This window comes from Ochlerotatus camptorhynchus, unplaced genomic scaffold (assembly GCF_037179485.1).
Source record: "Ochlerotatus camptorhynchus isolate MF236.1 unplaced genomic scaffold, CSIRO-AGI_Acam_v1.1 ptg000234l, whole genome shotgun sequence".
NCBI lineage: Eukaryota > Metazoa > Arthropoda > Insecta > Diptera > Culicidae > Ochlerotatus > Ochlerotatus camptorhynchus.
The window spans coordinates 1-204,331 of NW_027040724.1; the positions used below are offsets into that span (position 1 = coordinate 1).

The window sequence follows — 204,331 nt, forward strand, 5'->3', positions numbered from 1 at the left end:
ACAAAGCAAAAAAAAAACCTTTAAAATGGAAAAAAAAACGGTGCCTGGAAAGTTAATCAACACTATAAGGAGATTAATCAACTTGCAAAAAAGCACCGGCTGGCTCGCCGGCTGGTGAACTCGATGACCTTGATTTTGCCGTTTAGTGATGCGATGAAACTTGTTGGTTAGAGATGTACAGCTCATCTGCCGGACTCGGCCGGAAATGACTTCTTCCTTTCTCGAACGATTGAGCGGCAATTACAATTCCGCGATGCTCACTACACTGTTGTATACTACAACACCACTCAGTATGAAAGAGGATTGAAAAAAACCTCAATAGGGGAAAAAAACTAGTACCGATTACGGAGTGCAAGCAATACTTGACCGAAACAGTCGAGCGTTCGATGTGGAATGAAGTAAGCTTGTTGAACGACGTACATTGTAGAACATTGTAGAACGACGCACACACTTGCCTCGAATCTCTCCAGCAGAAAAAGCATACGAAGTCGAGTATGCGAGAAAATGAGCGCTTCATGTTTGCTTTTAGGCTATCCGTATTCAGAAACATGGAGAGAGCAGTGGAGAAAGCACAGGGCTGATAATCGCTACGTTTTGTGGTACGAGTCCAGTCGACAATATGTTTCCCATTTTTTGCGACATAACTAATTTACCTCACTAATACACTCTACATTTTTCGGTCTCCAATTTTCTTGAATTGGACCACAGCTAGGTATATCGCATCCTCGGTTCATGCGGGTAGTCTCCACTAACATCCTCTGATGATGAATCCCACATAATTATAAGAGAATCTTACATCATCCGGTTGGGTGTAGCAACAAAATTAAGCAATGGCACCAATAATGATCATGCATCAGAACCCTACCCTTAATTACTTCGAACTAGATTGCCTTTCTCTGTTTATTGCTATCGAAGATTAGGAATCACATAAATGAAGACTAATTAACTCATTTCTTCCTTGTTTCAAGATCATCCTCGGTGGGCAAAGCCGAGTCTTGCCACTATAAACAAGGCATAAAAAGGAACAAGGACTAAGATGTGTTCCTTTGATTACTGAAAAATCAGTTTTTTTTTTCTTTTGGTTAGTTTTTTCCGTCGATCTTGTTTTCCGTGCTGAGCACGAATGTTACCAACGTGCCAGGAAGGCAGCTCCCACACCTGGACCCTACCTATCGACCCATCAAACTCATGAACCGGGGACCAACGGCTTTACTTCCCATCCGAAGGAAGGCGTGATCAGAGATGTTATGCCTCAGAACATCCCGGTGGCGCCGACTGGTATTGAACCCAGGCCTGCTGGGGTGAGAGGTAATCACGCTTACCACTACACCACCGGCGCCGTTACTGAAAAATCATGTTCCCCTAGTTTGAAGTAGCCTGGACTAAGAATCGGTGTTAGATCTTACATCCCGTAACGTAACTCAAAATGGTGATCTCCCCACGTTACGGGGCGCCTAATATGCTCAAAATAGCACGTATTTATTTATCATGGTCTTTGAGTATCATTTTGAATCATCACACAAAGTAGACGTAATATATTATAATAAATAAATGTCCGGATTAACATACAGTCCGGTATTGGGTACATTGAGGTAACCAAGCAATAATGCACATGCAACAAGTTTAATTTGAAAGCATATAGTTTGGCCCTTATATGTTGTAGAGATCATCAGTATATGTTAGTATCCTGTAAAATGTACACACTTAGATTTTTTGCCGAGGGCACCACTCGGCTTTTTATTTTGCTGGATTTCAGTGAAAAACTTGCAGAGATTCAGTAAAATTTATGTTTGTTAGCTCGGATCACGGCAAAATTCGTGTTTTTTAGCTGATTCTCGGCAATTTTTTCACTGAGATCCAGCAAAATAAAATGCCGAACTGTTCGATGGTGCCAATCTCGGCAAAAAATCTAAGTGTGTAGTGCATTTTAATTAAAAAAAAATAATTTTTATGTTAGCGCATTTAAGAAAAGAAGGAAAAAAAATAATGGATTAAAATAGTTCAAGTTTTGGCCGTGAAGATGGCGCAGCGATACAAGCTTTTTTATTTCGCAAGATAGAGGTTTGCTGTCTTTAGCAAAGTTGTAAAACGTAAAATTTTATGAAAATTTTCCAAAAACATAAAAGCCATGCATCTTTAAACATGAGAGGTACAAAGTTGAGGTTGCAAAGAATAGTTTTAAGATGTTGCCTCGATCGATAATGGTGAATTCAATATTTTCCATATCAATGCTATTATTTTAAGAGTATTGAACAATATGTATCACATGAAATTTAAAAAAAAAAACTTGATATTCTGAATGAATTTTCTAAAAAAATGCGTAAGTGAACGCAAAATGTCATCAGATATTAAAAATGTACAACAAATAGACTTTAACTTCTCCAAATATTTTACAGGTGTATTGAGATATAATTGCGATACTTGGATTTGAATCAAACAATATATTTTATTTAAAGAAATGCAGCTCATATTATGTTATTATGTACAACTCAAGGTCGGTCAAGTTTGAATAGTACGGCAGTGGGCTCGCAGGAAAATGCAGTATGGCCAACAAATATCACTTTTTGTGTGTGTTTAGTGCGTCCCTCTTGTGTTGGCAATGTGTTGAGAACTATGAAATTATTCGAAGATTGAACTTATGTCGTGAATTTATTCTTATGAAGAGTAGACTAGAGTCCATTACTCGCTAGAAGCGTACATTCAAGCGCAACTTAGGGACAGCAATATTGTCGTTATAGCTTAAAACTGGAACAACCCACTAGCGAAAACCTTTACTCTCGTTATATACCTTATACATAGTGCCGGAAATGGTGCACTATAATGCACGTGGTATTATAGAACGAGAGTAAAATATAATTTCGCTAGTGGGTTTTCCAGTGTTCAACTGCAACGACAATATCTGCTGATGCGGAAACGGTAGGCCCACAAAACACAACCTTACCTGTACCTACCGATTTCCATCAATCACGTGACCCAAACTCATATGCCATAAACGAAGCATGTGGTGGACACAAACAAGTGTTCACACAAAGTTGTAATCAATGCTGATGAATTGGTTAGCTTTGCAATAGTTCCAAACAAAATCTCTCATAGACATTGATTCTGATATCTTTATATTGCCAAAAGAGAGAGCTGTACAGATATAACCTGGCAATATAAACTGTTGAATTATTAATTTTATTTTCCAATTTCGTACTTTGGCATCGTTGATAGTTTCGCCGGACGGAAGTGCAATTCCGTTGACTATGTGAAATGAGTTTGATTCCGGAGAAATGCATTTCCACTTCCCCATATGGCACATTTAGATCAACTTTGCTGGAGCTCTAGGAGCTTGACTGATCATGTTACACTTTGTTCGTACATATTTAATTTAAATCCTTGAGTTTTCATGGCAAAAAGTTAAAAAAATGTGTTTTCTGAATATTTTCTGCTGTAAAAAACATTACCCATCTGCCTGCAAGGAGGCAAATTGCATTGGTAAAGGTACCCTTATAGATGACATTCCATCTACATGTACTCCTTGCTTTTTTTCTAGATATTCTTCTTCTAAAAAAAATCTTTGGCAGACCGGGAGCCAAATGGGTTTATTAATTTTAATATCATCATACTTCATACTGGAAAAACCATAAAAAAAATCATAATTCAAATAAATTCCACAATGTTCTTCAATGGAAAAATCTACATAATGTACATAAAACTCGCGTTACTGGAGATAAGCATAAGCATTGGAATTTATCAGGATTAACAACTAAGCTGAAATAATGACACACGTGCATTTCATCAGGAACGAAAAGCCGAAGAAGGCAAAGGAACCAATTTTGTATCTCCAAATAGCTGCTTAAATGCTAAACTGATCTGTTTTAATGCTTTTCAAATTCTTAAGAAATTTCCCACTTCAATTTCAATTCAAATTCAATTCCTCTCATTTTTTTTAACCCAGCAAGCTTTGGTGGTATCCCGGATTTATCTAAACATAACGCTCGAAAAAACATCATCTGCAACAAAGTAATGTGATAAATTCCTGCTGGACCTGACACAGATAAGAAAACGAAGGACATTCGCAGCGCCCAGCAACAGGAGCAGCATCACGTACGACGTACATGACTAAATCCGATCTGCACTCATAAATACGTTCACTGCTCCCAGAATTTATGCCATCCAGCGTCAGGAAAAACCCAGCTGCCACCCAAACCTATTACCCTTCGAAGTGAGTGGGAAAAACTAGGATACGAACAATATAAATAAACGTGACGATGATGCCGCCACGATAAGCAACAAACTACACAGTCCCCACAGGACATGACCATTCTAAAACTCCGACGATGCATGGCGTCCATCGTCGTCGGCGTCGTCGTCCTCGTCAGGAGGAATGAAACACTCCAGCAAAGGGATCACTGTCCACCAGCTGGCTGTTTTTCCACGAAAAATTTGCCGTTGCATTGTTTCTAGTCTATTAAATAGAGAAAATATTTTTCCACCCAATATCGAAATAAACTAGGAGAAAAAAAAGTTCGTTATCCTGGTGGAGAGCGCATTCTATATGGAGGCTGACATTTGCATACTATTTACAACGTAGAACCTTCTATTTGCTTTGAGTGTATCAGCAATGTATGTTGTTTTGAATTTGTTGTCATTACGATGGACAGGATATGGCTGATGAAAATGCATTGTTCTAAGCGATATAATGAAGGGTCATATGTTTCCATTTACTCCACTACCGTAGGGCAGCCGAAGAAGAAAGCAAGAGAAAACGAATGGAAGCAACTAGATTTATGATCGAATGAGAAAAGTTGAAACCTGCAGAGTTGAATTCATTGAAGACAGTCAACATACGCGGTTTCAAATTGTTTCAATCCTATTTCGAACTTGTTTTTAAAATGAAACATTTAAACACCAAAGTACTAAATTTTGGAATATAAACCCCAATCCGGTCCTGTCCTGAGACCACCGTGTAAACTTATTAAGCATCGAGAAAACAACCTCCAAAGAAGATTCAAATTGTTCATATATATGCCTCAGAGTAATGCTCAGCGACGCGCTGTCAGTTTAACAAATTTATGCTCGTTTAAGTGCTATTAAATTTTTTGTTTATTTTCATTTTTTTTTCCCGGTTGAGACGCTTCAGGACAATGAACGCCCACCGCTCATCTTGAGCAATTTATTATGCAAGATTAATGAAGAAAACTTTTGATAGCGAGAGCTGTAAGTTCTTGTCACTGATGTTTTCTTTAAAAGTAAAAAGAGCACTTTTCGTGACATCTGAAAATTTTCCATAATAAAAGAGGGCTTAGCTCTAGCACATTGTCATCATAACCGGTTAAAATTCTAGTCGTCTAGCAAAAGGAAGAAATAATTACAATCTAAATCTAAAAACCACTAAAAACTCAAAAGAGAAGATTTGAAACTAGATTTATATGTGACAAAGCATTTCAATATTAACCAATTATTTCTATGGAGTTTGAAAGCCAGCTCAAAAAACTGAAATAATTCTTTTCGGTAAATTCGAATACCTTAAAAGCACATTTTGATCCTCAAGATAATATCATTAGGTTCTATGGCTCTAATTCGTATCAACTTGGGAATGACCAACCCAACCCCTGTCATAATCGGAACATAGAACGAGGCGAAAAATTTAGTATAACATTGTGTACTATTATAAATCTACTACTCAGCGATCTCGTAGAACGGCATTTAGATTTTTTTTCAGTTCTAAGTAATAGTGTACAAGTTTTGGCAATGATATCATCACAAGATTGAGTACAGATAATAATTGAGTAGTGCGCTTAAAATTAAGTTCGTTAAATTTTGATTTGCACTCACATCTGCATCTCATTGGCTTCCACGGGAGATTCGTTTTTGTTGGTGGAAAGGGTGAATTAAATCTCGGATCACTTTGGAAATTGATGCGATCATTTATAGCATGGTAGATATCCACCTCGATAGGAATAAACGATTTCCACTAGTCCACCGAATTCCTTAAATCACAAACAAACCACTGCGACTGACGATCGTTCAAGCTGAGCGACACAAAGCAATCCAAATAAAATGACGTTCCCGAAAGCAATCAACCATGTTATCGAATCCGGTTCTCGCTTACACCATATTTTTATCCAACTATCACTTTTTTCCCTCGGGAGTTTTTTTTTAATAAACTTTTCAAAGTCTTCAAGGCCTCCCTTAGCTCAGTCGGTAAAGGCGCAGCTACAAAGCAAGACCATGCTGGAGGTGGCTGAGTTCAATTCCCGGTTAGGTCTAGCAATTTTTCGGGTTGGAAAATTTCTCGACTTCCCTGGGCATAGAAGTGTATGATTGGACTTGCCACACCATTATACCAATGCAAAAATGGTACAGGCATCGAAATCTCTCAATTAATAACAGTGGAAGTGCATCTAGGACACTAAGTTGAGAGCATGCAATAAGCTAATATGCGATATGCAATAAGCTTGAAATGCGAAGAAGAAGAAGAAATCTTCAAGATTTCACGAATATTTCAATGTTTGTAATGGATGAGTAATGTTTGTTTATATTATTTCCTCTTCCTCACTTTCGAACCACTACATTATGGTACGGTCCAGAAGCCGTATTTAATTGATGATTATGATGGTCCCGCCACTGTTTATATCTGAAAATGGCGCGAGTTGATTTTTATGTGATTAGACAAAAGTAATGGTCGCGGTGATATAATGTCCCCTAATGTTCCAACAAATAAAGCGCAGACCAGCGCAATTTTCGACAAAGTTGTAGAACAACTCATTAGAAAAATTGCTCAAGGAAGCAAAGTATCCTCCCGCTCATCCGACACTCGTTAATTCGACGACTCGATAATCCGGACCCCGTTAATCCGGATTTTCAGATTTGTGCTATAAGCATGCTTTTAGTATGGATTTGACAGTTGGATTAGCGAGTCAAGCCCCGATAGTCCGGCCTGGTTTTGTCGGGTGAGCGGGGGGATACTGTATACTTCTTTTAATAAGTAATATTGCGTTTTTCAAAAGTAATTATTTTAACTTTTTTTTTCATAAACAAGCATGGGGATATTCATTCTCTCACGCGAGCACCACGGAAATAAAACAGCCATATAATATAAAGAGAGAGAGAAGGATTAGTCATTTCCATTTAATTCTACTACCTTATTTGCTTATCCTTGACACATACGCGTATTTCGTCTACAATGTGCAGACTTCTTCAGTGTCTTGTCCTAATACTCGACTGCCACATTCATCAGGAAATGCCCACATTCATCAGGAAAACAGCCATCCTCGCCAACGAACAGATTGCCGAACGAGTGTAAATTCTTCCAACCAGTCACTAGAGCAGCTAGACTCGAAACTGACAGCAGTAGAAGGAAAGAAGGATAAACTGAAAGGCAGCCGAACAATTTTCTCTACCGAGGAATAACCAGATTGAATGCGTATACACCGAATGCTAACGATTTAAATATCGCATTTATTTATGGCATAACAGGATTGCTAAGTCGTAAAAATGTGATCAGATTGAAACTGAAAGGCTATGAAATCGGTTGAATACATTCACTGAAGCGTTTTGATGGGAAAATACAGTGAAATTAGCGTTGCCAAAAACTGTTAATTAGTGCCGAAGCCGACATTTACCATATCTTAACAAAAATCAATGGCACTCCAAACTGCGCTTCCTGCTGATCAATTATGGCCATCTGAAATTTATGAACTAAAATGTACTATTTTCAATATTTCCATAAATATTCTTCCAAACGACTTCCTTCCGCACCATGGGTAAAATGCTGCTCCAGTGTACGTCCAGATACTCAAGCACACAACGACGGTCTTTGATAAACATGTGAAATGAATTTACCGATAAGATGATTAGCTCCAAAAGATAATTCCCGCATCACAAATTGCCTATTTCGGCATCTAATTAATGCCCAAGGGTTGTGCCAATCACATTGTCATCCTACGCACCAACTGACCAAGGCATATCATGAAGTGGATCTAAACCATTCCTATACCTTGTGGCTGATTTCACCGGCGTGCACAGGGTGGGCCAAGGTGGGGCAATTGCCCCTCCTTTTATATATAAGATGTGTATTTCCACATTTCCAAATTATGATATAAAATAACTTGATTTCTTGATAACTTGATTTGAAGGTAAATAAATTCATTTCATACTAAATGAACAGAAAATTTCTGGTGGAAAACTTGCACTGGTCTGGTAAATGAAGACACAAGCTTTATTTAAATTAAACTATATTGAAAACTACTGGAGGAAAATCTGCACCATTCTGGTGAACGGATGGGCAAGCTTTTCGGAAAATGTTTGGTCTCAAATTTGCATCCTTTTGCTTAGTAGAGGAACAAACTTTAATAATAATTTCTGGTGTAAAATTTGCACTATTCTGATTATTGGAGGGAAAATTTATGCAGAAAAATCGGAAAATAGGGGCAAGCTTTATTTGGTGGAAAAACTGCAACATTCTGATGATAGAAGAAGCAAGCTATATTGAAAATGTCTGGTGGAAAATGGAAAAAGGATTGGAGAACAATTTTTATTGAACATTAACGGTGGAAAATTTGCATCGTTCTGGTCAATTGAAATTTTCTGGGGCAAGTTGTATTGAAAATTTCTGGTGCAAGATTTGCAACAATCTGCGGCATGGAGGCGATAGCTGAATTGAAAATTTCTGATGTAAACATTGCACAGTTCTGGTGAATGGAGGGGCAAGCTTTATTGAACATTTCTGGTAGAAAAAACTACAACGTTTTGGTGAATGGACGGACAACTTAAACTTGACTTCCGAGAAGAATTCTGAAGACAAGTTAAAAAAGAAATGATTTCTGGGGATGATTCCATGAAAATTCTGCAAATAATTTCTAGTGAATCCTGCAGATAATTCCAAGATAATTTCGAAAAGAATACCGAGAGAACCAATTTTTAAATGAAATTCCAAAGTGATGTTGAGGAAAATTTCAAGGAAATTCCGAGGATAATTTCAAACTCATTTTGGGAAGAATTTCTGGAGAATATAGAGGAAACTCTTCTGAAAATTTAGGAAAATTTCAGTTCCTAGGTGTTCTGAGAAAAAAGAAGTTCTAAAATATTTCGAGAAGAACCTCAATGATATTGAATTCCTAGCACAGTTCCAAAATATTTCTGGAGATAATTCAAAGAAAATTCTGCGGACAATTTCTAGTACATCATGCAGCTAGTTCTAAGATAATTTCGAAAAGAATACCGAGACAATCAAAATTTTGAGTGAATTTTCAAAGGGATTTTAAGCAAAATTTCAAGCGAATTCCGAGGAAAATTTCTAGCGCATTCAGTTTCAAAGTGTTTTGAGAAAAAATCATAAAGAGTTCTATATATAATTCCAGTGGACTTCTGAGAAGAATTTCAAAAGAGCTCTTAGGAGAGTTCTAAAAAAATCCGAGAAGATCCTCAAGGATATTGAATTCTGAGGACAGTTGCAAAGAATTTCTGGGCAGTATTCCAAGAAAATTCTGCGAATTATTTCTAGTGAATCCTGTTATAGTTCCAAGATAATTCCGAAAAGAATACCGGGAAAATTAAATTTTGAGTGAAATTCCAAAGGGATTTTGAGGAAAATTTCAAGGGAGAACCGATGATTTCTAGCTCATTCCGGGAATAATTTCTGGATAATACTGGGGAAATTATTCTGAAACTCTAAGGAAATTTCAGTTCTAAGGTGTTGTGAGTAAAAGTCAAGGAGGGTTCTAAAAATAACTCCAGTGGACTTCTGAGAAGAATTTCAAAAGAGCTCATGGAGTTTAAAAAAAAAACTTTTGGATTCTCTAATTGAAAAGTGGGTATTAGTTTGCCATTGAACCTTGGTCGATTGTTGTCTTACTAAAATTGACAATTTCCATTGGCTGTCTGAAAGCAGTTAGCATTGAAGAAGATGAACCACCACCGGAGCAAAAAATAAGTAAAATGAGCTAAATTGAACAGTAGGGAAAAAGTGGGAGGAGGACAGCACCATCTACGACGTACTTAGGAGTACTCCCCATCCCCAGATTAAATGCACCAAAGAAAAAAAAAATGCTCCTCCTTAACAAGATTCCTGTGCACGCTAGTGGCTGATTATCGTGCTTGGCGACTTGCTCTTGAGCTCAGCATCTACTATCAGACACAATTAGCGTGGGCTGCCGCCAACCATTAAACCAAAACTGAACTCGTCCTTTTCTTCATCTTGTATCGACTTTATCCTGATTACTTCCAACTCTTCAAACAACTAACAGCGCCGTTAGGCAACAGGTAATCATTTTCCAAACTTTTCCCTTTACCAGTAATCCATCATTTGGGCTACGGGCAATAATTTGTTATTCTAATTAACCTCTCAATCAAACTTGGCACACACGGGTAAAACTTTTAGGTGCCCTGTTTACCAGGGAATTTATGCTCCTGTCACGTGTAAATCCTGTCCTATCACAAACAGCTTCCGCCAATAAGGCTTATGCATACGGTGAATGCGGTTTCCTATGCCTCGCTTTCCATGTTATGATGCACGTGTACGATATCAATTTGTAAACAAAACACTCTACAAAAATAACCGGCATTTCTGTTTGCAACATATCACCTTTCGTCGGTTCTTCTGCCAACCATAAATCAACGTCGCTGCTGAAAGGCTAAAGATTCCCGCTCACTCACTGAGCCCTCAAGAAGATGGGGTGGTTGAAAACACGCAGTTTTTGTGTTGCTACGTGACCTCTTCTTCGCGTTCACCCTCCAAAGTGAATGGTGGCAAACGCTCAACGGGTGGGAAAAAACAATCACTTAAATGAAAATATACTCCTCTCAACCCTTATGGCATGGAGGAACCACAAGCCAGACGTTAGTTGAGCCGGGTAAAATAGGGAGCCACCGCCAGTTTAGTGACTCAATTTTCAGACGGCCACCCACTGAGGCGATCCAAACAATTTCCGTTTTCGAGTGGCCCTGTCTTCTTATGGTCGCTGGTGTTGTTTCCACAGGAAACCATTTGTGTAGGTATGTGTGTATAAAGCAAAGGAAAAATCAGTTTATCGGGACGAAAGGACCAGCAACCACCGTTGTTGTTGGTTGTTGAAAAGTGATAAATCATCCACACCAAAAGAAAGGGTTTGCCTGGAATTTATGGAAGGGATAAGCCAAAAACAAGTCACTTATTTGAAAACGAAGGGTGGTGATTTATTTCAATCGAACTGCAACATAGGCATTTTGTTTTCAGAATCGCTAAGCGTTATCAAATTTCAAAGTTTATGCTGGGGCGGCTGAATCGATGGTAACTTAATAATCATAATGTGCTCTTTTAGAGCATAAGCAAACGTGACTTGCAAAGGGCACTGATAACTAGATTATAAACATCCTCCTATAGTAAGCCTGTTTCACAAACACACCGGAAAACCTGCACGTACTGCAAATAGGTTGAGCGACCCAACAGCGTGATTAATGTCAAACACATTTTGCTCTGGGATCTATTCCCTTTATCATCCACCCTAACTTTACATCCCAAAACGGTCCTGTATCAGTCCGTCGCTTCTGCTGGTAGTGAGTGGCCAGTTGAGCTATAAACCTTGATTTCTACAAACAAGCTTGGGTCAAAGTGATGCGCTTCCATCCGGTGTGTTTGTTTGGTAGGCAGGCTAGTACCTACCATTACCACCAACCGTCGCGTCGGTTAGTCTGATTTGATGAATAGCAAGTTCGGATGGAATCGGATGTTTGCGCGTCAATCAGACGATTAGTTTCAATCAGGGAAATTGGCCGCTGTCATCGCCCGCAGCCATGTCTGCCATTGCCAAATTGTAGCATGATAGGCTGTGAAAGTTTGCCTTCAGAGTAGGTTCCGGTTTGGAATTGGCAGATAATTGCTTCGTAGAATCGAGATAGTATTGAGCAGTTTGCAATAATATTACCTTCCTTCAGGTAAACGAAAAATCAGATATAGATCGTTCAAAAGGAAAATCAATTCCCGCAGATAATCCCATGTGATTATAAACGCTAGCGACTTTACGTACTTCGAAAAAGTTTTGAAAACCTCATTCACCTCATCTTCTAAGAAAACTTTGTTATAACGTTGTTAAAACTGTTAACCGAACATAGACGTACCTCCAAGTATCGACATTATCCAATCAATTGACTTGAACACGAAAACTTTTTCATACAACATTGTGCCAACAACCCAACCCTCTCGGAAAGTATGGCTTCGGCATGCTGATTTTGACAAGCTATTTTTACCGAAAGCAATTGATCCTGTCAAAGGAGCATCGTTTCGTATTTCCCCTGCTCTGTCAGCAAGGCAAAGTACATCAATCTATGAAAGGTTGAAATGGATACACTCAACCCGTGTCGGTCGTGCATTACACCGCGTCTGCCAGCTGAGCGTTGTGCAAAATTCTCGAAAGATTGTTCTATCCACAAATGACGCACATTAACTCCACGCTGATAGGCGATTAAATGCGTCGATATCGGTTCTTGATTTCCACCGAAAAAAAAAAACAGTCTCGGTGATTTAACGCAGACCCACTCCGGTTTTCTTGATTTTGATGGAGTAATGCAAATGAATCGAAAAAAAATAACTATCGATTTCCAGTGATTGGTATTTTCGTAGATTTTAGCTCCTCTATAATCTTTCCACTCCACCTTCACTTGGACATTGATACCCACCTATCACTTTTAGAAAGGCGAAACACGTCGGGATCTAATTTCTTTTTCCACCGAACTCACTTTGCACGACTCGGTTATTGAGCTTTCGTTGATGAGATCGTTATACGAAAATAAGTGAGTGAATATGAGAGAAAAAGGACACGGGGGAGGTCTGTTTTCTTTCAGACTGGATTGCTGTTTATTTTAACAAACATGCCAACAAGCAACCATGCGTCTCCACCATCCGACCAACTGACTGTCAGCCAATCCGGGTAATGTGAGCACAGTCAGCTATCCAGACAGTGGTCGATTTCCTAGCGCCCCAGGAGAGCTTTTAATGCAATCATTTTATTCGATTATTTTTTTTTATTAATTACTTTATTTGTACAGGCTCAATCGAATAAACTTTACAGAGCCGAGTTATCATTTTTGTTATACATTATTGATTTCTTATATTTAAAGTTAAAGGAGCTGGACCGGATACTCGCGGTTGTCTCGAGGTTAGTGGGGATTTACAATTTTTTTTGGATGGGAAAAGGGAGAGGGAGGTTTGAAATGTGGTTTACGATACAAATATTTAATTAATCCTAAAACATGAACTAATTTCTATTCATCTTGAAAACAAACATAAAAAAACCCACACGTACAAAATACAAACTAAACACAAGGTTAATAAAACTTACAATCTAATGTTAATATTCTTAAAGTAAACATATATGAGTTTCATAAACTCCAGATCGCGTCTAGCCAAAATATCCCGAACTGGAACATTAGGTTGTCTACCTCGAGCCCGAAGGGAATCGTACAGTTCAGATCTGACTCCGCGATGCTCAGCACAAGACCAAATAATGTGATCTGCGTCCTGGTAACATTGTCCACATTCACAGAGACTGCTGTCCTTCAGCCCAACACGGAACAAGTGAGCGTTTAACGAATAGTGATTGGACATGAGGCGAGACATCATACGAATGAAGTCTCGACCCACATCCAACCCCTTGAACCAAGAACTCTTCGACACCTTAGGGATGATCGAATATAGCCATCGTCCCAAACTCCCTTCACTCCACTTATTCTGCCAGCTGACGAGTGACTGTTGACGATAAATGAAGAAAAATTCATCGTAGGCGATTTGTCGATCGTAAATATCGCCTTCCATAGCGCCCACCTTAGCAAGTGAGTCAGCCATCTCATTGCCCGGAATCGAGCAATGAGATGGGACCCATGCAAAGGTGAAGACAAAAGATCTTAAAGATAAAGCACTTAAAAGCTCTCGTATTTTCATGAGAAAATACGAGGAGTGCTTTACCGGCCTCATAGAGCGAATAGCCTCGACAGAACTGAGACTATCCGTAAAAATAAAATAATGATCTGGTGCAAGTGAGGCGATCGTTTCTAGCGTATAGTGTATTGCCGCCAGCTCAGCAACATATACGGAACAAGGAGCTTGAAGCATTCGAGAGGCGCTATGAAATTCGTTAAAAATACCAAAACCAGCGGACGACTCTATTAGTGATCCATCTGTGAAGAACGATCTTGCGGAATCAACTTGGCCAAACTTTGCAGCGTAAATTGACGGAACAATCATGGAACGATGATATTCTGGGATCCCACGAATCTCCCGCGTCATAGATAAATCAAAACTAACTGAATTGCCGAAGTCGGAGAAGCATACACGATGAGGATTATGCTGTGAGGGGCTGACATCCTGTGTTATGTACACGTAGTACAATGACATAAAACGAGTTTGAGGGTTCAGCTCAAGAAGCTTTTCAAAGTTTTCGATTACCAGTGGGTTCATAACTTCGCAACGGGTGAGGAGCCTGAGGGACAATTCCGAGAACCGATCCGATAGTGGCAACATGCCCGCCAACACTTCTAGACTCATCGTATGAGTCGAGTGCATGCATCCTAACGCGATACGAAGACAACGATACTGGATACGTTCCAGTTTGATGATGTGAGTTTTAGCCGCCGACTGGAAACAAAAACTACCGTATTCTAAAACCGATAAAATCGTTGTCCGGTACAACGTTAGAAGATCTTGCGGATGGGCTCCCCACCACGTTCCGGTAATTGTTCGGAGAAAATTGATCCTTTGTTGGCATTTTCGTCTCAGATACTCAATGTGGGATCTCCAGGTGCATTTTGAATCGAACCAGACCCCAAGATATTTGAAGGACATAGAATGAGTGATCGGTTTACCCAAAAGTTGAAGCTTTGGTTGTGCTGGGCTATGCTTCCTAGAAAAAACGACCAACTCAGTTTTCTCCGTGGAGAATTCGATACCTAGCTGAATAGCCCAAGTAGACAAATTGTCTAAGGTATCCTGTAAGGGTCCTTGCAGGTCGACCCCTTTGGGCCCTGTCATAGACACTACGCCGTCATCTGCAAGTTGTCTCAACGTGCAGTTGTCACTTAGACAATTGTCAATTTCTCTGACGTAGAAATTATACAAAAGGGGGCTTAAACATGAGCCCTGGGGGAGACCCATGTAACTAAATCGAGAAGCTGTAGAGTTTCCATGAGAAAAGCTCATATGTTTCTCTGACAGCAAATTGTACAAAAAGTTATTTATTAATGGAGAAAGGCCACAAGCGTGGAGTTTGTCTGAAAGGACTTCAACGGATACTGAATCAAAAGCCCCCTTGATATCCAAGAATACAGAAGCCATTTGCTCTTTTTTAGCAAAAGCCAACTGAATTTCTGTGGAAAGCAACGCGAGACAGTCGTTCGTTCCCTTGCCCCTACGGAATCCAAATTGAGTATCTGAGAGTAGGTGGTTCGTCTCAACCCATTTGTCCAAGCGAAAAAGGATCATTTTCTCCAACAATTTTCGAATGCACGATAACATCGCGATGGGACGATACGAGTTATGATCTGAAGCGGGTTTTCCAGGCTTTTCAATGGCTATAACTCTCACTTGCCTCCAATCATCCGGAACAATATTGAGCTCCAGGAACTGACAAAACAAGTTCAACATGCGCCTCTTAGCGACGTCTGGGAGGTTCTTCAACAAGTTGAACCTGAATTGCCACACGAAAGGAGCGCGAGTGAGAGTTCCAGCATTGAAAAAGGCTGGCTGATCTCGTCTACAGAATTCGTCGTTTCGCGAGGAATCATCTGTGCCGGCACGGAATCAGGACATACTTTTCGCGCGAACTTGAGAATCCAACGATCTGAGTACTCCTCGCTCTCGTTGTTCGAAGACCGGTTACGCATCCTTCGCGCCGCATTCCAAAGCGTATTCATCGACGTTTCGCGCGATAATCCGTCCACGAATTGCCGCCAGTATCCGCGTTTCTTGGCTTTGATGAGGCTCTTGAGTTCGCGTTCAAGAGCCGAGTACGCTTCGAAATACACGGGTGTTCCACGTTTCCGGAAAAGCTTAAACGCGTCGGACTTTTTACGATAAACCTCAGTGCATTGCCAAGGGGAAGGAGGTTTCCTACGCAAAGACGTTCCAGGAACCGGCCGAGTTTGAGCTCGAAGCGCGCTGTCCAAGATCAGATTGGAGAGGAAGTTATATTCCTCCAACGGTGGAAGCCCTTCTACCGACGACACGGCTTCCTCTATCACGGTCTTGAACGTTGTCCAATCGATATTACGGGTGAGGTCGTACGCGACGTTAACGGATTCCGACGGATTGAACCCACTGGCAATCGAAATTTTGATCGGCAAGTGATCACTACCGTGGGGATCCTGGATCACATTCCACGTGCAATCCAACGATAATGAGTTAGAGCAAAGTGTGAGGTCTAATTTACTTCCATTCGAAGATGGTCCAGCCAAACGTGTTACTTCTCCATTGTTAAGAATTGTCATATTGAAGTTATCACAGAGGTCATATATAAAAGTAGAACGGTTGTCATCATACAGTTCCCCCCAGCCTGTACCGTGGGAATTAAAATCTCCCATAATCAACCGTGGAGCAGGAAGTACTGAACATATATCTGAAAGTTGTTTTCGATTAACAACGGCTCTAGGAGGAATATAAACAGAAGCAATACAAAGGCTCTTACCTTTAATAATAGCCTGACATGCGACAACTTCAATACCTGTAAATTGTGGAAGATTCACTCTATAGAAAGAATGGCACTTTTTGATCCCCAAAAGTACCCCTCCTCCACGCGAATCCTCACGATCCAGTCGAATAATGTTAAAATCATAAAAAGGAAGATCGATATCTGAAGAGAGCCAAGTTTCACAAACAGCAAATGCATCACAATCATTATTGTGAATTAAAAACTTAAAAGAATCTAATTTAGGAATGAGACTTCGACAATTCCACTGTAGAACAGTGATCAAATCCCCGACCTCGTTTGGAAAATTATCCATCGAAGGAAATGATTGCTGCAATGAGGGGCCACTTCAATGTCAATTGCTTCAAGAGGGTCTTCACAGTAGGAAGCATTGCCAGAACAATGCTTTTGAGAGGATCAGAAATATTCAGGTACTTGAGAATATCGTCCACAATTTTATCAAATGAGAACAACCCAGATGAAGAAGGGGCTTCTGTTCTTAAAAATGGGACATCAGGGGTTTTGGATGTCCCCGGGAGAGGTGGAAAATCCTGGGTATAGTTAGTTCTTCTGAATCCAGGAGGAGTAGAAACTTCCTTTTTTCCACCACTCCTTGATTTGGGCAAGCTGATTTGGGGTTCTTCATTCTCAACTTTCCGCGAACGGATGCGTTTTCGTTTCCGTGCTGAAAAACAGAAAGAAGTTCCCTCCTCAGCCAAGTCAGAGTCAGTCTCGTCATCTGACAAAAGAGAAAAGGGATTTTTGTCGTTGGTCGATGGCGTGGCCGTCTTAAGCATTTCTGCAAAAGACTGCCGGGAACGTTCCTTAAGTGAGCGTTGTAATTTCTCCCCGCGTTGTTTGTACACCGGGCATGACGAGATACCATGAGGAGTTCCCTTACAGTACACGCATTTTGGTGCGGTAGCTGCACAGGTGTCATCCCCATGCTTCTCTCCGCATTTGGAACAGCGTGCCTTGCTGCCACAGTGGGAGGCCGTATGTCCCAACTGCTTACAGTTTTGGCAGTTCATGACCCGGGGAACGAACAAACGCACAGGTAGTCGAAGTTTTCCCAGCTCGATGTAGTGAGGAAGGGCTGAACCAGAAAAGGTCACACGGAACGAGTCTGTGGGGGTAAAACTCTTTTTACCCTCGCTGACAGATACTGAACCCAGTTTTTGGACATCCAGTATCTTCACCGGAGGAAGCAAACGGTTCTTGAAACGGCCAACCGCCTGCTTCTCCAAGATCTCGGGGGTCAGACTCGCTTCGGTGACCACACCTTCGATCTCCACATCACGAGCTGGGATGTAAACTCTATACTCGAGCGTGAAGAGCTGGGAGGCAGCAATCTCGTTAGCCTGCTTCAGGTTAGAGACGGAGACACGAAGTTTATTGTGCCTAACCTTCGTGATTTCAGTCACGGCCGAGTATCGCTTCGTCAGATCATTCGTAATTTGCATTACATTCAAAGGTTTGTTTCTGGGCTGAAAGTAGACAACCCATGGGCCAGTCGAGTCATCTGGATAGGCTTGCGATCGGGGGTTTATCTGAGCCTGTCCTTTGCCAGACTGAGACGATGAACCAGGGAGAGATGACGTACGTTTTCGACCCTTCTTGCCATCGCGTGGCAAAGTGGTGTCATCTTCCGACAAAACGTCCATTTCGTCTTGCGACAAAATGTCCATTTTGCCGTACTAGTGGGAGCGAAAAACGCTCTACCACTGAAACGATAATCACTCGGACACAATACACAAAAAAAAAACTACAAACACAGAACACAAACTTAAAATTTAACTGTGGGCGAAAGAGAGAAACAAGAACAAAAACTTATCTGATAATCCTATACTACTACCACCGAGCGTTTAAACGGCAGCAGCGGAGCGACGCGCAGCGTGGATGATCTTCGATCAGCGTGTGCGGGCGGTCTTCGTTGGTGTGTGCTTATGTGAGGGTCGGCACTCAGCTGAACACACGATGATAGATGAGCGGTGTAAATGCGGAGGCAGATGCTGACACTCGATGACGATGATCCGTGTGCAGGTATGCGTTACCACGCACCGATGGTGCGCAAAATGGTTGGCGAATTGGCAATCGTAAAAACAATTTTCCTTCCGATGATGCCGAAAACACACTTTCTTCTCAGAAAAAAAACTCACTTTTAGTTAATTATTTAGCTGGGAACTCTAAGCGAGAAAAAACTGACAATTTAAATCAAGCGAATAGCGAGAAAACTTCCAAAATAGCGGAGCGCGAACTAAGTCGACCGTACTTCTTGCTAGGACGCAGTGGAATGTGATTTATTCGATTATGACGTTCTTAATTTTTATTTCTATTTCACTACGGTTATTGCTGGATAGTGTTGAGGCAGAAGTATCCCGAAAAGTAGGAATGGAAAAGCAACCGGAATGTTGTATCCTCCCACTGTGTTTACCAAACTGGGTCATCAAATAAACAATCCAAATGGGCTCCTAATTGAAATGGGGTGCGTATTTATCGTATCTTTTCCTGTTCTTTTGGAAGGATGGAAAGATTATCGTTCACTGACGAGGCCACCATGGAGAAGCGGATACGGAGCAGGAGCTGGGAAAGCTTTTTGCAATCTCTTTTTGAAGTATGATCTTGTTGTTGTTTTTGTTGCTGAATTTTCCGAAGGTCACAAGAAAGAATGAAGATACAATATATACTCGTGTATGCATAAATAATAAGATAAATATTTGTCGACGTTGACTAACCAAATTTAATCCGAACAGCTCCCGTGACGAAACTTCCCAACGGCAAACATACTTTTGAACATAAAAACCAATAAATGTTCCATAAAATATTGGAAAACGTTCCATAAAAAACATCCAAATGATCCATAAAACTTCGGAGAAAATCCTTAAAAAAGTGTGAATGATCCATAAAAAATATCAATATGAACCATATTTAATGTAAAATTTAGCAACACAATTGTAAAAATGTACCGCTAAATTTCTAAGGAATGAGCATTGAAATTGTACGAATTACCCATAAACATATTGCAATTGATCCATAATACATTCAGCAGTGAACCTTAAACTAAAGAAAGTGATCCAAAGAAAATCATGTTTGCGCACTTAAAAATATAGCCATGTTCGTATCAATGAAAGCAACTTCCTCCGAGCAGTCTCGTTTTGGACAGCCTGAAGCTGAAATGGGTTTTATTAAACTAATATAAAATCAAAACCAATCTTAATGCTTATAATAAAACCTATTTCAGCTTCAAGCTGTCCAAAACGAGACTGCTCTGAGGAAGTTGCTTTCATTAATCCGAACATTCTTTAAGAACAACATCGGATATAACCTCAAAATGTCAGAGGGATTAACACCACCGTTGAGTGAAGAACAGAACAGCGATATAAACTGTACGCTTTGTGAAGGCCATGACCACGTAGATGATATGGTCCAGTGTGATGTCTGCGATTTCTGGACCCATTATAGTTGTGCTGGTAAGACAACAGCTGTAAAGGAGGTTCCGTAGACGTGCTATAAGTGCACAAATATGCTGAAGGTGGCAAAAGGAACCAAGAAGTCTGTCCCAAAGAAACCACCTAGTAGAAATAATAGAGCGAGGAGTGATGCCGCAACCGAATCTGGAAAAGGAAGTACAATGAGGTCAGCCTGGAAGAATCCCTAGACCAGTTGCTGCAGGAGAAAAGCGCAAATAAGAAAGCGCTGGAGGAAGAGAAATTCCTCCATGAAAAGCGATAGGAGGCTGTGAGTTCACAGTTCCGTTGAACCAAACCTGACGTCTGTCATTTCTGACAGCGACCGTTACCGTAGCTCTCTGAATCTCCCACAGGGTTGTAACTAGTTTTGGCGGTACAGGGTTATCCCGATATTCTGAACAGCCATGATCCATAAATTAGACGTATATTATTCACGTTTTGAACACTGTATTATTAATTTTGATCCATAAACCATGAAAAATTGCTCCATTACTGCTTAACTACTTAGATTTACTGTCCTGCCGTGTTTTTAGGTAGATGTGCGGAGCGATGGTCAAGCGTCTAGAATTAGCTTCCAAAAGAAGCTTCTATAATAATCTTCTTAAGAAAAAATGAAAAATAAATGTTAATTTTATGGATCTACCTAGGTGTTCCAGTTGTTGGTAGACGTGCTTATTTTGGTGTGTTCCAATTATAGTCTATATCGAGGGGAGCGACACATCCAAATCTCAATTCTAGATGCTCAACATATCTACCACTAGCGAATCAATCTTCGAAAAATATTCTTTCATTTCTCACATCTACTTGCATCGCACCTCATCTTTTTACAGGAAATCTTCAGAATCGTCATCAATCTTCTTTCTATCTACTCAGCGTGCGTGCAGCTAGCCGAAACAAAACACAATTTTTCCTGCATCGTAGTGAGAGTCGCTCCCCTCGGTCTATATGTATACATATGTTTTTTAATATGATCAATAAACCTTGGAAAATTGCTACATTACTGCGTAGCTACTCAGGTTTACTGTTCTGCCCGTGTTTTTTTTGTCAGAAGAGCAGAACGATGGGCGAGCGACTAGAATAAGCTTCTAAGTTTCTAAATGAAGCTTCCATAGGAAGCTTCTTAAGAATATTATTATAGAACCTTCTTTTGGAAGCTAATTCTAGACGCCTTCCGTCGCTTTGCACATCTACCTTAAATACACGGGCAGGACAGTAAATATAAGTAGATAAGCAGTGGAGCAATTTTTCAAGGTTTATGGATCAAAATTAAAAAAAAAATAGTGTCCTAAACATGAATAATATACGTCTAATTTATGGATCATGCCTATATTTTTAAGTGTGCAAACTTGATTTTTTTTATGGATCACTTTCTTTAGTTTAAGGTTCATTGCTGAATGTTTTATGGATCAATTGCAATATGTTTAAGGGTAATTTGTACAATTCCAATGCTCATTATTTAGAAATTTAGTGGTACATTTTTACAATTGTGTTGCTAAATTTCACATAAAATATTGATAATATTGATATTTTTTATGGATCATCCACACTTTTTTAGGGATTTTATCCGATGTTTTATGGATCATTTGGATGTTTTTAATGGAACATTTTTCAATATTTTATGGATCGTTTTATCAATTCTAAAGGTGCAAACTTAGGGCTGCCCTTCCCAACCAACAAAAGTTTAAACTTCACATTGCTTCCGCACCATCAAACTCGTCTTCTGCTTCTTATTTGACTATTACATCTCAACTGGAACTTAAAATTCAGTCCTCAACTTTGAGTACTTCCAAAGTAACTGATTAAGAGCTTTCTACATGTGTATATTGTGTGGCAAGTACAGTGATACTTTGAATAGGCAATTCGATAAATTTTCCATCTCAGATCGAACCCATGCCAAGCCTTTACTAACTAGGCATTCGGGAGGCCTCACTTGGGGCGTATTGTGAAATTATCCCACAAATTCCCAATCCCAGTGCTACCTGTAGCAATCAAAGAGTTGAACCACGGCGTACATGTGTTCGAGGAACGGTGCCACTTAAAATTACCAACGTAATAGTTCAAATCAATGCAATTGCACCACCTACATGGTTTCCTCTCGCGAGATCTGATACAGACTACCGCTGCTCAAAGCGCACGATAAAGTTCTAGCGTCTTCCTTTCACTGACTTCACTGTCGACGAACCACGAGTCATGGTGAATCTGCAGCAACGGCAGCAGTTCCAGTGGCAGGGAAAGTGGCAAAGTAGATACGTACATTTCAGAACGCCACCATCAGTAGAGCAGACAATAAAGATGGCAATAGGAAAGCACTTATTGCGCTTTTACTCCGATGGTTTTATTGCCCAGTTCTGTTATTTATTTCGTTATAAAAGCCGGTGGCCACATGAGCGATGAGATTCAGGGATGAAGCCTGGTTTGGCTCCGATTTTCAACTAGCTTAGCGGTTCAAATTGTCATAATTATTCCAGGGGGTGTAAAATAGGCCTGTGAAGAATTGGAATCGGAGTCGGATGGATTTTTACGGTCTGAGAAGTTGAAGTCGGAATCGGAGTCATACCGATTCCAACTCCGACTCCTTTATCAGAAGATATACTTCTTAATCTGGGATACCAGATTTGAAGACATGTCTTAATTTTGAAGACATTTGTGATTACAGGACGACCATCATGATCACCGAAAAAAAAACTTATTTGCATTAATTTTCGGGTATTTTCTGAAAAATCAAAATGTAAATTCATCTCCAACGGTAGTAAGGCTTTGCGATAGTAATTACTTTGAAAAAAAAAAACAAAACAAAATCAAACACTAACGGGGGGTGACCACGGCGTAGTGGTTAACATCCATATATCTCACGCCAAAGTCACGAGTTCAACTCTCACCCCCGGACAATTCACGAATGACCCAAGAGCGTTAAAGTGACTATAATAATAATAAAAAATCATAAACTAGCGGTTTACCAAATTTGAAGACAGATAGGGTCAAAATCACCTTTAAAATACCACCAAGATGACCACCGAACCAGTTGAAATATTGCAAATCAATTACTCATATTACGACTGGGTGAACGAGAACGACGTGTAGAGATCACAAATCGACGTCTAGCGTCATTTTGTATTCCAAGATGGCTACTTCCGGCATCCGAAAATGTGTCAGATACCCTACACTATTGATATATTCAAATGGAGACAATAAGTATAGGTCGCAAATAAATTTCCGACGTAAATTTGGAAACCAGTTTCCGAAAATGTGTCAGATTTGAATATTTTCAGAACGGAAACGGTATGTAAAATAAGGTGGGCAAAAGCTCCAATCGAGGTTTTTGAAACCCGTGAAAAAGAAAACTCAATGTTCAGGCACTTTTTTGGAAAGTCTTTTATAAATAGACTTTCCCAAAAAAAAATCATTTTTTTCATATTTCCGAAGAATTGCAGGCAAATGTTTGTTTCAGAATGATAAATCATATAATTTTTACCAACTTTAAGGGATTGCAACAAGAAAAATGGAATAGTGAAGGAGTAATTTTATTTCAGGACATTATTGTGCATTTCTTGAAGATATATATTAAGTTTATTAAGGAGACTCTCAGCCCTGGGCTGGTTCGTCTCCGCTTGAATATAATTGTATTAGTATCAGACTTTTGATTTGTCATCAGAAAGCTGATGTTCATTGTTCGCAAAGTTCTGTCAATATCTGGGCAAAAACGTTTGGTTTCTTTATGTCCGTCAAACCATTAGGGGGAATTTAAAGATTTGTAGTGGCAAAACTTCTCAAAAACTGCCATTATATTTTGAACTTTTTCCCCATTGCTGAATCGAAATTTTGACCAAAAAGTTCGTTTTGAATATCCGTTCGAAAAAAATCCTTCTAGTTACGAATAAACTGAAAATTCATCAAAGCTTTGTAACAATAAGTTAGAAACCATGAATTAGGAATCATGTGTATGTAATGAGTGTGATTCCAAACGCTTGCAGTTTTGAGATGTTTTAATTTTTCAACTAAAGCCGAACTTTTGCCACACTTTACTCTACATCCGGTGTTTCAATACCAAAAATTAGGTTGGGTGCTGACATTCCTGAATCCGCTGGACATATGTTTTCGGCAGAAATTTGAATAATTCAAAATTGTCCACCAAAATAGTGGAGAGCCAAAATATTCATATGTAGCAATGCACCAAAAACAAAATACCAGATGGATTATTTTAATCCCACACAGCTAATAAAAAGTAGTGTAAATTTCCGTTATTACGATGCACATAAATTGAGCGTCAGAAATCATACAAATTTACATTATAAATTGTGTAAATTTATGAGACATGTAATGCAATATTCCATATATTGTATGCAAGTTTCCACCTTTGTTTGCAACATTTCTTGCAAGCTGCTAGTTTACGTGAAAAGGAAGTTTACATGCATGGATGTTTACATCACCAGTAAAATTCAGATTTTGTTAGTGTGCAACTGATTGAGGAATATCAGCCCCCAAAATAGGTTAGACTTAGGGTCAATTTTCTTTATTGATGTGACTTTAAGCCAGCACACAAACTAACGTTTGGTAATGTACATGAAAGTTAATTAAGGTATGTATCCACAATAATCCGGACACATCAAAACTTAAGTAAAACACAAATTTCGGATTATATTTCAATTGTAGTTGTTCATTTCAGATTCATAGGATTTGATTTAAAAATTCACGGAGTCAAAACATAGTTATTCGGTATTTGCATATAATTTTCGAACTTAGTGCTTAACTCCATCCATTAGGGTTTGTACAGACTCCTCAGATATTTATTTATTTAATTTGTTTTTCTTCATCGGACTTAATGTGTCTAAATGAAGCCTGATGGGGAAAATCCTAGAAAAAGCGTAAAACACCCATATCTTTTCGAAATACATGAATCACAGTAATACAATACAATTACAACGAACATTAATCAAGTCTATAGCATAAAAAAGTTATCCTCCTATGGCATATAGTTGTCCGTTAATCAGGTAGAAGTCCTCATCCTTCTCAGGAGTCTGCGTTGAATACGGTGACGAAAGGTTTCCGCTGCACAGTTAAAGTCGAAAAACTCGTAAAACTCGTTGAAACGCCCAGACATGAACCGTATTTGGTCATGCAAGCTGTAGTTCAGAGCACGAGGTCCAAGATGCAGGAAACTGCTCAACCAAAGAACTCGTTCGGGTGCGTAGATTTCGAATTCAGCCATGATTCCTGGAGAGTCGATATCACCAATAAGTACTTTCGCTGCGAACACGGCCTGACTAATCGTCCGCCTATGTTCTAGTGTTTCAAGACCCAGGAGTTGACAACGATCTTCGTACGGCGGAAGGTTCACAGGGTCATTCCAAGGAAGGTGACGAAAGGCATACCGAACAAATTTCCTTTGAACAGATTCAATCCTCGCTATCCAAACTGCTTGATACGGGCACCATACTACCGAGCTGAATTCCAAGATCGATCGCACTAGAGAGCAGTATAGAGCTTTTAGAAAGGCAGGATCGCGAAACTCTGAACAGCATCGCTTCCGGATACTTGAGGGGATCCCGTCAGGGCCAGCAGCATTAGAAAATTTCAGCTTCTTGATGGCGGATTCGACGAGGTCTACTGTAACCGAGGTAATCGAAAAATTGAAATCGCCTCAGCAACTTGGGACAACGAAGCCGTAGTGTCATTGAAAATGCTTTTGAAATGTTCTGCCAGAAGATTACATTTCTCAAGGGAATTGCTGGCGATTCTATCACCCAGGTGAATTTCGACTGGTAGCCCCTCCTCGTTTCGTTTGGTATTCACGAATGACCAGAACTGCTTTGGATTAAGTCGTAAATTAGCCTGCACACGCCTTGTGTAGCTCTGGTAAAGAATGCGGTTATATGTGCGATATTCGTTGCTCGCTGTTGAAAATAATCGTTTGGTGAATAGGTTACGAGTACGACAGTATTTACGGAGGGCCTTTGATCTCAGACGCTTCAAATTTCGTAGTCGAGCATTGGACCATGGACGACCTCAGCGAAGTAGTTGACGGCTTTATCAATAAATGAACACGTGTCAAGGAACTGCCAATCTTCCTGGGCAAGCGAGTGACTCAGCGCGACGAAATCTGCTCTACGAAAGTCGAGCTCATGTACATCAACAGGGGGTTATCGTAGCGAACATGAACAGATATGTTGATGGAAACTTCCAACGCAGGATGATTGGTGTCGATACCAATCAAAGGCTCTGGGGCTGCTAGAATAGAACATTCCAGTCCTGCAGCTTCTTTCGGCAGAACGAGATCAAGCAGCCGAGAGTTGCTATTCAGTATCGAGTTGATTTGCGTTAAGCCATGCAGGTTGAAACCATCAAGGAGAGCACAGCAGGATGCGGGCATGTTCGAGTGAAGAACATCAATGCTAGGAAGATCGTTTGCAGGAACGTTCCATGAGAGCTCAGACTGATTGTAGTAACTGCGTGGTAACTGCTTGCCAAATAAGGTATTTTTTGTCAAATTGCGTCTTCTTCGTCCAGAAATACTCAACTGTAGCATTTTTCATAGCAGAATAGAAAGCCAGTCCTGGAAGCTGCTTGAAATCCTCCAAAACATAAGTTTGATCATCCATAACAACGCATGAAAACTTCGTGAAATATTCGCAGTACAAACGTCGAATCCGTGATTTTGCTGTCAAATTCTGTTTGTCGTTACGATTTGGAACTGTTTTACTTTATTCGACTTCAGTCTCAAACGTTGTTTTGATTTTTGGACAAAACCAGGTGACATTCCTATTTTATGAGCCACCGTTCCTCTTCACCTTTCGATCCATGACAGGATCAGCACGTCCAATGTTTTTATCCCTTCTGGGTTTTCTCTCGACCGTCAAACGCTCCGAAAATGATTTGAGCACACCATGAACAGACCTTAATCCAACACTTTAGATACGGCGTATATAGAAGTCGAAAATCGACGTTCAACGTCAATTTGAAATCCAAGATAGTGACCAGTGCCTGTAGTTGTATATTGTGTGGCAAGCACACAGATACTCTATGTCCAGGTAAGTCGAGAAAATTTTCGACCCGAAAGATTTCCTCGATCGGATCGGGAATTTAACCCACCACCTCCGGCAATCTAAGGCTCACATGAAACCACAAAGTAAACTGTCATAGCGAGTTGGTGACTAATGTCTCCTAACTGGGACATCTGGACAAACTTGATTTACATTTTCCTGGGGAAAACTAAAAAAAAATCTTTCATGAGCAGTAGAAAGTTGAACGTAACTCATACAGGAAGGCGAACACTAATTGAGGGGCAGTCGGAAAACACAGAATGAATCGCTCAGGAAGATAGAAGAAACTTGAAAGGAGAACAAGGAAAAAATTTCCGGAAGAACGGCCCACAGCGACTAACGAAGAGCTACTGATTCCGATCAATAGCTATGCGGTTTCTTCCTCCATCTATGGATGGTCATGGTGCAGCTCGCTGCTTGCAGGTAGCATTTCGTTGTGTACTGGAGAACACCACCACTCACCACGCGGTGATTGAATAAACACCGTTTGGTGAGACCGGATGGAATTCTTTACTTTTTACTTTGAAATCTGTGTTAGGGAAATCGCTTTTCGCAGGTAATCGTCGATAATTTTAATTATCAAAGCAACAGTTGCACATTCGTGCAATTTTCAACAGTGAAATTTAAAAAAAAAATGATAAAGTCTTAAATTTTACAGATGTCTCAAAATATATCTGATCGATTGGTGATCAAATTATTGAAATTGGTTCAGGGGCAGCTGAGTTATTAACGTTCAAAATCTTTCATTTTTGTTACATGTTCTATTTTCGGTTTTCACAAAGTGTACCCCCATATAGAAATCACAGACGTAGTCCTACGTCAAAAAAGAATGCAGCAACTCAAGGCGAGAGTTGCCGTCAACAATACTGATGACGGTACAGCACGCCACAACCACCCTACTGCATTTTCGCTGAGATGACTAAGTTGGTCATGACGAGAGGAGCAACACAATAGTTGGGTAAAGAAGAATTGCATTAGAACACACCACAGACAAACAGACGTAACACTTTGAAGAAAAAAAAAATCTTGAAAACATAGTATCTCAAAACATCACGCGGAAAACAAGCTTGCTCTCTAACTCGCAAACAATATTGCATACAAGTTCTATAGAATGTATAGAAACGTCAAAGTGATCCGATGTCAGCGCTGCGGCGAGTAGTTCGCGGAACTGATAATATTCAAATCAACCGTTAAATGCGTGAACGAAGATACACAATGAAGAGTTACGTCTGTTTGTCTGTGAACACACCATCAAATGCAAATGCTTTCGGCAACGTGGGGCTTTAGGTAGTGTATGGACAGTATATGAGCAAGTCAAGCACGCATACATACTTCAAATCTACGGGTTTGGTTTTTTTTTTATTACCTTTATTAAAGAGATTTTTAGCTTTTGGCTAGTTCATCTCCACGTACGGGCTAGGCAACGAAGTGTGCGTTTGACTTGTACTGTTGCATTAATGATCCTTCGCTCATTTTCAACTTCTGTTCAATTTTCATACTGCCGTACTTTAGCGGAACTATCAACCTACCCTCTTCAGACCATTCTCTAGCTAATAAATTATCACACTAAAGCTTCATGTTAAAATAGCATCTCCAACCAACTCTAAAAATCGTAAACTCTACGTATGAAGCAACATAAAAAAAACACTTTGAGTGTAGTTTTATAGCTTCAAAACAACGTACAGAGAGGGAGTCGGATTTTACTAAATCTCCGGAATCAACTGTACGATTGGAATATGATTATAAGAGTGTTCTATAGAGTATTTCCAGATCATATAGAAAATAAAAATTAAGTCCAGTCCCGACCTTTTCCGAGTTGCATGAAAATTTGCATAATTATTTAAAGTGGTCAATTATTCATATTTGAGCTAAATTTCGGTCATTTTGAAGCTGTCAAAAAAAATATAAAAATAGTGTATTCGAAATTTTCCAACAAATCTCAACTCAAAAACTTCACAACCAATCGAAATAATGCCTAACAAAGATGTGGGAAAAACCATTGCTTTTCAGGAAAAAATATACATGGTAAAATATATAAAATAAAATATGATACATAATCTATAAGGTAAAGACCTCATCAATATTTTATATATATTTTTTTATTAAAAAAAGAACTTAAGCAAAATGCTAATTTCTGTGAATTTTTCAAGATGGACACTAATACATTCATAAAAATCATAGAAAAACACATTTTGTCAGATGTTTACATGTTTTGTTCCTTTATTTTTTTTTTCTTTTTTGAGTGAAGAAAGTCTAAAAAATAGTATTTAAAATAAAATTTAACAAAAAATCGCAGGAACAAAACGTTTTAAATTTTTTTCCAAAAGTTGTTGCTATATGATTATTTGTCATTTCTATGTGTCAAATTTGAATATCTCACAGAAGTTAGCTTTTTTATAGGCTTTTAAACAAAAAATATTAAAGAGAGCTACTTAAGCTTGGTGCACTGTTTTGGGGTTTTAACCGTGTATGTTTTTTTATCTGAAAATAAAATATTTTTTTTACTTTGTCTCAGACGTCATTTCGATTGGAAGTGACATTTTCTAGTTTTGATATGTTAAAAAATATTAAATACGTTATTTTGAAAAATTTTTCATGATTCAAAATTGCCAACTTTAAAGTCAAATGTGAATGATTGGTTATAATAAACAACTAAACTAAACAGTTTCATGCAAATCGGAGAAGTACGCGTCAGATAGATTCGTCATTGGACGTGGAACTGCTCTATGGGAAACAAACAATAAGAAACTCAAATCAGTTCAACCATCTCCGACAAAAGTGAGAGAGTATCACAGTATAAGGAAACTTTATCTTGACTCATCGAAAACACTCATGTTACCGCCAACAAAACATACAATACTGAAACTGGGACGCCACAATTAATGTAGTTCAGCAAAATGGGAGTTTAAAATTTCATTATTATTTTGGGAGCTGAAATATGTGCTTTTTGCAGATTAGCTTAAATGCAAAATTTTACGTTTTTTATATCTCCCGAATCAAATGTATGATCAGAAAAAAAAAGACTTAAGGAGTCAGCCATCACCAAAAAAATCACAGTTAGATTGTGAAATTCTACATCTTTATTCATAGCTCTGCAACCAAATGTTAGTTCAGGATAAGATTCAGTAGTGGTTATTTCAAACAGAAACAAACAAAATGGAACCGGTTGCATTTGATTCAGTTCAGCCATCTCCGAGAAAATGTTGTGCGTAACACATGAAAATCCGTGTTTGATGGACAAACATTTTCCTGTCTCGTCAAACTGAGTCGATTGGAATATGACACTTGACCCTCAATCAAAAATGTGTTTTTAAAATATCGGTGCACATAGAGGAAGACTAAACATTCAACGTTGCAATTGGCGTAACAAAATCCCTCGGTAGCTTACCGCAGCAGCTTCACCCCTGAATATCCAAATTTTTCGCAGCGGGTGCTAAACTTGTCTCTGTTGTACCATCCATGGTTTTGCATCACATCCCTTACCTTTCTGTACCTACGACACAGCGTAACAAAGACCTTCAGCATGAACACTACATAAGGGTAGTGAGTATACTCACTCTCCAGCAGGACAGCTCACAAATTCAAATTTAATTGCGAAAACGAGTCTAGACGGAATTTATATTTGCTCGAACTTTTCGCTTCCTAGTAGGTACCGTGGTTTTCTTTTTGCCATTTACGTACCCCTAGGTGTACCGAAAAGCTACAATATCCCCAAAAACCCGTTTTTTTTTTTTTGTCTGAGGCCCGGAGAGTCATATATCGTATGACAATTGACACAGCGTGATGAACTGAAAATAATGTCTATGTCTGTGTATCATTATAAAATTTAATATCGCTCAGACTTAAGGTATTGGTTTTGGAAATAATTTTAATCGAAATAATTAAACCACTTCACTCCAAACTACCCAAAAAAAAAAAGCACAAGTAACCAATAGGTGGATTCGCTCAGGTTTTTACTACCCAGCGGAAGCCGAAGTTTTTACTGCCAAATCAAACTCTGTACAAAGTAGATTTTCGTCTTCGTCGTCCGTCTAGGAAAACATGTGACGAAATTGTAAGCCAGCTAGATTGGGTGCTGCGAATTTTACGAAAATTTATTTACACTTAAATTAAACTAACTTTATTCCTGTCGGCTGTGTGGTTCGTTTGATCTGGCAAAAAAAATCGTTGATGCGAACCCACGCCCACATTTTCGAGGCAATGACGTCCTTGAACAAAGAAAACTAATCCTGATGGGAAGCGATAGACCTCCACCCCCGCCTCATCTATCAGCAGCGCAACTCGATGAGTGAATGAGAATGCTAACCACCAGAAACTTCAACATCATCGCTCCATTCGCACACCATTTTCATTCGATTATGTGGCGAAAATAAAAGATCTAGATGGTGGCATTCCGAGGAAAGAGAGGAACATTGGCAAGAGGTCTCGGATGTGGGATTCGCGCGTTTTCCCCGTTACAATTTCACCCTTGACTAATTTTCTGACAACGAACACAATGGAGCATTCCGTTTAGATTCGATATGAGAATAGAGACCATACCCTCTTGGCACGAGGGTGGAAAAGATGCCATAATTTAATAAGACGACAGTAATGATTTGTTCAGAGTAATTGACATCTATGGAAAAAAAAAATCGATTTCGGAATCCGAAGATGCACAAGTCTATAACCTTATTTAAGTGGAGGAGCGTTTGTGATAGATGTGTGACTTTTCTCTTCAAGGAAAAATTTAAATGTAAATTTAAATGTGTCAAAAAAATTTCTGTTTTGGAACCATATGCTTCAGTTTTCATCCGAAGACCAGGAGTAAACCTCCCAGTGAGACCAACTTTAATTAAAATTATGGCTCCTCAATTTAGAAATGGAATCAGTAAGATATCTTGACATAGGCAGTCTACCCACAACTATTTCTATCACAAACAAAAAATCAGATTGACTGCACCACCCACCATGACATTATTCAATGCCTTCGGAGGATTCCTGTACATGCATATTGCAGGACGATGTCGTGTTTTGATCATTTGTAATCCGGATTATCCATACAAATTTAGATTGTTAAACCGGATAATTTGAAGATATATGTTCACTAAAGAAGTCTACTCTAAAAAGGGATCAGAGGGATCAGTACTTGAAACTTCAGTTAAAATCATTAAATTCGATATTATTAGCTTTCCCTAACACCTTAAAAATTAACTCAACCTTGAAAATGTTCCTTCGACAATTCAAACTTAAGATTTACAATTTTGCTCTCCTGCAGCTCTTGGAAACTTTTCCACTTAGGGCAATCGACTCTTCGTCATGATGATGATGATGCTTTGTTTGCATGCTCACAATATCGTTAGAAATACAATGGTTGTTAGTATTTTTTCTAAGCGAACAAAGGTAAACAAGCGTGCGATATCGAATGAGTTGGTAATTCTTAATTCAATATTGTTCTAAACAGACATCTTCTTCTACGTCGTCAAAGAGTGTTCGATGACAATCATCGTATGTTGACACGATACGACGCGCGTGGCAGACACTCGTTCATAAATTGCGTTGAAACGGTTCAAGTTTCAAGTTGAATAAACTAGACGAATCATTTTTTCTGCAAAGCAAACTGTATCCATACGACATAAACTGTTCCCTAACTAGATCATGATGGAAAAATACGCGCAATATGAAATACACACCACACATACGATATGACACACGTACGATAAAAAAAGAACCGGGTCGTCGTAGAGCATCCTTATTTGCATACACAATTTGAGTCGAGCCATCACAAGCCAGGGAAAATCAATCGCATAACCGTTTCAAGTTCATATGTACAAGGGCAAACCTTCCCTTTCCACTTGACAGAGAAGCTAGTAGCCACATCAAAAAGTGATACAAAGAATGGTAAACTATGATGGCTTTATGAATCGCGCTAGGGGTCCCGTTCGGAACTGAATCGCAGCACAAAACACCGCGTGCCTCCTCTGGCTGTGACGAGGAACTTAAACGAAGAATAAGGCCCTCACTCGGTTTCCACACCAATCGAATCCATTTCAATACAGCAGAACGACCAGAGAAAAAAGTGAACCATCTGTTGTGTTTGCTGACTGCTGTCGTTGGCATTTACCATCTCGATTGTGCTATCCTTTTTCTCCTTTATTTAGTATAAATATCGTTGGTGAAAAGTTAATGCTTTGTGAGGAATTGAAAGCAGTCGGGTGAGGAATAAAAAGCCACAGTATTCATCCTCTTGTGGATAGCTTCCCGAACAAAGATGGTTGGATGCATAACTAAGAAGTAGAGCAGCACATAACAGCATACATTAATCATATCCCCCTGGAATGAAATATTTCTTGACATAAGCGTACACGGAAAGACGTGTTGTATTATTGAGAGCTTTCCTTAGCATACTCGGTAAAAAAGTAAGACCATGCTCCTCTAGTTTGTTTATTTGTAAGGCTTAATCACGTAAGCTTTACGAAGCCGATAATTCATTGTAACAAAATTCACGTAATTCTATGTCTAGTAGGAGTTGAGCCGAATATTCGCGGCTTACCCGAGGTTAGAGGGATACATACTTGAACGATAGGAAAAGGGGAGGAGCTTGGGGGTAAGGTTTCGTTGTCTCATCAGAGTGTTGTCGCCAGTATGAATGGTAGTGCGGTTCTAGTTTCGTCTGGAGTTCGACCGGCTATGGTGGGTGACCAGTGGGCGACGATGAGACTCATCGAGACGGGGGGACAAGACAAACAAAATCTAAAAAATTATCCGTACATTGCCAAACTGCGTGATCGATGTCATCGTAACCGTTTCCACACCGACAGATGTTGCTGTCCACGAGGTTTATTCTATTGAGATGTGCATCTAGCGAGTAGTGGTTGGACATAAGTCTACAGTCACGACTTAAGTCCAAGCCTTTAAACCACGCTCTCAAAGAAACATTAAGAATAATTGAATGTAACCACCGTCCAAGATTTCCAGTGCCTCAATCGGTTTGTACAATTTATATTGAAACAAGATTGAATTCAGAAGTAGTTTTATGAGATTTAAATTTGTAGCAAACGATTTAGTATGTACGTTCCAATATGATCTTTAGTTATCTGTGTCATCACATTCACGACCATATTGCTACTGATTGTTAATGTGTAGCCAGATGGGCTAGTTTAACGGGATTCCCCTAACCTCTGGTCTAGCCACGGAGATCGTCTGGGGTGGGCTACACTCGCCTCTTTTGTTGGCTAGCTCGAGCTAGAAACCCTAGAGCTTCAAGGTCGGCTGCTGGCTTGTCGACATTGATCAGAAGCACAAAACACCTTTTTATCACTTTACTCTTTATTATCTCAATCACTTGTTATGTATGTAGTGTGGGTGTGTAGATTGCGGGCCAGCGATGACGGGATTCTGCAGCGGGTGGGGTTTTTCAGCGGCGGATGAACGGACTGTTCACGGTGGCACGTGGCACGACGGATGTTGCACTGGGGCTCGATCGGGTGATCGACGGTGGTCTCCCAGTGGTCGTCGGTGTATTACCGATGGACGCTTGCTACACGGGTGTTGGCGTGTTAACGGACGCCCTCGTGATTTAGCCCGTAATAAATGGGTCCTGAAGGGAATATGAGAGGTGGTCCGCTGGGAATTCCGCTACCGGGTTATTGATTGGGTCCTACTAGCTCTTCACTATTTTTTTCCAAAACTTATAGCAAACTTGGCAGATCGAACTATCTCGCGGAATGGCTGAAGTGAAAGAGAACCTTCTCTTCAGTTTGACCCAGTAGCTTCCCCTTGACCTAAGCCCATTTCCACCTCCCTCCTACTTTTCCACCACCCCTTGTCCATATCCTTCTCCTGTTTTCAACGCCCATCTTCATCCTTACTCCTTCCCGTTATGTGTTCTGTGTTATGTGTTGTTGGTGTGACTGGGTTACAATATTTAATTGGACCGTTGGTTTGGGAGTGGTCTTTCATTTGCCTTACATATTTAATTATATTTACATTCAAAACAAGACAATATTACATACAAGAAACAGACATACAGATTGAATTCACAATGAACACACATATACCCTATTCTTCGCTCTCGCTATCTCCTGGTTTTTCTCGCTCGAAGAGAATCAATAGGGTACAGGAACCAAAACGGTAACATGATGGACATAACGTTTTGATTACAGACAAACAGACATAACTCTTCATTGTGTATCTTCGTTCACGCATTTAACGGTTGATTTGAATATTATCAGTTCCGCGAACTACTCACCGCAGCGCTGGCATCGGATCACTTTGACGTTTGTATACATTCTATAGAACTTGTATGCAATATTGTTTGCGAGTTAGAGAGCAAGCTTGTTTTCCGCGAGAAGTTCGAGAGATGTCGTTACTTAGGTCCTATGTTTTGAGATACTATGTTTTCAAGAAAAAAAATTCAAAGTGTTACGTCTGTTTGTCTGTGGTTTTGATCATTCGTCTTGGCAATCCACTTTTTACAGCATAGTAGGCCCAACCAGTGTTCGGAAAAACTCAAAAACTCAAGACTCATGCTTGAGTTTATGCGCCTATGATTTTTACCTTGCAGAATTCAACGTTGCAAAAATCACCGATGAATTTAAAAATTAATTTCTTTATGGTTTGGGGTTATTCATTATTATTACTATTGTATGTGCATCAGGGGTTGGAAAACTAACACAATATGCATAAGCATGTTATCAATTGACGTTTGAGAGATTTTATGAGTTTAATGTGGTGTTTACACTTAGGCTAGTTTACTACCGCAATGAGCTCGGTGCTAGCAAAAACGCTCACCAGCATAATGTAAACAGTGCAACAGCGTCTACCAGCATGAAATTTCAGGAGTGTGAGTGTGCATGGGAATCTCAAGCGCACGCGACTTTATTCTCGTAGGGAGGCTCAATAAATGAGATTTGAGAATGATTTTCCAAACACTGGGACCAACTGACGGTTAACTGCCAGTGGACAGCTGCTACAAGCAATATGTTCTTTTGTGCTATTGTAGATTAGATAGCAGTACCAATATTAATTTGATATTGGTATGTGAAAGTGTCCTGAGAACATCAATTTCCAGACATTCTGAAAAGGGTTACTGGATCTGAAATAGAGCTAACGCCGTTAAATTCTCATACTGCTGCTCCTTTAAATTACCAGAAACATGGCATTTGCAAGTAGTGGAAGTTAGACCGAAGTCACAAATTGATGGATTATTAGGTGATGTTTTTTTGGAAAATCATGGATCTTTTGTTCAATCTAATAGTTGGTAAAGCTTGTAGATATTGCATTTAGAGGAAATGGATGTAATGTCAGCCTAAATGCTAATTTGGGCCCATTCATAAATTCAGCTATCGACTAAATTTTCAATAGCGACAAAAAATATCCATTAGTACCGTTCCAATGACGCGTTCATCTAGATAGAATTGATAAATGTGGAAGATAGAGTTGGTAAGGAGGATAATGATTTAAAAAATAGACTTGAAACGAAACGCTTAAATTGAGGAAAACCAATGTATCGTGCAAGTAAACAAAATCTCATTATCATTGCTTTGTGAGGAGAAATCCCAAAACAGATAGCAGCGCTGTGTAAAAGACGAGGTAAAAAAGGAGATATTCCTTGGGTATAAATATGTTCTACCTAAGCTTGCAGAAGGTGTCCTAGTCCTAGGTGTAAACTAGTCAAAAACGCGAATATTAAATTATAATAGCAAATGAAACAAAGATGAAGAACCAGGTAGGCGAATCAATTATTTTTTTTCTTTTTCTTTTTTTTTTTTTTATTATAGTCACTTTAACGCTCTTTAAATCAATGTACTATCATAATCAACAGAAATAAACATAATTTTACTACTACTACTCGCAGAAGGTATTCTAATCTAATCTAATCTAACACCAACACAGCCAAATCTTGAAAGCATCCTGGAAAATGATGGATAAACTTACTTACTTACTTACTTACTTACTTACTTACTTACTTACTTACTTACTTACTTACTTACTTACTTACTTACTTACTTACTTACTTACTTACTTACTTACTTACTTACTTACTTACTTACTTACTTACTTACTTACTTACTTACTTACTTACTTACTTACTTACTTACTTACTTACTTACTTACTTACTTAAGGGTCCTGTGCACCACCAGCGGTGCAAAGGGCCAACGTGAAAGACTTCCATCCTGGGCGGCTGCTCGTTTTTGCCTTGACCTATCGACTATCGATTCCTATCGACTTGCTTAATTTCCTTATTGAGGCTCCGCCGCCATGAGCTCCTGGGTCTGCCTCTACTGCAATCCAGCGCTTGCTTGCAGATTTCGTTTCCGCCCCGTCGAAGTGTGTGGCCGACCCACCTCCACTTTCGCTCTCGAATTTCTGTTGCTATCGGCTTCTGATGACATCTCGGCATTCGAGATCCAGTTGTGAGGCCACCAGGCACGAATTATATACCGCAGGCATCGGTTGATGAAGACCTGCAGCTTTTGAGTGTTCTCCGCTGATGCACGCCACGTCTCGCTGACGTATAACAACACAGATTTCACATTCGAGTTGAAAATTCGGATTTTGGTGCGTTGACTTATCTGGTTGGATCTCCATACGTTTCGTAAACTCACAAAGGCAGCCCTAGCCTTCTTGATTCGTGCACCTATGTCGCTCTTGGTCCCGCCGTTCGACGCTGTTTGGCTGCCAAGATATTTGAAACTTTCGACCTTCTCCACTGCTTGCCCCGCTACCGTAAAGTTGGAAGGGTTGCCCGTGTTGATATCCAACGATTTGGTCTTGTTGACGTTGATGGTGAGACCTGCCGCAGAGGAGCGTTCGGCTAGGTCATTGAGCTTACTCTGCACATCAGAGCGCCGATGGATATACCTCCATCATTTTTCTTGCCTATTTGACATATGTTTTACATCGAAGATGCGTCACACATATCAAAACGGCCAGGCTTACTGTGCAGCATTTAAGGGGCAAGATAATTCAGAAAACATCGGGCTTCAGAATTCAATAAATCGATTAAACGTGGACATCTCGTACCGTACGTTCCGATTTTGGTAATTATATGATTGGTTGGTTGTTGGAAGCATCAAAGCTAGAAAGGTTAAGTGATGCTTCATTTTCTTCTGGGACATGAGCACTAACTCTTGTCCTAGTCTTTTATGGCTTATGTCTATAGCGCCATTACTCGCTTTCTGAAAAGAGCAGAGGGAAAGGAAAAGGAGGACAAAGGAAAAAAGAGTATGTAAACTCTGTGAACATAAACAATATTTTTGATTTGAATTATACAATATAGAAATGCCTAACGGCGGTGGTCACTACCCGAGCCTTTTCACTATCATAAAGTCATAAAAAAGTTTATGGTCGTTGTGCGGAATGTCTTCCGTCGATAAATAAATGTTCGGATGTATGTAGTCGATTTTTGATGTGCATTGGTAAGCCTTTTCGTGGCCAATAGTCAGGTTCAACGCTGCGACTCAACAAATGATGAAACTAATGAAGGGATGCATGATGGAATGCCTCATGGAGGTTCTATTTGTCCTCGGAAACAGCTTATCAGCGGGAAATAACAGGGACGTAGAACTAGATACAATGAGATGCAGCTCTCGCAGGGCTTCTTCTGTCTTAGTGAACTCACTGAGGAACTAGAAATTGTCTCCTGGGCCTGGGTTTGGCCAGATCAGCAACTGATTATAGATAAAAAAAACTCCACGGAAAAAAACAAACGTCAGGTTCGATAACACGCACAGCCTACTCTTTTCCTACTACTCGCAGAAGGTATTCTTGTGACGAACGTTGAAGGCGACGGACGAGCAGCAGCAGTAGCAGCAGTAGCAGCAGCAGTAGTAGCAGCAGTAGTAGCAGCAGTAGTAGCAGCAGTGGAGGCTTAGCAGCCGAGATTCGTCTAGCCGTGACCGAGGTTGGAAACCTTGGTCCGGTCACGACAATATATAGCAGGTTTTTAGCGATGGGCCCAATCTTAGATCCATAGGCCAACATTAAAGCCATTTCCCCTACATTGCTTTGAAAATAAAATGTGAGTTGCTTTGCATCACTTCACACGCCTATTGTATTTGCAACGGTTTAGATAGAAAGAATAAATTCAAAAGGATTCATTTCCATACGTTCATCGTCAACGTCCACTTCAATCGGATGGAGAGTGAATGCCAGCTATCTGGCTTTAGAGGATTACCACTAAGAGGAAAAGATTTCCGAATCACTAGTATTGTATTTGCATTCTATTTCGAGATTGGTTGCGGTTTCATGATAAACTATGCGGCTTGGGGCGATTCATTCCGAACCGAAAATAAATCCACATTTAAGATAACGTGATAACAAATGGGGTTATTTGTTTTAAAAGAATTTTCTTCTTCTTTGGCTTTATTACGGCGTTACTGGGACTTTACACTGGCCCTCATGTTAGTGTTCTAGATGCACTTTCACAGTTCATTGAGATATACCTATACCTTTTTTGTACTAGCATTGTGTGACAAGTACAATCCTACTTTATGCCCATGGAAGTCATGAAATCTTTCCACTCGAAAAATGCCTAGACCTGACCGGGGATCGAACCCGAAATAATTCCATGGAAATCAAGTGCGACCAGCATGGGTTTAAATTAAAAGGATATACTAACTGTAATGTGCGATCAGAAAGTGCAAAACAGAAAGCTTTCCTTTTTGTGGAGAATGACAATCAATTTTTTTCGCAACCCAGCGACATCTCTTCGGTATTTTTTTTGTACCTACCACTGTTCCTTATCAGGTTCTCCGCATGATGCTTGAACCAAGTGTATGGGTTTATGTGATGAAAAAGAAAATAAAAGGAAATTCACGCCCATTCTTATTAAAGTGTTATTGGCCTCCTGGCGAATTCTCCTTTGCACTCCACATCGAAAGCTCCACTCAATTGCTATTGAATGCTATCTCTTTTTGATCGCCTATGAAACATTCCCGCCATCATCCTATGAATGGTGGAAAGGGTCTCACTCCAGAAATAACAACCCACACCGAAAGCTATCTCCGAAAAGGCAATGCCATTCAATTCGAAAACGGAAATGTAGCAAATTGAAGGAAAACATATTTATGGCGCAAACAAACCACAGACTATTGAGCTAACAGCAATGGATCTAAACAATCAACCACTTACAAAACGGTTCACGGAAACCGTCTGACTCAATCGGCTGGATCTCCAATGTTGAAATAGATGTCGTGTAATTTAATTATCTTCGCTTCGACAACTGGCAGACCCACATCTGGCAAAACCAAGCCTTCGGATTGTAACAATTATCGAAAGGAGCCCACTCCCGGGTTAATCCTATCAGTTGCATAAACGATAATCCAAAGCAGCACTGTCACAGTCATCGTGGTCCTCGTCGGAAATGTTTTCCAATAGGGACAGAACGAATGATGTGTTTCTACAATGAAACTAAAGTTTACATGTTCGCACGAGCTGATACAGACAATCCTTTCTTCGAATACTCAGATGTTGCACGAGGAAATTGTTTGTGTTTATTCCTTGAGTTATTGGATTTCTATTTCACCGTAGTTCAAATTACCATGGTACAGTGATGTATTTCGACAACCCTCATGAGCAAAAAAGGTAACATAAATCATGGATGATTAAACTGTTTGCCTGTTATATAGATTATTCAGATCATATATAGATCAACGGGATTAGATTTGATCAAGATTCACTGTTGAGATCGGTAAATATAAATACAGTTCAACTCAAAGATACACGCGATCCTGTATCTAATTGGATGCACCGAATAAACCAGATAGGAAGTCATTCTAGAAATCCATTTTAATGTAAAGTTTGAACTGTTTCACATATTCACGTTTCACATTTACCTCCTTAAGCAGTCTGATTATCTTTCAAACTCTTTGCTACATGCTAACCTTTTTTCAATGAACCTGGAGATGACCAAGCAGGATAAGTTCCTCTTGCTTCTACTACCACCAGCCACTAGTATCAATACATCAAGAATTAATCAAGCTCACCGGAACATAATGCAGCAACGGCATCCGACCGTCTAGACGGCACCCCGAACAACAAAAGCTTATCCCGGACATCTTCCAGCAATAAATTATCTCGTTTTTTTCCTCCTCTAGAGGTAGATCGAATCTATAACGAGCCCCACAACAATCGTGGGTGTGCGCTATGCAGCATGGATGGAAAAATCACATCACATTTCCTGCTTCCTTGCTTGCTGACCAAATAGAAAATCGTTTCATTTTCCCCCTGCTCTTAGAAAAAGGATAGTCCTGACTTAGTCGTTGGGTAGCAAGTACCATTTATCCATCCATTGTTGCTGGACACTATTGATGGCAAGCTATTATGGGATAAGAATGTGAACGGTGATGATCGTATAATGACAGCTACCGACAGCTCGTAATGATCCAATCCGGACGGGCAGAAACCGTAGCATGATTACAGTTCCAGATCTACCCTACCTTTCTTCGTCATACATAAGAGTTGCTACTGTAGCTTTATTGCCCGGAAACGATGTCGTTTCGAGAGTGAAATTTCACAGTGGAATGTGCATTTATCCAGTTGCTTTCCGCTCAATCCAGTGCATCACTTCCGACCGACGTGTCTTCGGATGATTCGAACACCGATTTGAGAGGAACTGTATGATTTCCCTGCAGACCAATTACCGCTCGGAAGAATGTCGATTTAGTCGAACAACGAGCAGTAACAATCATCGCGTCAGTCAGCCATCTTTCCTCAAAAGCGCATCATTTAAACTATACTATCTGAGTGTTATAAACTCACTGGAGAAGACTCGTTTCTAAAGAGTATGAAAAATTTCAGCTTATAGTTATTGCTTGATGATACCGATTCGTTTTTCTGTTTTACTGACATGCCATTTGTATTCCTGAGCGAGTGCAGCGTAAAACAAAATCGCTGCAATAAAATCCCCCGTGCCGTTCTAGCGAAAGCACTAGCCACTAGGAAGCACGATTCGTCGGGGTAGTTGCTTGAAGATTGCTCATTTCCCATTGCAGATAGTCAGTGCCATAAACTGAAAAATCAGTTTAGTTTAGAGGTTTTCTCAACGAGAGGGAAGAGTTGCTACATTCCAAGACAGTCGGAGTCACTATCGGTGGAAATACTACCCTGTCTGCTAGCTCTTCCTTCCTTTCGATCTAATCTGATTCGCTGGATTCATTCGCTAGCTACAGCATGGAAAAGGCAAACCAAGGAAGCAGGTTGTCTTTTCGCATTTCACACTCGATAAGCATACAGTTGCTCTGTTCATTTCCCACTTTGCTTGCAGTACATGCTGCTGTGCTCCGGTGGGTGCATTACTGCACACCGTGGTGGTGCAATTTATTTTTATTTCTTTAATTTCATACCTCCGAGACATTCTCCTGTAATACAGAAATAGGACGACTTTGGCTGTGGCACAAAGCGTATTACCTTATTTAGCGTCGACGGAATTAAGGTTTGCTGTTGTGTCTGATTCCCGGAGCGATCTAATTCCACAAGGATAAATTGAATTGTATATCTGACTAGTTTGTTTGGACAAACATACTTTTGAACATAAACACCAAAAAATGATATAAAAAATATTTTATGAAAAATTTAGCAACAAAATTAAAAAAATCTACCGCTTCTATAGAAAATGAGCATTTAAATTGTTCGAATTACCCAAAAACATATAACAAATGATCCATAAAACATTCAACAATGAACCTTAAACTAATGAAAGTGCTCCATAGAAAATCAAGTTTGCGCACTTAAAAATATAGGCATGGATCCATACATTAGACATATATTATTCATGTTTTGGACACAAATTTATAAATTTATTCCATAAACCTTGTAAATTTTCCTCCATTACCGCGTAGTTAGTTACATTTACCGAATTCACTTCCTTAATAATGCTCACCCATCGCTCCGCTCTTCTGATAAAAAAAAACACAGGCAAAATAGTAGATCTGAGTAGCTTCGCAATAATGGAGCAATTTTCCAAGATTTACGGATTAAATTTAAAAAAAAAAATGTGTCCAAAACATGAACAATATATTTCTCAATTATGGATCGCGCCTATAATTTTAAGTGCGCAAACTTGATTTTCTATGAATCAACTTCGTTAGCATATGGTTCATTTTTGAATGTTTTACAATATGTTTATGGGTAAGTCGTGCAATTTCAATTTTAATTCTTAAGAAATTTAGCGGGACATTTTTATTGTCTTGCTAAATTTTACATAAAATATGGATCATATTGATATTTTTTATGGATTATCCATACTTTTTTTATGGATCATTTGGATGTTTTTTAAAGAACGGTTTTCAATAATGTGTAGATCGTTTTATCAATTCTAAAGGTGCATACTTACTTAAATTCCTATATCAAACCGGAAATCAAACCCAGCTGCCTCCAGCATGATCTTTATTCTAAGAACTAAGTCAATTTTCAAGAACAGATTTTTAAAACATCCCAGACTTCCTATCATAGACTTAGGAAATTTACAAAGCATGCCATTAAATTTAAGGATCCCTAAAACAGAAACTCTTCAGATCGATCCAGGTCTTCTCTAATGACATTAAATTCACTCTAGAACAATTGTATTCCCTATTTTCTGGTGTAAATCACACCCAAAAATTAATGTTCAAGCCCATAAGCCCATTTAAGAACAAACAATTTAATGGAAAAATTACCCCTGCTAGAACATTTTGAACCTAGTGCTAAATTAAAAAAGAGCATCTAAGATTTTGTTTGGTAGATGTTTCAGCGATACTGATTTTTTTTTAATATTAATGTTGTTCTACCGGAGACACAGCCCAACTAACATTTTTAGCTGCAGATCAGCTTATACGGGTAAAAATTCCTTATACAGCTAAATTTTGCCTGCATAAGCTAGTCTGCAGCTAAAACTGTTTGTTGGGGTGGCTCGAGTGAAAACAGGGGCGGTTAGGGTGGGGCTTATTTTTCAAAATCTTTTGGGGACACGTTTTCTCATGTGGAAAATCATTAATAGGGCCAAATGAACAACATATCCAAAAATGAGCGTTTTTCGTTACGATTTAGAGGTGGCGCCAGAGGCCTAAGTCCAATATATCGAACGAAGCTGATTTTCGAACAAGTCTAGAGCGTCTTTAAGTAAACACGTTATTTCGTCCGTTTGACGATATCTTTAACCATTTTTGAGATATACGGCATAGCAGGTTTGGACTTACACCCACGAATATGATCTAGCGCAAACAGTATTCTTGGCAGTGCTAGATGCAGTGAGCGTATGAGTGCGATATAGATCGAGCGAGAACGCGAGTGAGAGAGAGAGAGATAGCAAGAGAAGAGAGTGAGAGAAAGAGTGAGAGAAGAGAGTGAGAGCGAGAGGGAATGATTAATTAAATGTTTTCAATATATTTGTTTGAAAATGTATTAATCCATAAAATCCAATTCTCGAATATGACCTCACTATGACGAATACTTATCATAAATAGTACTTTTCTTCAAGTCAGTTAGGTTTTTCTTGTGGAAGTTAACGTTTACAATAAGATTCTGGAAACTTTCTTCGTTTTGAGTTACATTACGATTATAATCATGAATTTGCCCGATAACCCTTTCAGCGTCGTCGTTTACGACTTTCAAAGTATCGACAATGTTCAAACCATGAATATAGGCTTCATTCAGGACGATACAGGGACAGTTAGGAAACTGCTGTTCATACCTAGTGCATCAAACAATTTTGCTGTGTTTGCTGTTGCTAAACGTGAAAAAGTTGCATTCAACAAGTCTTTGAATGGTAGATCCCGCTTCTCTGTGGTTTCTTACCTCCTGGTTTCAATCGAATCGACAGTGCGAGATTCTGTCGCTCTATGTCGGGAAGACTTTCATCGAATACAGCAAGCCCAACTAGTTCCTCTAAATTTTAACGAAAACGCTCATTTTTGAATATGTTCCTCATTTTCCACATGAGAAAACGTGTCCCCGAAAGATTTTGAAAAATTAGCCCCACCCTACTGAAAGGGCTATCCGTCAAATTCATGATTATAATCGTAATGTAACTCAAAACGAAAATTTTCAGAATCTTATTGTAAACGTGAACTTCCACAAGAAAAACCTAACTGACTTGAAGAAAAGCAGTGATGGAAAAGTTCGCGAAAACTCACTATGATTCGCGAACTTTTCCCTTGGTGAACTTCGTGAAATATCGCGAACTTTTCCAACACTGAAGAAAAGTACTATTGTTGATAAGTATTCGTCATTCACTGACTTGAAGAAAAGCAGTGATGGAAAAGTTCGCGAAAACTCACTATGATTCGCGAACTTTTCCCTTGGTGAACTTCGTGAAATATCGCGAACTTTTCCAACACTGAAGAAAAGTACTATTGTTGATAAGTATTCGTCATAGTGAGGTCATATTCGAGAATTGGATTTTATGGATTAATAAAATTTAACACAAATATAATGAACACATTTCTAGATATACATTTCAAAATGTCCTATCTGCATTGATCGATTTTCTTCCGTTTATAACTCAGCTGTAAAAGCTTTCCCTATTGTATTTGACGTTTTGTATGCTAGATAAGAATCTCCTTTTTCAAACTATGTTGTAAAATTAGCGCGAAATCTGTTTGCATAGTAGTGGTTATCAAAAGAGATCGTCGATGAAGAGAATCGATCAAAGCAGATAGGACCATTTGAAATGTTCATGAAGATTCAATCATTCTCTCTCTCTTCTCTCGCTCTCTCTTTCACACTCTCGCGTTCTCGTTCGATCGTACTCATACGCTCACTGTGTCTAGCACTGCCAAGAATACTGTTTGCGCTAGATCATATTCGTGGGTGTAAGTCCAAAACAGCTATGCCGTATATCTCAAAAATGGTTAAAGATATCGCCAAACGGACAACATTTTTGTCCTTCAGGATAACGAAATAACGTGTTTACTTAAAGACACACTAGACTTGTTCGTAAATTAGCTTCGTTCGATATATTGGACTTAGACCTCTGGCGCCACCTCTAAATCTTAACGAAAAACGCTCATTTTTGGATATGTTGTTCGTTTGGCCTTAGTAATCATTTTCCACATGAGAAAACGTGTCCCCAAAAGATTTTGAAAAATAAGCCCCACCCTAGCGGGATATGCTATCAAATCTGCCTACTGAACATCCATCAATGAGATGTAAATATGTAAGACTCAGTGGATTTGTCATCTCTTTCGTTCTCCCGTGGTTTAAGGAGTGTGACGTCAAACTCCGTCATCCTTTTCATCTGCGGAAGAACAAAAGAGACGACAAGTTTACTGGGCCTCACATGTTTACGCTCATTGATTTTTCATTCGTGAATTTGGTTCCAAGCATCAACAAACCATCGTTGCTTTTGGCTTTGTTGTCGTTTGGAACCAGTTTTGCGAAGTAGGCGACGATTGTTCGTATTTGACAGTCATACTGTTTAAAAATTCAAATATTCTTTCAACTGTAGGTTGTTCAGGAAGTATTCAACAGTTTTTCTGCTGATTGAATCTGATGGAATCTTGAATGAGGAATCTAGATTTATGGAACTGTTTATAAATTCTCTATTTACATTGGTGATTTAGCTATATTTGTAAGAATTCGCACACCAGCAGATGAATTCCGGGAATAAACTTCAATGGAGAGATGGAAATTTCTACATTTTTTTAAATTTAGCTGCAGGATAGTTTGAATGGCATAGCACATAAAAAATCCGTGCTTCTTGTGGGTGTGTTTTTTAAAATAAATAACTAAAAATCACTGAAAAAGTTCTTACCTGTATAAAGTCCGTGTAATTAATAAATTGTCACTGAATCAATGTATCACAGATATCTAGATTATAAGTTATAAAATATTGAAAACATATGACTTAGCTAGAGTGAAAGGTCTGAAAAGGGTAGGTTGATAGTTCCGTTAGATTGGCAGTATGAAAATTGAATAGAAGTTGAAAATGAGCGAAGGGCCATTAATGCGACGGTACTAGTCAAACGCACACTTCTTTACCTAGCTCGTACATGTATGAGAAGATTTGAAGTATTTACCAACTCATTATAAATAATGTTTGTCAAACTTGTATCGAATGGTGTCTTGACTAGCCACATTGAGGAGAGCACATGAGCCCCCTCTCGCCTCCGATGAAGATTTTTTATTGCAATTTTCTGGTTTTGCATAAACAAACTATATGTTTTCTATTACTACATTTAAATTGTGATGCCAATGAAACTCATCATCTTTTCTTTAAAAACTTTTACTCAAAGCGCTGGTGAAAAAAGCATATCTCAGACAAGCAATTCCATTAATTTTCTATCTCTCTTATTTATCTTTGTGATTGCATCAGAAAATATGTATTTTGTTCAACGAAGAACAATGACAACCAGATTTGCTGGAGCGAACGTAAGGCAGAGAGTAAATAAGCCGTTATTATATTATCTTCTACAGGTTACTAACTCCAACAAGGCGAGATGATGTTATAATGCAAGTTTGTCTTGATTCCTCGAGGGCATTTATCAAGCCAAGAAAATAATTCAAAACTATTCCGCAGCCCATTCGAATAGCACTTTAAGAAAACTTCCTTTGCACCTTGTACCGACAACCTGACTGAACTATATGAAATGAAGAACTACATCGAAACTATGTGGGCATTCCAGCAAAGAACGATACCGATTCCTTCTTCTCGGACATCACAGTACCGGCGACCTAAAGCCATTCACGGAAGCTTACAACTTTTAGGAAAACTTTCACTTCCCGACAATTCTGCATGCTCATGGCAAACAAGCACGTCCGCAAAGCTTCCCCAAGAGAAGTTCAAACTATTTCAATGTTGCCGCCGGACATGTGATGAAGATACCATTCAGTGACGAGACGGAATTGATTGAGTCACGTTCGGTTTGTGATATGATCGTCGTGGCCGTTTATATGCTCAGCATCAAACCTATGCACGTGCATTAAGTACAATCAGCCAAACCACGACAGGGTAAGTAATTTCTTCATCCTAGACAACCGGGGAACAGGGAGTAAGAAAATAGCACAGCGGGGTAACTTCCCCGAAGAAACGTGATTTCGGTAAACAAAGACGTCTGAATTGCACTTTTTCTCCTCTGTCGTCTGGGAAGGAGAGCGTCTTGTCGGTTTCTTCTATATGCACATTGAAAGGAAATCAGCTGACGAAAGGGTAAAAGCGATTGTAATTTGGCTTCTTGAAGTCGGAATCATCAGCAAACAGCTATTTTCAATTTTGCGCCAGTTGGGAAACGGAAAGAACGATCATAATTCGTTGTCTGATGACTATACCCGTCAGCAGAATCTCAATGGTTTGAACAGACCTATTCAGATCTAGTTAGAGTAAAGTAACACTCACTGCACTGAGCTACTTTTGTTACATAGTTGCACAAAAATGAAAAACAATAAAATCAGGAATTAAAGCATTTATTTAAATGGTGATGCTACTTTCAGAGAAATTCCAATCATAGTAATGATAATGTTACACTTATAAATGGCTAGAGTGTCTTTCTCGGAAATGTAGCAGTCAACAATTTACAAACAAAGCGTAACGCCATTTAACGTCGTGGTAGTCCATGTACGAAGGAGGGGGTTGGGAATGCCAACGGTCCATACAAAGTTTTTTTTTATTTGCTTGTACGATTATCCTCTCAGGGCAGGTCTACAATATCTTAAAAGCGGTTCACGTGGTCTGTAGACAGCCCCTTACTAAAGTATGGCGAAGGCGTTGGAAGTGTCCCAATCATAAAACTGATCCAAGTTCCATGGAGAAAAAATTGGGCACACCGTGAGTCAATAAACCAATCATAGATTCAGAGTGGCGTCGAATGTTTTTGTTATGATTACTTCAATCATCGTAAAATACCGGTAAAAGAATTTATAAAGCTTCTAATTAATTAGTTGATTGTTGCTCAGTACTCATTGCCTTAAAAAGCATTGAAAACAAACTAAGGCTATGATTTTTTTTTATCGAAATTCCAAAATTAGTTCATTGATCTCATTTAGTCCTTTGCCTCATTTCACAGAGGTTTGAAAGTCCATTCTCATGCTCCTAATTAAAAGCACCAATGCAACCTGAATTTAGAGTGATGACGTCTTCAGCAAAGTTGATGGACATGACCTGCTTCTGCATTTGAAGATATGAGTTATGTGATTAATCCCCATATAAGAGAGATGCTAAATGTATGTTTCCACCATTTCGAGAAAGACGGTTGATGTCTCAGGTAAAGTTTAGCAAAAGTTATTTCAAACAACTTTGTGTAAGACATCAAAATCATATTGCAGTTTATTTGAGTAAGAGAGCTTTTTTTGGAAACGAACCCCAAATAACAGGTCTTTTTTTTCAGGGCCGTGTGGCCATGTTTTGTGAATTTGAGTAAAGGGAAAACAAATTAGAGTAAGATTCAACGTCCGTGTAGAAGTTATAGGACTTAGTCCGATCAGTGAAAAAAAAAGAAAAAAGGCGCTACTCTGGACATCGTTTGCTTCCTTTTCACTGTTCGTTCCTGTCTCTGGGAACGTCACGTTAATTTCCAGCACCTCTTTCTCAAGCAACTCACTCTCTTCCATAATTTCCTCATCGTTAATGTCCAACGATACACTTCCAGGAACCACACCCAGGCATGGAAAATCATTTGCATTCATTTCATACATTCATTTACATTCATTTGCCTACAACTTTTTTCATGAACAGCATTCCGCAAAATGATGTATCGGGCTTTTGTAGGTTTTGTTATTAACTAAAAGTTTTGCTCGTAACTCAAATCTTTATCTCTTATGCATCACGAACTAGAGCGGGCAGAACGTGTTACTGTTTTTCAGTGAATGTAAAATATATTCACTGAAAAACAGTAGTGGCTTCTGTTCGCTCTGCTTCGTCATACATAAGAGAGACGGATTTAACTTGTTAACAAAAGTTGTAGTTAATAAAAAAAACCCACAAAAGCTATATACATTATTTTGCGGAATGCTGTTGAAGAAAAAAAAATAGAGGCCAATGAATGTAAATGAATGCAAATGATTGTCCATGCCTGACCACACCCACGTACGTACTGCTCCCACGCTATTAATTATCCTGTTGTTTCCTTTTTACGTCCTGATGAAATCTGCTCGTAAATACTTAAAAAATTACCTCTTGCATCAATTTTTTGAAAAACTTACGTTGAATGTACCCTGAGGTCAATTTGACCCCGAATATTTTTTCTTCTTTATTTTAGAGATTTTTAACCTAAGGCTGGTTCCTCTCTTTGACCCCAAATTAAAATTGCCATATCTCAGCGATGTTTCAATGGGTTTTGGAAATTTCAATTGCTTGGAAAGTAAATTTGACTTTATGTTAAAACTTTTTAATTGAAGTCTCAGGGTACAGACAAAGTAAGTTCTTCAATAAAACTTATGTAAGAGATAACAGGCGAAGGGTTCATGAAAACCGCTTTCTCCTCCGAAATTCGTTAAGCTACTTCCATCTCAACAGTATTCGCATCCAATGACAATGAAATTTTCAATCTAAACATAGGTGAGCCTTTCACTTCCGTTGGCGAAGCCGAAACTTGAGAGTTCTTTACTTCTACCAATGTCATTATAATATTAAAAAAAAAACATCCACCTAGCTGAGCTGCAGATTCCAATAAACAAATCACAATGAATCAACAACTTCTACTGGCCAGTACAAACAATTATACAAAGTTTCATACAAATCGGAGAAGGACGATCCAAATTTCATTTTTTTTTTCGCTATTTTGCCTGGAGCTGCTCCTGTGAGTATCTTAGACATGCCATTAAATCTTACTGGGAGTCCTTAACCTTATATACGCTCTCAACATATCCTAGAGATACATTCAAACTTGCCACGGAGTTTTCTGGATTTGGTAAAGAGGACCTCTAAACTCTCTAAGGGAAACTTCTCGACTTGCCTTGTAAGTCCATTGATGTTTCTCAGATGCTTTTAGATTTGCCCTGGAGGCCCTCTGGGCCTGCTCTGAAGATTCAATAGACACGTCCTAGATGTTTTCTGGACTTATTATACATATCATTTGAACATGCTATGAACATGTGTAGAGCTACTCTGGATGGCTCTGTTGCTCTGGATATGAACATGTGTAGAACTTGTCTGGATTTGCATACCCATTAATGCACAGCGATCTATTTATAGATTTGCATTTTTTTTATCATGTCTTAACAGAAATTGGGAACGTTAATTATGTGAGAGAAGGATTAGTAAATTCCATTTAATTCCACTACCTTATTTGCTCATCCTTGACAGATACGCGTATTTTGTCTACAATGTGCAGACTTCTTCAGTGTCTTGTACTAATACTCGAGTGAAGTATTAGTACAAAACACTGATGAAGTCTGCACATTGTAGACAAAATACGCGTATCTGTCAAGGATAAGCAAATAAGGTAGTGGAATTAAATGGAAATTACTAATCCTTCTCTCTCTCATTATACAGGTATTCCACTAAGACGCCTACATTCATCAGGTAAATTATGTGTTCAATGTCACTAACAAGATCCTTGGAATATCCTTAACATCTTGTTTTCAAATAATGTGAGAATAACCCGTGGGTCACTCCTGGCAAAATCGCACATTGTTCGGAGGTCAAAAACGACTTGCACGTTAATGGGTTAAGACTATTAAGAGTATTGTCGAATTTTTATTTTTTGTATATTCTTGTATGATGATGATTGTGATGATGATGCCATCGAGAAAACTGAATTTAAATTTGCAATTTCTTGAAATGCCAAATGAACAAAACAACGTTGCTGGAACTTCATGAAATAAAAATACGTTCAGTGATTTTTTTTAGATATATTTACGGCCATTCAAACTCACTCAAATTTGAATTCTGTTTCCTAAAAATTTTTTCCTGAATACCAGTAAATGTCACTAATATTCGAGAATAAATCTGCTCGAATTTGAGCAAAATTTAGGAAGATTTTACTCAGCCTGAGAAAACCACGATTTTTAGGAATTTGAGTAAACTGAACTGAAATGTGATAAGCTAGCAATCCACTAGCACAGTAATTTGAAGGCAAAAAAAATGTTCCAGTCAAGATTTTTTAGCTAAAATAAAAAAGAAAGAAAATCCTTGATCTAATCTAATCTAATCTCACACTAACGCAGCCAATACTTTGAAAGCATCCTAGAAAATGACGGCTTCACGAATCCGTCATTTTTCTTGTCAACGGCCAGGCCAACTGCGCAGCATGTGCCGCAGAGAGGATTTCAAGGAGTCAAGTGATGTCAGAAATGTAAAAAAGAAAGAAAATCCTTGAAGCCTTAAAGAGAACTACCGTTTGAAGTTTTTTCTGCCACTTAGAGAATCTATTAAAATGAACATTCCAAGCATCGCACCAAGATTTATATGTAATTACTCGATGACCCAATTTCTAGCAATACATTCACTATCTCTACTATCAAGCAGTATCCGTATCGTCCATGTCCCTACCATGTAACAAAATAAAAGAAACATTCCATTTGCTACTTTCCACTTTGAGCTTGAAGGAGAATTTCTTTTCCCCGAGAATAGCTGCTCCTAAAGCATTCACAATTTTAACGAAAGAAAAAAACGTCGTTCACAATGACAAAGTCGCTCGGTGGTTGGTTTCCTATTTCCAATTAAAAACTTCACAAAGTTCATTACAATTCCAGCCACAGTGGTCAAAGGGAAATAGACCGTAAAGCATCACTTTCATTATTTTGCACTTAAATTCCACAGATTCGTACTCGTCGTGACATTATGGGTACAAACGTTTGGACTACATTTTCCCCATCTGTGGAAAATTTATCACGTTCAGAACGTTCCATACACATACACACACACATTAATCATAGTCATGGTTTTGCGTATGGAAAATGATTGGTGACGAACTTTGCCCTATAGGCTACGTGCCGGCATCAATCCAAGTTGAATAAGTCCCGCCTCCATGCGAGTGAATGTGCAGCTACATATAGAATATATCAAATTTGAAACAAGAGCGTAAGATTTACAAACAAAAAAGTTTGTTACTAAATTACTTCAACAGGTGAAACTATGACAAACGAATACCAATCAAATTAGAAACTTTCCAGCTGACTCGTTGCCAATTTGCCTTTTACGTCATGGTACCTAACATTTTGAGACTTCCAGCATAAATTTCTTTTAGCATACAGTTATCACCCACGCTACGGTTGCGTCGAGTGCCAAAAACTTTTTTTTCTTTGTTGTCTGAATTCCGTCTACCAACAGGATGCAGGCTGAATTTCCCAAATGGCGAGAGAAGAAAGGTCCACAAAAACACGCTGCAAACTTTAACGTAGTTGTGACATAACGCCCATGTCAATCCATGAAGCCGTATATCAATGGTTGGCTCAGTGGTTTTGAGGAGTGAACTTATAGTCAGATAGGCAGATAGCTTCGAATGAATGGAACCTTCACATGATAAAAAAAAATACTAGACTTCGATGGCAGATTCAGAAGAGTTGTGAAGCACTTTTGATGCAGATTCTTGACTTATCCTCGGAGTCCTATAAACATGGGTTCGAAGTCATGTAGAGTTTACCACTATAAATTGAAAAAATATTAAAAATTTAACATTGATACAACCTAACTACGTCAATGGCAACGAAAAGGGGGTAACAAGTACAGCATTAAGCCAAAATTTGTATCTACCAACTTCCTTGCAAGACACTATAAAATACATCTGCTGCCAAGGTGGGATGTCTGCATTCCGGGTTTATCTTTTTGGCTGCGAATGTATGTGGAAAAAACACACACGTTGTTAATTCTATATCACGGTTGATTGTCACCACCACGTGTTGCGTAGATCCCTCTGTCATTGCTCTTTGATGTTGTTAATAAACAGCTCACGCTCCGCTGGAGTAAGAAAACATCCTGCATACGGTGGTGAAACCGAACCCAAAGTCATATAAAGAAGACACCAACGAGGAAAACTTGCACTTGAACGACTTTATCTCATCCTTGAGCTTGTCCTTGACAGCATCTTTCCTACGTACCTATTTTCTTCGATTGTTGAATTGAAGACATGGTGCAGCTCACCCACTCGGATTGACTTCATCAAGGAAGCGGAGCAAACGGAAAAAGTGTTATGCTGGTTTTCTTTTTCGCTGAATTTTACATTTTATGTTTCTACTGTGTAGAGATCCCAAACCCCCCATTCAGCTCGATTGGCTCGTATTTGTTACATCACAGCAACTCGTCCCTGTTATCGACTGCTTTCTATTACTTTGAGAAAGCGAGAGTCCATTGGCTGATGTCCATTCCAGCTGCTTGAATGTAATCCAATCAAGTCAGTGCATCATTTTTTCCAGAGGTGGTACTGGTCTGTATCGGATAAATAATGCCGCATCATCATCGCTGCTCATCACTTTCAATCTAGCTCAATTTGATTTAATGGATCTGCGTTACAGCTACTGGAAAGAGGCTCTGCAAACGTTATCAAGCCACACCACCGACCGTCATCGTGAGAAACGACCCAAGCGCGCTTGTTGTTTACACGTTGAACCGTCCGCCGGTCGACGGTTGCTGCGTTGTTGTGATGAGGACGACGACGACGACAACGTGACGCAGGGAATAATGATTATGTGCCTCCATACTTAAGTTCGCTGAGGTTTGCCATCGTTTGTTTTGGCTGGTAAACTCTGTGGGATTTGAAAACATTAATTAACAAAACCCGCTAATCGGAGGTGTTTCCGATAAATTCGCCCGAGGTTGCTTAATGTAGCTTTAATCAAGGAACACTCAATGGAGGATGGATTTCAGTAGGGCAGAACCGTTGCTACTTGGATTTGGTTCGAGATGTTTCTGATGCTATAAAGTAGTGCAAACCGGTTGACGATTAAAGGTATAATTTGGAGTGATTACGTTATTTACAACGATATGAGAACGGAAGCTACAGATTGCATGGATATTTTTATCGACTAATTTGATTAAAAAAACATTTTATGTTTCTACAAATTGCCGTCGCATTTCTCTTGGTGGGGTTTTGTATACTCGTATACAACGAAAGACGAAATTGATAAGCTAACAAGATTTGACTGTTGTTTGTATACGAATTAAAATCTAAAACCCAATCATATCAACAAATATTGCATTGTTATTCTAGAAATTCCCTTGAAGTTACTACAATCCAAGTTCGGGGAAGCACATTCATAACAAATAAAATTGCTTTAGTTTACAAACTGACCTTATCGCCGGTGCCTTTAAATCTAGATTGAGCTGGAATTAGGGCGTAAAAACTTTTGTAAACAACGCTCGCCCACGCAAATCAACATCACCATCGGGTAGGGGAATTCTTCCCCTACTCGATGGCTATGTTGATTTGCGTGAGCATACCTTGAATTTCCAGAAATCATCGAGAGAAATCATTGTTTACGAAAGCTATTACGCCCCAATTCCATCTCTATCAAGAAATATTTAATCACGGCTACATATTTAAAGAATACTGCTAACTTGAGTAAACAGCTCGTATCAGTAGTGCCATCATGACTAACAGTCTTTTCACGTTTTTTATTCCTTTCGTGGTGTTTTTCGGAGGTAGGAATTAGGATTATCGACATTGAATTAATTCTATCAATTTTTTTTTTCCATCATTCATATTCAGGATCAGCTGCTCTTCCGCAAGATATGCACGCTAAATTCGATTTTGAATCTCAAAACCCGCTGTTACAAACATGTTTGAAAAACTCAGGATCATCGACTGCCTATAAACGAATCACGATGGCCCTCGATGAGGCTGGTGCTTGCTTTAGTGAAAATATGGCTTCGATAAATCACTCAACTGATGCAATTGCTCTTCAACAAAGTGGTGGATGTCCTCTGCGGGATCAGGATCGCGCCTGTCTGAATCCAATTATTAATCCTGTTCTTTCCTGTTTGACGGGATCACGTAAACAAAATCGTATATTTTTGGAGAAGCTTGTTGACGAAATCATTAAAATTCAATGTACCATCAGCCAGATCAAAGATTCCAGTGAAACGGGTAAACAAACACATTAGCATTGGGAATTTCAGTAATACTAGCTATTATTTCTATTTCAGAAGACATGCCATCAAGTTATAGAAAAATGTGCGTTCAAAACAAAGTATCATCGATCATAGACTGTGATGCGCCCTTCTTCGGGAAAGGAATTATTCTATCTGATTACGATGCTCGTGAGTGCGCGTGAGTACTAATTAATTACAACTGTTTTTTTTTTCTGTTGAAATCATCACTGAATTACTCACCTCGTAGACAACTGTCCAGGAGTAAAACATGCATTAGGGATATCTTGTTTACATGTCACGCCGGTAACAGCCTTCTTGCTATGGTCGATATGCTTTATAATGTTGCTTACGATGTAAACAACTGTAATGAGGTGGATAAAATAATTCATTTGAACCAACACAAATGAAACCACGTATTTTTTTCATTCCAGGATATTGGCTCCAAAAGCATCGAAAATGAGATTTGATTGCACAACCTCTGAGAGTCGGAAAATTCAACACCTTCTAGCAAAAACATGAAATGAATAAAAATTATGCCAATTAAGTAGATTGAAATTTTTTCACCACGCACAGAATCCGAACTCGCAAATGCAGCTGGCACGAGGTGGTTAGCTTTCGCCATTTAGGTAGACGGTATTCGAAAAGCTCCAAGCACACGCCAGAAACTTACCATTGCAATTGCTTCCGCATCAACCATTACATCACTTAATATAATTAACCTACAAACCACATTTCCTGGTAGCTGCTCCAGATTCTTAATTTAAAAAAAAAATAGCTTCCCATGTTGTCCTGGGGTGGATGACCATCACATGGAAGCTGTGTGGCAGTTCGCTACAACCATCTGCTGATCTCTGAAGGTTGCACGGGTGATGATGATGATGATGATGATGATGATGATGATGACAGATATACACCCTATTTACTGGCTTGGAAGGCGCATCCTTTCATCTATAACAAACAAACAACCACGCGGGTGTACTATGGGGAATCTCCATACAAGGAGGTGGCCAAAAATCTTTTCTTGCTTATTCATTATTGGACAAGATTTGTACTAGCAGGTGTTTACATTTATCATTAAACTTTGAACATGATCATGAGCATGAGTATGATTGACCGCCCGCGGTTGGTACTCCGTGATTCCACAGAGAACCAACAGATGGGACTAGGTATCAACCCCATTATGTCAATCATTAAACATCATTTTGAGATCCTAATGTCTTCTAGGTTTTAAGGAGTTAAGATCTGGATGTTCTAAAGACTCAATAATGTGGATTGATACGCATGTTACCGACATATTCAACACGGGAGTGGGACATTTCAACGAATGACGTTTTGCTGAAGGACGTTTCACCGAAGGTCATTTCACCAAATGAGTAATTTCGCCAAAGAGCAAGCCATTTTCTACGGTTTTGAATTTTTCTCAAAGCTCAGTAAATTTTTAAAACAGTCTTGAAAAAAAAATGGAGGAGGTGCGATTTTTTTTTCAACCTGGCAAGCTATTCAAATGTAATGCTTATTTCTTTTTTATATAAGCAGTTCTTTTGGGTTGTACTCATCAGAAATTTTCAAATAATATATATTTTTAATTTATAGCAATACTTCCTTCTTTTGAACATGAGCAGTTCTTTCGAGTTGTACTGATTTCAGAAATTGATAAATAATCAAAAAAAATATTTATATGAATGCTCCCTTCTTTTAAACTGACCAGTTCTTTCGATATGTACTGATTTCAGAAAATTTTAAACAATCAATGTATTACATTTTTATAACTGTATCAATTGTGCAATCAATGTATTACATTTTAGAAAAGCGAAATGACACATTCGGCGAAATGTCCTTCGGTGAAATGTTCTTCGGCAAAATGTTGTTCGGTGAAAGTCCTTCGGTGAAACGTCCTTCGGTTAAATGACGAAGCCCCATTCTACACATCATCCTAGCGTTGTTCAGCTGCATGTTTAGATGCGCATCGGTGATAGATCATTAACCGAATGCCCTTAGGCCGAATGCCATTAGGCCGAATGCCATTAGGCCGAATGCCATTAGGCCGAATGAGTCACTAGGCCGAATTTTTTTTATAGTTGTTCACTTTTTGTCGTACGACATCTGCCTTGTTCCAACTTGAGGACATACTTGATGGAGTCCAATTATGGCCAACATGACAGACAGACTTGCTCTATCATTTCAAATTTTCAAGAGAACAAATCTCGGAATCTATATAAACTTCACACTTTGCAAATGTGCACAGCAAGCATACATTGGGATCCATTTTCATATGTTTATTGTTGGAACTGATATGTATGCCCTTAATTTTTTAGAGTGATGAACAGATTCATCAAATGTGGTCTTAACAGACTACCTTTAGAAATAATCTGCAACAAATAAAGAAAATTAAATTATGGTGATGCATTGTTTATCTTTTAAAAACCGGTTATATTTCAAATAAGAAATAAATCAGCTTCGAATAATCTTATGCTAGAAATGCCATCTGATTAAACATTTTATAACCGAAAGAACTGCTCATGTTTTGAAGAAGAAAAAATCCGCTATGAAAAATGTAAGGCTAAAAATTCCTCATTTGATAATGTCTCCATTGCGAGATCTCTCTAATAATTTCAAAATATAGTTTTTTTTAACCATTTTCCACACCTATGACCTTCACATTTTTCTAATGTTTACAATTTTGGATTCCAAATTAGTTATATTTAAATTAGGAAAAAGTGTCATTGCCTTAGAATAAAATTGATAAAATTGCTCAAAGACGAAAAATATTTCCAGAGATTTAATATTTAAAGATGCGATTTTTAATATTTTTCAAAAATCCTGGGTCTTTGAAATTTATTTAAGTTTGAGATTGTAAAAGGCGTTTCATGATTTTATGTACGTTTTCCTTTCACACACAGACATAGTGGAATATTATTGAAGTGTTATAAATGTATCCAATTACTACTATAAGTTTCATCTTTTGCTTTTCAAAATTCGGTTTAATAACCCATTCGACCTAATGGCCTTACATCTTCTTATCATAGAATGGAATCAAAAATAGATGTATAGTCAATATAATCTTGAACAAAGTACTGAAAATGTTTTAGAGAATCTCCTGAAAACATGCACATCACGGATTAGTATCAAGAAGATTTTAAATACTGTCCAAACTATTCTGGAGTTAAGATCTTGAAGTTCTACAGACAGAATGAAAGTCTTGAACAATGTACTGAACATATGTATGAGTCCGTGAAGCTCAGGAGAGCCTATTGACAACATGCAGGCTCAATGTTTTGAAAATCTTTATGAGTCCACGGAGCTCAAGGGAGCCTCTTGACAATGTGCACATCATGGATTGTATCAATAATATTGTTAATACTCTCCCAATTATTTTGGAGCTAAGATCTTTAAGTTATTGAGACTCACTAAACAATGTACACTGAAGTCTTTTTTTACACGCTTTTTTTTTAACGCGGTTTTTTTACACGGTTTTTTTACACGGTTTTCCCCGATTTACACGGTACGTTTTTAACGATTTCTCGACAACGATACAACCTATCGACTTGCTTCCAATCACATTATCCGTTTCAAGCTATAAGTAATCGAATGACATACTTAAAAAAAAATCACAATTTTTGGTGTAAATACAGAAATTTTTAAAATATGTCTATATGGACCATACCATGCTTTAATTACAAATGGCATCAAAATCCGATTTTTTAAAAACATTTAAGCATGCGAAAAATCAAAATCTCGTAGGTTTTTTTCAAACGGTTTTTTTTACACGTTACGTATCCCCCGTGTAAAAAAAAAACCTGAGTGTACTGAAAATATGTATGACTCCGTGATTCTCAATAGAATCTCTAGACAACATGTACAACATTCAATGGTATCATTAAGATATGTAATGCTTTCCAAACCATTCTGGAGTTGAGATATTCAAGTTTTACAGGCTCAATAAAGCCTAGAACAATGATCTGAAAATATGTATGAGTCCGCGAAGCTCAAGAGAGCTTCTTGACTACATGCACGTCATGAATTGGTAGCGATAAGATTTTTAATACTCTCCAAACTATGTTGGAGCTAGGATCTTGAAGTTCTACAGACTCAATGAACTCTTGAATAATATCTTGAAAGTATTCATGATTCGGAACATTTCAAGTATAAATACTCTCAGCATTGAATAGAAGGGGACGATATTTTCGAGAAGAAAAAAATTATGGAGAAATCAATCATTACCAAATTTGATTACAAACCTTTCTAGGCATCCAAAGGATAATCGTAAGGGTTGTCCTGAATGTAAATTTTGATAAATTGGGCCTGGGTTCAATCCCAGTCGGCGCCGTCGGGATTTTTTGAGGCATAAAATCTCTTATAACGCCTTCCTTCGGAAGCGAAGTAAAACCGTTGGTCCTCGGTCCATGAGTTAATGGGTCCAGCTGTGGCAGCTGCCTCCATGGCGTTGGTAACATTGGTACTCAGTACGGAAAACAGGATCGACGGAGAACAAACAAAGGGAACAAAATTAGGCTACAAAAAAGGTTGTTTTTTATTTGTCAATATTTTATATTTTATTATAATCGAGTATAGCCACTCTATGCGATATTTTTAAGCTTATAAAATAATTTTTAGGAACATTTTCAAACGTAGGAAAAGAGCAATTTCGGTTAGGGGAAAGTGAGGTTGAATTTATCATTAATTTTTACAAAAATCGGAAACTGTCTGACTCTTATACCTGTAGCTCGGTAAATATATAATTTAGAGAACTGATGTTGTGGGGTTTTCTCCGTTGAGTAGTCTACTACCGACGGACGAACACGGATCACGAATCGGAGAAAATCATTTTTCAATTATTGGACACTTGAATTCCCATAGTGGAGTATGGTAGATGGGTACATGTAATATCAAAAGGGAAACTGGAGTAATCTGAGCGTGGCCTATGACTTACTGACTCAAAGAGGAAATTGAGAGCACAGCGACAGAAAGTGGGTGAGTGTTTAAATTGTGTGGGTGTGATTGTCTGGTTGAGGCGTTTATTACTGAAACCGCTCTTTTCTGCAGTAACTATGTTATGGTTATCCTCTGAGGCTACGTAAAGTGGTAGATGAGAATCAAATGACCGCTGGGGTACTTGAAACATCTTCAATAGTGTCCTTTTTTTTGTACCAATAATCTACTAAATTTATCACCTAACACGACAGGATTGCCCTGGAAAATTCCATGTTCACTTTGGGACTAAAAACTCTAGAAAACAAAGAGCTTTGGAGTACTAGAAACAAGCAGTTATGGAAAATACTTACACAAACAGAAGGCCATTAATAAAATGGTGATGAAGAAGGAAGTAACTATTGAACCGTAGACATTTAGGATTTCTCTGGCAAATTTTCCAGAATTCAAGGGATAGTGGAGTGGATGGAGCAAATGTGGAAGCAACTATTGAAAAATGAAAAACTTACGTAAACCTCTCTAAGAAGATTGAAGCCTACACAGCAAAAAAATAATTTTAAAGCAACATAATTTTAATTCATGCACTGTATTAATGATAAATTTGTCCTTTTTAACAAGTAAAATATTTTTTTTGCTGTGTATGCTATAAAATTCTATCAGGGCATTTACATTTGAGTGGAAGATGGCGTGACTGTACTTGCCCCAAAACGGTTGTATATGGAAAGATGAAAGTTGCCTGTCTTCTAAATATGTTGTTTTTTACAATCTTTCTACGAATTAAGGTATGTGTTCACAATATCGCACATTTACAATGTTTCGAATCCATGTGTTAAATTGACTAGAATAATAATGTTAAAAAAGGTTTTTGTGAATGCTATGTGATGAATTGTGTAAAATTCATTTATTCTAAGTGACAATGTTGTTCAAAAACCGTAACTCGATTCTCATCTTTCGATATGCTTATACCAACGAGTAATCAAATAGACATTACCATATTCCATCTACATTTTAATAACAATAACTATGCAGATGTGTACATCAAACCGTAATATGTCTTCACAACATCACATAAGTTTTCATTCGTTTGACACCATCGTCTACCACAGCACAGCACTAAGTTGAGTCTTTATGGATGTGATGTCACTAGCAGACCGTTCCTAGCTTCTATAAAACTACACTTTTTATCGTAAATTTATATGGGTTTAGTCTGCAGCTGAAAACCTCACCCCAGACAAGTTCCCTTCCAAAATGCGCCATATTTCGCCAAAGTTTATAGTAGGTTTTTCAGTTGCATCCAAGCAGTACCGTTCCGCTACCTAATGTACCATACGTGCTGCATTTCCACGAACGATGCAAAGCCATTGGGCATCCATCAGACCCGTTGTTCATCTGACATGGAGGAAATCACATGCATTGAATTATTCGTAAGAACGAGCTTTGCCAGCATGGGTACTAGTTGGTACAGGACTTGCATTACGCCCAAGGCGCCTTGGAATTGCTCTACCCAGACAGATGAGGGTAATTTCTGTCAGTAATAAACATACGCTCCATATTCCCTCGGAAAAGACCATTCACATCCAAGATCGAATCGGTGTGAATAGTGTCGTCGTCGTCGTCGTTCGTCGTCTGAGTCGTCGCGTGGAATTCAGAGTGATTTATTTGGGCGTCTAGTAGTCAGCCACCGTTGTTGTCGGCACGGCACGGCGTGGCGCGTGGATGTTCACACCCAGCAAAGAAGTGCGAACAGAAGTAATATCTTTTCTATTTTCTTACATACGTCTGACAGGATATGCCCAACCCCAGCTTGCATTTGGCGCACATCCTGCCGTGACAGCGACCAGCTGGCGATAATGGAAATTTATACTTTACATGTAATTTATCGAGCGTCTCCCCCGGTGAAGTGAAATATACGTGGGAGGTCGCAAACCCGATGGCAACGGATGTGCGCTCCTCCGAATCGCAACATTCCGTTTGTTTTTCGCGTTTGTCAATGGCCACGCCACGCCAGGGTGAAAGGACCAGATCCCAGCTGAACGATAAGCCGTAATATTCCCTATAAACTAGTAGAATGGGTTTCATATGGTGACTGATACCATACCCAAGCGTTGGAAAGCAATTAAATACATCAAAGTTGGTTATACAACCGAATAGAGTCGTAAGTAAGAATCGTTGATCGTTACTATCGCAAGCTGTTATCTCCGACGCTCACAAGAAGATTTATATGAAAACAAAACGGAAGGTGCAAATTTACGATGTTGGTGCTGGCAGCCGGATACCTGCACATGATGATACATAGACATCTTTGCGGGGGGAAACAGGAGACATACCTCTTCAAAGGTAAATTGGTAAATGGGAAACTTGTGACACAACTTATAAATAAAACAATTTCAGGGAAACCCCCACAGATGAGGGCTAATACCATCATCTCGATGAGATAGATTTTCGATTTCGATATCGGAAACAGTGCTTCGGGGGAAAACGTGAGTGGGCCACATCGTGGAAGTCGTACGGAACGATTTCTATGGATAGGATGTACGAAAAAGTCTGTTCAGTCGACTTACACAATGTGGCACTTGGTTTGGTTGCATCACTTGTTGGCGAAGCTAGGACTTCTGTTTGGGGAGGGTTTGTAAAAATGTCGTGATGATGAAATCTATTTTTTACTGAAATTTTAAGATTCAATAGCTGTGTTAAGTGTTTTCTACCATTGACATTTATGGAAGCAATTCCCGCTAATGTTCCAAAAAATCGAGTTTCTCAATTCCGGGGAAACTAGTTCGACTTCTGGACAAACAATTAAAAATGGCATGCTTAATATACATTTTGAATGAAAATAGATTACACGGACAAAGAAAACATTCCCTAACAATTTTATCTACACTCTATTGTGCTCTAACGGGAATTTTACGCCTCTATTTTTGATCGTATGATCTCAAATTCAACCAAATTTAAAGTAACTTGCTTAAAAAAATAAAAAAAATAAGAGAATTGCTGTATCCATCTTGAATGAGGGCGACATAAAAAATAAAATACCGTTATAACAGAACTGAGCGTATTATGATCTCTCCATAGATAAAGAGAAATTACAGTAGATGCATCTCATGAAAACTTTTTTGACTGGTTTCAAAGAACTTGCAAGGAAAGTTCGAAGAAAAATCCGAAATAAGCTGACAGAATCTGTCGGGAGTTCAACATCCAGGAAAAGTAATAGTGCTTTTGGAACAGGTGGGATGAATCATTCGGGGAAAATTTAGAGATACATCCATAGGAAATCCGAAAAGTCTTTTGGGGCAAGTCAGTAGGACTTCTGGGAAAAATCATATGGAGCTTTCAAAGTAAATTGCATGAATCTCCCAGCCAAAAGAAACATATGGGAGAGTCAAATAAAAACTCAATGATGATGTTGGAAGTAGCAGGAAGGAGGACACCCAAAGGAGTTCTGGGGAAGTGGATAGAAACCTCCAGAAGATGTTGGTAGAATCTTCCGGTGGAAGTCATAAGAAACATTCTGATAAAATTTCCGGGAAAATTTTGAATAGCCTTCTTGAAAAAATTGACTACCGGACAAGCCTGAAGAATTTATCAAATTAAATCAGAATAAACTTGCGGAGGTATTTTCAAGAAGCCTGAAAAAACGAGGATTTGAATGAAAAGACTTTCTCCTGCCTGTTTGAACTGCTACAGACATTTTTCATCAAACAATGTAACGGAATCCCTTTATGAAGAGCTTTCAATGTTTGTCATATAAAATAACTGAGTGAAAATTGAACCATAGCAATAACCCAACAAATAATTTGAGCTTATTGAAAGCTGAATAAGTTATTTTTTACCATAGTTTTGTCTGAATAGGCAAGTCAGCTATCAAATTTTTTTTTTAACTCTTTATTTGTTCCAAATTCAAAATAAATTACATTTCATTTTAACCTAGGTGCACCAGTTACTGCAGTAACGTACCAGCCTTAATTGTTATGATATATATCTAAGTGTTTTTACATTGTGCATGTCTTGGTTGCATGTCTTGAGGATTGCAACGATTTTTGCCTGAAATTATTAATTATTTTGTTGGACATTTGTTCTAAAGTCTCAACATTCGAAATTCTATGTACCTCGGTAGTACTGAACCAGGGAGGCAACTTCAAAATCATTTTCAGAACTTTGTTCTGAGTCCTTTGAAGTGATTTTTTCCTGGTAGTGCAACAACAAGACCATATTGGCACAGCGTAAAGCATGGCCGGTCTAAAAACTTGTTTAAATATTAGAAGTTTATTCGTCAGGCAAAGTTTGGATTTCCTGTTTATAAGAGGATACAAACATTTAATATATTTGTTACATTTAGCTTGAATGCCCTCAATGTGATCTTTAAAAGTTAATTTTTGGTCAAGTATTAATCCAAGATATTTCACTTGGTTTGACCAGGAAATTGGAACTCCGTTCATAGTGACTATGTGACTACTACTAGGTTTCAAAAACGAAGCTCTAGGCTTATGTGGAAATATTATAAGTTGAGTTTTGGAAGCGTTGGGAGAAATCTTCCATTTTTGTAAATAAGAAGAGAAAATATCTAAACTTTTCTGCAGTCTGCTGCAAATAACACGAAGACTTCTTCCTTTAGCGGAAACGCCTGTGTCATCAGCGAACAAAGATTTGTGGCAACCCTGAGGCAAATCAGGGAGGTCCGAAGTGAAAATGTTATACAATATAGGCCCAAGAATGCTACCCTGAGGAACTCCTGCTCCAACAGGTAGTCGATTGGATTTGGAATTTTGGTAATTTACCTGCAGAGTTCTGTCAGTTAAATAATTTTGAACTAATTTCATAATATAAAGTGGAAAATTAAACTTTTTCAATTTAGCAATCAAACCTTCATGCCAAACACTGTCGAATGCTTTTTCTATGTCTAGAAGACCAACTCCAGTTGAGTGGCAATCAGATTTGTTTGAACGAATTAAATTGGTAACTCTTAAGAGTTGATGAGTAGTTGAATGCCCATGGCAAAATCCAAACTGCTCAACTGCAAAAATTGAGTTCGTATTGATGTGAAGCATCATCCTATTTAAAATTATCTTTTCAAAAAGTTTACTTATTGAAGAAAGCAAACTTATTGGACGGTAGCTAGAAGCTTCAGTTGGATTTTTATCCGGCTTCAAAATTGGAACAACTTTTGCATTTTTCCATTTATCAGGAAAGTATGCCAAATGGAAACATCTGTTAAATAATTTTACCAGGAAAGACAAGGTACTCTCTGGGAGTTTTTTGATGAGGATATAGAAAATTCCATCATCACCTGGAGCTTTCATATTTTGAAACTTTTTAGTTATAAACCTTACTTCGTCCAAATCAGTCCCCAGGAATCATCAAAAATATTTTCCCGAGAGAAAATATTCAGAAAATCCCGAGCAAATCCCATAGGCTTTTGAGGTTTTTTCAAAAATTTTGTGAGTTTCCAAAAGGGTTTGGAACTCGGGTCTAATTTAGAAATATTATTTTCAAAAGTTTTGTTCCTCAGGGCAGAGAATCGCTTTTTAATTTGTTTTTGCCAATCCCACTGCCAATCAAGAGCTGAAGATCGTCGTCTATTATAATTGAATCGAATTTAACCTCGCATGTTGGTACTGAGGCAGCTCTTGCTGCAACTATAGAAGTAGTCAGAGATTCAAGAGCATAATTAATTTCATCTTTGGTTTGCAAAAGAATGTTTGGATCGAAGTTATATTCCATAAATGTTCGATACTGCTCCCAATCAGCTCTATGGTAATTGAAAGTAGAGCTGTTGGGATTACAAATTATTTCTTGGGATATTTCAAAAGTTACTGGAAGGTGATCAGAACCGAAGTCAGCATGGTTAACCAATTGGCTACAAAGTTGACATGAATCAGTTAAGACCAAATCAATAGTTGAGGGATTTCTTGCAGAAGAAAAGCATGTTGGGCTGTTTGGATATTGAATAGTGTAATAACCTGCAGAACAATCATCAAACAGAATATTACCATTGGAATTGCTTTGAGCATTATTCCATGAGCGGTGTTTTGCATTAAGATCACCAATAATGAAGAATTTAGACCTATGACTGGTAAGTTTCTGGAGGTCACCCTTGAGAAAATTCTTTTTCTGGCGTACGCATTGGAATGGCAAATAGGCAGCTATAAACGTAAGTTGTCCAAATTTTGTTTCAACAGAAACTCCCAAAGTTTCAAAAACTTTGGTTTCAAATGAAGAAAGAATTTTATGTTTGATTCGTCTATGAATAATGATGGCAACGCCACCACAGGGTCCATCAAGACGATCATTTTTATAAATCAAGTAATTTGCGTCCTTCTTAACCTTATGGTCAGGTTTAAGGAACGTTTCAGTTATAACGGCAATATGCACGTTATGAACTCTCAAAAAGTTAAATAGCTCGTCTTCATTATCTTTAAGAGATCGAGCATTCCAATTTACAATATTTAATGCTTTAAAATCCATTACTGAATTTTAAAGTCATGACAATATTATTTGCAAATTTTACTCCAGTTTTAATAGCATCAAACATGGAGTTAGATTTAAGCATATCAGAAATCATGTCAATTAATGATTTCTGTAAAAATTCCATTTTAGGGGCAGTAATGCTTCCTAAGTCAAAATTATCAAAATTTCCGTTAGAATTACTTTGGTTAGTATTTTGATTTCTACCCGCTGCAATAGCAGCATAGGTAGCTCCATTAACTCGCTGAACATTGTTAGCAGCAAGGGGAGTAGGTACAGATGAAAAATTTGAAGCAGGGGTGATATTTGTACCTACGGGTACGAATGTAGAATTTGTTCCTCGCTGACCGTTGTTAACAGCAGAAGAATTTGTACCTGATCGGAAACGTTGAGCGTTTTCTACCTGTCGCTTAGAACGAGATTGTAGGATCGCTTTGCGAGTCTTACATTCCCAAAAATTGGATTTGTGGTTTTCACCACAATTTGAACATTTAAATTTCTTAGGATCTTCCTTCACAGGACAGTCGTCCTTTGCGTGAGAGGAATCACCACAATTCATGCATTTAGCTGGCATGTAGCAATTTTTAGTTCCGTGGCCCCAACCCTGGCACTTACGGCACTGAGTGAGGTTTTGGAAATTTCCTCCAGTCTTCCTGAAGTGTTCCCACTTCACTCGGACATGGAGCATAAGGCTAGCTTTTTCTAAGGCCTTAAGGTTGTTTAGTTCACTAGACTTGAAGTGAACTAAATAAAAATCATTAGAAATCCCGTTGCGCGAATCGCCAGGACGGGATTTCATTTTCATTTTGATTACTTGGAGTGGCACAACTCCAAGTAATTTTGCCAGTTCATCTTTGATCTGATCCAGGGATTCACCACTGGGCAGTCCTTTCATGACAACCTTGAACACACGTTCAGTTTTGGTGTCGTAAGTAAAAAATTTGTGCTTCTTCTCAGTAAGATACTTGAGAAGACATTTAAATTCATCCAAGGTTTCAGCCAATACACGGCATTCACCCCGACGTCCAATTTGTAGTGAAAACTTAACTTTCACGAAATTCAAAAGTTCCATGCGAAGAGCATGGAAATCGGAAGTGGTTATCACAATAGGGGGAATCTTTTCCTTCTTGGCATTAAGCCGGGAAAGTTTACTAGAATTTTTCTTGGATGATGGATCATTCTCATCATCCGTGAGCAAATCAAATTGATTACTCAAATTAATTTCATCAGAAGGGGGGTCAAGAGTTTGCCCCTTTCTTTTGCGTTTAGGCGCCATGGCGGCAGTAAATTTTTTATCCAAATCGACTTCCAAGCAGATTACTATAAGAATCTGAAGGATCGAAGAGGAATTTTCCAAATCGATATCCAAGAAGGATTACCTCGGGTAGGGTCCAAACAAGGATCGAAGAGGAATAAGAGTTGAACAGGGTAGAAATTTTTTTACAGGTTGAGCACTGAAAAGTGCTGTTTAAATTTGTTGTAGCTTTAGGTAGTAGTAACACTTCCTTCAGCAAACAGTAAATAGATCCGCACGGCAATAGAGCACGATGCGGACTGGAGTCAGCTATCAATGTTTGTTGGTAAGCGTTGACTTAAATATTGCACAGTCAACTCTTCTTTATAACGGCGCCAGTGGAGTAGTGGTAAGCGTGATTACCTCTCACCCCAGCAGGCCTGGGTTCAATCCCAGTCGGCGCCGCGGGGATGTTCTGAGGCATAACATCTCTGATCACGCCTTCCTTCGGATGGGAAGTAAAGCCGTTGGTCCCCGGTTCATGAGTTGATTGGTCGCTAGGTAGGGTCCAGGTGTGGGAGCTGCCTTCTTGGCACGTCGGTAGCATTGGTGCTCAGCACGGAAAACTAGATCGACGGAAAAAACAAACCAAAGGAAAAAAAAAACTCTTCTTTACATGATGTTGAAGTAAATTTTGGAAATTTATATTGCAAAAGTGGTTAAAGTATCCAGGATTTCCATCGAGTTAGGGGTAATATATAGTTAGGGAGAGATCGAGCAAGACAGAGTTGACTGTATGAAAAGTGCAAAAGTTGACTCACTTTCTTCATAAAAACACAATTTAATATGTGCCTAACGGTTCTGGGAGGAGTTTGTAATGTAGCCGGTACATCCAAAACTTCCTTCTGTTGCTGGATGGATATCATGTTGACAACATATAGTCAGCTTTGAACAAACTTATTTGGGCTTCATTTTCAGTTGATCGCATATTTGACATAAAACAGTCAGTTTGATTTCTCATAAAACCTTTTTTTTTTTAGAAATTTGTCTAATTATGATACTAGTATACTAATATCTAATGTACTTGGTAAGCATACGGTTTTACTTGATAAGCAAACGGTTTTTCCAACTATATTTAAGGCTTAAATCATGATTCAAGGATGACTTTCAAGCAAAGTTAAACATGGTGCGAAATAAGAGAGATGTGACCTCCGATGATCATAACTCCGTCATTTCTGAACAGATTTTTTTTCTATCCACCTAAAAACGCAAACTTCTTAAGTGAGCTTACGAGCTTTAATGGATTTAAAAAAAAATCTTTTTATTCTTCAAACATTTTCAATTGAAATGGGATAGCTTTTTACGTTAAAGGTTTGAGAGTGAATGGCACTTTCACAGGCCAAAACAGCATAATTGAGTATTATTGGCATTATACTACTAAATTAAAGTAAATAAATTAAAGCTTTTAATCATCAAAAGAGTTGACAAAGTAATACTAACTCAACCCTCCACAACGTGATAAAAATGGATAGAAATTCGTTATCAAAAGCATTTTCAATTATTTTCCAACATTCAAACAGAGTAAATGATAGCTAGAGCATTGCTTATGGTAAGTTTAAGGATTTAACAAACTGTTCATGTTATTTGTGTATAAATAATCAGCTTTTTTCTCGACTTTGTGCAAAACGCATCAGTGTTTTTTTTACGCATTTACACAAAAACTTAATGGTATTTTACAATTTTCTCCATCGAAAGCTGAGATCCCAAACTTCGTTTTATGATAAACATGAAGTTTGTGTGAGCTCGATGGCTTTGATCAATTTGTGGAGAGTATATTCTTTAGTTTTCTTTAAATTGCACTCATATTGAATTCAGTAAAAACGCGTCTAGAGCAAATCAATGTATAAAAAGCTAATGTAAAAACAGATTTTTTAGAGGTCACCCTAAAGTTGGTTTTCTTTATTCAGGCGATTTTAAATATGGTTTATCTCCAAACAGGAGTTACCCTAGATTATCTTTCTATAACCAGTATTTAACGAGAGCCATTTGAGATAGATAGTTTGTATCTTCATAAAAGCTGCTTTAAATGAGTTGTTCAACAACTTTGTAGAAAATTGCGCAGGTATATCTTAAATAACTATAAAGTCGATGTATATAACTCAAAAACTACAGCGACCCCTTATTTTCACTTGCATCAGCAAATTGGCCAAAACTTATAAAAAATTATCGAAAGAAACAATTATTAAGCGTAAACATTATTGTCTTCCTAAATACGGCTTTGGGACCACTGTGGCACAGCACTGGACCCGTTAGTTAGCATGTGTAAGATGATCAATAAATGTTAGGGGCGATCCATTAAAAACAACACGCTCCATGGGGGTAGAGGGATTTATTAAATATTATTAAAGTTGTGATAAGCAATTCATAAGGTTTAAGAAAAAAAATGACAAAGAAAAGTAAAAACGATTCTTGAATTTCGCGTGACGTACTTAATGAAAGCTACCTCACAACACCTTTGACATTTATTCTTCCCGACTATGTCATTGTTGAGATTTGCAGCTGTTGAGCCAGTCAATTTTGGGAAGTGTGAAAAGTTAATATTTATGGTTTTTATTTTATCCATTTCTGGACCAATTCAATGCAAAGCTGGCGCAGTTTGAATTCATAGCGTATGGACTCGCATCATTAGGCGTCCATCATGGATTGAATTGGTGAGTTCGTTTCAATTAAAAAATATTCTAGTACATGTCTATAATGTTGTTTCGCCAAATTAAACCACCACGATGATTCTTGTGTACCTTTATCCGATAGAATTGATGGATTACATGGATAGCATGTTCAAAGCATGAACAAATCCAATATCATGTCAAGACCTTCTGCTTCTTCTTCTTATTTGCATTTTCGAGCTTATTGATTAGCGCATATTAGCTTATTGCGTGCTCTCAACTTAGTGTTCTAGATGCACTTCCACAGTTATTAATTGAGAGCTTTCGATGCCAATACCAATGCATGAATTTGTATATTGTGTGGCAAGCACAATGATATTCTGTGCCCAAGAAAGTTGAGAAAATTTCCAACTTGGTAATGCCGTGCCTTTACTGACTAGGCTATGATGCCCCCTAAGACTTCCTGCCCATTCCCTAATTTACCTGCATAAGGACGCGGCTGGAACTGGTATTACCTATTGTAAAGTTTTAGATCACCAGTTTTAAGCATTCAGGATATAAGTTTAGTCCCAAGCATTGGGGCGGTGTTCGTTCTCTGTGTAATAATTACAAGTGATTTGGGAACAACATGATCATGCACATGACCATTATCTGTCATTGTTATGTATTTAGTTTGTTGAGATTATCATTGATGGATGTAACTTATACAGCGCCTTCTATTTCTTGACAACACATGTTTTTTGGTTACTACATTTTCTCATCGAAAACTAATTTCAATTTATGACATTACTATTTGAGTTCTTTTGGGATCAGAGAAGGCTGGTATTGTATTAAAATGTATCCAGAAAGAATTACAGTCAACTCTCCTCATCTCAATGTTCTATATCTCGATATGTGACCACTTTTTCCTTAATGTCGATGGTTATCACGGTCCCTTCAAATGGTATCGTAGGCTTTTTTTGTTCTATACCTCGATCTCTCCACGTCTCCATGGTCCCTTCGATATAAAGATATGGAGAGTTGATTGATACAAAATTGGAGAAAAAATAACTGATGAGGTTGTGTTGCCAAAAACGGGAAAGATTACTCCAAAACAAATACAGGTTAGTTTTCAGACACGGTTCCATCAATATTATTGCTGAGGATTTCACGAAAAGTAGTGTGCTGAAAAGCAGAGGAAAAATCAATCCTATTACAATCACAACATGTAAGCAAATACATGGCTAAACAAACCTGCTTGCAATCGTTCGCCTTAGATATCGCATTAAAGACGACTTGAATAATATCAAAGACCTTTGGAGCATCGCATTCGTCTATCTTTCTTTTGAGACATTCTTTGGCGTCATATAATTCTCTGAAACGAATAGATATTATCCAATCATTAATCTATACTGATGCAAATAACACTAAACTGTATTTCTTACCGACATTGTTGTTCATCATATCTCGAAATAAGCGTCTCCGTTGTTGAATTCGAAAGCTTACATTCTTGAGCACCGTGCTCTTTAAGCTGGATCATACAATCTTTAAATCCAGGTTTTCGAGCGTCTGCAAAACGAAGCAAATTGCAATTATCTTGACCACTCAAGTTCATATTACCTTTGGATTGTACCAAAAAATAATTGTCCATCGTTCTGACACGCTAGATCCAACAAATCATAAGCTATGCTTTTTATTATTGCCTTAAACTTATCGACATCATCAGTAATGCATTTGGCAATTCCTTCTAACGTATCATCAAAACAGCTGATCTGTTCGTTAAACTTAGGACAATATCTGGAAAACAAACATAGGATCACATGTCAACGTTGATAATATCGCGTCACTTCTAAATTAAGCTTACTTATCGAAAAAAGGCTTTCTTGATTCGTAGGTAAGTTGCATGGCATCTATCTGCAACTGCTGCTCATCCAGATGACTTAGTAAGCAGGTCCTTGCCATTTGAAACGTACCCAACATTTGCTGAAATCCTTCCTCCGATCCGGTCACGGCTATGCATTGCTCCTGGTATTCCAACATTAGCGCCACAAGTTCTGCCGGCATGGCTTGTGTAGCTGATAATTAAATTTAAGAGATTGATGAAATTTAAGAACGTTTCAATCCCGAACTTCCACATTTACCTCCGATGATGAAAGCTGTGACGACGAGGACTACTAGAAACTTGCCACTCATCATGAAGTATATACTCGAGGAACTGAGATGACTGCAAGGCTCGATAGCTCACGATGAAATGAAGCGATAAGAAACCTCATATGTTTTTATATAAAAGATTCCTATCATCACGACAGAATTTATTTTTCTACGCTGGCTAATGCAAGTGATTCGAATCATGCATAATCACTATCATTATATAAATCAAGGAAGTATGTTCTGAATAACATTAGTTTCTGCCTGATGAAAAGTTATTTAGACTTGGTGAAATATAATATGATATATTATATTAATTATAATATAATTATATATTACTTAATTATAGGGCACATCAATTTCTTAAATTCTATTGATTTAAAAATTAATGTTTGAGCTCCAATGCAAATTTCAGAGTGGGAAACGGTTAAACAGCCCAGATTTATATTATTTCAGTCTTTCTTGATGCCATCGTGATCGCTTTAATATGAATCAAAATCATTTTATTGGTGAACGGCTACATTGCATTACAGTAAGATGATCTTCATTCATTTATTTAACGTCGGTCTCGGTTCCGCAATCTAGTGCCAATCACCGACGGACATCGATTGCCATCCATTGACGGCAATCGAATGTGCAGGAAGGCAGCTTCCACACCTGCGTAGGATATCGCACCCATTCAAATGGGCTGGGACCAACGGCTTTACTTCCCATCCAAAGGAAGACGTGAGCAGAGATTTTTATGCCTTAAAAAATCCCACCGACCTCAGCTGGGATTGAACCCAGACCCATTGGGATGAGAAAGCAGTCACGCTTTACAGTAAGATGATGTTGAGTATAGATTTTTAAACGTATGACATTTAATTATACCACTCACTTGATTAGTCTTGTGTGAAATCAATGCGTTACGCAGAACAGTTACGCAAATTTGCGTAAACTACACTTATTACGCATATGATTCTCATCTGCTACCAGAAAACCTTTCAGTACTGCACGTTCCAACTACCACTGACTCATTAAGCAGTAGCAATCAAAAATTTCCTTCCACTGGAGCTGAGTTTTTCAATAACGTGAGGCAAAAACCATAATTATACACCATCATCAGCAGGTTCACCTCGAACGAAGCTAGTCTGGAAATATCATCAACACTAGGTACTTGGGAAAATCGATTTCTGCTCAGATGCTGTTCTAATGATGCGGATAACATTCCTCATCCCGCATTGCACAAAAACGACTTCATTACATTTTAATTTCCTCGATTCCGTAACACATTGAAATCGTCTAATTGGAAGAAATGCTGAAAGAGTTCAGAGAGGCCTTGATAATAGGAACAAGCATGAAATAGACACTATGGTCCAATACAGGAATAAATATTGACACAATTATTTATTCAATTCACGTTAATGAAGTTGTTTGAAATTATTTTTTTTTTTGTTGCGAGACTTAATTAGTCTCCATTCAAAATTAAATTTTGGAACTTTTTTTTTTTTTTGGTTGCCTAATTTATTAAGTTGTGGAAAATGTAATTTAAGGCAACTTTGCTTAAGACGCCATTTTTCTAACTCTTCTTTTGACCGTGTTAGAGCAATTAGATAATTTTAAATTAGGGTACCTCATAAAATTAGCTATTTATTTTTTTTATCTTCTATTTGTTTCACATATACAAAATGAGTTTTACTTCTTTTTATGTATGTAGCACATATTTTTTTGAAGTATGGACATTAAGCGTTTAATTATGTAAAAATACAATACATCTTGTAAAGTATTTAAATTATTGAAGGCGTTGACAAGTCAATACCCCTCAAATGTCACATCCAACGGATAAAATCAGAAAATTTCATACAGAGAAATTTAAGATCTTAATGGTAATACTGAGGACTTATAGGTCATCTTAAGGCCGACTAGCCTTGGAATCGCCACGAAATGTGATTTCTAGTCTTCCGGGATAACTCTCCTTCATAAAGATAACCAACCAACCACCCATAACTCTAAGCTTCGGACATAAGATGGAAGAAATCTAAAAAAAATCCCATGAAATTACGTATTTTTGAAGTTTTCATCAAATTTTATATCGAAATAATGAATCTTTTCATAATACGGACTCAAGCAAAATCAAATTAAATCAATACTGTACATTTACAATTCAAATTTTTCCACAATTCATAGCATAAAATAAAGAAATTCAAACTACAAAAAATTTACAAATCTTGGAATTGAAGCATTTTTTAAATCTTAATTCCGACTTCAAGTTTCTGTACAACTGAACAGAATTTTTCCCATAATATAATAGAATTAGGATCCTTCCAAACAAAAGTTTTAATTTTTAACCTGGAATTAAAGTCTTAAGACCATAGTCTTTAAAAATGTATAATTCATCTAAAGACGTAAAAAATTGCACAGTCTAGTGTGTCCTAGTTATTTGGAAAACAAACAATAAACAACAACTGTAATAAGGAATTTCGATAAACACAGGAAATACTCATTTTTATAATTCATATTTATATGATGAATAAATAAAGCTTGGTAAGAAAAATAAATAAATGCAATGCATTGTGATCATAAAAAGAATGGATATATGTCAGATTTTAGTGTATTTAGATAATTCAGCCAATCACTGATTGTTTCAGAGACTTGGGTAAAATTTACACTAGTGGATTTCCACCACCTGTAAAGCTTGAATCCTGATCGTTTTTAGAGAATGAAAACTCACATTTCTGGTTTCATCCAATGGTGATCGTGTTCTTTTGGGCCAACGTTACAATGTTTGTGGACGCCATGGCGTCCGTTGTAGTTAGTTTTACATGTCACGCAACATTTTTCATTTTGCGTAACATTTTTTCATCGCGCAACATTGTTCACCAAATTAGAGATTTCCACATCAACCACCTCAAAGTATGTGATCTGTCCCAACGAACAATTTTAGCTGCAGCTGTGCTGATTGTAATTACAAGGGAATTCCGATCAAGGCGATTCCTTCTACAATTTGTCAGCATATAAAAAAAACGGAAGCTGGTAAGCAACGATGCTTAGAGGCAGTACAATCGTGTTGGATTCGAGTATAAATTGTCAAACTGTTTTGTTCAGTGTCAGTTTAAAGGGTGATACGGTCAAAATTTGGTCAAGGGAAAACGCGTGTAAATCGGTGAAATCGTTTATTTAAAAAATCAAATTAAATTTCTTTTTCAAGTTCAATTAGTATAAAATTCAGGAAAAATATTCAGTTAGGCTTCCGCTTTTCCAAATCCGAATTGCCGGGCCTTACGCTTGACCCCTGCCATCAGATTTTGTACAGCCACCTTGTCCACCTTCTTCGCCGCAGAAAGCCAGTTTGCCTTGAACTGCTGCTCGCCCTTAGCAGTTTTTTTGGTCTTCTTTAGGTTCCGCTTGACAATAGCCCAGTATTTCTCAATTGGGCGGAGCTCTGGCGTGTTGGGAGGGTTCTTGTCCTTGGGAACCACCTGCACGTTGTTGGCGGCGTACCACTCCATGGCCTTTTTACCGTAATGGCAAGATGCCAAATCCGGCCAAAACAGTACGGAACAACCGTGTTTCTTCAGGAAAGGCAGCAGACGTTTATTCAAACACTCTTTCACGTAAATTTCTTGGTTGACAGTCCCGGAAGCTATGAAAATGCTGCTTTTCAAGCCACAGGTACAGATGGCTTGCCAAACCAGATATTTCTTTGCGAACTTTGACAGTTTCATGTGCTTGAAAACATCTGCTACCTTTCCCCTTCCTTTTGCCGTATAAAACTCCTGTCCCGGAAGCTGCTTGTAGTCGGCTTTGACGTAGGTTTCGTCGTCCATTACCACGCAGTCAAACTTCGTCAGCATCGTCGTGTACAGCCTCCGGGATCGCGCTTTGGCCGTCGTATTTTGTTTATCATCGCGATTTGGAGTCACTACCTTCTTGTAAGTCGATAGTCCGGCTCGTTTTTTGGCTCGATGCACGGTTGTAGACGATACACCCAGCTTATTTGCGGCATCTCGGAGAGAGAGGTTAGGGTTTCGCTTGAAACTACCGGCAACTCTCTTTGTCGTCTCAGCGGCTTCCGGTTTTCGATTTCCCCCCGATCCATACTTCCTGGCTGTCGACAAACGTTCCCCAAACACTTTAATTACATTTGTAACGGTTGATTTGGCAACTTTTAGCGATTTTGCCAACTTTGCGTGCGAGTAGCTCGGATTTTCGCGATGCGCGAGCAAAATTTTGATACGCTGCTCTTCTTGCTTGGACGGCATTTTGACAACTGAAGAGTGAATTCCAAAATCAAAATAGGAGCAACATTCTACACACACACACCTTCAAAATGAGGGGTGTTCAGGTTTTTTAAATGCAAAATTGAAAGAAATACGTCAAGTTGATATTGACCAAATTTTGACCGTATCACCCTTTAACCGACGATCGCAGTACTCCTTTTCCTTGTCAAGAATGATTAAACTTTAAAGATGTTGTATTGTTTTTCTATTATCTTAAACTTGCTCACTACATAACTACTCCCAACGAGGTACTAGGCAAACTTTCAATTGCTTTCGCTGCACTGTGATAGCTGCATTTGACGGTTCAATTCAATAAATACAAGTTATCTTCAAGGTTGCAGCTTGTTGGCAAAGTCTTCCAGCGACAGGAAGATGGATCCCTGCTAAATATTCATTTTTGTGCAGCGAGTGTCCATTATGTATGTATGTACCTTCCCTATAATTTTACAAAATGAATAATGCTTGAGAACAAACTCACTGCCAACCGATTCAATACCTACTCATGAACGAGTTGGCAAAGATTTTACTTTTCCAAGAAATAGTTATTAAAATTTCTGCTTGTCTACCATCCCGCTCCCCTATTACTGCTAGCAGCGACAAAGTTTTATTTTTATTATCAGTTTCGTCTGACCTTTGTGCCTCCCCCAGGAACGCCGAACACGATACTGCCTGCTGCCATTGACTGGGCTGGAGGAGTAGTGAAATGAAATTTTCCTTATTTCTCCAACCCTACCGCTTTGCCTGTATCAAGCAACATCGAATACACGGCCAATGAGAGTAATCCAAGGCAGTAAATTCGTGAATTTAAGGAAAACCGTTCAATATTTTACTCAATCTAGGAATATGCTAATAGGCTGAGCAAAGTATCGCTCGATTTTCCTCATATTCAAGTAGTTTTTCCCGGAAAAATTAGGAAAATTATACCCGCCAACTGAGCAACTCAATTTTTGCACTTTTGAATTGAATTCGACTCAATTTTGGGTTAATCACATTGGCCGTGTACAATGTCACAAAGAGGTCTCACTTTCCTCGCCTGGTTCATTTTGAACTTTAGCTGCTGCTGCTTCTGCTACATACAGACCGACGGGATACGGGCAAGGAGGTCTTATCTCTGCTTGAAGTTTTTCATTCGGACGGTTATGAATGGTCACCATTAGATACGAATGAGTGATTTTAGTGGGAGAGAGTTTGCAGAATCAATAAGTGCAACTTTTTGAATGCAGCTCTTTTTCTCGTTATCTTTTTTTTTGGCGGGACTTTTACACAAAGTTCGGGACAATGGTCCGTTTCATGTCATTTTGTTCTAGTGCTGCTCTATAGATCCTTGCTTTGATATTTATGAAGACTGAAATTACTTGGAGTGCAACAAAATTACTGGGAGCATTTCACAGAAAACGCAGACTCTGGTCTTCTCGGAATGTTTCGCTAGAAGTGGAGTTAGGATTTTGCTCTGGAATTGAAAGTTTTAGATTACGACACAGCATCCAGACGCAAACTCACTCAAGCAAACAATCAAAGTTTCATCCGTTTTGAAGAAACGAAAATTAACCTTATGTTCTCTGAATCTTATTTCATGTGAGTTTGATCAAATTTAAACAAACCCGGAAAGTATTTTTGGGTGTGTGGGTGTTAGCTTGAACAAGCTTTGAAACACCGGCAAAGAAAATGTTAATTTATTGGGTACAGAGGGAGTAAATAGAGTTTAGGTTGATGAACTCTTCACAGCTCGATAGGGAAGGGACAATTGATTTTCGTGTTGGAAAAATATCAAAAAATCAAATCTCACCAATGCTCAAAATCACGCTTGATTTTCGTAGACAAAAATCAACAAGCAAGCAACTGCGGTTGATTTTGCAAGCTATGATATCGCAGCTTGGAATATCAAGCTAACAAAACTCACCAGCTCAACAACCGAAGTTTCCATAACGGCTGGCAGCAGTCCCCTTATGGGGTATTTACATCTGTGCGGATTTACTCGTGCTAGTGTACTCGCCAACTAGCACGAATTTCAGTTGCTCCTGAAATTCCATGCTGGTAGACGCTGATGCCCTGTTTACATTATGCTGGTGAGCGTTGTTGCTATCAGCGAGCTCATTAGCGCTAGTGAACTAGCCTAAGTGTAAACACCACATTATAATGGGTCTGTAGTGTCTGCCATCCGTGAAGAGTAAAAAGGTATAGCAAACTATACTTTCTCTTTCTAAGAAAACGATGTGAAACGGAATCATTTTAGTGTCGAGTCAACTCTCAGCTTGATTTTTGCACGTTGTGAATAGTCTCGCAATATCAAAGGAGCTTGTGAAATCAATATCAAGCATGATATTTTGTTCCAATATCACTCGTGATATCGAGAGCGTATGAGAGCAATTAATATTATTTGATTGATGATTTTTCCAACACTGATTGAATTATAAAATTATTGGCTAATAGAACATCAATTCCATAGGAAACCACCATCACAGTAAACATGAAATTCATGTTTACTATTGCTTTATTTTATGATATTACCATTCCAGGGAAAAAAAAATCTACGCAACCGACATCCGCAGCATGCTATTAAATCTGATAATCTTATAACCAAATGCTGTTTCTTTTTTCTCTGAATTGGCAATATCGAGTTAGTGGACATCGAGTTGTGGAGAGATGACTGTATTTCAATAATTTTATAAACAACAATTTAATATTGACATCTACAACAGACACTCCAACAACAACGATAAAGCCTGAGACAATGAACAGAACGTGCTGACGGAATCTTATCCTATACGAGACGTTAAGTAAAAGATAACTAATAACAACCCACTTATCATATTGCCGAGACGCCCCTTCACCCAACAAACAAACAAAACATCCACATCGCCCAGCTTAGTACGTCACATTCTGTTACGAAAGCATATTTCTCAGGCCCTTTTGTCTGCTCTCACCTTCTATTCAATCCCAGCCAAGCACCATCCTACTCTGTTTACATTTTTCCCTTGAAACACACACAGCAAAAAAATAATTTTGATATCACGTCAAAGTGGATGCACTACAATCATGTCGAAAATATGGTGTAATATTACTTGCTAAAAAGGACAAAATTATCATTAATACAATGCATGAACTGACATTACGCTGCTTTTACTGCATTTGTTTATTTATGTGGTCATAAATATTACATGAAATTTTCGACATGATTGTAGTGCATCCACTTTGATGTGATATCAAAATTATTTTTTTGCTGTGCACTTTTCCGTCAGCAACCGGAATTTCCACCTGCTCACGCACGTTCGAGGCGTAACCAATTTTGAGCTATAAATTTTGCTGCCACCGACCCTACCGTAAAACCTTTCACAGAAGCGGAAATAATTTATAATGATCCTGCCCGTTATCGAAAATAAAAGGTGTTGGGTATTTGAAAAGCGATACCATCCGCCTCCATCATCACCTTCAGAAACGCTGAGGGGTGAAAGTTTCAAACAACCAAACAGAAAGCATCTACCTAAGTTCAAAGTAGAAGCCTCTTTGGATCGGGAGAACTGAGCAGCATGACACCGGTACTTAAGCAGCCTTCTTTTTTGCTGCACACGGTCGATCAGAACTGCTCAATTTCGGTGGATTTATTCAAAAGTGAGTTGAATTTTCGTGGAAAACCAGGAAAAACTTCTCGAATATGATGAAATGTGATGAAAATTTATCTTAGTCTAGAGGAATACTAATAGACTGAGTTAAACCTCTATCGATTTTCCTCATATTCAAGAAGTTTTTTCCTGGAAAAGCCCGGAAAATTCAACTCACTTTTGAGTAAATCCACTCAATTTTGAATCAGTTTGATCGACCATACACAGTTAAACGGTGTTTAATATGGCCCACGAGTAGATCAGTGCTAGGAGAAAAAATTTAGATTATGCTCTACTCTGCCCACAAAAGTATAACTGTCCCATATGAATAGGAAATCAAGAAAATATGGGACAATTATGCTTTTATGGGCAGTACAATGGCATGAACAAATGAATATTGATAATTGTAAGGCATTTACCAGGAACATCTGACGAATATTTCTCGAAAATTAAAAATAAAATAAGTATAACGAATTCAAACAGAATTGTAGAAATAATTCCAATGTTTGGTTTGATAATATAGAGTAATCCCTCCATAACGGTGGAGCTGACTTTGAGTAGGTGACTAGTTTATCGTTGACACTAATCACATACAAAATCAGCGTAATTGGTTGAAGAACAGCCGAGAAACAGCGGCGGGTGGACGGTACCACCCACGGCATATATGGATGGGTTCCTGTATTGTCAAACAATAAAATTGGCATTGAATTGGCAAATGAATATTGGAAATGTTAAGGAATTTACCATGAAAACGAATATTGTTATCAGCGCGCCTTCCCTCCACTGGTAACGTTGCCCCACGCACACCGACAGACACGAGCGACCGTACCTCGACTCGATCCCCGTTAGTACGTTGCAAAGACAAGTTGACAGCAGACAGCGAATAGATAGATAGGGGAAACGCTCCTATAGTTGCGGTACGTTAGAAGCGTTAGGTTCCTATAGTTGTGTATGGAGTCTCCATACACAACTATAGGAACCTAACGCTTCTAACGTACCGCAACTATAGGAGCGTTTACCCTATATGAAACAAAAGAAAGGACTTGGGGCGATAGAAAGGCAATAGTGAAGGGAAATTGAAGGTGTACAACTAATTAGATAAAGAGATTGTTAATTTATGAGTACCTACTTAAATCTACCCCTTAAATAATAAGTTATATCGTATTCTGAATTCCGCCTACATTTTCACACTACAACGGTAAGATTTATATTAGAAATAATCATGCAATCTATCTAAATTGTATTCCTAAAACTAGTTTAACCTAATCGTTCTGGTTTATAACTACGGCACGGCAAAAGATTAATCTTACACCCTTATATATAGTTGGTAATGTTAATTGCTAGCCAGATGGGCTAGTTAAAAGGGATTCCCCTAGCCTCTGGTCTAGCCACGGAGATCGTCTGGGGTGGGCTACACTCGCCTCTTTTGTTGGCTAGCTCGAGCTTGAAACCCTGGAGCTTCAAGGTCGGCTACTGGCTTGTCGACACTGATCAAAAGTACAAAACACCTCTTTATCACTTTTCACTCGTTTATTACTTACGATTTCGGTGTCTGTAGTGTGTATGTGTGTATAGGGCTGGCCAGCGATGACGGGATTCTGCAGCGGGTGGGGTTTTTCGGCGGCGGATGAACGGACTGCTCACGGTGGATGCCAGTACTCGACGGTTATCACCGTGTGGCACGACGGATGTTGTACTGGGACTCGATCGGGTGATCGACGGCGGTCTCCCAGTGGTCGTCGGTATATAACCGATGGACGCTTGCTACATGGGTGTTGGCGTATTAACGGACGCCCTCGTGGTTTTAGCCCGTAATTAATAGGTCCTGAGGGGAATATGAGAGGTGGTCTTAGGGCTGGGAATTCCGCTACCGGGTTATTGATTGGGTCCTACCTGACTCCGTATTCGGTGGTATTAACCGGTATTTGTTGGTGACTCTTCACTATTTTTTCCAAAACTTATAGCAAACTTGGCAGACTGAACTATCTCGCGCAATGGCTGAAGTGAAAGAGAATCTTCTCTTCAGTTTAACCCAGTAGCTTCCCCCTTGACCTAAGCCCATTTCCACCTCCTTCCCACTTTTCCACCACCCCTTGTCCATATCCTTCTCCTGTTTCCAACGCCCACCTTCATCCTTACTCCTTCCCGTTATGTATTATGTGTTATGTGTTGTTGGTGTGACTGGGTTACAATTTTTAATTGGACCGTTGGTTTGGGAGTGGTCTTTCATTTGCCTTACAATATTGCATACAAGAAACTGACATACAGATTGAATTCACAATGAACACATATATACCCTATTCCTCGCTCTCGCTATCTCCTGATTTGTCTCGCTCGAAGTGAACCAATAGGGTACAGGAACCAAAACGGTAACAGTAAGTCGCATTTCATATTTTAAACCCAAACAAGAACAAGCATTGAATTTACTAAATCAAATATAAAACTCCGACAAGCATTCCAAGTTAAACCTACCGTAAGGTTCGCAATTACTGCCAAGCCTACCGGTAATCAGTAAACGTGAGTAATTATTAGTAACACACAAAATGTATGTATTGGCTCATGCGTTTGTATTATTTAGATAGGAATTTTATAATCCTCTCGTGAGTGCCTCATCTACGAACACACCTGGATTATAAACACGGAAATTGAGTCTTTTTTTTCTTCGGAGTGCCAACAAATATTTATCGAAAATTAAAAATTAAATATGTATTTTATAACAAATTTAAAAAGAATTGTAGAGTAAATGTCGATTATTTCTTTGATAATATTTTTAGAGTGCTAGGAAATGCTAAAAATTTTTGGAAAAAATTACAAGGATGCGATTCACAGAAACCCACTCTAAAATGAGCTTTATGAAAATTATATGTTGATATTTATAGGATATTAGCGAACGTATTCGGATAAAGGGAAGTCAGAAGAAAATTTTGAACATAAATTTATTGAATAATTTAAAGAGACGTTAAAAAAAACTACGGAAATGAATTTTAGCGAATTCTCGCAAGAATGTTTAGAACAGTGGTGCTCATGCCCATTTTTTCAATAGCTGTATCTTTGTTCGATGGACATATTTTATGTTGCAAGCTGTGGTTGTTGCATCATAGAGATCCAAGCACCAGAGTGTTCAGCAGAGAAATTCGAGAATTTTGTGGAGAAAAATTCAGTGGAATTTCAGAAGTTATCAAGAGAATTTTGTAAAGAACTCTGAAGAAATCCTGGGATACTTCTTATGAAATTTATGAAGAAAATAAATGTTTCAACTGACATCAACTTAGCGGAAAGCTTGCTGCAAAAAAAAATCTTGCACGCGTTGATTTTTCTAAAAGTATTGTAAAAGTATTGGAAAAAGATATCAAATATCTAAGAAAATCAGGTTTTTCTAAGAATTTTTTCTTGAAAAATATACATGCAAACATTATATTTTCTATATAATCATGAAATAAAGTTAGACTCTTTAACAAAACCGAAAGGTTGAAAAAGTGGTTTAAACTTAAATTTTGTTTAGAATTGGATATTTCCAGATAATTCGAAATGTCTTTTTTTATGGTGATAAGCTTTCCGATAAGAAGCATGCCACAAGTTTAATGAGCAGACTTAATAAAAGGATTTAAATTTTCAATTTTTCAGTAGTTAAATTTTCAACGACATTTCGTGAAATTTATTATACAAACTCGTACAGGTTCCGGGAAAATAAAGTCTATGGAAACAATAAAATTTACGATTAAGGACTGTTCACTTTATAAAACGGACAATTCATATATTTTTATTTGTCTACTGGATATTTTCTTCAGTAAATATGAAGCTCTATTTCTAAGTAGCATAGCTCAATTAAGGTACAAAAAATTTAAAGTAGCATGATTTTTTTTATAATATTTTATATTATGTTTGCTCTGAAATGCTATTAACCACATTGATCAAACTCATTTCGATACAGATCAAACAGTTTAAATTTGTGTCTAGCCAAATAATGTAAATCAATTTTTTTTAAATGAGCTTTCTCGCAATATTTCTGTAATTTTTGGATTGGAAACGGTTTTCTGAACTAAAAATATGTTTTCTTAGTAAAATAAATCAATAAAATGTATATGTGTAAAATTTATCAAAAATTGTACTATTAGTTGATGTTCTACGACCATCAGTTGTTGATCATATCACCTATCTGTACATATAACACAAAATCTGTAAATATTTAGCATTAAGTCGAAGTTGAATTCAAAGCCAAAACAAACTTAAGTAGATAAGCCTAACACAAATTTAAATAACATAAAACAGTTTTAAATCACTAGTCACCACAATAATAGACTAAACTGTACGATCGACCCAAAAACTATAGTACGCTCAAACCCCATTCAATGTTAAGTAAGTTATACAATCCCATCAGTACAAAATATAAAGCCAAAGCAAGCGGTAGCAAACCCAAGTCGATCCCATTATTCCGGATGTTAGTTAGTTCGTTTAGGTCAAATTCTTAGTTCTAAATTTGTTTAAATACCATTGCTTAAAAGTAAACTTACCACTAGATACATGCACTTAAAAGTATTTATATTAAAATCCGGCTCGAAGGGCCACATGTTCGATACGAGAAATGAAGAAACTCGCGGACACTCGCGGGAAACTCGCGACTCCGCCGACACGGCAATCTTGTGGGCACCAAGAGAAGGCAAACGGACCGAGTCTTTCTTCCACCGAATAAAAGTCTTCAACACTTCGTATTTAGAACGATATTCTAAAGGGTGATACGGTCAAAATTTGGTCAAGGGAAAACGCGTGTAAATCGGTGAAATCGTTTATTTAAAAAATCAAATTAAATTTCTTTTTCAAGTTCAATTAGTATAAAATTCAGGAAAAATATTCAGTTAGGCTTCCGCTTTTCCAAATCCGAATTGCCAGGCCTTACGCTTGACCCCTGCCATCAGATTTTGTACAGCCACCTTGTCCACCTTCTTCGCCGCAGAAAGCCAGTTTGCCTTGAACTGCTGCTCGCCCTTAGCAGTTTTTTTGGTCTTCTTTAGGTTCCGCTTGACAATAGCCCAGTATTTCTCAATTGGGCGGAGCTCTGGCGTGTTGGGAGGGTTCTTGTCCTTGGGAACCACCTGCACGTTGTTGGCGGCGTACCACTCCATGGCCTTTTTACCGTAATGGCAAGATGCCAAAGCCGGCCAAAACAGTACGGAACAACCGTGTTTCTTCAGGAAAGGCAGCAGACGTTTATTCAAACACTCTTTCACGTAAATTTCTTGGTTGACAGTCCCGGAAGCTATGAAAATGCTGTTTTTCAAGCCACAGGTACAGATGGCTTGCCAAACCAGATATTTCTTTGCGAACTTTGACAGTTTCATGTGCTTGAAAACATCTGCTACCTTTCCCCTTCCTTTTGCCGTATAAAACTCCTGTCCCGAAAGCTGCTTGTAGTCGGCTTTGACGTAGGTTTCGTCGTCCATTACCACGCAGTCAAACTTCGTCAGCATCGTCGTGTACAGCCTCCGAGATCGCGCTTTGGCCGTCGTATTTTGTTTATCATCGCGATTTGGAGTCACTACCTTCTTGTAAGTCGATAGTCCGGCTCGTTTTTTGGCTCAATGCACGGTTGTAGACGATACACCCAGCTTATTTGCGGCATCTCGGAGAGAGAGGTTAGGGTTTCGCTTGAAACTACCGGCAACTCTCTTTGTCGTCTCAGCGGCTTCCGGTTTTCGATTTCCCCCCGATCCAGACTTCCTGGCTGTCGACAAACGTTCCCCAAACACTTTAATTACATTTGTAACGGTTGATTTGGCAACTTTTAGCGATTTTGCCAACTTTGCGTGCGAGTAGCTCGGATTTTCGCGATGCGCGAGCAAAATTTTGATACGCTGCTCTTCTTGCTTGGACGGCATTTTGACAACTGAAGAGTGAATTTCAAAATCAAAATAGGAGCAACATTCTACACACACACACCTTCAAAATGAGGGGTGTTCAGGTTTTTTAAATGCAAAATTGAAAGAAATACGTCAAGTTGATATTGACCAAATTTTGACCGTATCACCCTTTATGACCTATATTATACGACCGATAGCAACGTGTGTACGTCCAGATCGGTGACCGGGTGGAGATCAACTTGTAAATTTAGACATTGATGAAGGGACTCTGTCATCAAATTGAATTGCGAACAGCTATCCAAGAGAACCCTAGCAACGACCCGAGCTCCACAGTTGTCCTCGAAGTTGACCAGCGCCGTACCCAGTAGAACTGTTTCGTTGGGAAGCTTCGCCGAGTGTGCCACCAGCGCCGCACGTGGGTTTGATTGTGGCTGAGACGAAGTGGACAGGGGTGCGACTGGTACTAATGCTGACTGATGGACGGACACAAGAGTTGAGGTAGAGTTTGATCCACTAGGGCCAGGTGTAGGATGGTTCAAAGCGGAATCAGGTGGACAGGTGGAGGCAGGCGAAGATTGTTGACCGCTGTTGGTGTTGGACGACAATGCTGAACAATTCGACTCCAACGGTTGCAGATGGATGAGCGTATGATAACGTTTCTTGCATTTTCTGCAGCCATCCGAAGAGCAGTCTTTGCAACCATGCGAAGTGGTTTTCATGCAATTCAAGCACAGGTGATGCTGTTTCACAAAATCGAATCGTTGTCTTGGAGATAGTTTGCGAAACTTGAAGCACTGGTACAGAAAATGATCGCTTCCAGTGCGCAAACACTTGCGACCGCCTGTTGTTTCCCCAGACTACGATTGAGCAACATGCAACGTTAAATGCTTCGGTAAAGACTTTACCTTGACTTCACGGGAACGACCAAGACTGGGTTGTTCTGCGGCTCTTCCTTCGCAATCACATTGCGAACAATACGGTTTTCTTCTTCTTCTTTTCACCCTTTAGTGGCAAGTCCACTGTTGACGGACTACACTGCCAAAATACGGTTTTCCCATTCACGGAATGTGTTTTGGTCTAAGCGGAGGCTGAGCTGATAGACGAGAATCGTACTCCAGGTGTCCGTTGTTTCCCCAAGCTTTTTGAGGATGGCGATGTTTCGATCGAAGCGGTCGACAAGGTTCAACAGTCCCTCTGCCGATTCTTGCTTCATCGGAGGAGTGTCGAAGAGCTCCGCGAGATGGCATTTTACCAGTATCCGCTTGTTGTCGTACCGGTTGACTAAACGCTTCCAGGCTTCAGCGTAATTTTCGTCACTGATGGGAATTTCCGCAATTAGACCCGCTGCAGCCTGCTTCACCTCGTAGTATACTCTTTAGGTACTGGAATTTCTCCGAAGAACTCAATTCGCCAGACGAATGAACAGCAGCGTTGTACAAATCGTGAAATGAACGCCATCCGAGAGGATTTCCTGAAAATTCTGGAAGCTTCAATTCGGGGTACTTGATATGGTTGGTGAGGGGAGTATTTCTCCGAGAGTCCGAGACGTCGACGGAACATTAAGCGGCTTCCGTTCCAACAAACGAGCCAACTGCGCCTTCAGCTCGTAGTACTGAGCTTCAAACCTGAACAGCTGCGTCTCGTAGTCGACTGCTGGTTCCGAGGACGGCAGTAGCTGGAGCTGAATGATCACCTCAACGTACTGATTGTAGAAGCACTCCAATTTTTCCAACCTGACCTGTACCTGACCCACATGCAAATTAGCATCGTACGATTCGAGAAAAGTTTCGATCGCAGCCACCGAAGAAATGAGGTAGTTTCCTCGGACATCGTACTCCAACCTCTTGGCCTCCATTGCTTCTTCCGACATGGCCATACCTCAAGTGACCACCAATCGACACCGACACGCCACAAAATATCAACGGAATACAAAAGGAACGAACCCACCTGGTTTTTGAGAGCGATGAAAATACTATCGAAATGCCGACGGCACTACTCGGGGCTTCCTTGCGACGATGTGCAGAATTTTCACCGGTTTACACCAACTGATGAATCTGCTATCACTGGCTCGATCAGCAGCTATTATCTTCAGCTCGTTAGCCCTTTTCACCGCAGTTAGGTCTTCGCCAATAGTTGGCCACGTGATCAATCACCAGGATCAAATATTCTTCGCCACGCGGTGGTAATTAATCACGGCACTTATTGCACATAGCAAGAAAAATCGCGATTCTTCGAGAGCGTGGTTTAAAGGCTTGGGCTTAAGTCGTGACTTCATTCGCGTGATGAGTAGACTTATGTCCAACCACTACTCGCTAGATGCTCATCTCAATAGAATAAACCTCGTGGACAGCAACATCTGTCGGTGTGCAAACGGTTACGATGACATCGAACACGCAGTTTGGCAATGTACGGATAATGACGCCGCCAGAGAGCGACTTTTGAATACCCTCAAGGCCCAAGGAAGACAACCCTATGTTCCTATCAGAGACGTGTTGGCAACCCGTGATCTCTGCTATATGCAGTCCGTTTATGTTTTTCTTCAAATGTCTAGTATAAGAATTTAATTCCTTTTGTCTTTTGTCTCTCTTTATTAGTTTTTGTTTGTCTTGTCCCCCCGTCTCGATGAGTCTCATCGTCGCCCACTGGTCACCCACCATAGCCGGTCGAACTCCGGACGAAGCTAGAACAGCACTATCGTTCATACTGGCGACAACGCTCTGATGAGACAACGAAACCCTACCCCAAGCTCCTCCCCTGATCCTATCCTTCGAAAATGTACCCTTCTAACCTCGAGTAAGCCGCGAGTAATCGGCCCAACTCCTACTAGACATAGAATTAAGTGAATCTTGTTACACACAGTGAACAATGAATTATCGGCTCCGTAAAGCTAACGCGATTGAGCCTTCCAAATAAACGAACTAGATAAAAAAAAAGAAAAATCGCTCTCCAGATAATTCGGAGAATTTTCAAATGCCACAATCGAAACTTTCAATTTTCCGCGATTGTTCACAATCAGTACACAATCGCCCAAGGCGAACAAATTCACTGGTGCGTTCTTGGCGCTTTCACAACCGTTTTACAGCGTTCAATTTTCCGTTTGGCTTCTTTGTTTGCTCACTATTACCGGTGAACTATTGTTGCATTTACTGGTCACAGGCCAGCCGCAAAATGGCTTTTCTCAGCGTCACTTTGGCACTAGCACTTTGGTCCAGTATCCGGCTCGAAGGACCATGTTCCGGCTCGAAAGACCAGAAAGACTCGGTACGTTTGCCTTCTCTTGGTGCCCACAAGATTGCCGTGTCGGCGGAGTCGCGAGTTTCCCGCGAGTGTCCGCGAGTTTCTTCATTTCTCGTATCGAACACCGGGCAAATACAGCGAACCCCCTCAGTGCAGTAAACTCGAGTGTTCTTTCGAAGTCCGAACCTAATCTCGGTGTTAGCCAAAGGTGACAATAAGTCGATCACGGGATCGATTGAAACCGTGAGTTTCATCCGTGATATTCACAGTGGGTGATTTGTGATTGTGACGAAGAAAACCCACGAGGGCTATAGAAGAAAAAACATTGCGATACCAGTAAAGCAGTGAAGTGCAGTGAGTGTAGTGTAGTGTAGTGTAGTGTAGTGTAGTGTAGTGTAGTGTAGTGTAGTGTAGTGTAGTGTAGTGTAGTGTAGTGTAGTGTAGTGTAGTGTAGTGTAGTGTAGTGTAGTGTAGTGTAGTGTAGTGTAGTGTAGTGTAGTGTAGTGTAGTGTAGTGTAGTGTAGTGTAGTGTAGTGTAGTGTAGTGTAGTGTAGTGTAGTGTAGTGTAGTGTAGTGTAGTGTAGTGTAGCATTTTTCTGAGGAGAAGAATGCCTACTGCCAAATAATTCCGCTGAGCTTCAGAGCTTGTGAGCGAAGGGGGATAAAATGAGAGTGAGGTTTGCTGCCATTCATGTTCATGTTTTCTATCACTCTGGGTGAACTCTGAGATTCTTGCGTCGAACAAAAAAGTCATCCAGAGCGCCCCTCACGTCAAATCATCCTCTCGCTAAAGTTCACTATCCCTCTCTCTCGAGGATGTTTACTTTTTCCATATTCCTGCCGCCACTCACCCAAGGAGAGGGCTGGCTAAACTCGCAGGACATGAGTGTTCTAAAACCTCCAGTGAGTTTGAGGAGTTTCAGCTAGCCTGAGGGTATCCGAATTTGATCTTCACGATCGATCACATACTTTTATGCAACTGAAAAAGCGCAAGTTTCGAAGCAATATAAAACAAATAATTGGTCACATAACATGTTTCGAGAAACATCGTAATATTCAATCTAGCAAAAAGTATTCTCTAATAGTTAGTTAGTTATATTTATTAAAGAGGCTTTCAGCCGAACGCTGGTTCGTCTCCAAACTATCCTCTAATACAAAATTAAGACATAACCGAGCATGAGATTCGATTTCTAACTGCTCTAGTAGGCCAACTCTGCTTGCTCTTAAACTATTTTAACTATCCACCAAATGCTCACACATGGCAGAAAACCAAGCGAGAGAAGAAACTTATAAAAGTAGATTATGGAGTTATGTTTTGGAAAACCTACAAATAACCAATAAATATTAGTGGCAAAAATATAATTAAAAAAAAACGGTTAAATATGACAACCTACACTTTTCAGTTGAATTAATGTACAGAAAAAATGAAGAAAATGTCAATCATTGTAAAGGCAATTTGAATCGAGTTACATTGAATGATTATTCAAAATTTGTGGTTTGAATTTAAACATTGCATAATTTTTTACGTACAGTTTTTTTTTTACATTTACACTATGGTATAAATTTCACATCAACTGACGAATAGATTTATTTTTTTGCTCTCCGAATTACATGAAACTTGGCATAATTCAATGGGGGCACTGATCCAAGTTTGTGCCGGAATTCGGTCACTCCTCCTAACTTTTCCTCACTCCTAATTTTTCAGAATAACGTATTCAATATTGTTCAATAAATCACAGCTCAAAAACGACACATCCAATCGAAATAATGTCTGAGACAAAATTGTAGGAAACTGGATGGCCTTTAAAGAAAAAATAAACACTAAATAAAAAAAAATACCAAAATCAAAAAACCTCAACTAGGGTTTTCGATCTTATTTCCGTCCTACTAAGCACAACCTGCGCTTTACCTCTCTTTTCTGAACTAGTTTGAACAACAAATGGAATATTTATATCAAAGATGACTTTTAAATTTATTCACCTTTCCATATGTATCGTTGGATATGATAAAGAGTCACACATTATTGAGATATTGTTAAAAATCTAATACTGCTTCTTGATTCTAAATTCGTTCTACGAGTTTCAATTCCGTCCAAACGCATTGAAACACCATTTCTTCGTCCTACGGATAAACGTTGAAAAAGAGGATTCGCTAGAATCGCTTCTTTTGTTTTGAGAACAATGAGCGTAAATATTCATACAATGCGCTCTAATAGGATTTATGTTGTAGCTAATGAACTAACGCATTGGAACAAACCTATTATTGATTTGTGCACGGTGAAACCATTTATATTTTTGATCTTTTCTGATCGATAGAACGGAAATGGGCGATTACGACGAAGTAGCGCTCTACCCTATTTGAATATTTTTGGTGGCTTAGTCGGTAAAGACGCAGCTATAAAGCAAGACCATGCTGGAGGTGACTGGGTTCGATTTCTGGTCCACTGTTGGAATTTGTTCAAAATTTTTACTACAAGTTTATGTTCTACGATTTTGGCCAACTTTGAAGTGTCCATTGTGCCCATTTAAGAAAAGTTAGCCGTTTTGATAAGCTTCACATAAACATAAGTTCAAAAACCTTTAAAACGTTCTTTTTCTGTTGTTGAAGTTTCTAATCTATTTTAAACTTTTTGACGATAATTTTTGATTTTTTCAAATGTGTATATTTTCTGAAAAGGCAATCCAGTTTCCTACATTTTTTCGCAAACGTCAACGTGGATACGGTTTATTGAAAAATATCTAATACGCCATTTCGAAAAATTAGGCGTGAGTTAAATTGACCGAATTACAGCACAAACTTGGATCATTGCTCCTAGCTAACAACTGTAAATAGAGCTGGAATTAGGGCGTAATAGCTTTTGCAAACAATTACTTCTCTCGATGATTTCTAGAAAGTCAAGGCTCGCCCACGCAAATCACCAATGGCAAGGGGGAAGACCTCCCAACCTGCCCAATAATTATGTCGGTTTGCGATTGCCTTGAATTCCTAGAAACCATGGAAAGAAGCCATTGTTTGCAAAAGTTGTTACGCCCTATTTCCAGCTCTCTCTAGAATTATGCATCCATGAAATTCTGAGAGCTAATATACGAGATAATATCTACAAATTGTTTATTTCTTCGCTATTTAACCTGGACCTACTGAAGTGTGAAGCAGATTGAGATAATGTTTTGTGCTATATAGGGTAGATGTACCCATCAAAGTCATGATGTGACTATTATAGTGTGTTCCTATTACGGCATATGGAGCTCTCATAATTCCATAATAGAAAATATGAATGGTATAACGGTACATCTACCCTAGTTATTAATTTATGGCACGCATGGGTCCTTTCCAACGCTTCCAACATGCCTTTCTATTTCTAGTGGACTGTCCGGAAAATAGTCGAACAAATTTCGAAAATTTATAACTTCATAATCGTAAAAACCCACGCAGCATACCTCTCATATGACATCCAACCACCTTCGATGCAACAGGGCTACTATCCTACTAGAGCTGTATCGGTTGATAGCAACGAACAAAGCCATTCGTTTACCGAAATGTCAAGACACCCGATAGTGCAGTACTAGAATATGTCCACGGGGTAGCATTCGCACATGCGCAGCCACCCACCCAACAACGCCAGCCACCCACCCACCAAAGGCATTTCAATCTCGCATGCCAACGATCGGTTGCTCAAAATGAAAACAAAACAACCGAAAACGCCGCGTCGCTCGCCACCAACCGGCGGATAAGGTAAACAATAGACTAATCGACCAACCCCTTCTTTGATTAAGACTTCATCGCCACACCAGCGACGGTATCCGGCCAGAGAACACCATTTAGGTAGACGGCGTAGAGTAGACAAAGCAAGCTCGTTCCATCGCATTGAGAATAAGGATTATTCTTGTTTTCATAGTGGCTTCCGTTGTTGTTCTTAGTGGTGACGGAAAACCTTGTTCCGAAACATGTGCCTCGATTCCAAAGCTCAAAAGATGCCATCAGTGTTGCTCCTGTTTGGGACATAGGTATTGTATTTTACCGCATATGGATTTGGTGTGACATTGTTTCGATTCAAAACCAGCGCGTTTCCAACGGGTTTAGACATAGTCTGGCGGATAGAATCTCGGGAACCAATTGAACCGTCAAAAAGCGGAAATAGCGGAACCAATCGAACCGACAACAGAAAAGAGCACATCAGCTATTGCGAACAAAACTTAGGAAACCCTTTTCTCGTGACTCAAGGCTCGTCTACGCAAACTAACACCATCTTTGGGTTGGGGAAAGTTTCCCTTATCCGATGATGCTGGTAATTTGTGTTCGATTAGCGAAGAAAGAATAATCAACGTTTTGTTTCATTCCTAGTTGAACACTCAGTCGGTTAACAACGTCCCGGTCTCAGTCGCGCGGCATCTAGTTTTTTTCGGTGTTTTTTCCGCCCGAGCGGTTTTTTCACCCCCCCATTGGGTGCCCCAAGTGACCAGTGTGCAACAGAGGAAGTGGAATTCCATGGGCCGAGCCCCTTGGAGTTGCCATCCAGCTTTAATCCACCCCGGTAATCCATCCGGTCGTCAAGCCATTTTTTCATCATCGTGCCGACCCACCAACACCAATCATCACCACCAGCAGCAGCAAACGGACCATCTAGCTGCAACGGCTGATAGGTTGTTTACAACCGGCATAAGTATTAGACAATACATTTTGCAAGTCCATTGCCTCCCTATTGTAGTTTAGTTTTGCCTCGTGGCGCGTGACTCTGTCTCTCACCCCTGGTAGGGGAGTATGGGTCATAGTGAGACAACTTTTTGCAAGTAGATATAAGTTTTTTTTTTTTTTTTTTTTTTTTCGATTTTTTTTTTCTTTTTGATTTGTTCGTACGTCGGGCAAAAAATTTAATTACTAGTAATTAAAATTAATTAATTAGTGAAGGTTTTATTTTTTTTTCCTTCTTAAGTGGTTGCGCACCGCTTTTGCGCAACACTTATGGCATCTTCCGATGCCTACGTTACGCGAACCAGATACTATGAACCGTCTTCGAAAGGACCATGGGTTGTCTTTTTTCGGCCCAAAAATAAACCTTTGAAAACTCTCGACATAACGAGAGATTTGCTGCGTAAGTATCCGGGAATCTTGGTACACAAAGAAAGATTCAACAAACTGCGTGTAGAAGCACCGACTTATGATGTGGCAAATAAAATTGCTGATCACGAGTTGTTTAGTGTTGAGTACAACATCTACATCCCTTCTCGAGATGTGGAGATAGAAGGCGTGGTCTCCGACGCGAGTCTGACTGTCGAGGACTTGAAACATGCCTCGGGAACTTTTAAAAACTCGACATTCGCTACCGCGCTAGTGAAGATACTGGATGTAAGGCAACTGCATTCAGCATCTTTGCTAGACGGTAAAAAAGTTTATAAACATTCAGACTCGTTCCGGGTGACTTTCGCAGGTTCAGTTCTCCCAAACTTTGTTAAAATTGATGGTGCTTTTTTTCCGGTGCGACTGTTTGTACAGAGGGTATATAATTGTACCAACTGCAAAAGGCTGGGACACTCGGCCAGCCATTGCGGCAACAAAACTCGTTGTGGCAAATGTGGTGAAAACCACAAAGAGGATTCTTGCCACAAAGAATCAGTAAAATGCGCTTACTGTGGCGAGAATCCTCACCCCTTGCAGCAGTGCCCGATGTACAAACAGCACTCCGATAAAGTGCAGCGTTCAATCTCTGGACGCTCCAAGCAGACATATGCTCAAATGTTGAAGGCTGCATCAGCCGTCCAAGATGCAAACCAATTTTCGGTTTTGTCAGTTGAAGAATCGGACTCTGACTCATCCGATGAAGGTGATTCTACGGTGGTACACGCACCTTCAAAAATAGACGGTTCCTCAAAAAGAAAATGCCCCTCCCCGAAAGTGCGCCGTAAGAAAACTAAAGTCACCTCCAGACGATTGCCAAATTCCCAGGGTAATGGGGATGAAAAAACAAAACCGAAGGCTCCTGCTGATCCAATCCCTGGATGCAGCAAGAATTTTCCGCCATTGCCCAACAAAGATAAAAAAAATAAAAAAGCTGCTCCTCAAACTTCTCAAAAGAAATCCAAGTCCGAACGAGGTTTGCTAGCTTTTTCGGACATTGTGGAATTCATATTAAACATGTTCAACATACAAGACCCTCTAAGAAGCTTAGTTTCTGCCTTGCTTCCAACGTTAGAATCATATCTTAAGCAATTGACTGTTTCATGGCCCCTCCTTGCATCAATCATATCTTTCGATGGATAATTCGTCGAACGAGGTTGAAGATATGATCACTGTGCTACAGTGGAACTGCCGTAGTCTAGTGCCTAAACTAGACTCGTTCAAATTTTTACTTCACAATTCTGATTGTGATATATTTGCTCTCTGTGAAACATGGCTTTCTTCCGATAAAGAACTCAACTTCCACGATTTTAACATTATACGCCTGGATAGAGACGATTCTTATGGAGGAGTACTTTTAGGGATCAAAAAGTGCTACCCTTTCTACAAAATTTCCCTTCCTGCTCTATCCGGCGTCGAAATCGTTGCTTGCCAAATAAATGTGAAGAACAAAGATCTTTGCATAGCTTCAGTATACGTTCCACCAAGAACCTCCATTAGCCGTAGTCAACTCTGGAATCTAGTTTCGATTCTTCCATCCCCAGTATTAATTCTGGGTGATATGAACTCCCATGGTACTGGGTGGGGCGATCTATATGACGACAATAGAGCGGCTATTTTTTACGATTTATGTGACGATTTCAATTTGACTATTTTGAACACTGGTGAAGCGACACGTATAGCAAAACCTCCGGCTCGAGAAAGCCGACTCGACCTATCTTTGTGTTCAAGATCGCTATCATTGGATTGTCAGTGGAAGGTTCTCAATGATCCCCATGGTAGCGATCATTTGCCAATCATCATTTCAATAAAGTGTGGCCCTCACTCTGCAGAACCATCTCGGGTTCCGTTTGATCTTACAAGGAACATCGACTGGCAGAAATATGCAACGGCGGTGACAATCGGTGTCGAATCAATAGATGCGCTTCCACCATTGGAAGAATATCGATTCCTAGCCGATTTGATTTACAAAAGCTCACTGGAAGCACAAAAAAGAAAAGTTCCAAGTGCACCCTTTAAAAGGAGACCAGCCACACCTGGTTGGGACGAAGAATGCACAAAATTGTATGTAGAAAAATCTGATGCTTTCAAAGCTTTTCGTAGACACAAAACCTCCACATACTTCGAGGAATATTCAAAGCTTGAGACAAAGCTGAAACAATTAATCAAAGCAAAAAAACGCGGTTATTGGCGCAATTTCGTCGAGGGACTCTCACGAGAAACCTCAATGAACACCTTGTGGAGGGTGGCTCGCAACATGCGTAACCGCTCATCTTTCAATGAGAGTGAAGAATACTCCAACCGATGGATATTCGATTTCGCTAAAAAGGTCTGTCCGGACTCAGTTCCAGCACAAAATATTCTTCGAGAAGCGTCTCCTAGCGGCGGCTCTCTGGATAGACCATTCTCAATGCTGGATTTCTCTATGGCTCTTCTTTCATCGAACAACTCCTCACCGGGAAGCGATATGATTAAATTCAATCTTCTGAAAAATCTCCCAGATATCGCTAAAAGACGCTTGCTAGATTTATTCAATTCCTTGCTAGAAAACAACATTGTACCGCCTGAATGGAGACAGGTCAAAGTAATAGCCATTAAAAAACCTGGCAAATCAGCGTCTGACCATAACTCATACCGTCCGATTGCTATGCTTTCGTGCATTAGGAAATTGTTGGAGAAAATGATCCTTCGGAGACTCGATCACTGGGTCGAATCAAATAACTTGCTATCAAATACACAGTTTGGGTTCCGCAAGAGCAAAGGAACAAACGATTGTCTAGCGCTGCTTTCCACAGATATTCAACTGGCCTTTGCACACAAGGAGCAATTGGCTTCAGTATTCTTGGACATTAAGGGGGCTTTTGATTCAGTTTCCATTGAAATTCTGTCAGACAATCTGCACAGATGTGGACTTTCTGGAGTTTTAAATAATTTCTTGTACAATTTGTTGTCAGAAAAGCAAATGAACTTTTCCCTTGGACAACTGACAACTTCCAGAATTAGCTACATGGGCCTGCCCCAAGGCTCATGTCTCAGCCCTCTTCTTTATAACTTTTATGTCAAAGATATCGACAACTGTTTGGCAGAACAATGCACGCTAAGACAACTTGCAGATGACGGTGTGGTTTCCGTAAGAGGTCCACATGCCGTGGACTTGCAAGGACCATTGCAAAATTCCTTAGATAACTTGTCTTCTTGGGCTATGAATCTAGGGATCGAATTCTCGCCGCAGAAAACTGAACTGGTAGTGTTTACTCGAAAGCGGTACCCAGCCCAAATGCATCTTAATCTTTTGGGCAGAAACATTACTCAATCATTGTCTTTCAAGTACCTTGGGGTCTGGTTTGATTCAAAGTGCACTTGGAATGCCCATATTACGTATTTGAAGCAAAAATGTCAGCAGAGGATCAACTTTCTCCGTTCAATTTGCGGCACATGGTGGGGTGCTCATCCGGGAGACCTCATAACGCTTTATAAAACAACTATTCTCTCTGTTCTAGAGTACGGCTCTTTCTGCTTTCTCTCGGCAAGAAAAAGTCACCTAATAAAATTGGAACGAATTCAATATCGTTGTCTGCGTATTGCTCTAGGCTGTATGCACTCAACGCATAACATGAGTCTCGAGGTTCTGGCAGGAGTAACACCCCTCCAGAACCGTTTCTGGGAGCTCTCTCTCAGAATACTAATCAAATGCGGAGTGACGAACACACTTATAATTGCTAATTTTGAAGAAATTCTTGGGTTGAACACACAATCTCGATTTATGAGAATCTACCACCACTACATATCATCAGATATGTGTCTTCCTTGTTATACTCCAGACCGTGTTCACTTCACCAATCGCAGTTCCTCAATTGAATATGATCTGACCATGAAACAAGTAACTCATGGGATTCCCGATCAACTTCGACCTATTATTATCCCACGTATTTTTACTGAAAAGTACCAACAAGTCAATTGCATGAAAAGATATTTTACAGACGGGTCCCGTCTCAATGGATCCACTGGCTTCGGTGTCTTCAATGAAAACTCTAGCGCCTTCCGCAAACTTCAGGAACCTTGTTCCGTTTTTGTTGCTGAGCTGGCAGCAATCAACTTCGCATTGGGGATGATTTCCAATATGCCCACAGACCATTACTTCATCTTCTCGGATAGTCTCAGTTCGATTGAGGCTATTCGGTCGATGAAACAAGGTAGGCACTCATCTTATTTCCTTTCAAAGGTAAGGGAGCAGATGTGTGTGCTGGTCGAAAGATCATATATGATTACCTTTGTATGGGTCCCCTCACATTGCTCAATCCCAGGCAATGAGAAGGCGGACTCTCTCGCAAAGGTGGGCGCGCAGGAAGGCGAATTGTATGACAGGCAAATTTCACACGATGAATTTTACCATTTAGTGCGTCAGAGTACCTTTTCGAGTTGGCAAACCGATTGGGACACTGGAAATCTTGGACGGTGGTTACATTCAATTATTCCTAATGTTTCTTCGAGAGCGTGGTTTAAAGGCTTGGGCTTAAGTCGTGACTTCATTCGCGTGATGAGTAGACTTATGTCCAACCACTACTCGCTAGATGCTCATCTCAATAGAATAAACCTCGTGGACAGCAACATCTGTCGGTGTGGAAACGGTTACGATGACATCGAACACGCAGTTTGGCAATGTACGGATAATGACGCCGCCAGAGAGCGACTTTTGAATACCCTCGAGGCCCAAGGAAGACAACCCTATGTTCCTATCAGAGACGTGTAGGCAACCCGTGATCTCTGCTATATGCAGTCCGTTTATGTTTTTCTTCAAATGTCTAGTATAAGAATTTAATTCCTTTTGTCTTTTGTCTCTCTTTATTAGTTTTTGTTTGTCTTGTCCCCCCGTCTCGATGAGTCTCATCGTCGCCCACTGGTCACCCACCATAGCCGGTCGAACTCCGGACGAAGCTAGAACAGCACTACCGTTCATACTGGCGACAACGCTCTGATGAGACAACGAAACCCTACCCCAAGCTCCTCCCCTGATCCTATCCTTCGAAAATGTACCCTTCTAACCTCGAGTAAGCCGCGAGTAATCGGCCCAACTCCTACTAGACATAGAATTAAGTGAATTTTGTTACACACAGTGAACAATGAATTATCGGCTCCGTAAAGCTAACGCGATTGAGCCTTCCAAATAAACGAACTAGATAAAAAAAATAAAAAAAAATAAAACGTTTTGTTTATAAAAGTTGATAGTACCTTTTCAATTGTTGGTCTAAAATATATTTAATTGGTTCCGCTTTTTGATAGATCGAAATTCTATCCGCCAGACTATGAATATAGCGACTATAGTTTAGACCGACAGTTCTGAGCAACGAGATAAATGAAATGTCGTGTTCCTTGTACTGGGAGGAATGGTTCCGTCTGTCCTTGCTTTTTGGCGACCTAAAGAAAGAAAAAAAAACGATTGGCATACACTACCCATCATTAGTACGGAATCACTTGAAAAAATTATTGCAACACTTATATTGAATATTGCAAAGATAATGTGAATACGGTGGGTGAAGCTTAGATTTTCATGGTGATGCAATATTCAATATGCGTGTTGTTCACCTGGAGTTAGCTGACTTTAGACAGAAGCGTAAGCTTTCGAGGTATAATGTTGTCCACATGGAAAGAGATTGGAAAATGTGCACGGCCCATACATGTTTTTATTAATGTCCACGCCGGCGAAGGGATCTAAATCCTTTGAGAAACTGTCCATATGGAATGTGTGTACAGCCCCTATGGAACTTTCGATGCCGATAAATAACCGTGCGTCTCCATGGAATAATCTTATTTGAGCATTTCTATGCCACGGAACCCTCTCCGATTCATGAAACTTTGTATAATTGGTTCTTTATGGGTATTGAGGTAAATCTTCTTCTTCTTTTGCTTTATTATTGAGAATTTTTTATCCGTTAGCAGGTTCGTCTCTTCATTGAGGTATTTGCATATTCGTAATTAAAAATAGATCCAAGCTTAAATTGTTTCCATCAGTGTTGGGACAGTCAATTAGTTCAATATGAGTCACAAAAAATTCAAAGCAATTATATATTTTACTTTAATTCTCGATTTGTAAATCAAGATAAAAGTCTGAGATCGAAAAAAAATTCTACCAAACGATTTAGCCTTCTCAGAAGATGTATAATTAGCTTCACAAGATAAAGAACCCAGTTGTTTGCAACACTGTTATTGAACAAAATTATCCTCATGTTGAAGAATGAATGAGCACTCGGTTGGAATTCATCGTATCTGACTGGCAAGGTGCTGCATATTAAGCACGGATCTTGTGTTTTATCGCCATTTGCTAGCACGTCCGGCGTCCCACAAGGAAGCAATTTGGGGCCGTTACTATTTGTCATATTTTTCAATGACGTTGCATCTTCACTTGGCTATTGATGAATTGACGTGAAACTGCACCAGTACATGCGACACCTAGGTTTGACATCCAAAACCACAAAAGTGATGATCTACTTAAAAAATATTCCATACGATTTGACAGGTAGCAAAACGTCATTATCATTTTCACATCATTTCCATCTGTAGGTCAACCGTAACGTAAATTCCTCAATAGATGCAAGCTCATATATGCTGATGATCTAAAGATATATGTGGTACGCTGCAACGAGGATTGTCTTCACCTACAAATGTTGCTCAACATGTTTGTTCTCTGGTGTCGCTCGAATAAACTTGTCATCAGCATCGCAAAATGCCACGTGATGACCTTTCATCGTTCCAAAGACCCGATAATTTATGAATACCACATCGCTATATTGTTCCATCGTGAGACCGATTCTAGAAAACACTTTACTCGTATGGGCTCCAAACGACGTTACATCGAACCTAAGAATCGAGCGAGTTCAAAAAAGGTTCATACGGCTTGCTGTCAGCAATCTACCATGGCGTGATCCGTCTAACCTTCCAGCGTATCTCGCTAGATACCGTCTGATTGGTCTTGAAATGCTTGATCGAAGACGAAAATTACAACAAGCTACGTTTGTCATTGAATTACTTAACGGTGACATCGATTGCTCGTATCTTGTATCGCTCCTTTACTTCCGTGCTTCAGGTAGGATATTACGTCAGCGGTCTCTGATGCAGCCGGGAATTCATCGTACTCTGTATGGTTATAACCAGCCTATATCTGCAATGGCTCGTTTGTTTGCATCGGTTGAATCCACGTTCAATTTTGGTATGTCAACGCCTCAATTTGTGATTAGAGTAAGAAGATTGAACATAATTGTCAGATGATTTACTAAACAATAAATAAATAAATTATCTATACCTATAACCTCTATTGTATAAAATTTAAATCACAGGAGAGCGGATTGTAAAATGATAATGTCTAATAGGCCATATTAGACCATATAAATGTAGAATTGTCTGAGATTCATTTTTTTAATCAAATTCATCATTTAGTATAGCTTTATACACGATATTTTCGAGATTTCAAAACATTCAAATATCTCATTACTCAGAATTTGGTATTCGGTACCCTAGTCATATTTTCATTTATGGGCAGTTTAGACACCGACAAACCGACATGAATGACCATAGCAAAAACAATAAAATTTCTGACCAAAGCACACTACTAACATCTGGCTCCGTATTCGCGGGAAATATTTAGCTAAACCATGAAACACGCATGCACAAGTTATGAATTGGTTCGTGTCTGATCTATTCTGGACAAATTATTTTTATCTAGATAAAAAATCTTATGGTTTTAACAGTTCGGATCAATGCACATTTAAATCGGCCGTTTAAGATTTTTGGGCATAAGTCAGAATTAAGTGGCATTTCTGTTTGTCGGTGGTTTAGATGCTTCCAAAAACGGTATGGCAAATCCAGTGAGTGGAACAGGTAGGACAAAAATACCCGGGAGGGACAGCCAAAGCCACGATTTATATAGAATATAGATTAAAAATTATCGAACAGACCGACCGGGAAATTACTCATTCGGAAAATTGTTTCGATGTGAATTTTCCATTGGCACTGGCTGGTGACTCACCAGTGGTGAGTAAACATTGGTACACTTTCAGGAGTAGCCAAATACCTAGATCCTCGATTTGCAGCTTCTTGCTGTTTATGTACATTACTATATTAATCCCCTTAACCTTTTTTCAACCTTGTAAAGGGTGATACGGTCAAAATTTGGTCAATATCAACTTGACGTATTTCTTTCAATTTTGCATTTAAAAAACCTGAACACCCCTCATTTTGAAGGTGTGTGTGTGTAGAATGTTGCTCCTATTTTGATTTTGGAATTCACTCTTCAGCTGTCAAAATGCCGTCCAAGCAAGAAGAGCAGCGTATCAAAATTTTGCTCGCGCATCGCGAAAATCCGAGCTACTCGCACGCAAAGTTGGCAAAATTGCTAAAAGTTGCCAAATCAACCGTTACAAATGTAATTAAAGTGTTTGGGGAACGTTTGTCGACAGCCAGGAAGTCTGGATCGGGGGGAAATCGAAAACCGGAAGCCGCTGAGACGACAAAGAGAGTTGCCGGTAGTTTCAAGCGAAACCCTAGCCTGTCTCTCCGAGATGCCGCAAATAAGCTGGGTGTATCGTCTACAACCGTGCATCGAGCCAAAAAACGAGCCGGACTATCGACTTACAAGAAGGTAGTGACTCCAAATCGCGATGATAAACAAAATACGACGGCCAAAGCGCGATCTCGGAGGCTGTACACGACGATGCTGACGAAGTTTGACTGCGTGGTAATGGACGACGAAACCTACGTCAAAGCCGACTACAAGCAGCTTCCGGGACAGGAGTTTTATACGGCAAAAGGAAGGGGAAAGGTAGCAGATGTTTTCAAGCACATGAAACTGTCAAAGTTCGCAAAGAAATATCTGGTTTGGCAAGCCATCTGTACCTGTGGCTTGAAAAGCAGCATTTTCATAGCTTCCGGGACTGTCAACCAAGAAATTTACGTGAAAGAGTGTTTGAATAAACGTCTGCTGCCTTTCCTGAATAAACACGGTTGTTCCGTACTGTTTTGGCCGGATTTGGCATCTTGCCATTACGGTAAAAAGGCCATGGAGTGGTACGCCGCCAACAACGTGCAGGTGGTTCCCAAGGACAAGAACCCTCCCAACACGCCAGAGCTCCGCCCAATTGAGAAATACTGGGCTATTGTCAAGCGGAACCTAAAGAAGACCAAAAAAACTGCTAAGGGCGAGCAGCAGTTCAACCCTAATAAAAATTGTATGGTTAATTTGCTTAACGACGTGTTCTGGGTATCTTCCAAACCATTTGTGGAATAGTTCAATGATTTGGGTTATCGTTCGTTTATGGTTATTTTTATTAGGGAAGGCAAACTGGCTTTCTGCGGCGAAGAAGGTGGACAAGGTGGCTGTACAAAATCTGATGGCGGGGGTCAAGCGTAAGGCCCGGCAATTCGGATTTGGAAAAGCGGAAGCCAGGGGGTAAGTCACTCTGCCACCTTGTGACTGTGCTGATTGTGTTTCTTGTGTGTTTTTGGGTGTTTCAGGGTGTTTCTGTGTCGAATGAGCTGTCAAAACGTCAAGCGGAAACATACAATGTTTACTGGCAACCATGACTTCCACATCGCTGAAAATGACAGATCCCCCTGCGAACCTGCGATCGTCGTTGTTTATTGGCGTTGACGGTGACTGTATACCAGCTATAGCTCTGTACTCCTATGGTAAAATCCTGTAAAATCCAATAAGCAAACGACAGTCTGTGCGTGATACATGGCGGAATTGATGCACATCTTCGCACCGGACCAGATCGTGGCCAAGTCCCGTTTCTGGTACTCCTGCGGCAGCTGCGTAAGTTCAAGAAGGCCACCCGTGAGATTTCCTCGGTCAAGCGTATCCTGGAGAAAACTCCGCTGTGCGTGAAGAACTTCGGCATCTGGCTGCGCTACGATTCCCGTTCCGGTACCCACAACATGAACCGCGAGTATCGTGATCTGACCGTTGGCGGTGCTGTCACGCAGTGCTATAGCGATATGGCTTCGCGCCACCGTGCCCGTGCCCACTCCATTCAGGTGAGTTGCTTTTTGGTAGTATTGACCCGGAAAGAATCACCGATGCGAATGTTTTCCCAACAGATCATCAAGGTCGAATCGGTTGAGGCCTCCAAGACCCGTCGTGCTCACATCAAGCAGTTCCACGACTCGAAGATCCGCTTCCCACTGGTGCAAAGATACCACCACAAGTGCTATAGGAAGCTGTTCTCTTTCCGCCGACCGGATACTTACTATCAGTAAACCAGGAGCCGCCGTTCATGTACTGTTAATTCTACTCTTTTTAGGGAGTAAAAATGATGAAGATCCGTAAGAAACCATGCGAACATTCTTCGTGATTCATTGAGAAAGAAAATCCGTGAGTGGGATAAAAAGTGGATCCTACTGGTTGGAGGAAGTTGGTTCAATGCTTCCCTTGAGAACAACTATTTTGTGAAGATGGATGAGTTTGAATTGGCGATTTCATGCCGCATTAAATTTGTAATGCGGTGTGAACATTTCAAAAAGGCCGAATTGCTTTTGTAAACAATGGCTTTAGACGTCGATTACTCACGAATGAAAGCTCACAGCTGGTAAACTTCGCCCCGTACTAAGTGTATAAGACTGGTAGTTCTCTACGGGCACGAGTCTGGGTCTGGGTCTGTCTTCAGAGATATCGTCATATTTGTCCTCAGGGCTGTACTCTAGGATGTCTTCGTCCAGAGGATTATCCTCAGGATTACTGTCCAAAAATTCGATAGAAACTAACAAGTTGCGAGAATAGAAAACTTTCCATTTTTAACTAATTATTCTCTCTTCTGTACACAGGTATTCCACTTTAGACGCCCACATGCATCAGGAACAATTTATTTCCAAATATATTTATTTTATTATTACCTTGGGCAAGAGCATCGTTGTCTGCAGCCATGTCCTTAGCAGGGTCCTTATCGATGAGCTCATAGCTATAGCTGGGTCTATCTTCAGAGATACCGTCTGAGTTGTCCTCAGGACAGTACTCAATGATGTCCTCAGGGATGTCCTCGAGAGGGTCCTCAGGATTATTCTCCAAAAATTCGACAGAAACTAAACAGTTGTGAAAATAGAATAATAATTTAATATATAAATATGATTTCCAACGATATGCTTAAACAGTACAAGACAAAAGTATATGACCTGTTTTTTTTTCTTCCCAGCAGGGTTGCTTCCACTCACTTGCTATAAATTTTTTCTTTGAATTATGAATTTATTAGATGTTGTAATGATAATTAGTACTTGTAAGTTACACGAAGTGGTTGCGCTGATTGTGACGCTCTGAAAGTGAAATTGACAGGTTTTATGGGTGAAACACATTTTTCAACTTCTTCTTGTATGTTACAGGCATTTGTATTCTATACCTCAGAAAAATATGTTTGTAGCAAAGTGAGACGAAGCAACCCTTTTTCTTCTTCTTCTTCTTCTTCTTCTTCTTCGCATTTCAAGCTTATTGCATATCGCATATTAGCTTATTGCGTGCTCTCAACTTAGAGTTCTAGATGCACTTTCACAGTTATTAATTGAGAGCTTTCGATGCCTCTACCATTTTTGCATTGGTATAATTGTGTGGCAAGTCCAATCATAAAGGGTGTCCATGATGAAATTGCCACACACAAAATTGATTCGCAAAATTCGAGTTTTCATCCGATTGCCATCAAATTTTCAGGGATTGAGAAATAACTATTAAACTTCATTTTACCATTTTACTCGTATTTTATTTACAGTCCATACGCAAATGCCCGCACCTTGGCCTTAACCCCGGCCATAAGATTCTGCACAACCTGTGAATCAACCGTTTTTTGCATGTAAACCCATACTTTCTTCAGTTCCTCGACTGTCTTCACTACCTTAGGTCGTTTAAGAAGGTGCTGCTTCATAATCGCCCAGTACTTCTCGATGGGGCGGAGCTCCGGAGTGTTGGGAGGGTTGAACATTTTCGGCACGAAATTGACCTTATTGTCCGCATACCACTTCAGCACGTCCTTGGAGTAGTGGCATGAGGCCAAATCCGGTCAGAAGATTGTTGGGACGTTGTGGGCCTTCAGGAGAGGAAGCAGCCGCTTCTGGAGGCACTCTTTTATGTACACCTGTCCGTTCATCGTGTCCTGGGTCACGAAAGGTGCACTCCGCTTCCCGCACGTGCAGATGGCTTGCCAAACCAGGAATTTCTTCGCAAATTTGGACATCTTCTGAGTGCGGACATGCTCCGGAACGCTGAACTTATCCTTGGCCGTGAAAAACAGGTTGCCGGGGATCTGTTTGAAGTCGGCCTTCACATATGTTTCGTCGTCCATGATGCAGCATTCAACTTTCGTCAGCATGTTGAGGTAGAACTTCCTGGCACGGGTTTTGGCGGACTTGTTCTGCTTCTCGTCGCGATTAGGGGCCTTTTGTACCTTGAACGTTCGAAGCCCAGCCTTAGTTTTGGCCTTCTGGACAAAACTTCGGCTTAGGTGCAGCTTCTTAGCCACATCCCTAACGGAGGCGTTCGGATTTCGGTTGAAGGCCCCAACTACGCGGTTGTGATTTTTGGTATTGTACGGAATACTTTTTCCTTCCCTTCTGGGCTTCCGATCGGTGGTCAACCGTTCCTCGAACCGCTTAATCACTCGCGACACCGTGGAATTCGCGATTCCCAACGTTTTAGCGATGGAACGATGCGAGAGATCCTTGTTCTCGTGATGAATGCGCAAGATTTTATCACGCACGAGCTGTTCTTTCGACTCCATTTCCGCGAGTTTTGATCACAGGACTTTAAAACTTGCAGGATGTAAATAATGCACTATGAACTAAATCCACCCAAATTTTCATTAAATTCTACCCAACGGTTAAAAAGTTAGAGCAATTTCATAGTGTGGCAATTTCATCGTGGACACCCTTTACTTCTATGCCCAGGGAAGTCGAGAAATTTTCCAACCCGAAAAATTCCTAGACCGGACCGGGAATTGAACCCAGCCACCTCCAGCATGGTCTTGCTTTGTAGCTGCGCCTTTACCGACTGAGCTAAGGGAGGCCCCTGCTTCCTAGAAAAGTGGAGTTACAATTCTTACTTTACTGAAATTTTGACTGTTGGTTGACCAACTATTGAGCAATTATCCACTTTGTCAAGCAGTTTTGGTGTGACTTTCTACCAGCGATTTCACAAAACTGGACTAAAAAATTACTATTTTTTTATGAAACGCATATATTTTGACTACTTTTCTCGTAGTTCTAGAAGAACCATATGTCAGCTGATATACTTACATTGCATAATGACATCTTCATCTTCGTCAGGTTCGGTAGCATTTGTCGACTGAAGCTTGAGGTTGGCAACCAACGGAGACAGTATTGTTGATGAACATTGAGTCTCGGTGAAATGAGTCGTATCACCATTTTGCTGATGGTCGCTCTCGATCTCGATCGTGTTCTCTATATCGCCCATTTCAATTAGAGGAAGCTTCCTCGGAGGAGGTGAAGCTTCTAGGCAAGCGACATCTGACGAAAGGCGTTTGATGACTTCTGATGCCAGTGAATCATCGACAAGCATTATCTCTTTCCTGGTCAATCTACCAAGCGACTGATTGCATAGGTTAGACATGCTCAATATAGAGTATGAATGCTTCCATACATTCCTTCCAGTTTTTGCCAGAAGTAATCCTGCAATAAAATTCGGTGTTAACTAAACAATTAAAAATGCAGGTAAAAATGCTAAATAAAAACTTACCTCGTCCATGATGAACTGTAATAATATCACGAAAATAAATTTATAAATTTTAAAAACAACCCAGGAAATAACCGCAGAATAGAGATTAAAATACACGGTAAGTATGGTAATAAGCTATATAAAAACCTACAGCAAAAACATCGCTGATATCCTGGGTCACATAAATAAACCAAGCGTTCTAAATAATTTGGCAGGTTAGTTTGGTTTGTTTACTCATTTGAGAGGTTCAGATCCATAAAAAGCAGATCATGCTGTCAAAAATGAATGATAAAATCAGATCATGGATTGGTCTATTATAAACAACATATGATGTAAACATTCTTGGAAGTGGTGCCAGGATTGATGAAAAACTATCTGTTATATGGAGACTGCCTGGGTGACAAGGTGTTTGGAGTGTGTCGGAGTGTGTTTTTGTGGGTGTTAACACAAGGTGGCAGAGTGGCTTACCCCCTGGCGGAAGCCTAACTGAATATTTTTCCTGAATTTTATACTAATTGAACTTGAAAAAGAAATTTAATTTGATTTTTTAAATAAACGATTTCACCGATTTACACGCGTTTTCCCTTGACCAAATTTTGACCGTATCACCCTTTAGCTTGGGCAATGTTGTCAATCCGTCAATATTCTATGAGGAGATGCGACGTGAACATTGACCCGGTAGCCGTAGCACGGCGATAGAGGAAATGCTTTGTTAAACCCGAGTGTCAGCGGTGCCGGTGGTGTAGTGGTAAGCGTGATTACCTCTCACCCCAGCAGGCCTGGGTTCAATCCCAGTCGGCGCCGCCGGGATGTTCTGAGGCATAACATCTCTGATCACGTCTTCCTTCGGAAGGGAAGTAAAGCCGTTGGTCCCCGGTTCATGAGTTGATGGGTCGATAGGTAGGGTCCAGGTGTGGGAGCTGCCTTCCTGGCGTCGGTAGCATTGGTGCTCAGCACGAAAAACAAGATCGACGGAAAACAAACCAAAGAAAAAAAAAAAAACCCGAGTGTCAGTCCACCATGGAACGGCTGACTAAGAAATGCTTATGGGGTGTTTACATCTAAGCGGATTTGCTAGTGCTAGTGTACTAGCCAACTAGCACGAATTTTAGTAACTCTTAAAATCTCATGCTGGTAGACGCTGAAGCCCTGTTTACATTATGCTGGCTATTTTTTCGTTTTATAAACCTCCGAGTTCATCATTTTCTCAGTGATGAAAACCTTTGTCTTCTGGCCGCTGCTGCAAATTCCCTGCCAGACCATATCTTTGCGTGCGAATTTATCCGCAAAAGCCAACTTTAATTTTCCAGGAACACCTACTCGAGCCTGCGCCTTGTAAAATGTCGGTCCTGTAAGCTGTCCAAAGTCGGCTTTTACGTAGGTTTCATCATCCATAAGCAGGGTTGCTTCCACTCACTTGCTATGAAAAATATTATTTGTAATTATGCAATCATTAGATGCAATAATGCCATGTTGTACTTGTAAGTAACAAGAAGAGGTAGTAAAGTATGTGTTTGACTCATAAAACCTGTCAATTTCGCTTTGAGAGCGTCACCATAATATATAAGTATGCACCATCCGGACTTGGTCAACAGGTTGTCATACAGCTTTCGAGCACGGGTTCTAGCTACGGTATTCTGCTTGAGTGATCGATTTGGTTGCATACTGGCGCGGTATGCCTGTAAGCCTTCTCGATAGCGAATTCACTGCACTGTACTAAGGGCGGGATCATACTTTTTGTTCAAATTGCGATCGGACATAGCTGGGTTGATTCTAATGGACCTCACGACCTTTGCATGGAGCTAACGGTTGTCAGTTGCACTTCGGCGTTTATTTTGAGGCCTCCGATTCATCATCAAGGCTACCCATACGGTGTTTCTAGGAAAATTCAACACTTTAGCCAGCTTGGACGCGCACCACGATGGATTTTCCAGGTGTACGATTTTTTTTGTACGCTCCTATTCAGGCATGGAAAATCATTTGCATTCATTTCGTGCATTCATTTACATTCATTTGTCCCTAACTTTTTTCAACAACAGAATTCTGCAAAATACTGCATGAAGTTTTTGTAGGTTTTGTTATTAACTACAACTTTTGTTAACAACTCAAATCCGTAACTCTTATGCATGACGAACCAGAGCGAACAAAAGCCACTACTGTTTTTCAGTGAATGTATTTTACATTCACTGAAAAACAGTAACAAGTTCTGCCTATGGAAATACCATGTGCCATAATTGGAACACACCATAATAGGAACGTATAGCCATAACTGGTACATCTACCCTAAATTTCATATGGAAAGAAAATTCTCTGAGTCAATTATTCTCAGTCGCTGAGTTGGTATGATTGGCCGTGTAGACATCAAAATCTTCCGAAAACGTCTACTATGAGCGCTGTAATAAGCAAAAGAGTTTGTACCAAGTGGACCATGGTTTATCAAAAAGCGGATCTAATTCAATGTATTGTAGACCAAAAATTGACAAGTTACTATCAACTTTTATAAACAAAACTGTGATAGTTCGTTCCTCGACAACTCGAGGAAATTAACAGCATATTCGAATAGGGAAAACTTTCCCCCACCCAATATGATGGTGTTGGTTTGCGTAGGTTAGCCTTGAGTCACGAGAAAGGGGTTTCCGAAGTTTTGTTCGCAAAAGCTGATGTGTTTTTTTTTTCGTTTGTTGGTCGTGATCTAAGAGAAGAGGTGACAATACGGGGGCAAAAATGAACCACTTTTCTGTCAAATGTGAACCAGTTCCTGATTGGCCGATTTCATGTGCGTAAGATAGAGATAGAGATAGATAAAGATAGAGATAGAGATAGAAATAAAAGAGGAAGAAGCTAATTGTCACCTCTTCCTCTTGAGTCGTGATTTGCTCGATTGGTTCAGCTATTTGACAACTCAATTGGTTCCCTAGATTCTATCCGCCAGACTATAAACATAGCGACTATAACTGGACTTTGGACAACATAGTGCAATCGTACACACTTAGAAAAGAAAAATCATGACACTGACATATACGAGCGTCAATTTTGACATAAAATTGAGTCATAACAGACGCGCAATTCAACTCAATCAAACGTACTTTTCGTCGAGTAACGAACTTTTCAGTCTCGGAGCACTTAATTTTACATGAAATATTTGTTTACGTCTGATGATTTATGTCAAAGATCGATTCCGTCACGTGTAAAGTTTGTTATTTCTACGTGTTTAGCACATCATATATCAGCTCAAAAACTCAGGTTTTATTGTCGGAGATTCAGGATCAACATTGCAAAAAAAACATCTAGAACATCTAAAGTAAACGTTGAACATTTTACTCATTAACAATACACGCAAACCTAAAATTTATTACATTCAATGTTAGATGCATTGCCTATAATCCCGATGGGGGACTCTATTTAAGATGCAGGAATTTTTTTGCTTTCCTGTTGTGAGATGCACTCGCGCTTTATAGATCGAAACACGATTGATTATGATTTTGAAGATTTCCTGCAAAAAGGTGGAGAGCGATGCGAGTAGATAGGTTTAGATGCAAAAAATGAAAAAAGGTTTTTCGTAGACTGATCCGCTAATGTGAGATTTTTCGGCCATTTAAAATTGAGATTTAGATGTGTCGCACCCCTCGTATAATCCTCTGCAGCGAATAACGCAGAGAATGATATAAGTTCGCCATGCAGACGATGCAGTCATTTTTATATATATTTTTTTTAATTTCGTGCTCTGTCTACGCTTTCAACCATACCGCCAAGCTTTTTGTTTATAACATTGTAGAACGACGCACATACTTGCTTCAATTCTCTCCAATTCCCGTTCAGCAAATATAGTATGCGAAATCAAACCGACATGAAAATTAAGCTCAACCACATAACATATGTGGAACTCGGCAATAAAAAATCTACCCCATTTCAGTGATTTCAAGTGGTATAGTAGGACATCGATCTGTCAAACTGATTATACCAGCTGTAAAGTGAGAAAGGAGATCAAGGGGGTAGTCAATTCTATTAAAATATTTCTAATGTGGTTTATAATTCTATGTCTTCTTAGCGCTCTTGAACTCATGTCATTGTATTGCCATAATAATTTACGTTCAAGGCATTTTTTGAAGATGTTTTAAGCAATGACCTGCCACATAAAAACTTAATGTTAAGCTGCCATGCGTTAACTGTTTACAATTCAAATATGAAAGCGATGCGTATTGCTTTTCTGTAATTATTACCAACAATTTAAGAAACTCCAAGCGAATACTTGTTGATTTTTTTTAATTTGCGTGGGTATTTGTTTTTCAATTTTCTTTCTCTATGATAAATTTAGATAATAAATGTATGCACCATTGTTTCCATTAACATTTTTTATTTGAACCAATTGCACTTTGAAAAAAAAAACTTTGATTTCATTTCAGGAAAAAAACGACCGGAGTTTGGAAGTTGGATTTGGAGTTTGATCCATACAGTTTAAAGCAGAAAAATTTTGCAACCAGTGTCCTGGTTTATATACAAGTATTGAAAATCTTAAGAAGCTGTCAAAGTTCTACCGCAGTATAAAAAAAAAACTGAATATTGAAAAAAAAAAACATAGTGTGCGTTGAGAAATTTAAATACATTTGCTGGCGATTCTTTGAATCCTTGTTCATTTGAAAGCTGTAGTGGAACTTCTTCTTCTTGAAATTAATACGTAAAACAGACATAAATCTCTTGATATTGTGGAAAATATGCAGTGTTCTGAGCTAACCTTGCATCTTTTCATTCACTAGAATTTTACAAGATGACAAATGAAATCGAGCGCTTATCGATACCTGTAATACCCAAGCTTTCAACCCTCTCTATGTTTCTCAATAGCGTTAAATTGAATGTTTCTGCTCAAATCCCAACACAAAGATCTACTGACTGGTTATCTACAGTATGACTGGTTAACAATGCGCTTGATTGACTTCTGACCGACTTGAAAACACGCGTTAATAAATACATTGATAGGCCCTCTGTGCCACAGAACTAGTCTAAAAAAGAATGTGATTTAAATTACTTTGGCAATTAGCCTTTTCGGTCACTCTGTATGTAACTCTTTACTCCTATGGTAAAATCCCATAAGCAAACGTCAATCTGTGCGAGAAACAGGTTAGACATTACCTTACCCTTTCACTCCAGTGAAAAATCTCATAAGATCCTGTTAATCTTTGCATGAAGAGACGGTGGCTCGCTGGTACCATGCACTGTGGTCCAAAACGGCAAAAAGTGGAACTTTATTCCTAGAGCCTAGCCTTTACATTTTAGCCATATAGTGTCTTCGGATTATTGGTGTATTATTTTTGAGCTATAATTTTATTGCAGCGAATGTTCAATATATTAAGTTTTCTATAAAAACAAGAAAATATGTAACAGCGTAAAGTTGTCATACTCAAATAAGAGGGGAGGGTGAAGTTGAATCTGCATAGCTTTTTGGTACTGGGCTTCAAGAAGGCTAGATGATGTTGTGTTCCCATTGCCACATTCTCCCATATAAACAAAAAATAAAGCAAATAAAGTTAAAATAAGCTATAACTTTGCAATAAATTATTGTAGAGACTAACGGTCTACTACAAATACATTTGTTTTTACTGTTTTAAGATTATTTAGAACATTATATACTTCAAATATAAAAAAGTAAAAAATTATGTATAAAAAACCTAAAAACGAAACTGAAAAATATATGAAAAACCATAAAAAATAAGGTTATTGTACTCAAATTTGGGAAGGGAGCGCAAATGAAACCTTCTCAACTTTATAGTACTTGAGCTAAGCTTCAAGAAAAAAAGTTGGTTTTGTGTCCTCACTTGCCCCATTCTCTCCTAGAAGCTTATGAAGTAATGGAAAAATAAAGATAAAAGTTGTTATAACTTTACAAGGAGTAATTGTAATGATTCATCATCTTTTGCAAAAACGTGTGTTTTGATTGTTTGAATAATTGTCTAGAACATTGTATACTTGAAAAATGAAATTTAAAGAAGTTAAGTATGAAAAACTAAATTTAAGGGAACTTCCATAGAAAAAGCTCCATAACTCTGAAAATACAGGATTTAGAATTTTAACGTATTGAGTGAAGTTGCTTATTTTTACATTGTCTACAACTTTGCTGAAGACATCGTTCCCCTATATCCTCAAAGAAAAAAGTTTGTGTTTTTATTTTCTGCATAGTAAGACATGACTAATTTTTGACAGTTTTATATTATGTAAAATATTTATACAAACATTTTTTCCGAAGACACTATATGGCTAAAATGTAAAGGCTAGGCTTTAGGAATAAAGTTCCACTTTTTGCTGTTTTGGACCACAGTGCCATGGTGGAGCGAAAAGATAAGATAAAATCTACTAGAAAGCAGATCGGTCACAACTGAACCTACTCAAAAATGGGTAAACTATGTTGGGAGTGACAAGCTGACACATGAGCAACATTGGCATGGATCCGACCGACGTTGTTCAATTGTTAACCTGTCACTCCCAACAAGTTTACCCGTTTTTTTTATAGATTCAGTTTTGACCAATCAGGGTGGATTTTACTCAAATTTGTGTAGTTTTCAAATAGCGATTTTCTTTCATAAGGGCCAATGTCACAAACGTAAACACTTACTTTTCCACGAATTTCTTGCTCAAGTAAGCCACCACCATGTTTGTGTATAGAGAAAGTCCCCATAGCTGATAGAATTGCTGATTTACATGGATTGACTTTGAATTACAAGATATTTACGAAAGAAGCCATTGCTTACGTTTCCGACACTGGCCCATATAAAGAGTCAGTGTCGAATCACGAAAATTTAATTTTGACGGATCGATATCCAACTATACCAGTTATACCACTGTGGAAACACAAAAAAGGGGTCAACTTTTAGTCAGCAGTTTTGCATGAAGTTCCACATATGTTATTTGGCTCAACTCTTGATCGAGAATCCATAACGGCAGATTCAAATGTGCAGCGATCCCATATGTCAAAACCATAGAAATTTATTATCTCGATAAAAATAATTTGCCCGGAATAGTTTAGACACCAACCAACTCATACATTTTGTATACGTGTTCGTGGCTAGGATACACATTTTTCGCGAACACGGCGGTAGATGTCAGTTTTGTGTTTTGATCAGAAATTTGATGGTACTTTGTATGGTCATTCATGTCGATTTGTCGGTGGTACTATGAGCGCATCTTATTCGCTTTTAGCCTATGCATGTTCCGAAGCATGGAGAGTGCAGTGGAGAAAGCACAGGTCTGATAAACGTTCGTGGTTAGAGTCCAGCCGGCCCATTTTTTTATTCGTTAAATTAATTTCTCTACTTATACACTTCACATTTTTCGGTCTCCATCCTCCGTTCATGCGGGCTACAATTATAAACCACATTAGAAATATTTTAATAGAATTGACTACCTCCTTGATACTCTCACTTTACAGCTGGTATAATCAGTTTGACAGATCGATCGATACTATACCACTTGAAATCACTGAAATAGGGTAGATTTTTTATTGCCGAGTTCCACATATGTTATGTGACTAGGGTTCTGATGCATGGTCATTATCGGTGTCATTTTTCAATTTTGTTGCTTAGGAATTCAGTTTTGACTGAAAAAGGAGTGTGGGTGGGGTGAGGGTGTTTCAACACTCCGAAGGGTATAAATAGTGGAACCTTTCAATTAGAGTCGGATCCTTGCGATAAATGCAAGAATGACAACTGCAAAATAAATCGAATACTTCATCATTTCTCAAAAGTGATGGAGTAATACGACATGCACTAAACTAAGGACACGGGCTATACTACAATAGATCAAGGTCGCAGTGGTGTTAGGTCCCTAACAGAGGAATAAAAACAGCCTGAGATGATGAATCCTACATATAGGAGGCAAATCTTTCATCCCTCGGTTGGGTGTATAGATTCAAACATCCTGCGCACCTCCAGTGGAAGGACCAACAAACATTACAGTACCAGACCAAAATATTATGTATACCCGAGCAGGAACAAATATCTTGATACCTTAAATTGGAATGGATGAGCCTGACATAAGAGGTAAAATACCAAAAAATAATACCAAAAAAAATGTTCCCACAATACCATGACCAAATTTTGATAATCCAATACCAAAAAAATATCTCCCAGGTATTCTTTTGGTATCCAAATATAAATTTTTGGTATTTACAAAGTATTTTCCATGTCATTTTTTGGTATTATTCTTTGGTATTTTACCTCTTATGTCATGCTGGTCAATACCAAATTTTAGTAGCAGATCAAAATTAAGTATTCATTAGTTATTTTCTCCTGCTCGGGTATAACCAAGTTGATGACACATATGGTAGCAAATCGAAGGAGACGCATCATACACTATCTCACACATGTATAGGAGAGAAGTTCAAGACCTCTCCAGTCCAGAACAAAGCTTTTATTATTTTTTTCACGATACATATAAGTTTTCTTATAACAATGGTTACTACAGATTTTCCAAACATATAGTCAAATTAATAATTTTCTACAATACTTTAAATGGTGGAAATGGTATTCTGAAATTTCCTTGATCATTGTAGATTGAACCATTATTTAATCATTGTAGATTTAACCAATATGTACATTAACCGACTTACAAAACAGAAATTGTGTTATTTGCAGAAAACTGTTTGGTACGATTTTAAACCAACTCATCAGTAACTCAATGTGTAAGACATTCAAATAGATACTCTCAGCTCACTCTCAAAAGACTGCTAGATCTGTTCAACCATGAAACGACCTACTTTGTAACAATCAACTTGAACGAATTAGTATTCCATTCGTAGCTTCTACGTTAAAAAAAAACAGACAAAGCACTGCCCAGGACTTGTTTTTCCTATTTCGCTAAAAGCCATTTCCTTTGTGGAACGTCACTCATACGTAGAGCAGCTGCAAATTACCTTCACCTTTATTTCGCTCTCTGGCACCTACTTTCTTCGGCGTAAACAAACGTGACCTGCCCCCACTCATCAATAGCCGAGCGATCTGGCGAACGATATGCTTTCGTTCTCATCGCCGCCCCCTCTTCATCCACAGCTAATCCACTCCCATCGCATTTATAATGCACACGGCATGGATAAAGCTTATTCCATTGTTTCAACCCCCACAGTACTTTGCAGCAGCAACACAAAGTCGCCTGTCCTGCTGTTTTTCTGACTAAAGACGGCCCAAATTAAGCTACCCCTCTGTGTGCTGGACCATTCTTTGTTAAAAAAAACAATCACTGTAGCTGCTAATGAATGGGTCACTCTTTCCCTTTACTTTCGCCCAGGTTCGAATTATTGCGACGTAGGACCGAAGATAGTGTCCAACTGCTCCCCAGGACGTCATGTTCTGTTTCCCATACATATAGACTGTACCTATTAATATAAGCACATCATTCAACTAGCCAACACGATTGGTCCTGTCCTGTCGATGCTGATACGATTACCCATGGGTCAACTGTTAACTTCACCGGAATGTCAGATCACCAGGCAACGTGCCAATTAAACACGTGCTTATGCTTATCAGACCGGTCTATAATCCATTTCTCTATAACGGTGGTGGGAAACGGAGCGAGAAAAAACGTGAGTGCACTGTAGGAGATCAACTTCATCCCACGAGAGTTGGGGGTCCAGCAGCACGAATCATGCTGCTGGATGAGAATGCGATGGGGAGAAAAAAGGATGTTTGTGCGATGACTCTTAGTTGGTGGTATCGAGTAGGGTGAAAAAGTGGCGGATGAGAGGATGAAAAAGTGAATTTAGAGAAGAACGTGATTAAAACTTAATTTTCTTTAGTGACACGTCGGTGTTGTTGTTAGTGTTGGGATGTCACATTCAATTTAAAATAAACCAGGATTTATCCACCTATATTCATACATGGTGACAGATGGTGACCCTTCTTACGTATTTAAAACACAGACAAACGGATGTAACTCTTTAAATAAAATTTCCTTAATTATATCGTCACGGAACTCACTTCACTCCACTAAAATATCAAGAACATGTTTTTAAAATTTTTAATTCAATGGATTTTAAAATGAAGGTCCAAGTTTTACCACTTCAGCTTTTCTAATTTAGGTAAAAATTTACCGAACACGAAAACAAAATCTTAGTGTGTAATTGAATGTGTTGCATGATGGGTTTGACACTAATCCAACGATCCACATCATCGAAACGCCTAAAGTAGAACTGGAGTGAAAATGGGTCCATCCAATATTATATTTATTACAGAAACTACATTTACCGTGGGTAGCCAGGCAATGAGAAGGCGGAATCTCTCGCAAAGGTGGGCGCGCAGGAAGGCGAATTGTATGACAGGCAAATTTCACACGATGAATTTTACCATTTAGTGCGTCAGAGTACCTTTTCGAGTTGGCAAACCGATTGGGACACTGGAAATCTTGGACGGTGGTTACATTCAATTATTCCTAATGTTTCTTCGAGAGCGTGGTTTAAAGGCTTGGGCTTAAGTCGTGACTTCATTCGCGTGATGAGTAGACTTATGTCCAACCACTACTCGCTAGATGCTCATCTCAATAGAATAAACCTCGTGGACAGCAACATCTGTCGGTGTGGAAACGGTTACGATGACATCGAACACGCAGTTTGGCAATGTACGGATAATGACGCCGCCAGAGAGCGACTTTTGAATACCCTCGAGGCCCAAGGAAGACAACCCTATGTTCCTATCAGAGACGTGTTGGCAACCCGTGATCTCTGCTATATGCAGTCCGTTTATGTTTTTCTTCAAATGTCTAGTATAAGAATTTAATTCCTTTTGTCTTTTGTCTCTCTTTATTAGTTTTTGTTTGTCTTGTCCCCCCGTCTCGATGAGTGTCATCGTCGCCCACTGGTCACCCACCATAGCCGGTCGAACTCCGGACGAAGCTAGAACAGCACTACCGTTCATACTGGCGACAACGCTCTGATGAAACAACGAAACCCTACCCCAAGCTCCTCCCCTGATCCTATCCTTCGAAAATGTACCCTTCTAACCTCGAGTAAGCCACGAGCAATCGGCCCAACTCCTACTAGACATAGAATTAAGTGAATTTTGTTACACACAGTGAACAATGAATTATCGGCTCCGTAAAACTTACGCGATTGAGCCTTCCAAATAAACGAACTAGATAAAAAAAATTTACCGTGGGTGGATATTTACGCGCACCTAAGGCTCAAGTATGTTTATCTAGATAAACTCTGGAACAGGGGCTTAGTGTGATTCGGTGACACCTGGGGCGGATGGTTTCGGTGTCACCATTTGTGTTCACTACAAACAGCCTATTTATCATTTATACGATGGTATTTAAATACTCGTTTCCAAATATCAATATTATTATTATTATTTAACTTTATTAGGGAAGCTTTCAGCCTTGGGCTGGTTCGCCTCCAAAATATCAATATTTTTAAGCCATGTAAAAGAAAGTTACCCCTCCTAAGTTAGTAAATGTTAAAGATTATAAACCGACGGCTCAAAGGCTGTGGTACGCGTACTCGCAAAATTGAAATTGTTATATCATTGTTTTCACAAATTTTCAATTCAGCTAAAGATACCACAATTACAAAATTCTCAAACGAAATTGCTTAAATGTTCTTTAAATTATATATTACGATAAATTATTTACATTTTTGATCCCAATAGAATTGAAGTGTTTTGAATTGTAACCCACTATTCAAAGAGTTTTCGTACAGTTTTGCAGGTTTATGAAACTTACAAATAAATGTTTCAAATCCTGTAGCAACGGTATCCATTTAATTTTGGTCTAATTAAACAAATTCTTCATATCATATTTTATATATTTACTTTGTGTGTCGAATTGTGCAATTGATCTATTTTTTATGAGTAAATTATGACGCAGCGGCAAATGTCCCTTACCCTTCATTAATTAACAAAATTTTCGTTGTTCAAGACTAATGGTATTTTTACAGTTTAAGATTTCGAAAGCCTTCAAGGCCTCAGATTTTTTAATTAATTTTGATTAACAAAATCATGCAAATTTTTCAAATATATTTATTCTAAAGGCTATTGGCATGTACTATTGGACTGAATTCCGATAAGTAAAAGCTAAGCAATTGTGTAAGAAATTTAGAACTTGAAATAATAACACATCTACTGGATTTTGAGACATCATCGAATTTTTTAAATTCGAAGATAGAAAAAAGCTTAAGATTTTCCATCTTTTTTCACAAATTGCAATATTTAGAAAACCTCCCAAGATATGAAAATAAGATGCAAATTTCAATTTTAAAGTATTTTTATTCATCGATTGCTGAGACAAATATTTAGGATGTCAGACTTTGTAAAATGTCAACATTCTACACGAAACGAAAATTAATTTTTTATTCATGTGTTTTTCACTTTTACATCTCCATTCACTTTTTGAATGGAGATGTCTGCTTATTAGTTGACTTATACAATTTATGAATAATCAGGAATAGAAATTTGCCAAAAGATATAAGGGAATTTCTATCAGTGTAGATGAACCCCTTCATGGGTGATACTCGGGCGAACACACCCCTCCCCCCCTACCACGCTACGACCCTGTTTCGACCGCCGATTCCAGCCTACGTTGTTTATGAACAGCCCCTTTGAACGCAGCACGAGGCTTGCAAAAATTTGAAGCTGAAGGACATAACTTGAAGACTTGAAACATGATTTACAGAAAGTTTTGTCTTCTTTTAAATAGACATTTTCTTTTTTTTTTTAATATATCGTTTAATATATCAACACACTCTGAAGATATCAGTTTGGAAATATGTTACGTCAAAACTCTCTTTGTAGAAACGGGATGAAATCTCTGGCTTCTTCTTAAAAACTAAAAACCTAGAACTGATTTACTTTTCAAACCTGTTGAATTTCTATAAATTGTCTTAACAACTTGGGCATCAACTAAAATACGATTTTTTTTTACCTCGCATTTCGTTGAAATGTTAATTATCTTTTATTTGGTCAGTTTATCAATTTATAAGGATGTTATTTCACTACAGAAAAAAAATTGAACGAAAAGGCCAAATCCCTCGCATTGTTCAATTATAATTGTAATTTAATTAGTCCACGTTCCCTGCTGGTAGAACCTTTCATCGGGTCTTGGAAAATGACAATGTCAATGTCGTTGTTCTAATAAATCGTTTTTTATATATATTTTAATAGTCTATCATATCTTCTGAATGATTAATTAGCATACATCTATATTGAATCACTCCACCCCCGCCTGCCGCCGAAGAATTCACACTATCTGAGCTTCAGTATCAGAAACAGAATAAAAAACACAACCATCACAAACAGAAACATGTAGCACATATAGTTCCGATGACCTCCCTTCCCTAGCCTCACGACCCGCGTAATTGTATTGGACATAAAGCCACCCGTTCGGTCCATATCTTCGTCAATTCCCCGCAGCAGCTTGTCCTGGTATCGCACCTCGTTCCCAATGTCTATCGTCAGCGATTTGAGAGCCCCGATTTTACCCTTCAACTCATCGGCCATCCGTTCGTTTTCGTCCTCGAGGGCATCGTGGCTGTTGGTGCCGTTGCTCAAGCCGCTGGGGCCCGGATTCTGGGCTAGCGGCTCGTAGGCATAGCCCTGAGAACGTCTCATTGTTCCTCCGCCAAACTGCGCCACTTTGATCAGCTAATTTCGACCGGGAACAACCGCGGAGTAGCTGTAAATGGATACGTGTCATTTTCACCGTCAACAGTTAATATTCTTTAAGTTGTTCGAAAGCTTACAGTTTCTGTTTTACTTATTGATAGTATTACTTGCTTACGTGCTAGTGGCTGAAGAATTCTCCAAATTCCAGCGCAAATACAGGATTTATTTTACAATAATCTAGATTAAATTTTTCACGAACTTTCCAATGTTTACATCCATCCATCGAACTATCACTTCTGTAGGAAACGTCACCAACAGTCATCAAACTATCATTGTTCATTTTTAGTCATCATGCGAGGGATAGGACAGTCCCTTCGCTAAATGAAGGCACACGGCCGATGAAAGTTACTCAGAAACCGAGTATAATTCTATTGCTGTTTCCGTTTACGCAACTGATTCAAAATAGACATCAAGTGCACGGATGGATTGAGTTCACTCACTCGACGAAAAGTGACACAACAGCGAGGCCGTGTTTACTAAAAATGAACACATGAATAATGCTCGCGTAACTTTTGAAAAGGGCCTATCAACTTTTGTAAACAACTTCAGGTCCTTTTCACGAGAACCGAAGTACGCCCACGCAAACCAAGAGCACTATAGAGATTGCTAAAGTATGATTGTGTCACACAGCAAAAAAAGTTGTTGAATATTACATCGAAACTGATGCAACCAGGTCAATCCATCGGTTGTGTAATATCACATTGTACGATGTACATCGATTTTGCGAACAAAATTACATCCATTGATGTAATATTGTATCTACTTTTTGCTATTACATCATTATTTCATACATCAGCTTGAATTACGTTGATCGATATTACATTTTTTTTTGCTGTGCAGTGATTTGTTTTCATCGGGAAAATTTTCCGCTATGAAGTTTTTTTTTTTCCCGATGAAAACATTTTGCGTATACGTATACGTATACGTACGTATACGTGACGTGTGAGTACGATAAACGTCAGCAATCTCTATTGGGAAGGGGAGAATTTCCCCTACACGGTAACCGCAAAATACCCAATAATAACTACAAAGTAAGCATTTTCGAGGGAAATTGGGACTACCCAATAAATGAGTAAAATTTTACATGCACACATACACACTAGGGAAGTAAAGCCGTTGGTCCCCGGTTCATGAGTTGATGGGTCGATAGGTAGGGTCCAGGTGTGGAAGCTGCCTCCCTGGCGTCGGTAGCATTGGTGCTCAGCACGGAAAAAAACCGACGGAAAACAAATCAAGGGAAAAAAATACATTTCATTGCACCGCTATGGGTATTTTTTTTTTTCTTTACGGGAACCAAATGAATTCACATTTTGGGAGAATTATTAGAACCTGGAGCCTCATTGGGGACGTTGAAACGAAGCGATGAAAACATTCATCAATTGAGTGGGGTGATATTTGGATTCACCCTAATAAGAAACTCTACACAGCAAAAAAAGTTGTTGAATATTACATCGAAACTGCTGCAACCAGGTCAATCCATCGGTTGTGTAATATTACATTGTACAATGTACATCGATTTTGCGAACAAAATTACATCCATTGATGTAATATTGTATCTGCGTTTTGCTATTACATCATTATTTCATGCGTCAGCTTGAATTACGTTGATCGATATTACATTTTTTTTTGCTGTGTAGATAGAGCTGGAATAAGGGCCAATGTCGCATTGGGCTTGAACTGAGAAAAATGAATCTGAAATTTTGAACAAGAATAATTAAACATTGAATAAATTATAAACCCATATCAAAAACTGAACTATTTCTAATTATTAGATTATTGGTTAGCATTATTGTGAGATAAATAAAAATATTATCATTGTTGTCTACATGTTGCATGCGCCTTTTTTGATTTATAGTATCTTGTATCGCCCGGCTGCGAGCACAGAAGCCATTTCGCCCCTATGTTTCGCCTGTTAGCATTTAACATTATATGTTTCGCCTCAAATTTTACGTTCTTTTCCTGATGGTTTGTTTACTATCGACCTTTTGCAGTTTGTTGGATTTGAAAGTAACGAGCCAGACGGGCTACGTTGAAAACCCCTAACCCCTGGTCAAGCCACGGAGGTCGCCTGGGGTGGGCTTCATCCGCCTCTTTTATGGGTTAGCTCACCTTTTAATTCTCAGGGTCGGCCACCGACCTCTGGAGGACTCAGAATCAACCGATCACTTACCTTACACATCAACAACTAACCACCGAACGGACTACAAACCCTCATCTGCCGAACAGGCTGGCTCTTTCGAAAAAAGGAATATTAATCAATAGAGAGAGAATTTAATCTCAAATGTTTATTTGAGCCGTTCTGTATAACCGTTGCAGCGCTGGGTCCCATTGGTGGTGGGAGTCGGAAGGATGGATGGGTGATGAAACGTACCTTTTGCAGGGTTAGCCGAATAGTGCCGGCGGGCTTCAACGGGTGATACAAGTGGCGACGGCGGCGGTACTTTCAGCAGCGGCGGCCGCAGGGTTGCTACGGCGGAGATGTGTGCCGTCCGTATTTTTGCCACGTGGGTTCCACGTACAGTGGAGTCGGTCGAATCCGCTCTGGGACCGTTAACGATAGGTCCCCAGCGGAGGTGGTCGGGTTACGGTTAATCTGCCTACACGCTAGGAAACGGCGTGCCGTGCAGCAGAACGGGTGCGTGAGTATGGGTGGATCTTCTGCTATGACACCGTAAAGCGTGGTGTTTAGCAGACCTCACAATTGCGGACACTTAATGACGAACTGTACGCACTTTATTTGCGTTACTTGTTAAGTAACCGATCCAATAACTCATGATTTAACTCCTCGAAGCGTCACTTGCACCAAATCGACCGAACTACAATCAACAATCAATACGAAACTAACGATTTTAAATTGGCTCACCACTTTAGTAGCCTATTGGTCCCAAGCAAACGATTAACGTACCCTATTCTAGTTGAAATTCTATTACTACACTATGTTTGTTTTGATTCGCTATGAAAGTTTGACAGATAACATCAGGGGTGTGTGGATTCATGCAGAACATGCAGGGGTGAGTGAAATAGCTTGGGACTGCTTGGGACCGTTGTTCTGGTACTGAGTGAGCCAAAAATAATAATGATTTTCTTCGGGACCCAGTGGTCTTAGAGTTACCTCTATGCTACAATCACTTTTTATGAGGAATTTTTATATAGACTTAATTGTTTCCTGGTCCCGACAAGAGTGATCGAGGCCTTCCCGATCCACTCCTATCCAAGCCATCCTTTTCTCTTTCATCCCATCCTCTTCTTTTCACTCCCGGATCCACTGCTGATGTGATGACTCCAATTCCCTTTTTGATCCGCATTTATCCAACAACGGTTTTATCACAAACGAAGTGACAGACGGAGCGGCTCTAAAACTTTGGTGACTAACCTGCTATTGCAATTTTTCAGTGTACCACATGGCAACACCACTACTACTGGATTGAACCACATGGCAACACTACTACTGGATTGAACTAGCATTTTCACCAAATGTACTAGAATGTTTTGGTTCTATCTCTTTCACTCTACTCAAAACTGAAATGCATAAAAAATGACAAAATGATACGCACTCTTTGCACACTGTCAAAGAATCATTGTACACAAAATCAACTTTATTCAAATCAAATTAAAAAAAACTAGCCCATCTGGTGGATGATGGCATAAGCTTCCAAGAAAATTCTATTACAGTGAACCACATTATTTAAATGGATTTCTTCGCCAGTTAGTCGTATGTCACTTCGTTTGTGGTTTTATACCACTTCATCTCTGGCGGTGGCTCCATAGTAGAATTAATTTTGAATTCATTTTAACAATACTAGGTATCTTATTTATGTTTTTATATTTATGTTTTACTCGCAGTTTTCTATTATTTACAGGAACCAGCCCAAAAGGAAAAGTTTTAATTAATATCAAAATTCAAGAATACTTAATAAACAAAATGTAACTATAAATTCGGACAGATGACGGTTTATTGTTCCGGATTCTCTAAATCGGTATCATTAATATTATTATTATTATTATCTCTATTTAGGAGATTTTTAGCCGCAGGCTGGTTCATCTCCGGCTAAATCGGTATCAGATTCCAGATAAATTCAAGATGTTTTCGCTTATTTTTCATGTATTTCGATCAGGTTAACAATTTTTCCTTTTGATTACCAACCGGTAATTGCAAGGAACAGGGAAAGGATTGATATTATATAATTCGCCTTGTGTTAAGAAAATATGTCTGTTTCGCCCCATCTACACAGCAAAAAAAAATGTAATATCGATCAACGTAATTCAAGCTGACGTATGAAATAATGATGTAATAGCAAAAAGCAGATACAATATTACATCAATGGATGTAATTTTGTTCGCAAAATCGATGTACATCGTACAATGTGATATTACACAACCGATGGATTGGCCTGGTTGCAGCAGTTTCGATGTAATATACAACAACTTTTTTTGCTGTGTATGTATATAGGAAAAAGCGGTCGTAAGAGATAACTCAATTTGTAATAAAAAAATTGGCTTCGTCCTTGTTTTTTAAGGATGTACATTATTTTTCTAAAAAAAATTATATCGTTTTGTAGCATTTTAATAGTAGTATAACGTGATGCATTAACCGCATTAACCTCACACTCAAAGATAAATCAAATAAAAAAGCTTTAAAAGAATGCATATTCCCGCTTCACCTTATTGAGTCCGACCCTAATAAAAAATAACCTTAAACGAACGATAACCCAAATCATTGAACTATTCCACAAATGGTTTGGATGATACCCAGAACACGTCGTTAAGCAAATTAACCATACAATTTTTATTAGGGGAGCCATGATTACTTCGGCAGTAGTCATGCATGATTAAAATCGAAATAATCTTTCCAGTATTAAATTTTAGTCTTTTTCAATACTGATATATAATCAAAAAAGACTAAAATTCAATCAAAAATTATTAAAATAGAATCAAAAATGATTGAAATTTATTCAAAAAAAGATAATCTACAATCTAATCAACCATGATTAAACTAGTATTAATATCAGATGCTTATATATTTTTTTTTTGCGATACCAATTTTTTTTTATTACAAAATTAAACAATTTTTACTACTAATTCTTAACCTAGAAAACAAAGGCAAATTTTCCAAAAACCTTCCTGTAAAAGACTCTTTGATTCCATCTTCGGCTTCTAAGCATGTTTTTGAAAACGAAGATTGAAGGGTTCCTATAATGCTTCATATTGTACATAATTCCTTCAGTAGCTAGCCATAGAGCCGCTTTCAGCTCTTTACATTTTTCTCCTATATGTATAGTAAAAATTTCAGTAGCACTTTTGAGTCTAACGTTCATCTGATTCCTGATTATTTCCTCAACCCAATTCCAAATTTCACGAGATAAATTACAATCTTTGATTCTATATAGATTTGTATCTAGTGCATTACAAACATCGCAATTCTTTTCCGTCTGTCCTCTCACATTATATTTGGACAACTTTTCTTTATTTGGATAGATGTCATTCAAAACTTCAAAAAGCATTGACTTGGCTTCTGAACTGTACACATTTTTACTAAAGTTTTCCCACACAGTGACCCAATCAAAATCAGGGAATTTTGCCTGAATTTTTGGAATGTGAGGTTGTTTAGCTAACAAGGAACTATATATTAGAACAACAGTATTCAAGTAAACCATATTTTTATATTGCTTTGCAATATTTATCCAATTCGTAGTGTTACGAGAAAGTTTATGTGTATATTGGCAGTTCAGCAGAAAATGATCGGGATCCTTCAACATGTTATTGGAGTCGAATAAAATTTGCTTGATAAATAATGCTTTCATTTTTCCTCCAAATTAACTAAGGCTAGACCACCTTTTTCATAGGCCAGATCTCGGGCCAGATAAAGTTGATTGCAATCTACTTTAAAAATTTGAGAACCCCAAAGATATCTCAATACATTTTTTTTTTAATTCCTCTAAATGTCGTTTCTCAGGTGGTAACATCTGTCCAATATACCATAGTTTGCTTAATATAAAAGTATTAATGATCCAAGTTTTTTGAATAAAATTTAAATTTCTAACTTCGATAGATCCCAGACTGCATTTGCAAGTGTTTATCAATCGTTCATAATTTTTTCCAATCATTTCTGTCCAATTATTAGTTATTATCATTCCTAAAAATTTTAACTGTTTAGCTTCTATTATTCGTTGTGGTCCTAATGAAAAATTGTTTATCCGCAAAAATGCTGATTTATTTACATTTAGTTTGATTCCAAATGTTTTACCTTATTCATCAGCTATGTGTAATACCTTATCAAATTCAACATCAGATCGAATAATTATTGTTACATCGTCTGCGTATGCTACAATTTTAATGAACTTATCATCAATTAAAATACCTGTTATCGAGTGATAAACTTCTCGTATGAATGGTTCTAAGTACAAAACAAAAAGAATCATTGATAGGGGACAACCTTGTCGCACAGATTTTTCTATTTTAAAGCTATTTGTCAAGTGACCATTGAAAAGTACACTAGAGGAAGCATTTATGTTTAAATTTCTAATACAGCTAACAATCTGATGTGGAAAGTTATAAGCTTCTAAAACTTTCCATAATTTCGCATGATCCAAATTATCAAACGCCTTCTCCATATCTAAACTTAATATTGCTGTTTTAAATCGTTTTGACCCATTTGCTTTTGCTATAACTGTTCTCAACTGATCAAGTGTATCTATACAAGACTTGTTGTTCACACATGCAGTTTGCGCTTCTTCTACAACTTTTCCTAAAAACTGCTGAATGCGGTTGGCAAGAATTTTGGTAAAAACCTTGTAATCACAGTTCAGAAGGCTAATAGGTCTAAAGCCCGAGATGTTTTTAGAACAACCCGATTTTGGTATTAATGTTATGTATCCTTCGCAAAAAGAAGAAGAAGGAATAACATCGCCATGCAATAAATCATTAAACAGTTTAATCATATCATGTTTTAACAGATCAAAGTGCTTGGTATAAAATTCATAATTAATGCCATCTGGCCCTGGTGTCTTTTTCTTGGTGCAACTGAAGACTACGTCCTTGAGCTCTTGTTCGTCAATATCACGTGCAATATTTAATGAATCCTGGTTGCTCAATTTTTTATTGATATATTCAAGTGAACCGTTGTATGCCTGAAGCCGCTGCTTTTTGAAGTTGTTGCAAAAATGATTAAAAATGTACTTTTTCAATTCATTTGTACCTCTAATGATATCGCTACCATCGAGCAATTCCCCAATTGTTAGACTTTTTGAATTTTTATGGCGAGCTATTACTTGATAAATATTAAATTTTTCATCATTCATTATACTGTTAACTGATAACTTCCCTTCTAGATTTTTTAATTTTTCAGTTTCAATTTTGTAAATCATTGCTTTTGTAAAGTTCATTTCCGTGCTAACGTCTTCATCATTGTTTTGCAAACTTGATAGTTCTATTAGTGTTTTATATAAATCAGATTTCCTTTCAGTTATTTGACGATTGAATTCTATACTTTTGCTTTTATAAAATTGTTTCACTTTAGATTTAAAATGATTTGTCCACCAACTGTGGAAGCTATTTTGATAAGATATTCTGTGCTGTAAAACTTCGTATTCAAAACAGAACTCGTTCTCAATGAGATCGTTATTTATGAAGTCTGTATTAATCTTCCAATACCCTTTTCCGAAATGATGTCCTAGATCTGTCTTATTAATACTTATTTTCATTGCAATAGCCTTATGGTCAGAGAATGGTACACTAGATGTTTCAAATGATACAACTGATTTTACAAATTTCGAAGAAACGTAAAATCTGTCAATTCTAGAAGCAGATTCACCTCTAAAAAATGTGTACTGCACAGATTGCCCTTTAATGGCTTTTTCAATATCTTTCAGATCTAAACTTGATACTAATTTTTTTAGGCTACCGCAATAGTTTTTTGTTGATCCTTTTGTGTCGGTTGCATCTAGAATACAGTTGAAGTCACCTCCAACTACATGGTGCATCACATCGGATTTGTTAAAATGAATCGCAATGTTTTCGGATAATAAAAGATCTCGCTCTTTTTTATACTGGAAACCTGCATGCCCGTACACATTTATGTAATTTATACCGTTAACTTTTACTGATATTATTCTTCCACTAGGGTCACCTATTATATCATCATAATCCAATCCTTTCCGTATTAACACGGCAGTTCCTTGAGATTTTCCCACATTGACATGTGAGTAAATAAATGAAAAATTTCGAAAAGCTACCTCCTGACAGAAAACTATATCCGCATTGCTGTTTATTATAAAGTCTTTTAGCAGCGAAAGCTTGACCCTTGTCTGGATAGCATTAAGATTGATGCTAGCTATTACTCTACTGTATAGCATGACAGTTACGATTTAGCTCTTCGATTACCTTTGACTGACGACGATCTGCTTTTCTTACTTGCCTGACTTAGCGATTCCTTGGCCACTTTTCCGAACAGTTTCTCGTTAACGGGATGGTCCTTCGAGTCTCCGTTTCCTCTTTTATGCCTTCTCATCTCTTATTTTAGAAAGAGAGGATTAATTTTTAATCATTCGATATGATTAAACTGAGTTTAATGTCAAATTGATTTTTTTTTCTTTATTAAAGAGACTTTCAGCCTTGGGCTGGTTCGTCTCTACAATGTCAAATTGATTAAATTTCAAGCAAAATGGGAATAGTTCAATTTATCAGTGCAGTTCGTTTACACTTGCGAAATTAGCCCTTATTCCAGCTCTATCTAGATCTATATGTTTTACAAAAAGATGTTTCAGTGTGGTTAGCATTCCTTCTCCTCGGAAAACAAACAAAAGCGAGAAAAAAAAACATGTTGAAAAAAAGAAAACACGCTTTCAAAACATAACAAAAGAGAAAGCAGTGCTGCATCCATTGCTGCCTGGATTGGTGCATAATTTTGCATTTTTACCGAATAAAATAGCCGAATAGTTGTAAGATAAAGTTCCATAACATTTCATGTTTGACTAATCTGGTTTTATAGGCACGTGTGCTCATCGCTACCGGTGCGTCTATTCTTGTCACAAGCATTTGCACTTGCACTTTTACATAAACTTACTGCATAGTGGGAACGTGTGATTGTATCAGTGGGCATTAAATATTGATTTCTCTTTCAGAATCATGAACGAAAGTACAATTTACAAGATACTTCCGGTGCTGCTATGTGCCCTGTCAATTCCGTTGTCCATGTTCATGTGGATTGGAAATATAGCTTACTCCAAACTTGCTAGCGATAATCAAGGTAACGTGGAGGAATTGCTATTTTGAAACCGTTATGCAGCATTCTTCTTCAACAGATAACGTGATTCCCCCGACAAGATGGCTGTTCTCCATCCTGATGCCGATTCTGCTTATGCTGTACGGACTGAAGCGAAAAGGGGTGAACAAATCCGGTGCTGCGTTGGGACTTCTATGTGCCATCATACTGTCCATCTCCTCGCACGCTTTCCTTGCCTGTTTGGCAACATTTTTCTTCAGCTCCAGCAGGGCAACAAAATTCCGGTCACATATGAAGCGGAAAATCGAAGAGGATTTCAAAGGAGGTGAAGGTCGACGGAACTGGGCTCAGGTTATCTGTAACGCCGGGATGGCTACACAATTGGCTTTATTGTATTTGTTGGATTGTGGCTACGGGGAGCGTCCGATCGATTTTGGCCAGCTTTACCGTTCGAGTTGGTTGGGAGTTGGAATTATGAGCGCGTTTGCTTGCTCGAATGGAGATACGTGGGCAAGTGAACTGGGCACGGTTTTGTCGAAGGGAGATCCGTTTTTGATCACCAGTAGGAAACGTGTTCCACGGGGAACCAATGGTGGTGTGTCGTTTATCGGGTTGGTGGTGAGCTTTTTGGGTGGGCTAGCGATAGGGTTGTCCTACTATTTGACAATTCGGTACACAGTTGATTCAAAGATCCTTTCGCACAGCCCCAACCAATGGCCGATCATTGTGTTCGGGGGAGTGGCTGGCTTGGTTGGTTCGATTGTGGATTCCGTTATTGGTGCCACGCTGCAGTATTCGGGAATCGATGCCAGTGGGAAGGTTGTGGAGCGACCCGGCAAGGATGTCCGGTACATTTCTGGAGTGAGAATCTTGGACAATCACAGTGTTAATCTCATTAGTAGCATTATCACCGCACTGCTGATGCCAACCGTGGCAATGCAATTTTGGAACATGTTTTGACGGAGGAAAGGTCCTCAACTATTAACTTCGTGGCATCATTACTTTATACCTACGATAGCGTAGCTTCTTGTTTGACGGGCAATGTGGAAGAAAATCTCTAGTAACGTTTTATGTGTATGAATGACGATAGCTTTAGGTTGAACAGCCACTAAAACCAACTGATAGGTCTGTAATATATGGTAATTTTTTGCAAACTATTTAGTTTTATCGATGTATTTTTCTAGATGACATCCCCACTGACTTGAGAAAGGAATTTCTTTCCGTTACACACACACATACGCAAAAACAACAAGCTTTCATTTACTAATTATCATTGAATCTTTCTGGAAATAACTGCTACTTAGTAACACACAACATCGTCTTCGTAAGTGTAAGAATGAGAAGTGTCCTTCTCATGCCACTCATTTCTAAAACTTGGATCGCTAAGAACTAGGTATGTGGGTATGCTAATCATCTGTATTTGAACTTAAATTGTTTGCCTTAATTTTTGTATTTTTAAAATGTCATCTCTTACTGGCTACGCTTTCGCTAACGATTCAATGAGTTAAGTTATACATTTGCGATCAAGAAGTTTAGCGAGAGAAACTTAAAATAAGAAAAAAAAAATAAACGCTCATTACGGTAAAGATGATAACAAACTGAAATTCTTCATCCTCAATTTATATAGACAGCATGAACTTAACTGCTAAAATTTCAAACCATTTATGACACAATTATAATATAAATCTAAGTATCTACATACCGTAAAATGTGTTCAAAAATATTTTCCTATGCACAATTGACGGCCTCAAAAGGGTGAATCAATCCGCGCCACTTCCGACTCCCACCAGCAGGGTTTACTTTTTTCGATTTTCTGCATTTTCTCATCCTAATAAAACTTGTTATTGCACTTAAAACTATTGAAAAACACTTTAAGAGCTAACATCTAGTGGCTTCGAGTCGGAAATCGTTCCACATTAGAGGTAAGAAGCGATTCCTTTATCATGGTTTGAAATATTGCTAAGAGAATACTCTTACTTTGTTGCTTTTTCTTTCCAGACTGTTGACCTAATCGTACTTCTAAATTATATGCTTTTACCACCATTTAGCAAATTTTAACTCTAAAAATATGTCTACCGAGCTCCCGAAAGGCGCCCTCCGTTCCATATACAATCGCATACTATCCTAAAATGTACACACACTATGCACTACACACTACCGATGTTAGGTAAAAGTAATCTGCGCACAATTTATCTTATCAATAGAGTTTGGAAAAATCTACAATAAAAGAAGCAACGAAAGCATCTCTACATTATATGTACACACACAAACACACACACACACATACGGGAGCTGACGCCTAGGTGCTTAGCTCTTTTCCCGTTTCTTGAAGTTCCGCTTGGAAGCGCACCGCTGGATGATGTCGGAAACGTGCGTCTTGTGGTCGAAGATCTTCATGATTTGCGTCCGTGCCTCGTTGATACCGTCGATGATTATCTTGCTGCGTTGCATGTTGCCCTGCAGATTGGAAGTATTCATTAGTTTTTGGGTTTTGGTTAGAAGGAGAATTAGTATTAGGTAGCTGTGTTAATTTACCTTCAGCAGTTCATTGATGCGCTCGATTTCGGCGGATGGTTTCGGCGTCGCTTCCATCGTTTTCAACATCTGATCCAGCTTGTCGTACGCTTGAGATTCTAGCTCGCACTGCAAGTAGATAATGCAAAACCAAATTCCTAATGATTTATCAACGGAATAATCGACAACGAAGTAAGCAAAAGGTCTTCAAATCGTGCATCGTGGGATTTTTAACAAGCATAGTTCATTAACCAAATATTTTAAAGTGGAATAAAGATTGCAACCTATAATAGATTCCCGATGAAAAATGTTTTCTAGGCTTAAGTTTTTTTTTTTAAATGTTCGATCAGCTTTCAGAGACACTGTGTGAGGAGTTGAACTAGGGGAAATTGGGGGAAAATTCGCCAATGGTGTAATGTTGACCCCAGCTTAAAAATCAACTTATTGAACATATTTTAAACAAAATCTGTTTTCGAAGAAATGTTTACTCAGTGTACTCGTAAAATGAGTAAAAATTTCATCGATTTCGAGGAAAATCGAGCGAAACTATATCCTTGAATATGAGGAAAATTGATGACATTTTTACTCTGTTTACACGGCGAATGAGAACGACCCAAATTTGAGTTTAGTTCACTCAAAATCGTCAAAAGTGCAGGAGTAATTTGCCTCATGGTCTCCTATGGAAAACCTCAAAATGCTACGGGAAAATGAGGAAAATTGACGAAAATTTTACTCAGTCTAGGAGTAGTACCAATAGACTGCGTGAATCCAATCTTTACTTTTCTCATATTCGGGATGTTTTTCCCGCAAAAACATGAGGAAAATTTACTCATCGCTGATTTCCTGCACTTTATGTAATTTGAGTTAACTAAACCCAAATTTGTGTCATTCTCATTCGCCGTGTACGACTACATATAGACCGAGTAAAAGTTTCATCGATTTTCCTGATTTTACAATTTTGAGTCGAAGTCGACTTACATACTCTTATATAAAATGGTTTCATCTATCAACAAGATGGATTGTACAAGAAACCGAAAATGGTAGCCGCACTTACCAAATCTTCAATCTGCGCACTGAGATGATAGATCTTCCACCCGTTGACCTTCTGCAGCACGTGCGACTGATTCGCAATGTCCACCATGGTGGGACGCCGTTCCTCACGCTGCTTCACGTCGGTATATCGCTGGAAGTGATTATTCGCCGCTTTCCAGCTCTGTTTGTACGACTGAAATGGGGGGATCAATGGAACCGGTTAGGAAATCAAAATCGAATAGAATACAAAGAGATCAAATACCAACCTCCAATAAACTGACGTTCCTAGGTTTTCGCGAATTGGCAATTGACGTAGCATCCTTCGCCGTTGCAACCGTCCCATCTTTCGGGGCACTCGTTGATCCCTGACTCAGTTGGTTATCATGTTTCACAGCATTTGCGGCAGCCAAATTATTTACAACAACATTGTTGTTCGGCACTATACTCACAGTTCCACTGACCTGTGTGGAATGCGATTGTTGTTGTTGTTGTTGTTGTGGTTGCTGCTGCTGCTGTTGTTGTAGTTGTTGCTGCTGCTGCTGCTGGGAAATAAATCCCGCTTCTACTATTGCTGCAGCGGCCGTCACTGTAGCAGCCGCCGTGGCCAAATTCGTTGGCCCCGAAATGTCCATCCGGTAGCTGTTATCCAACTCATTGTTTGCATAAAACTGTAAACTATTTGCAACGGATTTCAGCCCCTCGGAAACGTTCTGTTTGCGGGGTTTCTTCCGCGGTGATTGCTCGTAATTCCCGTTGCTGCTTCCGGCAACGGAATTCTGATGCGGCAGCGATCCATGATGGAACGGATGACCCAACGCTTGTTGAGAATCCTGATTTGGCGGCTGCGGTCCTTGGAGGAAGATTTCCTCGTTACCCAGCTTGAATGGCAAATCACTATTTGCATTGCGATTGACAAATGCCATTGCTTTGATTTCCTCTTGCTCTTGCTGGTCGGCTCCTGGACTGGAAGTGGCACTGACCGTTGTGGATCCATCGGTGGAAACTGGTCTTGACGGTGGAGATAATTCGCGTTCCCGCTCCCGTTCCCGTTGTTCCATTTCGCGAGCTCGTTCTTTACCCATGGCGATAAGCGTATGCGTGAGATCCTTACTCATCTTGATGGGAGGAGATCCTCCTCGTTTGCGTAATATACTGGACTGAGGGGATTCAATTTTACCTCCAGGATTAACCGGAATCAGCATGTGGGATGGTTGTTGTTGCTGTTGTTGCTGACCGGAGGTAGTCGACGATCCAGTCATGATGATTTGCTGTGCCTGACCGCCATCGACGAGCAGCTGAGGGTGGAATCGGACCGGCACGGTTTGGATTTGCGTTGTCGACTGTTGAGATTGAGATAGAGACTGCGATTGCGATTGAAACTGGCCACCGGAAGCTGTGGATGAAGATACAATTCCGTGAATTGGACCAGCAGAAAGGTTTCGTCCCGACGCCTGTTGTACAATGGCGAACGATCCCGCTGTAGATGAGTATGGCAACGACGGTACGGTCGTCGTTATGACGTTGGATGAACTCAACTGTCCACTTGAAACTCCGGAGATAATAGTTCCAGAACCACTTCCGGTAGGTGTGCTCAATGCGCTGGAAGATATCGAAAAAACCGGTCCACTGATGGCACTGGCCGTAGTAATCGTCGTAGATGTCAAAGAGGAAGCACTTTGAACTAATGCAATAGCTCCGGAGCCGGAAGTGGCAATCGGTTGACTTGACGAAGCTGGTGAAGGCGTCACACGTTCGTAATAAAGAGTGGATGCTGGGAAAATTGTTGCACTAGAGCCTGAACTTCCTCCGGAGACGACATTTAACGTACTGGACTTTCCAGTACTGGCAACGGTTGTGACGATAGCACTCTGCTGTTGCGGTCTGGTTTGGATATACAGAGAGGTTCCCGTGCCGGAAACCGAGTACGGAGCTGAACTGCTCACGGCTTCAATCGTGCTCAAACTGCTCAGCTGCTGTGGCGTAACTTTTGCAATCGGCAGAATCGATGGCATGGTAGAGGCCGAAATTCCTGGTCCTCCGCTTCCAGCTCCACTGGTAGTGGTTCGCACAATTCCGGTTATAGTACTTCCGCCGGAAACGATACTAATCGGATTTTGTCCAACGGACAGTCCGGCTACGGATACCGGAATGGTCGTAGCGTTTCTTCCCCCAGTGATGGCCAACGGGATAGGGATAACTGTCGTGGAGCCAGAACCTCCGGAATTCGACACCGAAATGGTTTGTGGAGTTCCAATCACCTGTCCCTGGCTCACGGTTACAATCTGCGGTGCCTGTCCGGATAGACCAGAACCCATCGATCCTGGATTAACATTTACGATCTGTGTAATTTGTCCTTGCGTTTGAGATTGACTACTTCCGCTCCCGGATTGATTGGATAATAGATTGCCAGTGATGATGGTGGATCCGCCACTAACTTGTCCAGAACTTACGACTATCTGTTGACCGGAAGCGGTTTGGAGGGTTGTGGTACCACCGCCCCCACTTCCGCCACCCGAATCTTGACTGATTGATTTCGAGCCGGAACTGTTCTGCACCTGAGAAGCGGCCACAGGCGTAAGTTTGCCTACTTGTGCAATTGTTAAACTGGGCTGGATGCTACTGTGAGGAATACGATTGTTGCTGACAATCAGCGGTTGAATATTCACCAGGTTGGTCGGCAATCGGCCTCCGCTAATGATTTGCCCACTCTGAGGATTCTGTACTTGGATGATGCGAGCTGGGATCGTGTTGGAGATGTTTGCCGTGGAGACGGCTGAATTGCGATTTTGAGTTCCGAGAGTTCCCGGAGCGATGGTCGTGAGCACGGTGGTTGGCGCAAGCACTGGAACGCTAGGAGTACGGATACTAATGCTCCCTGCCGTGACGCGAACTCCAAGGTTCGTTGTCGGGAGTCGTTGAATAGGGCGAACTCCGGTTGGGCGTTGGGGAGAAAGTGTAGTGGCTAGAGTTAACCGCTGTGGGTTGGTCCCACTGCTGTAGGATTGCTGGGAGCTGTTGTTCGTGTAGACCAGTGTCGACGTAAGTTGCCTTTGTGGGGGAAGGACTGCAGCTGCTAGCGTGGCCACAAATGCTTGCGATGGGTTGCTTCCGCTGAGGGATACATTCTGCTGATTGGTTTGGGTCGTTGCCGGGTGAGCTACCACGTTGGCCGTAATTGTGGCGTTGTTGACATTGGTGGATGACTGATTGGCGGAGATCGTTTGAGCCACTACTCGAGCACGAGGAGGTTGAGTGATGCTGTTAGCCCGAATAAGCTGAGTCGGAACTTGCACCTGTACATTCGACATCCAGGTTTGCCCTTGCGAAATGATGGTGGCCGACGGTGAGGAGGTGCGCGATGGAACCGATTGACGTACGTAGGTGTTGATATTTGCTACGCTGATCGGTGGAGTAGGAATACGAATCGGTGCCGTGATGGTGGCTCGGGGACCTTGAATGCTCGCTACCGTGGTGGGTACCCGCGCGGGGACATGATACGTCGTCGGTGTCTGAGGACGCGAAACCGTGATCGATGTTTGAGTTCGTGGCGGTAAGGCCGTTATTTGCGTACGATTGGATGAAGGATCTGAAATCATAAGAACATAATTTCAATAAAACTTGCTCCAGACAGGAAAGCTTCGCAATTCTGTACCCATCGTGTGCACCGTTATATTGGAAGGCAATTATCTGCTGCAAGCAGCACAATCAACAAAAACACTTATGCTATTAACATTTAATCATTTTTCTTACTACGACCTGCTCACTTTACAATTCACAATGTGTACACGCACTTTTTTTCCATAATGACGGTGCAGGCAGACAGACAGGATCGAAGGCGAATCATTATGTAAAAACGAAAGCAAATCCCCACTCCCACCATCCGAATCGAGCCGAGAGCCAGCTGATGGTGATGATGGCCTGCCAGGTTGGTGGTGGAAGAGGAGGTACTCACCTGGCTTCAGATTGATCGAGTGTCGGTAGAACGTCTGCGAGGCGGCGTTGCTCGGAATCACTACGCGCATCTGATTGCCGGCCGAATTGCCGATTCTGTTGAGGTGTGAGAAATGGAAAAGAAAACAAGCAATTAAATTTTATCAGGTCGCACACACGAGAATGCCAACACGGTGGCGAGCAAAAAAAAAATAAACTCGTGATAAGCAGAACAAGTGACAATATTTTTGTTGTTGTTGTTGTTTTACTTTTATGGGAAGATGGCACTTATACGATTTTTGGTCATGTATTTTTGCTTATCACTACACGCTATGGACCGACTGCACTGTTCTCCGGCCAGTCGCCGTCGTGTATTGCTTCTTTTTCTTACGCTGTTGTTATTTTGGGACCACCACCAATAAAAGTGGCGAATCAACTTCGAGCACATACCACTGTATACTGTGCAGTGTATCATTTTACTGCTTCTTATGAATGGTTCGAGCGGGTGTGGGTGTCTAATAGCGATCTTATTTCACCAATCCCATCAAAGATTGAATTATTGACTGTTGTTTTCAGAGCAGTGCTGGTAAATCAGAGGGTTTTGTTGCTTATGGATGTTTTGTTCACGAATGCAATTAAAAGCTGAACGAAATTAATTACCCCATATGACATCCGCTCGAAGTAGGTATGTTACAACTAGTGTGTAACAGGGTGGTAAGTGAATTTCCATTATAAAATTCCTGTTTTTTTCCTGGTTTTCCTGGTCAATGATTTAAAAATTTCCTGGTTTTAAAAACCATGGTAGCCGTTCGTTAATTGGGGCACGACTGCACCCCAATTATCGAATGGCATTCGCTAATTGGGGGGTGTCGACAAGTGTCAAAGTTGACCGGGGGCGCTTGACTCGTTTGTTTTGGTTTTCAGTCTTTCGTCTGCTTAACTGATGCTGTGAGCAGCTACTTAGTTTTTGTCTTGCGTGAGTGTAAAATGAGTTATTTCCGGCGCTGGTAAATATTTGTGCATTCATACGTTGTTTGTAATGTTGTAGCAATTATCCTCCTGAAATTTGTTCAGTTTTCACAATGGAGGGAGTATCAGCTTCCAGTTCCGGAGTGGATAATAAGCAAGTCGTGAAACGGAAGCACACTACGCTTACCTTGGCTCAGAAGGTGAGAATAATCGAGGAATTTGAAGCAGGAAACGGTTCCCACGAAATATTAGGCAAAAGGTTTGGTGTCGGAGCATCCTCGGTCGGTCGATTTTTGAAAAATAAGGAGTCAATTCGGATGAAACTAGAAAAATTCAGAGAACATGGCGTGGAAAATCGAAAAACGATGAAGGAGCAGAATTTTCCCTTACTGGAGGAAGCGCTTTCCCTATGGGTTTTGCAACAACGTGAGGCTAATATTATTGTCACATTGGATGTGATCAAGGCCAAAGCAGAACAACTGTTCCAATGCTTTCAAGATCTTGGTGTTTATCTGGATCTTACTTTTTTGATTTCGGATGGCTGGGTGCGCCGTTTTAAACAGCGTTTCGGATTACGTGTTTTGGTGGTGGCAGGAGAGAAAGCTTCCGCGGATAAAGAAGCGTACCTTAAATTCAAGGAAGTGCTCATGAAGAAAGTATTGGAAATGAATGTGACAAAAGCCCAAATTTTTAATGCAGATGAATCAGCACTTTTCACCAAGCTGATGGCATCACGCACTATCGCATTATGGGACGAGACAGTCGCTTCAGGACGAAAGCTCAACAAAACCCGATTCACATTCATGCCGTGCTCGAACATGGATGGTTCTCTCAAAATGAAACTGATGTTCATTGGGGTAGCCGAGAACCCCCGTGGATTTCCTCGCGGCTTTCAGCAATCATTACCGGTATCCTACTACAATTCCAAAAAAGCTTGGATGACACGTCAGTTGTTCCGTACCTGGTTTTATGACGAGTTCATTCCCGCTGTCCGGAAGTTCTCTGCTGAGCACGATTTGGAACCGTCAGCGCTTTTGGTTCTGTATAACTGTACTGCTCACTACGATGGATGCGATGATTTGAAGAGTGATGATGGATTAATTCAAGTGATGTACCTTCCACCAAATGTGACAGCAGAATGCCAGCCGATGGATCAGTCGGTGATCAACGCAATCAAAACTAGGTACAAACGGAAGCTGATGCTTAAGCTTGTTTTGGAAAACGAAGATTTGCCCTTGGAACAACGGCTGAAAAATGTGTCCTTACGGCTGAGTATTGATTGGATTGCTGAAGCTTGGGACGAAATCAGTCAGGTTACCATTGAAAATTCCTGGAAAAAGTTGTTCGATGAGTTTCCAGGTTGTGAATGGAGCATGTCTGAACAGGCGGAGGATCTTTTTGCTGATTTCAAGTCCCTTGTAGCATCAATTGATGGCATAGCCGGAACAAACACAACCGACGAGCAAATCCAGCTTTGGCTTGAGGATCGAGTAGTAGATTCCAATGGTACAACAGTTTCAATAACCAGCGAAGTGTTCAGAGACGAAGAAATAGTCAGCGCAGTTTTGAATAAAGCAGACGATTTAACTTTCACGGAGGAAGAATGGTTGGATACCACCCCGGAGGCTTTGAACGGAAGTGCCCTTGCTACTGAAAACGAAGAACCCGAAGACATCGATTTTCCAACCGCGATGAAGTCGCTTGATAACGTGATCCAATTCGTACAGAACAATCCCGCTCAGACTTTGAAACTGAAAACCCTGCGAACTGAATTGCTGGAAGCAGAGTGGAAGAGACGCAATCTGTAACTGTTTTGTTTTAATTTGCTTGTTTTATGAATTAAATTGATTTTTTACAAAAAATATTTTGTTTTTCGTTATTTTTTATCAATTATTGAAAGACCCCCCAAAAAATATGACATCAAAACGTCAGCATGATTTTGACATCTGATTTTGACGGATGCCTGCTTTTTAATTGGGTCGCGCCCCAATTAGCGAACCCCCAATTAAAAAGCGCCCCAACTAGAAAACCCCCAATTAGCAAACTTCCACTGTATTTAAAAAACAATTTTTAATAAAAAAAAATAAAGTGAATCCTTGTACCATCAATCTTTGCGCAATGCGGAATTTCACAAACCAAAGTAGGTATTAAGGTTCTTATGAATTGCTGTAAAGAAGCTAGTAGGGAGCTGCGCTACTTCGTCGTATCATGGCGCCTATTTCCGTTCTATGTGGTAAAACTATAATAGCAAAGCGTTTTCACTCATGTTTTTGCAAAAACATCTTTGCTTACAAGATTAATTACGATTGACACTGAAACATTTGCGATAACCCGTAAAATGAGCGATTTTAGGGATGTATGACGAAGAAAAGCTGAGATACGACGGACCAGCGCGGAGCCCTATCTAATGTCTGAAATTTAGAGATCTATAAGCCCCTTAATCTTGAGATTTCTGTTGTTGAAACTGCGATTTTTTTAACTTTAATATGGTGATTTTTAGCCAACGTTTATCTCAAGGTGAAATTGCGAAGTGTGATATGAATGAGGACTCTTTAAACAAACCCTTGCTTTTAACAATTATACGGATTTCATGTTTGCTTAAATTTTCCGCAAATTGTCAACGATTAGGGATCTTATTTAGCAAAATTTTGATTACAACATGATTTCAAAATCATATGATTAAAAGGTTTCATAAACAACGCTGGTTTAATAACTCTTATTATTAAAAAAGACCGACTGCTGAAGAGAAACTCCCTAAAGTTCGTAGAACTTCCCGCTTTCCTGAAGGGTTCATTGAAGCCTGTATTGCCTGAATTTCATGGAACTTCCCCGAAGTTGAAAGCACTTTTTTTTAAGATCATTGGATTTCCCTGAAGTTCGGAGTTTTTTGAAATTCATAGGAGTTTCTTAAATATCGTAGAAGTACTACGAAATTTGTAGAAATTCTCAGAAGTTCGTAAGACAAAGTTCGAAAAACTTTCTCGAAGATCTGAGGACTTCCCTGAAGTTTGAAGGACTCAACTGAATATATGAGGGCCCTAAATTTAGAAGAGCTTCCCTGGAGTTCATAAGGCTTTAAATATCGAAGGGTTTTTCAAAAGTTTGTGGGTCTTTCCTTAATTTCTTGGAAATTCCCTGAAGTTTGGAGAGCTCCCATGAATTTCGTAGGACTACCTGTAGTTCAATCGACTTCTCGGAAGTTCTAGGAACTTTTTTGACCTTGGAGAACTATGTTAAGTTCAGAGGACTGTCCAAGAGTATTGAAGACTTCTCTGAAGCTCGGAAAAATCCATAAGTGTCATAGGATTATCCTTAAGTTTTAAGCAATGCCTAAATGTCGTAGAAGTTACATTAAATCTGTAGAAAATTCTGTAAAATTCGTAGTCATCCCCCAAAGATTAAAGGACTTTCCTGAAGTTCGTAAGACTTCTCTGACATTTGTAGAACTTCTCTGAGGGTTCGGAGAGATTTCCTGACCGTCGTAGGTCATCACAGTAGTTCACAGGATTTTCCTGAAATTTGTAAGACTTTCCCGAATGTTCGAATGCCTTATCTGAAGTTTTTAGAAATAGAACTTTTTTATGGAACATGTTGAACAGGTACTTCAAAGTAGTTACGCGTTGGCACTGCTTAAGTCTGCTATCAATTAAGCACAAATCATACATGCAATTGATTCTAGAAAAAAATTAAATTAAAAATAAATAGAAAATATATTTACTAAATTCTCAGGGTAAATTTTGTTCATCAATGTTTAGTTGTGTGAAAGATTTAGCTTGAACAAAATGGTTAGTTTTGACCTGATTATAAAAAGAAACTTTGACATACATAAAATTTAAAACCAATTTAAATTATACAAACAAGATTATTTTCCTGGTGGACTTATGAAATTCCTGATTTTTTCCCGGTTTTTCCTGGTGAAAATAAATTCCCGACTTTTCCAGGTTTTCCTGGTTCACTTGCCACCCTGGTATATGTATATGTTCAATAGGGGGAAATGGCTCTGATATTGGCCGATGGATTTAAGTTTGGGCCCATGGCTAAAAATCTGCTATTTATTAATTTTATCTAGATGAACGCGTCATTGTCCCGTACTAATGGATATTTTTGGTCGCTATTGAAAATTTAGTCGATTACTGAATTTATGTATGGGCTCAAATTAGGGGCATACAGGCCGACATTACATCCATTTCCCCTATATGAAATCAGAAATACGTGGATTAGGGATTAGATTTCCAATTTTTCTAATGGATTTTATTTATTTTCTGGTTTGTTTACATTTTGAACATAGGCCGTTTTCAAATGTTACGTGAGAAATCATTGGATTGACATTTCATGTCTTGGATTAAGATTTTATGAGAAAATTTTTAACGAGGCTTGCCAGTTTTTTTTTTTTCTATTGCTGAACTTTTTAAGATTTCAAACATTGGAAAATGGAAATTTCTAAATACCTACGGCGTAATTTTCAAGATCTCTGGTAATATTCAAAGTAATATTGGATTTGGATACCATTTAAGGATTTCAAGTATTTTCTAGAAAAGTTTGATGAGAATGTCAAATGGGGTTGGAAGAGGATTGTAGAGAATAATTCTAACGAGATTTCAAAGGCATTTGACTAGAATTTCCAAGTAATTTTGAGAAGTGTTTCAAGCAAATGAGAAGACATTTTTAGCATTCTAAGGGAATGTTGAGGAGAAGTCTAAGTGAATTAAACCTACGACAAACTTATTGATTATATGACATGACTATAATCTTGACACCAAGCTTAAAATGATCACCTGCGGCTGAAAATATTTCAAATCTAGACCAACAATTGAAATAGGTGGAACAACCAAAGGTAAACAATGGCTTTAAACGGCAATTCCTCAAGAATCAAAGCACGTCCAAGTAATCAACACCATCATCTGATAGAGCAAACTTCATTTATCGAATGGCATTGTTTGTTTGCGTGGGAGTGTATATTCATACATATTCTGAACGACGTCCATACTGTATCATCTCTTCAGCTACCTATTCAGTCGTTGAAATTCGATGAACTCAGCAAACAATATCCATATCTACGTGGAATACCAGCACATAACTACCAGGACGCTGTACCAACAATATTAATCGGCTTGGACAATACGCGCTTGAAGCTTGCGCTAAAGGTTAGAGAAGGTAAAAAAGGAGAACCGGTTGCTACCAAAACAAGATTGGGATGGGCAGTATATGGACAAGTACCTGCAGGATCAACAACGGACTATAATCATCATCTGCACATTTGCACGCGGTCATCGGACAGTGAACTTCATGAGATGGTGAAACAATTCTTTTCTGTTGAAAATTTGGGAGTGTCCACCTTGTCACCAGTAGAAGGCACTGAAGAGAAGCGAGCTAAAGAAATTTTGAAGAAAACTACTGTACGACTACCATCCGGGCAGTTCCAGACAGGACTATTATGGAAATACGACAATATCGAACTACCGAATAGCAGACCAATGGCAGAACGTCGATTGCAGTGCCTCGAACGGCGTCTGAAAAAACAACCAGATATGTATGAGAAAGTGAGAAAGCTGATTGTGGAATACGAAACAAAAGGATATGCCCACAAGCTAACTGTTGAAGAAATAAAGTCGCTTGATCCAAATCGTATTTGGTACTTGCCATTAGGAGTTGTCATCAATCCAAGAAAAACCAAATAAAGTGCGACTGATATGGGACGCCGCCGCGAAGGTTGGAGGACACAGCTTCAATTCAGCCATGTTATCTGGACCAGATCTCCTTACTTCACTCCTATCGGTTCTCTGCAGATACAGACAACGAGAAATTGCTATCAGTGGGGATATAAAGGAGATGTTTCATCAGATCCTAATAAGAGTGGGAGATAAGTACATGCAGCTGTTTCTGTGGCGTGATGATCCTTCCCAATTACCGGAGGTTTATGTAATGGATGTCACTACATTTGGTTCAACTTGTTCTCCATGCGTAGCACAATACGTCAAAAATCTCAACGCTCAAGACTTCGCAGAACAGTATCCCACTGCTGCTACAGCTATCGTTGAGAATCACTATGTAGACGATTACCTGGATAGTCTTGATACAGTTGAGGAAGCGGTGAAACTTATCCACGCCAAAGGAGGTTTTGAGATGCGAAACTGGTTGTCGAGCTCTAAAGAAGTGCTGGAACAGGTCGGGGATTCGAGCCTAGAATCTGTCAAGAATTTCAATACACAACCTACTTTAAGTTTTTGAGAGAGTGCTAGGAATGATCTGGGTGCCGGAATCAGACGTCTTCACTTTTTCTGGAATTTTCAATCAAGATATTCAATCAATCGTAACAGGTGACATAATTCCAACGAAGAGACAGATGTTGCGATTAGTAATGAGCGTGTTCGATCCATTGGGGCTCATATCAGTGTTCGTTATCCATGGAAAAATATTGCTGCAAGAAGTGTGGAGAGCTGGCATCGATTCCTCGTCTTGAGCTACAGGCGGCTGTACTGATTGGCAAAATCTGTTGAAGAAAACCACACTTTGCGAATTACGAAACGAACATTTTGGTCGGATTCGAGAACTGTAATATCCTGGTTACGATCGGATCAACGAAAATACCGGCAGTTTGTAGCTTTTCGAGTTGATGAAATCCTAGATGCGTCACGAATGGATGAATGGCGGTGGGTTCCCACACACCTAAACGTTGCAGATGAAGCTACCAAGTGGGGAAAAGGCCCCACCCTTAGCGAGGATAGTCGTTGGTTTAATGCCCCAGGATTCCTGTATGAAGACGAGGCTACATGGCCAGAGCAATCGGAAATCTTAACACAACCTCAAGAAGATGAAGAAGAACTCCGTACCGCTCGCGTGAATGTGCACAACTTAACTCCACAATTATTCAACTTTCAACAAGAGATTTTCAAAATGGGAGCGACTTGTGCGCACAGTTGCTTATGTCCACAGATATATAGACAATCTTCGTCGTAAGGTTCGCAATCAATCGGTTGCAAAACCACAATGGTTAAACCAAAATGAACTTCAAAAAGCGGAAGAAACTGTCTGCCGATTAATACAAAGAGAGTCGTATGGAGAAGAAATATCAACTATGGAGCAAAACCTGAAGGTGCCCCGTGAAGAGTATCAACGTATATCGAAAAGAAGTCAACTCTACAAGTTATCCCCGATGATGGAGGATCGAAGTGTAATTCGCATGGATAGTAGGATTCCAAATGCTGTGCACGTTCCAGATAGTATGAGGTATCCTATCATTCTGCCCAAGGAACATCATGGAACACAACTGTTGGTGGAAAGGTATCATCATCAATACAAGCATGGTAGTAACGAGACTGCGGTCAACGAAATGCCAAATTGAGAGCTCTGTTCCGGAAAATCAAGAAAAATTGCATGTGGTGTAAGGTTTATCAAGCAACACCACATATTCCCATGATGGCCCCACTTCCTGAAGCAAGAGTGACACCGTTTAATCGAGCATTCAGTTACGTTGGCATCGACTATTTTGGACCTCTACTTGTTAAACAAGGTCGCAGTGAAGTCAAGAGGTGGGTGGCGCTGTTTGTTTGTCTGACGGTTAGAGCAGTTCATCTGGAGGTTGTCACAAGCTTGTCAACAGAATGCTGCAAAATGGCGATAAGGCGATTCATCGCACGGAGAGGTGCTCCGCTGGAAATCTACAGTGATCAGGGAACAAACTTCATCGGTGCTAACCAGGAACTGGACAGAGAAATCCGTCAGTTAAATCAAAACCTGGCACCAACGTTCACAAATACTGCAACACAATGGCGATTAAATCCTCCGGCTGCAGCGCACATGGGGGGGTCATGGGAACGCATGGTTCGATCGGTAAAGAGTGCGTTGGCGTCACTTTCAACAGCACGAAAGCCCAATGATGAAACGTTTGTCATATTTTTAATGAGGCTGAGGCAATGGTGAATTCGAGGCCGCTTACTTACATTCCTTTGGGGTCAGCTGAACAGGAAGCACTCACGCCGAACTGCTTCCTCATGCTAAGCACCAGCGGGGTAAATCAACCAGCTAGATTACCAGTGGGTGAAATAGCAACACTTCGGTCAAGCTGGAATATTTGTCAACACTTGCTGGATCAATTTTGGACTCGGTGGATTAAGGAGTATCTTCCCACAATTACGAAACGAACTAAATGGTTTGAAGACACAGGCTAATTCAAGGTTGGTGATCTGGTAATCATTGTGGACGAGCGAACACGAAACAGTTGGACGAGAGGAAAGGTGGTAAAGGTGGGACGTAGGGACGAGATCAACGAGTTCGTAGTGCAGAAGTGAAAACGACTACTGGAATCTTGCACCGCCCTGTTGTAAAGCTGGCTGTTCTAGCTGAAGCAGGCTCCGAGCAACACAGGTCGGGGAATGTTGTTGTAGAACAGGTAGGCGCTGCATAGATACCGATTGATGAATTAATAGAAGTAGGCATTGGAATATTAGGAGTAAGGAATCATTTACAAGTTTAACGTCCAAGAGACAAGAAGTGATTTGTTGCTCTAGATAGAAGAGAAAAACTATAAATCTTGAAGCAATAAAAACTGTATTCGCTTTCAAGAGTTTGTCTTCTTCGTCGCAACAGTTTACGTTTGGCTGTTCCGTCTATTTCAATTGTTGCTCTAGAAACGATTGCAAAGAGAATTCAGAGGTGAGCTCCAATATAGATAATAATTTCAAAGGTATCTTATTTTGAATATAGTGTGCAGAATTTCAAGCTAGTTTTAAGGTAATTTCTAAGATATTTCATTAAGTTTTAGAAATCATTTCCGAGATGCATTCACAGGGAATTTTGAGCATATTTTCAAAGATATTCAATTCCAAGAAAATTCCAAAAGATTCTCTTAAGGGAATTTTGAGAATAATTTCAAAGGAATTCTCAGAAAAATTTCCTTGCAATTCTGACGTAAATTCCAAGGAAATTCTGGAAGAATGCTTTCAAAATTCAAAAGGACAATCCAAGAAATGTGTGATGAATATTCTAAATGAATTTCAAAGATAATTATGAAGATAAATTGAAGCAAATGTTCACGAGAGTGATTATGAAGACGAAGATAATCGTAGCGTTATTTTCAAGAGTTTGCTGGAGGGAATACCTGAAGCGTTCTGCACAGAATTTCGAGACTGTTATGGAGATAATTTCTAGGTAATATCGGACTGAATCATAAGATTATTGAGGAGGACCCTGAAAGTTACTCTGAAGACATTGACGGCTTCGGCATGACAGACTATTTTCGGCAACCCAAACTGAAACGCTAATTTCACTGGATTTTCTTACGAAAACACTTCGCTGAATGCATTCAAACGATTATTTAGGCTTTCAGCTTCAATTTGATTATATTTTTACCACTGGGAAAAAGCAATCTAGCAGAGTTTTCTACAAAATGCTGCTGATTTCGAGTTGCCGATGAAAGCATAGCTGTTTAACACGCAGCTCAGCTCACTGGAGAAGATTGGAGCTTTGTAAAAGCGTTTCAAAACTGTTTTGACAATTCTTTCGACTGAAATTGTTGGATCAGCTGGTAGCAAAAGATTGTAAACAAACCAATACTGCATATGTATGCGTTCCTGTTGGGGCCTCCCTTAGCTCAGTCGGTAAAGACGCAGCTACAAAGCAAGACCACGCTGGAGGTGGCTGGGTTCAATTCCCGGTCCGGTCTAGGAATTTTTCGGGTTGGAAAATTTCTCGACTTCCCTGGGCGTAGAAGTATGATTGGACTTTGCCACACAGTTATACCAATGCAAAAATGGTACAGGCATCGAAAGCTCTCAATTAATAACTATGGAAGTGCATCTATAGAACACTAAGTTGAGAGCACGCAATAAGCTAATATGCGATATGCAATATCGCATATTATATCCTTAGAGAAAAAAGGCTATAGAAAGATGGTCGCTGCTTGATTGCCGAGAATACGTAAATTCCCCTAGTAAAGTTAATCCAGAAATTAGAAGTTTTCCAATTTTGTATTTTTAGATGAGCCAGCACAAGAGTGGAACTTCGGACCAGACAGTGGCTCCACTTGTCATTAGCGAACACTAGCGCACCTAGCGGTAGAAAGCATCTTTTGCCACTGTAAAACATCGTCGCTAAAACATTACCGCTACCTGTTGAATACACTGTGGTGGGTAGTAAGCTGAACAGATGGCGGTAGTATGTAAACGTCAAACGCAAGGGAATTGACTGTGCGCGCCACAGGTGGCGGTACTACCAACTACGATACTTTTAAATTGACCGTTAAATGCATGTTCGATGAACACCTTGCGAGGGTTATGTCTGTTTGTATGTGGTGTGAGTGCACATAGAAAGCCCCCGTGGAACGCTACCACAACACATCGCTTGTTGAGCAGAAAAACGAACCACTTTTTGATTCATCCCCTTCTGTTCTGTGCTCATAGCCTAGTCAGTAAAGGCACGATCCGGTCGAGGAAATTCTTCAGGTTTGAAATGTTCTCGACTTAACTGGGCACAGAATATTATTGTGCTTGCCACACAATATACAAATTCAGGCATTGGTTGGCATAGAAAGCTCTCAATTAATAACTGTGGAAGTGCAACTAGAACACTAAGTTGAGAGTCGGAGAAACGCTCGCGTAAAACACATAGAAAAATAATTTAGTATTATTAGACCATGCTTTGCTCTTTTAAAGCCATTTTTGGACTGATACAGTGTCTTCCTATTTTTGACAACATTTCATGTTTGTTTGGTTTGGTATCGGTAAAATTCATTGAACGCTTTAGTTTATGTGTGACTTTACTAGATCATTAATTAGAGCTATTTAGTGTTTCACGCAAAGCACTAGCACAAATTTGAGGAAATAAATCGCTGATGAGGCCACTGTAGTGCATTTAATTTGTTGCTACGTTAGCGAATTTTTGTTGTTGTTATTTTGGCGTTTTTAAATTAATTCGACGATTAAAGCCAATTTTCTTTTTTTATCGAGAATTAGGCAATTTTGAGTGGTGTTTTTTTTTTATATTTTTGGGCTTTTAAAGTTATTTTATCCTTACAAAATCTGTCTTCGTCTGGTCGATAATTTATAATTAAAAAAAAAAACTGGTCGCATTCAACAAAAACGCTGAGAATCCCTGCAATAGAGCATTTTACGAGCCGTTTTCGATCAGTTGATTTTCCAATTCATGAATGAAATTTGACAGAGGCCTAGGGTTCCTTATGATTCTGAGAAGCAACTTAATTTTCTCCAGTGTTTTTTTTTTTTTGTTCGTAAAAAGGATTTTTCGCTTAACTTTTCAACTATACCAATGTACATTAATCGATTTTCTTCATCTCTTTTCATTGCCATTGCTGTAAAGGTATATCTAAGAACTAACGATCCATGATCTAATCCCTAATAAAAAATAACCATAAACGAACGATAACCCAAATCATTGAACTATTCCACAAATGGTTTGGATGATACCCAGAACACGTCGTTAAGCAAATTAACCATACAATTTTTATTAGGGATGTGACTCATACGTCAATAAACGTTTTTGTAGCCGAGTTATTAAACAGAGAGAAAACCGATGAAGAGAATCGATCAATACATTGGTCTATTTCAAAAGTAAGTCCGTGTCAAAATGCACTATTCAAATATCAATGTTTAATTTACACGCATTTCTCCTTCATAATATAATAAATATTGTAATAAATCCAAAAGAAACGCACTTTGAACACAAGAATTTTCAAAACTTACATCAAGTTTGCCAGCACTGCTCATTAGAAAAAGGCAACAACTACATCGCATTCGCATTCACAACCACACACTCAAACACGTTCGCACCGTAACCAAAACCTTCACCAAAGAAATAAATCGCATTCGAGCAACCAGCTTCAATGAAACGAAAGAAAAAAAACGAACTAAATATTACCTGTAAGTCGTTGGCATATTTGTTTTCTCGGTGGGTCGAACCAGAACTTTGGAAGCCGATGCTAAATCGATCGGATATGCCGTTGTGGTGCCCGTCGTTCCTGGACCACCAGATCCGGGCATCGATCCACCAGTGCTCCCTGTGGCTCCCATGCCACCTCCGCCAGATCCCACCGCCGATGATGATCCCGTTCCTTGCATTTTTGTTCCCCCTCCCGGACTTGATTTGTCACCGTCCGGAGTACTCATGCCAAAGGGGCCCACCCGGATCACCAACTCGCCTTTTCTTCTCTTATTGAATATTTAAAATGTTTTCCGAGTTTTCAGCCACGACGCTAGTGATTTTCGAAATGATGTCCAACCCCGTCTCACCCTCTCTGTTTTTCAACACACAACACTCGTTACGAATTTTCGATTACAATTTTCGGGGGCTCTCTGTTGGGATTGTGGATTCACACACAAGAGGCGCTGCTGTTTTTCAACTTTGGTTTACTTTCCGGATCCGAAGTCTCCTGTGACAGCTAGCAATTCTCCTTAGCAACAAAGCGAAGCGGGCCATGGCCAGCAGTGTGCTGTACGAGGAGAGGAATGTCTTTTTTTCCTTTTGCGTGCTGTCGCAAACTTAACCCAACAAAAAAATGCACTCCCGAAAAATCACTTTTCCTCTTTCAAAAAAGAACAAACTCGAATCAATTGGATCCGGCGATGAAAATAGGAAAACTCTTGTTGACCAGCTGGCTTCAAGGGTATTGCGGAGGCCTATACGGTGCGAAAAAAACGCGACTATTCACTTTTGCTCTGGCAGGCAGGTCCCACCAAGAAAGTCCCGTTTTACGGCCAAATTCCACAGGAATACCAGCAAATTTTAACAAATGTTTGTAGTTCGAAAACAGCGCTGCACTTTTTCACAATTTTTAGGAGGAAACAGCACCATTTGCGGCTGAATTTTCCACGAAATAACGCACACTCCGCGAAATTGCACTCCGACTTGTACGCGCTTTTCACTCTGCTAGTGATACGAAGTATTTTTCAATAAGCTTTTTTCCTTCACTCTGCTGTGTGGCTGGCTGCTCGCTCGAAAACCTCGTTTTCTTTTTCCTCATATTTTCCGTTTTTTTGTGCAAGCAAGAAATAATACAGAGGCAAACTCGGGTGGTGCGCGCCATTACGCGTCAGACGTAAAAGGGACATTTTTTAACCCACTGCAAAATATGCACGGAAGAAGATTTATGTAATAACAAAATGGGCCCACTCTAGGGCTCACTCATAAATCAGGGAAAACATGTCAGAAGTGTATAACTCGAAACGTAAACAATGACTTTGATCGTCGATTTCTCTTGAATTGGGTTGTTTAGGGGTAGTGTGGTAAATACATATTCGGTATCTGCATTAAATATGGAACCAAAATCCAAAATTTCATCAATTTTGATTCACTGGAACTATTTTAAATAAGTAGTACGATTACGATTACATTAAAAATTTAAATTTGATTTAAAAATCGAGATGAATGTCTACGGGATCGATAAAAATATCGTTGTGCCCAGAAAATGAATCTCTATTCGATGATGTATAAAAATCTGTATCTTTTTTCGAATTTAAACAACCCAATTACAACCCTAATAAATAAATACCATAAACGAATGATAACCCCAATTATTCTACTATTCCACAAATGGTTTGGATGATATCCGGAACATTACGTTAAGCAAAATAACCATAACAATTTTATTAGGGAACACACCCACGGAATCTGACTACACCAGCTCATAGAACTCTGTCAGATGATTTAGTTAGTTTGAGTGGGTGTTGTCATTTGTAAGAAACCGACGATCCAAGTCATTGTTTAGAGTTAGACCCTTCTGACATGTTTCCCTGGAATAAAGAACCACCTCCACGAGGTAATTGAAAGTGGGAGCCGAAAAAGCATGGAACCATAACTTGACCTTACCATATATGGTTTATTTTCCATACTTAACCTTAACCGTATAAATTATGAACTTCACTTAAACAGAACATGATAAAGTTTCAACCTTATGTTTTTTTTTATCTGTATGTTAAAAATAAAGGGGTTGTTGTAACCATTACCAAAAAAAGAAGTGACAGACGGAGTGGCTCGAAAACTTTGGTGACGAACCTGCTTTTGCAATTTTCCAGTGTACCACATGCACACAAAAAATAATCGTTAATAAAATTTAAAAAACCATTGGTAGAATTAAAAGTTTGCGTTGGTTCTTTTTGGTAGAAAGTCTTTAGAATTTAAAATAAAATTTCGCCTACTATCAATTCAAAAGTTAACCGCTCCCTATTTTTAAAAGTTCAAACTTTCAAAACGATTTGTTCTTCTGTCAAAACAAAAGCATGGCAGTGTTGGAATAAAAAGTGGATTATTTTAAATTCAAAACAAATTTTTATCATGAAAGTGTGGTCTAATTGAAACGATCTTTTTCACTTTGAATTGAACAATTAAAATATTTTCATTTTAAATACCAGTATTGTCAGTATGACATGTAGAGTTTTTTTTATTATTGAATTTTATATATATTATTTTTATTATGATATCAAATCATGGCTCGTGATGAACTGATGAACTCAGACAGTATGTATCAACGGTTTTGGATCGTTAGATATCATGCATTTGGCACACTGTAAGCATTGCTTTTATCTCTGCCAGTAGTCTCCAGGCCAGCTCCCAGGTTTCCTTGAAGATTGATAATCCTTGTAACCTGTGAACATGTTGAAGGGTCTATAATTCAAAATCATTGAGAAAATAGATTACACCTACAGTAAATATGATGCACATTGTACAGTCCGAGGAACAGTTAAATCTGGGAAACGAATCCGGCAAAGGCCTCGGGCTTCGCATTTATTTTGGCAGTAATTGATTGCTAAAGTTCAATCGGTGCGGCACTCGATCGTGGTATCTTGGGATAATATGAATGGTTCCAGGCCAAGTTTGGCCAGCAGATGGTGCGAACCAAGAAACGTTCATTTTGGGTCGTTTTGAGGTAATACTGTAAACAGCGAAAGTAGTAAGCATTTATAAAGGTTGTTTAAAAATATAAAAAAAAACACTTACTGGATCGTCGAGTAGGGCCTATTTGATTTGATCCAACATTTCAAAACCATTCACGGAAATCTAAAACCGGAAGCCAATTTTAGGGACGGGCAGAATCTATGTTTGAAAAGTGGATTGATATGACACTACTGCTGCTGCTTCTGTTTTGTTTTGCATGTTTTATCTTAAAATTTAGCGGCAAAATTTCAGTGCTGCCAAAAGTGTTGGTGTTTAGAGGTATTTTTGACAGTAAACCAATTTTCATTTTAAAAAAATGCACTTTTAAAATAACGAGTCATCAATGAACGAAAAACTTTCAAACCAAAAAAATAGCTTTCGTTTTGAAAATATTCGTTGTTGAAACTATGAAGTTTGAGGAATTTTCAATTTGAAAGTGAATTATTTTTATTACAACAATTTTTGTTCTTTGTGTGTGGCAACACTACACTTATAAATTAAACTATTCCCATTTTGCTTGAGATATAATCAAATTGGCATTAAACTCTGTTTAAACAAATCGAATGATTAACAAGTGATACTCTATTTCTAAAAAATAATCATCTGATATTAAACCCTTTTTAATTATGGTTGATTAGATTGAAAATTATCTTTTTTGAATAAATTTTACCCATTATTTATCCTTTTTTAATAATTTTTGATTGAATTTTATATCTTTTTTAATTAGGTATTATTAATATTCAAAAAGAATAAAATTTAATACTAGAAAGATTATTTCGAATTTAATCATGCATGACTACCATAGAGGTAACTCTAAGACCGGAAGGTCCCGAAGAAACGTGCTCAACTTTTTGGCTCAGCTCTGGTACCATCTTCGGTCCCAACCCAACAAACAATTCAAAGTCACAAATAAGCATACATATTGAATAATTGCTGTATAACAGAGTACAATGCTGAATCAAACAGGATGTCGAATTATGTGCTGAAAAAAGCTCATTGAGATCGATAAATGCGCCTTTATTCCACTGTTTGCTCTAATATGATTAATATACTTATCAAAAGCTTTATAAACGTTGACTGTCTTCTTGATTCAGAATTAGAAGTGATCTAATAACAAACTGAATAAGTGTAATTTGCACATACATTGACGCTTTAATACAATTGTTTCAATTGATTTGATAACATGTTTTATTAGACGTATTATAAATGTTTTCTAGCTCCATTATTTAGATTTCATTGCATTGCTTTACAATATTGCTGTATAAAGGTGAATACAGTCAGCAAAATAGCTCTTATAGGTCCGACACATATATATCATTTGCTTATCACATTTCCAAAATTTATGTGTGGAACACATAAAAAATTAGCATTGTTTTTTTTTTTTAGTGTACGGAGCTCGGTGATTGATTGTGCGCATTAGTGTTTAACTTGAGTGTTTTTTTATGTGTGGCCCTCGGTGTGGCCTTCACTTTTCATTTTAAATTAATCCATCATTGAATTGATGTTGAAAAAAATAATAGATAAATCCAAAATCATCATCGTTTTTCGGTATTGACATCTAACAGCAGTTTTTGCAGCAATCACCAATATTACGGGTCAAGGCTGTTTGTATCGTAATCTTTCAACGACCAACATAATGGGAAATATTTTATTTTCATCGGGTACCACAGTAAAAAAGATCCATTGCCCGAACCGTCAACAACGTCAACATTGCTCTATCTCTGTCACGTAGCCCGCAAGATGCGCGAATAGAAAGAGCAAGAAGATCATACTACGCTTTCTGAAAACATTTTCACAACACTTTTCGCTGTTTGCTCCAGCGTCGATCATGCAGCGTCCTACAGTTACCGACATCAATCTGAACGCGAAACTCGCAGCTAAAGCCAATTTTCCTTAGTTCGAACGCCATTTGCGTATACGTGTTCCGCGCGATTAAAATCATTGAAAAAATAATTATTGTTGATCGGATACAATCCAAATGCAAGTGCAGTGTTGTTAAAAAAAAGTGAAAGTGTTGTTACGTGCGCTCAAACCGCGGTTCGATTCCAGCGTCCAGCGTCGGTAGAAATTCCATTTTCTGATTGTAGTGGGGCTCGAAGAAGAGCAGAATCCGAAAAGTCGCGACGCTGGCTTCTTTTTCCCGATTGCGTTGCATTAGTTTTGTTCTATTCTTCCCTTTCCCGCAGCCGCACGTTCCGCCCATTTCGTCGACGTTTATCGCGCACCTTATGACTTTTCTTGTTCGTTTTACGGGAATCGTTCGCTCTTTCGTTGACTGACCAACCGTGTTCAGTTCGTCGCGTTTTTCTCCGTTTCGTTCGTTCGTTCGCTGTCAGCCAGTGTCTGCATTTTTTCTTATTGGATCGCCGAGAAAGCAGCAGGCATTTGGGAAGGCAGTCGCGAAAAATGTGCTTTTAGTTGAAAATGATGAAAAATTGGAAATTTCCGTTCTTTTCAGAAGAAATTTGGATGAAAATAGGGAAAAGTTACGTGAAATGATGGACTTTTTGTGAAGTTGCTGGAAAATGGTACAAGTGAAGTGAAGGGGAGTGTGAAAACGACAAGTTTCTAGAGCACTCCATTCCGCATTGGTGGAGCACGAACCTTCCTCCAGATAAGGGAAAAGAAAAAAAAAATCGGCACCATGGATACGTCAGCAGCAGGCGAAGGATCGAGTTTTACGTTTCGGGTCAAACAGGAGCCTGGTCAATGCGAATCGGCGGCACCGTCGGTGGCCACCGAAGATGAAACTGGACGGATGATCCGGAAAGTGACGGTGCTGGATCCGTTGAAGCTGAAACTCCTCAGTCGTCAGAACCACAACATGCTGCTGTCTGGTTTGAATGCAGGTAATTTCCCTTCACCAATCAATCGGGGGATTCGGTTTTGCTGGAAAAGCAATTCGCTATCTCTCATTGATTGCGTCGATTCTGCGGAATGACTTGACTTCGTTGCTGTTTTAGTTTTTTATTATTGCATACGGGGAGTGGTTAGTTAATAATCGTGATGTTGGCAGGTGGGGGTGAAATTGAAAGAAGTCGAGTTTGCTGATGCAATAAAAGTCGTTGGAGGTGTTGGTTGGTAATGGACTTTGGTTCGATGAGTGGTACCATGCGCAACGGGTGGGAATTTTCGTTGTATTTTTAGTTTCAACTTTTCTTGTGTTCCACTTTTGCGTGTTAGTTTAAGGATGGTTGAGATTGGTACAATGGACTGCGTGGCGTTATTTTTGCCGTAGGGTCCGGGTAGGGTGGGGGTTCGAATCCCATCGTGGCTATAATTAGAATTTATTAGTTTGAGAATATTTGCGATTCTTGAATGAATGGATAGTGTTCTATTCGCTAAGTTTACCGGAGAAGAGAGTGGGATCCCATCCATATAGGTCTTATTGTTTTTCACACTATTCATAATTAAATTATAGAGGGAGTAATCCTGTTGTTTAAAATGTGTGTGCAGGCAGAAGAATATCAGCTATTCCACGCAAGATTAATCAGATTTTTATTTCACAATCTATCGTAACGGACCATGCATAAATGATGTAGCATTTTAGGGGGAGGGGGTCTACAAACATTGTGATCGATTATGTATTAGGAATATAGAAATACGCTACTGGGGGGTCTCTTTGATACGCTACGTAATTTAAGTATGTCCCCTAAAGAAATATTGTTTCTTATGGAAATTTTGACATTATTCATATCAAGCTTTTTTTTAACAATTTATTATAATTTGATATAAATATTTCTAAAAAAATCAAAGCCATTTTTTCAACCAAGTTTCGCACTATTGATTTTACAACTGTAGTGGCTCAGCTAATAGCGTCGACGGCTATGAATTCGACAAAACATGTGTTTAAATCTAAATAGAAATATGATTTTTCCGTTTGTTTTAATGTGAGATTCAGAGTAAATACGGACATTTCCAAGAAAAGGGGGGGGGGGGCGTAATTATTGACATGTATCTATTCAATAATTGTTCGCTTTTACTCTGCATTTCGTGAAAAAAAAATAAAAAAAAAATGTCACGCAGTAGATTTGAACCCAGGTATTGACGAATTCATGGCCGCCGACACTAGTAATTGAGCCACAGAAGTTGTTAAAACGATATTTCGAAGAATATGGTTCAAATGAATTCGATTTTATTTTCGTGAAACATTTAAGTTTAATTGTACGTAGGTGGTAATCGGTATTAGATCTGATTAAAAAATAACTTAATAAATAGTAGCAATCTCAATCTACACGGAAATCGCAAAATACACAAAAATGAGTACAAAGGACTCAACTTAGACTATAAAGTGTGCATATTCGAGGGAAAACGGGACTACTCCTAAAATGTGTATATTTCTCTAATCTTTCATTAGTATCCGTTATTGATAAATAAATAACGTTAACTCATTTTTGTACTAGCAATTACTCATAAATTCGTATAATTTTGGTCATTTAATGGATAGTTCAACTTTCCTTAAAAATGCGAAAAAAGGAAGTTTTTAGCGGTAACCGTGCAGGGTAACGTGGGCGGCAGCTTGCTTAAGCCTTGACCTGGGAGAAAGTCAGGTTGCTGTCGATTTGTTGAGGCTCCATCGCCATACCCTGAATTTGTTTCTTCTATTTTCCAAAATTCTGTTTATATTGGCTTCTAATAACACCGACGGCGACGATAGAGTTCAGGATTCTAGATACAGTTGGGAGAACACTAGTTTTTTTCCTTTCCAACGCAACACGTCGTATGACAGGTCGAAATTAGAATTGACAATTTGGATTTTAGTTTGTTTACTAATCTGTTTGAAAATGGCGATGGTATTTGAAACTGCTTTTGACCCCAGGATCCTTGCTCAATCCTGGTGGCTGCTGGTCCCTTTTGTTCTCAGGTATCTTTTTACGTATCGTAGATGGTATCTTTTTACGTATCAGTAAAAGAAACTTCTACTGTTGCTCGCAGTCCTTCCCGTTCTTCGTCCCTCTCTTGATTCCAATCGAAGCGCCGAAGTTCCGACCTCTTCCAGATGGTAATACTTGATCCAGCTCCCTGTTCGGTTTGTTGCACTCCTCACATACACAACGATGATGTCCCAACAAGTTGGTACTGCTGTCGACGTTCGGCATCACGCTCACTAGAATCTCCAACTCGGGAGTCCAATGGGGCAATCAGGTGGACGTTGTCGGTTCCTACCAACACCACCTTTGGTGCAGCTACTTCGTAACTAGGAATCTGTTCGTCCTTGAGATGTTCGCACTGCAACTTCAGCTTCCGAGAATTCACCTGTTGTGCAGGAAAATCTTGCTTGTGCACCATACGAGCTTTCAACAAATCAAGCGATACTCACAGGTTGTCTGTCGGCTGCACGCCATTGGTTTAGCATATCTGCAACGGTTCCCCCGGTCCATCAGTTCGTTATCCACGATAGTTACCGGCGATCTTTCGCTGATCAGGGCAAGTGTACCTACTCTCTTCTTGCCATTGTGTGGCGTCCCTGAAACCATCCTCAGGGTGGCCAGTGATCCGGGAAAGTCGGTAAATATCCGGGAATTTTAAAAGTAATCGGTAATTTGATGGGAGAACCAGGACTTATGAAAGATAATGATTTTCGTCAAACATGAGGTAGCTCTTATACACCTTTACCAATTACATCCATCAAGCGTTGATAGACTGATGGTCAACACACGGGCCTCGTAATCCCGACGTCCAGGGTTCAGTTCCAGTCTGGTCCGTTTTTATTATTCTTTTGTCAACATAGCTGGTGGTATGAACGGCCTCGTGGAAGATTATCATCTGGCCGTCATGGATCACTGCTACGACATTTTAGTTTTGACCGAAACATAGCTCAATTATCGAACTATTTCAAACTATGTCTTTGGTGCTGGCTACGAAACATTTCGCTGCGATCGAAACACGAATAATAGTAGGAAAACTACTGGGGGAGGCGTCCTTATCGCAGTTAATTCCAAGCTGAAAGCAGAAGTTATCGAGGACGAGTCCTGGAACAGGGTTGAACAAATGTGGGTGGCTATTCAACTTGGTGATCGTCAATTGCTTCTCTGTGCAGTGTACATTCCTCCAGATCGAACTCGTGACTTGGAGCTTATTGACGCACATTGTCGATCCGTCTTGGCCGCTTCAGACAAAGCAGGCCCTTCCGACGAAGTTATTGTTCTTAGCGATTTTAACCTACCGGACATTGCATGGACTCCAACCCATAGTGGTTTCTTTTGTCCTGATCACGAGCGTTCATCTTTCCACGTAGGAACCATCCAGCTCCTGGACAGTTACAGTATCGCAATTCTGTCACAAATCAATGGCCTGTTGAATGAAAACAACCGCACCCTGGATCTCTGCTTTGTGAGTGCTCGTGATACAGCTCCTTTCCTCTCCACGACACCCGATCCTTTAGTCAAGGAAGTGCAGCATCACCCTGTTTTAGTTATCGTGATCGAAAATAATATTGTCCATGATTTCACCAGCACTCCAAACGCTGTGTCATATGACTTCCGTAGAGCTGACCATCGCAGTATCGTCCATGTGCTGTCTAACCTAGATTGGGAGCATATTCTAGATCCTGTAGACGTCAACATTGCTGCACAAACCTTTTCTCACGTCTTGGCATATGTCATTGACAGACACGTTTCCAAAAAGATCATCCATATCGACTCTCGCGTCCCGTGGATGACGAAAGATCTTCGCTCGTTGAAAAGAACTAAGAAGGCTGCTCTCAGAAGATTTACTAAACTCCGCACACTGCCACTGAAATGCTACTATGTCAGACTCAACCACGAGTATAAGCGGTTAAGTCGTCTCTGTTTTCAACGCTATCGAAGGAGGATTCAACGGCGGCTAAAATCACACCCGAAATTCTTCTGGAACTTCGTAAATGAGCAACGCAGGGAAGTCGGCTTACCCTCTTCCATGATTTTTAATGGTGAAACTGCTGGAAATCAACAAGACATTTGCAACCTGTTCTCAGCCAAATTTGCTAGTGTGTTTGAAGCCGAGCAACTCTCCGCTAATATCATTACTTCCGCGGCCAGTAATGTTCCTTTGATCAACCAAACGCTCAGCATGGTCGAAGCCACTACAGATACGATTTCTAGAGCAGCATCTAAACTTAAGACTTCAACTAAGGCTGGACCCGATGGTGTTCCGTCGATTATTCTTAAAAAGAACATCACTTGTCTTTTAGATCCACTGCGCCGCATATTCCAGCTCTCTCTTTCCAGCGGCATCTTTCCGTCTTGTTGGAAGACTGCGGATATGTTTCCTGTTCATAAAAAGGGAAACAAACGCGACGTAAACAACTACCGGGGAATCACGTCGCTGAGTGCTGTATCAAAACTTTTTGAATTGGTTGTCATAGAGTCCCTAAATGCGCATTGCAGGCAATATCTAAGTACAGATCAACACGGATTCATAACTGGGCGTTCCACAACTACGAACCTGCTGTGCCTAACGTCTTACATCACAGACAGTTTGATTGCTCGGACCCAAACGGACGTTATCTACACAGATCTTACGGTAGCCTTCGATAAGCTGAACCACGAAATTGCGATCGCTAAGCTTGATAGGCTAGGGATCGGTGGAAATCTTTTGAGATGGTTTCGTTCATACCTCACGGAGCGCCAATTGACAGTAACTTTGGGTACTTGTCGCTCAGCAAGCTTCTGCGCAAAGTCCGGTATACCTCAGGGCAGCCATCTGGGACCATTGGTATTTCTCCTCTACTTCGACGACGTTCACCATGTTATCACAGAGCCACTATTATCGTTTGCAAACGATCTGAAAGTTTTTCTGCGCATCCGCTCACTCGCCAACTGCCATTATCTTCAAAATCAGATTGACATCTTTGCTGACTGGTGTAGTCTAAACCGACTGGTGGTCAACCCAGCTAAGTGTACAGTTATTACTTTCTCACGCAAGAAACAACCGATTATTTTCAACTACAAACTACTAGGCACGACTATCGAACGGGTGCACTGCGTGAAAGACTTAGGCTTTTTTCTAGACTCAAAGCTGACATACTCACACCATATATCGTATGTCGTCGACAAAGCGTCCAGAACGCTTGGCTTTGTCTTCAAGATTACTAAGAACTTCACGGACATTTACTGCTTGAAATCGCTATATTGCTCTCTCGTACGATCTACGTTGGAATACTGCTCTGCTGTCTGGAGCCCGAACTACAATAATGGGGCCGAGCGAATTGAATCTGTTCAACGACGTTTTCTTCGCTTCGCGCTCCGTAAGCTGCCTTGGAGATACCCACTTCGTCTTCCAAGCTACGAGAATCGCTGCCAATTGATCAATATCGAGCCCTTACGTATCCGAAGAGATGTTTTCAGAGCCTTAACCGTCGCCGATACTCTGCAAGGAAGAATCGACTGCGAAGCAATTCTGCAACAAGTGAACATTAATGTTCAACCTCGATCACTACGCAACAGTCTTATGCTGAGACTTCCACTTCTTCGAACTAATTATAACATAGGGAGCGCTATTTACGGCTTGCAGCTAGTGTTCAACCGAGTAGCGTCGATGTTCGATTTCCACTTGACACGGAATATGCTTCGCCGAAGATTCTCTGCCTTTTTTGCTGACCGAAGGCGCTTGATACCCAACAGCTAAGTGTAAAATTTAAGACTTATAATTTTTTAGTAACTTGACAATGCTTTCCAAGTTATTTTCGTTTGTAACTGTAGTAACTGTAGTATATGTATGTCGTCTGTATAATCTGTACTTTTTTTACAACACATTATTGGGACTATTTCTAGTCTGTTGATGCAACCATAACAAATAATAAAGAAAATATTCTTCATAATAATAAAAATCATACCGATCAGAATTCTCTTGGAATTCCCATTAATATTCACCTGTTATTTTCCTCACTATTCGCATAAAATCTCCTCCGAATCACCTAGGAATTCATTTCAGAACTTTTTTTTCTTCTGCACAGAAATTGCTTGGAAATCGTCTTAAAATTTGTTGGCAGTTTATCTCAAAAATTATCTTGGAATTTTAATCAGAACTCCCTTAGAATTTTTCATAGAGGAGACGAACCAGCCCTAGGTCGAAAGTCTCAATAATAAAGCAAAAAAAAATTTCTCCTTTCCAAAGAAATGGAATTAACACTTTTCTTTTCTCCCCAACAATCTGCTATGTCCCGCTTATTTTAAGTAAAATCCTGGAAACTAGGAAAAAATCAAATTCCTTCATTTTGAATATTTATTTCAAAACTTCCTTTCTTCTGCACAGAAATTCCTTGCAATTCATCTTTGGATTTCTTGCGAGTTTATCGCAAAATATATATATATATTAGAATTCTGGTTAGAACACCTTTAGACTTTTTTTTTAGGATTTCGCTTAAATCCTCCGTAGCATTTCTTTGGAATTACCACTTTATTTCTAATTAACCCCAACATTCTTCTAAGTCCATATTTTAGGATCAAATCTAAAATTTATTAAATTTTCCAAAATCCCACATTTTGACAGGGTGGCCAGCAAACCCGGAAAACCGGGAATACCGGGAAATGTCCGGGAATTTGAAAAGTAACCGGGAAAAACCTGAGAATTCGGGAAGAGAACCGGGAAAAATAAATTAACCACACCATAGGAACAAATGGTATTTCAGAATAAACCATTAAAACAGAGTGATCCGTTGCCAAATGAATGTCTTGCTCTATTTGGAGCATAATTTTCTACAGTTTGCCGTCTTATTGTTTTTAGAATTTAATCATTCAGCAATATTGCAAATTGATTTTTGTCGTTTCAATTTCAGATGTAAAGTGCATGGTCCTTAAAAGAAAATATTGATGCTGGGCTTTGGAAACAAACATTTTTAAAAACCCAAGGTGAATTATTCTTTTCCGGGGTTTTAATTATTCGTTGTTCAAAATTCTTATGATATGAATTCCAAAATTTACTTGGAATTCTGCTCTGAATTATCATGGAATTCTTCTGAAATAAACCAGAAAACACTTCGTGTTTTAATTACCGTTGAATTCTTTTTGGAATTTCCTTGGACCCCCTTCTAAGAAATTAGAATTCCCTTGAACCTATTCGGATATTCGGAGACTTTGATTCCTTTGAAAATATTTTCAAAATTTTTTTTAACTCTATCCAAAACAGCAGAAATTTAATTTTTAAAGAATTTCTTTCTTATTATCAGCAATTTGTTTGTAATCAATTTTGATGGAATTCTGTGATGAATCTTTCGCACTAGGGCTGAAATTATTGCCAGTACACTCTTATAGAACTCTGTTTCTTGTTGAATTCTATTTATAATTCTCTTGGAATTCTTCTTAAATTTCATCTGTAATTTTCCTCATGATCCCCATACAAATCTCCTCAGTTTTTTTTTTACAACTCCTTTTGAAATCTTCTAAAATTAGATAAGAATTTAATTTAGAACTTGCATTCTTTTCCACAGAAATCCTTCCAAATTCATCTAACTATTTCTAAGGAATTCATTTCAGAATAATTCTGGAATTCAGCTCAGAACTTCTCCATCGAAAATTTTGAGAATATCCTCCTCAATATTTGTTTGAAAGCAACACTTTAAATACTTTTAAATTTTACTAAAAAATCCAGGGTTTGTCCGCAAGATTCTATAGATTGTTCTGTAATTTGTTATAACCCTTAAAATGCCTCCACGACTCATAAGTATGAATTTTTTTTTCACATCTCTGGAGAACTTTGAGATTAGGGCGTAATTGCTTTTGTAATCAAAAACACGTCAATCGCCGATTTCTCGCAAATTAAAGCTCAATCTCAAAAATTTATGGCACAAACAGGTACAGAAATGATTCCTATATCATTTAGTATGGTTTGTTCACGAGATTGAGCTTCAATTCACGAAAAATCAGCGATAGTCGTGTTTGTTTACAAAAAGAAATTACGCCCAAATCTCAAAGTTCTCCGGATCTGTGATCTTGATTTTTTTTTAAATCTCACATTTTAATTATTTTTTTTTCCAAATATTCTTGTTTCAGACTCTACTCAAATTTCAAAGCCCCAGTATCTTGAGAATCTTCTTAAATTACATTTGTTTAATCTCTCAGTAAATTGCTTTCAGTAAATAACCTTCCAGTAATATTCTTCAAGTATTGGTCTATTGAACGTTGATATTAAATTTAATGAACCATGTTTAGTTTCACGTTGAACGAGTTCCAACATCAGTAGGTTTTACATATTTTTTTTCGTGTTCAACTTTGTCATCCGCGTGAGTACTGAAAGGTTAATATTTATGTTAGTATAGATAATGAAGTGAAGACACATTTTCTTTATCCGATATCTCAAATAATTTCCTCTAATTCTCATTTATATCAAGTTCATTTTTTTTCGGAAACATTTTTTTTTTAATTAAATCTCTTATTTTTCACAGAATTCAATCAATCAATTCTAGGACTTTGAAACCATATCGAGCATGAATAGTGATAGAAATTGATTTTTCAAAATATCCCTAAAGATCAATGATTTGTTTATTAAGTGACTTATAGAGTTGTATTTATACTTTCAGCTTTAACAAATATTTTCTGTAATTTTGCTTTTATTTTCCCCACTAATAACATCCGAAAATTAACAGTTGGCCACGTTTTTTAAAATGTGTACAATTTAGTTTTTTGTTGAATGTTTACAACCGGGAAATTTTAAAGATTTGAACCGGGAAAAAACCGGGAAACCATGAATAGTGATAGAAATTGATTTTTCAAAATATCCCTAAAGATCAATGATTTGTTTATTAAGTGACTTATAGAGTTGTATTTATACTTTCAGCTTTAACAAATATTTTCTGTAATTTTGCTTTTATTTTCCCCACTAATAACATCCGAAAATTAACAGTTGGCCACGTTTTTTAAAATGTGTACAATTTAGTTTTTTGTTGAATGTTTACAACCGGGAAATTTTAAAGATTTGAACCGGGAAAAAACCGGGAATTTCAAAATGAAAATTCGCTGGCCACCCTGTTCTGAGTATTTGTCTCAGCTAAAAATTGATGAAAAAATATCCTCGAAGTTTTTTTTTGTGATTCACATAAATTTCTCATAGAACTGAGTAAAAGTGACTCATTGACATTATCTGGTCCCTCACCTTAAAAAAAAAACATCCAAAGTTTGCTCGTTTAACTAATAAATGTGATCATTGAACATTTTCGTTGTTTTACTGAATATTATCAACCGTGGAATTATTGAGATTTGTAAAGGGAAAACCAGGAATTTGAAAATGAAAAATCACTGGCCACACTGCATGCTGAACCACACTGCAAGTTCCCGCTGACGATGGTTGTACTCGCGAGGATCTTTCATTCGGTCCACTATGTAGCAGAGCATACTCTTGACCATGGTGGGTATATATTAGAGTGATGCAAATTTTGAAATTTTCGCTCCACAATACTTAAACGATTCCAAATCGGATTCTGACTAACCTCTCAAAATTTGAACCCATTTGGTAAGAAACTGAGATGGCACAAACCATTTGAAGTTTGTATGGGAATTACTATGGTAAAACCAAGATTTTTGTTCATGTCTATCTAATAATTCACCATATCGGTCTGCTTCAAAAGCTTTCAACTTTACTTGTAGGAAATTTTCCCAGCTACAACTTTGTTCAAGACCACTTTTTGATTAAATGCAAGGATCAAAAGTTATTAATGGTTCAATGCACTAATGTCTTATAATCATGCTTTATCAACTGCTCAGCAGGCAACATTGGTGTTTCTGGGGCGTTGAATAGGACACAAAAATTATGGCTACTATGTCACACTGCAAAATACAGTGTTGCCTACAGAGCAGCTGCTTGATCATGTCAAAAGTTTACCAATCTCTTAAATAATTAATGACTATTTCCTGTCTCGTTTTACATAGAAACGATCTTGAGCAAAGTTTTAGCTGAGAAAATTTTCTATAAGAATAGCTATCGAGCTGTTTTGCAGTTTATTATGGAAAAAGCCTAGAAGGCAATGAACAAAAAGTTGAGATTTCCCATAGTAATTTACATGTAAACTTCAAATGGTTTGTGCGAAGTCTGTTTCTAACCAAATGAGTTGTAACTTTTGGAGGCTAATCACGACCTGATTTGAAACCATTTAAGCACTGTGGAGCGAAAAAGTCAAATTTTGCATCAGTCTAGTATATATGTAGTCACCTTGTGACAACCTTGCACTTTACAGCTACTCTGGATGCGACATGTTTATTGTATAAACAGAGAGTCTTCCACCACTCCTCCAAGCTCTGCTTATGTAGCTCCTGGCAATGCCTTCCGTAATGACCAGGCTTCTGGCAGGCAGAACAGTTCAGTTCTGGTTACTGTAGCTAATTTGACGAGTGAGCTCTGCTGCGGCTGATTTGACGAGCTCTCTTCTCTCTCTTGAGTCTTTCTGGCTTTGTTTGGCTGTCTTAGGTTTCTACGTCTGTACCAAAAGCCTTTTGGCGTTTCCGTCCAGCTCCGCATTTTCGAATGTCGCTTCCAACGCGTCTTGTGGTTCAGATTTTCAGAGTTGGAAAATCCACAGGACAGGTTATGCGTAGGCGATATCATCGCCATGTATGATCGATTTATTAGAGCGTCATCATCCTTTTCGATGGACGGACGAGGCAATCCTGGATTCGAAACAAGCTTGGAACTTGGGCTGCTTGAAACGGTCATACAGGTCCTGGATATCTTCGGCCGTGGAGTTCAAGGAACTGCACCAGAATACGGAAGGTCCTTACTCAGATTTAAGATGAAATCATTTTTAACTAGAACTCCAAGTCAGTTGTGAGAGTTCAGAGCAAATGTTTTAAGTATTCCATGACGATTGTGAAGAGGATTCCAGAATCCGTGAAAAAACCAAGGGTATCGGGAATTTTCTAGATTATTTTGCGCAAAATTTTAAGGCTATTCTGGGGTGAATTGCATGGAAATTCTAAGGAGAATTCAAGCGAGATAAAAAAAGCAGAAAGAAGCTTCAGTGAAATTTTAGAAAAAAAAAAATCAAAGAGAATTTAAGGATGAATTTCATGATTTTTTTTAGTATGTTCGAGGGATTCCCAGAGAAAATTTCAAATAAATTTTAAATGAAACTGACAAGAACTTTGTTAAGTGAACTGATTTTAAATCAAATTATTGAGAACAATCTCATAAAATCCTATGAGTTTTGAATAAAGTTTCAAGGTACCGTATGCGTGATAATGTTTGCACCATCGTACAAATAAGGTTCCCGTTTCACCTGTGCATACAATGCCTTGGTTTTCTTTGCATGCACGTAACCTATAGCTCATACCGTAGTAGGCTGTGTATAAAAGAAAAAGATTTACTTAGTTTGACAGATGCACCATGACGAAGTGGCAGCGTATTCGTGATTTGTCTCACGCGCAAATGTCGCAAAAAGACATTTCAATCGCCGTGGGAGTGTCCCGATGGACCGAGGGTTTTGGACCGAGAAAAGAAAGGACAACTATCCGCGAAGGTGGCCACAGGTCGTCCGAGATGAGCTCGGTTTTCCGAGGGTTATCGCTGCTATCAAAAGGAAGATTCGGGTGAATTCAGTGCGTTCAATAAGGAAAATGGCAAAGGAACACAGGATCAGTGACTCTACGGTACGGAAGATCGTAAAGGAAGATTGTGCGAGAAGTCGAAGTTGCTTCCGTTACCAACCGCATCCGGGAGATACGAGTCGAACGATGCAAGAAAATCTTGAACATCCTTAAGCGAAAAAATCCGGTAATCCTGTTCACCGACGAGAGCATGTTTACTGTCGATCCCGTATCAAATTCCAGAACCGACCGGTATATTAGTTCTCTTCCGGTAAAAGACGTGGTCGACGAGCACAAAAACGTGTATCTGACCAAGCTAGCGTTATGATGTTTGGATTGGTGGCTTCCGATGGCAAAACAATTGACCCGGTGTTCATTCTAGAAGGCGACAAGGTCAACACGGAGGTCATGAAGGCCAAAGCCTGTTCTAAATGCCACCCGAGTACAGCAAGCCTCAGACACCCGTACCTGGAGAGAAATGGATCCAGACTATATTATTAGAACCTTCCGTGCATTCCGGAAGCGTGTGGAGGCCGTAATTGCAGCAAATACTCGATCGATGATTAACATAGCTTAAGACTCTGAGAAACATCCCCCTTTTGAATGAATAAAAAATTCGAAAACGAAATTTTTGAGAATTTTTTTAATTTTGACATTGCTCAATGGTGCAAACATTATCACGCATACAGTAGTTAAACCAGTGGCGTCGCGCATCCTCACTTTTTACTTACCTGTTCAACAACTTTGAAAACGTTATTTAGGGTCATGTTTACATTCAAATCAGTTTCACTGATTTGTATCCATTGGAACCAATATTGAGCAGTATAACAGGTAGATTGAGGTTAAGACGCCACTGAGTTGAGTAAATTTTGATTATTTTGATCGCCAAATTCATGATCCAGGAAAAAATGCTACTAAAGTCTTAGTAATTGCCCATTTAACCTAGTGATCTTTACGACTGAATCGCTTTTAGTTTTATGCTCAATTCAAATGTATATAGAGTAGGTGTTCCAGTAACTGTGGTTGTGGTATGAGAGTTATGCCGGAATAAAATTAGAAATTCAGATAAATTTATTTTTCATCAGCAACTCTCAGCCCAACAATGACGGAGAAAAAATCTAGATAGAGCTGGAATTAGGGCGTAACAATCTTTGTAAACAATGACTTCTCTCGTTGATTTCTCGGGATTCAAGGCACGCCTACACAAACCAATATATCCATCGGGTAGGAGAAGTCTTCCTCTATTCGATGGTGATGTTGATTTGCCAGGGAAAGCCATGGCTTCCGAGAAATCATCGAGAGAAGTCATTGTTTACAAAAGCTGTTACGCTCTAATTCCAGCTCTATCTAGAAATCTCGATGAACATTTCAAATGGTCCTATCTGCTTTGTTCGATTCTCTTAATCGACTTTCTCTTTTCATAACCACTGCTATGCAAACAGATTTCGCGTTAATTCTACCACATAGTTTGATAAAGGAGGTTCTTATCTAGCGTCCAAAACATCAAATACAACAGGGAAAGGTTTTGCAGCTGAGTTATTGACGAAAGAAAAAGTCGATGAAGAGAATCGATCAAAGCAGATAGGACCATTTGAAATGTTCATCGAGAAATAGTTCCGCTCAAAATATTGACTTCTTTGAAATCGATGCGTTCCACTATAGGTTGAGGACGAGTTTTCCAAAAATGTATACATTTTAATCACAATGTAATATTTTTCCAGCAAAATAGAGGCTATATATTGCCGAATAGAAATTTATAGAAGTTCTTTTTATTCTTCGGTCCGACCATCCGACCACCCAATTACCAAACAACAACTCTCCTTTGCGTGGTGAATATCTATACTAATTCGATTGCTTTTTTCCATACATATTTTTATTATATTTATCCGCTTCCATAACTCGATATCATCCCTTACTCAAGCATATCTTCAATATCGAGTTAGTTACTGTAATTGCTGTATTATTTTGCTTTTAACAATATATATGCCTATTCTAACAGGAACAGCTACAGTTCACATCTGCAACAGAAATTATGACTCTAATCAGCAAGTTTTTTTTTTTAAATTTAATTATTTAAATGTTTCTTCGAAAAGGACTTAATTGTTTTTGAAATATATATAATTTTCTAAGGGCACCCAAACCCACATTCTGTGTGTAGTAGATAAGGGGTTGTTCATAAACAACGTAGACAGTTTATCCACGGCACACACAAATAAAGAAAATGTATGAACAATTGTCTACGCAGGGGGAGGGTGGGGTGTCGAAAATCCCAAAACAAAAACTGTATCCGTAGTTAATGAACAGCCCCTAAATCATCTCAAGAACTATTACTGATGCAGCTGTGCACTTGGGCTTGAGAGCGTAACAGAATCCAAAGCATCGCTGTTCTCCGGATTGCTAAGAACGGGGCATCAGACTTCGTTCTTCCATTGCGCTACGCTTACCACATTATCCAGCATCCAGACCAATCCGCCAATCCGTGGTTAGAAGTATTTTATTGTATTCTTCTTCTTTTCGATTCTAGCCAAAGCAAAAGCGAAGCCTCCTGCTCCTACACCACCGCCAACAGTACCAATAACAGCTGCTTCGACAACCACAGTGACCGCAACAGAGGGGGAACCGACGAATACTACTGCACTTTGCATGACCGCAGATCCGGAACCGTCCGTTGGAGCTGCAGAACCCGCTACGGAACCAACAGTCGATCCGCCGCCAGTTGCCGTTGCCACCAAACCACTACCTCCAGCAGTTGCCAAAGCACCAGGGGCAGGAGGGGGTTCCAATCTTTTCCGAAGAAAGAAAGTAGTACCAGTCGTGATCGCCAAAAAAATTGCTCAAAAAGAAAAGGCCAAACCAGCTTCGCAGTCTGAAGCAACCAAAGAAGCAGCTGCTGCAAAAACGTCACCCCTTGCCGATGCTCCTCCGCCACCTGCACAGATTGAAGAAACCATCAACAATGAAACTGAACCTGCTGCAGCTGAGAGCGTGGCGGTAAAAAGTGAATCAGCAGGGGAGGTGATACGACCGACAGCCTTCCGGAGGATTAAACCCAAGGTGGCAATCTGCCTCAACCCGAGCAGACCGAAAAAGTCGATTCTGAAAAAGAACAGTTCGTCGGAACTGCTTTCTGGAAGCAACGAACCGAGTAAATCTCTAAAGGATTTGATTCCAGAGGAAACTATTGTCCTGGAGGATGATGATGATGAAAATGAGAAGGTTTCGATCGAGCAGCAGAAAGCGAAGGAAGATGAAGAGCAAAAACGAAAACAGCATGAGGAAGAACAACGGATACGTGTGGAAGAAGAACGAAGGAATAAGCATGAGGAGGAACGAAAGGCTGCCGAGGAGAAGCGAAGAATAGAGGAAGAGGAAGAGCAAAGTAAAAAAGCCGAAGAACGACGACGGATAGAGGAGGAAGAAAAGAAGAAAATAGAAGAACGACAAAGTATAGAGGAGGAAAAAAAGAAGAAAGCTGAAGAACGGCGACGGATAGAGGAGGAAGAAAAGAAGAAAGCCGAAGAACAGCGAAGAATAGAGGAGGAAGAAAAGAAAAAAGCAGAACATCAGCGAGTGATAGAGGAGGAAGAGAAGAAAAAAGCCGAGGAAAAGGCCAAAATTGAGGCTGGAGCTAAAAGTTCAGTTGAAGCGAGTAGGAAAAGTAGAAAAATTCCGGCGGAAGTTTGGAAGCGACAAATGGAAAAGATGCGCACTAATCCTAACCGTTTGCATAGTGCTGTTATAAATTTGGAACCGTCGCATTCCCTAGAGATCTCAAAGGACTCTGTTATTGTTGAAAAGTCCGATGTGATCGTTGCCCAGGAGTCTGTTAGTGTTGAAGCTCCTGTCGTTGCTCAACGAAAGCTGGAACAGGTCGTCAAGTCTGCTGAGCAGAGGACACCTAATCCGACGAAAGAAATTCGACGAATATGTCCGCTTCCTCCGAGCGTAGCAAGAAAGCTGATGAATTGTGTCGTTGTGAATTCTGCGAAGAAGAAGCCACAGGAACCCGTTCAGCCGGATCCAGTAAAGAAATCGGAGCCATTACCTTCGGTAGCAGCAGAACCTAGCCCTGCTGCAGACACGGTAGTTTCGCAAACCAAAGCGATACGGCGGATATCGAGGCTTCCGCCAAATTTAGCCAGTGTTATTGTCAGTGCGGTGAAGCAATTACCTACACAGGAAAACGATGTCGATAAAGAAGAGCTAAAGCTGCCTGCCGCTGTACCTGAAAAAGTGCCGATCGAGGTCGAAAGAACCAAAGAGACCGACTCGGCGGAACGTTCTGTGATATCTGTTGAACAGCCTGCATCAGCACCACAATCAACGAAGGAAATCAAACGGATAGCACGGCTTCCACCGGATATTGCTAAAAAGCTGTTAAGTTCGGTCAACATAAAGAAGGCGATAGCTGTGTCACCCCGGACGACAAAACCTGAAACAACCAAAGAAGTTACAGAGACAATTCCTCCAGTACCCCTAGTGCATCCGTTGGAACCGCTGGCTGATCGTGTGCAAACAGCTTTTCATCAAGGGCCGCATGATCCACCTCCAGTTCAGGCTAAACAGGAAGCAAATCCCCAGAAGGAAATTCGACGGATATCCCAACTGCCACGCAACGTGGCGATGAAGTTGGTGGATTCCTTGAAACAGAAAGGAATATCCGTTCCCAAGTTGGTTCTAAGGAAGGAAACTCCCGCTGTTCCTGAGTCAAAAAGTACTACCGTAGTGGAATGTTCGGCCCCCAGTGAACCAACGACTCCTTCCTCCACTGCGTCGGTGTCGGAAATCAAGATCGAACCACAGGAACCAACGACCAAGACCAGGCGAAAGGTGGAAATTTTGTCTCAGGTTATCTTGCCCACTGCATCCTACAACCTGGAAGAATTGTTGGCCGGTAAATCAACAGAGGGATATAATACAGGACCTTCGGGTGGCATGCCTCTTCCGCTGCCTATGCCACGGGCGCGAAAGCCTACGACTTCTGTTCCGGTTGCACCTGTTCCGGCTCCGATTCACGATCTTCCGATGATTGAAGATCCTATAATGAAAGATGATGTTGCTTCCGAAGTTACGGTAACAACCGAGAAAGATGATACCGTGGATTCTTTGCACGAAACTTCCGACGAGTATATCATTCCAGAGCGTGAAGTACATTCAGAGAACATACCAGTGCAATATGGCCCACCTCCAAAGAACATCCCTCAACAGCAGGAAGCAAGGAACCATTCTGTTCAGCAAACTGTTTTCTCCAGTTCTCAAGTTCCAACTTCTCAGCAATATGCGGTTTCCTATGCCGCGAGTCCATCTCAACCCATCTATCCGCAAACGATGCAAGCTCCGGTAGTCATTCAACAACCGACAAGCATACCCAGCGTGCAACCATCTATTACGTATTACGCCAAAATCCCCAACACTCAACCTTTATCGCAACCAACACCATACCGTCCACATATTACGGTGGTATCCCGACCTGCTATGAATCCGCCCCGCATGATGACTCAGCGGATGATTCTGAATCCTGCTAGTATCCAGCAACACCCCATACAAGAACAACGACCTAGGTTTGCAGCTACCCAGTTCGTTTTGGTTCGCCATCCTGCACCAGTCAGAGGAAGAACCGTGCCTCAAATCCAACCCCAGCTACAGGATCAGCAGCAACAGTCTCGGCAGCATCTCATGGTTCCAAAGGCTACATACTATAATCGCTATCCGGCAGCCGGACAAAATCAGCATCAGGTCATATACCCAACGCCACGATTCTTGATATCCCAGCAATCTCAAATTCATTCACAACCTCAGCCACTGCAGCGACCCCAATTCAATTATGTTATCCCAACGATTTCGAGCCAGAATAAGGCATTCCGACCAGTTGAACCAGTGCAAAGTTCATCTCAAGCTCAGCCGACGCAAAAACCGTGTGTTATTCCAAAGATAGTAATCGACAGCAGTTATGTGGAGCAGCAAGATCGATCGCCACCATCCGCTACAAGTACTCCTCCGTCCGAGCAGCCAAAACCTCTCCAAAACTATTCACCATGTTCGGAGGAAATCAGAAACAAGCTTCGGGACAAGTTACGAGCCAGGATGCTGCAACAGAAATCACAACCAGAAAGCCCATCATTGGAAACTCCACCGTCAATAACTCATCCTCCACCGCCGTCAGCTTCGATGGCTTCTCAACTAACTGTACCTAAACTAGTTTCTGTTTCGGAGCACCTGATTCCAACAATTCCTCATCGCAGTACCAAAGTTTACCACCCGCAGGACTTTCAACAACCCCGGATGCAAATGGCTCGCAGTTCCCAGCCACCTCCCAAACCGACCGACAATCGCGTCATCAAGCAGTATATTTGTCAGGGAAGAAAGATCTACCTTACCAAGATCAGTGTAACGAAACCACCGCCGGCCGGTCAGTCTAAACAACAGGTGCAGCAACACCATCAACAGCGGTATCAATCGGAAACGGGCTTCCATGGTTTCCCGCAGGCGGTTATCAAAAACGATCAGCGCATATTCCAACAGTTCAGCGAAACGGTGCAGCAATTGGAACGAAAGATAAGCCCGGAACCGCCGCAGGAATGTACTGAAAATCAAAATGTTCCAAACGTTAGAGGTAGGATCAAAAACAGGAAACCGAGCGTTGTGACGGCGGTGACAGCAGGATTGGAAGGTGAAACGTTCATTATAACGGAACTGATCGATCCTCCAGAAGTGGCACAGGAAGTGCAGATTGTGGAAGTGAAAAAGGAAGCACCGGTGAAGCTTCCTCCGAGGATAACCACCCGAAGGAAAACCTTTGTTGTCGACGATTCAGATGTAGAACTACGAGTAGAACAGTTGCCCTGCGTTGAAACGACTAGTCAGGAAGAGAGTCAGGAGGAGGAGAAGGCATCCGAGCTGAAGGTGAAGGTTGAAGATGAAGAAAGGGAAAAGTCTGCAGAGGGACGAAGCGCATTCGAGCGACACGTGAAGGAGGAGGATTTTTCCGATTCGGATACGAGTCAAGCGGATGAAGATCTGGCCAGGGATATTTTGGCCCTGGTGGAGAAGGAACGGAAAACATTACGATTCGATTCACCGGCGAAGAAAGTGAAGAAGCGAATAAAACGAAGAAAACGACGGAAGAAGAAAAAGAACGGTAATAAGGAACTGATGGATCTCCTGATGAAGCATGTCAATCAAGAGTCGTTGATTGCTGATATTGTGGCGACGCAGCAGAAACAATTACCGGTTGTTGAAATTTCTGATACGGATGATGATAATGATGGTGTGGTGCAGCGGTTGCCGCATGTTGTGCATGTTAAAAAGGATCCAGATGCTGTTGAATCAACAGACTTGATGAGATCAACCGAATCTGAAGTGGAAATTGATTCTAACGAATCCGACATCGATATTTTCGCAGAGATTCTGAAACCGTTTGTCGTGGAAAACGAACAGGGAAAAGAGAAAGCGGAATCTGCAAGCGCTGTGACTGCGGAACTTCCGGAAAAGAAGCATAGCAAAGCGGAGGAAGAAAAAATGGAGACTACGATAGCTGTGACTGCGGAACCTCTGGAGGAAGATAGCAGAAAGGAGGAAGAGAAAGTGGAGACTGCGAGCGCCGTGGCTGAGAAATCGCAGGAAGAAGAAAGCAGGCCGGAAAAAGAGAATACGACATCTGCGAGTGCTGTGGCTGAGGAACCTCAGGAAGAGGATAACAAACAGGAGGAAGAGATACCGGAAATTGCGAGCGCTGTGACTGAGGAACAACAGATGGAAGATACTCCTGTGGAGCAGTCAATACATGTGCCAAACGTTACCAACGAATCCGAAATTCCGGAGATTTCAGCTGAAATAGCAACCGATCCTAACCCAGTGATTGAACTCAATCAACCTACTACAATATGTGATCAAACCTGTGATACAAGTAGTGCCTTACCGGTAGAAGAGCCAAAGCCGAAGAAAGCACCTGCTCCAAGAGCTCCTAAACGTAAGCTCAAACCTACGCTAGTTTCCCGATCGAAGATTAGAAAGGTGGAACAACCTCCACCGATGGAGATTGAACTCCAATGTGCTACTGCTGATGATAATGAGGACTCCAGTGATCCATTTTCGGATCGTGATGAACCACTTCCTGCTGCAGTTGAAGAATTAGAACCGCAGCAAGTTGATGCAAACGAAACACTAGATGCGATAAAGCCAAGAAGTGTGCGAGAACTGGTGGATGAATGGGATTCGGACGAAGCATCGAGAGATGTGGCGATTTTACGACCGTTCGGAAAGCATGTTTCGTTCGACAACAACGGCAATGTGCCTTGTCGTATATCGAAAAATAATGCGTTGAAGCGGGGAGCAATGCTGAATGATCCAGTAGCAGAAGTCGCCGCGACTGAAAACCCTACAGAGGAATCTGTGCAAGTGACAGAAGAGGTACCAGTACCAGTACCTACGGAGGTTAAATCCGTGCGAGTCTCTGTGCGTAAAATGGATTTAATGGAACGTCAAAAGACTCCCGAGCCAGTAGCCGTTCAAATGGAAGAACCTGTCGCAGAAGACAAAAATCAATCTCGTGTTGATTCGACGGAACAATCCGTGTTAAGCCTACTGAAGGATTGGGATGAATCACCAGTCAAACAAAGGAGCGTAAAACCGCAGGTAGTTGCACGTGTATTGTTGGATAGAATCGACTCTGATGAGTTGACCAACTTGAAAAAGAATGATCAATCAGTGGCAGTGCAAACTGAAACGCTGGATAACCCTCAAGATGTTTCAGTTGAACCCCAGTGTTCAATAGTTCTCGAAAACATTGCGCTAACCGATCAGAATCGCTGGGATGAACCAAGTGCCAGCGAGCCGGAGAGGATAATCGCTCGTATCATCTACGATAAGGATCTGCATGAAAAAGTGCCCGGTGTTCGAAAAGACAGTTCCACTGAACTTGATAGTACGTCGTATGCTGCCATCACTCAGGATAGTCCTTCCAGACAAACCCGTAGTCATAGAAAATTGGACGGAGTTCCAAATGTTACCAAGTCACCTACCACTCGGTCGAACATTTCAAAGCAGACATCGATTAAAGCTTGGTTTAGTTCTACGACCAAGGATTCCCCATCGCAAGAGCCAGTAATCGAACAGCAGAAGCCAGCTCCGAAAATGAAAAGATCAGCACGTGAGCGAGCAGCGGAAAAAGTCGCTGAAACTCAGAAACCTGCGGGCAGGACCCTGAGAAGTCGCACGAAATCCGTTTTTGCTGAAAAAGCACCTCTGGCGGAGAAACCAGCACCGGAAGCAGAATCAACCGAAACGAAAGTGGAAGAAGCACCCAGCGAAAGTCATACGGAGGTGATGAAGGAAGCAGGGGGAACAGCTTGTGCGGTACGGAAAGGAGAAGAACAAGAATCGAAAGAATGCTCCACTACTAAACCCGTCCCGATCGTTAGCAATCGTATTCCGATTCAAATATCCTCGGAAGACGAAGACGATGCCCCGCTAGCTAAGCGCCATAAAGTGCTCCGCAAAAGGCGTTCTATGATGCGTCAGCGAGACCGCGTTCGGAATCTCAGTGCCAATAGGCGCTTGTTCCGAGGCGGTGGCGCTCATCGTGGTACTTTAATCGCAGATGGCAATTATCTTGGCGAGACGACCTTCATCAAAACCGAACCACCGGATGTTGCGGACACTCCTGAATACTATACTGCGCCTAACGAGTCGTTCGCTGTCATCACCCCGGAAGCTAATACCGAACGGCTACTCTCTGTTGTCACCGTTCAAAACAACCAAATCGTCCATGCGGAAAATTACGACACCGAAACTCCTCCGCGGAAGCAGTACTTTTCTAAGGATCTTGTCCAGTTATCCGATCCGACAGCAACATCCACTCCCATACAAGCGCCAACTCCACCTGCATCTGCACCAGCCGATGAACACGTTTTTGCCACTCCGGAACCAGTTCGAGTTGCCAAACGAAAACGCCGCACAAAGCAGGAATTGGATGCCGATCGGCAAGCGAAGCAACACAAAAAGGATGAAGATGCGGCCGAGCAGTCGAGACAGCAGGAGAAAAAACTACGACCAAAACGTGACAACAAATCCTATGTTCCGATTGATCCGGAAACAGTCGATCCAACCATACAGGAGTTTCAATGCGCCGCCTGTTCAGAAAGGATTCCCCGCGATATGTGGGATCATCACTATGCGAAGCACATTGGCCTTACCTATCGGGTCGATATCGATCCGGTGGTCGATTTGTACGATGAAACTACTGCCACGGCAATTGTAACCCGCTTCATGAAGGTGCACCGACAAGTGACGATCTACTGCGATAAGTGCAACGTGGCTAAGAAATCAGCTCTCGGATTAGTGTCTCATCGGTTGATTTGTGGCATGACGAAACAAGAGATCGAAGCTAGTAAGGTAACTTGCGAGCATTGCAATCGGAAGTTAATGGCCGTCAGTATGAATTGCCACCTATCATCGCACTGTCCGGTGCTTAAGAAGAAGAAGCTGGAACAGGCCTTGGATCTGGCAAAGCTGAAATCAGAAGAGGCAGCCAGTAGTCAGGTGGATCCAGTGACGTTGACACAGCGGGGAACGATCAAGCGAAAGGCAACTGCTAAGTATGCTGGATTTTGTTGCTAATTTCCTGTTCTCAATTTACTAATCTATTTTTCTTTAAAGGGCCGAGAAACGCATCCAAAACATATCGTTTAGCGAGTTGATCCTGACGGTGTCCAAGGAAAAGGTAACCGATGGCTGCTTGGCATTGTGGAAAACTCAGTTCCGCAAGGCAAAGACGGCCTTATGTGTGTTCCAGACTTGCGATTTTACCGGCAACGACGAAATGGAAATGCGGCACCATCACGAATTCTGTCCTTCTCCGTGCGAGCTGTTTGAGTGCAAAAACTGCAAATATCAGACGGAAATGATCGAACAAATGGCGAAGCACATAAAATTGAAACACTCGGCTGTGCTGGCCAGCATCACGGCGGCCGACAGCAGCGGAACGGATGCGAAGATGACTTCCGAATCATCAGAAGACGAGGGCACCTCGGGAGCGGACGAAAACGAAGAACCGTTAAGTACAGCGTTCGATGATGATGAGAAGCCTAAGAAGGCAAAGCGTAAATCGATAAAGTCCTTGCTGAAATCGTGCAACAGGTTAGGGAACAGCACCCGAGATCAGTTCAATGAGGAGAGCGATGTGTACCGAGAGAGTAAGTTCATCCCTTCTTCGGAATTTGTTTTGTTGTAATTTTTACCTTAATCTGATTTTGCAGTGGTTCTGGACGAGGTGATCCAACTGCGATCACAGAAGAGTGACTTTCACCTGACGGCACGGGAATGGACGGCAGAATTCCGCGCGATGCAATACAGCCGGACGACTCTGTTCGTCGAGTTGCGGCCCGATTTGGATGTCCGCTTTCTAACGTTCAATATGGTCCAGGAGTACATTCCGAAGCGAGCCAAATCGTTGCGATTCATGATACGAAGTACGAACCTGTATAACGCACCGATCCTTGCGCAAGAGTATACCGAAAAGTGGCAGCATTTGGAAGTGTTTAGCGGGCAGGTGAACGACAAGGAGTCGATATTCTACTGCGGAGGTCCGATCGTTGCCCTGGATTGGTTGCCAGTGCCAGACCGACGGGATGAGCACCAGATCTTGGCCGTGGCTTGCAAGAATGACTTTGATGAGTTCTACTTGGCGGATCGTATCTACCCGACCAAGTGTTTGATCCAGATCTGGGATGTGGGCTTCCTCAGCAATAGCAAGTAAGCACACATCATGAACCTCATAATTCATCATTATTTAACTTATATATCTTTTCAGTGTGTACAACAAAAAAGTGGAAAACTCGGCCCCCACACTGCTGTACTCGATTGCGTGCGACTTTGGTCCCATTTGGTCGCTAAAGTTTTGCCCCAGTGGGTGTTACAATTCCAAGGACGAAGGCGACGAGTACGACCGACTGGGATTACTCGCTGCTGCCGGATCCGATGGAAACGTGCACATCTTTTCGCTGGCCCGAAACTACGAAAACTTGATCTCGAATAGCTACCGGGTTGTCAACCTAACTCCGGTTCTCAAGTTGACCTTGTCTCTGGAAGGTGATAGCAGTTGTTCTCAGTATGAGTGTCACAGTGCTGTGAAACTTTCCTGGTCCAAGAGTAAGAATCACGCGGTGCTAGCGGCGGGTTATTCCAACGGAGCCGTTGCCGTGTGGAATCTCAATTCTACGTCGCCACTGCTAATGGGAACTAGGGATGGCGTCCGTGCCTTGCTACCAGTGCACAAGGCCTTCATTCCCGACTCATGCATAACGGCTGTGGATCTGCACTACTCAGATGATACACGCTACCTGTTGGTGTGTAACGCTGACAGAAAGGTTGTAGTATTTGACCTCAGCACGGGTTACCTTCCGGTGGAAGTTTGCAGCGTAAACGCTCGCAGCAAAGTTACAACGGCTTGTTGGAACACCCACTTTCCGCTGATAACGATGGCCTTTGACGACGTGTATGCGATCGACCGGTGCGCTCTGACGTTTCATCAGACTCGCGAAATTGGGTTACGTTTGCATCCGTTGTATACGTTCACGGCGGAAGCGACCGATATGAGCAGCAGCGATCATCTCTCAACTCATGTGATCGGGACGGACGGCGGGGATGTCCTGTGCCATCAACCGATGGCGTACGTTCATCATATGGGACAGAAAAATACCCAGCTGATGAAATACGTAAGCTTTGAAGTCTGGGGCAGTTCGTGCGAATAGATTGGCTTTAATGTGAGATGTGTTTTTCCTTCTTTTTAGATACTGACGTCGACAATATCGGTGAAGGTGAACGACGAATTGACCGATAATTCGTATGCCATGTTTCAGAAGAACTATGGAGTGCTGTTTTCGGACAGTGATAAGGTAATGTACCTGTTGTTTTGATGTTTAAATTTACTGTAGTTTATTAGGTATTACAAACCAGAATCGATGGAACTGTTTATAAATCAAATCTACCATCCTTATCGCTTCATTGATACAACGACACAAGAAACATAGATTGGGTATATCTTAATCCAAATTCGCGTGTGCTTTTTCTGCGTGTCTAATTCGTAATTCATACGTTCATTTGTTCCCAGTGTAGGAATTTCATGCAATGGTCTACTTTATCAAGCGGTTTCAGCATGATTTTCTACCAGTGATTCAAAGGGATCCAACAAATGTAATGCTCTTTTTTGGAATTGCATTTTTCTGGATGTTCGTAAAGAATCAATCTCAAATCATTAATAAATATTGAAGTTCGCGTTTTAGTAAATGTTATTTTAAACTTCTCGAATGAAATGATTAATTTTTAACTTAAAAATAATTCGACTTTTCAAATCGACAAAGTCAAATTATAAGACATCGAGGAAAAAAACAGGATGACTTGAGAATCGAACCAGGGATTTTGGTATTAGAGGGCGCGTGATTATCACCCGACTCCATCATTGAATGCCTCTGAAAACAAGTTAAGATATAGTAATACGAAAAAGCCGAGCGGCATATGGAACCCACTTCCGTCATACGCTTCAAAAACAATGAAGACAAACATCCAACATTCATGCATCAAATTAATTGCTCATAATTTATATTACGAATGCTGTGAAAAAAAACTGCACGTAGCTGTTGGAAAACTGATTTAAGGAGAGGGGGGGTTCCTAAATAAAATGAGGTAAGCTGGAATGGTGCCCAAGGCAAAGGAATATAACGCTATTTCAAAATTGAATTCTCCATTGATGTTCAAACATTTAAAGTATGTCTTGCCTACCATTGCCAGAGGTATGGAGTGAAAACTGCAGGAACTCAGCGCTGAGTACGTGCAGTTTTTAGAAATTTCTCATACAACTGAGTAGAAGTGACTCTCTCTCTCCCTCTCTTTCTCTGAGTTATTCTCAGTGGCCGTGCAGAATATGGAACGTGGTTCCTTTGTTAAATGTTTTCTCTGGGTCTGGTACGTTTGGCATAAGGACGTTTGGCATAATAGACACTTGGCATAATTGTTATGATTCGACATATTTTTGAAACCAATAGTCAATTTATATTTACAATCTATGATTATTCCTTCTTTCAATTGCTACTCGTTCTTTCACAATGCACCAACTCTTTTTATGCGGTGGTGAAGTTCCCTTCTTTATTAAATATTCAAATAAGGGAATATTTTCACAAGTCACACAAATAATAAGGCGAAACAAAGAGTAATCATTGGTTGTAAATTAACTTCGATTCGTAACGATTATGCCAAATGTCCATTGCGTCAAATGTCCTTATGCCAAATATACTAGACTCGAATATGGTGCACAGGCCTTATAGCAATACTGGAGAGGACGGGTTCGATTCCCGATCAGGTCTACAAACTTGTAGCGGTTTAGCAAGAAAGATCAGAAATAAATTATTACAAGCGACAGTATCTTCATTCCGACTTAACTTATTCTATTCTTATCACGGTTTATTATCTTCATATTGATAGAAGTTAACCATTATGTGCTCAACAGGGTACCCGGGTACCCAGCTCACACCAATTTTTTTTTAACTTTATTATAGATACTTTTAGCCTGTGGCCAATTCATCTCTACATTCTTCAAGTACGCGACACGAAATTCTAGTGAGTGCGTAATTTTCGCGCACTTATAACGCCAGAAATTAATTACAACTTAAAAATCATAATACACGCTCAAATGTCAATTGATAGCGCTCATGTTTGGGGCTGTCCATAAATTACGTAGACAGTTTTTTTTTATTCTTGACCCCCCCCCCCTGCGTAGACAATTTTCCATACAATTTTTTTTTAATTTGTGTTGGCCATGGATAATTGATTGACCCCCCCCCCCCCCTCTAAACTGTCTACGTAGTTTATGAACAGCCTCTTTGTGTTGTTCGTTTTCCATCGAATAATGCAAAAAAAAAATTAACGACTAATACTATACGATACTAGTTGGAAGGAGTACAACGGTAGTAGTTTAAACCACTCGTCATAACTGACTACAATAGGTCACCCCTCTTATCTCTTCCACCTACAGCACTCATCCCGCATGGATCTGCGATCGCTGCAGGTGAAGTCGTTCCGTCGTGCCTTGCTGCACGAATATCCCGGCATCCGGGTCAACCAGGTTCGGTGGAATCCAAACGAAAAGTCACAGCAATACTACGCCATCGGTTATCAGGCTGGATTTGTTCGCGTTCGAGTTTTCCGGTTCAAGTGAGAAAATCCTGCAAGGTTGGATTAGGTTGGTACATACCTAGGGAAAGGTATATAGTAGAGATAATATATGAAGTGGACTCGCCGTGAGCGGTGGGTGTTTTTTATGACATGGAGACTGATTTGGGTTAAAAATTTGTTTTATATACTTGCATAACAGAGAGGTGATATTTTAGTTTGATTTAGTTCAGAAACGAGGTAGATGTGTACATTTTCTTTATGTTTTTTTTAAATTATTCGACATTGAGGAAATCCCAAAAGATTAAACATTAAGCTGGAGAAAAAGCATACACACACAAGCTAGTTTAGTATTACACATACTACTCTCACTCGAAACGTACAGAGTCCGCATCGGGACTTGTCTATTTATTTTGTTGTGACAGTGGAAAATACAATGAATCAAAAAAAAAAATGCAAGCTACCTCCTTGAAATGGAACGAAAAGAAATTTCCAATCCATACAGTTTAAGACTTTTGCTCTTCTCCGCCTTCCTCGCCCGGCCCACCAATCTTTTCGGGAGAGTTTGTAGACGAAGACGTCGTTTCGCCTTCCTCTCCGGTTGAACCTTCTCCGATCGTTCCCAGTTCTCCACCTTCCCCTTGACCATCGGCACCCTGATCAGCCGTCGGAGTGGAAGAAGTTGCCGATTCCGAAGTCGAAACCGAAGTATCGCTCTTTTTTCCACGTCTTTTCTTCTTGTGTTTCTTCTTCGTCTCCTCAGCAGCTTCCGCTTCCTCTTCGATTTGGCTATAGTTGGGCGGAAATAGAACAGCGCATTCTTCCTGGCCCTCTACTGCGTTCTGACTGAGATAGCAAGGCCCAACCGCGGTCAGAGCCAACATTGCATGGCTGGTGGCCTTGGCGACCTTCAGAATCAACTTATCGTTAACGTTCGGCTTCAAACGGACATAGCGCTCAGCCGTCTTTGCAATAAGCTCTGCAGTCTTTGGATCTCCGGAGGTGAAAAAACCATGCGCTATTACATCTCGACTGTATTTACCGATCACTTCGAAGACATCTCGCTTCTTGTATGCATCGAATACCATACAAATGTGCGGCGGTTCCGGAACCGGGTCCGGTGGGAGGAATTCGGCTAACTGTAATGAAAAATCGTTCATTTTAAATTGATTTAACTAATTCATACATTATTGCCTCACATGTCTAAACAGCAAATAGAACAACGCGGCCGTTGCTCTGCTATTGGTGGGACTCCACACACCCGGGACGTACATTTTGGGACAGCTTTCTTCATCGAACGTTTCCTTGGAGGACGTGCTTTGCGACGATTCTACTGAAATGGTAGATCCTTTCTTCTTCTGTGGGGGATTCTTGTCCACCGCATTCCATTTGCCATCATTGGGATTGTAAATCATTTCCAATGGTTCGATCAACGGCGGAATAACTTTCTCCACATTACCATCGCTGTCCAACACTTCGGCAGGTTCGGTCAGAAAGCGGACAAAATCGCCGATGACATCTTCGGGATCACGCGTCACATCATCTTGCCGTTTCCAGACGTACGCCTGAACTTCTTTGTAGAATATTTGTTCGAAAACTTCGTCTTCCATTCGATTTTCACAATCGAAATGAAGCACTTCCAGCATCTTCGGGCTCAAATGGACCAATCGTTTTTCCTTAAAATGGAGATCGTGCTTTTCCGCCATGTCGTTCAGTTTTTTGTACACATCCTTGTGCACATGCGGCATGAACAAAGTGATTCCCATGTCTCTGATATTTTGCATAATCGTATCCGTCACGAAGATGATGTAATCTCTTCGTTTCTTGATGGCAGCCTCTTTCTCAATCCTCTCGGCCTCATCTTCGATTGCCTTTCGCGCATCTTCACGTTCCTGTTCTTCTGGGGTCAGCTCGTGCAGTTGGAAGTACTTTCGTTCGACCTCCCCAGCGCGACATTTCAGTTCGGTGTCCAGCTCTTCGGTGATAAGATTGATCAACTTCGGAACGTTGGTGCCAAACATGAGGTTAACGATTTTACCATGCTGTTATGTGCCCCATATAGAAGAAGAAAGAATCAACAAAGTAAGTAACACAAATTGAAGTAAATTGTTTGATTTTTATTGGTTTACATTGGGCAGAGGGCATAAAGCGCACCGCCCACCCCAAGTATGAGCACATTTTCACGGTTTTATGGCACAAACATAGCGAGAAAGGCCAATAATAAATGCTCTGTGCCTGGTAGCTAGCTAGTTAGATACGTATATATCCGGAGAACGTTTGCGCGCAAAATGAGAAAAGGCATCATAAAAAAGTTTTTTGATTTGTTTGCGAATCGAGCCGCGACGTAAGTCAGCCTGCAGCTAGCGCGCGACTTCATCGTCCTTTTTAGCATTTTTAGGAAAGTGAATACGGACAGAGCTCGCCTCGTACCGTATGAGCAATTGATGGGGAAGAAGCCAAGGAAAATGCAATGAATTTTCAAATCAATTTTCCAGCCTCGGGTCGGAAGGCAAGATGTGACATTTTCGTAATTGGAATGTAACAGCGTTTGAATTAATTTCCTTTTTGCGTGCTACGGCACATGCATGCAACACTGAATCAGTGTAGCACCGATGTGTGGAATGCTAGTAGTACAGGTTTGTTTAATCGTTGTAAATGCAATGACTTTACAGGACGGAAAGAGGATTTCGGAAAAAGTTTCTTTTTGTTTTCATTTACAGGTAAGAAAGCGGTAGAATTGCTGAATCAGTGGTTTTTAATGGCAAGTCCATCAAATGTTGTTCACTTTTTATTTACATTAACTTAATTGACCATGAATTGCTGAAATAGTGGTAGCAATAAGGACTTACATACAGGACTGTTACAGCTGGCGCTTAATTTGCGTTGGGCGTGGATTTTTTTTATTAAGTAATTTTTATAACTGTTTTTTTACTTTAAAAAAAGGCAATTGATAAAAATGACGGCTTGACGTTCAGCAGATTTTTGATCAATATTGTAGACTAGAGTTGTAGAAATTAAGGCATTCGAATGGTTTATTATTCCTAATTTAGAAAAGTTAAGGTTTGAACTTATTTTTTTTAAAGAAAGCTTTTGCTCTTAAAAGTTTTAACCCTGGAAAAAAATAAAAACATACAACAAGGTTCTTTGAAGCCCTGTAAATGTTTTAATATCGTGGATGCATACAAAAATGTGGAATCAGGACAAGCAGTTTTATAAAAGTTAATTTAAAGGGTGATACGGTCAAAATTTGGTCAATATCAACTTGACGTATTTCTTTCAATTTTGCATTTAAAAAACCTGAACACCCCTCATTTTGAAGGTGTGTGTGTGTAGAATGTTGCTCCTATTTTGATTTTGGAATTCACTCTTCAGTTGTCAAAATGCCGTCCAAGCAAGAAGAGCAGCGTATCAAAATTTTGCTCGCGCATCGCGAAAATCCGAGCTACTCGCACGCAAAGTTGGCAAAATCGCTAAAAGTTGCCAAATCAACCGTTACAAATGTAATTAAAGTGTTTGGGGAACGTTTGTCGACAGCCAGGAAGTCTGGATCGGGGAGAAATCGAAAACCGGAAGCCGCTGAGACGACAAAGAGAGTTGCCGGTAGTTTCAAGCGAAACCCTAACCTCTCTCTCCGAGATGCCGCAAATAAGCTGGGTGTATCGTCTACAACCGTGCATCGAGCCAAAAAACGAGCCGGACTATCGACTTACAAGAAGGTAGTGACTCCAAATCGCGATGATAAACAAAATACGACGGCCAAAGCGCGATCCCGGAGGCTGTACACGACGATGCTGACGAAGTTTGACTGCGTGGTAATGGACGACGAAACCTACGTCAAAGCCGACTACAAGCAGCTTCCGGGACAGGAGTTTTATACGGAAAAAGGAAGGGGAAAGGTAGCAGATGTTTTCAAGCACATGAAACTGTCAAAGTTCGCAAAGAAATATCTGGTTTGGCAAGCCATCTGTACCTGTGGCGTGAAAAGCAGCATTTTCATAGCTTCCGGGACTGTCAACCAAGAAATTTACGTGAAAGAGTGTTTGAATAAACGTCTGCTGCCTTTCCTGAAGAAACACGGTTGTTCCGTACTGTTTTGGCCGGATTTGGCATCTTGCCATTACGGTAAAAAGGCCATGGAGTGGTACGCCGCCAACAACGTGCAGGTGGTTCCCAAGGACAAGAACCCTCCCAACACGCCAGAGCTCCGCCCAATTGAGAAATACTGGGCTATTGTCAAGCGGAACCTAAAGAAGACCAAAAAAACTGCTAAGGGCGAGCAGCAGTTCAAGGCAAACTGGCTTTCTGCGGCGAAGAAGGTGGACAAGGTGGCTGTACAAAATCTGATGGCAGGGGTCAAGCGTAAGGCCCGGCAATTCGGATTTGGAAAAGCGGAAGCCTAACTGAATATTTTTCCTGAATTTTATACTAATTGAACTTGAAAAAGAAATTTAATTTGATTTTTTAAATAAACGATTTCACCGATTTACACGCGTTTTCCCTTGACCAAATTTTGACCGTATCACCCTTTAAGAGAACTGAAAAATTAAAATGTAATACTAAGAAATTGGTTGACGGTAAAACCACAGACAAACAGACATAACACTCGCAAGTTGTTCATCGAACAAGCATTTAACGGTCAATTTAAAAGTATCGTAGTTGGTAGTACCGCCACCTGTGGCGCGCATAGTCATTTCCCTTGAGTTTGACGTTTACACACTACCGCTATCTGTTCAGCGTACTACCTACCACAGTGTACTCAACAGATGGCGGTAATGTTTTAGCGACGATGTTTTACAGTGATAAATATTCAATGTGTTATGTCTGTTTGTCTGTGGTAAAACTATCAACAGAAGAGCCAGAATGGGTATAGGATTAGTTTCTACTGACATTTTTTGAAGGGTGAACATAATATTCCCATCAATGTAGTATTTAATTTGAATTTGAATTTAATTTGAATGCCCTATCTTAACCCCTGGGCATTGTCATAACCTTGAGGATTGCTTAACTGCAACCAGGTCCCAGGGCGTGTCTGTATCTTTACATTATTAAAGATGCACATTAGTGATGCCAGTTGTGATGTAGCGGACCAAAAGCTTGTTGGAATTTAACTAATGGCCAACATTAAATAATTGTGTAGTTTAGAATTATAATTTTGACTATGAATTGGTTTTCGAAATAAATGAGTCTAATGGGTGCAAATAAAAAAATAAAAATATTTTTGGTTCAAAACTTTTGGAATGCGACATCACACAGGACTACCTTTGAATTTGGTTTGATCGAGTGGCGATTTTCTTTTCGTTAGATCAAGACGATGAAGCTTTGAAAAATACAACGATATTAACTATCTGCACGCTGGATTAACATATAGCCATGCTAGAGGGATAGAACATCATTTTATTTTCATAAAAACAGAACCATCATAACAGATTATCAGGAAAGTCCTTTGGGATACGCGATCACGGAGAAGAAGAAAATTGGAAGACCATGATTCACTCACATTCTGTAACAATCATCACGAAGAGCGTCCAGACTCTGACTGGAATAGTGAAACAGAAGACCTAGTTCCTTCAGATTTCTCCGGATTCAGTGATGAGGACCCCATCACGAGAGGAACCGATTCTGGCGAAGAAGTCGGTCCGAGGCAACGACAATAACAACCCACAAAGCACACCCAGTCAACCGATGATTTAGCAACACAATTAAGCCCAGAATTTCTTATGTAAGTGTTCACACAAGCGTTCTATTAACATGCTACCCCAATAGATCCCTATTCAAATGTGTTAGCACTGCTAACTTAGCAGTGCCTTTTTAACCACCATTGGTTGTCTCTTCTGGCGTTCTAGTAGCGTACCTATTGGACAGAGCAGGCGCAGCCAACTGAACCCCCAAACGGCTGCAACCTGTGGCCTGCAAGAAAATAAATACATTGGACGCCCTATTATGAAAAAAAAAATCACCAGATCAGGACTTAAGTAGATATCAAAGTATATGTATGGAAAAAAGGAAAGCTAAAGCAGAAGAGGTTTTTAAAGAAGAAAGTTACGAAATTTCGTTCGTTTGAAATCATTCGCGTTCCCTTAACTTCAATCTACCTGGTGCAAAAACAACTATCAAAACATAAACAATTATCAAAATATTGCTTGCAATGGATAGGTATCGAGTAAACTAGAAGATTAAATCCGGAGTGATTTGAGATTTGGGCGTAATTGCATTTGTAAACAAACACGTCAATCGGCGATTTCTCGCGAATAAACGCTCAATCTCGAAAACTAATAACACTAGGAGGTAGAGGAATGATTCCTCTATCATTTGGTATATTTTGCTTATGAGATTAAGCTTTTATTCAAGAGAAATCGGCAATTGACGTGTTTGTTTACAAATGCAATTACGCCCAAATCTCAAATCACTCCGGAAATGTATTTTCCAACCAATTCGAGTATGTATATGGCATCAAATCTGGTAGTAAAAGTTGGTGCACAGCAAAAAAGTGAGGTTATAGGACGCCACTGTTTGAAGTAGTACGTTAAATCTCATCTTTCTTTACCGGATTTTTAAGAATTTTCTTATTGCACCTTTATAATGTAACTGTAATTCAGTGCATATTCCATGCCTTCCGCTAAGTTGACGTATCTAGGGACCAACCCCCAGGACTATGCACCTACCGTCCTCCCCGTGCGATACTCTAGACTCATATGGATGGTCGCATCCGGATCCTCCCCTGGGTAGGCTCATGTGTCCGTCCAGGTTCTAGTACATTTATCTATGCATGGTTGAAGCTAATACTATTTAAATTTTCTTCATTGTGAAAAATTGGTTTGATCTGTGTTGGATAACAGCAATTTCATATGTAATACTAGTTTTACAGAAATAGTAATTTCTTTAAAGCAAAATATTTCAATCTTAATTACTGCAAAACTGCTATTTGAAACCAGATGCTCTAAATTTAGCATAACATAATAATAAGCACCCAATTTCATTACTTCATTATGATGGCTACCAAGCCTTTGGGATTTTCCTTATTAGAGAGTTGAATAGATTTTACTCCTTTAGTTTACTTAAATCTTTGGTTTTAATTAGTTAGGTAGGTTCCGATTCAACACATTGTAGTTTCATTTTTATACCTGTGATCTTGACTTTTATACCTAGGGGATGAGTACTTAAGGGGGTTAGATTTTGAATAGTTCTTTAGTGGGAATGACACTGATGAAGACTGCACATTGTAGTCGAAATACGTATCTGTCATGGATACCAAAATTAATTAAGTGGAATTAAATGGAAGATAACCTTTTTGCTGTTTTATTGAAGCATTCTGCTAACAACCCAATTTCATTACTTCATTATGATGGCTACCAAGCCTTTGGGATTTTCCTTATTAGAGAGTTGAATAGATTTTACTCCTTTAGTTTACTTAAATCTTTGGTTTTAATTAGTTAGGTAGGTTCCGATTCAACACATTGTAGTTTCATTTTTATACCTGTGATCTTGACTTTTATACCTAGGGGATGAGTACTTAAGGGGGTTAGATTTTGAATAGTTCTTTAGTGGGAATGACACTGATGAAGACTGCACATTGTAGTCGAAATACGTATCTGTCATGGATACCAAAATTAATTAAGTGGAATTAAATGGAAGATAACCTTTTTGCTGTTTTATTGAAGCATTCTGCTAACAACCCAATTTCATTACTTCAATAAGCACGATATTTTTCCAAATTGAATTATGTAAAATAAGTTGTTTGATTATCAGTCAAGATATGAAAGTAGCTATTCACCGCTCAAACTATGGTGTGATGTCCATTCACCGCTCATATTTTTTAAAAATGTGTTCAAAAAGTTGACAAAATGAGTTCAACACCAGCTCAATAACTTACAAACCATATAATATATATGACGAGACACTGAAGAAGTTTGTAAGTAGTAAACGAAATACGTATCTGTTTTAGTTTTTTTTTAAAGTGATAGTGAAAGTGAATAATGAATTAGTAAAAGTGAAAGCGATCCAATAGTAGTAGAATTAAAAGGAAAAACAACGTAATAAGGTATACGATTAAGGTCTGTATCCACAACACTGCGGACACATCAAAACTTAAGTAAAACACACATTTCACATTATATTTAGATTTTACTGCCTATAATTGCATATCAGTCCCAAATGGATATTCGTCAATTTTAAGATAATAACGCTATCCACTATAAATTGACATCTACTTTCATATCAAGTGATAAAAGTACGGACTTTGATCATGAAAAATGTGAAAAACATCAAGTCAGTTTGTCCCATCAAGCAAAGTAATTGCATATCAGGGGGAGAGGTAGCTCATCGATTCTTCCGGTTCGCCTCCTAGCATCGTGCTATAAGGTACCAGACGATAACCAGGGTAGTTGATCGATAGCTCGATGACGTCATTTCGTTGACGTCTGCAATGGGAAATTCTCATAGCAGGCGTTTTGAATAGCAACTATCGTGGTAACTCACCGATTACCTGTCGATCTGCCAAATTTGGAAAGACGTCTGCATTGAATTGTTTATTGTGTAGGGGTAAACAATAGTTGCAATTTCCAAACCTACGACTGGATGCCTTCCTTCAAATAACAATTGAAGTGCGGTAAAAATCGGTAGAACTGTTTCAAACACACAGTTGGTACTTGAACGGGTCGGTTTTCATCTCTTTTTGCCAGTGGTGGCGGGGGGGGGGGGACACACCCCTCACCATCCCTCTCCAAAGGGGGAGTTTGGTAAAGAGAGATGAAAAAACCGATTTGTACCTTCCTTAAAAGTTGTCCTAGTTCGCTATTCTAATACATATATACAATCTTCACACTGCCTTACTCTAACGGAACTATCAACTCTATGCTTTCATCTACTCCATCTATCGTATAAAAATTACCACTACAAAAATATCTAGTAAATTAATATGATTTTTAGAATATTTACATTCAAATTGAACGTCGAAATCTCCTTGTTGATTGTGTGTAAAGTATTTTTTTTTTGGGAAATTTCGATGCCTTCTTCGTCTTGAAATACTCAGCTGTAGCAATTTTAGCCATAGCAGAGTCAGTTCTGGAAGCTGCTTGAAATCCTCCAGAACATAAGCTTCATCGTATTAATATTCTTAAGAATGAAACAGAAAGCATCTGGCAAGATCAATACTCACAAATTTCATCTGAAAAAGGCAAATTTCACTTTGAACATGCTAAACAACCTTCTTTGTCACCCTGGTTTCCAAAAATGAGCTTTGAAACTTTAGACACCATCATGTTATCACGCATCAGGTCGGGACACATGACAACAAAGGACAGACTAGCTACATGGAAACTGATTCCAAATGATCGTTGTGACCAATGTGACGTGACAGAGAACCTATGGCACATATTGTACGATTGTCCAAAATACCATTCGATTAGAACTGGGTTTCCAATTTTATTAAATAACACTCCCATTCAATTAATTCAAGCCAAAAAAATTAAGCAGTATATACGGCAATAGTTGAATACCTGATAACAATAAAACAGAATGTTTGAGTCTTAAGGATTAACTTCGAGTTTTGATAAAAAAAAAATACATATAAATATATCCAATGGAACATTAACATAAACGAAGAGTATTTACCACTAAAAACACTAAAGGGGCATCAAAAGTTCGAGTTCGTTTCAATCGATGGTTTTGGAAACACAAGACTATTCATTCACAAGGCTTTATGAATCGATAGGTCTGAGCCAGATGACAGTTAGAAAAAAAAGCTTCATCGTCCATAACAACGCATGAAAACTTCGTCAAATATTCGCAGTAGAAGCGTCGAGCCCGTGATGTTGCTGTCAAATTATGTTTGTCGTTGCGATTAGGAACTGTTTTTACTTCATACAACTTCATCCTCAAACGCTGTTTTATTTTTTTTTTAACAAAACCAGACATTCCTATTTTACGAGTCACCATTTGAACAGAGAGATTCAGATTTTCCTTCAATATCCTCTTCACCTTTCGGTCCATGACAGGATCAGCACGTCCAATGTTTTTATCACTTCTCGGTTCCCTCTCGGCCGTCAGACGTTCCGAAAATGATTTGAGCACACCGTCAATAGTGGGTTTAGGTAAATCAATTTTTTAAATTCCCGTATTTTTTCTTTCCTTTATTTAACGTTCCGCAATCTAGTGCCAATCACCGACGGACATCGATTGCCATCCATTGACAGCAATTGAATGTGCAGGAAGGCAGCTTCCACACCTGCGTAGGATATCGCACCCATTCAAACACACATAGGCCGGGACCAACGGCTTTACTTCCCTTCCGAAGGAAGACATGACCAGAGATTTTTATGCCTCAGAAAAATTCCACCGACCTCGCCTAGGATTGAACCCAGACCCATTGGAGTGAGAAAGCAGTTACGCTTACCACTACACTACCAGCGCTGGCTAAGTTCCCGTATTGACAAGTAAGAATTTGCATTACGTCCGTACAAATCCGGTCGCGCACGTGTATTTCATTCGTCGCCAGCTTGAACACTAAACATTGAATGTAAACACCAATAGTATTTTTCATAATTCATTTATGACTCCCAGCTATACTTCAGCAAAATGTTTCACTCCTACGTGCAATAGAAGAAATGGCTCTAATGTTGGCCTATGGATCTAAGATTGGGCCCATCGCTAAAAATCTGCTATTTATCAATTTTAACTAGATGAACGCGTCATTGGGACGGTACTAATGGATATTTTTGGTCGCTATTGAAAATTTAGTCGATTGCTGAATTTATTTATGGGCCCAAATTAGGGGCATTTAGGCCAACATTACATCTATTTCCCCTATTTCAAAAGTTACAGTGATTTGAAGGTGTCCGGATTAATGTGGATGCATACCTTAAGGGAGTAAATGTATCATCTTCAGTAACTTATTTTCTTGGTAGTAGGGGAAATGACGGCTTCGGCATGACAGACTATTTTCGGCAACCCAAATTGAAACACTTACGAAAACACTTCGCTGAATGCATGCAAACGATTCTTTATGCTTTCAGCTTCAATTTGACTATATTTTTACCACTGAGAAAAAGCAATCTAGCAGGGTTTTCTTGAAATGAAACACACGCACTACAAATTGTAGCTGATTTCGAGTTGCCGATAATAGAACAGCAGATTTACATGCAGTTCAAATGGAACGGTTGCCGAAGAAAAACTGGTTGCCGACAATACTCGCTCTCACTAGAGAAGATTGGAGTTTTGACAATTCTTTTGACTGAAATTGTTAGAGCAGCTGGCAGCAAAAGATTGTAAACAAACCAATACTGCATATGTGTGCGTTCCATAGAGAAAAAGCCCAGGTAACAATTTGATGCTTAACAAGTGTTGGTTAATCGATTTCAATTCAGCCTTAGATTGAATAATTGCTGTACATAGACCACGTTAACCTTTGTCCAGCATTTAAACATCTAAATCTGGTGATTTAAATCAGCCAAAAGCTTAATAGTAAAATACATTATAAGCTTTTTAAGGCATTAAATAACAGTATTTTTCAACCGTTGTTAAGCCTTCTAGTTTTATTTCAAAAATAATAATGGCGGACCGCTTCATATCTTATCTTATGCATTTATATGGAACTGCTTTAACTTGTTGCTGACTAATTGGATTAACATATTTGTTAATATAAGTCTAAAAATTACCTTTGCATTTCGGGATTCGAACCGGCAGTCGCTGATTCATAGGCGTCAACCATACCTACTGGGCCATTTAGGCATATGTGAGGTAAAAGATATGATCATTAACTTGAAGCATGTCAAATTTAAGTTGAATAACAGCAACCGGAAGAGTATTATACAGCAATGCAGAATTGTAAGCAACAACTGATGACAGTTAAACATTCCTCTCATTTTCAAGTGCAGTTAACACAATGTGGACAGAAGTGCGTGATTTATTTTGATGGTCATTTGGATGCTAACTTAGTACTATAATTGAGTAATATTTGTGGAACGCGGTCTGCAACTTCAGTAAAATATAACAGACAAAATACAGGATTATAAATGTATACTTCCGACGTCGTCGCAGCCTACATCTACCTGGAGCTATTCCTAAAAATCTCCTTTTTCTTGTCTCTACTGCTGCCACTGCCTGTTAATAGAAATGTAGGCAGTGAATTTAGTAGAACTAAAATGCCGGACATGTAACGAGTGACACAGACACTGACGACATTTAAGGTGATTCCCTGTAGCGTCCATTTTCGTGTTACACTTCGCAATTCCACATGTAAAATAATGAGGATTCTGTGAACGCACGTAGCTGAAACTACTACTTGTTGTTTGCTGCGGAGAAGCAAGCAATGTCTGAAATTTGAAGATGTATAACCCGCGTAGATCTTGAGTCGTGTGCTCTTGAAATTGCGAGGTGTGATGGAAAAATGGACTCTACAAGCTATCAAAATATGTGTTACGCATTGCTGATTTGTGGAGTTGTGTTAAGCTTAAATAAGGCTTGTTCAAGCTTTGGATCAGCTAACCTATTGAGGTTGGATTATGGGGATACAATTCGCTTCATGCACTATTAACCAACTATATATTCAGCCTGATGTTAATCAGCTTTGTACACCTTAAATCAACCAATAGTCAGCTTCTGTTCTTAATGTTCAGCTTGCATTGTTACTTGGGAGGCTATAGAAAGAAGGTCGCTGCTTAGGTTGCCGAGAATACGTAACTTCCCCTATATTGGAAATAATGGAAAACTGGATAAAACTGAATTAAAAAAAATTAAAATTAATTCAGGGTTTTAGGAAGACTTCAAACTTTTACTGTTTGGCTTGCTGCGTCTAATCGTCGCATCACTGTTCTGTACACACTAAGATTATTTTACCGAAATCTGTGAAATTTTACCGAAATCTCTACAGCTGAACGTTCGGTAAACAGCTCGGTGATTTTTCACAGATTTCCTGTAATTTTTCACAGACATTCCGTGAAAAATTACAGGAAATCTGTGAAAAATTACCGAACGTTCAGCTGTTGAGATTTCAGTAAAATTTCACAGATTTCGGTAAAATAATCTAAGTGTGTGTATCATAAAACACGATAAATAGAAAATTGTGATAACTATTCCTAAAAATTATGGATTCATTTAATGTTTCCGCAATTTTTGCGACTGAAAGTTCGAATGTGGAGCTCCCACTATTCTTTTTGTTGATTGCGATGTTTGGTAGATATTGCGGTTAAAAAAAGCACGATTATGTTATTTTGACCCTAAAAAATCATGCTGTTATTATTTTTGAACTCCAATTGTAAAACTCCTCACCGCTACAAACAGAATCGTAGTGATAGAGCACAGGCAGCGAATCCAAACAAATAAAAGAGACAAAACGACTGCTACGACTACCATGACAAACTCCCACTGCAACACAGCTCGATCGGAGTGGAAGAAGGATAATGATATATTGCAAGCCTGCTTTGTTGCAATATATACGGTAGAGGACAGAGCTTGATCGGAATCGAGAAAAGACACAACGAAAAAATTCTCTTCACACACGTGTATCATATTTTCGGCCTTACTTCGTGAAGCAGCTTGCCAACAATTTGGTCGTTTCCTTCTGCCGACACGAACCAGCTGTGTTGCATAAATTAATAACTTCATTCGAGCAGTTAAAATGACATTTACTACCACTCGAACTTCAAAATAAAAAAATATTTTGAGATTTTTTATTCCACATCCACGAGAAAAGTAGCCACGATTTGAGCGTTTCATTAAAAAATAGTAATTTGTTGGTCCAGTTTTGAGAAATCGTTGGTAGAAAGATACGCCAAAACTGCTTGACAGAGTGGTTCATTGTTTGTCATAAAGAAAAAGGAAGTAGATTATATCATTATTGCTTTCCATTTCTCACATAGCTTTATCGTTTGGCTTGTTGATCGTTTGGCTTGTTGATCGCTTGTCACTTGGAGATATTTTTGTTTCCTTGAGAACAGGTAATTGAAATCTTAATTAAACAGCATAGTGTTTCACACTGCGAGTATCAATACAGTCCACATGCAACAATTTAGCTCCATAGACATGCAAGCAAAATGTTTTACAGCCATGCTTGTAGGTATGTTCCACCTATTTTCCATTATAGATCATGTCACTACTAGTCAGCAAGCACAAATCGTCTATTTATCCGCAAAGTGCTTCATTAGCCACGGATGATGCCCGAAGCGTAATTTGTACAGTGTATAACAAGTAGAAAATCAACACGTGATACATACAACAACACACCACCGACCGTCGACTGGCTCTATTCAGTTCATTGTTGCATGATCCATTATTTTATCCTTTTGGCGTGTGATGCGTTCTGTTGGCATACTATCCAGCTGATGGAAACATCTTGTGCACGCGGAGCGATAATAATAGCATTTCACACATTTTCTTCTATGGGCTAGCGAGCGGAACCTGCTTTCCTGAATCGCGTGCAAAGCCTATTAATGGTTTGGCATTTATTGGTATTATGTCAGAGAATAGAGAAGGCACTTCAACCTGGCGGCGTTCTCGGACGAAACGAAACAAGGATCTTGGCCGGAATCACGAAGGCAACCGTTAGGAATCCTCTTTCCCAGGATAATCCTTTCCTTTCACACCGGTTTTGTGTGAAGGTAATTCTTCTGACATCGTTGGTCACATCGCATGACAAGAGCAACAGTTTATGGTGGCAGGTATACACATGTTAGCTACCATATAGCTATTGTTTATGCAATCATGCATAGATTTGAACACTGGCATTTGCTGAAATGTGCTTGTTGCCTTGAATCTACTTTAGCGTCCTGATATTGGATCCGTGCATAGAAATAGAAGGGATACATTTGTTGATCAATTTTTCACTAGCGATTCGTGAAAGACCTCCCATTGCCTAGTCAGTACAGATGCGGCTAAAAAGCAAAAAACCATACTGGGAGGTGGTGGGTTTGACGCTTGCCTGATATTTTTTTTTATGAAACATGCAAAATTTTGAAAATCAAAAATCATAGCACAAGAGCTATTCAACTTTTTAAGCTATTTATGAGTTAGATTTTGTGACATTTTTCACAGAAAATGATTAAAAATGTCTCGGACAGTATAGTACAGTATGAGTATAAATTACATGAAACGTATTAACAAAAAGTCCAAAAATATAACCAAAAGTTATTGTACCAAGATTTTTGTCAATCATAAGTGTCCATAATTTCAAACCTTTTCAAAAGTTTTATTTTTTTATGAGATCTTTAAAAAATCCAAAATCGGACAAGGACATTTTAATATATGTATTATAGTACGTTCGGACTATAGCTGTACTATCTTGCAATGAGCACTCAAGCATAGGATTTCCAGTGAAAACAAAATGTATGAGTGCTCATTGCAAGATAGCCTATATAACATGATATAAGCCATAGTCTGAACGTACTATTAAGGTTTTAAATATTGTTTTGAAATTTTTACTTGAAACTACTAAAAACATGTTTTTGTATATTTTTCCCATGAAAACATAATTTTTTTCTACAACTTCAGACTACAGACGTTATATCGATCAGAAGTGCCGTTTCCATCCTAAATTCAAAGAAGCCATTTTGAGTTTTTTACAAGATCAAAAATGGCCGAATTTCAGCAAATATGTGAATCATTGCCAATCACAAACAATTATGCAAAGTTTCAAGAAAATCGGATAGACTCGAGTTTTTCCGATTCGTCATTTGGCGTGGAACTGCTCAACTGTAGAAGTGCATAAAGAACAGTGTGTTGAGGACAGGCGCATAGTTCCAGTAGAGGAAGGAATGACGCTAACAGGTGCTGTATCCTCTGCGTTGAGTTTTCAATGAACTCGTTTATTCTTTGGTCGGTTCTTTATTATGATAATTGATTGCCTCGCAAAAACAGGGTTGTCCCAATAAAAATGTTATTGCTTCAGTAAATCAATAAAACAAGCTAGAGGCAGCATTTTCCATTGTTCTGTTTATCCGATGGATTTCAGCCGTTCATAGTGAAATGCGTTTCGTGCGAGATTTGACCCTTTCACAAGAAGAGAAACCTTTGTTGACAGTGCCTGAAAGACATGACTTGCGAGACCGATACTTGAGTATATTTGCAAAAGGAGTTGGGATGGTTCATAAAGAGTAGCTGCTTTCCATGTCAAAACAATATTAATACAACTCATTAGGGGTCGGATGTAAATGAAAAGAATTTCTTTCAATTTGTTTGTAGATAAGTAGGTACCTGGACGTTTCAACGTATAGCAACAAATCATCATTATGTTTGCGATAGAGCTGATAGCCATATAAAACGGAGAGAGAAAAAAAATGTAATCTTACCGAGGCGAACAGCCAGGTTGGTTCACTGTTGTTCCGGAATCTCTTCAATGCTTCGATATCATCGGATTTGCACTGCGAACGAGACGACAACAAACCAACAAAACAATAAACTTGAATGACGACGACACGGATAGAATGTGTGAGTGTTTGAGGAGATTGCACGGCAGATAATTAAAAGAAGATTGATTGCACCCGTAATTAGTTCGGATTTTAATCTGGTTGATGTTTTAATTTGCTCGATTTGGTCATTCTTTCACTCTATCGGAACCTACCACTGCCAGTTGGAGATTATCGCCACCCAGCTCTAGTTTGATTTTCTTCAGGCTGCCTACCATACCGGTACAAGGACCGCACCAATCGGTATAGACATCCATGACTACGCCGGGAATGCGGAAGTGGAAAGAGGGTAATTGTGTTATCGTTGCTATCCAGCAGTTTGAATCGAATTGAACAAAGCGAGGAAACAACCATACCCAACAAACCATCACGTTCCAAGAATTTCTCAAACTCCTCATCCGTGTTGATTTCCGCCTGTAACTGCTGAACTCCTCCTTTCTTAGCCATTTCGAATGCTCTGTGAAATTTACACTCTCAAACACTTTGGAAACACTGGAAATTTAGAACGGTACACCGGACAGGAAGAAAACTAAACCGATTCGCTTCGAAGTCGTGACTCAGAATGGATTTCCATCACAATAAACAACTGCTAACGGTAGCCAAGGGAACGATACGCGGTGCCTTGGTCGGTCTCCTGGCGTTTCGATTTGCTGACGTCACTGTTTTGTTGCCTTTTGTTGGATGGAGGTAACTAACGGCATTTAGGACGATAAAAGCTCGATAAAGGCCTTCTCCTGGCACGTTAGGTTAGGATTTGGCATAATAGTCTGCAAAGGTCAAAGCTGTTGTGTCTGTCTAATGATTGATGGTTGGACTTTGCTTGTATTGTGTAATTAAAGAAAGAAGGCGATATTCAAACCATCCCTTGATGATTTCTAGTGCTTTGTCCTGAGTTCAGCGAGTCATGTTGATGCAAGGGGCTAGACATCTACGTAAACTTATCATTTGCACGGTTATTTATTGATATTTATCATGATATCTATGCAGTACTATTCGGGATTATATAAAAGTTATCTAATTTTCAACAGAAAGATTTTTTATAGCTACAATTGTTGTCATCTTGCCCCTTGAGTGGAAATAATTGTAGGAATATTCTTACATTCTCTCTATTCAATTTTTCTCGCAGTTTAATTTTTTTGTATAATTGTTCTTCAAGCATGCGATCATAGATAATTCCGGGAAGATTCTGTAAGCTTATAGAATTATTTAAATACAGATCAAAATAGTGAAATTTTATTCGAGTTTCGTTAGCGTGGCCATGAGGGTGGTTCAAAATATCGATTTTTGTTGAAGCAAAATTCACCCAAAACCACTCTCCAATAGATTTCAAAATATTTTCTTCAAAAATTCATAACATGAAAACTATTGATCTGATAAAAAAAGCCTCAGAAGAAGTTGTAGGCAGGGGAAATGTTGGTTTCGGCAATACCTTAACCTATTATCGTCAGGGGGTAAACAACGTCATTGAGAGCACAATTTTGGCATGTGGATACATTGTGTTTCAGCGCATCTATTGAGTGCTTTAGGACTTAAGGTAAGGTAAGGTATTGCCGAAGCCAACATTCCTCTAATTAAATTATTTTTGAGGAAAAAATACTCACAATGAAAAATTTTCACGTCCGATTGACGTGAAAACATAGGTGGTTTTTTTTTTTTTTTTTTTTTTTTTTTTTTTTTCTTTGGTTTGTTTTTTTTCGTCGATCTTGTTTTCCGTGCTGAGCACCAATGCTACCGACGTGCCAGGAAGGCAGCTCCCACACCTGGACCCTACCTATCGACCCATCAACTCATGAACCGGGGACCAACGGCTTTACTTCCCATCCGAAGGAAGGCGTGATCAGAGATGTTATACCTCAGAACATCCCGGCGGCGCCGACTGGGATTGAACCCAGGCCTGCTGGGGTGAGAGGTAATCACGATAGGTGGTTTTCGTCCACCCTATTTTTCACGTAACTTTTACCGAAATTGCACGTAGCCGATAAAATTCAGCTTCAATTATCTACGTGATTAGTCAGGTAAATAAAACCTGATTTCCACTTTCAGCTAACGTGAAATCGCGGTGAAAACTACTGGACATCTGGTAACTTTTACGTGACATTCCGTTTTGTTTAAAATGCTTTTCATGTAATTGGTACGTGAATTTTTAATGAGAATAATGGGCATTATATATAGAAGCAGTCAATATTATGCAATTTTATCGGGAAGATATAAATTTCACGTGTTTAAATTAATATTTATATCTACTCATAAAATTGTAGAATATTGACTAGATGATTATTATAAGGTAGAAACGTGTATGAGTTTTTTTTTAATTTCTGACAAAATATTAACACCTTATCGTTCCAGTTCCTCATCCGCTGTGAAGTCATGAACCCGCTGGTGATCAAAAACTTTGAGAAGCTGCTAGAGCGGAATCCTCAAACACGATTTATGAGCTTGTACTACGAGTACATGACTCTGGACATCGGCCCCTCCTCGTTCAACCCCAATCGCGCTGTCTCCCATCATTTCAGTTGTTCATCCGTGAGATTCGATCTCACAATGAGGCAGGAGATTCAAGGAATTCCAGAGCCTCACCGTTCCCTGATTGTCCCAACTATTTTTGCGAACAAATACCGCCACGTCCCCACCAAGAAGAGATTTTTCACAGATGGGTCGGTGATAAATGCGTCCACTGATTTTGGAGTATTCTAAGATCTTCATAGCACCTCATACCTTCAAAAGCCGTGTTCGGTATACGTTGCTGAACTAGCAGCTATATCGTACACGTTAGAGCGTATTGCCTCACTTCCACCTGACCATTATTTCATTTTTACGGATAGCCTAAGCTCCCTGGAGGCTATGCGTTCAATGAGG

General features: G+C 39.6%; 6 protein-coding genes, 1 long non-coding RNA gene and 1 pseudogene across 10 annotated transcripts; 4 read left to right on the forward strand and 4 right to left on the reverse strand.

The window, feature by feature from the left end:
• Positions 1-55,437: 55,437 nt before the first annotated feature.
• On the forward strand, positions 55,438-57,458 carry LOC135704330 (uncharacterized). Its single transcript, XR_010517783.1, has 5 exons — positions 55,438-55,616; positions 55,684-56,061; positions 56,121-56,244; positions 56,314-56,437; positions 56,498-57,458. It is a non-coding gene; the product is annotated as an uncharacterized LOC135704330 (long non-coding RNA).
• Positions 57,459-71,983: 14,525 nt separating this feature from the next.
• LOC135704351 (27 kDa glycoprotein-like) lies at positions 71,984-123,218 on the reverse strand. 2 transcript variants are annotated; one of them, XM_065225790.1, is made up of 6 exons: positions 123,213-123,218; positions 73,201-73,411; positions 72,970-73,133; positions 72,782-72,905; positions 72,591-72,711; positions 71,984-72,521 (listed from the first exon to the last, which is right to left on the reverse strand). In XM_065225790.1, the coding sequence occupies exons 2-6, from the start codon at positions 73,398-73,400 to the stop codon at positions 72,462-72,464; spliced, it is 669 nt and encodes a 222-aa protein (XP_065081862.1). In that variant the 5' UTR covers positions 73,401-73,411; positions 123,213-123,218; the 3' UTR covers positions 71,984-72,461. The 2 variants fall into 2 exon arrangements, with proteins under 2 accessions (XP_065081862.1, XP_065081861.1); XM_065225789.1 differs by lacking the exon at positions 123,213-123,218 and adding an exon at positions 73,472-73,598 and having other exon boundaries at positions 73,201-73,402.
• LOC135704332 (large ribosomal subunit protein eL20-like) lies at positions 105,286-105,873 on the forward strand (annotated as a pseudogene).
• Bet1 (blocked early in transport 1) lies at positions 122,404-122,976 on the reverse strand. The gene is made up of 2 exons (XM_065225768.1): positions 122,957-122,976; positions 122,404-122,889 (listed from the first exon to the last, which is right to left on the reverse strand). Exon 2 carries the CDS (start codon positions 122,823-122,825, stop codon positions 122,460-122,462), a length of 366 nt encoding a protein of 121 aa, XP_065081840.1. The 5' UTR covers positions 122,826-122,889; positions 122,957-122,976; the 3' UTR covers positions 122,404-122,459.
• Positions 123,219-131,744: 8,526 nt separating the features above from the next.
• Positions 131,745-133,078, forward strand: LOC135704342 (transmembrane protein 19). Of its 2 annotated transcripts, none has more exons than XM_065225777.1 (3): positions 131,745-131,815; positions 131,999-132,123; positions 132,179-133,078. In XM_065225777.1, the coding sequence occupies exons 2-3, from the start codon at positions 132,003-132,005 to the stop codon at positions 133,057-133,059; spliced, it is 1,002 nt and encodes a 333-aa protein (XP_065081849.1). In that variant the 5' UTR covers positions 131,745-131,815; positions 131,999-132,002; the 3' UTR covers positions 133,060-133,078. The 2 variants fall into 2 exon arrangements, with proteins under 2 accessions (XP_065081849.1, XP_065081850.1); XM_065225778.1 differs by lacking the exon at positions 131,745-131,815 and adding an exon at positions 131,869-131,887.
• A 961-nt stretch (positions 133,079-134,039) lies between these two features.
• On the reverse strand, positions 134,040-153,479 carry Sap130 (Sin3A-associated protein 130). The gene is made up of 6 exons (XM_065225776.1): positions 152,416-153,479; positions 139,598-139,692; positions 135,912-139,231; positions 135,668-135,838; positions 134,635-134,742; positions 134,040-134,556 (listed from the first exon to the last, which is right to left on the reverse strand). Exons 1-6 carry the CDS (start codon positions 152,661-152,663, stop codon positions 134,407-134,409), a joined length of 4,092 nt encoding a protein of 1,363 aa, XP_065081848.1. The 5' UTR covers positions 152,664-153,479; the 3' UTR covers positions 134,040-134,406.
• Positions 153,480-157,298: 3,819 nt separating this feature from the next.
• LOC135704343 (titin-like) lies at positions 157,299-185,483 on the forward strand. Of its 2 annotated transcripts, none has more exons than XM_065225780.1 (8): positions 157,299-157,488; positions 157,886-158,276; positions 172,444-180,514; positions 180,576-181,111; positions 181,175-181,670; positions 181,729-182,632; positions 182,708-182,812; positions 184,945-185,483. In XM_065225780.1, the coding sequence occupies exons 2-8, from the start codon at positions 158,072-158,074 to the stop codon at positions 185,125-185,127; spliced, it is 10,500 nt and encodes a 3,499-aa protein (XP_065081852.1). In that variant the 5' UTR covers positions 157,299-157,488; positions 157,886-158,071; the 3' UTR covers positions 185,128-185,483. The 2 variants fall into 2 exon arrangements, with proteins under 2 accessions (XP_065081852.1, XP_065081851.1); XM_065225779.1 differs by having other exon boundaries at positions 157,299-157,484.
• Positions 185,484-185,517: 34 nt separating this feature from the next.
• LOC135704344 (thioredoxin domain-containing protein 3 homolog) lies at positions 185,518-202,028 on the reverse strand. Its single transcript, XM_065225782.1, has 5 exons — positions 201,832-202,028; positions 201,631-201,734; positions 201,359-201,430; positions 186,281-187,123; positions 185,518-186,220 (listed from the first exon to the last, which is right to left on the reverse strand). Exons 1-5 carry the CDS (start codon positions 201,920-201,922, stop codon positions 185,588-185,590), a joined length of 1,743 nt encoding a protein of 580 aa, XP_065081854.1. The 5' UTR covers positions 201,923-202,028; the 3' UTR covers positions 185,518-185,587.
• Positions 202,029-204,331: the final 2,303 nt, after the last annotated feature.

What these genes read in the sequence shown, in the direction of transcription:
- LOC135704342 (XM_065225777.1), top strand. Translation starts at nt 132,003, where the DNA reads ATGAACGAAAGTACAATTTACAAGATACTTCCGGTGCTGCTATGTGCC. An exon ending in ACTTGCTAGCGATAATCAAG is followed by an intron (nt 132,124 to 132,178) that starts GTAACGTGGAGG and finishes CTTCTTCAACAG; the next exon opens with ATAACGTGATTCCCCCGACA.
- LOC135704351 (XM_065225789.1), bottom strand. Translation starts at nt 73,532, where the DNA reads ATGATGAGTGGCAAGTTTCTAGTAGTCCTCGTCGTCACAGCTTTCATC. An exon ending in TATGATGAACAACAATGTCG is followed by an intron (nt 72,712 to 72,781) that starts GTAAGAAATACA and finishes TATTCGTTTCAG; the next exon opens with AGAATTATATGACGCCAAAG. An exon ending in AGGCGAACGATTGCAAGCAG is followed by an intron (nt 72,522 to 72,590) that starts GTTTGTTTAGCC and finishes TCTGCTTTTCAG; the next exon opens with CACACTACTTTTCGTGAAAT.
- LOC135704344 (XM_065225782.1), bottom strand. Translation starts at nt 201,922, where the DNA reads ATGGCTAAGAAAGGAGGAGTTCAGCAGTTACAGGCGGAAATCAACACG. An exon ending in ATAATCTCCAACTGGCAGTG is followed by an intron (nt 201,431 to 201,630) that starts GTAGGTTCCGAT and finishes TCTCGTTCGCAG; the next exon opens with TGCAAATCCGATGATATCGA. An exon ending in TCTATTTGCTGTTTAGACAT is followed by an intron (nt 186,221 to 186,280) that starts GTGAGGCAATAA and finishes TTTTCATTACAG; the next exon opens with TTAGCCGAATTCCTCCCACC.
- Sap130 (XM_065225776.1), bottom strand. Translation starts at nt 152,663, where the DNA reads ATGAGTACTCCGGACGGTGACAAATCAAGTCCGGGAGGGGGAACAAAA. An exon ending in GGAACGTCAGTTTATTGGAG is followed by an intron (nt 135,839 to 135,911) that starts GTTGGTATTTGA and finishes CCCCCATTTCAG; the next exon opens with TCGTACAAACAGAGCTGGAA. An exon ending in GTGCGCAGATTGAAGATTTG is followed by an intron (nt 134,743 to 135,667) that starts GTAAGTGCGGCT and finishes ATCTACTTGCAG; the next exon opens with TGCGAGCTAGAATCTCAAGC.
- Bet1 (XM_065225768.1), bottom strand. Translation starts at nt 122,825, where the DNA reads ATGAGACGTTCTCAGGGCTATGCCTACGAGCCGCTAGCCCAGAATCCG.
- LOC135704343 (XM_065225780.1), top strand. Translation starts at nt 158,072, where the DNA reads ATGGATACGTCAGCAGCAGGCGAAGGATCGAGTTTTACGTTTCGGGTC. An exon ending in GGCTTCCTCAGCAATAGCAA is followed by an intron (nt 181,671 to 181,728) that starts GTAAGCACACAT and finishes ATATCTTTTCAG; the next exon opens with TGTGTACAACAAAAAAGTGG. An exon ending in ATACCCAGCTGATGAAATAC is followed by an intron (nt 182,633 to 182,707) that starts GTAAGCTTTGAA and finishes CCTTCTTTTTAG; the next exon opens with ATACTGACGTCGACAATATC.